The 219,014-nt window shown below is 43.2% G+C and overlaps 2 protein-coding genes across 6 annotated transcripts; one reads left to right on the top strand and one right to left on the bottom strand.

Moving 5' to 3' along the window:
• Nucleotides 1-34,344: 34,344 nt before the first annotated feature.
• MYO1C (myosin IC) lies at nt 34,345-142,993 on the top strand. 5 transcript variants are annotated; one of them, XM_077836389.1, is made up of 33 exons: nt 34,345-34,482; nt 65,055-65,708; nt 78,476-78,631; nt 79,323-79,438; nt 82,990-83,188; nt 84,008-84,088; nt 86,204-86,383; nt 87,292-87,390; nt 87,632-87,745; nt 88,877-88,948; nt 89,239-89,358; nt 89,639-89,721; nt 90,498-90,603; nt 92,248-92,328; nt 98,223-98,314; nt 103,289-103,383; nt 103,636-103,682; nt 104,000-104,080; nt 104,279-104,384; nt 115,780-115,897; nt 116,132-116,245; nt 116,420-116,496; nt 116,638-116,706; nt 116,941-117,025; nt 117,878-118,037; nt 119,192-119,275; nt 129,463-129,556; nt 129,678-129,733; nt 130,728-130,863; nt 132,393-132,463; nt 133,274-133,371; nt 139,836-139,935; nt 141,350-142,993. In XM_077836389.1, the coding sequence occupies exons 2-33, from the start codon at nt 65,487-65,489 to the stop codon at nt 141,374-141,376; spliced, it is 3,339 nt and encodes a 1,112-aa protein (XP_077692515.1). In that variant the 5' UTR covers nt 34,345-34,482; nt 65,055-65,486; the 3' UTR covers nt 141,377-142,993. The 5 variants fall into 5 exon arrangements, 4 of the variants coding, with proteins under 4 accessions (XP_077692515.1, XP_077692518.1, XP_077692516.1 ...); XM_077836392.1 differs by lacking the exon at nt 65,055-65,708; XM_077836390.1 differs by lacking the exons at nt 34,345-34,482; nt 65,055-65,708 and adding an exon at nt 34,514-34,653.
• A 4,750-nt stretch (nt 142,994-147,743) lies between these two features.
• YWHAE (tyrosine 3-monooxygenase/tryptophan 5-monooxygenase activation protein epsilon) lies at nt 147,744-204,031 on the bottom strand. The gene is made up of 6 exons (XM_077836393.1): nt 203,865-204,031; nt 186,558-186,757; nt 167,648-167,754; nt 165,547-165,753; nt 162,074-162,210; nt 147,744-148,675 (listed from the first exon to the last, which is right to left on the bottom strand). Exons 1-6 carry the CDS (start codon nt 203,926-203,928, stop codon nt 148,623-148,625), a joined length of 768 nt encoding a protein of 255 aa, XP_077692519.1. The 5' UTR covers nt 203,929-204,031; the 3' UTR covers nt 147,744-148,622.
• Nucleotides 204,032-219,014: the final 14,983 nt, after the last annotated feature.

Genomic DNA, 219,014 nt, shown 5'->3' with positions numbered 1-219,014 from the left:
CCACAAGGTAGCATCACTGAGCTCATTTATTCTGCTCCTTAAATAGTCAGAAAAATTGTTTGACTGTAGAAGGGAAGTCTCTCTGATTTGAAGTTTCAGGGGGTTTTTAAATGAGGAAAGTAGTTTAGTCTGGCCTCTAATGCAGGATACAGCTGTTTTTAGAGCCAAATTGCTACAAATACCACTCCAGGACTAACATTTAGGGCCTGATTTTAAAAAAATAACCTACACTTTCATGAGTAGTATGGGTTAGAGTGGCAGTCTGGGGGCGGATTTGTGGCTTGGGAAAGGTGGAGATAGACCAGAACACCAGAGACAAAGTCAGTCCTCACCTTCCTCTGGCTTTGAGCCCTCTGTTCTTTGTATATCAGAAATTTGTCCTTTTCTCTGGCTGGGAAACTTCTGGAAGGGAGTGGCTAGCTTAATGGAGAGTGAACATCTGGGAGTGGAGCAGGATGCACATGAGGGCAGGAAGTTGCTTTTTGCTTAGCAGTGGTCTCCAAACTTGGGCACACACCCTGTGGGAGCTAGGAGGAACGTTCGGGGGGGGGCATGGTGGGGCTCAGGCCAGCCCCACAAGGGGGCAGGAAGGGAGCATCACCCTTTCCTGCTCCGCTCGCATCTCTACTTTGGCCCTGGCTCCAAGCTGTGGATCTGCTCCCGGCCCACCCCCAGACTCAGCCGCAGACCTGCCCCCCGCTGCAGCCGCAGCCCCCTTGGCCATGTCCACACACACACACACCCCTGGAGTTGCAGCCCTGACTTCGGGGGGGGGGCATAACCATGAAAAGTTAGGGGACCGTTGGCTTACAGGCTCACTGCTGGGGGAGGTAAGGTCAGTGAAGAGCAGGAGATTCTCCTTTGGCTCAAGGAGAGGAAGAAGTTTGAATAAATGTTTGTAAAAGCACCTTGAAGATGAGTCCCTATATAAATGCTAAATTATTGGTATTAGAGAGAGAGTGGGTGGTGTCTCTTCCCTTAGTCCCCATCCGTGGTAACATTTAGACTATCTCTACATTACATTTTATGCCAGCATAGTTTGTGTCATGCAGGAGTGTGAATAAACAACCCCCTTGAGCAACGTAAATTACACTGGCATAAGCGCTAGTGTGCACAGTCCTATGCTGGTAGGAGAGCTTCTCCTGGCGATGTAGTGTCTGCCTCTTGTGAGAGTGGATTTTTATGCCAACGGGAGAGCTCTCTCCCATCAGCATAGAGCATTTGCACCACACGTGCTGCACCTGTAGGGCTTGTAAGTGTAGACATGCTCTTAGACTTCAACAAGGAGAAATATTTTTGATGGAACTGTGTGGTTTAAAAAAAAAAAAAAGTTGCAGTGAGGGAATGTCCTTCCTTGAAAAACTAAATTACCAAAAGAAGCTGCTTTCATCTCAGATGACAGACAGACAGACGCATTTTTATACAACAATGTTCCAAACATGCTAGTGGCAAGCTACTCTAGTAATGTTTTGTATGTGCCGCACAGCCAAAGGGCCCTAGTTGTTTTCATATTTTTTTCTCCAGATTGCATGGTAAATATAGTTAGAATGCTAGTGACAGCTACAGTTAAGTTTGCCTAAGCCTTTGACTTATAAACATCTGTTTTCACTCACCTTCCTGTGACTATGAACCCTCTGTCCACTGTTGTTTTGTTTTTGCTTTGTTGGAGAAGTTTGCCAAGAGTCCTTGAAGGGATGGGTGACTTAATGTCATGTGCCTAAAACTTAGTTTTCACTTTTCAGGTAGAACTTTTCCATGTCTGGTCACTACCCAGAATTTAATCTTCTCTAACTTTCCCAAGCAAAAACAGTTCACCTGAGTGAGTAGTAGCAAAAAAAAATTCGCTTTCCATTATAATTTTTTTTTTTTTAATTTTTAGCAGCTCTAATACTGAATCAACTGGGATTAGAAAGATGGCAGTGAAATAGCCTTTAGTCAGAAATGCTGATTGTTCAGATGAAAACTGGTTTTGATTTGTTTGACTTATGAGAAGAGTTGAAAATTTAATTTCATGCAATCTTTGCACCCCAGATCCAATTTTTAAACACGGTTTACTTTCTTCTAAGCAAAGGAAGGATGTATGTGCATACATGGCTTACTGAGCAATATGACATGCAGTTAAAGATCAGTCTCATTCTCTTTGTAGTAAAGAGCACATAGAAGCTCTGCTTCATTCAGTGCATACTGGCTTATGTGATAAACTATGCACTTGACATAATGTTTCATTTGCATAAGACACGTACTGAATAAGGCAAGGGCTCCACATGAATCCCTTGTTTCAGTTTTCATTGTACCTTGCAGAGCATATATGGTCCCAATGGTGTCTAGCCAGAAAACAAAATTATGGATTTTTTTCTTAAAAAAAACCAAACAAAACTCACTTGTTGTGAATATTGTTTGCATTGTTAAGCATTCAGATTAGGAAATGCCAAAAATAATGGTTGAGCTGGGTGAAACCTTGTAATGAGTTGAGTAAAACCCATGACAATTATTAGATGTGAATTTACTCTTCAAGTAACATAACCATAAGCCCCACCTAAAAGAAAAGAGGTTTATGAACTTGCCAAGGAGCTTTTGACTGAGTGTTATTTTGGGTAGAGGTGTAGGGAGGGAGGTGGAAGTGAGATCAGAAACGGGGGTCAGATAAGAACAAACTGAGGCTGTGTCTACACTAACGCTATTGTCAGTAAAACTTTTGTCAGTCAGGGGTCTGGAAAAAAAACACTCCCTGACTGACATAAGTTTCACTGATAAAAGTGCCGGTGTGGACAGTGCTGTGTCAGCAGAAGACACTCCTGCCAATGTAGTTACCACTGCTCGTTGGGGGTGGCTTAATTATGCCAAAGAGTGCTCTCTCCTGTTGGCATTGAGCGGCTACACAGGAGACTGCTGCTGTAAGGTCTGTAGTTTAGACAGAGCCTGAGAGAGAGAGCCTGAACAAGCAGCTGACAGCAACGTGGTTGACCCTGGAAGAAACCTGGGAAGCAGTTTTTGTGTTGTGGTGCTGGCTAAAAGAGTGCTCATGGTGTTGTGACCACAAGAAGCTGTTTCCTGCTCTTTGATTCCCTCCATGTTCAGACACAGGACTTCGTACAGTCTTAGGTTTTTCTTTGATGCAGGTTTTTTTATTTACTGTCCCCAACTTCTGTTCCCAGTTGGAACACATCCAGGGACCCAAACGTTGACTACCTGTTCAGGTCGAAAAGGGGCAGCAATAAGGTTTCATGAGCAACCTCAGCTGACCCAAAAATGTGTATGGGTTTCAGAGCAGAGCTACAGGTATAAGGAAGCTTTTATGCTTTTCTTATAGTTTTTATGAGCTGCTCTTCCTCTTCCTTTTCTCCTCCCCCACACACCACCCAACAGAATGAAGGATAACAAAGTATCTGCACATCAGATAATTCTTAGACTTTTAAGACTGAGTGATCATACAGTAGGGCATAAATTGATCACTGTCTGAGGTAAGAAAACTTCCCGTTATGGTACGGCATTGCACAATAAAATACAGTATTACTCTTGGCCACTGTGGGAGACACATACCAGGCTAGATGGACAATTCAACAATTCTTGTATTTAATAAATACAGGAGCATTTTTAAAAGGTGATAGTAAAATTGTTTGTATTAGAATAGCATGTAGAGACCCAAGCCAGGTAAGAGCCCCACTGTGCGTGGATGCTATACAGATGTATAGTAAATGACTCCGGGACAGGGACTATCTTTGTTAAAGAGCAGACATAACAGGTAGACAGACAAGCAAAGGCAGTGGTTCTGCCTTTACCCCTTTACTGCAGCCTGCACCCCTTATCAAAAATCAAGATATGTCCTCGCACCCCTTATCAAAAATCATTGAAGTAGGTCAGTTCTTTAAACCTAGATATATTTTTGTTTGTATATTACAGTAATTGTTAAATGTATAATGTTAATAAATACATAGGTTTGATGAAACAAAGTAGTTGTACTTACATGCTTGTGCTTAATTTGTGTTTTCGATGATTTACCTTCTAAAAAAGTCAGGTATGTCTCGCACCCCTAGAAAGGGCATCTCGCACCGGGGTGCGTGCGCCCCAGGTTAAGAACCACTGAGCAAAGGGGCCAGGGGGAAAGGAGTGGAGGATAAGGCTAAAGTAATAAAGTATGTTTTTCATCGCCTAACTATATGCACAATATGTAGGTATAGAGCATGTTTATTGTTTATAAATGAGTGACAGGTAGCATAGCTATGAGCTCCTGCAAAGCCCAAGAATGTTTGTTATAATACATTCATTAGTGTACCTATCACTGAAGTATGAGTACCTTTATAAATCTTAAATTGAGACATTTAATCTTATTAGGAGAGAGAAAGAGTACCCTCCTTTCCATATTGTGGTGGATCAGGAAAGCTTGGTCAAATAGATGCATCGTCTAGCTTTTCTAAAAGTGGCCAGTTTCCTGTTTGTTTCCCAAAGAAACAGATTCAGGAGGCATAGAGCCTGCTTTCAAGCATACCCTTGGGACTTTGAGTTGGTGTTCTTTAGATTGTATGAGAGGTCAGAGGTAGAGATAAGATCTCAGGAAATCTGGACGTAAGGCTTTGTATATATGCATCCGATGAAGTGAGCTGTAGCTCACGAAAGCTTATGCTCAAATAAATTGGTTAGTCTCTAAGGTGCCACAAGTCCTCCTTTTCTTTTTGCGAATACAGACTAACACGGCTGTTGCTCTGAAACCTTTGTATATACAGTAACCAATACCTTGATTTTTCACCCTGCCGTTTATTGGCAGCTAGTGCAGAGAGCAGAGCACATGCAGCTGTGCTGCTATTGGCCCACCCTACTCAGAAGGCTGGTGGTTGCATTGTGGAATATCTAGGGGGTGGGGTTCACAAGTAGTTTCAGCAAGAGCCTATTTGTAGTAGGGTGACCAGATGTCCTGACTTTTATAGGGACAGTCCCGATATTTGGGGCTTTTTCTTATATAGGTTCCTATTTACCCCCCCCCCCCACCCCTGTCCCGATTTTTCACACTTGCTATCTGGTCACCCTAATTTGTGGTTGCCCAAACTTGACTGTCAAGGGGAGATCCACTGCCTGTCAGATGGGAGCCTTGCAGTGCTGTATGAGCTTAATTTTTTCCTTTGCTTTTCAGTGTTAGCAACTTTCATTATTTTATTGCAAGTCTTGTGATAGCTGTTGGGTATCGTCCATCTCCTCCTCTTCTCCCTTCCCCTCCCTCCCCCTGCAAGTTCCAGCACTTTGAGTAATGGAAATGTGAGAATCTTGGCTTACTTTTTCTTTTAAAAAACAAACAAACAAACAAAAACCTTTCCAGCCTTTTTGGTTTTTGAGAAAACTTTTAAAGTGTGACCTCATCATTACCCTAGAAGGCAAAAAGAAGGATCCCAAAATGTGTTTGGGTTTTTTTTTTAAAATCTCATGCTTTTGCAGCACCTGACTTATGATTATTAATGCCTAGAATTGGCAATATTCTATTTGTTTTATCACAGTGCTGCAGATCCGTAGTCAACGAGTCAGACCTCGTGCACTGTGTAAAGATGGAACAAAAGACATTTATCTTCCCGCTCCTAAAAGCTTTCAATCTAAGTATGAGAGATCAGAGGTGGAGATGAGACAAGCAACAGATGGATACAGATGGGGGAGTTGTCACATGTCCAGTCAATCAGCCCCTCTTGGCCACTCACCAGACTGCTGTGATGGGATCCAGCCACTGAACAGAGTCCATGCACTTTCCCAGTGTTGTTGTCAATAGGCGCACACTCGGGGTGCAGTCCTTCTGCCTAGCATCCTGTCTTGAGAGCTGATACTTCCATAGTTGAACTGCCTTGTCCCTGTTACCAGTGCTGACCCCTTCAGGCTCTGTGTTGCTTAAACACAGACTCTACCAGAATTCACCTAAAGGTGTGTGCCTTCTGATTTATCTCTTTAAGAGGGCATGTGCTTGGTGTAAACACTAAACATACACAGACTTAGCACAAAATTCTAAATGACCATTGCTTTCTCTTTAATAGCATGAGAAATACACAGATCTATACAAAAATAATAAACCCTATAGGTATTTCCTGCCTCAGTTTCCTCACCAATCTGAAGCATTTTTTGGGCTGGAGTCATAGTCTTTTGGGGCCACCCAGCATCCTTCTGTTGCACTGTGTGATTTGTGTGCTGAAACATGGAGCTTCACCTGCCCTCTCCCCAACTTGCCTATTCTGACCTTGTCCAGGCTGTCCCCTTCCCTCCTCCTGCCCAAATTTCCTGTGTGGCTCTCCTAGTCTTCCCCTGTGAGTCCTTTTATAACCTTTTAGTCCTTTGGTCAAGTGGATCAGCCTCTTCAGGTGATCCCAGACCCTTACCTGGTGACTTTGTTGCTAGGTGACTTCTCCCTGGTTGGGAGCCAGTGTTTTGCATAGGATGTTTGCATTTGAATAGAGGACTATCCCAAGTTAGTGACCCTCTGTTATCAGCCCGGTTTCACTACCCTTTGAAATTTCAGTTCAGTGTGGGGGTTAAAGAGCAACCAGAGAAGGTATCTAGTCCTTACATTCAAAATTGAATTTGCAGCTTGCTAAAATACAAAGAGTTTATAATCTCTCACAATTTATAAATTGTACAGACATTCCCCAAATTGTCACAGGAATACATTGAAACCGTGCTGATCAGCATAATAGGCTGTGGTGTCAGCGCACACCACCAGCCTAGCCATTGTCCAGTTTCTTGTGGCTCTCGTGGTAAAGGAGGGATTTGAAGGAAGATAATGAGGTAGCTTTGGGGATTTTTACAGGGAGCTTTTCCCAAGTGGGTAGCATAGGAGAAAGCACGAATGTGCTTGTTTGAAAATTTAACAAGTGGGCGATGGAGGCTGGCATCATGGGTTGCTCAGAGGAGGGAGTCAATATTTTTATAATGAATGAAAGATGATAGGAAGGATGAACATAGGTGTGAAGGCTTTAAAAGTGAAGACAAGAAGCTTTTGTATGATGTGGTAGAGAAGGGGGAGCCAGTGAAGGGTTTCAAAGAAAGGGGCGATATGGTCAATGTGATAGGCTAGGAAAATTATCTTTGCAGCAGTTTTCAGAATGGATATGAGCAGGGCAAGATTGCATTTGTCAAGGCCAGAGAGAAGGATGTTGCAGTAATCATAAGAACATAAGAAAAGCCCTACTGGGTCAGTCCAAAGGTCCATCTAGCCTAGTATCCTGTCTTCCGACAGTGGCCAGTGCCAGGTGCCCAAGTGGGAAAATCAAGACATGAGTTGATGAGCATTTTAGCTGTTTTGATGGATAAGAAAGACCATATCTTAGAGATGTTATGCAGAAAGAATTTGCAAGATTTAGATGTAGCCTCAATGTGAGGAGCTATAGAGGGGTCCAAGTCGAAGATGACGCCCAGATTATGGGCAGAATGGTGGTCAAGAAAAGAAGTAGCAGAGAGGACTTGGGTGGCTGGAGAGGAGGATAAAATTAGGAGTTCTGTTTTAGCCTTCTTGAGTTTGCGCTGATGGCATATCTACAAGGAGATGTCAGAGACAGACTGAGATTTCAGTTTGGGCAGGAAAAGAGAAGTCCTGGAGTAGATAAGTAGATTTGTGTGTGGTAAGCATAGAATTGATAGCTGAATTTGTGTTTGTGGATGTGAAAACCCATAGATAAAGGACAGAGCTCTGTGGAACCCCCATAGAAAGCTGGAGGGGCCGGTGAGGAGGATCTGCTGAAGTACATGCTGAAGAAGTGATTAGAAAGGTAGGAGAAGAATCAAAAGAGGACCCAGTAATGGAGACCAAGGGAGACAAGATTTCCAAAAGAGGAGCATGAGTGGCAGAGTGGAAGATGGCTGACAGGTTGTGGAGGAGGATGGCATACTATTTCTGAGTTTTGCTAGAAAGAGGTAATTAAAGACTTTGGCAAGAGTGGCTTCAGTGGAGTACAAAAGGAGGAAGCCTGTGGGTCTGTCATGTAATTGGAGGAGAGAAATGCTCTAGACAGTGATTGTCTAGACAGTGATTGCACCTTCAATGATCTTAGAAGTGAAAAGAGGAAGGTGGTTGGGAGAGGCAAGATGAGTCAAAGGTGTGGTTTTTTTGTTTTTTTTTGTTTTTATTAAGGTGGGAGAGACTTAGGCTATGTCTACACTGGCAATTGAATGACACAACTTTTGTCTTTCGGAGGTGTTAAAGCCCCCAACCGCGACAAGTGCCAGTGTGAACAGTGCATTGTTGGCAGGAGCACACTCTTGCTGAAAAAGCAAACTCCGCTCGTTGGGGGTGGAAGTATTTTGTTGGCAGGAGAGCCAACAAACATCAGCTACGCTGCACAACCTTCAGCAGCTGTGGCGACAGTCATGTCGCTAAAAAATATGTAGTGTAGACAAAGCCTAAAACAAGTTTGTATTGTAAAGGGAAAGAGCCAAAGGAGAGCGGGGAGGTTAAGAGCAGTTAGGGAGGAGATCAGAGTGGGCATGAGGGAGCTCAGGAGATGGTTTGGGAAGGAGTCAGCAAGAAGAGGAAAGCAGGCAAAAAACTTCTGCATCTGTGATGGGAGAAGGACAGAAAGGGAGGGGAGCTGAGAGGAGAGAGGTCAGTGCTGTGTATTGTCAATTTTCTCTTGGAAGAAATTGTCAAGATCCTATGTGGAGAGAGAAATGAAGGGAGGTGCGGGGGAGGTTGGAGGAGTGAGTCAAAAGTGGTGAAAAGGTGCTGGGATTGTGAGTGGAATTCAGTAAAGCTGCGGTGGAATTGTTCAGCTAGGAAGATGGCAGAATGTATTTGTAGTGCAGGAAGTCGATCTGATCATGGGATCTCTGCTAGAAAGGTTCTGCAGTGTGAGAGCAGGAGTCAGGGAAGTGGATGTTGGGGTTGAGCTGGGTGTTGGCAGGGCAGAAATTGCAATGGGGGAAAGGAGGAAAAGAGTTAAGGGTGAAGGAGAGTGAAGCATGACAGAATCAACAACCATATCAATGGAAGATCGGAGGAGAGGGCTGAGAGCAGATGAGACATCAACACTGATTGGGTGGAAGTCACAGAAAGGCAGAGTGTTTTTTGGGGGTGGAGTGGGGAGTTGATGGGTGATGTTGAAAGAGACCAGGTAATCCGAGAGGGGAAACAGATTAGAGACAGAGCAGTGCTTGGTGAAAAGCAAGTTTGAGTGAACTTTGTGAGTGGGAGAGTTGAACCAGGCTGAAGGTCAAATGAACAGGTTAGGGTGAGCTAAGGCATCCGATGGATCATCAACAGAGAAGCTGAAATCACCAAAGATGAGCATGGGAGATTGATGAGAGGAAGAGAGAGAGCCGGAAGTCAAAATCAAAGAGGAAGGCTGATGGAGGAGTTGGGTGAATGGTAGATGTCAGTAATGTGGAGGGGTGAAGGAGAGAAGAGTCAGATGCAGTGCTGTTCAAAAGAGGAGAAAGAGTTCCCTCTCATTTGTTAAAAGAAAAGGAGTACTTGTGGCACCTTAGAGACTAACCCAATTTATTTGAGCATAAGCTTTCGTGAGCTACAGCTCACTTCGAAGTGAGCTGTAGCTCACGAAAGCTTATGCTCAGATAAATTGGTTAGTCTCTAAGGTGCCACAAGTACTCCTTTTCTTTTTGCGAATACAGACTAACACGGCTGTTACTCTGAAACCTCTCATTTGTTAAATACTTGAGATTTTGACTCCAGCCATGTTTCTTGACATGTTCTTTGTAAACATGCTTAAGCCATTTAAGTTGTTGCATTAACTTTAGAATAAATTTATTCTAAAGTTAATTCAAAAGAACTGTTCTTATAAGAATTTGGTTTAACTTTGTGATTTAAGACCGTGGTTCTCAACGTGGGGTACATGTACCTCTGGGGTACTTAAACTCATCTAGATAGTTGCCTAGTTTTACAACAGGCTACATAGAAAGCATTAGCAAAGTCACTACAAACTAAAATTTAATATAGACAATGACTTGTTTATACTGCTCTGTATAATATACACTGAAATGTAAAAAGAAAAGGAGTACTTGTGGCACCTTAGAGACTAACCAATTTATTTGAGCATGAGCTTTCGTGAGCTACAGCTCACTTCATCAGATGTAAGTACAATAATTATATTCCAATTGATTTATAATATGGTAAAAATGAGAAAGTAAGCAATTTTTCAGTAATAGCGTGCTGTGACACTTTTTTGTATTTTTATGTCTGATTTTGTAAGCAGGTAGTTTTTATGTGAGGTGAAACTTGGGGGGTACACAAGACAAATCAGACTCCTGAAAGGGGTATAGTAGTCTGGAAAGGTTGAGAGCCACTGATTTAAGAGGTAAGAATATTTTTGTCTTCTCCCTGCAAAGAAGCTGTTGTATCTTGACATATATTTCAAAGTAAATTAATTTATTGCATGTTAAATGTAAATTGCCACTTACTACTTCTGTCCTTAAGGAGGGCAACTCTTCATGGCTCAGTGTTATCAGTGTACTCTTTTTGTTTTCTATTAAAATAGGAAGGATGTTTACCAAGGAACTTTAGCAAGCTTATCCTTATTTAGCATCCACATAGGAAATTCTAATTCTCAGCTGACTTCAGGATAAACAATGCATCTCTGGACATAGATAGTACAGCTGTGTCTAAACAGGAAATATTTCTGAGATGTATTGTGTGTTTTCTATATCCTAAAAATACACTCTGATAAGGGCTATTGTCTGCACCACCACTATTTCCTTCTCTGCTCCTGCAGCAGTGACACTCGGATGAACCTGCCCTTAATTAATTTGCTGCAGTGGAAGGGCCAGCTCAAGAAAGCTTGAATTATTATGTTTTCCTTGAGGGAAAAATTACTCTGTGGTGGCTTTTTTTGAGGCAGAGAACTGTATGACTACCAGGAATATTTCAAATCATCCTCTTGTACCTTGATGACAGATTTTCTACCTTAATGTGAATGAAATGAGGCAATTGTTTTCAGAAAAACAGTACATGACGGTCACAGAAGAACTCATCACTGAGTGATTACATTGCTTTTAACACACTTGTAGCTCACTCTAAGTGTTAACATAGAGTACTACTTCATGTTCTTGTTTCTGATTCCTCAACTTCTCATGCTCTCCAGATATCTCTCTTGGAGAAGAATGATGTCCATTGTGTTCTTTGGAAGCTAGTTATTTAGATATAGTTCATTTTACCTCTCCCTCCACATTCTTGGACCTTGCCATTTCAGGTACTCTGTACTATCTTGGGTTCCTGGGTTAGTGGTTTTCCCCATGTTTATCTCCCCCCCCCCCCCCCCGCGTTCCTCAGATGTTCTTGTCAACTGCTGGAAATGGCCCACCTTTGATTATCACTACAAAAAGCTCCCCCCCTGTCCCGCTGGTAATAGCTCACCTTAAGTGATCACTCTCTTCTATACTCTTAGCCCAGCAGAAGAATCTGTCCTATCTCGGGGCCTCTCCTTCTGCCTCTCCACCCCCACGAACATGATACAGTTCTGTGGTGACCTAGAATCCTATTTTCGACATCTCCGACTCAAGGAATGTTTCCAACATGCCTCTGAACAACATACTAACCCACAGAGACCTTCCTACCAACACTACAAAAAGGATTCTGGGTGGTCTCCCCCTGAAGGTCAAAACAACAGACTGGACTTCTACATAGAATGCTTCCTCCGATGTGCACGGGCTGAAATTGTGGAAAAGCAGCATCACTTGCCCCTTAACCTCAGCCATGCAGAACACTGCCATCCACAGCCTCAAAACCAACTCTGACATCATAATAAAGGCTGACAAAGGAGGTGCTGTCATCATCATGAATAGGTCGGAATATGAACAAGAGGCTGCTAGGCAGCTCTCCAACACCTCATTTTATAAGCCATTACCCTTTGATCCCACTGAGGGTTACCAAAAGAAACTATACCATTTGCTCAAGAAACTCCCTGAAAAAGCACAAGAACAAATCCGCACAGATACACCCCTAGAACCCTGACCAGGGGTATTATGTCTGCTACCCAAGATCCATAAACCTGGAAATCCTGGACGCCCCATCATCTCAGGCATTGGCACCCTGACAGCAGGATTGTCTGGCTATGTAGACTCCCTCCTCAGGCCCTACGCTACCAGCACTCCTAGCTATCTTCGAGACACCACTGACTTCCTGAGGAAACTACAATCCATCGGTGATCTTCCTGAAAACACCATCCTAGCCACTATGGATGTAGAAGCCTTATACACCAACATTCCACACAAAGATGGACTACAAGCCATCAGGAACAGTATCCCTGATAATGTCATGAAAAACCTGGTGGCTGAAGTTTGTGACTTTGTCCTCACCCATAACTATTTCACATTTGGGGACAATGTACACCTTCAAATCAGTGGCACTGCTATAGGTACCCACATGGCCCCACAGTATGCCAACATTTTTATGGCGGACTTAGAATAACGCTTCCTCAGCTCTCGTCCCCTAATGCCCCTACTCTACTTGCACTACATTGATGACATCTTCATCATCTGGACCCATGGAAAAGAAGCCCTTGAGGAACTCCACCATGATTTCAACAATTTCCATCCCACCATCAGCCTCAGCCTGGACCAGTCCACACAAGAGATCCACTTCCTGGACACTACAGTGCTAATAAGCAATGGTCACATAAACACCACCCTATACCGGAAACCTACTGACCGCTGTACTTACCTACATGCCTCCAGCTTTCATCCAGACCACACCACACGATCCATTGTCTACAGCCAAGCTCTACGATACAACCGCATTTGCTCCAACCCCTCAGACAGAGACAAACACCTACAAGATCTCTATCAAGCATTCTTACAACTACAATACCCACTTGCTGAAGTGAAGATACAGATTGACAGAGCCAGAAGAGTACCCAGAAGTCACCTACTACAGGACAAGCCCAACAAAGAAAGTAACAGAACGCCACTAGCCGTCACCTTCAGCCCCCAACTAAAACTTCTCCAGCACATCATCAAGGATCTACAAGCTATCCTGAAGGACAACCCATCACTCTCACAGATCTTGGGAGATAGGCCAGTCCTTGCTTACAGGCAGCCCCCCAACCTGAAGCAAATACTCACCAACAACCACACAACAAAAACACTAACCCAGGAATCTATCCTTGGAACAAAGCCCATTGCCAACTGTGTCCACATCTATTCAGGGGACACCACCATAGGGCCTATCACATCACCCACACTATCAGAGGCTCGTTCACCTGCACATCTATATGTGATATATGCCATCATGTGCCAGCAATGTGATATATGTGATATATGCCATCATGTGCCAGCAATACACCACTGCCATGTACATTGGCCAAACTGGACAGTCTCTACATTAAAGAATAAATGGACACAAATCAGACATCAAGAATTATAACATTCAAAAACCAGTCGGAGAACACTTCAGTCTCTCTGGTCACTTGATTACAGACCTAAAAGTGGCAATTCTTCAACAAAAAAACTTCAAAAACAGACTCCAACAAGAGACTGCTGAATTGGAATTAATTTGCAAACTGGACACCATTATATTAGGCTCGAATAAAGACTGGGAGTGGATGGGTCATTACACAAAGTAAAACTATTTTCCCATGTTTATTTTCCCCCCACTGTTCCTCACACGTTCTTGTCAACTGCTGGAAATGGCCCACCTTGATTATCACTACAAAATGGTTTTTTTCTCTCCTGCTGGTAATAGCTCACCTTACCTGATCACACTCATTAGTGTGTATGGTAACGCTGTTTGTTTCATGTCTCTGTGTATATAAAATCTCCCCACTGCATGCATCCGATGAAGTGAACTGTAGCTCACGAAAGCTTATGTTCAAATAAATTTGTTAGTCTGTAAGGTGCCACAAGTACTCCTTTTCTTTTTGCGGATACAGACTAACACGGCTGCTACTCTGAAATCTGTAGGTTTTGTCTGTCCAGAAGCCTCAGTTTAAAAACAAAACAAAAAACAAAAAAAACCCGTTTACATTGATTGTAACGGAGTCCTGCCTTCTTTCTACCACAAGGGCTATTACAACTAAATGTCAAGACAATATATATAGTCAAACCAGAAAACGGAGGAAAAAGCAGGAAAACTGGTTTAGGGAAACTTGCCTCCTCTCTCTAGCTTGTATGCTACTTGAGGAAAATGTTGAAGTCATAGAGGAAATCTCAGACATGGAGATAAAAAGTGGGGATAGAAGCAAAGAGGGGAAGGAAACAGAGGGAGATGCCGGAAGGATAAAAATATGAAGTCACAAGGAAATTTCTCAAAGAAAGAGACCTAATCCACAAGAAAAAAAATTTAAGATAACTTTGTAAGCCATGGCTCTGACCTGAAATTGACTGTCTGCATCTGACTATTTGTGATAGAGAATGTAATCAATGTAAGCTCAACAGCTTGTCTCTATCACCAACAGAAGTTGGTTCAATGAAAGATATTACCTCATCCACCTTGACTCTTTAATATCCTGGGACTGACATGGCTACAACAGTGCATGCATCTGACTGTCAATCCCACACAAGTAGTGGTGAGGACTTCAGTGTGGCAAACAATTGCTTTGCTACAACCTTGGCTTCTCCTTTAAGATCTAATGCATGGCCTCCCCTTTCTCCTCTGTTTGACATTTTACCTTTTTTATGAGTCTCTCTTCTTGCCTATTTGTTCAGTCCTCTTCTACCTTTTTCACTTTCCTCTTCTGTTCTTCTGTTTACCCTTTCTTGTTTGCTACTGAGATCCAGAAGTTTTATGCATATAATTGAAATAATTCCTTTGAAGATCTGAGAAATTATATTTCACTTGCAAAGATATGAATACTTAATTAAGTACCTAGATAGGAAGGATAGATTAGATACTGCTTTATGGTTTTGGGAATAGGACAGTTCCCAGCTAGAGAAATGATGAAGCAATGATTTTTATCCTAGGAAATAGCTCTGGAAAAGGAGCCAATAATTTCTATCCTTTGAAACAACCTCGAAGGTAGAATGAAAAATGCATGACCAGGGAAATGCCTCTTGGCCTAGAACAATCTTTCCTGTCCTTAGGTATTAAGTGACAGAATAATAATTCCAAGGGCAAGAAATACCAATGCAAGCAACAAACTATTTGTTCTCAGACCTGCAAAGGAATGATCATCTGTGCCATTCTTTTCTTGTTAATCCTTTCACTTGTGGGTGACATTTAAGGTGCTATATATTTATAAATGTTTTAGGATTCAAGTATTCTCAGTAGCAAGCCTCCTCATCTGGAATTACCTTCCTCTGGAAACAAGTGTCTGAGCTTAAATATGGCTACTGAGGGAGTGGATACATCTACCACAGCAGGTTTTGAAATATCCAGCGTTTAGCCTATTGGTTGGTATTTTTTCTTTGGTCTGTTCAGGATATCTGTTTAGAGGCTTTAAGGGTGAGGGGTCATTTGCAGTGTTTCTAAACGTTGTCCCCAAAATAGGGAGTAAAGTATAGCCAGGTGCAACACTGATAGATGTCTCAAAGGTATATATGGTGGTTCCAACAGTTTACCTTGTACTTAGAGTAAGAAATGCTGTGGAGTAACTTTTTTTTCTCTCTCTTTAATGGTGACTGCTATGTTTGATTTTGTCAGAACTAGTTAACTATGAAGCGCTTAATTACAATTTAGTTCTATAGTAATTTGAAGGACTTGCTGGAGTTACAATGGGAATAGTTGGTATTTTCTGTTGCACCATCTCTTTAAATCCAACATCTCACAGTCCAATACAGAGAATCTTTCCTGCATAAAATCTCAGGGCAGTGCTTACAAAGTCTACTGCAAAGTACTTTTGTGTCAATAACTGTCAAATTCCAGCCATAGGAACCTGCCTTTTCTATGTCCTCTGGGTCTGAAATGGAACATCTAGAGTTAACAGCAACAAGCAAGGACATAAATTAACGATTCCTGGAACTGTCTTGACTCACTGTAACAATCCAGAGTGTAGTGGAAACAAGTGCTTGAACTTAATTGTAGTTTGAGCTCACACCTACATTTAGTTTAAATACAAGGATTCAGCTCTTCCGCTCACAGTAGGACTTCTGGACCAAAGAATCTATTCAGTCTGTTGTTTCATAGAATACTGTTGCTGTTCCTTGATGTCGGCACCCTCCTCTAAAGGACAGAGAAATCTACTAACTTAGTTCTGGAAAGATGGAACTGCAAATTGAGTACATTCCCACAGGAGAAATCATCCGTGTGGTCAGTCAGAATGGAGAGTGCAAGACTGTAAGCCTGTGTTTCTTACTGTTCTCTTTTCACTTCTTGCTTTGGAGTTAGTTATTTTCAAAATGAGCAATCTAGTCTCCATTGTTCTGAGTTCAGAAGAAAAGTTAATGTGAGAAGGCTAATGAGGCTACTGCAAAGACTCCTAATTAGAATGATTGTGACCATCTTTCAAATAGAAATTTTCAAACTCAGCAGTGATATACTTCACCTCAGTGAAAAGAAGAGTCAGTGATTGAGAATTAAGGAAATGGCAGAAGTGTTCAAAACACTGTTGTATGAGTACACCACACTTAGCATAATTTGTAATTGGTATGGCCCAGGAGCACTCAGTTGGTGCATCAGAATTTGGGAAAGGATTTATAAAATAACTGAAGGGAAGAAAACCAGTTTAAAAAGAATACTGTCCAGCCTCTTAGATATTCATTGCCCATCTTGACACTGAGTTCATGTCAGAAATTTAATCCAAAGATTAGTAAATACTAAAGAGTGGAAAATAGGGATAGAACAATGTATCAAGAAAAATAAGATGAAAAATATCAGCATCTTGAAGAACTGGGTTTCCAATCTAGTTACTTCATGACCACTTTATTGAATTATGTTTTGAATCCTGTGTGTATGTGCATTGCTAATGGACAGTCAGAGCTGGGTGGGTTTTTACCTATAGCTCAACACACAAGTAGAGTTAAATGTTCCTGAGAGCATCACTGTGCATTGTTTTTAAAAAAGCTACAAAATATATTCTCTCTCTCTCTCTTACTCTTCAGGCTTCCACGTGAACAGAACATCTGTGTTGTATTTAGACTGTATTCAAAGTATTCAATTTTCTAATATCTGTGTAAATTTCACAGAAAGGACCTAAAATAAAATAGGCAGTTCAGAAAGGTTAAAGCCTACAGCATATTTTTGTCTGGATTTTTGAAGGTCAAGTAACAAATTGTTGTTTTTCCTTTTACTGTCAAGGTATGCCCTGAGTAGGAAATTGCAGTTGTCAGTTCTGCTGGATTAAGAATACACTGCAACTAGTTATAAGGTGTTTTTCTTTCAAGTGAATAAATCTTGCTTCTAAAAGAAATTGACATTTCATTCCTTCACATTTCTGTATTATTTTTTGTTTGTACATGCTAGAGCTACTCAGGACACAATTGTGAAAGATTTGAATTATTTCTATAGTCATTTAAGCCATATCTAAGTCATACCTAAACTATGCAGCTATGTACATATGTCCCTGTCTGTCTATTTTAGGTGCTTCTATGGCTCCCATTACCATAGTATCTGAGTGCCTTATGAGGATAAATACATTAAAGATTTTAGCAACCCTGTAGGGAGGCAACTGCCAAAGAGGATGGAGTTAGACTGTTCTCAATGGTGGCAGATGACAGAAGAAGAAGCAATGGTCTCAAGTTGTAGTGAGGGAGGTCTAGGTTGGATATATTAGGAAAAACTATTTCACTAGGAGGGTGGTGAAACACTGGAATGGGTTACCTAGGGAGGTGGTGGAGTCTCCATCATTAGAGGTTTTTAAGGCTCAGCTTGACAAAGCCCTGACTGGGATGATTTAGTTGGCGTTGGTCCTGCTTTGAGCAGGGGGTTGGACTAGATGACCTCCTGAGGTCTCTTCCAACCCTTATCTTCTATGATTCTATATTGTTATCCCCATTTTACAGAGATGAAATTGAGGCACAAAGAGGCTAAGTGACTTGTCCAAGGTAACACAGGAACCCTTTGGTGGAGCAGAGAACTGAACCTGTATCTCATATCCCCAGGCTAATGCCCTGACCACTGGACCATCCTTTCTGTCTTAATACCTCTCTGTATGCAGTAATATGTAAAAATAACTTTCCAGTTCCCTACATGTAGTAGTCAAACTTTATTTTACCCAGGCCTTGATTTTACTCTAAATTTATGTGATTGGTGTTGCATTTATTAAATACCTTTGCAATACTGATGCTAAGCAATTGCATGCTGAAGCAAGCATAGTCTGTTACTCCAGTTTCCTTTCAATACCATTTTACTAAGCAATTTAAAACTTCCATATGAAAACTGGTGAGCATAACTGCCTTACAGATTGCACAAACATTCATTAAGTAAAACTTACCTGACCCCCCCATAAGAAATCCTATACCTCTGGCTTGCCAGAAGGTCATGCTGCAGACACCATTAGTCTTTCCCATCCTCCTTTTAAATGGCCTGCAAGTTGCATTACCATCTGTGTGGCAGCAGAGGACATTGGCTGGATTGGATGGTCTCTCCCAAAGAGAACTGTTCACTCAGGCCTTAGCCTGAACGATAGGTACCTGGGAGAGGATACAAAAGAAAAGCTGTTAGTTCCGCTACTTAAAAAAAGTTTAAAATATTTATTAAAACTGCATAAAACAATAATGTGCTAACTTGAGAACAGCACCTGTTATGGAGAAACTTTTGTGCCAGGCACTACAGAGTAGGTGCCTCAGCAATCTTGTACAGCAATGGTTGAAGGGGGTGCTGTGAGTGGACAAGTTGTTTTCTACAAAACCCAGACTTGTTAGTGTGGCTGTGCTGAACGGTTATGGAATAAAATGGTTCTCACAGTGTTTAGCTTCACTATTTCACCATGAAATGATGCAGGCTGCTAGTTGATAGGTTCATAGAGTTTCTTGTAGTGTCTTCATTGGCCTGCAGTCAGCTCTGCTTCCTTACCTTTCCCCTAGTACCTGTACATGGAGAAAGTGAAGCTGAGCTGGAGTTAACTTATTGCTTGCTAGTGACCAGGTAGAGCCTTTACACCCTGTCTCACAATCTGGCTGGTTGGTTGGTTGATGTGAAATTCATTGGTTGATGTCATTCTTGCTGGCAGTTGCAGTAGAGAGGCCAAAGATTGTGTTATCATGGTGACTGAACTTGTTTCTCAGTAAGAGAGTTGGAGGTCCTTCTGTAATAAGGATGAGGCCTATTGGCAGATAGTGTGGATCAACTTGGACCAGCGCTGTACTGGTTCTGTGATTATTCTCTATGGTTGTCTGTCTAACACTTTCACCATTACAAAATATACATAAGCATTTAAAAAGAATTACAAAAGAAAACACAAATATGGGGTGTGGTAGGTCCTACATGTAAACAAATCTGATAATGTAAGTACTCAGTTTTGTTGTCTTGGTTTTCTTGTCTACATTATTTTGCTTCCCTTGAATTTTTAGTTGGAGATGAAATAATCAATTTAGAAATATGTAGGAGACTCACTATCTGAAAGCTGAAGATATGATTTCTGTTTTTGTGGTATAAGTTTTTTGGAGAACATGCTCTTACAAGGGTATTCAGCATTTAAAAGCATTCTGGAAAATCTGTTCTTGGTTTTAAAGAACAGGGATTGAGAGAATCATGAAGACTTTGTGGTTGGGGTATCAGAATCTGCCTTCATTAAGGATTGGGAATCTGTTCTCATTGTTTGGGAATACAGGTGTGGATAGTATGGGAAACATGCTCTCATTGTGAGGTAAGAGAAGAGGGATTTAGTGTGCTATGAAGAACCTGTCCTTAGTCTTAAGTAATAAAAAGATACATACTAATCCATTTATTTGTCATTGTTCTGTCTCTTCATCATACAAAACAAGATTTGTGACAGCACATTTATAGCTCTATCTACAAAGAAACAAAAGCAAAATAGATTTCCACTCACATGAGCTGTGTTGTAAGGCTCTCTTTCTCCGCAGTCGTTCAAAAAAAAACCCTGAAATCACAAGAATGAGATGCGTGTGTAGACGATGCCTAGCAAAATAGGGTCCTGGACCACGACTAGGGCTCTTAGCGCTATGATAATACAAATATAAATAATATATTAGGGAATGGGGAGTAGGATGAATACAACAAACACAATTACTTGTATGTAGTTCCTTGTCTTACGTCCCTTCATTCCACATCCCTATAAAACAAGATTCCATATTGAAGGGAGAAATGGCAAGTAATGAAAAATTGAAGTGGCCTTTCCTTGAATGGCAGCCTGGAAATACGCAACTAAAATCAACCTTGGAGGAGAACTATAGGGCAAACCAGGAATGAATAAAAAAGGACGAGATGAGAACCAGGGAGCCACACACAGAAATTGTCATCACCTGACCCTAAAGGGTGGAAATTTCTGTGCGCCAACAATTGAGAAAGAGGCTCATTTTTTTAGAACACATGGAATTGCAGTTTAAGACTTGCCTTTCAGGGTTGGAAGCAGATCTTCACTCTAGTCTCCATCATAAACAATTCCTACTCTTTTTAAGGAAGAAATACAGATCCTTTTGAACTAAAGTTATGTACTTAGCTAGAAGAGAAAAGGAAAGCCTTTAGACTAGAGATCCTAAATCTCTAAGACTTTTAAATGGCAAAAGAAATAGTTCTATAACAAAATAGATGAAAATTTACCTGCCAAGATCTGAACTAACTTTCAGCCCATGGTTTGTTTACAATTTTTAAAAGAGAATGTCTATTTACCTTTTTAAAAGAAGGTCCAACTTGCCAACAAGGTGCCACTTCTATTAGAGTGAAGGATTTAATCCTGCATGGTGTGCACAAGTAGTTGATGCTGCCTCCAGCATGTGGTATAGTGAGGTCAGGACATGGGGAGCATAATGCTATTTTTAACACAGGGTGGGATGCAGTGATGTTGCCTCTGACAAGTGACACAGCACAGTGCTGTCTGAATCTCACAAAACTCTGTGCTCTCTTCCAGGTTACTTATATGCATGGAACATTATTATTGCTAAACTGAGAACTGAATTTCAGCACTGTAGTGACTGATCTGTTAAGTTTCAGAGTAACAGCCGTGTTAGTCTGTATTCGCAAAAAGAAAAGGAGTACTTGTGGCACCTTAGAGACTAACCAATTTATTTGAGCATGAGCTTTCGTGAGCTATAGCTCACTTCATCGGATGCATACCGTGGAAACTGCAGCAGACTTTATATATACACAGAGAATATGAAACAATACCTCCTCCCACCCCACTGTCCTGCTGGTAATAGCTTATCTAAAGTGATCAACAGGTTAGGCCATTTCCAGCACAAATCCAGGTTTTCTCACCCTCCACCCCCCCACACACAAATTCACTCTCCTGCTGGTGATAGCCCATCCAAAGTGAGTTGTCACTTTGGATGGGCTATCACCAGCAGGAGAGTGAATTTGTGTGTGGGGGTGGAGGGTGAGAAAACCTGGATTTGTGCTGGAAATGGCCTAACCTGTTGATCACTTTAGATAAGCTATTACCAGCAGGACAGTGGGGTGGGAGGAGGTATTGTTTCATATTCTCTGTGTATATATAAAGTCTGCTGCAGTTTCCACGGTATGCATCCGATGAAGTGAGCTATAGCTCACGAAAGCTCATGCTCAAATAAATTGGTTAGTCTCTAAGGTGCCACAAGTACTCCTGATCTGTTAAGGTTATTCCAATTCATCATGTCAGTATCTTCTGTGGAGTTTTTTGCTGTAGTGAGATCAGATACTTTTCATCATCTTTTCTGACATAAAACTAAGCATCTTGCCTTCCTTTTTAACTTTTGAAAGTAGCAGGGAAGAAAATGAAACGCTAACACTCTTTATCTGTTGAATTTAGCCCTCTTTTTCACCACATCCTTGGTATAACCAGGACAATCATCAGCCTATGTCCTTTCCATGTTAGATTTTTAAGTTCATGGGCTTTTTAAAGAATAAGTTCCTTAGTATTATATTTTTAAAATATTATAATTATGGTGAGGAGATTTGGTGCAAGCAAGTGATGGGCTCTTTCAATGTCTAAGTTCTGATCTGGGTGCAGAAACAAAAGCATTAGCAGCATGGTGCATAAAAATTCCACAGACCTTCCTTTTCCCAATCCCTCTGGGAGACCCACAATTCTCAGACTGTTTCTCCTTGATCGTCCCTCAAGATCATTAACCTTTCCCCCCCCCCCCCAGGGTTGAATAGTCCTTTCCTGTTTATATTCATAGTATGCACTGTAAAGAGATTCTGTTCTCAGCTTCATCTAGTCTTGATGCCAAGCCTTGCAAATTAGCTTGATGTGTACTGGTAATACTTTTGATTTGTTATATCTTCAGTTATTTTTCTCAAGGTAATCTGTTCAGTTGAGATTTATTTCGGCCAGTCCATAATTTCATCTAGTCTAGTTTCATCTTGCCTGCAAGACAGCTGTCCAATAGCTTCTGCTTTTTAGGATTTTGTAGAAAGTCTGGAGATTGAGAAGCATCTGTAATGGTATTAAACTAAAAGAAAATAGTCGTAGAATAATATCTGATGAAAATTAGATGGCTAAAAAGTGATTCAGCTGCTGATGGATTTTAGAAGGTTGGGAAGAGATCTGTAAACTATGCAGCCACCATCCCCCAAGTGTCTCCCAGAAGTTCTTTTGGTAGATTGAAGGGGCATTGGCAGTGGTTATTCATTAGATTGGATTTCAGTAAGAACAATATCCCCATGGTTATAGTTGACTGTTGGGTCCTGCATAATATATGTGAGCCAAAGGGGGAAAAGTTACTGCCATGATAGAGTGTAGAGGTGGAGTGGTTCTCTGAGTTTGACACAATGGCCACTAGAAGAGCTCAACATGGAGTCTTGTGGTTGACAGAGGCTTTGATAGAGCACTTTAGCCGTCAGCGATGGTACTGTTCTGTGCTGGACTGTTCTCTAGGCCTGGTGCTTTGGGTCCTGTTAGAAATAGTGTGGCATTTGTTGTACATTTACACATACTGTGTACTTTGAGTATGGCTATGCATTCTGCAATATGCATTGTGAACTAATAAAGGTAATTTTATTTTCCAAAAATAGGAATTTGAGTGCCAAAATTAGTGCATGGTTTTTTATATATTGTTTTTCTACAATGCAATACAAACTTTAAGCATAACTTAATGGAATAGGACTTTGAAATTGGAAAGGCAGAAAACACGTCTGTCCATTTCGGTGCATAAATATAGTCCTGTGTGCTTACACATACACTGACCTGTGAGAACCAGGACTAGTGTATGTGAAGCTGTGGTTTTCCTTGCTGTCTCCCCGGTGTGGCCCATTATGTGGATGTGGGCCATTAAGTGGCCCATTATGCCATGTGGAATGTTGGGGAGGGGGTAGGGAGCTGCTAGCATGGAGTTCTCAAAGAACTGCAAAGGGTGGTGAATCTGGGAATTTTGCATCTGTAGGTCAACCAATGTCTGTAGCATTTGTGTTTGCAGCCTGAGAAGATCCATTATGTCCTGGTGCATCTCCCTTTCCATTTCCTTGGCCTTTCTCCTGTCTGCTGTCTCCTTCTTCATGCCATCTGCCATGTTGACCTTCCAGGCCCTTTGATCACAGTCTGATGCAGCACTGGCTTGCAGGATATCACTGAATGTGTCCTCCCTAGTGCTCTTTCTTCTCCTTCCCGTCGGATTCAGGCATTCTGCAGGTCTGGAGCAGGCACCTCTCAAGCCATTTCAGCAACAGCTGCCGATAAAAAGAGACAAATGTATCATTGGATTTATAGTCACAATGAAAAGGGAAAGATAGTTTCACAACTCCCTTCCCTAATTCCCATAAAAACTTTTATTAAAACATGCTTATTGACATTTCAACTTTGGAGTGTCTCTGTACAGCACCACTCTTCAGCCCCAGCCATAGTGAGTATGGCCTGCGAGGGCTGGGGGGGGAGAAAGGAATTTTGGTTGCATGAAAGAATAACATTTCAGTCCCTATTCCTTGTGTAGGAACATACTGCAATGGCACTGAGTATTGGCTCTATTTTGCACAGGCAGTGTTGGTTTTAGCTATTATCTCTCTTCTGGGGGTAACAAAGGCACAGAGCACAGCTGTTCCTGGTGTCACAAAGCTGCCTGGGCCCATATGCTACTAGTCTGTTTACTACAGTGGTGCCAGCTGAACTCATTAGAGTGGCATAGGGAGGTGATGTTATGCAGAAAGAATATGCAAGACTTAGGTCATGCCTACATGGGGACACTCTCGAAACTTATAGTGTGGAGTGAAGACTTCGCTGAAGTGAAGTTAAGTTACAGCAAACTAAGGCTACTTTACTCCTGAATGAGAGCAGCCACATGGGTTTATTGTAGTTTAACTTATGCACATTGACTTTACATCTTTAACTTTCCTGAGTGTTCCCATATACCCATGCCTATGTGGACCAAAGACAGACACTGTGTCTGAACAGTGTCCAGTACAACAGTGTCCTCATATTGACTGGTGGCAACTAGAAGCCTCATAACATACATATAAAATTCCATACCAAAAATACATTTCAAGAAGAACATTGTTATATATGCAAGCATGCAAAAGTTATTAAATGCCAAGTTTAAGTTTGTGGAACTTTTAATTCGGCCCCCTGACACATATGCATGATGATATTATCTTTAATCACATTATCATATATAGAGGATGGAGCAAGGCTGTTTTCAGTGGTGACAGATGACAGAACAAGGAGCAATGGTCTCAAGTTGCAGTGGGGGAGGTGTAGGTTGGATATTAGGAAACACTACTTCACTAGGAGGGTGGTGAAGCACTGGAATGGGTTACCTAGGGAGGTGATAGAATCTCCTTCCTTAGAGGTTTTTAAGGCCTGGCTTGACAAAGCTCTGGCTGGGATAGTTTAGTTGGGGTTATAGTTTAGCAGCAGTTCTGCGGAAAAGGACCTAAGGGCGACAGTGGACGAGAAGCTGGATATGAGTCAGCAGTGTGCCCTTGTTGCCAAGAAGGCCAATGGCATTTTGGGATGTATAAGTAGGGGCATAGCGAGCAGATCGAGGGACAAGATCGTCCCCCTCTATTCGACATTGGTGAGGCCTCATCTGGAGTACTGTGTCCAGTTTTGGGCCCCACACTACAAGAAGGATGTGGATAAATTGGAAAGAGTCCAGCGAAGGGCAACAAAAATGATTAGGGGTCTGGAACACATGACTTATGAGGAGAGGCTGAGGGAGGTGGTGGAATCTCCTTCCTTAGAAGTTTTTAAGGTCAGGCTTGACAAAGCCCTGGCTGGGATGATTTAATTGGGGATTGGTCCTGCTTTTGAGCAGGGGGTTGGACTAGATGACCTCCTGAGGTCCCTTCCAACCCTGATATTCTATGGGGTTGGTCCTGCTTTGAGTAGGGGTGTGACCAGAGTCAGGGGAGCCAACTGAAGTAACTTAATTAGGGTGAACTGCAAAGAATGGGGCAGGCAATCCCCAAAGATGGTGGATATTCCAATACTTAAATTTACCAAGCCAGCACAAAACAGTTTCTATAATACCTCACTGGTTACCCAGAAGCCAACACAGTTCCCTTAATCAAACCAGCCTCAGGCCTCCACTTAAACACCCAAGTCAAATATGATGAGGATTACTGAAAATCTTATTCATCATATAAGAAAGTTCTAGCATCGGACACATTACCTCCCAGGTTAATGAATCTTCCAGATCTTACCCAAATACATGCTTACAGCCAATTCTTATTAACTAAACTAAAATTTATTAAACAAGAAAAGAGAGAGTATTTGTTAAAAGATCAGTATACATACAGACATGAGTACAATTCTTGAGATTCAGATTCATAGCAGAGATGGTGAGCTTTGTAGTTGCAAAGAGTTCTTTCAGAATTATTTCACAAGTTATAGTCCAAATGTTTATATTCAGGGTGGTCCAGTCAGGACTGGGACCTCTGCCTTGTGGCTTAAGCTTCCCGTACATGAAGCATCAAGCAGATCTAAGATAAAAAGGATGGCGACCCAAAGGTCTTTTATACAGTTTCAGGTGTTGTGACAGTTCCTTAGGTGAACAATAGGCACTCATGGGGACTTTGAAGTGGACCCATTTTCTAAGCATCCCCGGTAATTATCTACACAGATTAACATAAGGCACCTGCCCATTTTTCATGATTCTCAGGTGATTTGCTGTACATTTCAAAGAGAGATGAACACAATGATGTTACTATGTTTACAGTTCATCTAAATGTTAATATGTCCTTTTGATCTCTGAATCAATACCTACAGTGACAGAGAGGAACTGTCTGTTTACATGTCTAGCATTAAACAAGATATGAGAACACACAGACAATTAGTATTACCTCTAGTTTCTAACAATATAGGTTTGCATTTCAAAGTTCTAGCCTATCTACCATGGAATGGCCTTAATTACCATTTACATACTGTTCTAACATCTTGAAGTCTTTAAACCATGATTTGAGGACTTCAGTAGCTCAGACATAGGTGAGAGGTTTATCGCGGGAGTGGGTGGGTGAGATTCTGTGGCCTGCATTGTGCAGGAGGTCAGACTAGATGATCATAATGATCCCTTCTGACCTTAATATCTATGAATCTGTCTAATGGTTGACTCTGGGTCAATTTTCCTGCAAGATGCTTAACCCTTTCTGGCCATACATCACACTTTGTATAAGATTTGTTGCAATTCTATAACAGTGGCTTGCATGGTCATATTCTAATTAGATAACATCACAAAGGGATTGGACTATATGATTTTCTGAGGTGTCTTCCAACCCTCATCTTCTGTGATTCTTCTGTGACTCTACGATGTTTTCCAGAGGACCACTGCCTCATTCAATGTAACGAATGGGAAGTTCTCAGTGAGTGAGGCAGCTCTTCAATATTTTCTTTTACCCTTATTCAGTATGTGGTCCCATGTCATATTTACTGCACATCACCCAAACCCTGCACTGAATAAGATTTTTTTATATTTCTTCACCAGCTTTTCTATGCCACTCATCCTAGTATGTGTGCCTCACAATCACTAATGAATTAATCTTCACAACACCACTATGAAGCACCTGAAACGGAAAAATTAAACGCAAATTTTCAAGTATATGCTAATGTGAGAGGGCTCCCAACTTGCAGACCCTGATTTTTTTTTTGGAGATGCTGAGCACCCAGGTCCCACTGACTGTGAGTGCTCAGTGCTCCTAAAAACCAGGCTGTAGGTATCTAGGGTTGGACACACAGAAAAATGTACGTAATTAGTGGCCACTTTTGAAAATTTGGGTTTAAGCAGCTTGCCTCATAAAGTCTGTGGTAGACATGGCAATAGAGCTAATTCTTCTGGGTCCCAGTCCAGAAATTTATGTGCAAGAGCATTTGTTTAAAATTGAAATTTCTTTTCTCTTTTCATCCCCTACCTAATTCACTGCACATCCTTGAACAGGAATCGCACATCCGATACCCTCACCCAGTAAATCATCCTACATCACTTCCTGTCCATGTTGTGCACTAAATGAAGCAGGGCTCCTGTAGAAATAATACTATGAGTCTGTAATTAAAGATTGTATCATAATGTATACACACAAGGAGATAGAATTAAGGTTGCATTGGCAATCTTAATTCTGGCATTTTCTTGCATTTGAGTGTTTGACTTTGCAAGTTAATGTTGTTCAAATTCAGTGGGTTTGTGGGGTTTTTGGGAATTGTTGAGATGTAAAATAAAAGTAGCCAAAAAAAACCAACCAAACAAAAAAACCCAACCACAATCCAAATTCCAGCATATACAACTGCAAACTTATCTTTTGCATAGGGCTGTAGCAGAGTTTGAACCTCTGGGCTCTTCAGATTCTCTGCATATACTGCTACCCCTTGTTCTAAGAGTAATCCTGTTAGCCAATAACAGTAGCAGTCAGTTATTCTCTCTCTGCACCAGCTGCTAGAAGGGGATACATTGCATCGTTTGCAAGTAAATTATGTAATTAATTGCTAGACAACTGTGGAATGTTGGGGATCAGTATTCCTGGCTTCTCTTTTTGACTTTGAGTGGGATTTGTTAAATTGCTACAACGGGGGGAGGAGGGGACTGGGAGCAGTGGTTCCTGGATGCTAATTTGTTTGTTCATCTCATGCTCCAGAAATTAAACTTTTAAAAAGGGCCAGATTCATATGTACACTGTTTCCCACTTTCCAGTGACGGAAATCAGATATAAAACCAGTTTAACTGGCTTGTTAGGCCATACAGAATGTACCAGTGATTTGACCTTGAGCCTTTATCTGCTATGATTGTGAAGAAAACCTTCAACATGTGACCTGAGAGTAACTCACAGGTTTCCAAACTTTTTGCCAGCACAGCCCCATTTTAAAGAAGTATTTTCAGCTGGGACCTCAGACAGCATGGAAGATGCCATTTTGCTCTACAAAATGGCGTCATCCACACATCATGATTGTTACATAAAGCTTCTGCTCAAATGCAATTGTAAGATCTGTAACTTGTATCATTAAGTTCTGCAACCTTTTTGCAGACTTTGTAACTTCAGTTATTGTTAGCATAGCCTTTTAGGTTTTATAACCTTTTCAGTTACACTTCTCTCTCCCCCCCCCCCCCCTTTTGTCTCCTCTCCCTCTTTGAATACCTGTGAAGTGGCTTTCCCCTTCCCCCTCCCACTCCTCCTCCCTCCTGGAATGCTTGTGGGATGAATGGGCTGGTTGAACAGCTGAAAGATCAGAAGAGCTCCCAGGTAGACAAGATGTCTGGGACTCTAATTAGGCAGCAGTCACACACCCAATGCATGGACACTGGCCGAGGTGGAGTGTGACCAACCAGATGCGGCCAAGTCATCTCTAGTTGCAGGCCATGAGGAGCAGGTCCTTAAAAGGGGAAGGGGCCATGTGCTCAGGAGTGCACTTGCAAGCTTGTACCTCCCGTGAAGGCCCTTCGACCGGACCGCCTGGCCAGGGGTTTGCTGAGTTGCATTCCATCGTGTCTCGGGAAGACTTACCTTAATCACACCATCCATCGCTGCGCTGTGGGACACTTACCTTGAAGGATCCTGACATCACCAGTGCTGTGCCTGTCTTGGAAGCATGAGTATGTGAGTGTGACCCCCCTCCCCCCCAGTTCTCCCCCCAACAGTGGCATCATAATAAAACAATATAAGTGTAACCCTGGGTTGGTTTCTAGGGAAATTGAGGTAATCGTGATCTTGCATGCACCGTACGTACAATTCACTGCGTTAATTATGCTATTTTTCTCAAAAAAATTATGTCCTCTGCACAGTGTGACCTTGTACGTATGGCGCATACAAGGTTGCATTGTGCGAAGCTCACCATTTTGTAAACTAAAATGGTGTCGTCCATGCATCATGTCATCCCACACACTCTACATGCAAGGTCACGCTGTCCAGAACAAAATGGCATCCTCCACACACTAGGGATTGCTGAGACCCATTCTGCTGAAATGGGGTTATGACCTACAGTTTGGAAACTGCTAGTGTGACTGATGCAGTGATGTCTGCCTTAGACGGCAGAGATTCTGAAGCAAAAGCTCTGAAAGGGGTAAATTGCACAATTAATTTCAATTAGGTGTTAATTTAAATGCCCAATGGGTGTAATTTAAATGCCAGTACTAACTGTTTCACTGCTGATCAAATCATGGAGGAAAAGAGAGGAATAATATATAGTATGAAGATGTGCACAATCTACTATGAGTGACAGCTCACTTGAGCAAAATGAGTGTGTGGTGCTTTGCAGTGATGTGGTGTAGCCGTGTTGGTCTCAGATGATTAGAGACACAAGGTTGGTGTGGTAATATCTTATTGGAACAATTTCTGTTGGTGAAAGAAACACTTTCAACCTTACACAGACCTCTTCAGATCCTTGGAAGTTGCCACTGCTTATTTTTTCCCCTAATCAAGAAGGGCCCAAGCCCCAGTGCCTAAAAGGGCCCAGCAGGGCATCTAAGCTCCTAGGGGGGCATTGTGACTGAGGATCTCAGCAAAATGTACAATAGATTAGTGTTCAAAATACAGTTGTATGCAGCATCTCAAGTACGTGGAGCTTGGTTTGTGGATGGAACTTGAAGATTTCATTGCCTTCCCCTCCCCTAAGATTTATGTGCACTTCACGTCTGAGCGTGTATGTAACATGCTGGGGAGGTGAGTGAAGATCCCTATTGCTCCAAACAACTGATGGCCACCTAAATGTAAGGGGACGATTCCTCCCATTAACTTCAGTGAAGTTACACTAAAGCTTGATTTGGCCCAGTGGCCTTACCATGAGTTTATCCTGCTGATGATTCATGCCCGGTAATGATTCACTGGGGAGAAGAAGTAAAACTATCTTTTCCCTCGCCTTAGAAATTTTGTCTGTACACTTAAGAATGAGAGTACTCCCCAACAGAGGCTTTTCTAATAAATAAGCTTGTGTTGTTTATATTATAGTAGCACCATCAGTCCCAATTCAGAGTGGGTCCCCATTGTGCTAGATGCTCTGTAAATGCAAAATGGGAAATTGGCCCTGTCCCAAAGAGTTTACAGTCTAATATACAATACAAAGGGATGGAGGGAAAACCAGAGGTACAGAGAGGAGAAGTGACTCATCTGATATTATACTGTAGTTCAGTGTCAGATCTGGGAATAGAATCCAGGTCTGCTGACTCCCAGTCCTGTATGGTATCTGCTGAACCAGTGATGCTGCTTCACTGCTTGTCTTTTATGTATGCAGAATGAGTGAAGTACCCAAGACTGGTATGAAAAATAGGCTGAGGATGGCTATGGAGGCTAGATTACGGTAGGTACAGCAACACCATCTACAGGCAGCCAGTTTGTTTAGCTCTGTGCAGTTCTGTGAGAAGAAAATTTAAAAATGACCCTTCTGCTCATTTTAAACAAACCAAGCAAAAGAAGCACGATCAACACCTTCCCTTTTATCCAGGCTTCTGTTCTCAAGGTTCTCATACATAAACTCTGTACAGTATGATCTTCACTGCAGGACAGATAAGAAATTTACTGGAAACTAGGGCTGTCAAGCGATTAAAAAATGTAATTGCAATTAATCGCACAGTTAATAATATAATACCATTCACTTAAATATTTTCTACATTTTCAAATATATTTATTTCAATTACAACACAATACAAAGTGTACAGTGCTCACTTTATATTATTTTTATTACAAATATTTGCACTGTAAAAAAGAAACAAAAGAAATAGTATTTTTCAATTCACCTAATACAAGTATTGTAGTGCAATCTTTCTATCATGAAAGTTGAACTTACAAATGTAGAATTATGTACAAAAAAATCTGCACTCAAAAATGAAACATTGTAAAACTTTAGAGCGTACAGATCCATTCAGTCCTCCTCCTTGTTCAGCCAATCGCTCAGACAAACAAGTTTGTTTACATTGGCACGTAGAGGTGAAAGTAAGCCGGTCCGGTCTGGTAGGGTGTACCGGCAAGAGCTGGTACGCCATGCCGGTCCGGACCAGACCGGCTTCCCAGGCGGTGATTTAAAGGCCCGGGGCTCCAGCTGCTGCGGGGAGCCCCTGGCCCTTTAAATCACCATTGGAGCCAGGCTCCCAGAGTTCCGGCAGCCAGGCTCAGGCAGGGATTGAAAGGGTCCAGTGCACCTGCCACTGCAGGGAGCCCTGGGCCCTTTAAAGCACCACCACAGCCCTGCTGCCGGAGCCCCAGGGTAGCAGCGGCAGGGCTCCTGCTGTGATTTAAAGGGCCCTGAGCTTCCAGCCACCTCTGCAGCTGGAGGTCCAGGGTGATTTAAAGGCCCCACCTCTCCCGTTTGAGGCTATGCCCCCGCTCAGGACTCTGGCGTACTGGTAGGTCCTTTAAGTTACTTTCATTCCTGTTTGCAGGAGATAATGCTGCCAGCTTCTTGTTTATAATATCTCTTGAAAATGAGAACAGGTGTTCACATGGCACAGCTGTAGCCGGCATCACAAGATATTGATGTGCCAGATGCACTAAAGATTCATATGTCCCTTCGTGCTTCAACCACCATTCCAGAGCACATGCGTCCATGCTGATAACAGGTTCTGCTTGATAACAGTCCAAAGCAGTGCAGACCAAAGAACATTAATTTTCATCATCTGATTCAGATGCCACCAGCAGAAGATTGATCTTTTTTGGTGGTTCGGGTTCTGTATTTCTGTATCGGAGTGTTGCTCTTTTAAGACTTCTGAAAGCATGCTCCACACCTTGTAACTCTCCGATTATGGAAGGCACTTCAGATTCTTAAACCTTGGGTTGAGTGATGTATGATGTATCTTCATAAATGATCTGGAGGATGGTGTGGATTGCACCCTCAGCAAGTTTGCAGATGACACTAAACTGGGAGGAGAGGTAGATACGCTGGAGGGTAGGGATAGGATACAGAGGGCCCTAGACAAATTAGAGGATTGGGCCAAAAGAAATCTGATGAGGTTCAACAAGGACAAGTGCAGAGTCCTGCACTTAGGATGGAAGAATCCCATGCACCGCTACAGACTAGGGACCGAAGGGCTAGGCAGCAGTTCTGCAGAAAAGGACCTATGGGTTACAGTGGACGAGAAGCTGGATATGAGTCAACAGTGTGCCCTTGTTGCCAAGAAGGCCAGTGGCATTTTGGGATGTATAAGTAGGGGCATTGCCAGCAGATCGAGGGACGTGATCGTTCCCCTCTATTCGACATTGGTGAGGCCTCATCTGGAGTACTGTGTCCAGTTTTGGGCCCCACACTACAAGAAGGATGTAGAAAAATTGGAAAGAGTCCAGCGGAGGGCAACAAAAATGATTAGGGGACTGGAACACATGACTTATGAGGAGCGGCTGAGGGAATTGGGATTGTTTAGTCTGCTGAAGAGAAGAACGAGGGGGGATTTGATCGCTGCTTTCAACTACCTGAAAGGGGGTTCCGAAGAGGATGGCTCTAGACTGTTCTCAGTGGTAGCAGATGACAGAACGAGGAGAAATGGTCTCAAGTTGCAGTGGGGGAGGTTTAGGTTGGATATTAGGAAAAACTTTTTCACTAGGAGGGTGGTGAAACACTGGAATGCGTTACCTAGGGAGGTGGTGGAATCTCCTTCCTTAGAAGTTTTTAAGGTCAGGCCTGGCTGGAATGATTTGGTTGGGGATTGGTCCTGCTTTGAGCAGGGGGTTGGACTAGATGACCTCCTGAGGTCCCTTCCAACCCTTATATTCTATGATTCTATGTAGCTAATTTTAGAAATCTTACACTGGTACCTTCTTTGTGTTTTGTCAAATCTGCAGTTAAAGTGTCCTTAAAATGAACAATGTGCTGGGCCATCATCTGAGACTGCTATAACAAAAAATATATGGCAGAATGCAGGTAAACACAGAGCAGGAAACATACAATTCTCCCCTAAGGAGTTCAGTCACAAATTTAATTAATGCATTATTTTTTGAATGAACATCATCAGCACGGAAGCATGTCCTCTGGAATGGTGGTTGAAGCATGAAGGGGCATACAAATGTTTAGCATAACTGGCATGTAAGTACCTTGCAATACTGGCTACAAAAGTGCCATGCAAATGCTTCTCACTTTCAGGTGATGTACATAAGAAGCGGGCAGAATTATCTCCCATAAATGTAAACGATCTTGTTTGTTCAGCGTTTGTCTGAACAAGAAGTAGGACTGAGTGTACTTGTAGGCTCTAAAGTTTACATTGTTTTGTTTTTGAGTGCAGTTCTGTAAAGAATAAAGAGATTGCACTATAGTCCTTGTATGGGGTGAACTGAAAAATACTATTTACCCTTTTTACTGTGTAAAATGTAGTCTAGTTTAGGATGAGGATGATTGGTTAGTGGAGATTATTTTGATTAATTGAACTTAACTTTTTAGAAGAGCCCCTGTTGTCCAGATTTGTATTTGGCATGTCCAGTGTAACATAAGTTCTTTCTTTGCCGCTAAGGTGGCAAGAGCTAGAACTGGCAGGTTGGAGGGAAGGTAGGATATCTCAGTGGTTTGAGCATTGGCCTGCTAAAACCAGGATTGTGAGTTCAATCCTTGATCAGGCCATTTAATGGGGCAAAAATTGGGGATTGGTCCTGCTTTGAGCAGGGGCGTGGACTAGATGACCTCCTGAGGTCCCTTCCAAGCCTGATACCCTATGGTCTGGAAGGGGATCCATCTCTTGGCAGGCTCTAGTCCGAGAAGGAAGGTGTGTGAGGCGGGATGGGTGGGTCTCAGACAGGCATTAATGCTGTTTCCTTGCCACTCCTGACTTCTGCCATGCAACATTCCACAGCGTGTTAAAAAACAGCAGCGACTCGGCGTGCTTGAAGGCGAGAATCCGCCGGCCTGGGCTCGACTCGGCGGGAAAGCGAAGCACCCCCGTGCTGCGCTAGCGGGGAGGTGGTTTGGGTCCACAGGGCCCCCCGCCGCCGTGAATTGCTGCTGCCCACATTTCCGGGCTGGGAGCCGGGCAGCCCCTGAGGGCGGAGCGAGGGCAGCGGCTTCTCCGCGCGCTCTCCGCATGCTCCGAGCTCGGGCCTGCTCCGGAGCGAGAAGGGCGCAGGCTCGGACGGGGGGCTGGCCGTGACACGCTCGCGGGGAGACCCTCCGGCCCTGGCGGTCCAGGAGCCTGCTTCCCGCGCGGGGCGGGCCCGATCCCCAGGTGAGACGGGGGGTGTTCTGCGCGCCGAGCCCCCGTCGCCGGGGCGGGGGGAAGACAGCGGCGCCTCTTACAGGCCCCAGCGCTGGTGATCCTGGGAGGCTCCAAGGTCCTCGGAAAGGCTGAATGGAAAGGAGGGACCTAGCGGCTAAGTTTCACTTTCTGCATTTTAAGGCGAGAGAATAAGCGGGGTTTACTGAGGAGTTAGCGGCGGCGTGTGTGTAACCCTTACCCCGAGCGAGTCCCTGTGTGTGCGTAACTTCACCCCCTGCCCCCCTGAAGAGGAGGGGAATATACTGTCTCTCTGCGTGTGAGAGACTGCTGAGAGCCAGCCAGCGTGTCCCATTCCATAGTTATACCGATACTTACTCACAAAATAAGTGTGTGTGTGTGTTCACCTGATTCTTCCCAGGTACGTACAATGCGTATTTTGTGTCAAGATAATGTGTTCTTTTATTGAGTTTTGTGCTTTAGGAATAGGTGCTCCTGGGTAATAGACATGAAAGCTGAGAGTGAACTTCTGTAGATGAAAGATATTGTTCCTTTGACCGTTAAACGGTATGGAGCTAAATGCAAAGGGCAGAATTGCCAGTCTACCATTTCCTAAATTGAGAATGCTTTGGTTAATTTTTTAAAACTCCCCGTGTAGAATTTAAAAAATTAACCTCAGTAGAGATCATGGTATGTTCCTCAGATAATCAGCAAAAAATTTCACTCCAAAATGTTGCAATTTTTTTTTATTATTATTCCGTATATATTGTAACACCCTAAATTGTTTTAGTTAAAACAAAGTGAAGATCCCAAGAAGACCTGTTCTTCAGGATGGTGGTGTGAGTCTTAGCAGGTTAATAAAATAATCTAGAGCAATGATTAAGAGAAGGGTGTGGCTGAGTCAGAAGAAAGAAGCTGATTATGCATTTGCTGTAACAAAGGTGGTAATGGCCTGTAATTTTAAGAGCTTTGGTTTATTCATTATCCTAAAGAGTGTGTCTGTCTGTCTGTCTATATCTATTTTAGGTACTTATATGGCTCCCATTGTGTGCCTTGGTGACAAAATGCTCTTTTCTGCAAGGCTCTTAAACTATGTTGGAATAATAATACTTTACTCTTATTTAGCACTTCGCATACACAGATCTCAAAGCATTGTACAAAAGAGGGTTGGTATCATTAGCCATATTTTATAGATGGGGAAACCGAGGCACATCTTGTCCAAGATTTACACAACAGGTTAGTGTCAGAGTTGAGAATAGGATCCGGGGTCCTGGCTCCCAGTTCAGTGCCTTGCTGCTGCGCCATGCTGCCCACTTCACAGTCATAATTAGGACTCTACCAAATTCAGGTCCAGTTTGGTCAATTACATGGTCATAGGATTTTAAAAATCATAAATTTAATGATTTCAGCTATTTAAATCTGAAATTTCACTGTGTTGTAATTGTGGGGGCCCTGACCCATAAAAGTGTTGGTGGGGGTGGAGGGGGGTTGCAGTACTGCTACCCATACTTCAGCAGTGCTGCCTTCAGAGCTGGGTAGCTGGAGAGCGGCGGCTGCTGTCTGGGAGCCCAGCTCGGAAGGCAAAGCCGCCACCAGCAGCAGCGCAGAAGGATGGCATGGCACGGTATTGCACCCTTACTTCTGTGCTGCTGCTGGCAGGGCGCTGCCTTCAGAACGGGGCGCCTGGCTAACAGCCACCACTCTCTGGCCGCTGAGCTCTGAAGGCAATGCAGAAGTAAGGGTGGCAATACTGCAACCCTCCTAAAATAACCCTGTGACCCCCTGCAACCCTCTTTTGGGTCAGGACCCCCAGTCTGAGAAACACTGATCTCCCCCGTGAAATCTGTGTCGTATAGGGCAGGGGTAGTCAATAGGCGGACCATGGGCTAAATCCAGACTACTTGATGCCTTTGAATGGACCCCAAAATCTTTTTATTTACTTATAATAATTATTATTTATTATAAGTTTCAGAGTAACAGCCGTGTTAGTCTGTATTCGCAAAAAGAAAAGGAGTACTTGTGGCACCTTAGAGACTAACCAATTTATTTGAGCATAAGCTTGGAGTGAGCTGTAGCTCACGAAAGCTTATGCTCAAATAAATTGGTTAGTTTCTAAGGTGCCACAAGTACTCCTTTTCTATTATTTATTATATATATTTTTTTATTATTTTTTCTGGAGTCTGGACCTTGAGTATACTTTGACCAAGAAATTTGGACCTTTTAAAAAAATAGACTATCCCTGGTTGGCCATGGCCCAACTTGATTATCATACACATTGTAAGGAGAGTGATCACTTTAGATAAGCTATTACCAGCAGGAGAGTGGGGTGGGAGGAGGTATTTTTTCATGCTTTGTGTGTATATAAAAAGATCTTCTACACTTTCCACAGTATGCATCCGATGAAGTGAGCTGTAGCTCACGAAAGCTTATGCTCAAATAAATTGGTTAGTCTCTAAGGTGCCACAAGTACTCCTTTTTCTTTTTGTATTTTTATGAGTTTGCAAAAAGAAAATGAGTCTGGGAACTGGTATGGACAGCGTTGTGATATTGTAGTTAATAAGGCTTTGGTTGGGGGTGGGCAACTCCCTCCATCGCTACAGATAGATGACAAATGCTTTTAGTTTTTAGTGTCTTTGGACTGACTCAGTAAAGTTCTCTGATTGCTGGGGCAATCAGTGTGTCTAAAGGTAAGCATAGCATCAGAGCAATCTGGAGAGAGTGGATTGTTCTCACATCTAGTGCTTGGCTATTTTTTCCCTCCCTCACTGTTAGATACTTGGGTACAGCCCTATGTTTTTGTGATAGCCTTACTCTGCACGGGCGATGTCTGCACTACCACTTATGTCTGCAAAACTTATGTCACTCAGTGGTGTGAATATTTCACCGCCCGAGTGACATGAATTACGCCAGCATAAGCGCTAGTGGAGATGGGAAACAGAGGTGAAGGCTGCGTCACCCAGTAGGTCCATAACAGAGCCAGGGATAGAACCCAAGTCTTGAGTTCCAGTCCATTCATGGTTTCTCAACCTGGGAGTTGTGAACTGGTCCAGCTATATCCCTGCTCTTTTATGGCTAGACGGGAGGGTCTGAATTTTTTTTTTTTTTCCTGTTGTAATGGGTCACAGCATGGAAAATTTTGAAAATCTAGTGCACCTTGCCTCCCCATTTGGAAGAATGAGAAGATGATTGGCACTTTTCAAAACAGCCAGTGTCTCCTTTAGGTTAGGCTGATGTTTGGGATAGAAATTCCAGTATGTCACTGAAGAGAAAGAGGTAGAGGCACTTGCTTTAATCTCTCTCTCAGTAGGTGACAGCAAAACTTACTACCTTGAGGAAACTTTCCATACTGGTGTGAGCGCTGAGATTGGCATTCTGAGATCCTGTCTTCATGTGGCAGACAATCACAGTTTAAAACCATATTTATATACATCTGAAATGTAGTTGCAGTGAAACCAGTGTATAACATGGCTTCACTCACTCAAATCACCTAAAGAACAGCTCTCTGTAAACTTCTCGCTTACCTAATAGAAGTTGGTATATATTAAAGATAGTACCTCACCCACCTTGTGCCTTACTAAAATTATGTTAATCTCATGTTTGGAAACCTGTGTTTGAGATTATGCAGAATTACTATTTGTGTACAGTAATTTGGGACTGGACGTTCTTCACAATGTAATGTGTCTGCATTCTATAACAAACCAGGACATGTAGACTGATGTCAAGCAAAGTGTCTTTCTCTAGGTTTCTTGCTTTGTCCCCTGTCTGGTTAGTTGTCTTTTCTTTAAGCCCTGTCCACGCTATGGTTTTTAACTTTTTGTAACCGGTTAGTGACATGGTAGGCTCTAAACATGATTTGTGTGCAATCACAAACATAGTTAGTACGGTGATAGTAACCATGGCAGCTAACCTTGTCTCACCCTTTCCAGTGGTCTAGGTTCATATGTAGTTGTCTTTGGGTAACAAAGCATAACACTCTTATGTTATGGAGTGTTGGGACCACCCTCATTGTGCCTCAGTAACGGGATTGATTGCTCCTCCTGGCTCTGTCTGCTGTAGGACGTTCCGGAATGCATTGGCTATGTCCTCTGGGCACTCTTTCCTTTGTTGAGGCAGTGTGGGATAGCTGCCCAGATTTTCCAGAATGTAGACACAGACATGCTGAGACAGCAAAGTTAGGTGTTAATATGAAAACACTGACAAAGTTTGTGTTATGACAGAAGCTACTGGTGGACAGAACTCCAGCAGTCTTTGTTGTAATTGTGTCAGGTATATCATGTCCAGGTGGCAAAAAAAAGCCTCTCTATTCTTCCAAGGCTGCCGTCCATTGTTTCAGGGGCATTAGTTACCTTGGTCACTCAGGTCAGTAACTCTTTCTCTATTGCAGTTTACACAGTCCAATAGTCTTCCCCATACCAAAATCATCTGCCAGAGAGTGCTGGTCTCTAGAGTGATAGGGAACACTTTCGCCAAGGAAGGCTGTCATAGGTAGGTTTCAGAGTAACAGCCATGTTAGTCTGTATTCGCAAAAAGAAAAGGAGTACTTGTGGCACCTTAGAGACTAACCAATGTATTTGAGCATAAGCTTTCGTGAGCTACAGCTCACTTCATCGGATGCATACTGTGGAAAGTTTAGAAGATCTTATTATATACACACAAAGCATGAAAAAAATACCTCCTCCCACCCCACTCTCCTGCTGGTAATAGCTTATCTAAAGTGATCACTCTCCTTACAATGTGTATGATAATCAAGTTGGGCCGTTTCCAGCACAAATCCAGGTTTTCTCATCCCCCACCCCCAACACAAACTCACTTTCCTGCTGGTAATAGCTTATCCAAAGTGACCACTCTCCTTACATTGTGTATGATAATCAAGGTGGGCCATTTCCAGCACAAATCCAGGGTTTAACAAGAACGTCGGGGGGGGGGAGGGGTAGGAAAAAACAAGGGGAAATAGGCTACCTTGCATAATGACTAAGCCACTCCCAGTCTCTATTCAAGCCTAAGTTAATTGTATCCAATTTGCAAATGAATTCCAATTCAGCAGTTTCTCGCTGGACCCTCTGATCCCACTGAGAATTACCAAAAGCAACTACAGCATTTGCTCAAGAAACTCCCTGAAAAAGCACAAGATCAAATCCGCACAGACACACCCCTGGAACCCCGACCTGGGATATTCTATCTACTACCCAAGATCCATAAACCTGGAAATCCTGGGCGCCCCATCATCTCAGGCATTGGCACCCTGACAGTATGATTGTCTGGCTATGTAGACTCCCTCCTCAGGCCCTACACTCCCAGCTACCTTCGAGACACCACTGACTTCCTGAGGAAACTACAGTCCATTGGTGATCTTCCTGATAGCACCATCCTGGCCACTGTGGATGTAGAAGCCCTCTACACCAACATTCCACACAAAGATGGACTACAAGCCGTCAAGAACACTATCCCCGATAATGTCACAGCTAACCTGGTGGCTGAACTTTGTGACTTTGTCCTTACCCATAACTATTTTACATTTGGGGACAATGTATACCTTCAGATCAGCGGCACTGCTATGGGTACCCGCATGGCCCCACAGTATGCCAACATTTTTATGGCTGATTTAGAACAACGCTTCCTCAGCTCTCATCTCCTAACTCCCCTACTCTACTTGCGCTATATTGATGACATCTTCATCATCTGGACTCATAGAAAAGAAGCCCTTGAGGAATTCCACCATGATTTCAACAACTTCCATCCCACCATCAACCTCAGCCTGGTCCAGTCCACACAAGAGATCCACTTCCTGGACACTACAGTGCTAATAAGCAATGGTCACATAAACACCACCCTATACCGGAAACCTACTGACAGATATTCCTACCTACATGCCTCCAGCTTTCACCCTGACCACACCACACGATCCATCGTCTACAGCCAAGCTCTGCGATACAACCGCATTTGCTCCAACCCCTCAGACAGAGACAGACACCTACAAGGTCTCTATCAAGCATTCTTACAACTACAATACCCACCTGCGGAAGTGAAGAAACAGATTGATAGAGCCAGAAGAGTACCCAGAAGTCACCTACTATAGGACAGGCCTAACAAAGAAAATAACAGAACGCCACTAGCCGTCACCTTCAGCCCCCAACTAAAACCCCTCCAATGCATTATTAAGGATCTACAACCTATCCTGAAGGATGACCCAACACTCTCACAAATCTTGGGAGAGAGGTCAGTCTTTGCCTACAGACAGCCCCCCAACCTGAAGCAAATACTCACTAGCAACCACATACCACACAACAGAACCACTAACCCAGGAACCTATCCTTGCAACAAAGCCCGTTGCCAACTGTGCCCACATATCTATTCAGGGGACACCATCACAGGGCCTAATAACATCAGCCACACTATCAGAGGCTCGTTCACCTGCACATCCACCAATGTGATATATGCCATCATATGCCAGCAATGCCCCTCTGCCATGTACATTGGTCAAACTGGACAGTCTCTACGCAAAAGAATAAATGGACACAAATCAGATGTCAAGAATTATAACATTCATAAACCAGTCGGAGAACACTTCAATCTCTCTGGTCACGCGATTACAGACGTGAAAGTCGCTATTTTACAACAAAATTACTTCAAATCCAGACTCCAGGGAGAAACTGCTGAATTGGAATTCATTTGCAAATTGGATACAATTAACTTAGGCTTGAATAGAGACTGGGAGTGGCTTAGTCATTATGCAAGGTAGCCTATTTCCCCTTGTTTTTTCCTACCCGCCCCCCTCTCCGCCCAGACGTTCTTGTTAAACCCTGGATTTGTGCTGGAAATGGCCCAACTTGATTATCATACACATTTTAAGGAGAGTGATCACTTTGGATAAGCTATTACCAGCAGGAGAGTGAGTTTGTGTGTGTGTGGGGGGGATGAGAAAACCTGGATTTGTGCTGGAAACAGCCCAACTTGATTATCATACACATTGTAAGGAGAGTGATCACTTTAGATAAGCTATTACCAGCAGGAGAGTGGGGTGGGAGGAGGTATTTTTTTCATGCTTTGTGTGTATATAATAAGATCTTCTAAACTTTCCACAGTATGCATCCGATGAAGTGAGCTGTAGCTCACGAAAGGCTTATGCTCAAATACATTGGTTAGTCTCTAAGGTGCCACGAGTACTCCTTTTCTTTTTGTCATAGGTAGCTTTTCTTCCGTGAGACAGTTGCTCATTTCACACACCCATTCATAAAGTGCACTTGGCAATTGACAAGTGTCCAACTGGTCACTCTCAGTTTGGATTTCAGAACACTGGCCCATCAGCAGACAGAGCTCAGTCTGGCTCATTTTCTGCCCTCCCTGTAGTTCAATTCAGCAATGTATGAACACAAACTGTAGTACTTGCCTCTGCCTTCTTGTCAGGTGGCACCTTGGGATGCAGCTGGGGTGCTGCTTTCTGCCCTGCTTGGCTTCTAGGCACTAAAATCAAGGAAGTGGAAAAAGCAGCAGCTTGCGATGACTGGAAAACCTCCATGATACCAGATAGACACTGTGACTTCTGTGGCAAAGGATTAGGGGTTTTGCCTAAGAAACCCTCTAATCTTAGGCAGAAAGTGGAAGTTGTCTGGAAAAAACCCTGAATATTTTTTGGCATAGGTGCTCGATCCCCCAATGCCCCTGTCCCTGCCCCGGCACTGCCCTCATCCCACCCCCATTCCACCCCTTCCCCAAGTCCCTGCCTCTGCCCTGCCTCTTCTCCACCTCCTCCCCTGAGCTCTCCCCCTCCCTCCTGGAAAGTCCTAAGTGCCGCCAAATGGGGAGGCGGGGGAGCTTGGCTGCTGGTGGGTGTGGAGCACCTGCTTATTTTTCCCTGTGGATGCTCCAGCCCCAGAGCACTCACAGAGTTGGCGCATGGGCAGCTGGTTTTTGGCATGGGCAGCTGGTGCGGAGGCACTGCAAAAGATTTTCCTAGGAAGACAGACAGAATGCTAGGAGTGAACACACAAACACAATTATGTTGGGTTTCAGAGTAGCAGCCGTGTTAGTCTGTATTCGCAAAAAGAAAAGGAGTGCTTGTGGCAATTTATTTGGCAATTATGATGGCAGACAACCTGCTGTTTGGATGCATGCTAAATATTATAAATTGTAGGTGTTTAAAGAGACCAGACCTCTCACTGGTTATAAAATGATTATTTCACCCATAGTGTGGATGAAACCTTTCTGTCACCAGTTTAGCAAAGGTATTTGAGTGTCTTCATTTAGCAACAGTATTCTTGCATGTAGCCCAAGGTTTGACCCTCATTAAGGGCAACATTGGGTATAGATCTGTTGTTTTATGATAATGTGTGTTTGTAACAGCTGAACAGCCTTTGGAGAGATGTTTAGAGTTCAGGAAGGCCTTTTTTCCCACAAATATTGAGTTGCTGTGACTTTTATGGAGTGCCTTGCATAATGACAGGTTTCAGAGTAACAGCCGTGTTAGTCTGTATTCGCAAATAAAATTCGCAAAATAAATTGGTTAGTCTCTAAGGTGCCACAAGGACTCCTTTACTTTTATGGAGCTATCACACTTTGCACCAGCTGAAGATCTGCCCCTAAGTGTATTTGGCCATTTAGGTAAAAAGAACGAAGTTATCTAAACAAACATAACAGAGCTTGAAAGCAGCAAGTGTCCCAAGGCTTTACCTGACTTTAAAATTCAATTGTATTCTTTATTTCCATTAAGTGAGGGTATGTCTGTACTACCCGCTGGATCGGCGGGCAGCAATCAATGCGGTGGGGGTCGATTTATCGCGTCTAGTCTAGACCAGATAAATCGACCCCCGAGCGATCTGTGACTCCGGTACTCCACCAGGGCGAGAGGCGCAGGCGGAGTCGACAGGGGAGCGTCAGCAGTCGACTCACTGCAGTGAAGACACTGTAGTGAGTAGATTTAAGTATGTTGACTTTAACTACGTTATTCACATAGCTGAAGTTAAGTAACTTAGATCAATTCTCTCTTTCTCTCCCCCGCCCCCTGCGCCCCCCAAGTGTAGACCAGGCCTAAGAATTTAACAGTTGTCTTTGGAGTTTTCATGACCACTTTCTCTTTAACTTAAACGGGACGTTTCTGTCGAAGGAAGTGTATGCACTGACACATTTCAACACCAGAGCGCCTGACAGGAGTAGAGGACAGAAAAGTATGAAAATTCAGATGTTTGACCTATACAAGTCATTGTCGTTCAAAGTTTAAAAATTCAGATAAATCAGTTTCCTATAGCATATAATAGTGAGACCCTGGTCTGTTTAATCTCCTAAGAAGTTAAATTCCATTGAAACAGAATAGCTGCAAACCACAGAAATAGGGGAAAATTCTCTTCCATTTTGAAATATTTCTCTGTGTAGTGCAGTGAGTTGGGTTTTTTTTTTAAACTTGCTAATAGTTACTAATAAATCTTATATTGTACGTTCTGCACTGAGTCAGTGTTTACTCAGGGAAATAACTTTCAACAGCCAGATGTGTTTGTTAATTTTCATAACTAAAATGTGCAATTTCACAAATTACAGAGCACCATTCTTTAATCAACTTTCTGTTTAAAACAGTAACTGATATATATTTAAAACACTAAACAGTGGGACATTACAAGCTATGTTTCTGCAGCTGAAGTTTTCTAGTTGTAGCAATTGTTGCTGTGACCAACAATGCAGTTTTAAAAAATAAAAGATTATTGTACAGTCCGAGATATTAAAGGTTATTTGAGAATTTCCATAGAATCCTTTAAATTAGAGACAGAAAAACCTTGTTCTGTCTGCTATCTCCAGTCTTCAATAGCAGGTTGTCTTCTGTTCCAAGGACCTTGCAAACAGTTCAGAATTGCTGCTTCTGTGTACTGGGAGGGGAAGAAATGCCTACAGATCCGTCTGCCAGAAGTTATGTCTCTCTCTTAGAACTTGGATGGCAATGCAGACCACTCTTTTATTTTGCTCTCTACAAGGAGGGAAGGTTAACAGGGAGTGGTTTATTGTTTTTTCTGCTTAACTGTTTCTTTCTTTGTCATTCTGTGTTAGCAGAATATTTTCTCTTTAGAGACCACGTGTGGTTCACCCTTGCACCCACTGTGTTTATCAAGGTCAATAATAATAATCAGCATGTATACAACAGATACTTTTCAATGCACTATACAAATGTTGCCCTGTGAATTCAACCCCTGTGAGATAGAAGATTCAGAATAATAGGGCAACTGAAAACGTTTAGAAATCTGTAATGGAAGGTCACCTTTATAATCTGTCTCACCTTGAATTTAAACATTAAGTCATGCTCAAAGTGCGGATGACATTGATGAACCTAATATACCCGATGTGGAAGAAAATTTATGCTGGTAGAAAGCCAGCCTGTTAGCTACTTATATAGCATTGTGGCCCCAATTCATCAAAGCACTTAACACACGTTTAAATCTCATTGAAGCCAGTGGGACTAAAGCAGGTGCATAAGGTTAAGCAAGTGCTTTGCTGAATTAGGCGTGCTAAAAAACTGTAATGGTAATGGGAGACTGTAACAGGGTCTGTGGAACAGTGTAATTCCTCCAGTTTGTCCCAGGTCTTTCACATGTCGCATTAAATTCAACAGCTACAAATTACTCCTCCTTTACTTTTTACTTTTTACTTCTTATGTATTATGTCCAATAATCTATTTCCTATCAAAACTTCCTTTAGACCGTGCCTAAGTTGGGTGTTGCCATGTACTCATAATGCAAAGAAGAACTTACAGGTGCCTTATAATAAGACAAGTCAGGGTGAATGTAAATACCTAACTTCCAACATATCCCTTTTATTTATGTATGAATTATGACTCTACTTCTTTCTAGAAGTGTTTGAGAGTTTTTTCCTGCTTTAAAAGAAAGTACAAATGGGTGAGCCTGACAATATAACCCGGTGGGAATGATGTTGAGGATTTTAATTCTAACCCTGCTGACTTCAGTTCAGGCTGGTAAACTCATGGGTAGGGCTGGAAACAGCACCACACAGAGCCCTTGACAACAGCAACAACATCTGCTTTTGATTAAACAGGTGTAATGGTATTTCAGATCACCCCTAATCTTAATTAAACCCAAATTCTATTCTGAAAATTGCCTGTGTAGGAAAAACTTGATCTTGCTCCAAAAAGAGATCTTGGCGGCATTGTGAATAGTTCTCTGAGAACATCTGCTCAATGTGCAGCACCTATCAAAAAAGCTTAGCAGACTGTTAAGCTCCATTAGGAAAGGGATAGATAATAAAACAGAAAATATTCCAGTGCTGCTCTGTAAATCTATGGAACGCCCGCACCTTGAATGCTATGAACGGTTCTGGTCACGCCATCTTAAAAAAAAAAAAAAAAATTAGAATTGGAAAAGGTGAAGAAAAGGGCAATGAAAATGGTAAAGGGGATGGAACAGTTTCCATACGAAGAGAAATTAAGGAGAGTGGGACTGTTCGGCTTAGAAAAGAGATGACTAAGGGGGGAGGTGATGGAGGTCTCTAAAAACATTGTGTGGAGAAAGCGAATAGGGAAGTGTTATTTACCTCTCTACATGACACAAGAACTAGGGGTCACCTGATGAAATTAGTGGGCAGCAGGTTTAAAACAAACAAAAGGAAGTATTTCTTCACACATTGCATAGTCAACCTCTTGAACTCATTGCTATGGGATGTTGTGAAGACCAAAAGTATAACTGGGTTAAAAAAAAAGAGTTAGATAAGTTCCTGGAAGATAGGTTGCTCCATCAGTGGCTATTAGCCAAGATGGAGAGGGATGCAACCCCATGCTTCATGTGTCCCTAAACTTCTGACTGCCAGAAGCTGGGACTGGATGACAGGGGATGGATCAATCAAAATTGCCCTGTTGTTTTCATTTCCTCTGAAGTGTGTCACACTGGCCACTGTCTGAAACAGGATTCTGGGCTAGATAGATCATTGGTCTGACCCAGGATAGCTATTCTTATGCTCAACTGTTTTGCTCCTTGTATATGTTCAATTAGATTTGCTTGCTTTAGTAACAAAACAGGGCTTGTCACTTACTATTTCTGTTAGCTGAGTTAGCTCTGCAGTGCTGTGGGAGTGTGAACAGGATTCTTTTACAGCTTGCACGTAATGAGCAGAACTATTAATTCATTTATAATTTCAGGGCCAGATTCTGCCCTCATTTACACATGAAAGGATATGTCAGAATACGTGAGTGTACCCGTAGGCCTCAGCTGTGTCGTGGTTTTGCCTTCTAGTTTCAGCTGTTTATAGTTCTGATTTGTAAAGTCAATTAAGGAAAATATTTCCTTAGGTTACTTGAAATCTTTGTCTGTATAGATGAGGACTGGTGCAGTCTGTGCCATTTAGGTGTCATCTGCCTTAATAATTTTCTGAAAGGTCACTGACAGGATGATGTATAAGCTTGCTGTTGTAGTAACCGTGGAGAGACTGCCACCTATGCCTCTTATGCAGGGAGTGGATAAAATCAGGAGCAAATAGGAATAATGGGTCCAGAATGGGAGAGGGCAGGTTTGGCACCTTTTTGAGGCTTTTCTCAGGTTCAAGTGAATCCTGGAGTCCCTAGAAAGTGTAAAATCATTGAGATGAAAGACGCAGGGACCATATCATTGCTGGCTGTGATGATATGAATGGCCAGCTGAGCAGTGCAAGTTAATGTGTAGATTAATGATGTTTTCAAGCCAGCTGTTTAATTGGGAGGTATTTCTGTAGTCCCGTAGCACAGATGCTTCCTACATCAATGGAAGAGGTTTTTACATCAAAGGAGTTAATCTACCTTTCTCAGAGGAAATGGCTGGATCACTGAAGGATTCTTCTGTTGACCTAGCTATGTCTGCCACCGGGCGTTAGATCAATTTACAAGTGATGCTCGGGGGCAAAAATTTTCACATCTGTGAGCAGCATAGCTAGGTTGATTTTTAAGTTTTGAGTGTGGATAAGGCCTGAGTTTGGGAGTAGTGTCCTGATATGAGAAGGGCAATGAAGGAAGCGAGAACAAATTGGAGAGAGCAATTGCAGTTACCAGAGAGTGTGTGCACTGCAGAATGGAAGCATAGTGGCCTTCCCTGTTTTCTTCCCTACTTGGAAATTAACAGAGCAAAGATAAGAGGATAATGGATCTATCTCACTTAAATTAAACCAGACCACCTGCCAAGTGTCCAGTGTATGCTTATGGTATTCTATGTCCAACTGGATTATGTGAGAGGCTCCTTCCAAATCTCAGTTATTGACCATGTTTACCTGGCAGTTAGTGCTATTTAACCTTTTTCAGCTCAGAGTGAGCCGCACTGAGGATTTTTCTGGTTGGTACAATGTGGAACAAAGAATGTGCGGTATGTTCAAGCTAAAGCCATGAGAATTCAGAAGATGCTTTTGTGTGCCTGCTTCCCCCCCCCCCCCCCCCCCCCCCCCCCCCGAGGGTTCAGCAAAGTTGGCTTTTTGTCATCAGGTGAATTTTTGCGTGAAATACTAATTGTCTGCCATCTGAGATAAGCAGTGTCTCTAAAAATATGTCATTGGTGTAGATGAAGGAGGGGCACTGCTATTTAGGGCATATCAATGGAAAGGAATATTTATACAATCTGGACGTTACTTTGAGAAGATCAGTTCTGCTTGTAGTAAATACCAGGAGGGATGAGCTGGAGTGCAGATGAGAAGCATAGATACCTCTAGAACTAGCCAAGTGATAAGAATACGCCTAAATTCTTAAAGTATAGGCCTTTGCAGACAGGCCTGAATAACTATATCCCAACAGGCCCCCTCAAAGATTGAACTCACAACCCTGGGTTTAGCAGGCCTATGCTCAAACCACTGAGTTATCCATCCGTCTTCTCTCTCTCCCCCACCCCCCCCCCCCCCCCCGGTCCCGGTTTTCCCAGGACTGTCCCTTTTTTGAGATAGCTGTCCTGGGAAATCTGTAACTGTGTTCAGGGTACACTGCCAGCTGTCCAGTTTTATGGGCTCAGGATGCTCCCAGGTGACCTGGGTTTTTGTACCTTAGAGGTAGCAAGCCTAGAAGAAACCTTCCCATGAACTTCAATGGGCTTTGAATTAGACACTGGGACTTTGGGAAATCCTGGCACTCAGAATATTCTATATTACTAGCCTGGGCAGGGAGAGACAGCGATAACTTGTTGTGACATCGTTTGTAATTAGCATAGTTGGACCACAGAGATTTTATAGAGGCTGCCAAATTATGAAGGATCCTGGTGTCAGATTTTTGGTGTCAGTTTTACAGAAAAACCTGTTAAGGCTCATTTTTTACAGTGGAAAGTATAGAAGATCTTTTTATACACACAGCAGGAGAGTGGGGTGGGAGGAGGTATTTTTTCATGCTTTGTGTGTATAAAAAGATCTTCTACGCTTTCCACAGTATGCATCCGATGAAGTGAGTTTTAGCTCACGAAAGCTTATGCTCAAATAAATTGGTTAGTCTCTAAGGTGCCACAAGTACTCCTTTTCTTTTTGCGAATACAGACTAACACGGCTGTTACTCTGAAACCTGTCATAGATGGGAAAGTAACTCAAATATTTCCTGGATGGATTATATTTTCTAAGGGTTTGTCTACACTGGCAACGTTAAAGTGATGCCGTGGCAGCACTTTAATGTGGCTTGTGTAGTCACAGCACAGCGCTGATCAGGAGGTGCAGGGAGGGAGGGGGAGGCACTGATCGGCGGGGCGTGCTGGGAGCAGGGCTGGGGGGGAGCTGATAGGGGGCTTCTGACTTATTACTGTGGCTCTTTGGCAATGTACATTGGTAAATTCTGGCTCCTTCCTGAGGCTCAGGTTGGCCACCCCTGGATTAGACAGTTGGCAACCCTAGTAGTAGGGGTAAGACAACTAGAGAGCCTGGGGTCGCATAGGTGGACACAAATGATCACTGAGCTTGGCCATCTGTTTGGAAAGCAAGTGCTGATTAGCTGTTTTCTAGACTTTGACTGTATTGTTTAAGATTTGCAAGATTTAGGTTTTGTTGATTCCATCGCATAAAATAAAGCCTCTAAGTGACTACTTCTACACAGAGCCCAAGCTCAATTTGCTGAAGTGTTTGACTCTGCAGCCCCCACACCTATGTAGAAGGCACTGAGTCTGTTTTTTTTATCTGCTTTCGAAGGTTACTGCCAGTACAGTAGTCAATAGGTTTTCTGGTTTAAACTGTACAGAAGGGATTAAGTTTGTACGTGGCTGATCTTGTGAGCCATTTTCTATCCCAATAATTCCCCAGAATGAGGAATTTGTAAGACCATCAGACAACTGTGCTCTCCTTGAATTGCCTATTACATATAAAAGGAATCCTGGGAATGTGGAGGACTCCCCCGTCTGATTTTTCATCCATGTGTGCTCTTTCTTCCCTTCCCCCTCCAATATATATTGTTGGAGGGGAACCAGAGATGGCTGGGATAAAGTCAAACAGGAGGAATTTCTGAACACACAGAAAACGCCCATCAGCTTACTGTGCTTTGCCACTCCTCCCCCATTGTGGAAAGTATGATTAAAGTCAGCCCTCCACCCCTGAGTGCATGAACCATGCACACACACATGTGCTGATGCCAGATTCCCTTCATTCCATGCTGCTGACTTCAAGAAAGGCTTGCTGTGACAAGCTGGAAATGGGGGCTGTTGGCTCCATCTGTAACCTAAAGGCTACATCTGTGCTAGACCTTTACCCTAAAATTTCCCACCCATGCTGTTCTACTGGTAGGAGTTCTGGTGCAGATAAGGCGCCAGCAGCCACTGGTATGTTAGCCACCATTTTGTGTAATCCTTTCAGAACTGTCTAGATAATAGGGTAGTAAAAATGTCAGTAGCCACTGCCACCATATCTATATAAGTGCTTCTGCTACTCTTCCTGTCAATCAGGCCCCAAGTTGGGGGGGAGGGTCACTTCTGACTCTCTTGCCCCAGCATCCAGGTGGTGCCCAAATCTTGCTGCTGCTTCCTTCACAAGAAGCTTACAATCTGTGTTTCTTTTCTTTCTTTTTTTGGGTCTAGGCCTCCTCATCTCCCCCCTTGATTGACACCCACATTGTTTCTCTCCCATCCATATAAAGTGCAGCTGCTGAGATCCTCTTTCTTGCCTGTCACACGGGAACTCTGAACTCTTCCCTCGCCACCCACCCTTTGAATCCTTCCACTGTCCATTTCAAGACATCAAGTACAAGCTTCTTTTCCTTCCCTTCAAGGCCTTTCACATCTCTGCCCCTCCCTGCGTGTTCACTCTTGTCTCTTATCGCATCACCTCTCCTGTCTCCCCTGCTCTGCAAATGATACAAGCTTCATCATGTTAGCTTGTCATACAAATGTCTCTGCACCTTCTTTTAGGCAGCCCATTATGCACAGTACTCAGTCTTTTAGCTTCTCCTCCAGTCCCATTTCTGCCAATTAATGATGCTCTGAGGGGTAATGGCGAACAACTGGTATTTTGTTTATAGTTATTGGAAGAGGAATTGCACAATGTTGTTTATTTATCTAAAAACTGTGTATGTTTAATGGTAACTTTATTCTTCCCATCCCATCCTTCGCAGTAGCTTTTTTTTCCCCTTGGATTGTAAGCTATTTGAAGAAGGGAACATGTTTCCATAAGTGTCTGGATAACACCCGGCACAGTGGGGTCCTGATCCTATTTGAGGCCTCTGACTCGTACTGTACTATAAATATTTGATATTAAATAGATGAGGTATATTTTCACGTATGTAACACAGTTGTTGCATTTTAACACATTAGCCTGTTTGATGCCATCATAAATTTAATGAAAAACTATAAATCGTTCAGCCAGACATAAGAAACTGTAACAAGCAGAAACTGACTGATTGTACCTGTGAACTTTCTCCCCCCGAAGCAGTATCTCTTGTATTGAGCTTCCTCTCAACAATGCCTTGCCAGTACTATGTTAGGATGGCAGAGGATGTCTACATGAATACATTTACTCTTCTGTAGAACCATAGGAAAACCTACCAGTATCAAGTATCTACAAAGTACTTTACAAATATGTAAGTCTCACAATAGCCCTGTAGTAGGTAAGCAATATTATCCCCATTTTAAGAGAGGGATAGATGCACAGAGGTTAAGTGATTTAACCCAAGATGTCACAGCAAGTCAGTAGCAGAGTAGGGAGTAGAACCCAGTAGTCCTAACTTAGTCCTCTGTTCTGACCACTAGACTGTACTACCATAGAATCATAGAAGATTAGGGTTGGAAGAGACCTCAAGAGGTCGTCTAGTCCAATCCCCTGCTCAAAGCAGGACCAACTAAATCATCCCAGCCAGGACTTTGTCAAGCTGGGCCTTAAAAACCTCAAAGGATGGAGATTCCACCACCACCTCCCTAAGTAACCCATTCCAGTGCTTCACCACCCTCCTAGTGAAATAGTGTTTCCTAATAGCCGACCTAGACCTCCCCCACTGCAACTTGAGACCATTGCTCCTTGTCCTGTCATCTGCCACCACTGAGAACAGCTGAGCTCCATCCTCTTTGGAACCTCCCTTCAGGTAGTTGAAGGCTGCTATCAAATCCCCCCGCACGCTCTTCTGCAGACTAAATAAGCCCAGTTCCCTCAGCCTTCCCTCATGACATTGTGTACAAGAAAAAATATACTTCCCTTTCCCCCTGATAATATTTGGGGAAAAAGTGCAGTCTGGAAGCAGTGAAGTGAGAGTATATGCTGCCAGTGCTATAACTGAGAATTCTGAAGGGGAGACTGGCACTATGAAGAGCAGCTGTCGTGTTTCACCTGTGTGACTCATTTATCATGCAGCATGTGTAACTCCAAGTGGCACCCCCATAATTGAAGAAGCTTCTCTTTACCATTTGTTTTAATTACCAGTGGCATTCTCACAATTCACAGTGATGAACTTCAATGATCCAGGTAACATAAACCAGTAGAGCTTTCTATTTTCTATTTTTTTTAATTTAATTTAATCTATTCATTTTTGTTTTTACCTCTAGCCATACAGGAAATTTGATCCAGCTGAACCAAACCCTCAAACTTCTGATTCTTTCCTTTTCTCCCCGAGTAGGTCAAAGGGATGAGCTGAGTCCAATGCTTAATCTTGCCTAATTGAAGTCAATGGCAAAACTCCAATTAGGAACATGAGAACAGCCATATTGGGTCCATCTAGCCCAGTATTCTGTCTTCTAACAGTGGCCAGTGCCAGATGCTTCAGAGGGAATGAACAGAACATTGACTTCAGTGAGGCAGGATGAGGCTCAAAGTGTCTCACACTTTGGCTATCATCATCTTGCACTCTCAGTTGATTTATAGGGGAGCTGGTAGCACCCCTAGGTTGCGTAACACTTTCCCCTATAGAGGATTCTTGTGACATTTTCTTTGAGAATTTCTAGCGCCTCCATTCTACATAGCAGATCATTGATATTTGGCAGTGGGGATACTCTCAGGTTAGGGAAGTGGCTTTTCTTTGACCCAGGAAATTCCATTTATCTTTTGCTGAGATATAAACTATTGAAAATAACAATTTTCCTCTCTCTCATTTTTAAGCCTTGGGGAAAATGTTTGCATCCTGACAAAGTAACTCCATCCGTATACCTCCTAAGGCCAGGCTTGTGTCCCTGTAGCAGCAGTTGTGGACACTGTACTGGGAACACCTGGAGCTACTGGAGCAGAGCATTTGGGATAAGGGAAGTTTTCTCTCTCCCCTTGTGTGTATTCATTCGCATAGTCTTTGTGATCACATACTATTTTTTTCCCCTCAGGACCTGTCCCTTACTCAGTGCACATGATGGGGCAGAATTAAGTGTACAGGCAACTATTAATCTGGCATTTTTTAACTTTCAAGTGCTTTAATTTGCAATCTAAACATAGGTTTTGTATGTAATTATTATTTATATTACAGTAGAGTTCAGCAGTGCGCTCAGGATTGCGGCCCCATTGTGCTACTACAACAGGGGTGGGCAAACTTTTTGGCCTGAGGGCCACATCTGGGTATGGAAATTATATGGAGAGCCATGAATGCTCACAGAATAGGGGGTTGGAGTGAGGGCGGGTGTGAGGGCTCTGGGGTGGAGCCATAAACGAGGAGTTCAGGGTGCAGGAGGTGGCTCCGGGCTGGGGCAAGGGGTTAGGGTACAGGGGTGTGTGTGAGGGCTCTGGCTGGGGGTGCTGGCTCTGGGGTGGGGCTGGGGTTGGGGGTGCAGGAGGGTGCTCTGGGCTGGGACTGAGGGGGATCAGGGCTGGGGCAGGGGGTCAGTGTATGGGAGGGGGCGGGGTGCAGTCTTTGGGCAGCGCTTACCTCAAGCAGCTTCCGGAAGCAATGGTATGTTCCCCACACTGGCTCCTACGCAGAGGTGAGGACAGGTAGCTCTGCGCGCTGCTCCGTCCGCAGGCGCTGCCCCTGCAGCTCCAGTTGGCCACGGTTCCCAACCCGAGCAAGCCCCGGACCCCACTCCCTGGCTGGAGCTCAAGGGCCAGCTTAAAACATCTGAAGGGCCAGATGTGACCCCTGGACCATAGTGTGTGTGTCTCCCCCCCCCCCCCACGGTACTACAAGCATATAGTAAAACTGTCTCTATTCTGGAGTGCTTATTTATGGGTTTAATATGACATCTAGAAGAAGACATTTTCCTATGTAATTACTACATTGTAATTACTACATTGTCTTCAGAACTCCTGATATCTTTTATGCTTTCTAATATCTACTGTGTACTTAATACAGCACTAGCACATTCTGCACCGTGTCCTCTGTCCAGCATGAAGCAGAGTGTTTAGTATGATTTTTATATTTTCACCAGGTTTTTTTTTTCCCCCACAAGTGACTAAGTACCTGTACACTACACTATTGTACTGGAAAGCTGGAGCTATATTATTCCAGAAACAACGGGGAGGGAGGGGGGGTTGTGAGAATTGCCTCTGCATGTTCCCACTTACAGCCAGAGCCCCATGTACTCGTGGCACAAGTGGAACAAATTCTACTGCAACAGCCCTGAATTCCATGGCAGCATTAATTTATCGTATTTGTCATGAAATATTCATGATTCCCACCTCCCATACTCCTACATAGAGACACACAGCTATGACTCATGATTGAAAATACTCATTGATGTAAAATGTTGTCTGATTATTTTCAACAGTAATTGTATTCAACGATGGTTTATTTCCCCTGTTTAACACACAACTGGATTAATTAAGCTGTCAGGGAGAAGCTGGAGGCTGAGCAGCTGGGTAGTGGCCAGTTATGTCTTTTGATACTTGGAAAGGTGAGGATGACAGTTTGATATTCTGGAATAAACCCAGCAGCTGGTTGTCTCACAGTGATCCACAACAAAATAGTTAATAGTGCTGACATTTTAAATACAGCTTTCTAGATTTCAGGCTTAACCCACTGAAATGAATGAGGCAGCTCACAACTCAGATCTAGTGTTTCAGACTGGTTGCAGACTTAGGCAGACAATGGTATATAAATTACTCTCAGTTCATGTTTTCTGCGGAATCAGAAGGGGATAGAAACATTAAAAAAAAAAAAAAAAAAAGCAGCAGCTGAGATTCTGCTGCACAACTTCACATCAAGGGACAGCGTCCACAGCAAATTGTGTGTCCAGGAAATTGCAGGATGCACAGGGCCTTGCCTCTGTGACATTTGGTTGGGGCAATTGAAGTTAATCTCTGCTTTCCCAGCTGCTGTTCTCATGTTGATGATCTCTCTTGATACAGGCAGAGCACAGATCTATCATTTCTCCAGGAATAGACTTTCTGGAACTGAACAAACGACTTATTAACTGTCTCTTGAGACTCAGTACCAAGCATCAGTAGGGAAGGCAACAATTTTAGGGATTAGGACTGGAGCTGGGACTTTGTACCAGCCTGTCACTGGATACACAAGAAGCTACTTATCTACACTCTCTGTTCATTGTCAATGTCCCAAGACTATTTTTTTCTGAAATAAATTAGTTTTCACGTGCTAATGACTACAAACAGTGCCAGCGTGGGTTGCTTTTCTGAACTGTTTCTTAATAATCATACAGTGGGCATTGCTCAATCAGCATCTAGATTGGCTAGGGAAAATTAAGTACAGGGTATTATCCTCAGAAATTTGGTTGGAGTGAGTTTTGCTCAAGTTTCATAACTAAGTGTGTCATTCAGAACACAGATATGAAACTCTTCCCACAAACAAACGTATAATAAGGAAAGCACTCAAGTGCAGTTTAGAACTTTTTAAGGACTAATAGAGTCCTCAATTATACACTGAATATGAAACATCAGGAAGGAAATGCTAGATGAGTGGAAAGGCATAAGAGACTTTTGAGAGCAGACCCTTTCCTAGATGTGTAGCATTGTGATGGGGCTAAGGTTTGAGCAGTAGGTGAAGATTCCAACAGTGGGCCAAGTTAAATGGAAACAAAAAACAATCCTTTCTGCGGCTTCTGACTTGATCAACCAAAGGACTATAGACCAGCAAAGCCTGGACACATTCTCTTCAGGCAGCTGAACAATCTGTAAACTACAAACATGACATAAAGCAGTGATTCTATCTGCAGAACTCTATTCTGGCTTCTGGTCAGCAAACCTATCTCTCTTATTAGAGTAGCCCATCCTCTTTAAAGGCTCTGAACCTAACTATGCTCAGGTGCAGCTGACTGCTTCAGCTCAGGGAAGTGTGCCTATCCTATCTTGGTGTTTATATTTTGCTTATTATCATGGTATCTGAGGTACTACATCAGCTTGTGTTATTCCAGCAGGCCTTGGCTACAATGGAAAGTCTGTGGCCTTATCCCAAGACAAGAGCAAGTATGGAATATAAAACCCATGGCCAGGAACTACAGTGGAACATTCCTGTTTGATCATATCCTGCAGAGCAGTGGTCTGTGGCATTTAATGTAGAAATTCCCTTTAATTTGCATGAACCAAAGGACAGTATTTCTTTAGCTGGGCTTGTGGGATTTGCATCTCAGACAGTCTGCGAGATGTATATTGCTTCAGCCACAATTACAGCCTCAGAGAACAACTTGGTTTTGATGTCTTTGTGACATCTACATACATCTTTGTATAGATGATGGCTGTGTAATTGCTGAACTGTTAAGCTGCTTAGCACGAGCCTACAAATCATTAAATTATGTGGAAGCGCTGAGTGAGGACAGTTCTCAGCTAGTCTAGTGCTAGCTCCTCCCATTGGGAGGTGCTACAGGACATTGGTACCTTTCAGAGCCAACAAGGACTCTCCTCGGCGTCTCAGAGAGAAAAATAATCATGGAGAGGTCCTACCTGTGTGCATAAAGCAAACATTACAGCACAATTCAAACACACAATGCAGTGTAAAACCATCATCTAAGGATTATTTCATGGCTTTGAGATTCCATTTTGCATGTGTGCTCTTTTTCTTTCCTTATTATGTAGATGGGCAGGGAGGGATCACAACAGCTCTTGTCAGTTTATTCTAGTTTCCCTGTGCTGCTGTGTGTATATTTGGGCTCTGGGAGTAGTGCTTCTTGCTCTGGAGAGGAGTGCTGATTGAATTTGAGACGTCTAGAATAGCCACAAGTTGAGTATTGCTCCTATGCCACCCTCTCCTGGCTGTGTTGAGGGGAGTTGCCAGAATATCCTATATTACCCTTTTGGAGGATAACGAAGTGTGAAGAACCCCATTCTGAGAATTGCTTCTCTCCTCACCTCTGTTTTGTTTGTTCTTTTCAGATTGCAAAGAGTTTTAGTGCTGATCTGGCCTTATATAGTCATTTCCTATTATTAGAAACATTTCCCTGGGATTTTGTTGGGGGAGTAGCAGAGGGAAATCCTGTTTCCTTCTACTGAAATGAGGGCTAGCAGCACTTTTCATACACTCCACGTCTAATGTCCATGGGATAAGGGGTTTCATTGTAGTTCAGTTTCTGGCCCCAATCCTTTTAAAACTATTACCATTTCTAGAAAGAGAGAGCTCCTATTCCTGCAGGTTTCTTCCACTGAGTCATATATGCTGCAAACTTAAACTTAAATTGTGTGTGCACCATGTAAAATGTGCCCAGTTTTTCTCAGCCAACTATTGTGTTTCTCTGGGTATCAGTCTTTTCCTAATGATTTGGAAAACTGACTCACCTCTTTGTTGCCACAGGTGACATGGCAAGATGGGCATGATCCACCCTTGCCTGTGTCGGAACGGAGCCTGTGGAAGAAGCGAGTGATGATTCTAACAGCATTTGGAGAAAGAGAGGAGCAGCTTCATAATGAGGAGGGAATAGATTCTGTTTTGTGTGTGCAGAAAGAATGTGTTTTTAGAGAAGCAGTTGGCTGCTGAAAGCACTGAAATATGCTCAGACCTTGGACACTTAACTTTTCCTGTGAAAACATTTTTTCCCCATAAAAGGAAGATTAGGTCCTGCCACTGGGAGGGACTGTTGAGAAAGTCACTTATGAGGAATGCACACCAGCTGAACTGCGTCAGACAGTTCGTATTAATGACTTTTTGAAATAATTATTCTAGTATTGCCTCAGATTAAGCAGGGGAGCCACCCAGCATTGCAATAAAATAGGGTAAAGAAAACAATGAATTATTTTTTAGGCTCTTTATTATTGACACTCGTGCAGCAATTACTGCAGGGTTCAAAATGCGTGGTGCTACTGGGACATTTCTATGAAGTTATTTGACAGGCATCTAATTTGGCTGCAGTTTGGTAGCAACCCCCTGAACCACAAGTGTGGTGACATTTAAGTGAGAGTTGGTGGTACATGGGATAGAATAGCCACATGCTAGTGACTGATTGCATGTGAGATGTACTGTTTAGTCCTGAAATATTGTATGGAGACAATTTGTAAGGAGTGAACTTTGTTTTGATAGACATGATTAGTGCCTGTCATGCATCTCCTGTTTTATTGATTCACTAGGAAGCGAGGATGTACAGAGTTCTTCAGTTTATTAGGTCAGCCCAGCTTCTGTTTTCCAACCTAAGTGTCGTAGGGATACAATTGATCTGTATATGCAGTATCCAGATTTAAATCTGTGTTACAATTTTCTTGTTTTATCTGTGCCTTTTTCTCAAAGGCGCCTAGTGTCTTGGTATCTGAGTACTGAACAGCATGTAAGGAACATAAGAACAGCCATACTGGGTCAGACCAAAGGCTGCTCTAGCCCAGTATCCTGTCTTCCAACAGTGACCAATGCCAGGTGCCCCAGAGTGAATGAACAGAACAGGTAATAGTCAAGTGATCCATCCCTTGTTGCCCATTCCCAGCTTCTGGCAACAGAGGCTAGGGACACCATCTCTGCCCATCCTGGCTAATAGCCATTGATGGACCTATCCTCCATTAACTTATCTAGTTTTTTCTTTTTTTAACTCTGTTATAGTCTTGGCCTTCACAACATCATCTGGCAAAGAGTTCCACAGATTGACTATACATTATATGGGGGAAAAATCCTTCCTTTTGCTTGTTTTAAACCTGCTGCTTATTAATTTCATTTGGTGACCCCTAGTTCTTGTGTTATGAGAAGGAGTAAATAACACTTATTTACTTTCTCCCCACCAGTCATGATTTAATAAACCTCTATCATATCCCCCCTTAGTTGTTTTTTTTCCAAACTGAAAAGTCCCAGTCGTCTTAATCTCTCCTCATATGGCAGCCATTCCATACCCCTAATCATTTTCGTTGTCCTTTTCTGAACCTTTTCCAATTCCAATATATTTTTTTTTGAGATGGGGCAATCACGTTTGCACACAGTATTCAGGATGTGGGCATACCATGTATTTATATAGAGGCAATATGATATTTTCTGTCTTCTTATCTATCCCTTTCTTAATGATTCCCAACATTCTGTTTGCTTTTTTGATTGCTGCTGCACATTGAATGAATGTTTTGAGAGAACTATCTACAGTAGCTCCAAGATCTCTTTCTTGAGTGGTAACAGCTAATTTAGACCCCCTTATTGTATATGTATAGTTGGGATTATGTTTTCCAATGTGCATTACTATGCATTTATCAGTATTGAATTTCATCTGCCATTTGGTTGCACAGTCACCCAGTTTTGTGAGATCCTTATGTAATTCTTTGCAGTCTGCTTGGGACTTAACAGTCTTGAGTAGTTTGGTATCATCTGAAAATTTTGCCACCTCACTGTTTACCCCTTTTTCCAGCTCATTTATGAATATGTTGAATAGGACTGGTCCCAGTACAGATCCCGGGGGGACACCACTATTTACCTCTCTCCAGTCTGAAAACTGACCATTTATTCCTACCCTTTGTTTCCTATCTTTTAACCAGTTACCAATCCATCAGAGGACCTTCCCTCTTATTCCATCACACCTTACTTTGCTTAGGAGCCTTTGGTGAGGGACCTTGTCAAAGGCCTTCTGAAAATTTAAGTACACTATATCCACTGGATCCCCCCTTGTCCATATGCTCGTTGATCCCCTTAAAGGAAAAAGAGGAAAAGGTCTAAAGGTCTATGTCTCTGAGCCTAGGATTCTTGGAATATGCATATTTATTTGTGGAGGGATGGGGTTCTCAGGGGTTGGTTGTGGAAGGCTTTATTAGAAACACACATCAACAATGCCAGCCACTGGTGTTCGGTTGCCTTCTGTGAAGGAGGCATTGGTGATTTCAGTTATCATGGAGGTCAGATGTTCTTGCTAATTTCAACCATACATGAGGACAGGAGTTTTTTAAGTGGTGAGTTAGATGTCCTTCAAAACCTCAGGGCCATATTTTGGGTTACTTTAGGAAGTCAAGGTGCTGTTACCAGTCTGGATCACCTAAAGTATGCAGCACAGGGCATCTTAAGAATGTTTTTGGTTGATGAAGAGACCTGTTGTTTTCTCCAGTTAAAGAATTCCTATGACATGCTGGAGGGAGCCTTCCTTTTGGAGCCCTCCTAGCCTGTGTGGGATGGGTTGGTTCCAATAGCATCTAGCCAAATACTTTCAGATTGTGGAATTTACATGTATTTGCATTTTTTAAAGGCAGCAGAACTTGTAGAAAAAAACTTGGAAAAAATTGTATTATGTGAGAAATGGTACATGAACCTATAACTACACTCACACTTGGCATCTCCTGGCTTTTTTGAGTACTTAAACCATGAAACCCATCACTCTGCTAATGAAGTATTGTGTACAGAATATACTAAAGGCATTATCTTAGACTTCCAGATTCATATTGTATAGCAAAACCTGGAATCCTGAATTTAGGAGATGAACGCTTTCCCAAAGCCAGTTTAATGGGGCTGGGTTCAAATTCATTAATTTATTTAATTTAATAGAGCCAGCAGTTGCTGGAGCAGCTAGGCAGTTCATGTTCTGCTTTCAGTTCAGGGCTGACAGGAAGAGTTTCCTGTCCCCTTGTTTTGAATGTGAATTAGTTTGCAGGGAATTCACGGCTTATCAGTAGTGGGCAGAGCAGTCCCAGTGCTCTCATCCAAGACTTCAGTGAGTCACTACTGAGTGAAGGGGCTTGGAAAAGTTGATTCACATCTCTGCCTTTAGTAGCAATGGAACCTCCATCTGTCCTTAGCACCCAGCACAGATTGTCATTGACTTCCGCCTAGCTGGCAAGGAAGAAACTGCTTGGATTGCCTTTGAGCCATATTGGTCAAGGATCAATATGTTTTAAACAGAAGGCATTTTACCTGTATGCTTTTTGACCCCCGTCCCATCTACACACAGTTGGTTCTCTCCTAACTCAGACTTCCCCAAAGATAGGATTATGTTCCCCTCCCGCAGGAGTTGATCATATCCTTTGCAGTTTTATAGCTTCAAAAGCAGGAATATTGCCTGTTCTGTCCTGATCAGGGCTTTAGCAACTGTGGAGAGATGTTTTGAGAGCTTGCTTGTGTGAACTAGAGGCAGATGCAGGCCATTAGGAAGGGGAGGATGTTAGTCTGAAGAATTTTTCCACTGAATGCATTCGATGCAGTGAGCTGTAGCTCATGAAAGCTTATATCAAATTTGTTAGTCTCTAAGGTGCCACAAGTACTCCTTTTCTTTTTGCAAATACAGACTAACACAGCTGCTACTCTGAAACCAGTCTGAAGAATGTGGAACATGATTCAATGTGGCTTAACATCACAGCTCAGATCACTTTTATTGATTTATCTTCTACTTTCTCAAATCAACCTGTAGTCTATGGTCTGTACTGGACTCTTTTTTCCTTTCAGTAATGTGCCTGCTAGCACCTTGTTTCTCTTCTTCCATCCAGTGTCAATGCTTTTAAAACCAGAAGATGAATTGCACTGAAGGTGCGGTGATGGTTGTTAATTATTTGAGTGCCATCAGTGTTCTGGGCACAGTCCAAACATAGAGAAAAATGCAGTGTTCTCTGCCCACAGAGTTTATAATCTGCATCTCTCCCAGAAGCACAATACACTAGCTGATGAAAGGATGGTCTTGCGGTTAAGACACTACACTGGGATGTGAGGAAAACTGGGTTCAGTTAGTGTCTCTGCCACAGACTTCCATTTGTGGCCTTGAGAGGGTAATCAATCTTTCTAACCCTCAAGTTGATGATCTGTAAAATGGTGATTAAAGTATGGTTCTCTCTCTTTCTGTCTTGCCTACTTAGACTTAAACTCTTCTAATCACTGACAATTTTTAAATCGAGATTAAATGTTTTTCTAAGAGATATTCTCTAGATATTATTTTTGGGAAGTTCTGTGGCCTGTGCTAACCAGGAAATCGGACTATATGACAACAGTGGTCCCTTCTGGCCTTGGAATCTCTGTATCAATAAGCAGGGATTGTGTAAAGAGTGATGATGGTCCAGTCCTGAGGTGTGGCACAAGTGTATTGGTGAGATTGAGGCAGAATTTTGTTCATAAAGTGGGATTTTTCTGAAGAGAGAGGGAAGCTGTTACGTGTGAGGTGCCTGATGAAGTTTCACTCACCTAATAACCTTCTGTGGTGCAGATGTGTAATTCCCCACATGTATTGCATTGTCTCTTTCCTTCCATGGCTGGAATCCAGGCTAGGATTAGAGAGATTTTAGAAAAATGCTAATGGGAATTAACTCTCTTCAGAAAGGGCCAGAGTAAAGCTGAAAGGCTCAGGTGCCATCCACACCACTGCATTATAACAGTGGTGACCTGACAGGGTTAAAACATAGTTTATTCTTGGAATGTAAGTTGAACTAAACTGGGTTTTAACTGTGTTCCTGAGTTGAACTACAGCACCAAAAGTGCAAAGCTTCAGCAAGATTTTTGTGTATGGTTTGGTCTCTCCTATGCTGCAGAACCGATCAATGTTTTTACAGTTTTTTCAGGGGTCCATGCTATTGTAACCATGCCCCTTCCCACACACCCACCAGACACAAAATTTGGTATAGTGCAGATGTGATCTGAAGAAGCCGCCTTAATTAACTGGGCAGCTCTTTAAACAAATTCCTAATACACTAGCTCCTCTAGTTTGGAGCTTTATTTTAAAGGCCAATTCACTTTCCAGATTGAGGTGAGGTTAACTACAGTACTGCAGTTGTAAACATACCAGGCCCTTTCAAGCAGGGGGCTGCTTAGAGCCAGGGTGTGGGTTGTGTCAACATGTCAGTATAGCATAGTGTACTTCAGTGCTTTCTGAAGCCAGAGTACAATAAACATGAGACTTAGAATGGCATGTTTTAAATAGTGCCTCTCAGCCAGGATCACAAAGCTTTTCTGAGCTATAGGAATACTTTCACCCACTGCTGAAACACAGCTTGCTTTTTATTGGAATGCAGCAATTGTTTAACAGTTCACCATAACTCCATAGAAGTTGAGGACAAGAAGTGAAAAGAGAACTTGCAGCCAGTTAGAACTGTAGGGGGAAATAAGGGAGACAGTGTAATTGTTCAAACTAGAATCTGGCCAGGACACCAGGGCTGATGCCACAACTCTTTTCAAAAGTGCCGTAGGATCCTTGCCACAAATGTTCAGGGCTTTAGTATTCTGTTTCCTCTAAAAGATGGCACCTGCACAGAACAACGTCTCCTAGCTGCACACTGGGGGATTGGGTCAGTATGATCAGAGTGCCACACCAAATAGCGAACACCTCTTCCTCAATTATCTGGGTTTTAAGAGATCCCTCATCCAAGTTTCAGAGCAGCAGCCGTGTTAGTCTGTATTCGCAAAAAGAAAAGGAGGACTTGTGGCACTTTGGAGATGAACCAATTTATTTGAGCATAAGCTTTTGTGAGCTACAGTATTATCCATATCCAGCCATATTTCATATAAGACAAGATGGGCTTATAATGGAAATCTAAGGGGTACGTATTGCTGGTAGGCAGTTTCACTGAAAAGATGGGGGTGGGGGGGAAGAAAACCTTCATGTGGGTTGACTTGAGGTGATGCTAGCAGCCATGAAGACTTGAAATGGGGAATTTCCTTTACCTTTGGAGCAGAAATTCTGGAAGTACATGGAAGTTTAAGGTGGAGTAACCCCGGTTAAGAAATTTAAGTCTTTAGATTTTTTTTTTTTCCAGGTTCTGCTCCTCTCCGTGAGGGCAGCTGATCACCACCCATTGTCACAGTTTGCCAACAAACTATAAACCTTAATGGTCTCTCTGCAGTTCCTAGACACACATGCCAGTACTTCACAGATGAAAAATACAATCTCATAGATCACCGGGGTTGGAAGGGACCTCAGGAGGTCATCTAGTCCAACCCCCTGCTCAAAGCAGGACCAATCCCCAATTTTTGCCCCAGATCCCTAAATGGCCCCCTCCAGGATTGAACTCACAACCCTGGGTTTAGCAGGCCAATGCTCAAACCACTGAGCTATAGCATCCAAACATTTTGTTTTCCATCAAACAAACTGTGGTTTGAACAGTAATGTTAGCATATGACCTAGGATCCTCAGATATATGAGAATCACCAGACTAATGGCTGAAGAATGAACAATCTTCCCTTCTACTCTTAAGAGTATACTCAGGGAAGGGAACCAACCTATCTTTACTACTGTATCCCCTCTATGCTGCACTGAGCTCTGCGTGACCACTCTCCTCCAAAGCTTTACAGTCACTGAATAGTGAGGGGCTTTGACTGGGTACCGCTGTTGACCTCCCCAAGTCCCTGGAAACTGGCCAGTACTGATTGTCTGAAATAGCTCCAGTCCTGGTGGCTAATCTCAGAAAAGTTTGAGTAGACAACACAAGGCACCAGGAATAGCCTCATTTTACCAGACCTGAAGATGCAAAGAAGGGTGTAGTTTCTGCAGAAAACCAGGGAATCTGAACTAGGTCTCGTTTGGGTCAGAGTAGAAGTCCCTCTGTATAGATGCATACAAGGCACTTGGAGCACAAATCTCTTTAATTGGGACTCTGAACAACGGCTCAGTCAGTGAAGGTTGTATTGTCAGTCTAGTATCTTGACATGCTATAGATTTCAGGACAGGAACTTTGTCTTCCGCTGTGCATGGACAGCACCCAGCACGTGCAGGTGCTCCTTCCATTTTAATAATTTGCCCAGGTAGTGGCTAGCTGCAGCGCCCCATGTTGTGAGCTATTTGAAGAGAGGGATAGTCATGAAACAATATAAAAGGGAAATTCATGGCAGTATGGTCCGTGTAGATTGCAATTTTCTGGATTCTGAGACATACCACCCAGTACTCATCTTCTCTTGAGAAACTCCTTTGGCTGCTGGCATGTTGCTGTGAATCAAATTGTATGGCTGGAAAAATTTTATTGCCTTTTAATACTTTTTGTTACAGAAGTCTAGATAGAAGGGAAATCAAATCTCCTGACTCAGTGTGGAGTTGATCCCCTTCAAGAGACTGCTTGGCCTCTAGCACTGCTGACGATAGCTCCAAGTCTGCCATAAATTACAGCAGCTTTGTATGACTACCTGGGGGCTGCTCTGCGCCTAGAATAGCTGGAGTGCAGTGTGTTTCATCCATTCCAGCACAGTGCAGACGGCTGCAATATCTGAGACAATTTCAAGCTCTGATCGTGCTGAATTGTTGCCATCCTGTGACTACTCCCCAGTGTGGCCAGGAAACGTAGAGGGTTGCAACTGCCCCAATGCAGGGGGACTCATAACTGCGTCCTATAATGAAGTGCCTCGTGCTGGGAAATAACCCAAAAGCCCCTACTGCCAGCAGCAATACTGGGCACTATGGGATAAGTGCTGCAGGTGTGCTAGCATGCACTGGTCCAACTCTGGTTGTAAGGAGCTTCGGGTGTGGATGCTTCACAACAATTCTGGAAAAGAATGTTGCTGGGTACATGTGCTAAACTGTTGCAAGGACAAACAAGAAAATCAACCATTTCCTACCATCAAAGTTCCTGCAGTGGTTCCTTTGGTTTGCTGGAGTCATGAGAGGAGCTACAGCTTCAGGCTCAGGAACTTTGCTGTGGACTTGCAGGTCAGTGTGTTTGAGTTTGATTCAGTGTAGCCCACTTGATGTTGTTCCTGTTTGTAGCTGCCTTTTTGTGCAAATTTTGCCACAGCAGAACATATGGCTGCTGCCTTTGCTTTTTTCCTGTGGTTTTGGGTTGTAGGCTCTGGACCAAGGTTTCCAGCCTCTTTTCTTTCAATTTTTCTCTGTTATTAGACAGCTTGTGCTCCACATACAGGCAGCAGGCTTCTTTTATCTTGAGCTTCAGCTTGTGATCTGTGTGTCTGTCTCTCTCTCTCTCAGTCTAGAAGGGGAGGAGAGTTTTTTTTTGCTCACTCTCCTCCTTGTACAACGCCTTCTTTATCAGGCTCCGGTAGGAGTTGCGTAGGCAGGAGTGGTTCTTGACAGTACCAAAAATGTCATTAAAAGTAAAAAAGGCAACTGATTGAAGAGAGTTGACCTCAGATTTCTTGCTTTGAGACAGCATAACTGACTCTCTGAAAGTGCCTTGTGAGCTGAAAAGGATCGGAAATGAAGTTCAGGGCTGCGGTAAGATTTGTTTAACTGCTGTTTTCTTCTGCAGTCTTTCTAATGTGTGTCCAGACTGAGAGGAATGGAGAGAATTCTTCAGGGTTTCAGCAGGAAGTCCCTGTGTTTCACACACACAATTTCCAATGGAAAACTCCTGCTTGGAAAGTTAAGTGTGAGTGCTTGAGATGGGGAGAAGAAAAATAAGATAGGTTTGGGGCTTATATTTTAAAGAGGTGAGTGTATGTGGGGGTACAGAGGGTGGGAAGAGACTGAGGCAGGAATATGCTGGGGTTGTGGGGAGGGCATATGTATCATGTTCTGGGGTTCTTTTTGTGTGATATCACAGAGATGCCAACCCTTACTAACTTTCAGTAATTCTTCTGATTTTTTTTAAGGTGTAATTATGAAATTACTAATTTGGGCTTAAATCAAGTAATTTTACAAACACACATGTAATGTATATAAAGTGTGTGTGTGTGTGTCACTCACCACTCGGGTCTTACGATCACAGCAAACAGCATGGGGGGGTGCATTCTTCACAATCCCCATGGCACAAGTGTATACTGTGCAGTGAGGTTCTGATAGGAGTGGTTTTGAATGGGTTAGGGCAGTGCTGGATTCACCACCAAAGCCACAGGCTGTGTGTTGCACTTGGACTGCCCCTTGTGGACTCTGCAGTTAAAATGCTCCAGGTCAGTGGCTCTCAACCTTTCCAGACTACTGTACCCCTTTCAGGAGTCTGATTTGTCTTGCATACCCCCAAGTTTCACCTCAGTTAAAATCTACTTGCTTACAAAATCAGACATAAAAATACAAAAGTGTCACAAGACACAATTACTGAAAAATTGCTTACTTTCTCATTTTTACCATATAATTATAAAATAAATCAGTTGGAATATAAATATTGTATTTACATTTCAGTGTATGGTATAGAGAGCAGTATAAACAACTCTTTGTATGAAATTTTAGTTTGTACTGACTTTGCTAATGCTTTTTATGTAGCCTATTGTACAACTAGGCAAGAATCTAGATCAGGGGTTCTCAAACTGGGGGTCGTGACCCCTCCGGGAGTCACAAGGTTATTACTTGGGGGGTCATGAGCTGTCAGCCTCCACTCCAAACCTCGTTTCACCTCCAGCATTTATAGTGTTTAAATATAAAAAAATGTGTTTTTGATTATTATAGGGTGTTGCACTCATAGGCTTGTTGTTTGAAAGGGGTCACCAATACAAAAGTTTAAGAACCACTGATCTAGATTAGTTGATGTACCCCTGGTTGAGAACCGCTGCTCTAGGTACCTAGATGGGACAGTTCAAGCACAGTACACAGTCTGTTGCTTGGGCAATGAATACAATTCCCCACTGACAATCTCTGCAGCTTGCCTCCTGTCAGACTCTCCCTGTACAGTCTGTGGGGGAGGAGAAGCTGGAGGAGGCAGCAATGATGGAGGAGGAGAGAGGGAATGTGATGAAAATTAATAGGCATCCTTTTAAAAACAAACAAAGGGAAATACTTCTCCACACAATGCACAGTCAACCTGTGGAGCTCGTTGCCATGGGATGTTGTGAAGGCCAAAAATATAACTGAGTTCAAAAAAGAATTAGATATGTTAATGGAGGATAGGTTGGTCTATCAGTGTCTATTAGCCAAGATGGCGAGTTATGTGTCCGTTGCTGTGGATGCCACTAAACCTCCAGCGGCCAGAAGCTGGGACTGGATGACAAGGGACAGATCACTCAAAATTGCCCTGTTCTGTTCATTCCCTCTGAAGCATGTGGTACTAGCCATGGTCAGAAGCTAGGATATTGGGCAAGATAGATGGGCAATTGGGCTGCCCCAGTAGGGCTGTTCTTATGTTTAAAATTAGCATTTGTATTGGAGAAGCAGCAGCCAGCCAAACTCTGTCAATTCTCAGTAGTGCAGAATTAGAGGAGGTTCAGAGAAGGTTGGTGAAAATGATCAAGGTCCTGGAAAACACTCCTATGAAGAGAGATTGAAAAGAGTAGGATTGTTACCTTAGAAAGGAGACAAATAAGAGGAGGCATGACAAAAATATATACCGTAATTAGTGGTCGTTGGGAACTTCTTTTCTCTCTGATCCATAACACAAGAAAAAGGCGACAGTCAATTAAATTAAAAGGTGGCAAATACAAAATTGATATAAGGAAATACTTTTTCGTGCAATGCATAATTAGATTGTGGAACTCATTGCCACAGGAAGTTGTTGAAGACAAGAACATAGCAAGACTGAAAAAGGGATTGGACGTTTACATGGATAAGAATATTCAAAGTTAATGCTAACCGATGTTGAAAGTGGTATTAAAAACTTCATGGTTCTGATTTTACACCAATCCCTAACTATTAGGGATTAGGAGGAGACCTAATGTGGGGGCAGATTATCCAACATCTGCATAATGTGAGGCATCTTCCCCTGAGGCATCTGTTACTGGCCACTGTCTGAGGCAGGATACTGGACTGGATAGGATCCAGGTCTGATCCAGAAAGGCAATTCCTATCTTCCTATTTTTCTTTTAATTCTCTCATTACTGCTTTAGCCCCAGTGCAGGCCCTCTGTTGGGAGTAATAGCATAAATAGGCCCTTGGTATTCTAACCATCGTTTTTCTAACATGGCTCAGAGCAGATTTTGAGATATGGTGGTAAAGCCACCTGAGTCTCATCTACACTAGAGGTTATTTTGTTACTATCATCAACACAGCTGCACTACTGGTGGCATTTATTGTAATTTGGATACTGATCTATCTTGTGTAGATAGTACCTCCGAGGCCAAAGTGGGCACTTAAGTGAAGGTGTCCTGAATCCTGGTAGTGCCTACGTTAACACCCCATCCCCCATATGTGCATATGAGCTGGGCATCTGAAGACTGAGCTCTAGAGGTTTGGTTTTGAGATTCTTCTTTTAGAGGGGCAATTCGAGTAACAGCAGGCATGTCCCCACCAGTAGACACACAGGGCGGGATTCCCAGTTTTTTCAATCTTTCCTCATAGATCATGGGTTTTTTTTTTTTGTTTTTTTTGTTTTTTTTTGCAACAGTTACACTGTTGACTCATTTAGCTTGTGATCCACAATAACCCCTAGATCTGTTTCCACGCACTTCTTCCTAGGCAGTCATTTCCTATATTGTACGTGTGCAATTGATTGTTCCTTCCTAAGTGGAGTACTTTGCATTTATCCTAATTGAATTTCATCCTATTTTCTTCAGACCATTTCTTCAGTTTATCTGGATCATTTTGAATTTTAATCCTATCCTCCAAAGCACTTGCAACTCCTCTCAGCTTGGTATTGTCCACAAACTTTATAAGTGTACTCTCTGCCGTTATCTAAATCATTAAAAAAGATATTGAACAGAACCGGACCCAGGACAGATCCCACTTTTTATGCCCTTCTAGCTTGACTGTGAACCACTGATAATTGTTCTCTGGGAATGGTTTTCCAACCAGTTATGCCCCAACCTTACCGTAGAGCCATCTAGGTTTTAGTTCATTGATACTGGAATCATTGTGGATACTGGAACTAGCAGCATCTTTTTAACTGATTTACACAGCTGGTGCCACCTGGTAAAGAGCAAAAATGCCAGCTCCCTAAATATAGAAATCCACGGTGTTGACTCTGTAAGTTTCCCTGATCTCTTTCTGGTTTGCCCACTTCATTTTTCTCACAGATATTTTCTGTTTAGCTTGCTGACTGAAATCTGAGTATCCCCTCTATGCAATAAACAGCCTCATTCTCATCCTTCAAATTCTTTCTTAAAACTGCTTTACTTTCCATTGTTAATCTTTGCTCCAGGTTTATCTACACTTGCTCTCTGACATTTAAAAAAAGAAAATAAAGCAACACACAAAAGCTGGAACAAATTACATGATCTGCTTCCTTTGTAAAATCAGCATTACCTTGCTTTTTGTGTTCTTTCTCATTTAGATTATGAACTACACGGGGCAGGAGTCTTGCTGTCAAACACAAGAAGTTTCAAATACATCTCTGGTACTATATGCGTAGTAATAAACAACGTTCAAACTCCAGCAGAATTATTCAATGACATATTTTTCTCTCCTCACTTCTGATTTTCCCTTCTCCAAGTCCCTGTGACAAACATGTAATATATATTTAAAATACACACAGCATGATTTAATTGCCAGCATTTCCTGTTCTACTTTGCATTTTAGGGGAATGAATGAATCTGAAGTTTAGATAGCTGGAGTAACAGGAGTTCCACATCTTCAGTTTTAAAAGCAAAAGCTGTCAGGAGAGATGTTACAACAAACTTTACTAGGACAAAAGTAAGGCTTTTTTCCCCTCTGCTGTGTCATTGGTATTTCTAAAATGTTCCAGCTTATGTCCTCTATTATTTAATAGTCAAAATATGAAGGGCCCTTGAAATTAAACTGTTTAAAGGCGTCTGTCAAAGGAGTACTTGTGGCATTCCTCTCCCTCCTCAAACATTTTTCAGAACAATAGCATAGTGTGGAAGTAAATTCTAAAGAAATGGTGAGTGAATCAGGAGGGCAACATCAGGGAGAGAAGACCAGATTCTGAGCGTGAGCCACTGTTCCCCAAACTCCCAGCTATAACCTCTAGAACACCAGCTCCAGGAGTTACCTTTCCTGTAGTACTCTAAAGAAATCAAAAAGAGAAAATTATTTGATAAACAATCCTTGAGTGAGGCAGCCACTGACCTACTCACTTCTCTATGAGTTAAAAGTTACACAGTTGTACTGTGCTAGTGATGATTCTCTGCTGTTTTTGTTAAAATTCTGATTTTTCTCTTGTCCTTTGCTCAAAGTGGCTTACCCATGCTAGGGATAGCATTCTACTAAATGTCCCTTCCAGACCCTGATATTCAAATGTAGAATTGAATATTCATTTAGTTTTTTCTCTCTGCTTAAATTTCAAACAACACACATATAGAATGAGATTTATTATCATAAAAATAATTATTTGTGTACAGTTAACTTCAGGGCAGTTCAACTACTACTCACATGTTCAGTAGAGGGTATTGTTATGTAAGACATTAGCATGTTGTCTTGTCAGTGAGTCCTCTCTCCCATACCAGCCACTGACCATCTAATTAGTCACACACTGGCTTTTGCTTTTTGCAATGTTGCTGTAGCCAAGTTGGTCCCTTGGGTTCTGGAGTTTGGTACAAAGACACAACAAGCAGAATTAGGCCGCATTACCTACATTATAAATACAGTCATGTTGGGGTGCCCAATTACAATGCGGCTGTCACCCAAGTAGTGTAGTTTTTTCCAGCAGAATTTGTCATTTGAAAATTTGCAAAATCCTCTTCCTGATCTCTGCTTGCGGAATTTTGCAAGGATGCTGTTAGTAGGCCAGTATGGATGGGAACCACGTGATGGACACTCAGCACCAAAGTTGTGATTACAATGGAAAGGCACTTGAACTACATGTCCATACACACTGTGTTTTCACCTGATGTTGACATGTGGCTTTAACATACCATTTCCAACAGTGTCCCAATTATTTTTTTTTCTGGTATGTAGGAAGTCACAAGGGGTAAACAGTGAGTTCCAGAAGAAAGCAGGCAGCCAGAGAACAGGACTTGTATCAAAGGTAGCTTCAGATTTAGAATCAGTCTTTGATTTAAATTCCATTGTTTTGCTTTGTCAGTAGGTGAGATGATACCATAGAGGAAGGACATAGATGTTAAGGCCAGAAAGGACCATCTAGGTGACCTCCTGCATAACACAGGCCATAGGATTTCCCTGTATTAATTCCAGCCTCAAGTCCCACAGCTGAGATTGAGCTAGAGCCTGTTTTTCAGAAAAACATGCCATTTTGATTTTAAAATTTCCACTGATGGGGAGAATCTACCACAACCCTTGGTAAGATGGTCTGATGATTGATTACTCTCACAAGTAAAAATTTGCACCTTATTTCTAGTCTGAATTTGTGTAGCTTCAGCTTCTAGCCATTGGCTGTAGTTGTACCTTTGTCTGCTAGAATAAGTTAACCAACCTTTCAGGTGGGTTTTCTTTATTCAATACCTTATTGTCACACTTGTTATCACTCAGTGGGAAAATGTGCTCCCCTTTATAATCACTACTATTTCTGACCTTTCTCTTCTTTCCCCAGCCTCCTTTCTCTCTCTCTTTCCGACCATTCTTTCCTGTGCACTACCTTTTCTGTAGCAATGCACAATTTCACACCCAGCAAGTCTCTCTTTCCATCCCCTTCTGCATCCCATCTGCTGAAATTGGTCAGCAGCGAAATAGTTAATGCTGACCCTTTTAAAGCATAATTAGGCTTGAGAAGTAGCAAGTCAAAATTAATGGTAGGATAGAAGAGTTCACTCCGTTCAGAAAGTGTTTCAGGCTGTCTGTACACCCAGTTTACAGTAAATTTATATTTAGAATGTTATCTTTACAACCTGGAGGGCTCAAAACTTGAAGTTAAAGCTCAGGTCTGCAGAACCTGATTGTCCTGCAGGCCATGTAAATACATCTACAGTGCTAGACCAGACCTGTGGAGGATGGGTTTGATACCCTTGCCTTAGAAATAAAGCAATCTAATCATTCCTGATTATTCTTAAAACTGTAAACTCAGTTTTTAAAAGTCTTTGAAAATCAAACGTAACTGCTTTGTTTCTGCTGAGATAGAGCCTGGGAAGCTGAGTAAGAAATGTGTTGGGGGAAGCTGGAAGATACTGAGTCATAAATGTTAGTCTCAGTGGATAGGGCTGAAGAAAAATGTTCTGTTTCTTAGGGAGGACATACTACTTCTTCCTTAATCACAGGATATGTTCAGTTTGAAATGGTATGTCCTGGGCTGAGGGAGTGACTGGTGAAAGAGCTAGTGACCATTTCTGAGAGCTGTAATTCAATGGAGCTGGTCCTGGTTTGTTTCCAACTACTTTTACAGGATGAGTTATAAAATTGCATGTGTTTCTTTCAGTAAATTTACCAAAACAAGCTATACAAGTTAAACACTTCTATACCACTATAACTTCATCCACACTAAGGAGTTGCACTTAGGGTGACCAGATAGCAAGGATGAAAAATCAGGACGGGGTGGGAGGTAATTGGCACCTGTATAAGAAAAAGCCCAAAATATCGGGACTATCCCTATAAAATTGGGACAGCTTGTCACCTTAGGTGCACTGATTTAAGTAGATCAGTTTTTCCTGCCAGTTTGGTTAAATCATTGCAAAAACTGTGTAAACAAGCACAGAGATGCAGGATCAGTGTGCAGGCTGTGTCAATGGACCTACGCATATGGAAATTTGCTCTGTTAGCTGAAGAATTTTGTATCCAGTTGATAAATGGTATAGTTCCAAAGTACCAAAGAAATGAAGGACCTGTGTATCTTCTTATTATTTATAATCATGTTTATTATGGTAGTGTCTGAGGACCAATGAAGAACTGGCCCCATTGTGCTGGGCAGTGCACATACTAGACCACTCTCTGCTCCCCAAACAGGTTACAGTTGAAATAGACCAGATAGACTCAGGGAGGGAAAAGGCAGTGGAACATACAAGCAGCATGTGATGGTAGCAAACTGTGTGTTAATTCCACAATTTTTTTTGGTGGGTTTAGTAAGGAGCGAATTAGGTAAATTGAAAGAAAAGTGAGGGAAGAGGGATCACTGAAAGGGCACTGAGGGGTCAGGATACGGGAGAAGAGGGTAAGGGGGGCAGATCCTGTGAAGTTAACTTGAGGTGTAAAGACTGTAGAGGAGCAGGAGGGTTGGCACAAACTGCTAATCAGCACAGGTCAGAGAAGGTCCAATCAAAAATACAGAAATTTCTCTGAACCTCCCTGCTTTGGGTGCTTCTGCAGCTGCCCTTACTGGCTGGATTCTCTGGCTGGCTCCACCCGACAATTCCCTCCCCCCCCCCTCCCCCCAGCCATGGGGAGGAAAGTAGGGGAGGCATACCTGGGTCCTAGTGCACCCAGAGTTGTGCTGGAGGGGTGTCTCTTGCATAGCTCTGAATGGGTGGGTGGAGGCGTAGCGGGGGGAAGAGGTGGCCTTGGCTGGGCCCTAATTAACCCGTTTCCCCTCCCGCCCCAATGCAGCAGTCCCTGTTTTGACAGCTGCTCATAGGAGCTGGAGTCTGTGGCTGATTCCTTTGTCCTACCCCACCATCAGCTTGATGTATGGGGTGAAAGATGCTGCTAAATATGCTTTGCTGGGGTGAGTGGAGGAATTGGTTTATGTGACTCGGGCATTTTGCAATAAAGTATTGGTCAGGAGGAATGAATTGCAAGGTTGTTCTCAGAATTGCCAACCCCCAGCTTTTCAAAACTCGTGAGTCAAGCTCCCAGAAATCATGAAATCAACTTAAAAATCACAAGAATTAAAAAAAAATTATGCGGTTCTTTAAATTTGCCCTCTGGCTTTTGAGTCTTTCAGACACACTCTGGTTTGAGCTTTTCTCCACAGCCATGAAGGATAGAAACTTCTATTTATTTTTTTAATGAAAGCGGAAAGTCTCTCAGAACATTGTGATTTTTCTAGTCTGACCTTCTGTATAACACTGACAACTCCCCCAAAATAATTTCTGTTGAACGACAGTATATCTTCAAAAAGAAAAAGAAATCCAGTCTTTATTTTAAAAATTGCCAGTGATGGAAAATCCACCCTTGATAAATTGTTCCATGGTTAATTAAATTTTAATAAATTAATGGGCATTGGAGATGGAAAAAAACAGTGGGGGGTACCATCTATTTGATTTTACCTGACATTTCTGTGTTGCCAAAAACCGCAGTGTGGATGCATCTGTCTACAAAGTTCCTCTGTTAGCACCGTGAATATCATTCAAGGAGATAACCTTACTGTGTCAGCAGAAAAACTCCTGTTGGTATGTGCTGCATCTACACTAGGGGGCTCTGCAGATGTAGCTGTATGGGTATTTGTGGGCTGGACGAGATGACCTCTTGCAGACCCTTCCAGCTCTTCTTTTCTATATTATTTAATAACGATCAAGGAGTTGCACTCAGTACTTTTGGGGCAGATTCTTTGGTCTGTTCTGCTCTGTGCCAAGGTGCACATGATGCAGAGGAAGCAGAATCAACCTGTAAGTTGCCTGCTGGGGAATTGCCTAGGGTGGAGGAATTCCCAGCAGGCACAGTGTCAGTGTATTTGGCTCCTGTGCCTTCCTCCCCACTGCCCGAGGTGCAAGGAGGGATGTGGCTAGTGGACACTGTGCTTTGGCTGTGTCTAGCTCATGTACAGTCTCTTGAAGGCTGTAGCCAGCTGGCACAAGTTAGAGCAGATTCCAGGCTGTGTTGAGGCAGGGACTCCAGAAGTTGTAACTGATGGTTGGCTCTTGGCTTCTCTTCTTTTTCTGTCTATTCAGGGCTCCCCTGGGAGGGGTTGGGGGAGGCAGCCTTGGCTAGTTTCACACTACAGCTGTTGCTGGGGCTGCAAGTGAAGCAATGGGAGGTAGTTGTGGAGGTGATACCCACTATTTCCTCCCTGTAGTGACAACTTCAGTTTAAAAATTGCAAGGTATTACTCTAGAGGAAGGGTAGGCCATTGGTTAGAGGACTTGCATAGGACTTGAGAGGTCTGGGTTCTGTTCCCTGCTCTGCCAAAGACTTCCTGTGTGACCTTGGGCAAGTTACTTAGCCTCTCTCTGCTTAAGTTCCCCTGCTCTCATGGTGGTTGTGAGGATAAATACATTAAAGATTGTAAGGTCCACAGATATTACAGTGATGGGGGCCACATATCTACCATAAATAGGGAAATGTTTTCAATTCATAATCCAATATAAGTTTCTTCTTAACACAGTTGCCCAGGAGAGTCACAGTTTCGAGATTTGAGGCCACCCCCCATTAAAAGTGGCCCCTTCCCATATGAAAGAGTTCCGTTGATTGTGCCTATGTAGTGCTCTATAGTGATGAGTTAGTGGGGCGAGGGATGTAGCGAACTTATCTCTGCACTGCTCCTTCTACTTATTTAGCCCTGGTTCCCTGATTTTCCTCACACAATGTGGCCACTGTTAGCATGAGAGTTTTCTTCTCTGTGTCCTGGCACTTGGAACACCCTCCCTGTATCTGTCTCATGAGCCCTCCGTCTCATTAAGCCTCAACAGAAAATCTGCCTTGCCTACCTGTATGTCTCTCATTGTGTATTTATATCGTAGAGCTCTAGAGCACTTCGTGGTACAATTTATGTGAAGGATGCTACCAAAATTAAACTGGTGTGTGTTGGCTTTCACAGTGTTTATTGCTAGTCCAAAACACAGCTTTACCCTCCACAGCTCTTACTGAAATGGCAGAAACCGGAAAAGGAGAGACTCGGAGCAAAAAGCAGGTTGAAAATCTGAGAACCATACATGCTTCTCCTTAATTTTTCTCTCTTTAGGGGAATCTGAAGGGGTGGTGTTATACCTATAAAATAAAAATCAGCAGGATCTTATTAAAGGGGAAAAGGCAAAATACCACATTTATTGTGAATACAGAAAGAATCATAGTAAGCAGTTAGTTATAGCTATAACGTTCCATTCAGTCTCATATTTATTCACACATTCATTCATACAAACACACACACACAGGTTCTGCAAGGTTGTTATCATAGTTACCAGCCTTAGAGTTGCTCATGCCAAGCCACTGGCCAGGAGGCCTGGACATGAGGAGGGAGCAGGGCCTTGTCAGATGCACATCTGATGCTCCTGGAAGTTGGTTTGCAGAATCAGACCCCAAAGTTCTCACTTTCTAGAGTCCATTTTTATAGGAATTTCTTCCTATGCTAGTCTATGGGAATTGCTTCATCATGCTGTTGCTGAATCAGTCAGCAGATAGCACATTCCTGACGGCTCCGTGCTGCTAGATGTTATCTTGTTCTTTGGTTCTCCCATTCTTGAGGCTGTTGGGTGGATTCCAGTCTGCCCTCCAGGGGTCCTCTGGTTATTTCCACTTGATGCCTTCTTCAGCCGATGGACACTGGATTCTTAGGCTGGCACGTCCCTGATCATTCAGTTATTATCCACACCAAGCATCCATCCACATACATCCTCTATCTCTATTTTAATCACAATTGTTAACAAAGCAAGATGAATACAACAAAAGGGCGGGGAGTCTCTGGGTGCTGTTTCTGTTGTTACAGAGTATTGCTTTGAGTCTCTCTCTGTGTGAGTAGTTGTTGTTACAAAGAATTGCTTTAAGAACAGACTCTGTCTTGGAATGTACTAACGCAATTAGCAGCTTGCAAGTTTCACACACAGAGGGAGAGAAACAATACCAAAAACCAAGAGACCTCTTAATTAGTAATACCCTGGAATTTAAACTATGGGGAATCAAACTCATTTGTGATTTTAATGCAGAACTTCTTTAATATGATCCAACAGTGGGATGCGATCTTATTGGTGAAGGGGGTGTTGGGTTTTTGCTGTATGTTGAGATGATGTTGTGCACATCAAACTGTAGTCAGGTTAGGGCACTGCACTGAGGGCTCTTCCATTCTGCATGATATAGATGTCCTGGGCATGTGGTTATTTGTACAGGAGAAAAGAGCTCTGATTCCTGATGGGTACTATCTATGCCAGCATGAAAAAGAAGAGGTGAGTGCAGTTGAGGAGAGAGAAGTAATATGTGAGGCAAAAGAAATCTCTTTTCTCATATTAATTATTCTTCATAGATGTTTGTTATAATTTCAGTTGTGCTGTTGACAGAAATCAGGAAAAGGTGCCTGGACTAGAGCTGTCAACTTGTTAGCACTTCAGGCATGCGCAGCTGGTAAATAACAATTTACTGCTGCTCTCTGAAAGGTTGTTTACCTCAAGGCAGGTCATTTACCACAGGGTATGGAAATAGGAACCCAGTTCAGACTCAGTCTTCCTGAAAGATCCTTGGGGAAATATGGATTCTGTTTAATACTTTTTTTTTTTTTTTAAATCCAAAATTATTCTAGGAAGGTAAGTTATTCGTTATGACAAGAATACTTAATCTCAGCACTGTTTACTAGTTCCTGGAAGTGGGTATATCAACCCGTATAAATATTTTCAAGAGTGGACAAAGTAATAATTGTTCTTGTGATATTGATTTGATCCTGCTTTATTACTGATTGGAATTTTAGCAATAACTCCCCCCCCCCCCCCAAAACTACCTTGTCTTCTGGCAAACTGGCCATTGCTAGTGTGAAGTGACTGGGGGGTTGCTTTATTAATGGGGTTTGCTTTATTTTCTCTTGTTTGTATGCTGGTCCTGTGTCTGTGCTTTGTGGGCAAAGTGCTCTGTGTGTCATGAAAGTCTCAGCCTTTTGATTTCACTGCTTATGGTTGCAGGCGGCAGGGAGTGACGGTATCCGGTTGACAATGGAGAGTGCTCTAACAGCCCGTGACCGTGTGGGGGTTCAGGATTTCGTCCTGCTAGAGAACTTTACTAGCGAAGCAGCCTTTATTGAAAACCTACGTAAACGATTCAAGGAGAATCTGATCTATGTAAGTAGCAGAGAGCAGCCAGAGTGCTGATCTTTGACTAGAATTTGGATATTTGCTCTGAAAGCTGGACATAGTGATTTTGTTCTGCAGGTGTGGGATCTGGATGTGGTGGTGTCCACCAGCTCCCCTTTTATAGCCCATGATTATGTTTCTCAGACCCGTTCTGTTTACTGACATGTTGGCATATATAGGGCCGGATTTTCGGGTTGCTGAGCATCTGCAGTTCCAGTTAACTTCCGCTGGAATTCTGAGTGCCCGGCACCACTGAAAATCCAGCACATACTGTATTCTTCCGACTTCATAAAGCTATTCTGTTGTGGTCTTAACAAACCCAAGCTTAGCTCTGATACCAAATATTGGAATGAGTAGTCAAAAATAACCCAGTACTGAAGCTGCATTGCTGGGATGTCCAGAAGCACTGAAGCAGTCACTAAAGGATGTAAGTGCAGCATTTTCGGAAAAAGGGACACATCCAGTATAAGTTCTGTAGCCCCACATTTACTGGCTGCAAGATTGTTTGTTTCTTCAGACTCCCAAGTCACTCTCTCTTCAAAGCTGGTAGCAGCATTCCAAGTGCCCTTGTTTCAGGCTGGCCTTGTAAAAATATCTGGGATTCCAGAGTAATTCTGAAGGCTCTTGTAGAAACAGATGCTAGCCTTCATGTAATGCTTTTCCTTTCGGCTCTTTTCAGACTTACATTGGCTCAGTTCTGGTGTCAGTAAATCCATACAAGGATCTGGAAATCTACAGCAAACAACACATGGAGCGATACCGTGGCGTCAGTTTCTATGAAGTCTCTCCTCACCTGTGAGTGGCCTGTGGGTAAACAATACGGTTTGTGCTATTCCCACCTGGCTGGTTTAATACTGATCTACAGAAAGCAAACATACAAGACTTTTTTTCCCTTCCATCTTCCCAAACAGAGTACTGGAGTGGGGGCAAAAGGGACCTTTAGAAAGGCTGGCTGTTTTATTCCTGCTTCTCTTTCCAAAGAGAGTGAAAAGAAAAGGAGTACTTGTGGCACCTTAGAGACTAACTAAGGTGCCACAAGTACTCCTTTTCTTTTTGCGAATACAGACTAACACGGCTGTTACTCTGAAACCTGTCAAAGAGAGTGAGTTGCCTTTGAGAGTGTTGTTTGGAAAGGGAGTTAATTCCTTCCTGGCCAAGTGATTTGAGACTCAGAGGAATCTGAGCTGCTGATCCAGCCTAGGCAGGACCAGAGACCTCATTGTTCCAGGGTTATTCAGTGTGTAGATGATCTGGTTCTAAGTTTCCCTTGCTGCTAAGCAGCTTATTCAGTTTATGACTAAACTGAGGGAAAGGGGGTGTGTGTGTGTGATTTTTTTTTTCCTACCTCCTCTGTCACTGCTTGACCAATATTAATCTGGTATTTCCCTTGTTGCTAAGATACCATGAGCCCATTGGAACAAAGAATGTATTTATTTACATGGCCTGGTGAACGTTCCCAATTTCCTATTTAAAATAAAAGATTTTTGAAGCTTGAGAGAGAGAGAGAGGACACAGCTGAGTGAGCCTAGCTGACCAAATTGAGCCAGGGCCCAATCCTGAGATACCTCTTGAAGACTCTTTCTTCCAAAGACCTTTGAAGGGACAGGGAGAACTATTTGGGCTGTTTCCTGTTGTTGGCAGGTGACTCAACAGTGCAAGTGAGATGGGAATATGTTACAAACATGATGAGGTGATGCTAGAAACATGATTGCTTGGGAAAATCCAGAATCCTGTCTATACGTACTATAACAAAGTTCCTCCTCTACCTTGGTGGGTCCTGCGCTCATTGGTGGATTTGCTTGCCTCAGAGGTTCATGGCAGCCCTCAGTTTATCCACTTTCGTGACTCAAATGTGCCGGTCACTCAGTTAGCCTTATCACTGGCCAGCATGGGGAAAAGGAAGAAGAACAATCCCCGCAGTCTCTGCTGATCCATCTAGTGGATCGGGAAACAGGCCAGAGACCTTTCCCTCTGGTGGAACCCACAGTGCAGGTCAGCTCCTCCAGTATTAAGTAGGGAGCTGGGGGGATGGAGGGATGGGGGGAACCCAGGCTTGCCCTCTACTCCGGGTTTCAGCCCAGGGCCCTGTGGATTGCAGCTGTCTACAGTGGCTCCTGTAACAACTGCGTGACAGCTACAACTCCCTGGGCTACTTCCCCATGGCCTCCTCCCAACACCTTCTTTATTCTGACCACAGGACCTTCCTCCTGATGTCTGATTATGCTTGTACTTCTCAGTCTTCTAGTAGTACACCTTTTTACTCTCAGCTTCTTGCTCCCAGCTCCTCGCATGCACACCACAAACTGAAGTGAGTTCCTTTTTTTAAATCCAGGTGCTCTGATTAGCCTGCCTGTCTTAATTGATTCTGGCAGCTTCTTGATTGGCTGCAGGTGTTCTAATCAGCCTGTCTCCCTTAATTGTTTTCAGAAAGTTCCTGATTGTTCTGGAACCTTCACTGTTACCTTACCCAGGGAAAAGGGACCTACTTAACCTGGGGCTAATATGTCTGCCTTGTATCACTCTCCTGTAGCCATCTGGCCTGACACGTCACAATACATTAATTAGAATGTAAAATTTTGGGGACAAGGGCTGTTTATCTGTTTGCAGTGTACAACACTGAGGATTCTATCAGCACTAAACAAATCCTTTTAAGTATGGAGCATTACCCAGTTCTGCTTCTATTCAGTTATACATTGTACCAGGGAAGATGTGCCCTGCAAAGTATTCCTCTTTCAAACAGTCCAAGAAAAAAAAATTCTCACCCTCATTGCAACAAGTCGATGAGAAATTGTAACTGTACAGCTCAGTAAATCCGAAGTGCAAGGACTGCCAATACTATCCTGATATAGGAGACGGTATTTCCAGACTAGCTCCTTTAGGGGTATTATTGCTGCACAGAAAATAATTTGAATATTTTTAAATGTTATGGGAAACAGACTCATTTTAAGCACTGGACTGTGTGCTGTTTCATCGATTACTGTTAGCAGCAATTCAGACCATTTTTCTGAGCCTTTTTTTTAAAAATGGGCTTTATAAAATGAAAACAATTCTACCTTGCTATCCAAATATCAAAATACCCTAAAGCTAGTGGGAACACTTGAGTCAGATTATCTGTGGAGTTTGTAGTACCTAGTCATTGAAAAGAAAAAAGGTTTATCTCAATGGACTTGAAATGCTGGCTTATGCTCAAATAAATTGGTTAGTCTCTAAGGTGCCACAAGTACTCCTTTTCTTTTTCCGAATACAGACTAACACGGCTGCTACTCTGAAACCTGGCATATGTCTGTGATAATCAGGGTCCAGGCACCCCAAAGAGAGAACAGGGGGTCTGAGCTCCCAAGAGGAAACAATTTAATCAGCTGGTTGTGTACAAAAATTTTGAGTAAGGTCTTCTTTGAAAGCTTGTAATGTTCTGAACTTAATAATCATTATGAGATAGGTATACAATCTGTGTTTATTAATTTATGTATTTATGTATATTGAGAACTGGGTTTGTAAAGCTTTACCTTTACCTCTACCTCACAGTAGGGCAGTGGTCAGCCAGGCAGGGACGGACTGCCACCCCAGCCAGACAAGACTAGTTTCAAGCACCTACCATTGTACTACCCAGGAAGAGACAAATTATGGGCCATTACAGTTAATGGGAAGACACTGAGACATCCTGGCTAGAATTTCCCCATCCAAAGTAGGGATGAGTCACCATGCAAGGGGAGGGGACTGTGATTAATAATGTGGACAGCAGTCATCCCTAAATAAATGGTATACATCACAAAATATAAGGTATGCAGTACGGTTGGCCTTTCCTTTTCACTTAAGTGGGTTATAAAACCCCTACATAAGAATATGCAGTCCAGAGGCAAACTCTAAAACTAAAATACAGTTTACATTTATTCAACTGTTTTGATTTGGGAAATGCCCCAGAAGTGGAATTTGGATAGAGAGGGGAGAGGAATTCGTTAAACTATAATAAATTACATTTTACACAGCAAAACCTTAAGTAGCAAAAGAAGAAATTGTTGTTCGCTAATGCTCCTTTCTTTGCAAGGAATGTGTTTGAAATTCTAAGATCCAGCTTGATTTAAACAAGACTTGGTGTATGAACTACTCCAGAAAACTGGTGTGAACAATAATTATAGAAGCTTTGGATCAGAATTTCTCAATATAAATACTATTCTTGAAGGGCCATCTTTTCTAGGATTTTGCACTGTTAAAATATTGGGGCTGGAGTTGGCATTTCTTCTGGTTGTGATTGTGACGGTGTGGAAACTCTAAAAGCCTAACTGAGGATTCTCTGCCTTTCATGTTTGTGAAAGCAGACTTAATTTCCAATTGTCATTGTTCCTTAGTTATGCTATTGCTGACAACTCATATCGTTCCCTGCGCATTGAGAGGAAGGATCAGTGTATCCTGATATCTGGGGAGAGTGGAGCTGGAAAAACTGAAGCCACCAAGAAAATCCTTCAGTACTATGCAGTGACATGTCCAGCCAGTGACCAAGTTGAAACAGTGAAAGATCGCCTCCTACAGTCCAATCCAGTCTTAGAGGTAATTTGAAGTCCAGGATATGAAACTTGGCATTGTGTAGGCAACTCAGTCTTTGATTTACAACAGATATGTATTTGGTGCTGCATTTTTCTGGTGTTATAGTGACCTCTAGTGTCCAGTTCTGTACAATCCTTACAGTTCCCTTTACTGTTTCCACCACCCGTTCAAAACAATGTTCTGGGTGTGGGCCTGTGGGAGGGAGAAGTTTGGCCAGCTTGGCCAAGGCTGGGAGGTCTGTGACCATTGTGTGCAGGCTAATGAGTTCCTATTAAATCATACTGGTGATGGGGGAAGATGCAAGACTTCTTCGGGTGATGCATTTTCCTAACAGGGGGTGGGATTAGGATAAATCTTTGCAAGGAGGAGAGGAGTGGTTTAACAGGCCCATGCAAGGTAATAACCTTACATTTGCAGTATGCGTACAGCTCAAACAATCAGAACTCAGGTAGCTGCTTACTTTCTTCTTAGGCTATATCTACTCTAGAGAGCTTACAGTGGTACAGCTACCCCATTGTAAGATCTCTCATGTAGCCGCTCTATGCCAATGGGAGAGAGCGCTCCTGTCAACATAATTAAACCACCCCCAAAGAGCGGCAGTAGCATGTTGGCAGGAAAAGCTGTCCCGCTGACATAGTGCTGTGCACACTACCACTTATGCTGGCAAAACATATGTCACTCAGGGGTAGACAAACCTGTGTCTGTAGGCCAGTACATAAGCCACTGGCAGGTTTGTGAAAAATATTTTAAAATGCCCTATTTTATGGTTTCCTTGTTTTTGAAGACTGTTTACTTTTTTTATCTGTTATCTTTTTAATTCAGGCATTTGGAAATGCAAAAACCCTTCGGAATGATAACTCCAGCCGATTTGGGAAATACATGGATGTGCAGTTTGATTACAAGGTGAAAATCTGTTTTATATACCTCATTGTAGTCTTGCTTGGATGCCCAAGCACATAGATATTGAGATCTGCACCAACAGTTCAGGTATAGTAAAAACCCTACCTGCCTCTTGTGAATGAAGTCTACTGTTTCAGAAAAGTTTGGGTACAAAGAGTTGTTCAGATTTATAATTGTGTGTGTATGTATATGTGTGTGTGTGTGTGTGTATCTATATATATATATATAGATATAGATACACACACTTCATTGTGAAGCAGCTAGAATTGCTACAGGCACAGCATGCCTGACACAGACACGAAAGTTAAGAAAGTGAAAAGTCAAGCCAAAAGGTACAGAGACTCTGTTCTTCCGCCCACAAGCACTCACCTTACCATTACCACAAGTACTGTGCACCACAGATGATTCACGACGACCATAACACTGCGCTGTTTTCATCCTGGTTCACAAACACCTTTCCCAACCCTAGTGATTGTGGATGTGTAGTGCAGTAGTTGGTTGTGCTGAGGGGAGGGTAGTTTAATAAAGGGTTGTGTGCACAATGGTTATTAAAGGAGGTGATGAAAGGCTCGTATCCCTAAGGGGGGAAGAGTTAAGGTTGCAGTGTATGGTTGTAGTGGCAGTGGTAAGGTATTTACTGTTAGGGAGTTGAACTTCTCCTTCCCTTGCCTTTGTGGGTTTGTTTCAAGTATGTGGTGTGTGCAGCAACCCTCATAGCTTCTAGCGAATTTTTGTGTATGTATTAATGCCATGGAGTTTTTTAAAGTTTAATTGGGGGTGGGTATTATTGGCAGAGAGGAGAGAGAGGAAGATCTGTGGAGGTAGAAGTGTGTTTGCAGTGTTGTTGTAGTTGTGGTGATCCCGGGATATTAGAGAGACAAGGTAGAAGTGTGGCAGGAGAATATTTTATCCGCCAGCAGCTGAGCGTGAACCGTTCTCTGTTGTAGGGTAAACTCTGAGAGAAAAGTGTAGCTCATTATGTGGAAGGTTTGGTGTGCTATCTATCGGTTTTGTGCGTGTCCAGCTCCCATCAACAACTAATCCTACTTGTAGGCACAGCTCACAAACTTTCAGTTATAATGCAAATAATAGCTAAAAATGACCCTAAACTAAACATTTTAGAAAACCTTCCCATTACACCCTTTCTCTTCAGGGCCACCTCTCTACCAAACTATGAATAGCTAGTCAGTGTTTTGTAGGAAATATGTCAATAGTGAAAAGTAGGACTGCCCAGGCAAGATTTCAGCCAGGGCCCAAATTCAAAGTTTTCCTACCACAATAAGAGAAACCAAATCAAAACTACACAAAGTTCAAATGGCATAAAAATTAATCCAGTGAAAAATCTGACATCAGTTGGGCACCTACTTTTAGAGAAAAATAAGAATCTCTGCTCCATTTTAGCCCATGTTAGAACACAGCATTAACTAAATCACCTCCATTTATATATATATATAGATATATATATAAAAATATGGAGGATAATGGGGCCTTGGGGAGGGGGGGGAGAATGTGGGAAAAAGAAATTAAAGACTATGAATATGCACAAAGGGACAGAATTAAGATTGCAGAGGCAACCTTAGTCTTCTGTGTAGAATTATTGTATATAGCTTTATCTTGTGTATTTTGTTTGTTTCCTTTCTAAAGTAAATACCACAATGCCATGAGAATTAACATAGTGTAAAAACCTAGATAGACAGAAATCATCCTAATCTTTTAAATATCTCTCGACCCTGGACTCCATCCTTGTTTCTAATATAGCAGAAATGAAAAAGGACAAGAGAAGAGCAACAAAATTATTAGAGGCATGGATGGAATCCATGTCAAGAGACATATATAAGTTTTTTGTGATGGAGTGACCAGCAGTGAACACATTCAAGGTGAGCTGTAATATTGATCTGTGTAATGGTTTTATATTCTGAGTTTTATTCTCTAATACTTTGTGTTCGATCTACTCTGTGGAAGTCCAAGAGCTCAAACCCACACTGAGTATTTGTTAGTTTATGCTATTACATGACAAAGATTACTTCTACTTTTTGTGACCCATTATTCCAAACTCTTAGTCTTTGATATTCTGCCATCAAAGAAGCAGGATGTTTCAATTTATCTTCTTTGGTTTAGGGTGCACCTGTGGGGGGTCATATCCTGAACTACCTACTGGAGAAATCTCGGGTTGTCCATCAGAATCATGGAGAGAGGAACTTTCACATCTTCTACCAGCTGTTAGAGGGAGGGGAAGATGACCTACTGCGGCGTCTGGGCCTTGAGAAGAACCCCCAACAGTACCATTATCTAGTGAAGGTGTGAACAGGGTCCTGCAGTTTGCTAATTTCCTGGTTTGCATGTTCAGTAAAGGGAAAAACTATCCTTACGTGATAGACTTTGTTGGTGTTGAAGGAGAGATCAGAGTGTTGATCTGTAAGGAGAGAGTAACTTTCTGGGTGAAAGTTTAATAATGATGATCATTACCAACTATCCTGTATTATAGGATAGATGTGATTCTTAGTTTATTACTTCTCAGTATCTTTCCCTTACTTTCGACATTGGTGAAGCCTCATCTGGAGTACTGTGTCCAGTTTTGGGCCCCACACTACAAGAAGGATGTGGAAAAATTGGAGAGAGTCCAGTGAAGGGCAACAAAAATGATTAGGGGTCTGGAACACATGACTTATGAGGAGAGGCTGAGGGAACTGGGATTGTTTAGTCTACAGAAGAGAAGAATGAGGGGGGATTTGATAGCTGCTTTTAACTACCTGAAAGGTGGATCCAAAGAGGATGGATCTAGACTATTCTCAGTGATAGCAGATGACAGGGCAAGGAGTAATGGTCTAAGTTGCAGTGGGGGAGATTTAGGTTGGATATTAGGAAAAACTTTTTCACTAGGAGGGTGGTGAAACACTGGAATGCGTTACCTAGGGAGGTGGTGGAATCTCCTTCCTTAGAAGTTTTTAAGGTCAGGCTTGACAAAGCCCTGGCTGGGATGATTTAGTTGGGGATTGGTCCTGCTCTGTCCAGGGGGTTGGACTAAATGACCTCCAGAGGTCCCTTCCAACTCTGATATTCTATGATTCTATGATTTCACAGAGTTATAAAGATATTGGTGAGATGGCCCCTTCTGTAACAATTAACACAAGATAGAACTATGTGGGCTGTATGTACAATGCGTCAGGCTGCAAGGATTACTAAATCTCAGAATCTGTGTTTTTTAGGGTCAGTGTGCCAGGGTCAGTTCCATCAGTGATAAAAATGACTGGAAGGTTGTGCGAAGGGCCCTGTCCGTCATTAACTTCAACGACAATGAGGTAGAGGTAAGAAATGGCTTGAAGTACATCTGAGTTTTCTCCCATTAGAGGTCTGTCCTGCTTCAGTTAGTTCTTTCTGCCAGGAGGCAGCCTTTGAATGAGTGCCCTGCAGAAAGCTAAATGTAAAAATGTCTCCTACTGATGGACATATAAAGAAACTCCCCTTTCTCCCCCCCATCCCACCTAAGATTTGATCCATATTTATTCCCATCTTCTTGACCATTATTTCTTCTTTCTCTTGTACTAGGATTTACTGAGCATTGTCGCTAGTGTGTTGCACCTGGGGAATGTGCAGTTTGCTGCCGATGAACAGGGCAATGCTCAGGTGACCACAGAGAACCAGATTAAATATCTGGCTAGGGTGAGTATAAACCCTTGGAGACATTCCCATATACCAGTGTAATTGGTTCTGTTGCTTTTGTATTACTCCAGGGTAAGATTTAGTAGTTATTAGATCCTGACACTATTAAAGGGTCACTTTTCTGTATGAAATAATTAAGGTCAGAGGTTAACAGGTTTAAAATTTTACCCAATTCCTGCACTCCATGAGGGCAAGAGCATTCCTCCCAGAGTCCCGCTTCCAAGCCATGTTGGCGATAATATCCCATGTAAGGGATCATCCCTTACTACTGCCCATACCTGTCTACAGTTGTTAGGTCATATGGCGGCCTGCAGCTATGTGGTTCGATGTGCCCGGCTCCATCTCCGGCTGTTGCAGGCATGGTTGGCATCAGTGTACATCCCCAACAGACACGACCTAGACTTGGTAGTCAAAGTGCCAAACCACGTTTGGGCATCTCTGGTGTCATGACCGGACTCTGTGTCGGTCTTGCAGGGAGTTCCCTTTGTGGGCTTGTCCCCGTCGCTGACTCTGATGACCAACGCTTTGGACCTCAGATGGGGAGCCACCTAGGGAATCTCAGTATTCAAGGCCGCTCGTTAGGGATTGACTGCTCCCTTCACATAAATGCCAAGGAGCTCAGGGCGGTTTGCCTGGCCTGCCAAGCTTTTCAGTCCCAATTGCAAGGCAAGGTGGTTCAAGGAACTGAGAGGGCATAGGGCCGACGGTGCCTTACATACCGATGCATGAGCGTAGCACTTCAGAGGGCGTCATAGCTGATCCTGTGGATACTGCTAAGGCAAAAGTTTCTGACGACTGTGCACATGGGTGCGCACGCACCTAGAATAGAATGGATAAGAGCAACACATATCAAAGAACAGTTATGAAACGTGGGTAACAGATTTTTTCTGTGCATTCTGCTGGAATGGTCCTGGTAAACCAGTAATGTCCAGTCACCTATCTTTCTGTTGAGTGCATGTGCCTACTAGAATGAGGAGTGAATCACTGTGTATCTCAGCAGTGGACAGGATGTGTTAATCAGTGAAGAGCGGGACTTCATTAGCTGTGGGGCTAAAGTTTCTGATGTCTCTAAAACAGATGTGAAATTAATAATACTTTCTCTAATTGAGTTTTCCTTTTGGTGGTTTGCAGCTCCTGGGGGTTGAGGGCTCTGTGCTCCGGGAAGCATTGATCCACAAGACGATCATAGCAAAAGGGGAAGAGGTGAGAACATGAACTGGTAAATTGGGAGACATCCAGAACTGAAGCTAACTAATATAGGCTGCTTTGTTATCAGGTTAAACAGTTCACCTTCCGGTTACAGATTTCTCACAGGTCTGAGAGGAAACTTTCTCTGCGTTTCTTGGTCTCATGTAACCTACTTGTGACTAGTAACCAGTACTGCTGGGAGATTGTGATGTGTGCACAGCTAGTTATTAGTATTGTGTTACGAAGACTGCATTGCTCAGTGGGCTGACTGTTCGAATTTGTCTTGTCTCTTCTTCCACATGCAGTTGGTCAGTCCTCTGAATTTGGAGCAGGCAGCCTATGCACGAGATGCTCTAGCCAAGGCAGTATATGGGCGCACCTTCTCCTGGCTAGTGAATAAGATTAATAAGTCTCTTGCCTACAAGGTAAATTTATCTCTCACTTGCACTCCCGTGATCATACTATAGACTGTGCTACTAAGTGGGTGGGAAGTGTGAGTTCAAACGGTTGAACTAGGAAGCAGGGAAGAGGTTCAGCTCAATACTGAACAATGATTTTCTGACTGCATTCCTCTCTCACTGAGAGGAGTGAGGACCAGACACTAGAATTATATGGGAAGGTAGCAGTGGAGGTTGGCAACTGCTTTTGAGCCTAATGATTAAAGCTACACCAAATGTGACAGAGTATTTTGTGTCTTTGTTACAGGAGGCAGAGTGCCCAGGCTGGAGGAGTGCAACAGTTCTAGGGCTGCTTGACATTTATGGATTTGAGGTTTTCCAGCACAATAGGTTTGTTTCACCTCAACGTCTTTGAACTTTGAATAACCTTGTTTCCTGTGATTTAATCCTGTTGTTTCATTTCCTTCCCTCAACATTAGAATAACAGGCTTCCCCATGCCTGGCGCTTTTTTAATAGGAGAGGTTTATGTAACATGAGATTAGGTCTCAGCTTCAGGAAATCAACAAAATACCTGATAGTAGTAGGCAAACGCCTTCTGAGCGAGAGGCCTATTTTTAACATCTCTAGATAGGGACCGCTGTGCCTAGTTGGGACCCTGCTAGAACTCAGCATTCACTACTGTTTATCATCTTAATTTTTCAAGGATGTGAAACTGATTTTTGCCCATCTTGGAGCCTGTCTACATGACAGCTGTAATCACACCAGCATGTAGTTGTGTGGTATGGGTTTCCTCCTCCTAACACATTTTTGTTGTAGTGTGAATGAGAGAACACAATATAGAATTATTTTATGGAATTTTATTGGAGCCTGGAACCTAACTATGGCAGATATCCATTGTTGGATTTTTAGTGTAGATAGGCCTTTCTTTATGTCTGCTGAACCCATGTTCCTCCTTGCTTACCTCTGATGGCTCTTTCTCTCTTCTGGGGCGAATCTGACTATTCATTGGTTCATCTCTTTAGAGCTCATATGAGTCTCTAGATCTCTTGCTTCTCTCTCTCTTGATTTGTACCCAGATTATGCATGGTGCCTGACCAAAATGGTGCAGACTTTGTTTTATTGAAATACGGTGTGGGAGTGACTAATTCTTTCTGATTGTTTACAGCTTTGAGCAGTTTTGTATCAATTATTGTAATGAAAAACTGCAGCAGCTCTTCATAGAACTCACACTAAAATCAGAACAAGAGGAGTATGAGTCAGAAGGCATAGCGGTAAGAGCCAAGACCTCATTTTGTATTGTTTCCTCTGTAGCATGTCCTATTGGGAGAGGCCAGCTAATTAAAGGGAGCTGATAATAATTTACAGTATGTAAAGCAAGAATTTGGAAATAAATATTTATTTTCGCCTTATTTGTCTGTGTGTGATCCACAAGAACTGCTTCACACAAAAGGGGCTTCAAACTGGGCTCTGTTTTTGCACATGCAATCACCTGCTCACAGGTGATAGTATTTATTCAAGCAAAACCCATTCAGATTAGAACTAGACCTGTTCCAGCATTAGTGATTATTTTGTTCTGTAGTCCTTTGTCTATACAACGCATAAAAATCTTAATTCTGCTCTCAGCTAAGGAAAGTTATCTTGTAGCTTGCTGGGTTAGAAGCTGTGTGTTTGGCACTGAAAGTCCTGCAGTTTTGCTCACAGCTATTGCATTTGTAACCTGGAGGCAATCAAACATCAGAATTAATCCATGAATTCTTGTCCTGTCAAGAATGCCACATGACATTGTGGCCGTTTGACATTTTGCTGCCAGAAAATGTAGATCCTATCAATTTATTTATGGAAAATTGTTCTGTTTTCTTCTTGCTGAAGCCTTGCTTCAGCAAAACCCAAACTCCTGCCTTTCAGCCTTCCAAGCAAGGCTTGTAGGAAGGGCAGAATGGTGACTGAGTTGCGTTTGATCTTTTATGAGCTACTGTTGGGATCCATGCAGTTATATAATTAAGAAATAGCAGAAGCGTCTGTGGTGGATTCTCTGCTTACTTACTGTCTGGAGATTGTGTGCAGGTACCTGGTGCTGGCTACAAAGCACTCAGATGCTACACTGATGGGTTCTACAGAAGAACCCAGATAGACAGGAGAATAAGGATGCTGTAAGACAGCCCTTTAGAAATTTCTCTGCTCCTCCCTGACCTGTTTGTTACTACCACCAACTAAATATATTTTGTGAGTAGCCTGGTTCCCAGTTTCTGAAGAGGTTCTTTCTCTTGAATCCTGCGTTCAGAACTTGGAGACCTTTTTCAGAGCAGCAACCACAGAGATCGGCTGCTATTTGTTAGGGAGACTACCTCTCACAAATCTGAATGAAAGATGAGAAACTGTGACAACAGGACTCAGTGATGACCTGGAACAAAGATAAATATTTCATTTGAGGGGGTTTGGTTTCAGGAATAGTCAGTCTTTTTGTGTGGCATATGCATAGCAGGAACAAGAACCCCAGGTCTATATTAGTTGAGTTCCATAATATAAGATTTTATATTTCTAGTTGCAACTGCCTAGTGTATTTGAGTCAGACTTATTCTAGAGAGGGAGGCTGTCCGCTACAGCCATATTTCAGAATAGAGAGCTTGGTTGCATAGGTTTCCCCTTTCCTTTTGACTGTGATGGGACAAAGATGTTCACCCTCTCTCTGGCAAAACAAACAAACAAAAAAAAAAAAAACAGATCAGAAAAATAAATGTATATTTAAGAAAGAAATGTACTGGTATCTTTCATACTTGACATGTGGGCCTCAGGAAGACTGTTTTAAATATTTTCTATCCTCTGAAATACAGTGATCACTGAGACTATTTCCTTCCAGTGCAGAATCAAGATCTTTAACCTGTCTTTAATTGTGTGTGTCTCTTTGTGAATGGCAGTGGGAACCTGTCCAGTATTTCAATAACAAAATCATTTGTGATCTGGTGGAAGAGAAATTCAAAGGCATAATTTCTATTTTGGTGAGTTGACAAACCTGTATTTATTTATATATATTTTTAATTGAAGATATTTAGGAGCATAATGGGAAGTGACTAGTCGTAGGTGAAAAGGAAGTGGAGGCTGGTGTACAGGTTGTTTGTGGGAGTGTCAGGATTGCAGAGGGAGGTAGAGAAGTGAGTAGAGCCTAGTGTTGGGTATGAACCATGTGTGGTAGACCCAGAGGCTAACCGTCTTCCATGCATGTTTTTGCATTTGCTGGCATTTCTAACCACACAATACTGTTCATTAAGAGCTTTACACTGAATAAGATAGAAGCTTCTTTTTAAGCAAAACTGTTTTAACTTATATTTTTATTGGGGTATATCTATAATGCCATACAATGCATATGCACAAATAAATTTCCCATTAATCACATCTGAGAGTATAGAAGAAGCAAGAACCTCCCAAGAAAAACAGAAAACAAATGCCTGAATACACCAAAGTTTCCCCCCTGGGCCCTTTAAACTGGCTGACTAAGAATGTCCTGTGTTGCGGGGAAGGGGGATTCTGAGCAGAGCGCCTATAGTCAAGAGAACTTTTTTTTGCAAAAGATTTTAATTAGGGCTATTGATTAATTGCAGCTACCTCATGTGATTAACTAAAAAAAAATTAATCATGATTAACAAAATTAATTGTAATTAATCACACTGTTAAATAATGGAATACCAATTGAAATTTATTAAATATTTTTGGATGTTTTTCTGCATTTTCAAATATATTGATTTCTAGTGCAACACAGAATAGAAAGTGTAAAATGCTCACTTTATATTATTATTTTTATTACAAATCTTTGCACTGTAAAAATGATAAAATAAATACTATTTTTCAATTCACCTCATACAAGTACTATAGTGCAACCTCTTTATCATGAATGTAACTTACAAATGTAGATTTTTTTTTTTATAACTCCACTCAAAAACAAAACAGTGTAAAACTTTAGAGTCTACAAGTCCACTCAGTTCTACTTCTTGTTCAGCCAATCGCTAAGACAAACAAGTTTGTTTACATTTACGGAAGATACTGCTGCCTGCTTCTTATTTACAATGTCACCTGAAAGTGAGAACAGGCATTTGCATGGCACTTTTGTAGTGAGCGTTGCAAGTTATTTACGTGCCAGATATGCTAAACATTCATATGCCCCTTCATGCTTTGGCCACCATTCCAGAGGACATGCTTCCATGCTGATGATGCTCGTTAAAAAAATTATGCATTAATTAAGTTTGTGACTGAACTCCTTGGGGGAGAATTGTAGTGATGTGAGATTTCTAAAAATAGCGACAGCACTTGACCCAAGGTGTAAGAATCTGAAGTGCGGTCCAAAATCTAAGAGGGACGTGGTGTGGAGCATGCTCTCAGAAGTCTTAAAAGAACAATATTCTGATGTAGAAACTACAGAATCCGAACCACCAAAAAAGAAAATCAACCTTCTGCTGGTGGCGTCTGACTCAGATGATGAAAATGAACATGCGTCGGTCCATACTGCTTTGGATTGTTATCGAGCAGAACCAGTCATCAGCATGGATGCATGTCCTCTGGAATGGTGGTTGAAGCATGAAGAGACATATGAAACTTTAACGCATCTGGCACAGAAATATCTAGCGACCCCGGCTACAACAGTGCCAGGCGAATGCCTGTTCTCACTTTCAGTTGACATTGTAAACAGGAAGCAGGTAGCATTATCTCCTGCAAATGTAAATAAACTTGTTTGTCTGAGCAAGTTTGGCTTGTTTGGCTGAACAAGAAGTAGGACTGAGAGGACTTCAGGCTGTAAAATTTTACATTGTTTTGAGTACACTTTTTTTGTACAGAATTCTACATTTGTAAGTTCAACTTTAATGATAAAGAGATTGCACTACAGTACTTAGGTGAATTGAAAAATACTATTTCTTTGGTTTCTTTTTTACAGTGCAAATATTTGTAATAAAAATAAATATAAAGTGAGCACCGTACACTTTGTATTCTGTGTTGTAATTGAAATCAATTTATTTGAAAATGTAGAGAACATCCAAAAATATTTAAATAAATGGTATTCTATTGTTGTTTAACAGCGTGATTAATCGCGATTTTTTTTATCATGATTAATTTTTTTAATTGCTTGACAGCCCTATTTTTAATTTTGCTATTCCGACTCTCAGGTTGTAAAAATAATACAGCCATAGCGGTGTGTGAATGCTGTTCAGAAGAAGCAGAGTGAGTGACCACCAAAGTAGCCACCTGATCTTTGATCTCCTGCTCCCAGCAGCAGTGAGAGAGAGCAGCCACTGTGGCAGCTTAACTAAGTGGCAAAATGGATTTGCCTGGCTCCCCTCCCGAAACCTAGCTGCTGTTCCTTCTGTGAAGATGGGAGAGGAATTCTCCCACTGAAGTGACTGGGATGGGAGAGGGGAGCCAAGGAAACGCAGGCTACAACATTGCTCAGCTTCTGCTACAGGTTTGAGTGATTGTCCTCATGGGTTCCATTCTTGGTGCATGTGTGTCCCATGAATGCAAGATTGGATTCTTTTGGTCAGCAGTATCCACTTGGGCAGTACCTGCACTCTAGATGTCCTGGACTGTCCTCCCTCCCGGTCCAAAGGCATAAAGGGCAGAGCAGGCACAACTATTCCTCAGTTCCTTTTTACCGCTTGTGGCAATGAGACAGAATCTCTGCAGTGTCCACTTCCCTATTCACTGTGCTGGTATTAGTTAGCAACTTTAGTGGTTAGTTAGTTCATATAGTTATTGCCTGTTGGCTAATACTTTATATATAATTTTTCTTAGATAAGTTTCAGTGTAGGTAGACCTATACCACCCCTCCCCCCCCGCACCCACAAAGATGCTAGCAATATGGCAGAAGCTAAATCATCAGGGTTCAAAACCTGCCTCTCATTAAGTTTCAGTGCTGCATAACAACTGGTATTCCCAGTTCCTGCTCAGCCTAGGAGAGGGACATACCCCCAAGCAATATTCCATATGTTGGTTTTTCTCTAAGCACAATCAGCATGCTAGAGAAGCCCACCAGAAGTTGTTCCTCCTCAAGAGTTCAAAACACGCTTTCTCAGACACTGAGACGTAGGTCAAAACCAGTCTATGGTCCTCTGATCAGTTCCTCTCCATTAGTGGCCTTGTGAGCTAAGATTCCACCCTGAGCTCTTGGGTCACATCTATTAAGAGACCCCAGTCATCCATCTCCATTCTGGCATCAGTCTTCTGACGGGAAGGAACGATGGGAGAAAGGATGCGCCAAGGTCCCCTTCTCAGATGCCTGGCAAGTCAAGATACAAGCATCATCAGACTTCTGACTCATCTCAGGCTCAACCTCCTAAGGGCCAAAAGTCTGAAAAGGTCCTGTGAAATGCCCCAGTACAGACTACTAAGAGAGCCCCAGTTGCACCCACCATATCTGCAGACTATTTTTTCTCTCAGTACCCAGAGCCTTGGGAACTGCTCACCTCAGAACCGTGTTCTTCAGTACCCGGCAATACTTGCTGTCTTGGTACCCAAAGCATACAGAGTACCGAGAGACTTTTGGGCCTGACACTACAGCTGCCTCTCCTGGAGAGGCTGAGGATGGTGATATCTAAGCCACCAACTACTGCACTGTTGGTACAGCAAGTCAGGGAGGTATCTCCAGTACCAACTTCTCCCTTTATATGCAGGCCACTCTGGATAGAATGGTCACTCGCTTTCTCCTCATCCCCATCTAGACACATCTCCCACCCACTCGCCTTCCCCCCTGGGGTACCATATTGGGAACCAGGAAGGCACGCGAGGGAGGATTCTACAAAGGAAAGTAGGAGAAGACCTGGACTCATAGGAAACATTTATCTTGGTACCCTCCTGTGTGTCTCCCACCTCAGTACTTATATCCCTACCAACACTGTCTCTACTGGACACACTTGGGTGTACAGCCGTATTCGTGTAAGCCTGCATCATCTGCCCCTTCCAGGGTTAGACCTCCCCTCTTCAAAGACACAATATGGACCATCCCAGTCAGGCCAACTAGTGAAGCCCCAGGTCCTGGAAAGAAAGGAGGAGGAGGAAAATTATGAGGAACAACAACCACAAGGGGAAGAACAACTTGTTCCTGCTGTGATCTCATCCTCCCCCGATGAGGCAGTAAGCCTCTCTATGTCTTCCTTAGTGGATGATCTTAAATTATTCCAAGAGCTCATTAAACACATGGCAGAGATAGTGGATATACCACTAGAAGTAATGCAGCCAAATTCCCACGAGATCCTGGATATTTCGCACCCTTCCTTGCCAAACAGGCTCCCCATGCCAATTAATGAAAGACCACTGGAGCTGACATAGGACCTATGGCATACACCAGCCTTGACGCTAGTGACATCCAAGCGAGCAGAAGGAAGGTACCATGTCCCTTCCAAGGGATTTGAATACTTTTATTCCCTCCCAGTACTACATTTGCTTGTAGTGGCTGCTGTCAAGGAAAGGTCAAAAATAACAAATACCTCCTAGAGCCGGACCCAAAGAAACTAGACCTTATCTCGTGCAAGGTTTATTCGTTAGTCAGCCACCAGATGTGTGTGTGGCTAATTATCAGGCTCTCCTCTGAATTGGAGCTGGGATAAGCTGTCTCCATTTCTGGACAAGCTACCACAGGACCATTGAGAGGAGCTGAGAGCCATCATGACTGAGGGGCATTGGATAGCCCACACTTTCCTATAGGCTGCACTGGATATGTCTGACACCACGGTGTGTACTGTGGCTATATTGGTAACAATGAGGTGGTCTCCCTGACTCCAGTCCTAGGAAATCCCCAGGGAGGAACAAATAACAACCAAGGACCTTTACTTTGAAGACAGTGAACTTCTTAATTCTAAAATTAAGACCCTCTTTTTTTTTTTAAGAAGACCCCCAGGGACAATGTGTGTTCACTGGGTCTGCATTTTTCCATCTCCCAAAAAGGAAGGAAACAAAACAGCAAGCTTGCTTCAGGTAGCATCCTTGTACCTGGTATTTTCAATTCTAGAGAACTTCTGAGTTGCCTTAGTGTCCTCTACTAGTTCAGTGGCATCATCCTGAACTGGAAACTTGTGAAGCAACTACCAGGGCTTTGCTGCAGATATATTCTCTAAACACTATAAATAATGTACTCATGCCAGTTAAGCAGGGCTCAGTAGGAGCATTTTGCAGGCTGTTGTTGGATGCTAAACCCCCTCCTGTATTGCTGTTCTGAATGCAAAGCAACCAGCCAACTAGTGATAGGTAGGTTAGGTGGCAGTTGAGGATAAGTAGATCTTGCTTTATCTATTTATAAAAAACAAAAAAATGTAAATGTGTATAGAAACTGTATATATTTAACTGTTTTCCTCTTCTCCCTTTGGAGGTCACTTGTATTCTTAGGTTGTCAGCAATTGAAGCAGGAAATGTCTTTTTGTGTATTTTTACAAGCAAAATGGGGCACTTATTACAGTTATGGGCAGTGCTGTAATACTAGCTCTAAATAATAATGTTATATATTCTTGCTTAACTGGCACAGAAAACTGAAGGGCAAATCTGATCAGTTTCTTTCTTTGAGACCTCCTAAACCAGTCTAAATTCCTTTCTTTTTTAGAATCAATTCTGTACATAGATTAGAGTTACAGAGCTTGATCTGACTTCATTTTATGGTCAGATTTTAATTGTTCTGCTCTTGAAAACTCAACTGAACTGTGGGAGCAGGCAAGTTCTTCGTACATAGGGAGACCACCTCTCACCAAAAGTCAAACCGTACTTGTCGTCTTCTGCTGGCCGGAAAGAATCTAAAAGTCTAACTAGTCTCCAGGAAGAAAAAAATTCTCCTTTTCAACCCAGCAGTTGTTTATTATGTGAGTGAATTAGGCAGCCTCTCTAGTACAAGTATTGCTGTGTTTGCTGATTCCTCTCTCTATAGGATGAGGAGTGTCTGAGACCTGGGGATGCCACAGATATGACATTTTTGGAGAAGCTAGAGGAAACGGTGAAGAATCATCCTCATTTTCTCACGTGAGTGTTCAAGTAGCTGTTGCTAGTTTTGTCTTTGTGAGGAGGGACACAATACAGAATAAAGCTAATGGGTTTTAAATATACCCAGTCTCTGCTGTACCTGTTAGTGTATTTGTATTACAGTAGCATGCAGAGGTTCCAGTCATAGTGGGCTCCCATTGTGCTGGGAAGTGCAAAAAAGCAAAAGATACTTGCTGTCCCAAAGAGCTTAGATTCTAAGGCTAGGTCTACACTACAGCCAGTATCGAAGCTCTGAGATCGATCCACCGGTGATTGATTCAGTGGGTCTAGTGAAGACCCACCAAATCAACAGCAGATCACTCTCCAGTTGACCTCTGTACTCTACCCCCGACAAGAAGAGTAAGATAAGTCGACGGGAGAGTTTCTGCTGTCAACCCCCTGCGGTGTAGACCCCATGGTAACTTGACATAAGATATGTTGACTCCAGCTACGTTATTCACATAGCTGGCGTTGCATAGCGTAGGTCGACTTATCGCAGTAGTGTAGACATAGCCTCTGTTAACACAACAGAATAAGTGAGTATAACTAACAAAAATGAAGCTAAAAAGAGAAAAGAATAGTAGTGATGTTATTGTGGAAGTCTGTTATAGACCATCAAATGAAGAAGAGGAAGTGGATGAGACATTCTTCAAATAACAAGGAGTCCGGTGGCACCTTAAAGGCTAACAGATTTATTTGGGCATAAGCTTTTGTGCATAAAAAGCCCACTTTTTCAGATGCATGGAGTGAAAATTACGGATGCAGGCATAAATATACTGGCACATGAAGAGAAGGGCTTTTTATGCACGAAAGCCCAAATAAATGCCCAAATAAATCTGTTAGTCTTTAAGGTGCCACCGGACTCCTCATTGTTTTTGTGGATATAGACTAACATGGCTACCCCTCTGATATTCTTCAAATAGGTAACAAGATTAGCTAACACACACGAGCTAGTATTAATGGGGAATTTTAACTTCCTTGATATCTGTTGGAGGACTAATACGGTCAAATGTAAGAATAGAATCATAGAAATGTAGGACTGAAAGGCAACTCAGTAGGTCATCTAGTCCAGTCCCCTGCACTGAGGCAGGACTAAGTATTATCTGGACTATTTCACAAAGCTGAAAACGATTATGGACCAAATCAACTAGGAGGAAGAATTTAATCAGGAAAATATGAATGATAATTGAGAATCATTTAAGAACACCTTACTAGATGCCCCAAAACCACAATCCCATGATCAAGGAAGAAGGCTATGCTGGTTAAAAATAGAACTTGGATTAGAAGGGAAGTGAAGGTAGCTGTAAATGCGCCCACACATGCACGTGTGCACACAGTTGATAGTAATGACTATAAATCAGAAATTAAGAATTGTAGACTATTGATAAGGGAAGCCAAGGGACACAAGGAGAACATATGCCAGCATAATCAAGGACAATAAAAAGGTGTTTTTAAATTCTGACAATGATATTGGTCCTTTACTAGATGGAAGTGGTAGAACTATCAATAATGCGGAAAAGGCAGAAATGTTCAATACATTTCTTTTCTGTATTTGGGGGGAAAGAACATCTGATGCAATCTCGTCACACGGTGATGGTAAAAGTCTTTCCATTCCACTAGTATGACTGGAGGATGTTAAACAGAAGCTACTAAAGTCAGACATTTTAAAATCAGATGGTCCAGATAACTTGCATCAAGAGTTCTAAAAGAGGTAGCTGAGGAGCTAACTGGACCATTAATGTTGATTTTCAATATGTCTGGTTAAGTTCCAGAATACTGGAAGATAGCTAATGTTGTTCCAATTTTTAAAAAGGATAAACTGAGTGACCCGGATAATTATAGTCCTCTTGGTCTGATATTGCTCCCAGGCAAGATAATGGAGTGATTGACACGGGACTTGATTAATAATGAACTAAAGAGGGGTAATGAATTAATGCAAATCAACATGGATTAATGGAAAATAGATCTTGTCAAACTAACTTGATAACTTTTCTTGATGAGATTACAAGTTTGGTTGATAAAAGTAATAGTGTCAATGTAATATACTTAGACTTCTGTAGAGTTTTTGAGTTGGTACTGTATGACATTTTGATAAAAAAAATAGAATGATATTAAATTACCATGGCACACATTAAATAAATTAAAAACTGGCTAACTGATAAGTCTCAAAATGTAACTGTCAACAGGGAATTGTCATGAAGCATGTCTGTTTCCAGTGGTGTCCTCCAGGGATCAAATCTTGGCCTATTTAATATCTTTATCAATTATTTGGTAGAAAACATAAAATCATCACTGAGTTTGCAGATGACACAAAAATTGGGGGAGTGGTAAATAAAGAAGAGGGCAGGTCACTGATTCAGAATGATCTAGCTCACTTGGTAAACTGGGCGCAAGCAAACAGTGTGTGTTTTTTAATATGGGTAAATGTGTAAAACTGGGAAGAAAGAATGTAGGCCATACTTACAGGATATATCCTGTAAGTTCTTTGTATGTGTAGGGGATATCAGAAAGTTGAGGAAACATCTAGAAGGTCATCCATTTTGGATCTGGTTTTGACCAACAGGGATAAATTAGTTGCGAACACAAAGGTAGTTGGGAACTTGGGAGGAAGTGATCATAATCTGATAGGATTCAAGAGCCTAAGGAAAGGAGGACATTTGAACAACAAAACAAGGACACTGGACTTCAAAAAGGCAGACTTCAACCAACTCCGAGAAATAGTAGGCACGACTCCATAGAGAGACCAATTAGGAAGAAAAGGAATTGAAGGGGGTTGGCATTTCCTAAAAGATGTAATACTAGAAGCTCAACATCAAGTAATTCCTATGCAGAGAAGAGATAAGTGCCTTTAGATATCTAAAAACCCAAATGGATACATAGAGGAAATGGAAGGAGGGGAATGTCACTAAGGAAGTGGACATGAGAATAGCATGAGTGTGTTGGAACAAAATCAGGAAAACCAAGGCAAGGAATGAGTTGCAACTGGCAAGAAAAGTTAGAGACAACAAGAAGGGCTTCTACAAATATGTCATACAAAAAAGAAAGATCAGGGATGGTGTGGGTCTGCTGCTTAATGGAGAAAGTGGGCTGGTAACCACAGATGATAATAAGGTGGAGCTGTTCAGTGCCTACTTTGCTTCAGTCTTCACACAAAAAAATAACATGACCGGAAGACTAACAAAGTTAGCAGAGACGATAAAAGGGAAGGGACGCAGCTCAGGATAAGTAAAAAACACATCAGAGATCTTCTGACTAAATTGAATTAATTCAAGTCAGCAGGGCCTGATCCTGTTCATCCCAGGGTGCTGAAGGAATTAGCTGAGGAAATCTCAAAGCCACTGGCAATAATATTTACAAACTCATGGATAACAGTAGAGGTCCTGGAGAGCTGGAGAAAGCTAATGTAGTACCCATCTTTAAAAAGGGGGGAAAGGAGGAGCTATAGAAATTGTAGACCAGTCAGCCTGACCTCAATACCTGGGAAGCTAACTAGAGCAATATATAAAATATACAATTTGCAAATATAGGGAGGATGAAGGGGTGATCACTAGCAGCCAACATAGATTTGCTAAGAACAAATCATGCCAAGCCAGATTGATTTCATTCTTTGACAAGGTAATTGGTTTGGTGGATAGGGGGAATGCGGTGGACATAGTACAAGCGGACTTCAGCAAGGCTTTTGACATAGTCCCACATGACATTCTCATAAGTAAACTGGAGAAATGCAGGTGGTTCTTCAAGTGTTTGTTCATGTCAGTTCCAATCAGGTGTGTGCGTGCTGCGTGCACGACAGCTGGAAGATTTTTCCCCTAGCAGTATCCATAGAGTTGGCCTGGGAGCCCTCTGGAGTCATGCCTTCATGGCACCCAATATAGGGCCCTGCTGACCCAACCTCCACTCAGTTCCTTCTTACCACCTGTGATGGCTAGCTGGAACTCCCTACTGCTCTTGCCTCGACAAGTGCGTGCTTTGCAGTATCTCTCTCCTCATGTACTTAGTTAGATTTAGCAGCACAGTAGTTTATAGTTAGTGTGGGTTTTCTTACAAGTTTCCTTTGGGGGGTCTTTCTCTCCGACATTTTTCCCTGGCACCATGGTATGCCTTGGTCTCCGGGCTTTAAACCATGATTGGACTGTGGTAGGTTTATGCCAAGAAGTGACCCGCACTTGTCATGCCTTAAGTGTCTGGACGAGGGGCATCTCAGAGACCACTGTAAAATCTGTAAGGGTTTTCACACCAGGATCCTTATGGACAGAGAGCAACACCTCCGAGTCCTACTTATGAAGGCAGGTCTTCGGCCTCCACACAGATTTTGTAGGTTTTCGGTCCCTAATTTTACCCTTCAGGTTGCTTTATCTCCATTTCATAGAATCATAGGTGTGGAAGGGACCTTGAGAGGTCATCTAGTCCAGTCCCCTGCATTCATAACAGAACTAAGTATTATCTAGACCATCCCTGACAAGTGTTTGTCTAACCTGTGCTTAAAATTTTTAGAATAGTAATTTTAAAAACTGCAACACCAATAAGCCAGGTTTTTTCAGTCATCCCTGAACCATTTCATATTCTCAATTCAAGGTCTGAATGGCATCATCCTTGTGACATTCTCCCAGAGTGGGTTCCCTGATAACTTAATCTCTGTTGCCAGAAACCTTAAGGTCTCTGGCCTGCTGTCTCCAGTGCAATTTCACAGGCACACAGAGTTTGACCCCCTTTCCTCTAAAAAGTTAATCACTTTGGAACAAGTCCAAATATTTTTCTGGGACTAGAGTGATAGTTGCTGATCTGTGGCTCCCATTTACCTTAGTATTGCTGTTCCTAGAGAGAAACACAGTGTCAGCTTGCCTGTTTTCCTCTGGTCCCATCCCTCTGTCAAGAGCTGTGGTGGTTCTGTACTTAGCATCAGTGGTAATTGTAGATGAATCCTATTTGAGGCTAGTATCTTCTCCCCATTAAGCCTTTTTGCTTTCTTCCCAGACACAAGCTGGCTGACCAGAAGACTCGGAAGTCTTTAGGCCGAGAAGAGTTCCGTCTCTTGCACTATGCTGGAGAGGTCACCTACAGTGTCACAGGTAAATGTTACACAACAAGTACACCATTGCCTGACACCAGGGTCACTTACCGTCCCCATTTTCCCCCACTTCAGACAGTTACACTTCCTTTTTCTCCTCCTATCTCCTGCCGTTCAGATTAATACATTCACATAATATCTAAATATGTAATTTGATTAATCAAATTACTTTTCCAGCTCAAGGTCCTGCCTTACTGGGGAGGATTTCCCATGAAACAGCCACAGCAGATTGAGTTGTTTTGTTTTTCTCTAGGTTTTCTGGATAAAAACAATGACCTTCTATTTCGGAACCTGAAGGAGGTGAGTGTCGATCGAGAACTGCCTGTTTTGTGGAGTATTGTAAAGGATCAAGTTGCTAATGGAGTGGGCTGTGAAGGTACCATCTCTGTCTTGGACCTTTCAATCTTCAGGATGCATTGTTCACATGGGTACACTATGTAAAAAGAGGTCCCAGAGTTTGTTTTATCATTGGTGTTTATCATAGAAATTAGAGACAGAAAAGACAAACTGGGTCTCATCTGTTCTCCTGCCAACTCCCAAAAATACACATTCCAGTACTTTGTCCAGTCCGCCTTTAAACAATTTTCATGCATTTGTCCCCTACTGTTTCTTTCTAGACCATGTGCAACTCGGAGAATACTATCATAAATCATTGTTTTGAGAGGACTGAGTTGACAGATAAAAAGAGACCTGAAACGGTAAGAACACAATTGTTGGATTGAAGCATAGTCATTTCCAATTACTGAAGATAATGTCTCCTTCTCCCTAACTTTGTGGTGTAAAAGGACTTCCATGATGTTTAAAGCTTTGATACTGAAAAATTTGTTCTTAGCCTTATGTGTGTGATGCAGTGTCACAAAAACTAGTCGTATCTGAGTCTTCCTTCTTTCTTCTAGGCGGCAACTCAGTTTAAGAACAGTCTGTCCAAACTAATGGAAATTCTGATGTCCAAGGAGCCATCATACATTCGCTGCATTAAACCTAATGATGCTAAACAAGCCGGTAAGGTTTTAGTGACTCTCTCTCTCTTGTCTGCTGCTTCAGGCAATTTCCAGTCTTTAGGAATGTGTAGGAAATTCACACCAAAAGTTATAACTTGAGAGCACAGATCAGGAAAAGATGCTGTCCAGATTCTGCTAAGATAAAATAATTGATTTGTAGAATGTCAAGATGGGTGAGGTAATATCTTTTACTGGACCAACTTTTGTTGGTGAAAGAGACAAGCTTGTGTCTATTCTGTATTCATGACGAATTCTTTTCTTGTCCTCATTGTAGCCATGACTCAGTCACTGGAGAAGTTCTGTCAGGGTGTAGAATGACCATCATCAACGTTCCGAGCCTCTCCATTCTGATTCTTTACCTAGTTTCTGTCTCATAAGAATCCAAAATAGTTATTAGGCTGCTTTATGGCCTGTGTTATACAGGAGGTCAGACAAGACGATCTAATGGTCCCCCTTCTGGCTTTAAAATCTATTAATCTGTTTTTTAAGCTTTGCTGTTTGTTGCTGACTGTTTATTGTCATCATATTAATAGTAATTTGTGTTTGGGTTTTATTGCTAGGGACTTTATTTTGCTTGGTGTTCTATCGCCAAACAAGAAATTCTCAATAAAATGTATTAAACATATATAAAAATAAAAGGGAAAACCATTAAAACTTGTCACTGTTAAAAAATTGAAGCATAATTCAATTCTTCATTTTAACAGGCTTTCTTATTCTTCCTCTTTCCTCTCTCCCATTGTCATAGCATCTTTTAAAGGGAAACTCTTGCTTAAAAGTCTCTTAAATGGCATCAAGTATCCTTGTTGAGGAAAGAATCCATTTCAGGTGGTATCTCTGATATTTTGTCATTGGTGCTGTTTCTTTTTAAGACAAAACATGTCAAACATACAAAGGGAAAGAGAGAAAAGAACAGCAACAGATAGGAAAATGCAACTTCTGTTCTTGGTGCTTGCAGTTCAGTTACGGGAAGATCATAGGCACAGCACATGGCCCATGGCCCAATTAGGCACTGCTGGTAGGTAAGAATTGATGTTAGCTTATTGAACTGGTCACAGCAAAGTTCTGAGATGTGACTCTTCGCAACAGTTATTCAGGATATCGCTATAGAGATGTTGATGTTATCCAGTTTTCCCTTCTTGTGTGGTCTTGTCAGAATGTCTTCTAGGCTCAGGAAATAGAAGGCCCAGTGATGTGATAATAAATCCCCAAACCTCCATGTGTGGTGGTGGTGATCCTGGTGGGAATGCCAGTGCTGGTGATAGAGTGGATAAAAATTGATTATTTTTTATTTAAATCAAATAAGGTTTATTTGTTAAAACTAAATCTATTTAAAATAAAATTTAAAACTGACCACCTATATCAAAGCATAATTTATGATAAATTAAAATAATTTAAATTAAATACAAAAATATTATTAAGCAATACATGATTGCTACCAAGTTTTAAAGAGGGTTCAACCACTGAACTACAGGAAGTCACTGGCTAAGCTCCTGGAACCAAAGTTTCTTCTTCAAGAGATGTCCCTGTGGGTGCTCCGCTTCAGGTCAAGGTGCGTCCCAGCGCCTTCAATTGGAAATTTCTCCAGCAGTACCCCTACGGGCTGCACATGCGCTGTGCCTGCCTCTCGAGCTGTCAGCGTTTGAATAGCGCATGCATAACCTGGGCTCCTCAGTTCCTTCTCTACCATCCCGGGCTAGAGACGGAGTTCAGCAGTGCTCTTTGAGATTAGCTAGTTAGTTTCTCAGTTCAGTTAGTTAGTTTTTAGTCATTAGAATTACTATTTAGATAAGTTACATTAGCTGTTAAAGGCACCGTCCTTTGATCTTAAAAAAAAAAAAAAAACTCTGCGGTTACAGACATGCCTGGCTCCCCAGGCTTCAAGAGATGTGCCTCCTGTAATGATGCCATCCCCATCTCGGATGGGCATTCACTGTGCGTACGCTGTTTGGGGGAGTCTCATGTACCCCAATAATGCATCCACTGTACCAAATTGAAAGCGCGGATCTGCAAGGACAGGGAGCTCAGGCTTAAAATGCTGCTCCTGGAAAACTCTCTCAATCCTGCTTCTGACACCTCTGTGACACCCTCCAGAGGCAAAGCAAAAGCAAAAAAACGACCAGCTTCCTCCCCCCTCAAGAGCCGTTCCTCGGAGAAAAAGTTAAAAGGAGCTCTCCTGTCTCTGGTAACTCCTGCTCCGCGGCTCAGCACCTTTCACGCGGCAGGCACCTCAGGCACTGACCGTGAGTCGGCTGCCCCAATACATGGTGCCGAGGCTCAGGGCTTTCAGTTGCCCACCTCTTTCAGCTCTCCCTCAGCCACTTCTGCCAGTATGGTGCCTAGAGCTGCTATGGTGCCTAGAGCTGCTATGGTGCCGGCAATACAAGCGGTGGCTGCAGCACCATCCTTTGATCTTGTGGCTCCGCTTTTACAGCCGCTGCTCTTGGCACCGAGCCTCCTGAGGTCTCCAGCCTCCATTGCAGTGCCTACCTCAGGGGCATCTACTCCACGGAGCCAGCTTGCACCCCCGGGACACCCTTCGGTGCATCAGCAGATGCCCCAGCAGACTCTGCCTCCACTAGCTACACCGGCACCAACTCCTGGTCAGTCAGCTCCACCGCAGTTTTTACAGCCAGAGTAATTAAGGGTGTCCCATGCTCCTGAATCTCCTCTTCTCAGCACCAGTCTATCACTGAGACCTTTAGCACCCTATCTTTAGCACCCTACCTTCAGTACTCCCCTACCACTTCAAGCTCCTCCAGTGAAGTGTGGGAGGAGGAAGAGGAATACAATGACCAGATGTTTTCCTCTCAATACTCTCCCCAGATTCAGTTACCTACAATTGGGAGACGTACTACCGCATGATCTCCATATCCTCATGGCTATCCACACTGGTATGGCAATCCCTGGATGGGACCACCTATTCCGCCCCCCACCCCGGGGCAATGGCCATACTGGGGTCCATGGACCTACACCACACCACACTCAGGTGTTCCACGGGCTGCCCAGAGGAAAGCTGTCAGACCCTCCCCACTGCCGGCTCTCACTGAAACCCAGATAAGACCTGACATGGCCGCCACCCCTACAGAGGACACTGCCCCGCACACCTCCTCTACAGCGATAACACCATAAGACACCATGGTACTCCCGCCACTAATGAGCTCGCCCACTTTCAAGAGTTGTTTCAGAAGGTAGCAGAGGAACTCAAGATTACCCTGGAAGAGGTACCTGAAACACACCATGAGCTTACTGACATCCTGCAAGCTACGACCTCCTCCAAAATAGCCCTACCAATTAATGGTGCCATTATGGAACCTGCTAAAACTATTCGGCAGATCCCAGCCACAATAACAGCCACTAGCAAGAGACTGGACCACAAATATTTTGTCCCATCTAAGGGTTTTGAGTTTCTATTTATGCACTCCTCACCTAATTCCCTAGAGGTCGACATGGCCAATCAAAAAACAATACCAACACTTCCGATCCACTCCATCGGACAAGATAACAAGAGACTGGACTCCTTAGGCTGCAAAGTGTATTCTTCTTCCACTTCGCAGTTTAGAATAGCGAATTATGCGGTGTTCTTAGCAAAATATGACCACAAAAATTATGCCAAGGTAATGCAATTTATTGATGATGTGTCGGAGGATAAATGACAACAATTTAAAGCAGTGGTGTCCGAGGGCCAATTCATAGAATCATAGAATATCACGGTCGGAAGGGACCTCAGGAGGTCATCTAGTCCAACCCCCTGCTCAAAGCAGGACCAATCCCCAATTAAATCATCCCAGCCAGGGCTTTGTCAAGCGCGTGACCTTAAAAAATTCTAAGGAAGGAGATTCTACCACCTCCCTAGGTAACGCATTCCAGTGTTTCACCACCCTCCTAGTGAAAAAGTTTTTCCTAATATCCAACCTAAACCTCCCCCACTGCAACTTGAGACCATTACTCCTTGTCCTGTCATCTTCTACCACTGAGAATAGTCTAGAACCATCCTCTTTGGAACCACCTCTCAGGTAGTTGAAAGCAGCTATCAAATCCCCCCTCATTCTTCTCTTCTGCAGACTAAACAATCCCAGTTCCCTCAGCCTCTCCTCATAAGTCATGTGTTCCAGACCCCTAATCATTTTTGTTGCCCTCCGCTGTACTCTCTCCAATTTATCCACATCCTTCTTGTAGTGTGGGGCCCAAAACTGGACACAGTACTCCATATGAGGCCTCACCAATGTCGAATAGAGGGGAATGATCACGTCCCTCGATCTGCTGGCTATGCCCCTACTTATACATCTCAAAATGCCATTGGCCTTCTTGGCAACAAGGGCACTCTGTTGACTCATATCCAGCTTCTTGTCCACTGTCACCCCTAGGTTCTTTTCCGCAGAACTGCTGCCTAGCCATTCGGTCCCTAGTCTGTAGCGGTGCATGGGATTCTTCCGTCCTAAGTGCAGGACCCTGCACTTATCCTTGTTGAACCTCATCAGATTTCTTTTGGCCCAATCCTCCAATTTGTCTAGGTCCCTCTGTATCCTATCCCTACCTGCCACCGTATCTACCACTCCTCCGAGTTTAGTATCATCCGCAAATTTGCTGAGAGTACAATCCACACCATCCTCCAGATCATTTATGAAGATACTGAACAAAACCGGCCCCAGGACCGACCCTTGGGGCACTCCACTTGATACCAGCTGCCAACTAGACATGGAGCCATTGATCACTACCCGTTGAGCCCGACAATCTAGCCAACTTTCTACCCATCTTATAGTGCATTCATCCAGCCCATACTTCTTTAACTTGCTGACTAGAATACTGTGGGAGACCGTGTTAAAAGCATTGCTAAAGTCAAGAAACAATACATCCACTGCTTTCCCTTCATCCACAGAACCAGTAATCTCATCATAGAAGGTGATTAGATTAGTCAGGCATGACCTCCCACGCAGCTCTTCAAGCTGCCCTCGATGCTGCGGACACAGCCGCCAGATCCACAGCCACGGCCTTCATCATGCGATGGGCCTCGTGGTTTGCTCCTTCCTCCATTCCGAAGGAGATACAGAATACAGTCAAGGATCTCCCCTTCGATCGAGACAAGCTCTTCGCCTCTATGACTAATGAGGTCCTTCACTCCGTGAAGGACTCGCATGCCACACTCCGATCCTTAGGTATCCAAACACCTGCCTCAAAGAAGAGACAATATAGATATCAGCCATAACAACGACCACATTACCATATCTTTGCGCAACATCTACCTTTAAGACAATATGATACACAACAACAACGGCATAGGCCCAGGAACCAACAACGTCACCCTCCGCAAACAATGGCAAACCACCCTCCTAAGCCAAATAAACAAATTTGAAGTCTTGGTCGAGGGTGTAGAAAACCTCGCACCCTCTTCAGCGCCAACTCCAACCAACCATTTCTTTGGACACCATTTGTGTCCATTCTTGGCCAACCGGAAAACCATCACTACGGACAGATGGGTCCTGGAAATTATCAGATTGGGTTATGCCATCCCCTTCCTCTCCTTATGTCCCACCCACCCTGTCCCTCTTCAGGGACCCTCTTATGAATAATTGCTCTATCAGGAGGTACAACACCTCATACATCTTGGAGCAATAGAGAAGGTACCCCTGCAACACAGAGGGAAAGGCTTTTACTCCCACTACTTCTTGGAAAAGAAAAACGGCAGTTGGCGCCCTATCCTTGATCTTCGATGTTTGAACAACTTTGTCAAGAAACAGAAATTCCGGATGGTTACTTTCCCAATGATAATTCCGACACTGGAGCAAGGAGATTGGTTTTCAACCCACGACCTCCAAGACGCATATTTCCATGTCTCTATCCACCATTCCCATTAACGTTTCCTCAGGGAGCGCAACACTAACAATACAGAGTCCTCCCATTTAGCCTCTCCACCTCACCACATGTCTTCTCCAAGGTGCTAGCAGTTGTAATAGCACATCTCAGGAAAAAAGGAATCATCATATTTCCTCACCTGAACGATTGTCTGCTCAAGTCTCCCACTCAGTTAGAAGCGAACCATGCAACTCTTGCAACCCTTCACTGCTTCTGCATCTTGGGCCTGCAAATAACTGAAAACAAATCTACCTTACAATCCACCCAACAAATCTACTTCATCGGTGCCCACCTTGATTCCACCACTGGTCTTGCATCTCTTCCCCAGGACAGATTCCACACAATGGGCAACCTTATTACCCAGATACGTGTCAGCCCACAGACTACAGTCCAAGACTCCCTACAGCTCTTAGGACATATGGCTGCTTCCACATTTGTGGTTGCAAATGCTCGCCTTTACATGCGATGCCTTCAGGGTTGGCTAGCCACGGTATACAAACCAAACAAGCACAGGCTAAACAAGTTACTAACAATGCCCCAGAAAGTCAAGGACTCCCTTCTGTGGTGGACCTCTCCCATTAACCTCTGCACCAGGATTCCCTTCCGACTGGATCCCTCTTCCATTACCATCACCACAGATGCATCCCTCACAGGATAGGGAGCACACATCGGCCACCTCACCACTCAGGGCCTCTGGGGTGCTTCGGAAACCAAGCTTCACATAAATTTGCTAGAGCTCTCTGCCTGCCTCCATTTCCTTCCCATCATCCAAAACCTTCAAATTATGATCGACAACATCACATGTTTTATGTCAACAGACGGGGGAGCCCGATCACACTCCCTCTGCACAGAGGAAGTAAAACTTTGGAACTGGTGTCTTCAACACAAGATCCATATCTCCGCCTCATACCTGCTAGGTTCTCAGAATAACACCGCAGACTAGCTCAGCTGATCGTTCTCCATACAGCACAAGTGGAAACTCAACGACACCATTCTTTCCAACATTTTCCAGACCTGGGGTTATCCCCAGCTGGATCTATTTGCCACAGCAACAAACAAAAAATGCCCAATATTCTGCCCCAGAGCAGGCCGGGGGAAACACTCTCACTGGGAGATGCCTTTATGTTCCCATGGTCCGAAACTCTCATGTATGTGTTCCCACCAATGCCTCTATTGCACAGAGCAATTCAGAAGATACGAACAGACAGAGCCAACATCATTCTCATCGCCCCAGCATGGCCCAGACAACCGTGGTACCCCTTTCTCGTGCGCATGTCGGTCAAGCTACCCATTCCCCTTCCCCCACTCGGCAACCTCCTATTTCACCCTGACGTACAATGTCTCCACCTGAGGGCCTGGCTGATCAATGGTTCTCTAATGCGGAGTTAACATTTTCGGACCAAGTGTGCACTGTCTTGCTACACAGCAGAACACACAAAACGCGCACGACCTACCTGCATAGATGGAAACGGTTCACATCTTGGTGTGCTGACAAACAGACCTCTCCAGTTTCTGCTTTACTCCCACTGATACTGGATTTCCTGTTACACCTTAAAACACCTGTCCCCTCTACGAGCCCACTCAAGGTCCACCTTGCAGCAATCACTGCCTTCCATCATAAGATTGGCAACGTTATGGTCTTTGCCCATCCAATCACCAAAAGGTTCCTGAATGGTATCCAGACGTTATACCCAGATGTGAAACCGCCTGTTGTACCTTGGGATTTACCCCTAGTCCTGAAAGCCCTGATGGATAAACCCTTTGAACCAATGGTTACCTCCTCCTTTCTCCACCTCTCCATGAAGACCACCTTCCTCATAGCAATCACGTCTGCCAGATGAGTAGGAGAAATGGGGGCACTTATGGCAGACCCTCCGTATATCACATTCTTTTGCGATAAGGTCACACTCCACACGAATCCAAAGTTATTACCTAAGATACACTCTTCCTTTCACCTCAGTGAACCTATACACCTCCCAACATTTCCCCCCAAACCTCACGCTAACGCCTTTGAAACAACAATGCACACTCTTGATGTCCGCAGAGCATTATCCTTTTGCCTGGATAGAACAAAACCGTTTAGAAAACCCCCCAGACTTTTTGTCTCTTCTACTCAGCGTTCACAGGGAAATGCTATCTCTACACAGAGACTTTCCAAAAGGATTGCTGACTGCATACGCCTTTGTTACCAACTCAGGCAAATACAACCTCCTACATCAATTAGATCACTCTACCAGCGCTGTCTCCACCTCCACGGCCTTTCTCTGTAATGTCCCACTGTCTGACATATGCAAGTCAGCTACCTGGGCATCAAACCTTACCTTCGCTAATCGCTACGCTCTCATCCACACTGCAGCGTCCGACACCAGCTTGGGTAGAACTGTCGTGTTGTCAGCCTTCTTGCCTCATCCGAAATCCCAGCCATCCTAAGGGATACTGCTTTTCAGTGACTTGAAGTGGAGCACCCACAGGGACATCTCTCTCTCGAAGAGGAGGTTACTTACCCTGAGCAGTAACTGACGTTCTTCGTGATGCATGTCCCTATTGGTGCTCCACTACCTGCCCTCCTCCCCTCTACTTCAGAATTCGTAATGCACTCCGTTGTAGAGAAGGAACTGAGGAACTGACTAAGGTCAGGCTTGACAAAGCCCTGACTGGGATGATTTAATTGGGGATGGGTCCTGCTTTTGAGCAGGGGGTTGGACTAGATGACCTCCTGAGGTCCCTTCCAACCCTGCTAGTCTATGATTCTGTGGGGAGCCCAGGCTATGCACATGCTATTCCAACGCTGACAGCTCGAGAGGCAGGCACAGCGCATGTGCAGCCCGTAGGGGTACTGCTGGAGAAGCCTCCGATCGAAGGCGCTGGGATGCACCTTGACCTGACGTGGAGCACCCACAGGGACACTCATCTCGAAGAACGTCAGTTACTGCACAGGGTGAGTAACCTCCTCTTGTTGAAGTACTAAACCAACTTTGGACAGCAGTAGCCTCTTCTGAAGGTGAAGAGAAAATACTTTCTTCATTCAGTTTATTCAGCTAGTTCAGTTCAATGACTAGTTGATTAAAAATTAAGAAACCAATTCGGAGTTGAAAAAGCAGGAAAGCATGTTTTCCTCTTCCAATCTATGAATAAAACTAGGTGGAAGAGAATGAGATCATCTAGTTCTAACATCTTGAAGGACATGGTGACCAGAAACAATCAGTTCATACAAAGGTAATTTTATTTTTGTTAAAAAAATTAAAATGATGTTTTTTGTGCATTTTTCCATTGAATTTGAATTGCATTCAAACTGAGCTTGACACAAATCACAGGTAAAAGGTTAATCATTTAACAAATAGAAAATGGTAAATGATGTATTTCCTAACATAATTAAAAAAATGTAGAGATTAAAAATGTAAATAAATGTAAGTTAAGCTTTGTAACTGTGTATAGATATATTGTATCCTCCTGGCTAGCAAAAAGAAGCACCAAAATTAATGTTAGTTGAAAATAACATTTTTTAATGGTTACCAACTAATGAGAATCACCCTTTCCTTAGGAAAATAGCTAAAAAGTACAAATACAAAACATTATTAAAATCAAAGATTTAAATCATGGTTACCTGCTTACTGGTCCAAAGAAATCGAAGCCTTGTCCATCGTCACATTTTCACATGGTTCATATGTGGATATGTTTGTCCCCATAGAAAGGTTTGGGTGTATTGCTGTAACAAATCTGTAATCTTACGAGAAACCTTGAAACCACCGATTTAGCAGCTCTTTTAGCTCCAGCAAATTCTGTTTATATTTCTTTGAATCTGTTTTGTGCTTTTTTTTTTAACAATTTTACTGAACAACCCATAGTAAGACTCAACATAACCCATAGGGTTGCCAACTTTCTACTTGCACAAAACCGAACACCCTTGCCCCGCACCCTGCCAATCCCCTCCAATGAGGTCCCGCCCTCACTCACTCCATCCCCCCTCCCTCACTCACTCATTTTCACTGGGCTGGCTCAGGGGGTTGGGGTGTGGGAGGGGCTCTGGGCTGAGGCAGGGAGTATGGGCTCTGGGGTGCAGGTTCCAGGGTAGGGCCAGAAACGAGAGGTTCAGGGTGCAGGAGGGGGCTGCGGGCTGAGACAGGACATTGTGGTGTGGGGGGATGAGGGCTCTGGTGTGGGGCTGGGGGTGAGGGATTTGGGGTCTGGGAGGGGGCTCCAGGCTGAGGGGTTCAGAGTGCAGGAGGGGGATCAGGGCACTGGGGCAAGGGGATGGGGTGTGGGCTCAGGGGTGGGGCTGGAGATGAGGGGTTTGGGGTGTAGGAGGGTGCTCCGGGCTGGGACCAAAGGGTTTGGAGGGCAGGAGGGGGATCATGGCTGGGGTAGGGGGTTGAGGCATGGCAGGGATTGCAGGCTATGTGAGGCACTTACCTCAGGCAGCTCCCGGAAGCATCATCATGTCTCCCCTCCGGCTATTACGTGGAGGTGCGGCCAGTTGGCTCTGCGTGCTGCCCCATCGGCAGACGCTGCTCCTGCAGCTCTCATTGGCCGCAGTTCCTGGCCAATGGGAACTGCGGAACCGGTGCTTGGGGCATGTGGAGCCCCCGTGCATGCCCCTACGCCTAGGGGCCGGAGGGGGGACATGCTGCTGCTTCTGGGAGCTGTGCAGAGCCGTGGCAGGCAGGGAGCCTGCCTTAACCCTGTTGCGCCACCGACCGGGCTTTTAAAGGCCCAGTCAGCGGTGCTGACCAGAGTCACCAGGGTCCCTTTTCAAAAACCAGAAACCTGGCAATCCTACATAACCAGCCTTCAAGACTCCTCCTGGTCCCTGGAGTTCTTAAGAACGACACTACGCAACTGGTATTGAGCTGGCCTGCCTTGGATTTGACTGTTATATATGAAGGAGAGCTTCTTAGTACTCTATGGGTGAAGAAGGCTGACTTTCATGTGGCAAATGGAATGTTCACTTAATTGACACGTTGGCTGAGTTCCTGATGGCAAAGTTTAGTTATTATATAGTTCAGGGGTGGCCAACCTGTGGCTCCGGAGCCACATGCGGCTCTTCAGAAGTTAATATGCTGCTCCTTGTACAGGCACCGACTCCAGGGCTGGAGCTACCGGCGGTAACTTTCCAGTGTGCTGGGGGGTGCTCACTTCTCAATCCCTGGCTCTGCCACAGGTCCTGCCCCCACTCCACCCCTTCCCACTCCCTCCCCTGAGCCTGCCATGCCCTCACTCCTCCCCTCTCCCCCCCGCCCCCCCAGCCTCCTGCATGCCACGAAACAGCTGATCAGGAGGTGTGGGGAGGGAGGGGGAGGTGCTGATCGGTGCAGCTGCCGGTGAGGGGAGGTGTGGGTGGGGATGGGGGGGTTGCTGATGTATTACTATGGCTCTTTGGCAATGTACATTGGTAAATTCTGGCTCCTTCTCAGGCTTAGGTTGGCCACCCCTGATGTAGTTGGTTAATTGGCAGAGTTATTACAAAGAGCTGATACCAGAACAGTTCCTTTTCCAGATTGAAGGACAGCTGTAATATGATAATTTTCTACCATTTATGTGATTTCTAGGTCGGTTTGATGAAGTTCTAATCCGACATCAAGTGAAGTACTTAGGCCTGATGGAGAACCTGAGAGTGCGCAGAGCTGGTTTTGCTTATCGCCGGAAATATGAAATCTTCCTGCAGAGGTGGGATTTACAATAATTGTCTCAAATCTGTTCTCCCTCACCGTCTCTGCATTAATGTGTTCAGAACAGGAAGTTTCTATACAGCAAACAACATGTAATCTGGTTAACTAAAAGGTCTTGGTTACCAGAATGGATCTCTGTTTGAGGGAGAGGCACTGTGGCTCCCCCTTTGTACCCTGCAGAAGTGCTCCATTTTACTTCTCATTCTGAAGTCTCTCACTTGTCTATTTCCAGATACAAATCACTGTGTTCAGAAACGTGGCCCACGTGGGAAGGGCGGCCCCATGATGGAGTGGCTGTGCTTGTGAAACATCTAGGCTACAAACAGGAAGAGTATAAGATGGGCCGGTCAGTTATTTCTTTCTTCCCTGATTTGGTGTTGTGAGTCATAGGGAGTCTGTGTTTAAATATGGCCCCTGTGTCTAGAGGGTGAGGGGGAGAGCAGAAGCCGCAAGGGGATGGTGAGGGCAGGAAGTAGGTCCCTCTGGCCTCTTATACATAATCATACATTTCCATTTCCAGAACAAAGATTTTTATTCGTTTTCCCAAGACTTTGTTTGCAACAGAAGATGCTTTGGAGATACGGAAGCAGAGTCTGGGTAAGTCAGACACATTTAACCAGCTGGTTTAGCAGACAACTATCAGCGTGCCTTATTTTTTGAATTGACCTATTCTCTATCAGAATCCCAACCTTGGCCACTATTTCTAATTGATAGCTCTTTTTTCTTTTCCAATTTCAGCCACAAAAATCCAGGCCACATGGAGAGGCTTCTATTGGCGACAGAAATTCCTGCACATGAAACATTCAGGTATGTGAGGGCATGCGAAAGTAAATAAGCTTATGGCTAATTACCTGTACAGTTGGAAGCTCCTATTCTGTTCCTAGCAAGGGGGTGGATGGAAAGGGGAACAGAAGTTGGTCTCAGTTTGAGATGCAAGAATAAAAAGCCAGAAAGCATAGAGTAGAGGGGAATGTTTTGGATTATATGGAATTAAGGAGTTCTGTCCAATGTGCAATACCTTTTTGTTTTTATTGTCTTCAGCAATAACTATCCAGTCGTGGTGGCGTGGAACCCAGGGGCGCCGAAAAGCCTCCAAGAAAAAGTGGGCAGTGGAGACAATTAGACGGTGTGTTTACAATCTGCAACAATTTTTTTTTTTTAAATGTGTAGAGAGATTCTCAAAACCTAGTTTCTAACAATGAATAGATGGGGATAAACTGTCTTTTCAGTGTAGTTTCTGTGACTTTTTAAAAAAAAAATACATCTGTTGAACAAAGCCCAAGAAATGTTGGAATTTTCCTGTTTTCAATAACACAAGGATTCTGGTTCATGAGTGGAATAGAGAAGTTGGTGAATCTGTAGTTATTTTCATGCACTTGAGACTATGATGTGAAACGTGAGTCTGGTGGCTGAAAACAAGCAGTTTTTCCTATAGGATGGCACTGATTACAGATCTCGGATAGGTTTCATGCTCAAATAAATTGGTTAGTCTCTAAGGTGCCACAAGTACTCCTTTTCTTTTTTAGATCTCGGATACAAACTTCTAAAACTGGGCTCCATTGCAACAGGGGGACTGAAACATTACCCCTGCACTTTTTATATATGTGTTGAATCCTCTATCCCTATGGACAGTTTCCCTGTACTATCCGCTCTTAACCGTATCTGCCCCGGGAGTCGCTGATAAAGCACATGTTCTCAGTTCTTTGCAGATCCCTGCTCAGTTCCCCTTGCTTTGCAAAGTGTTCCTTCTGTTTGTGTGATAGTTTCCGATTAATTTGTTTTTCCCCCCACAGATGCTAAGTTTCTTGTTTATAGTCAGTTGCCTTCAGTAATGGGGGCATAGGAAGTCTTGGTGTTAAACAGGTTCATTGTAGAATCATAGATTATTAGAATGGAAGACACTTAGATTCTTTAGTCTAATCATCTGTATCAAACCCATCCATGATGGTTACTGATCTTCCTTCTTCTGCCCATTCAGGTTTATTAAAGGTTTTATTTACCGGAACTACCCTCGCTGCTCAGAGAATGAATACTTCCTAGATTACATTCGCTACTCCTTCTTGATGAACCTCAAACGCAATTTACCAAAGAATGTTTTGGACAAATCGTGGCCAACTCCCCCTCCATCACTCTACGAGGTAGGCAGAAGAAAAAGAGAAGGAGTTGACTGCTCTGCGTAGACAGAGTCCTGCACTGTAGTTTCAGTTATTGAAGGCCCTAGGTCACACAGATGTCATTGAGAGAGCGGTGAGACCTGTAGAACCTTCATTAGTAGTGGTGATGTGTGAGAAAGAAAGAACTATGTTTGCCTCTCACTCTACACTGAATTAGTAGAACTGGCAGCAAAAATAACCAAAACATAAGTTAACATGTGTACTGAGCATCTTTGTGAAATTACAAAAATGACTGTTGATTATTTAATTTATTTTACATATAATTATTACTGAGATCAGTAAGCGACACTAAAAATGGAATCCAATTCTGATGTTGTTAAAAAGCAACTTTTCAAAGTAGAACTGCACTTTAGCACATTGGGTAAGATTTTCAGAAATGCCTAAGTGACTTAGTATTTTAAGTGTTGGAAAGATATCATTTAGCTCAGAATAAAATTTTCAAAAGCACCTCAGGGACTTCTGTGGGCACTTTTGAAAATTGAACCCATTTTGTTCTGAGTTAAATGGCTTCTGCCTGAATGGTTAAACTGGGGTGAAAAGCAATGGAATGGTATTTGATTACCCATAAAGAAAATAATTAAACTTTGTTTTCCTGTCCAGTACGTTATTTTATCCTTTGAAGAGTGGCCTCTAACCCAGAAAGGTGACAGTGCCCTGGATACATGCTTTCTCCACCTGAAAGATCACTGATCTGCAAAATAATCCCATAAAATCTTATCTAAAGGCCCCATTTTTATGACATTTTCCAAAAAAATTGTTCCTGGGAGTGGATCTTCTTGGGTCCTTAAGATTCCTGTGTGTGCCTTGTTTGGCTCACAGGTACCTCCAAAATAGGCTGGAGGATGTGAAGAGGAAAATTCCCAACCCTGAGCCCAAACAGTCTGGTTGGAGAACAATGCAGGACAAACTGTCTCAGCACAGGACAATAGATTACTTGTTGCTATTTAATTTTAAAAATATTTCTGCAATAACATACAGTGTTGAAGATGAGTTGTTCAGCTTCAGGCTTGCATTTTCTGCATTCATATCTCTTCTCTGTTCTCTCCTTATATTCTGTTTGAATTGTTTTGCCTTTGTTCAACTTAAAGCCATCTTCACATACCATCTTGTTTCTTCAGGTATCTCAGCTCTTGAGACAGCTGTGTATGCAAAACATGGTGTGGAGCTACTGCAAGAGAATCAGCCCAGAATGGAAACAGCAGGTGCAGGACATTTACGTTACTTACCAGATCTCTCAACTATTGCTAGGAACAAGAGGTGGGATCCACACAGGCACTTAGATGCCCAGAAAATCACAGGAACAGCATTGCGATCCACAAAGCCAAGTTAGAAACCTAGGCTCCCTATATAGTGAATGGGGAGAGATGGGTGCCTTAGAATGTGATCTACCACACTAAGTGGGGAGCCATGTAAACTAGCCAATGAGCAGTACAAACTGGGGGGTGGCGAGGAGTCCTAAGCCCCACCCCACTCACAGAGTTAGATACCTATTTCTGCTTAGTGATCAGTGATCCATGAACTGCCTGGAGTCAGGTGGCCTAAAGTCTCTTGTGGGAATGAGTTAGGCACCTGCTTTGCTTCACACAAAAGGGGGAAGTGGGGAGGAGTGGTGGTGCCCACTGTATAACTTTTAGCCCAGTGGCTAGCGGATTTGCTTGTGATATGGGAGACCCAGGCTCAAGTCCCTCCTTCCTGCCAGAGGGAAAGAAGGGATTTGAACAAGGGTCTCCAGGCTCTCAGGAGGGTGCTCTAACCACTGAACTATGGGATATTCTGCGGTGAAGCTTCTTCAACCTCTTCTCTTGAAGCTGTTTCACTGTTGTTAAGTGATGAACAAGTGATTGGAGCAGCAGAACTAGATCCTGGGTCGTTCCCCCCCGCCTGTTGGTGCATGCCCTAGTCACTGGACTACAGTCACTGGGACAAAGAAAGAGAGAATAGCTCTATTTACTAACCACTGGGCTAGATGTTATAAGGTGGGTACTGCTGCAGCCTCCTCTGCCACCGCCTCCTTCCCCGGCAGCCGGATTTTTGAATGGGACCTGATCTGGTAAGCAGTCTGTGAGCACACCTACAAGATTGGGCCTCACAAGTGACTTAGGGAGCCAAACGCTTATCTTTCCCCAGTTTATGAATCACTCTGGGGCTTAGGTGTCTGGGTTCTTAGAGGGAGGCAGCAGTGAGCATCCCAGAGGCAGAAACATAGGTACCTAGGGAACATTTACTCTGAAAAATTAGGTGCTGAGTGAGTTTAGGCACCTACACGGTTTGGTGGTAGTTTTGTGGATTGCATTGGAGCTAAAACTGGGATATAGGTGCCTAAACCTTGTATTTTGGAGCCCAATCTGGGTTTCAGATGCCTAAACACATTTGCAGATCTGGGCCTAGGAGTTTTTCCTCAATTATCATTTTATTATAGGTGAAGCAGGGGGTTGGGGATTGATAGAGGGGAAAGGAGATGAGGCATTGGAGAGTGGTTGGATGGGGGAGGCAGATAAGACCAGATGGAGGAGAAGGCAGGAGTCCCAAGCGGGTAGCTAGATGCAGCAGGGAAAGAGGGCATCTCGGGACAAAGAAGGGTCTACAACTACTGGAGAACACTCCCTTTCAGAACCTGCATTTGAGCCCAGTAGTCTTGGGTCTCTCTACAATCCTCAGCTGTCATCAGATGCCCAGTTGACAGTCAGTTTCACAACTGTCTCATCATCTTTTAGTGGCTAGTCCACCTAGAGGATAACAGCCTACTACTGCTACTAGTTAGTCCATCAGCTCAAGTGGTAGAGTTTTGTGCTATGGATCTAAAGGTCCCAAACCCTGCTGCTGATCAAGCTGGAGGTTAATATGGTTCCATGTAATTTCTGGTAGGGTTTTCAGTTTGCTTTTAAAAACAATTGGGAAATCAATTCTCAAAAACTACATTAAAAGAACATTAAGGTTGCAAAGTGAAGCATGCAAAATTTAGGAAATGTCAGAATTAAGGTTGCCCTTGTGCATGTATATTTTGAGATAGTCTTTCATTAGGAAGTATAGACTTTCATGGAAGAAGTTTGTTTTGAGGAGCAGTTTGAGGTATGGTAAATCAGGTCAATTAGGAACAGCCATATATAAACCAAACAAAGCATAGAAAATATTAAATATGTGCAATACAACTGAATTACCACTGCTGTTAGTACCTTACCATTTGCATTTCCTGACTTTGGACTTGTCTACATAAACATTTAGTTTCATTTCAAGTGCTGGTCCCTGTGTGTATTCCACTGTGGGATATGCATGTGCTCTACAAAGCTGAGATAGGATTCTTGCCAGCAGTATCCATTGCTCCACACCTTCACCATTGCTTTCTTCATGCTCTGCGTCAAGGGAATAAGGGGTGATGCCACCCAGCTGCCTCTCCAGTTCCTTCTTACCACCACATGATTTGAGTAAGAACCCTTGTGTCCAGAGCTGATCCTTGGTTTTCAATCTGTAAATACAGTGTTAAAAATGTGTTTTAGTGTTAGTTTACTTAATGTACATAGTTAATACCTTCCCCACCCCAGGGAGCCTCCCCTGCCTCCTCAGTATGGGATTTGGATTATGCCCAGGTTACAAGGCTTTAAAATCTGTCTCTTCTGCCCTCACTCCTCTTCAGTCAATCATAGAATCATAGAATATCAGGGTTGGAAGGGACCTCAGGAAGTCATCTAGTCCAACCCCCTGCTCAAAGCAGGACCAATCCCCAACTAAATCATCCCAGCCAGGGCTTTGTCAAGCCTGGCCTTACAAACATCTGAGGAAGGAGATTCCATCACCTCCCTAGGTAACCCACTCCAGTGCTTCACCACCCTCCTAGTGAAAAAGTTTTTCCTAATATCCAACCTAAACCTCCCCCACTGCAACTTGAGACCGTTAATCATAGAATATCAGGGTTGGAAGGGACCTCAGGAGGTCATCTAGTCCAAACCCCTGCTCAAAGAAGGACCAATCCCCAATTCCTCATTCTGTCATCTGCTACCATTGACAACAGTCTAGATCCATCCTCTTTGGAACCCCCTTTCAGGTAATTGAAAGCAGCTATCAAATCCCCCCTCATTCTTCTCTTCTGCAAATAAATAATCCCAGTTCCCTCAGCCTCTCCTCATAAGCCATGTGCTCCAGCCCCCTAATAATTTTTTGTTGCCCTTCGCTGGACCCTTCCCAGTTTTTCCACATCCTTCTTGTAATGTGGGGCCCAAAACTGGACACAGTACTCCAGATGAGGCCTCACCAATGCCGAATAGAGGGGAATGATCATGTCCCTCAATCTGCTGGCAGTGCTCCTACTTATACAGCCAAAAATGCCATTAGCCTTCTTGGCAACAAGCACGGTTTTGGAGCTGTGATCCTGCTCCGCTCCAGCTCCACTGGCCCAGAGCTGCTCCAGCTCCAGGCTCCGCTCCAAAGCCCTGGCAACAAGGGCACACTGTTGACTCATATCCAGCTTCTCGTCTATTGTAACCCCTAGGTCCTTTTCTGCAGAACTGCTACCTAGCCGCTTGGTCCCTAGTCTGTAGCAGTGCATGTGATTCTTCCATCATAAGTGCACGACTCTGCACGTGTCCTTGTTGAACCTCCTCAGATTCCTTTTGGCCCAATTCTCTAATTTGTCTAGGTCCCTCTGTATCCTATCCCTACCCTCCAGCGTATCTACCACTCCTCCCAGTTTAGTGTCATCTGCAAACTTGCTGAGGGTACAGTCCACGCCATACTCCATATAGTTAATGAAGATACTGAACAAAACCGGCCCCAGGACCAACCCTTGGGGCACTACACTTGATACCGGCTGCCAACTAGACATGGAGCCATTGATCACTATCTGTTGAGTCCGATGAGCTAGTCAACTTTCTATCCACATTACAGGCCATTCATCCAGTCTATACTTCTTTAACTTGCTGGCAAGAATACTGTGGGAGACCGTATCAAAAGCTTTGCTAAAGTCAAAGAGTAACATGTCCATGCTTTCCCCTCATCCACAGAGCCAGTTATCTCATCATATGACAAGTACCAACAGTGTCTTCACTGCCTAGGAGAATGCCACATCTCTACAAAGTGTAGTATTTGCCGCTCCTTATCCAACCAAACTCAGCAAGTGTGGGAACTCTGGTTTAAGAAAGGTTTCAGAGTAGTAGCCGTGTTAGTCTGTATTCGCAAAAAGAAAAGGAGTACTTGTGGCACCTTAGAGAGTAACAAATTTATTCAAGCATAAGCTTTCGTGAGCTACAGCTCACTTCATTGGTTTAAGAAACATATTATGGAGTGTGCAATGAGACACCCTGCCAGACATCCAGGAGCACGCATCCTAGCACCATGTTGTCTGACCAGGTCTTAAAAGACTTAGTCCCTGAGCCTCATGGCCCTGGCCAGAAGGCTAATAAAACCAAGGTTGCCTAGATACCAGCCTTGGTATTAACAATGGCACCAGCTCTGGTACCAACCACAAGTAAACACGGGGACCCGAAGCACTGGAACTATTCGTATTGGTTAATGACTATTTGGTGGAAGTCCAGTGCATCATCGGTACCATCTCAGTCCCACAATGAACCACTGATCACTAAAACCCTTCCCACACCAGTTCCAGAAATATGGAGAGACAAGACTCCATGTCCTTCAAGAAGGGTAGAGACATGTATCTCACCAGAGGATATTTTGGTCCTCCCAGACCTGCAGTTTCCCTTACTGATGGAACCAACCCTTACCAGGAAGATTCTGACTTAACAGACAAAGCAGACTATGGAAAGAGAAGTTCATCCCCTATCCCATCTGCCAGCCGTGGCATCCTGGTTCCGTCTGCACTGAGGGCATTGTCAGTAAAAATTGACTCAATTTTTTCCTCATTCAGGGAACCATATGGGCCTTCAAGAGTAGATCTCAAAAACTGAAAAAAGAAAATTGGGGTAAAGGATGATAAAAGCTGGCATCACCAGCAGACGAGAGGTGGGAGTCAATGGCTCAGTAATGCATAAGGATTGATAATTGAGGTGAGCTAGGGTGTCGAGGACCTTAAAGCTAAAGACCAGTAATAAACCAATTGTGACCTGGGGTGCCAGGGGAGGTTGCAAAACAGAGAGCAGATACTCCCAAGACTGGTGGGTAACACTGAAGTTAAACTCCCCAACCAGTCACAAACTGTGCTTCTGATCCCCAACACTGGTTATCAAGAAGCCAAAAAAAAAAAAATCACACAGCTCCATTGGTTGCGTTCCAGTTCTCTGGCTCCCAGTCAGCACCTAGGTCCAGTACAGTGAGAAGTTATTTTAAACTCTGCTCACATATACAAAAATGTTCTTCTGACCCCAAAGGGTCAGCTACATTACCAGGTCAGTATAGGTTTGGATCTTACCCAAAACACCACACTTCCAGCCAATCCTTCAGTGTCCAAAACTAAAGGTTTATTATAAAGAAAAAGGAAAGAACAAGAAAGATGTTAAATGGTAAAGCAGTTACATACATACAAAGACTTTAAAGTCCATGTATCAAGTTCCTAGCAGTATTGGTGAGTTTGCCAGCTTGAAAGTCCCCCTGGATCACATCGACAGCTTAGATGGGTCATTCAGTCCTTTGTTCAGAGCTTCAGTTTGTAGCAAAGTTCCTCCAGATGTAAGAAGCAGGATTGAAGACAAAATGGAGAAGATTCAGCTACCTTTTACAGTCTTTTGCCATGTGGTCTGTGCTTCCTTTGTTTCAAACACAAGCTGCCCAGCACATGGCTTCAAAGCCTTAGAGTTCTGTCCATAGGCATGCCCCTGCATGCCTTGCTGAGTTATAACATGTAACTGCCTTCTCTCAATAGGTCAGTTGTATAGCTAATGGTCCTTAATGGGCCATCAAGCAGGTTAGGCAGTGCTGATGCTAAACTTTCTGGGGGGGTGTCACCCAGAAGCATAGCACAAGTTTGGAATACAGACATATATACATATCTGCAAAAAGAAAAGGGAGGACTTGTGGCACCTTAGAGACTAACAAATTTATTTGAGCATAAGCTTTCGTGAGCTACAGCTCACTTCATCGGCTGTTGCATCCGATGAAGTGAGCTGTAGTTCACGAAAGCTTATGCTCAAATAAATTTGTTAATCTCTAAGGTGCCACAAGTCCTCCCTTTTCTTTTTGCGGATACAGACTAACACGGCTGCTACTCTGAAACCTGACATACATATCTATAACTCATAATACAAAGGTGATATAAACATACAAATGATTATCATATCTGACAAATTATAATATTTTTGCAGATCTCTTACATGGCATATCTGGAACAACTCATTGCAATTTTACAATATTAATATTCATAATATCCTCAAGTGTCCCCCAGCATCACGGGGAGGGAAACACAAGGGACCAGAGGATGAGGTGGGTGTAATATAGTCAAAACAATTAGCTAGGAAGATGATAGAAGCATTTTGAATGGATTTGAGAAAATGGATGAAGCTGTAGGGATAGAATAAGAGGAATGGCTCTTCTAAGTGTTTGTCTGTGTGTAATATAGGTAGCATTGTATCTTCTCTCACTCACACACACTCACACACTCTCTCACACACAGAGTCAGGAGTGATAATCCTACAAGAGACACAGAATAGCAAGGCTAGTCATTTTCCCTTTCCACAATACTCCTAAAGCTACGCAGATGAGCTGTGTGAGTGAGTAATATTCCAGTCCAGCAGCACTTCAGATTACGTGAAAAGATCTATGTAAATTCATATTGATATATTTGAGTCATTGAGAAGAATAAAACACCAATGAGATTCCGTTTGCTACATGCAATAGCGCTGCGAAAGCAGACAATGAGAAATATATTGAACATGCAAGACGTTGCTAGAATATCTCCTAAATATCTGTTCTATTTTAATTTAAATACAGTTGTTTTATATTTACATAACTATAGTTATGTACCTTACAAAGGCCCTTAAAACACTAAGCACACATAGTAAAACGCTACAGGTAGGCAAATGACTTTCCTAGAGGAGGAGACTGGGACTAAAATTGCCTGCTACAAATCTCTGAAAACATCTGAATAATGAATTGTGCAGGGAATGACTGGTTATTGTAGATGGGCTGTGCCAGTTTGCACAGGCAGTTATCCAGATCTTCAAAATACTGTTCTCAGTAGCTTGCTTAAAAAAATAAAAAAGAAGGCATCTTTGTCTTGGAGACTTATAGATAGGGCCCGGCCAAATTCATGGCCATGAAAAACGCGTCATAGACGATGAAATCTGGTCTTTTGTGGGCCTTTACCCTATACTATACAGATTTCACAGGGCAAACCAGTGTTTCTCAAACTGGGGTCCTGACCCAAAAGGGAGTTGCGGGGCAGGGAAGGTGTCACAAGGTTATTTTGGGGGGTGGGGGGTGTTGCGGTATTGCCACCCTTACTTTTGCGCTGCCTTCAGAGCTGGGCGGCTGGAGAGCGGCGGCTGCTGGCCTGGAGCCCAGCTCTGAAGGCAGCGCCCCCGCCAGCAGCAGTGCAGAAGTAAGGGTGGCAAAACCATCCCACACCAGGCCACCCTTCCTTCTGCGCTGCTGCTGGCGGGGCGCAGCCTTCAGAGCCGGGCTCCCGGCCAGCCGCCGCCGCTCTCCGGCCGCCCAGCTCTGAAGGCAGCGCCCCCGCCAGCAGCAGCGCAGAAGGAAGGGTGGTAGTACCACAACATCTCCCCCCCCCCCCCCCCCCCCCCGCCTGCCCCGCCAATAGCCTTGTGACCCCTCTCAGTTACTTTTTGGGTCAGGACCCCTACAATTACAATACTGTGAAATTTCATATTTAAATAGCTGAAATCATTAAATTTATGACCGCGAAATTGACTAAAATGGACCGTGAATGTGGTAGGGCTCTACTATAGATGTGCTTTTGAACTATGAGAGTTGGGCAACATGGTTTATCTACAATGTTTTTTATAGTTAGTTCTTTAAATAATTTGCATCAAAAATGCTGCATCAGGAAAATTTAGGTTATTGACAATGCTGTTGCCTGCATTAAATTATTGCCACATCATTTAAAAGTCTCTGCATGGCTGTTTGGTTCCTTGTTCTATGCTAGACCTCCCACTTGGGCCTTGGCAAGCTGAACTGAATGCTGTTTTTTGCCAACTAGTTAGCAATGGCTATCCCTCAGGACTGACACTTTCATCTTTTTCATCTATAAAGTATTTAGCATACTTTAGGTATACACACACTGCAATAAAAAACATGTACTGCTGAGTCTCAGAGCCTGGGCCAGTTGATTTGGGCTTGGAAGGTTTGGGCTGCAAGGCTAAAAATGGCTCCATGTCTAGTTGGCAGCCGGTGTCAAGTGGAGTGCCCCAGGGGTCGGTCCTGGGGCCGGTTTTGTTCAATATCTTCATAAATGATCTGGAGGATGGTGTGGATTGCACTCTCAGCAAATTCACGGACGATACTAAACTGGGAGGAGTGGTAGATACGCTGGAGGGGAGGGATAGGATACAGAAGGACCTAGACAAATGGGAGGATTGGGCCAAAAGAAATCTGATGAGGTTCAATAAGGATAAGTGCAGGGTCCTGCACTTAGGACGGAAGAATCCAATGCACCGCTACAGACTAGGGACCGAATGGCTAGGCAGCAGTTCTGCGGAAAAGGACCTAGGGGTGACAGTGGACGAGAAGCTGGATATGAGTCAGCAGTGTGCCCTTGTTGCCAAGAAGGCCAATGGCATTTTGGGATGTATAAGTAGGGGCATAGCGAGCAGATCGAGGGACGTGATCGTCCCCCTCTATTCGACATTGGTGAGGCCTCATCTGGAGTACTGTGTCCAGTTTTGGGCCCCACACTACAAGAAGGATGTGGATAAATTGGAGAGAGTCCAGCGAAGGGCAACAAAAATGATTAGGGGTCTAGAACACATGACTTATGAGGAGAGGCTGAGGGAGCTGGGATTGTTTAGCCTGCAGAAGAGAAGAATGAGGGGGGATTTGATAGCTGCTTTCAACTACCTGAAAGGGGGTTCCAAAGAGGATGGCTCTAGACTGTTCTCAATGGTAGCAGATGACAGAACGAGGAGTAATGGTCTCAAGTTGCAGTGGGGGAGATTTAGATTGGATATTAGGAAAAACTTTTTCACTAAGAGGGTGGTGAAACACTGGAATGCGTTGCCTAGGGAGGTGGTGGAATCTCCTTCCTTGGAAGTTTTTAAGGTCAGGCTTGACAAAGCCCTGGCTGGGATGATTTAACTGGGAATTGGTCCTGCTTCGAGCAGGGGGTTGGACTAGATGACCTTCAGGGGTCCCTTCCAACCCTGATATTCTATGATTCTAATTGCAGTGTCGACATTCAGGCTTGGGCCTGAGCCTGAGCTCAGAGACCCTTCCCCCTCACAGGGTTTCCGAGCCCAGGCTCCAACCCCAGCCCGAATGGCTATGGTGCAACTTTTAGCTCTGCAGTCTGAGCCCCACTTGCCCGAGTCAGCTAACCTGGGCCAGCCATGGCCACGCTGCGAATTTTTATTGCAGTGTACACATACCTGTTGGGTGCTATACAAATAATACAGTTTATAATGTTCTGTTTGTCCTTACATGGCAAAAGCTGTTCATTTGCAAGGTCATACATCTAAGAACTAAAAATGTGGGTCATGTTTATATGACTGGGGACTGTGCCTCTGAAAGAGACTCAGGTGTCATGGTGCATAACCGCCTGAACATAAGCTTACATGTGGTGTGGTGGGTAAGAGAAGAAATGCTATCCTTAGAGGTATAAGCAGGGGAATATTGAGCAGAAGTAGGGTGTTACAGTTATCACTGTATACAGCATTAACGAGATCATTACTGGAATACTCTGCTCAGTTCTGGTGTCCATGCTTCAAAAAGGATGAGAACAAAGGGTTTCATAAAAAGAGCACAAATTACTCAAACTGTTTAACTTAACAAAGAGCAGGTTAAGAAGTGGCTTGATCAGCATCTATAAGTACCGTACCTGCATGGGGAAAAATTGCCAATACCAGAGGATTTTTTAATCTAACAGACAAAGGCATAAAAGATTCAATGGCTATAAACTGAAGCCAAATAATTTCTGACTAGATATAAGGCACGTATTTTTAACATTGAGATTAATTAACGGTTGGAACAATTTACTTAGGGATATGGTATTCTACTTCTCTTGAAGGCTTTTTATCAAGAGTGGATGTCTTTCTAAAAGATATGCTGCATCATCACCAGAAGTTATGGGCTTACTACAAGCAGTACTTGTTGCAATTGTATGGCCTGTATTATGCAGGAGGTCAGACTACATGATCATCAGAGCCCCTTTTGGCATTAAAATCTAAGACTCTCTCATTTACGGTGCTTCTGGAGATAGCTATATTTAAAGATAATTTTACTCTGTTATACAGATCCAGAAAACTTCTGGGTTTTGTTTTTTTTCTCGTTGCAGTTAGATCAGAAAGTGGTTGCAAGTGAGATGTTTAAGGGTAAAAAAGACAATTATCCTCAGAGTGTTCCCAGACTCTTCATCAACACTCGACTTGGTGAGTAGCACTCAGAAACCTGAACAGGGAATACTTGTACTTTTTTTCTCACTCTCTTTTCTCGTCATTTCTCTTCCTGCCATAGTGTTACTCCTGACCTTCTCTTTGGTTTCTCTTCTAGGCACCGAAGAGATAAATCCTAAAGTCCTTCAGGTTTTAGGAAATGAAACGATCAAGGTGAGACTGTGTGTCCTGTGGTTACTGTGAAGCTTCTGCAATGATTCAGTAGAAGTGAACTCTTTACCAAGTGTCTGGATTTCCTGACATGATGTATGAAGAATTCTACATTAGATTAGGTGGTATCTGTGATGATAACTCTGCGCTGAGGTGTTAATGTTCCAATTGCAAAAATTGTAGTTTTGAGGTGTGTGTAAATTTGGATTATGGTGTAGAATTTGGAATTGAAAAGGGTGTTTTCCTGCTGGTGGGGATGATACACAGAGATCTTTAGGTGAAAGGAGCTAGAATAGGCCAAAATGCATTATAGACATGAGTTAAATTTGGCCTTTCAACTCCACTGTGAACGGGCTGGTATTATCTTCTAGTTGGTGGAGAAATTTAGGTATGGTTTAGGACCATCTTAAATCACATAGGCAGCCCTGAAAATATAAGGCAGAATGCTTGTCTGCCACCCCCATAAACTGTATGCAGTGTTGTTATAGCCGTGATGGTCCCATGATATTAGAGAGGCAAGGTGGGTGAGGTAATATCTTTTATTGGACCAACTTCTGTTAGTGAGAGACAGAAATGCTTTTGAGCTCATACAGAGGTCATCGTCTTCCGGTCTCGGATCTGATATCTTCCATTGTTATATATAATCCCAAGCCTGAAGAAGAGCTCTAAGCTCAAAAACTTGACTCTCACCAACAGAAGTTGGTCCAATAAGAGTCAAGTTTTTGAGCTTAGAGCTCTTCTTCAGGCTTGGGATTATATATAACAATGGAAGATATCAGATCCGAGACCGGAAGACGACGACCTCTGTATGAGCTCAAAAGTATTTCTGTCTCTCACTAACAGAAGTTGGTCCAATAAAAGATATTACCACACCCCCCACCCCCTTTGTCTCTCTGACTCCCATAAACTGACCACTAGTCAGTGCTTTCTACATTGGATGACAAGAAGTTGTCAATTAAACAGGTTTTGCTTTTGGAAATCATAACACTTGTTTCAGTACGCAGTTCCCGTGGTCAAATATGACCGGAAAGGATACAAGGCAAGAGTGCGGCAGCTACTTCTCACCCAGAATGCCATCTTCATAGTTGAAGAAGCCAAAATCAAACAACGAATTGACTATGCCAATCTGACAGGTAAGGCAACTGCAGGACACGTGATTTTTGCTCACTTAATGATTAAAGGTGGGCGTGAAGACTCCAGATGTTTGAGTGATCTGTACATAAGAAGGCAGAGTGTTAGATATAGAATAGCCTTTTCACTTTGATATCCTGAAATTGGGATTTAAGCTCCTACTAGTGCGCATTGTAAATATTCTTTGTACAAGTGCGATTTTTGGGATGATTCCACAGTTCATCAACTACATACACTTGCTACAAGGGAGTTTCACAGTCTCCAAACACCAGCCAGAACAGTGTTAGTCCATCAGCTTTTTGGGACATTGTTTAGTTTTTCAGGCCTCAGGCGTTTAAAGATTATTGTTGGCATTTGTGTAAAAGTTTATTGGTTTGGATATGCTAGAAAAATGCTAACAAAGTCAAATGCTATTCAGAAATAATTTTACCCAGTTCAGCTCTTGGCTAATGTACTGTGATCACTACTTGGCTTTACCTTGCCTGTGAAATCTCTTCAGACCTACTTACTCCCACCCCCTCTTAGTTCCAAAACTTCCTACAGTCCCAGACACTGCAGTCTGCAGCATTATTGCAAGTCCCCTTTCCTTCTTTCTCACCTAGTTGAGTAATTCACTACTGCATTGCTCCAGTCCTGACCTAACAGTCTTGTATTGCAGACATAGTTGCCAACATTTTTAAAAAAGTTTTCAAGGGCAACACTAATTCAGGGGTTTGGGTCCCACAAGCCCCTATCATTGCAGGGCTGACCATGTGTTTATTTCAGTGAAAATTAGGTTATTTTAATTTGAATGTCCTAATCTCGGGCTGCAAAATGTTTGCATTTTAGATTTTAATCTGAAACACTTCTAACCCCCAGTATATATTAAAACCAAAAACACCCAAACCCTTTCAAAACAAAATGATATACCGCACACAGTTCTGGACAAGGAAGAGAATGAACCATACATGACAGACGTTAATGCACAACTGGAAGGTGCTCAGATACTATGGTGATAAAAACAGTATAAAAACCTACGTACAATAGAATTTCTGCATACTTCAAATTACCTGGGTGGGCCCATTAGGGTGTGTTTGGGGGAAGACTGTAGGTTCAGTCTCCCCTTCATCTCCATTTACATTTTAAGGAGAAGATGGCAGGTCTGCTCTCTTGTAACGTACTCAGGGGCATTTGTCCTCATATGGTCCTCAGTGAAGTCCTCATTCTCAGGGATAACTTAGGCATTTCCTGACTGTTGTTTTATATTCTCAAACTTAGCAATGCCATTAATATATGTTTATATTTAATATAAGTTTACATTTTGGTTTCTGAGCGATTTATTGGGAGATAGGGACAGAACAATAAGGGGCTGTTTCATTATCTTCCAATTGGAGCACCATACAACTTATTTGTCACACTCATGGAAAATTTCTAAAATGCTTGGAAAATTGATGGAGTTCTTTGTACTCAGTTCAGGCTTCACAAGGATCTAGTATGCAGACTGTCTAGGCGTCACAATATATTGGAGTCAAGTGGTGTTTCTGTTTTGCAGGAATCTCAGTCAGCAGCTTGAGTGACAGTTTGTTTGTGCTCCATGTGCGCTGTGAGGATAACAAACAGAAGGTAGGGGAACCTCATCTGTGTCATTCACTGTCTCATTATCCGTAAGTGTTGAACGTCCCAACCTGTATGAAACAGCTGCAGGTCCTGAGTTTTGAGGAGAAGGAGAGAGGGAGTATTCAGAAGAGAGAAGATATAAATAGATGGAATGCAGGATGGTACCTAAATCTAACTTACTCTTGATTTGTCACCTCTTTCTAATTGGGTTGGGGTTTTTTTTCTTGTTTTTTGTCATTGTCCTGTACTACAGAGATGGGTTCCCGCATAGGCGCCGACTTCCCCTCTGCCCCGTGGGTGCCACACCCCTGCATCACCCTCACCCTACCCGAATTCCACCCCCTTCCCCGAAGTCCCGTCCCCGCCCCGCCCTGCCTCCTCCCCCTCTCTTCTGGAAAGTCCTAAGCGCTGCCAAACAGCTGTTAGGCGGGGGGGCGGTACTGGAAGGGGGAGGAGCGGGGACACAGGACACTTGGGGTGGGGTGGGGGGGAACTTGGCTGTCAGTGGGTGCAGAGCACCCACTAATGCAGCACCCACAGAGTCAGCGCCTATGGGTTCTTGATGGATGTTCCAGCAGTTTGGATTGATTCTGTATCTTGGCTTATTACTGACAGCCTCAGAAGTGTTTGAGTCCATAGTGTGTATCGGGAGATTTACATTATGATATATATGTGTCGTGGATTTCTCCAGCAAGTCAAGCTCATACAAATACAGACTATCCTGCAGGTCCATGGGGGTAATTCTAGGTTCTTATACACTGAAATAAAATCTGTTATGAATTAGTGATTACGAAGATCTTTTATGGCTTTTTTCAGGGAGATGTTGTACTACAAAGTGATCATGTCATTGAGACACTAACCAAAACTGCCATGAGTGCTGACAAAATCAATAATGTCAATATCAGTCAAGGCAGGTGAGTTAAGAAAGAAGTTCCTTTTTTGTTCTAAATAGGGTACTCTGTTCAAGCCTTGTTGGAAAGTGAAAAGAGTGTTACAGTTAATCTAAACAAATGATTGACTTCAAAACCTACTTAACTGCATGTTACTAATTACGTTCTCACAGAAGTAGCAGATCACTTGTCACTGCTGCATGATGAGACTGTATCTGTACTGACTACCATGCTAGCCATGACATCATTACTTTTCTGTCACTGACAGAGTGATGCGTCACTGTGGCAACACGGAGCCTGTAACAATGAGTACAGTAGTTCTTCGCGTGCTTACTCAGGTCCATTCCATGTCAGGTGTGTGTGCTCACCACATGCACTGGTGCTGGAAATTTTCCCCCAGTGGAATCCACAGGACCAGCTCCAGCGCCCTCTGGAGTTTTGCGTGTATCACCAGTATAAGGAACACTGCCAGTTTCCCTTGTCCCCCTCCCTGCCCTTTCAATTCCTTCTTACTGCCAGTGACAGTGCTGGAACATCCTCCTGCTTTGGCAAGGAACTTAGCTTAGGGACAGGGCTTGCCCCATGTCCCTGGACTTCAAACCGCTTGAGCGGTGCAAGAAGCCCATGCCAATCAACGATCCCCACCAGAGCTGCTTGAAGTGCCTGGGGGAGACCAACGTGCATGACAAGTATGGAATCTGAAAAGGATTCAAGCCACACACTAAGAAGGAGCGAGACATAAGGCTGAGAGTGCTGGTGCTGCCAACACCTTGGGATGACAGTCCTCTCTAGAGGAAAGCCTGCACCAGGGGCACTGCAGCAATCCCCATAGTCGCGGCATTGCTCCCCTGCACCGCAACGTTCAGCATCACGCCAGCGGTCTCTGGAGCTGTGCTGCCAGTCTTCGGAGACCCACCCAAGTCCTCAGCACCGATCTCTGGAGTTTTGGCACTGGTCCCCAGACTCGTGGCAACGATCACCAGACACTCAGTGTCAGCCTCCTGAGGCACACTATCAGTCCCCAGAAACCCGGCACCAGTCCCTGAAGCCACAGTGCCGGTTCCCGCAGTCCCACTCTGTCACCGGAGCCCCAGCACCGATCCCCAAGCTTGAGGCGTTCATCGCCAGAATACCATTGCCAATTTCCCCCGAGCACCATCACCAGACACGTGGCACCCTGATATGGAGCTGCGATACCACTCCCCAGTTGCAAAGCACTGGATCATCTGGTATGTTGGGGAAACAGAAGCGGTGGCACCGACCTGATCACCAAGGGAAGACCCTTCCTCCTCAGGCTCTGAGCATGAGGAAGTCACAGGGGCCAGGCGCACTCTGCAGTGCCAGTGGGTTTTCCCCCAGGGCTGCCAACAAGCACATGGCCCCAGAGCCAGTGGCCTGCACCCTGGCAGTTTTGGAACCCATGGGGCAGTCTCCCACCGTTGCAGAGTCCCAGGTACAGCGCTCGGTGTCTGCGGCATCGGAAAGATGGTTGGCAACGGTCTCCTGACTGCCTCAGACAAGGGGTCACTTCAGGGTACTCAGGAGCCTCCACCAGCTTTGGATGAGGCTGCCCCAGCCGGGGAAGTGGAGTCGGTCCCTTCCCTGCTTCTAGCCTCATCTTCCTCACCCGATTAGGCAGTGATGGGACCATCACACGCGGTGCCAAGAACTACTTAAGCATGTGGCCACTGCACTTGGACTGGAAGCAGAGGAGTATTGGAACCAGCTGACACCATATTTGACATCTTGGCCGTAGTGGCCCTATTGAGGGACAGACACCCTGCCTGTCTATGAGGGTGTCATAAAACTGGTCAAGGTCTTATGGCAGACCCTAGCCTCTCTGTCCCCTCTTGCAAAGCATGCAGAGAGAAAATACTATGTCCCTGCTAAGGGCTTTGAGTATCTTTATTTCCACCCCTCCCCGAGTTCTTTGGTTGTATCTGCTGCCAATGAGCAAGATAGGAAGGGTCAAACCAGTTCAACCCCCAAAAATAAAGACACAAAGAGGCTCAATCTTTTCCGCAGAGAAGTTTATTCAACTGCCAGCCTCCAGTTGCGTGTCGTAAACCACCAAGCCCAGCACAGGAGGTATGATTTCAATGTGTGGCAATCCATGGCGAAGTTTGCGGACTCACTGCCACAGGAATCCAGGCAGGAGTTTCTGGCCATACATAAAAAGGATAAGACTGAGGTGAGGGCTTCCCTCCAGTAGGCCTCTGACGCAGCCAACTCCGCAGGCAGAACAATGGTGTTGGCCATTTCAACAAGATGGGTATCCTGGCTGCAGTCCTCAGGCCTTTCCATGGAGGTCCAGCAGTCCATTCAGGATCTCCCTTTTTTATGGATTGAATGTGTTTCCTAAACAGATGGTTGCATGGTCTGAAAGACCTTAGGGTTACATTACACTCCCTGGGCCTTTATACTCCTGTGTCTGCAAGGAAGCGATTTAAACCCCAGCAGCCTCAGAGATTTGTAGGCCAGACCAGATCAGAGCCCTACTGAAAGAAGCACTGGCCACATTCACCCAGTCGGGCTCTACCCAGTACACACCTGGAAATAAGCAGACACTTTGAGGTCGCCCCCAAGGGCGACCTCCCAGTCTACAACCAGGATCCAAGCACCCTTTTATTTTCAAATGGTCTCTTTCCCTACCTCCCTGCTTGGGCCACTATAACATTGGATCAGTGAGTGAGTGCTCAGCACCATAACAGTGAGATACACCCTCCAATTTTTTTCCATCCCTTCTTCTCCCCACCCTTCCCTGTCCCTCTTCAGGGACCCTTCTCACGAGTTACTGCTCGCCCAGGAGGTGCATGCCCTGTTGTGGGTGGGGGGCCATATAGGAAGTTTTCAAAAGAACTGAGAGGGAAAGGGTTTTACTCCTGCTGCTTTCTGATACTGAAGGCCAAAGGGGGTCTACAACCAATCTTGGCCCTGCAAGGCCTCAACAAATATCTCAAAAGTTGAAGTTCCACATGGTCTCTTTGGCCTCCATCATCCTCTCCCTGGATCCTGGAGACATGTACGTCTCAACTTAAAGAATGTGAACTTCCATATTTCTATTTTCCATTTGAACAGAAGGCTCCTATGATTCGTCGTCGGGCAGACTCACTGCCAATTTACAGTGCTCCCATTCGGCCTAGCAACAGCCCCAAGAGTGTTTACAAAATGTATGGCAGTGGTCACAGCCTACCTCAGACATCAGGGTGTTCAAATTTACCCATACCTTGACAATTGGCTCATCAAGGGTCACTTGAGAGTACAGGTCTGTAGTCCAAGCCACGTGCCAAGTGCTGGGCCTGTTGATGAATGAACAAAAATCAACACTGGTGCCAGTGCAAAGGATAAGAGTTTATAGAAGTCCTCGACTCTACTCGCACCAGAGCCTTCTTACTGGAAGCCAGATTCTTGTGCAATGTTGGATCTGATTGTCTAAGTCACAACCCATCCACTCAGCAAGCCCAGGTATGCCTCGGACTGCTAGGGCACATGGCAGTATGCACCTATGTGGTTCAGCACGCAAGACTGCAATCTCAGACCACTGCAGATGTGGCTGACGTCCATCTACTCCCCAGTCAGGCATCACTTGGACAAGTTCCTCACAATTCCACCACAAATACTTACCTCCTTTGCATGGTGGTTGAACCCACACAATGTAACCAGAGGAGTTCCGTTTGCAACCCCATGGTCCCTGGTGTCAGATGCCTTGGGGTTGGGAGCCCATCTTGGTCCCTCAGGACTCGAGGCTTATGGTGCCAACAGGAGCTGTTGTTAAATATAAAGGTCAGAGAGCTCAGGGCCATCCATCTGGATTGTGAAATATTCCTTCCCCAGCTCTCAGGCAAGGTAGTGCAAGCGTTGTCAGCAAACATGGGGGAGCGTGGTCATCGGCCCTCTGCCCAGAAGCCCTTAGCCTGTGAGACTTCTGTATCCAACACACTATCCATCTGGAAGCCTTGCTTCCCCGGGGTCCGGAACACCCTGGCAGATCGCCTTAGCAGGTCCTTCTTCTCTCACCGTAAGTGGTCCCTCCACCTAGAGGTCATCAGGACCATCTTCCAGAGGTGCGGAACTCCTCAAATGGACCCATTGACTACCAGGCAAAACAGAAAATGCTACCAGTTAAGTTCCCTGCCAGGTCTCGACAGCGGTTCACTATCCAATGTCTTTCTTCTATCATGGGCAGGCAACCTGATGTATACCTTCCCACCAATCCCACTCATCAACAAGGTCCTCCTGAAGATAAAGACAGACTAACCGTGAGTCATTATGATAGCCCGAGCATGGTTTTGCCAGCATTGGTTTGGCATGCTCATGGATTTAGCGGCGGCAGCCCTTTGGACATTTGCCAACCACCCAGATCTGCTCTCGTGGGACCCGAACCTTGCGTCCCTACTAAACCTGACAGCATGGATGCTGTATGGCTAAGCCTCGAGGAACAGGCCTGCTCCGTGCAGGCCCAGAAGGTTTCTCTTACAAAACAGAAAACCCTCCACCAGAGCAACTTGGCTAAGTAGAAACAATTCACCTGCTGGGCATCTGAATGGAACTTTTCTTCAGCTCAAGTCTTTTTTTACAATCCATTCTGGAATACCTGCTCCATTTAACGCACCCAGGTCTGACACTCATCAGTCAAGGTGCACCTGGCAGGCATATCGGCTTTCCACTCTCACATCCAAGGTAGATCAGTCTTCTTACAAGCAATGATGATGGACCTGCAGAAAGTGTCTTTCAAGGCGTTTAAAGAATCTCTTAAATGCCTTGAAAGACTCTTTCCGCAGGTCCATGATCCGGTTCCCTAACGGGATCTCAACCTGGTCCTTGCCAAGCTCACTGGTCCTCCCTTAGAGGCCCTTGCCTCCTGCTCTCTTACATCTTTTGTGGAAGGTCGCCCTCCTTGTAGCCATCACTTTGGTGAGACGAATCTCCAAGATTAAGGCCCTGACCTCAGAATCCCTCTGTTACGGTGTTCTACAAGGACAAAGTCCAACTGTGCCCCAACCCAGCCTTCATGCCAAAGGTGGTATCGCAGTTCCATGTCAGTCAGGGTATCTTCCTGCCAGTGTTCTTCCCAAAACCATAAAATTCCAACAAGGAGATGCGTTTGCATATTCTGAACATCAGATATGCCCTGGCCAACTTTGAGCCAACCAAGCCCTTCTGCAGGTCTACTCAACTTTTCATTGTGGTGGCTGACAGGATGAAGGGTCTCCCAGTGTCATCTCAGAGAATTTTCTCCTAGATCACCACCTGCTTGTGGATTGAGCTACCACTGGAGGGACTCAAGAACCTGAGGAGAGAGCACGACCAGTCTGTCTATATGGTCCCGGTTCGGTCTGCACACAGGGAGGGTGGGTGGGACGGAAGGAGGGAACAGAATTGGAGAGAATATCCCAATTCTACCATGCTCAGGACCCAGTGGTCTGAAGTTACTTGAGCCCAGGCATGGTAGAAATGGTATAGATGGTTCACAAAGGGAGGAACAGGATCCGGGCATTGAACTGGTGCTCCATCCTCGGGCGCACCTTCAAAAGTTTGGCTTTGAGCTCGAAGGCTGCTTAGCTGAGCCCTAGCCCTGGCCGAAGGAGGACTGAGATTGGTGCCTCCTGTTACTCCTGCCCTGCATCCTAGCAGAGGTCCCCAGTCAGGACATCTTTTTGTCGCACTATGCCATCACGCAGCAGGCTAGAGATGATGTTGTGTTTGGTAGAGCAGTGCTTCAGTCTACAACTCTGTGAACTCTGGCCCCTCCTCCTGGGGACTGCTTGGAATCACCTACTTGGAATTGACATGAGCAATCACGCAAAGAAGAAAAAACGGTTATCTACCCTTGTTCTTCGAGATGTGTTGCTCATGTCCATTCCAAGACCCACCCGCTTCCCCTCTGTCGGCGTAATCCAGCAAGAAGGAAATGAAGAGGCGGCGGGTCAGCAGGGCCAGAGCTCCACAGCCGACCCGATGAGTATTGCTAGGGAAAAACTTTATGACGATTGTGCATGCGGCATGCACGTACCTACTTGGAATGGATATAAGCAACACATCTCGAAGAACAACACTTAAAGAAAAACCTGTTTTTTCTTTGAGATGTGTTGGGTCATGGAATGGACATGAGCATTCTCCTTCCCCTGTGTCGGAGTTCTGGCAAGAAGGAAATGAGGGGAGGGGCACAACGGTGTCCCTTATACCAGCGCATACATGGGCGATTCCGGATACCACTGGGGGAAAAGCTTTAGGCACCAGTGCATGTGGGGCGCATATACACCTGACATGGAATGGACACAAGGAACACATCAACAGTTGAGAGAGGCACGTAACCATTTTTGGAAGTATTTGCATTGTCCTGTAGCATTAAGCAAGTGTTGCTGTTCTCAGAGACAGACAAACATTTCCTGTAAAATAGCCACAATTATACTGATCATGAACAAGTTGGGAGTTAGCTAAGATACCACTTACAAACCATGTGAGGACTCTTCCTTTGTTTCTTTCAGCATAAAATTTACAATTGGGCAAGGCAAAGAAGGAATAATTGACTTTACTTCAGGATCTGAACTGCTCATAGCCAAAGCCAAAAATGGCCACCTTGCTGTGGTAAGTGTCTTCTGTTGTAAGAGTTTGCACAGCTTGAGAAGGAAAGTAATTAATCTAAATGTGTTTAGAAAAGTGGGTTTTAAATTATGGTAGTCTTTGTTTTATACAGCATCCCTGACGCACGTCAAGTCCCCTACACAACACAGGAAGCATTTGCATCCCAACCTCTCTCCCATTCTGAGACATTTGAGGGCAGCACACTTCTTTTCCTGCAATTACCAGAAATTGTTCAGACCTGGCCATGCTGCTTCTCTACCTGTAGTGATGCAGTTCAGTATTCCCACCTTATCTGTTCCAAACCCACATTATAAAGTGTTGTTTTTAGAGCAGCAGTAAGGAAAAATCCTTTACTCCAATCTCAGCTCCCCTCTGGGACTGAAATAGCCATATTGCGGCTTGAACAGGACTACTTGTCATACTCCTCCAGATTTGTTCCCCTCTGCTATCATGTCACAGCAGGCCAAATGGAGCAGTGTGAAGGCTCCATCTGTGAGACCCCCTTTCAGGAGCCACAGAAAGGGGAGCTCTCCCATATTTACAGCACAGAGGTCCTCGCTGTGCCAGCTGAATAGAGCTGTCTGTTCTGCTGATTGGGGTCCCCAATGTGCAAACATGCTAAGATTCCTCAGTGGAGGAGCCCAGCAAATTGAACAATCCTTTCACGTCAAAGACTCTCCAGAGGTAAGTCCAAACCCATTGAATCTAAAGTCTCCATCCCAGTTTCAGACTGGTCAAGAAGTCAGTCCCAGAAGGGAAATAACTTTCCACCCCTCTCCCCCCCAAGGTGGAACCATCTAAGATAGCAGCCGTACAGATTGGGGTTTTGAGGAGGGCGAGTGAGAGGAGAGTTACTTATTCACATAAAACAGAAGACTTTACATAACAGAATTGTTGGAATTTGGCCAGGACACTGAAACCAGCATCCCTTTTCTGGGCTATGGACACCTTCCATAGCCCCAAGTGGTCAAGGCCCCTGTTTGCTCTTATGCCTATATGATAATGTATCCCAAAATATTTTATGATTTTCAATCCTTTGGGACTGTCCATAGTGTTTGCCAATTAAAAAAGTTTATGTGGACTCAGTTTTTACCACATGGAACAAGCAAAGCAGATCTTCCTCCACTGATAACCCTGGTAGAAGTTCCAGGCTACTGGGGTAAACAGGTGGGAGTCTGCATGAGATTTAAGAAATCCTGACTTCCTGCACTGGCAAATTGGTGCGTTTGCTTCCTGATTTACAGAATCTGGCTGAACTTGTTAGATCAGGACAAGTTCTTATTTATTCTGCATATCATACGGGGTAACTCTGCTCCAGTCCAGACTTCAGTATCTTCATGGGGTAATTGTTAAAAACGTTTGCAGTATCTTTTGTTTCCATTCCACATTCTAGATTCTTTGCCTTTCTCCTCTTCAGGTTGCTCCTCGTTTGAATTCTCGATGATAACATTTGTCAGCAGGAAGGGATCTGGATTGCCTTTTATACAAGTGGCTGGACATAGTGGCCTGCAGTCTTTTTTTTTTTTTTTTTTTTTTTTTTTGCTGCTTTGCTCATTTTCTTAATAGTTACCAAAGAACTACACTTCCACAAAACAAAGTGAAAACAAGAGAATGTAATCTGAAACTACCCCAAAAAAAGCACCTTCTCTTTCCCCCTCCAACTGCTTGGGTCTGAATTTGTTTCCACAGCTGGGGCTTGTGAAACTCATGTACTCGGCTGGCCTCAGGGGGAGTTAAGGTTGTCAGAGACCAAGCCCTGAAGTGAAATTACCAGCTTTTTCTCATCTGTCCTGATACATACATACGAAAGCATGATCATAAGAAATATGAAGTGGCAGATCTGTATTGGCCAACTCAGTAAAGTGCCAGACTTTATCATCTGAGAACATTTTATGAAGAATTTTGCTTTGTCACTTTCTGATGCTTTGTATAAAAATAGTAAAAAGCCATATTATATAAATGAGTAAAACCCTGTAAATATTTTTTAGCTCAGTGGGTGAGTTGCACTATAAAAAGCGGAGAGTCTATGGGAACTTTTGAGCTTTTTAAAAACAATTATGGAGGTAACGTAGCAACTGTACTCTTTTAAAGCACCCTTCATCTGGAACCTGCCTTCCAAAGGTGTCCCCTTACCCTTTTTTTCTTGTACTGTAATGCCTGTTTCTTATGCCTAAACATGTGCATAAAAGACTGCCTCCTTTTTGCAGACACACACAACTCTTCCTCCCTCCCCTCCACCTGAAAGAGCATGTGTGTTTATTGGTCCTGGCCACATGGCTGGTATTGGTGAAAGATTCACAAGTGACCTGTTCTGTTAAAGCCCTTGGTCTCTCTGCCCAAGCTGCTATTTGCTGCAGTTACTCAGCAGCACTGTAGGAAAATTGCTGCATATTGGCAGGAGTACCCAGGCATTTGCAGTCTCAAACACACCCAGGGCTTAGACATAGCCTTCCACAAACAAACACTGTTTTAAATGGAAACAGGTGGTTTATTCATCCCCACCTGGATTACTGCTTGGCCACATGGTGCCTGCACTTTGTGGAATCAAGCCATTAAATTCCATGCTATATCATTTTACTCTGAACTGTGTCTGTTCAAATATTCACCAAAACTGCACCAGGGGATGAGAGGAAGAGCACTACTGAGAAAAAAGCACTAAATATGAAGGGTTGGGGTTTGTTTGTTTTACATAAATTTAGGAGGAAAAAGCTTGGTGGTGAATGCTTTCTAGTAAACAGCTGAATCACAGTGAGATGCAACTGCCACAGTCAACATTCTCCTGGTAAAGATAGGCTGCAAGGCACCACGTACTTGCCTTCTTTGGGGCAGAGCATGCCTTCACAATTCCATCTGTAATCATGGGACAGTGGCAGGCCAAACATGCTGCCACTGGTGTGCAATGAGCTCACTCTAATACTTTTTTTCTACTTCATGTGCTATCAGATAAACACTGCCTCAAGCATGGAATGCTGTACACCCTCTAGTGTATATACTATATTAATGCTGTATACACTCAATGATGTAATCCCAAAAGTCTGCTCAATAAACTTTTTTTTTTTTTTTTAACAAAAAAGCTGAAGCTTTATTTGAGTCATTTTTGTTTATTGTTAAGCATTTCTACTAAAGGCTATGTAACAGGTGAACTAAAGTGAGTTTGTTAGCAACTACCCTAAAAACAATAACATCTTACCTTCTAATGCTGTGCCTCTAAAAGTATCATCTGGTAATCTTGTTGTGCCTGAAGCTTAACTTGTATAATTAGTGTCACTCCCCGTGGTCTGTAACAATTTGACTGGGAAGGGAAGAAGTTTAGTAGTACATAAATGAGCCAAGTCCTGCTGTTGGCCATTGCCTACCAATGCTGCCTTTGAACCATTCCCAGCAGGTCTCTGCCTGCTGGAAGTAAAGCACCTAAGATGAGAAGCCAATTTGAGAGAAGTGCAGAGGAGTAAGCTGTGGTCTATGTGAAAAACTTTATATATATAAATATATGTATAAATATGTGACTGAGTAGTAAGTAAGGCAACACCCATGAGCAGTAGTTTATTATCTAACCCCCTCAGCTGTAACTAGGGGTGTTAACAGGAAGGATCTCCTATCATGTAGCTACAGCCTTTTGGGGAGGTGGTGGACCTATGCCAATAGGAGAAGCTCTCCAACCACTGTAAGTAGCATCTTCATTAAATGCTGCAGTGTAGACAAACTCTAAACCTGTGCCTTAGAGAAACATAAAACCTGTAACTAAGGAGAGGTGGGATGAGGAGAGAAAAAGCAGAATTTGTTACAATAGGCATGTTTCTCATAGTGTTCTGCAATGAACTAGTCTTAGCCCAATATTAGGCACTAGCTTTAATCAGTGAGCTGGAAAGAGACCTAAAATCCCTTAGTAAAATGTGCATGTAACAAAAGTTGAGGCCACAGTAAATAATGATGGTGGCCAGGTATTTATGACCTGACCCATTCAATAAAGTGGGCTCACCTGACTAACATACACATTTTAGTATAGCCAATAGCAGTATTACACATCCAGGCATAAAGACTATCCCAGTTTACATGATGAAGCACTACAGGCTACCAAACAGTAAATTAGGCCTGGTCTACAATTCACTACTTTTGTTGACAGAGTAGTGGCAGTGAAAACACTGATATTCTGTTACTAATTTAACTCCACTCATACACTAACATAATAAAAAACCCTCAATGAGTGGTATAGGTCTTTTTGCAACTATGACCATGTCTACACTAAAGTTGAGCGACTCTGTGGAAAATTAAAGGTAACAAGATGGAATCTGGAGTCAAATGGGCAAATCACATTTCAATGGCTGCTTCACTTAGTCATAGCAGAGGCCATTACCCATACTCTAGTTAGACCATCCTCAGGAAGTCTATTAGATGCAGATAAGCTTCTTCCAGGTCCACTGTGTTAATTGATGAGCTATCACTTGACTACTTTATTCACAATGTAAGTATTACCAAAGGAGCAAACATTTGCAACACAGTAGTTAATATTCATAACTTCAGATACAAAATGGTGAATACATGCATGTAGCATAATCATTCAACAAGTCAGCTTTTCCATAGACAACTTACATCCCCTAATTGCAACAAATCTTGAACAAAATATGTAACAGAGGTAGAAACAGTGATCTCCATGGTCATATTTTGATCATAACACATCATTGTCAGTCCATGCTGCTTTGGATAGTTATCAGGCAGAACCAGTCATCAGCATTGGATGCATGCTGTCTGGAAGGGTAGTTGAAGCATGAAGGAACATATGAATCTTTAGTGCATCTGGCACGTAAATATCTTGTGATGCCAACTACAACACTGCCATGCGAATGCGTGTTCTGCTTTTCAGGTGACATTTTAAACAAGATGCAGGCCATATTATTTCCCACAACTATAAACAAACTTGTTTGAGCAATTGGCTGAACAAGAAGCAGGGCTCAGGGGACTTGTAGGCGCTAAAGTTTTACATGGAGTGGGCTCCCTGCTTTAAAAAAACAAAACAAAACAATTCTACAATTGTAAGTTCAACTTCCATGATGCAGAGACTGTACTACAGTACTTTTATTAGGTGAATTGGAAAATACTATTTTTTGCCTTTTACAGTGCAAATTCATCAAAAATATAAAGTGAGAACTGTACACTTTGTATTGTTATAAATGAAATAAATATATTTGAAAATGAGAAACAATACCACCAAATATTGGTTGAACAGTGTGCTTAATTGCATGATTGAGATTAATTTTTTTAGTCATTTGATAGCCTTAGTGTGTCATAATGTTCTAATTCTGGAAAGGGCTGGTGGGAGATAGCTCTGAGGCAACAGAGAGCAGCTACTAACCCTGCATTTGTTCTAGGTAACACTTACAGGAGGTATTTTCTCCCACTGTACTTCATGGCCAGCTTCAATTTGCCATTTGACCTATATTTCTTTCTATAGCATCTGGCAGGATCCAGGTTTCTTAGTTTATTTTTCTGACAACCCAGAATAACTTCAGCTTCTTTTCATATAGGTCCCATCATATCAGTAAGATGGCCAAGAACTTGCATCATCTGATCCAAAAGCTTCATACAACAGCCCTGTACACCCCTCCCCCCTGCTGCCTCCAGAAAATGGTTGAGGGACCATACTTGCAATTCTGTCTACTCATGTAAGGCATTGCTTTTGAAAGCATGCAGGGGGACCTAGGATGTCAGATGACAGTTCATGTTTGTTTTTATGAAGGAGGGGGCTGACAATATCTGGCTGGACTTGGCTGCCTGTGAAGGGCCTGTATAGTGAGATGACCACTCCTTCAGGTAAAAATCTCTCCCCCTTAGAAACACCGAGTCCCTAACCACCAGGGATATTTTCACTACTGAAGATAAATGTGGCTATCGGGTTAAATTCTGACTGTTGCCCACTAAGGAACTGTCTGGCCTCCTAATATGGAGGCCAGGGAGATCAAGAGAAGTAAGTAAGGGATGGGCTGAGGCCCCTTAGTACTTGCCAGTTCTTCCACAGCTGGACCTGCTGTCCCTCTCATCACTCCATAGTCACCTGCTGGGCAGAGAAGGTGGTGAAGACAAGCACCCTGTAACAGAATCTGGGAACAATGGCATTAGGACATGGCAATCAGCAGCAGCTGCTGATCACAACCACCTGTTATTTTCCCAGTCCTTTAAAGGTGGCATAAAATCCCTATCCCATTATTCAGTCTTTCCAGCATGCACAATATACAGCTATACCTTTATCTGGGGCAGCTGCAGACCTCCCAGGCATTATTTCACAATATGCAGTTCATTCTTCTGAGTCTAGCTCACCTTTAAAAAAATAGTAAAATATATATATTTGATTCTCTGTGTAGGTGTGCAAGATAAATATACTAATTTTATTAGTTTATTTCCCCTTTGGCAGTTTGCCTCATCATCCTGCTTCAGCAGCAGGAGCAAAAATGGACTCCCAATACTCTGAAAATGTTTCAAGTGGCTAATGCTCTCCTGTTCTCAAAGAAACTGGGCTTATTTGTCTCCCTATGTCACTGTCTCTCAATGTAGGCACTTGCCTGGAGCTAACCCTAGAACCTCTCTGGGCAGGATCCACATCAGACAGATGTGTCTTTCTCCTGGAAATCTCACCTTGGAATAACAGTATGGGGGCACCTAGTATAGAAGAGGCAGCAGGGAGAGAGGACTGGGCTCAAATGCCCCTTACCACATTCTTTGGTGTTTGTATCGTCCATACTCTGTCTGGTCCCCTCCATCCACAACCTGAAGGCTGAGGGGCAGCTGAGCTCCATAGTCAAGGGGTGTGTGGCTGCTGGTGTGGGTTGTAAGGACTCGGGAGTGACCTCCCATCTGGTATGCTGCCCTTCAACTTCATTCCTCTCATGGAGATAGAAGTGGGGCTGCTTTCCCTGGAGCATGTTCTTTTCCAATCTGCTGCCTCTTTTTTCCTGCCTGAAGGGGGAGCCCTATCCAATCTGGGCTGCTTCTTACCCAGTGGACCTACCTTCTCCCAACTTGCTTGGCATGGGGGAGGAAGGCATGCAGAGGCAACTCCACTTAGGATGTAATTTTTCCTCAGCCCAGCCGAACTGCAGAATCAGCTGAGCTCCCAACAAATGGAGCTGAGGGGACAATCTCCCCCAGCAAAAGCAAACAGCCATGGGACACAGCTGGTTAACATTACTGAACCACGTTTTAGTTTAAAAATCTGAAATACAGTTTGGAATTTTTCTCAGAACACTGTGGCAGCAAATAGGGTATGGTTGAGCCTGCCTGCTGCTGTGACAGCAGGAAAAAAAAATGAGGGAAATTCCAGAGGCAGGGCAGTACCCCACAGCCAGTGACTGACCGATCTGGTTCTGGCTCCAAGCTGCATGCAGGCTGAAGAACCCCATTGTAACAGATCTGGCACAAACAATGAGCTAACATACAGCCTGTGTTACATACACTAATGGCTCCAGTTCTTTAGAAATGGGGACTAAGTTTCAAAAGTGATCAGCAATTTTGGGTATTCAACCACAGACACCTTAAAGGGGCCTGATTTCAAAAGGGTCTCAAGTTGGGCACCCAAAATCTAGTAACTTGTGAAAATCCATCATACTATAGAAACAAGCCCTTCAAAAGCTCAGTGAGTCCATCTGAATTTCCTTTACCAAATACTTGTTACTAGTGTTTAAATGTAAGCCATCCTGCACATATTTTTTTCATTCCCACTATTACCCTCCCCCCTCCTTTGAAGTGTTCAAATTTTCCTGCTACTTGTAATGTATGAAAGTCTACTCTAGCTAATCCAAGTATAAAAGAGGAACTCACAGTAATATTTGGCATTTTTTAATTTAGGTTTGTTTTATTTAAGTTTAATGTTAATTCCATGCTGTGTTTCAGTAAGAACAATACAGATTCTGTATCTGTGGCTCCAGTCAGATATCCAGTAGTACAAATTAGCTTCAAGTTACACATACTGAACAAAAGAGGTTGAGCGAGCGAAGGGGAATAGGGATGGGGAAGGGAAAAAAAATATTGAACACGCATGCAGGCTTTTCAATGCCACCTTCAATGCTAACCTGCTTTGAGGAAAAGTAAAAAGTAGGCAAGAATGAGCAGCCACGGATTGTTGAACTGTTACCAGCACCATATTTTTCAGCAACATTTCAGCAGTTTGGAAACTTTTTTTTAAACAGTAAAATCACTACAATAAACGTTCCAATGCAACCTGAAACTTCAAGCTAAACACCCAATTAAGTTTAAACACTGGTATAAAATTCAGTTTAAACAATTATAAAAAAGGAAAAATGCCACCACATGCGCCCTACAGTGCGATAACAAATCTCTCCCCTAAAAGTCTAATGGCTTTCAGATGTAATATTCACTTCTAATAATAATCGTCACATCTGGCAGAAGACAATACAGTAATGCTGAAAAAACCTTTATGCAGTCCTGTTAGTGTCTTAAAGAACCTAAAAGCTGGCACCAGTAAAATCCACAGAAATTCACTCTTGCCTTTAAGAACTTTTAAACTGTGTAAAAAAAAAGAAAAAAAAAAAAAGAAAAAAAAAGAAACCCAATAGGGCAGGAACCTAAATTCTGAGACCCAATGTAAAAGTCAGATTTGGTGGTTCTCAGAGTGACACTGAGGGATTTGTTGGGGAGGGTGGGTGTGGTCAGAGATGGGTTCTCTTGTTGGCCTTGGTGTCTCACTGGTTTTCATCTTCCACATCCTGCAGCGCTTCTTTATTCTGTTCTTCACCTACAAAAATGTGTAAAAAAAAGTAGTCAGCTGCTTCATCATTTCCATATAGGATCCCTACAAAGTTGCCAACATCTTGACATTGATTATTTTCATGCAGTTTAATCATATATAGAACATACTTATAAAACCAGTTTTAATGTAAAGTCCTTCCAAGGAAAAAGTTCTGCACTCCAAACCTGCCACATTTTACAAAACACTGAATTATGCCACAGGCTATTAGTACATGTTCCCAGCTAAAAGGACAGAGTCACCCAAGAACCAATAAAGTGACAATGAAAAGATGCACGTATGAAACTAGATGCTCTCTAAAAAGGGACAACTAAGACAAAATTATGGCGTAACTGTCACACAATCCTAGTGACAACTACAACCAAACAGATCAAACTGTACTTCCCTAATAACCTCACTTTTACTATTAAAATGAAGAACGCTGACTTAAATAAAGAAATGGTGTTTAACACACTGGTATTTAGAAAATGAAACACCTACCACTCATTTTGCTTAGGCCTGATCTGCATTTGGAAATTTAGTTGGCATAGCTCTTGCTTAGGTGTGTGGAAAAAAATCCACCATCCCCAATCAACATAGCTACATTGGCAAAAGCCCAAGTGTAGATGCAGTTCTACTGGCAAAAAAAAGTCCTTTTGCTGGTATAGTTTATTTTGTTCAGGGAACTAGTAAAAGCTATTCTGCCAAAAGAACTTGTCTGTAATGGCTGCATCTCCACTGGGAGAGTTTATGAGGACAGCTACTTCAGGCAAGCCCCTTCTAGTGTAGAGAAGGCCACCTCAGTCTCAGTGCTACAGTCAATTTTGCAAAAGAACTCCACTGAAGTTGCACAGTATATTAGTTTCACCAAACAAAATTGGTATGAATATATTTTCCAACTTTGCAACTCCAATGCAGGAAAACAAGCCCAAAATCCTGGACTTGAGGTTAAAGATCACATTTTAGGCATTTTCCCTCTCTTGCTTCTTTTTTATGCCAATTAGTTTGGAGCTATACACCTGGTCCATAACATGCAGAGAAAAACCAGCTTTTTCATTTGAACTGTTGCCTATGAATGAGGTCTAAACTAGTTGTCCCCTCCCACTCCCCCAACTAGAAGCATGCATGCCATCTGTCTATGCCTTTTCCTGAAATCCAATGGAACTACATAAAGTGAACAATTCTAAACATATGTAAGCAAATGCTGCAACATGTGAAAGGGTCAAATCAATTGATGAAGTAATTAAGGTAGATCTTTTTCTACACAACTACTCTTAACCACAATGAAACAGTTCTGCCTCCAGGGACAACATATAAACAGGATTATCCATTCACAGTTTGCTGTAAAATCCAATCAAAGCACTCAAATGACATTTGGCTTCCAATCAAAATGCCCGCGACGGGCATCTCCAGATACAGGATTAGCACTAGGTATGGGATTAGCACAATGTAAGGGAGGTTTTGGAAGATGTAGCTTAAAAGACCTACGTGTACAAGAAAACACCACACAAAATTATATGACAGATCCACTCAATTTAAAGAGAAAAACAGTAGAAGACCTAACCCAGGAAGATGGTTAATATGTACAGAAGATCTGAACATGCTCTAACAGGCATACTTAAGCAAATACTATAAAACAGACCAAAGTGAAGTACTTTTCATGCCCAAGTATTCTTAATATCTATCCAGTCCAGTTACAAAAATGCCCAAGTCAGTTTGGGTCAGTTACATTTGATGCAAGGTAGGGGAGACAGGTCATGAATGGGTAGAAGAGTGCTTAGCCTTGGAATGGAGTCAGATACAAGCAATTTGTCAGCTGCAGGATAGTGGTATGCAAAGCATCATTAGTGACAAGAGGAAAACTGAAGTTGAAGAACTTCACTGAGCCATGATGAGGACTTACAAAGTAGAGTTTTTGGGAAATGAACAGTTGGACTTTCCTTTAGGAATCTACATAGCAGGAAAGAAGGGGAAAACAGAAATCATATGAAAGACAACATTACAAGCATGAAAATAAATTAACAGCTTGGATATGACACATGGTTAAAAGATATGAGATGGACAGCTGTAGAAGCCCAGTGACATCAAATGTTAAGGAACAGTGATAGAGAACCTACAGAATTCAATCAAAAGTGAACAGAAGTAGTTAAAGCCAAACTATAACTACAGTTTTATTGGGTCTTTGATTTATCAAATAAATTAGTAGTTATATAGTAAAATAAAGGCCCACCTTTTCAGTTTTTTTAAGACATTTCTCAAATGTACACATAAACAGGTGTATATACATTATGCTTTTCGTATACATCAGTGCTCATATTAAATGGGTTCACAATGAATAGGACCCTACCACATTCATGGCCATGAAAAACACATCATGGACCATGAAATCTGGTCTTTGTGTTTTTACCCTGTACTATACAGATTTTACAGTGGAGACCAGCATTTCTCAAACTGGGAGTCCTGACCCAAAAGAGAGTTAGTTGCAAGGTGATTTTTAGGGAGTCACTGTATTGCCACCCTTACTTCTGCACTGCCTTCAGAGCTGGGTGGCCAGAGAGCAGCGGCTGTTGGCTGGGTGCCCAGCTCTGAAGGCAACATCCCACCAGCAGCAGTGCAGAAGTAAGAGTGGCAATACCATACCATACCATCCTGACTTCTGCGCTGCTGCTGGCAGCGACTGCCTACAGAGCTGGGCTCGCAGTCAGCAGCTGCTGCTCTCCAGCGGCAGCGCAGAAGTAAGGGTAACAGTACTGCAACACCCCACCCCTGCCTATAACCTTGCGAGACCTCCACCCCTCAGTCCTTTTTGGGTCAAGACCCCTACAATTACAACACTCTGAAATTTCAGATTTAAATAGCTGAAATAATGAAATGTACTATTTTTAAATTCCTATGACTGTGAAATTAATCAAAGTGAACCATGAACTTAGTAGGGACCTAACAATCAAATACTATCAGTCCAAAAAAACCCCTGATTTTACAGAAGTTCTAAATTTAGCATAGTTACTAAAAATTGTATTAATTTTAGAAAAATCAAAGTCAAAGTAAGAGACCTTTATCAGCAACAATTATTCACATTAGACTGGGCTCTAGGGGGAGGAGGAAGGCCGCACACCTGGACTCTGAGGGGAGTGCAGGTGTCTGGGGGCACCAGACAGCCCCCTTCAGAACCCCCTCAAGTGGAACTGGGTTGTCATAGGGATTTCTTTAAGTCTACACTCCTGGGGGAATCTTTTTTTATGCTCTGTGTGTTGACATTCTTGTTAACATATTTTGAAATAAATTACCAAAATAATTGAAACTGGAGTGATTATACTGTGTTGTTATTTTGACAAACATACGCAGAATTTTAAAATGTATGCAGAATTTTTAATTTTTTGGCAAAGAATTCCCCCAGGAGTATCCTGTTTGAGAGCATCATTTATGCATCCCAGGATCATATTAGCTCTTTTGGTCACAGTGTCACATTTAGTGGATTATCCACCACAATCCTCATCTTTTTCAGAGTCACCGCTTCCCAGGATAGAGTCCCACATCCTGCAAGTATGTTCTACATTCTTTGTTCTAGAACACACATTTAGCTATGTTAAAACACATCGTTTGCTTGTGCCCAGCTTACCAAGCAATCCACTGAATCAGTGACCTGTCCTGTTCATTATTTACCACTCCCCCAAATTTTTGGATCTGCAAACTCTCACTGATGATTTGATGTTTGCATGTAGGTTATCGATAAAAGTGTTTAATAGTGTAGGGCCAAGAGCCAATATCCACTGGACCTCACTAGAAACATCCCTTTGATGATTCCTCGTTTATAATTATATTTTGAGACCAATCAGCCAGTTTTTAAATCCATTTACTGTATCCAAAATTAATCTGACATTCTAGTTTTTAATCAAAATGTTGTGCAGTACCAAGTCAAACATCTTACACAAACCTAAGTCTATTACATCCATAGCAAGCCTAATCTTCAGGAGGTGATTAACGTAACTAATATTGGTCTCCCATGCGGTTCTGAGTAGCAACCTCACATCCCAATGATATCTGTTGCTCTGCTCATCAAGAATCAAAAAAGTGAAGGTGTATTGACAGATAAGTAAGGCATGTCTCAAGCAGCATCCAGTGTGGTTACTTGCCGGGGGGGGGGGGGGGGGGAGGAGAGAGAAGAGGCAACATACTAGTAACTGTATTGTTAACATATTCTAGCATACTAGCTATCACTACAGTGTTTCTTTTTGAAAAGATCAACAGTCCACTAGTCAAATTCCAATTTTGTAAATATAGTTTGCTGACCTGAAATTTCCCATTTCAGTTAGAATTGTGAATATAATAATTTTTAAATAGCTTACGCACAGACAACTGGCTTTTAGCTATCCTGTTTAATAATAATCTCATTGCTTTCCTGGTGTTTAAGTTGAAAAAGAAAAAAAAAAAGTCAGTTGGAACATCAGGAAAAGCAAGCTTGACTATGGCATGGAGCCAAGGAAGCAGAAACCCAATACTTGATTAGGACAAAAAATTGAAGATACTATAATGAATAATTTGCATTGGCAGGGAGAGGAACAAAGTGACCTACTGTAAATAGTCTTTCCTATCTAATTTCTATGTATTCTACTGAACACATTTTAATGAACTTGCATTCAACTAAGCACAGCTTCTTAGAATGAGACACAATGCACGGGTACTGCACAGTACCGAGGCAAACTTCAGTGCATCACTGACACTAAGCACAGTTGGTTTCATCAAAGGGCAACCACCATACTAAAGGAACAATGATTTTGAGCACCTAATCATCGGGAAGACTGTATTTACCACTAAGTGTAGTATACTATCTGTACAGATCCATAGCTTGAACATGCATGAACTTTCTGCACCAGTTGAAATGCTCTAGAACAATGCTACTCAAAGTGGAGGTCAGTGGACCAGCAACGGTCCGCGAGCCATCGGCTGCCGGTCTGCTTGCACACTGGGGAAAAAAACTGCGGGTCCCCCACCTCAGATAGCTTGAGAAGCACTGCTCTAGAACAGTGGTTTTCAACCTTTTCCTCATTTGCTGACTCCTAAAAAATTTCAAATGGAGGTGCAGACCCCTTTGGAAATGTTACAGGTTCAAAACCACTGCTCTAGAAACATGTAGGAGCAGCATGTGTGCTCCCTTGTGAAACCTGAAGTTTGCACCTAGGGTTATGGGGGAAGCAGGAATAGAAGGTGGGTAGCCTGGATCTATATTAACAATCTAGCCCAACAAATGAAGGTGACTTAACTGTAACTGGAGGTTCTTTGAGATGTGGGCTCCCTATTTGTATTCCACATGCGGGTATGCATGAACACCACGCACCTGAGACTGGTAAAGCCTTCCAAGTAGCATGCCTTGGTCCACCCCTGTGCCCTGGTTCTCCTTGTGCTCTACACTGAGGGCATAAGGGGAGGCATAAACCAGTCACCTCTGAAGTTCCTTCTCTACCCCACAAATCCAGGTATGATTCAAAGCAGAGGGAAAGGAGAGCGGGTAGTGGAACACAGATAGGGACCACACATCTCAGAGGACCTCTAGTTACAGGTAAGTAACGTTTATTTCCTCAAGTCCTGGTTCCCGATGAATTCCACACATCGGTGACTGGCAAGCAGTACTCAAACAGAAAGGGGTGCAAGGATGCAGGCAGTATAGATGCCTGAAACAATGGAAACCCTAAGGTTGCATCAGCAGAAGAGGCTTGGACCAAAGCATAATGTCTTGTGAAAGTACAGCTTTCACTCCTGGTTGCCCCCTTAAAAATGTCCAGCATAGGAACATCTCAAAGAGATGGTGCTGATCCTGCCTGTGCTCTAGTGAAATGCTCCCAAGCAGGGAGATGCATCAACTGATAGCAAAGGAGAATATAGCCAGATATCCATGTAAGAGTTTGAGCAGTAAGAGTGTTGAGTAGTCAGTGCTTGGTCTGCTACAGCAACAAATAGTCTAGGTGATTTCTTAACAGGTTTTGTTCTTTGCAGGTTGAACACTAGTGCTTGCTCTGACATTGAAAGAATGAAGTCTCCTCTCCAAAAGAATGAGGCTTCAGTAAGAATATTGGTAAGTGAATTGGTTTATGTGTAACTCAGAAATTACCTTCAGAATGAATTTTGGGTGGAGGCCAAGGGGTAACTTCTCTTTATGAAATGTAGTCACTGGGGCAGGTTGACCCCAAGTGACCCCAAGCTCACCTCTCCCTATTTGGCTGACATAATGGCAACCTGGAAGGCAACTTTCATAGATAGATGGAACATCAAGCACAGGGCCAACAGTTAGAAAGATGGCCCAGTAAGTGATGAAAGTAGGAGACTGAAGTAGTAAGTTCCCAGTCACACCCTTTAGAAAGCTGGCTGTCACCATGAGTAAAAAATAGAATAGCCATTACCAGAGGATGAAATGGACTAGTTTGGCTAGGTTGATATCCAATGAGCTAACAGAGAAACCATACGTCTTCAGAGTGAGGAGGTAGTCTAAAATTGCAGAAATACCTGCTGACCCTGATCACTGATTCTGTTGCACCCACATAGAGAAGGGTGATCTTAAGGTGTTGCTGCTTGGATCTTTCTATGGCTGCTTGTTCTACTAGGAATTGGGGGCAGGGTGCAAGAATAAGAATATTGCCCCTTTTACAGACACAAAATAATGTTTTTCAACCCTTTTAGGGGTAGGTGTACATATTGCCAGTGTATGTCTAGCTGGTTCCATAACAGCTTCATTCACCAAGAGAGCTACCCTGTTGGGTTCTGCGGACTGCAGGATATCCAAGAGCTTCTGCTGCGTATCTTGGACTTCTAATAGAACGTGAAGTTCTACTGCCACCCTCTGCAAGAGTTCTCAATATTGCCTATAGTAATCTGGTACCAGCTCATCATCTTCCTCCTCCATGTACTCTTATGGAGTTGAGTGCCATTGTCTAGGAGGAGAGGGATTATGTGACTATCTAGTACAGCACATGTATCTAAGGAGTGTGCATAAGGATCCTCTGGACACCAACAGGGCCAGTAAGAAGGATCAAAGCTAGTTCAGGGGGCCCCCCAAGGCACTGGGTTCCAGCAATCTCCTGGAGGGTAACCCTGCTTGGGCAGAGGACAGGTCCAAGAAATACCTGTGGGGGGGGAGGGAGGGGAAGGGAGGATGGTTTATCTTGGACATCCGTTTCAGCCAATGGGAAGGCTGGATCCTGCTTTAATCAGTGGTACCGTCAAAGCTGGTGAGAGGAAGCCCCAGCTCACAGATGGATTAGGAAAGTAATTCCTTCTCCTTGAGGTTGTATCCTCTTCTGGGGTTTCCCTGAGAAGGACTGGGCACAAAAGCAGAAGAGATTGTGGGTCCAGGAGTGCAAAGATACCCTCTGGGATAGTATATGCCTCAGCCAATCCAGGTGTACAAGGATCCCAGTTGTTGGATCTGTTAGATCCCATGCCGTGTCAGACTTACTGGTCGGTGGTCTTTACAGGTTCAGTCCAGTACCAAGGTGAAAGAGAGAGAGTACCTCATTGGGAGCTCTTGGTTGTTACAGTTGTCAGTCCTTCAGCTTGTTAGAGGTCATGGCCAGCACTGGTGTTTGTTAACAAGGTTAGTATCATTGGCGCTTTACTCCTGCACATTTTCCCTTCGTGGTCGGGAGGCTTAAAAAGACTTAAGTCCTTAGGACCTGTGTGCAAAGGCTCATCCAACTTGGAAGAAGTTAGAGAGGAATCCTTCTCCTTCAAGCAGGCTTAAAGGGGGAATCTGATTTTATGCCTGTAAAAGCACTCCCTAGTTTCATGAGACACCCGAGAGAGTCTGTAGATCGATCTGATCCAGTCTCTGCTCCAGAGCTCATGCTTGGAGGGTGTGCTGCTTGAGGACAGCAGCTGAGGTAAAGGGGGAATCTTCACAGATTGGATCTGACTGACTGTCTCATGGCTTTCTCCCTGAGGAACTTCTTCACTCGGAGCTCTCGTCTCTCTCTGCTCCGGGATGGGAAGGAGTGACAGATACTGCGCTTGACTGAGATATGAGCAAGGTGAAGGCACCAAAGGTAGTAGTCAGTCACTTAAAAAGAGCAAGGGCAGGGGCCAGTTTCTGAATCTCAGAATTTTGTACACAGTGCTACTCCCAAAAATGGGCACAGAGGTTCCTCAGGTTGAGGACAAATTCTGCTACAATAAGTATATAAAATATTATAAAAAAACACTAAAACTATATACAATTATATTTACAGGAATGAAGACAATGAGAGGATAGTTCCAGACACAGAATTCCAACTCAGTTCCTCCTTGCCACCGCATGCCCTGAAGAGGGAGCCAGTCCACACCTCCTCTTATATCCTCTGTGCAGAGCATGAGAAAAACCAGAGCACAGGATGGACCAACAGATGCTACTTGCAAGATTTTCCAGTCTCATGCACATGTAGGCAAGTAACCCTTTTTCCTCAGAGTACTATCAATAGAACAACCTCACAAAGTTCAATATCAGAAGCAAGTTCCCCACATACCAGGAGACAATTCAGAGTGGCATCGAACCCTGCTAGAACAGATGCAAAACCTGCAGACATCTCTCTACTGTTACAATGATCAATACTGCCCCACAAGACACCTTTCAAGATTACATGCTTATCATAACTTATGGTATACCTCATCCAGTGCACCAAATGCCCCAACAACTATGTGGGTGAAACCAGACAATCACTATGCTCTTCAATGAACTCACACAGAAAAATGATAAAAGGCAAAAACCACTATCACTGGTGGGTGGACACTTTTCAAAGCAATTACTCCATACCTAATCTTTCAATACTTCTCCTCAGGGGAAACCTGCAGAACACTTTCAAAACACAAGCCTGGGAACTTGAATTCATAGCTCTGCTAGACACAAGAAAACATGGATTTAACAAGGACACTGGTCTTATGGCTCATTACAATAATTTAACAGACCACACCATCTGCTATCCCTTAATTATCCACTTCAAACCCTTTATGGATAACAATCTAACCCCCGATTACCCACTTCATTTCAAGTGACCAACTCCAAAACCTTGCACCTTCTGTTTATCAATCTGTCCCAACCTGTATTTATTAGCTCAGGCATACTGCTTCCTTCCCTTGTCCTGAAAAAGAGAGCTCTGTGGCTCGAAATCTTGTACCTTCCAACAAGCACTACAAACAGTTAAAAATAAGAATCTGGCTAGGATACCAAGATAAACCTCTTTAATCCTTGTAAAAAGAAAAACTGGTTATTTAATGATCTCCAATTGATCAATGCTTTATGCCCAAACAATGCTGGTGGGGCACTCAAAAAAAAAAATATTAAGGGAATACCACCATCAGATGAATCACTACCACCACTGCTAAGGCTGTTGATTAATCGCAATTTCACGATTAACTCAAAAAAGAATTAATCGTGATTAACTGCAGGTTTTAATCGCACGGTTAAGTAATAGAATACCAACTGAAATGCAATACATATTTTTGCATGTTTCCTACATTTTCAAATATATTGATTTCCATTACAGCACAGAATAAAAAAGGTACAGTGCTCACTTTATTTTTATCACAAATATTTGCACTGTACAGATAACAGGAACAGTTTTTTTCAATTCACTTCATACCAATCTCTATCATGAAAGTGCAACTTACTAATAGCTTTGTTTAAAAAAAAACACTCAAAACCAAAACATTGTAAAACTTTAGAGAGCCGACAAGTGCACTCAGTCCTACTTCTTGTTCAGCTAAATCAATAAGAAAAATAACTTTGCATTTACGGGAGATATGCTGTCCTCTTCTTATTTACAATGTCACCTGAAAAGTGAGAACAGGTGCATGGTACTTTTGTAGCCAGCACTGCAAGGAATTTACATGCCAGATACGCCCCATCATGCTTCGGCCGGGCTGGGGCTGCACTGGCCAGGCAGCACTGCTCTGGCTGGGCGGTGCGGCTGGGGCCCCTCTGGCTGGTGCAAGGCTGCTGGGACCGGCCAGCCCGGAAGTTAATGGTTAAGGCAGGTTAACCAGTAGACTAATGCTTACTGGTTAACATTTTACATCCCTAATTGCAAGGTATTTACATGCCAGCTATGCTAAACATTCATGCTTCGGCCACCATTCCAGAGGACATGCTTCCATGGTGACGACGCTCATTAAAAAAATGCGTTAATTAAATTTCTGACTGAACTCCTTGGGGGAGAACTGTATGTCTCCTCTGTTTTACCCGCATTCTGCCATATATTTCATGTTATAGCAGTCTCTGATGATGACCCAGCACGTTGTTCATTTCAAGAACACTTTCACGGCAGATTTGACAAATCGCAAAGATTTGTCAAATGTGAGATTTCTAAAAAGACAGCTACAGTACTTGATGCAAGGTTTAAGAATCTAAAGTGCCTTCCAAAATCCGAGAGGGACAAGGTGTAGAACATGCTTTCAGAAGTCTTAAAAAAAGCAACACTCCAATGCAGAAACTACAGAACCCAAACCACCAAAAAAGAAAATCAAACTTCTGCTGGTCGTATCTGGCTCAGATAATGAAAATGAACAATCAGACTGCACTGCTTTGGACTGTTATCAAGCAGAATTAGTCGACAGCATGGATGCATGTCCTCTGGAATGATGGTTGAAGCATGAAGGGACATGAATCTTTAGCGCTGCAATGCTCAACCTGGGAGTTGGGACCCCCTCAGGAGTTCATGATGTTGTTACGGGGGGTAGGGGGGGCTTTGTGGTCGCAAGCTGTCAGCCTCCACCCCAAACCCCACTTTGCCTCCAGCACTTATAATGGTGTTAAATATATTTTTAAAAGTGTTTTTAATTAGGGTTCTCAAGCGATTAAAAATTAATTGGGATTAATCGCACGGTTAAATAATAGAATACCATTTTATTTCATAGCATCATAGAAGATTAGGGTTGGAAGAGACTTCAGGAAGTCATCCAGTCCAACCCCCCTGCTCAAAGCAGGGCCAACCCCAACTAAATCATCCCAGCCGGGGCTTTGTCAAGCCAGACCTTAAAAACCTCTAAGGATGAAGATTCCACCACCTCTCTAGGTGACCCATTCCAGTGCTTCACCACCCTCCTAGTGAAATAGTGTTTCTTAATATCCAACCTAGACCTCCCCCACGGCAACTTAAGACAATTGCTCCTTGTTCTGTCATCTGCCACCACTGAGGACAGCCTAGCTCCATCCTCTTTGGAACCCCCACCCCGTTCAGGTAGTTGAAAAGGCTATCAAATCCCCCCACCCTATCACTACTCTCCAGCTTACCTACCTCTCCCCACAGCTTAGTGTCCACCGCAAACTTGCTGGGGGGTGCAATCCATTCCACCATCCAGATCATTAATGAAGATGCTCAACAAAACCAGTCCCAGGACCGACCCCTAGGGCACGCCACTTGATACCAGCTGCCAACTAGACATCAAGCCATTGATCACTACTCATTGAGCCCACAGATCTAGCCTGTTTAAATGTTTTTGGATGCTTTCTACATTTTCAAACAAACACAATACAAAGTGTACAATGCTCACTTCATATTTATTTTTGATTACAAATATTTGCACTGTAAAACACAAATAGTATTTTTCAATTCTCCTAATACAAGTACTGTAATCTCTATCATGAAAGTTGAACTTACAACTGTAGAATTATGTACCCAAAAAAACTGCATTCAAAAATAAAACAAACGTAAAACTTTACAGCCTACAAGTCCAATCAGTTATACTTCTTGTTCAGCCAATCGCTCAGACAAACGAGTTTGTTTACATTTGCAGAAGATAATGCTGCCTGCTTCTTGTTTACAATGTCACCTGAAAGTGAGAACAGGTGGTGTTCACATGGCACTGTTGTAGCCAGCATCGCAAGATATTTACACGCCAGATGCACTAAAGATTCATATGTCCCTTCATGCTTCAACCATCATTCCAGAGGACATGCGTCCATGTTGATGACAGGTTTTGCTCAAGAACAATCCAAAGCAGTGCGGATCGACGCATGTTCATTTTCATCATCATGAGTCAGATACCACCAGCAGAAGTTTGATTTTCTTTTTTGGTAGTTTGGGTTCTGTAGTTTCCACCTCTTAAGACTTCTGAAAGCATGCTCCACACGTCATCCGTCTCAGATTTTGGAAGGCACTTCCGATTCTTAAATCTTGGGTCGAGTGCTGTACCTATCTTTAGAAATCTCACATTGGTACCTTCTTTGCATTTTGTCAAATCTGCAGTGAACGTGTTCTTAAAACTTACGTGCTGGGTCATCATCCGAGACTACTATAAATATAAAATCTATGGCAGAATGTGGGTAAAACAGAGCAGGAGACATACAATTCTCCCCCAAGGAGTTCAGTTGCAAATTTAAACATTTTTTTAAACGAGCCTCATCAGCATGGAAGCATGTCCTCTGGAACGATGGCTGAAGAATGAAGAGGCATATGAATCTTTAGCGCATCTGGCATGTAAATATCTTGCTATGCCAGCTACAACAGTTTTACATTGTTTTATTTTTGAGTGCTGTTATGTAACAAAACTACATTTGTAAGTTGCACTTTCATCACAAAGATTGCACTACAGTACTGGTATGAGGTGAACTGAAAAATACTATTTCTTTTGTTTATCATTTTATGTTGCAAATATTTGTAATAAAAATATAAAGTGAGCACTGTACACTTCGTATTGTGTTGTAATTGAAATCAATATTTGAAAATACAGAAAACATCTGAAAATATTTAAATAAATGGTATTCCATTAACAGCGCAATTAATTGCAATTTTTTTTAATTGCTTGACAGCCCTACTATTAACATTTACTCATTCCTCCATGGAAAAAAGTCATTCACTATGAATCAAAAAGGACTATGGAGATATTAATGCTGATCTACAGAGGGAAAATAGGAGGCATGTGTTTTGGGGTTTTGTTTGTTTGGTTTTTTAACACTAGTGTAGAGAAACCCTGAATAATGGTGATAGTAGGGAACCTAAGGGGGAAAGGAAAGAAGATTGGTCTTCCTGCTAGTCTTACTTATTAGAAATTCAGGCCTATAGACTATGGACAACTTGAAAGATGACAAGCACCAAGGAAATTAAACCCGATTAAATGAAAAATAACTTCCGTCTGCAAAAGCATTATTGCTGAGACAAAATATTTTAATTTAATAGAGAGAAAACCTCTCTTAAGGATTCAACATATCTCTTCAATTAAGGGCTAAGAAAAACTCCCAATGTACACTCGTTTCATCTCCATGAAGTCATCCAACATAAGAAGGGAAGACAGAAATTCACTATGGTCAGTTGTAAGAAAAACAGTCAAAAAAGTGCAGAAGTCCAAATCCACCCCACACCTACATGCTTGCAGGTCCCCTTTAGCTTAACTTGAATTTTTTTGGGAGATAAAAGGTGGAGCAGCATTTTAGAGCAAAAGTCTACTTACCATCACCCTGCATATCTGAAGTCCATAGTGTCAGGTTATCACGTAACAACTGCATGATAAGTGTAGAGTCTTTATAACTTTCTTCACTCAGTGTATCCAGTTCTGCAATAGCATCATCAAAAGCTGCTTTTGCCAACCTACAAATATTAATCAGATTAATATATAAGATGTCATAAAACAAACGCCTATAAAGGTATCCAGCTTAACTCGTTTATTGAACAAGATTTTTTAGTTCAGTTAACGAGACCGCCCCTACAGCTTTTGGGTAAAATTTTCAAAAAAGCACCTAAATACTTAAGAACTTGTGTCCCATTGACTTTCAAAGTCACTTGGATGCTATGTCACAGGATGACACTGGGCCTTTAATAAGGCAAGAGCCAATGCTCCTGTGCCTCATCAGCTAACTCCAATTGAGCTCAAAAGAGGGTATCTGGGCCCTAGGGAGTAGAGACCTAGTCAGTGAGGGCTCACTTAAGAGCACCCACTGAGTCAGTTGGGAAAGGGACAGGTGAGCTGCCAGAGCCAGAAGACTCTGTGGTTCCTGGGAGAAGTCTCAAGGCAGGCCAGCAGCAAGAGAGGTTTGTTGGTTAGCATCCCTGATCCAGGGCGGGATGCCAGACAGCAGCAGAGGGAGATGCTTACTGGCTCTAAGCCAGAGAGCCAAAGGCAAGGGCTGAAGACAGGGGAGCAGCAAAGAAGCTTACCAGCTGACATTTCCAGACCAGAAAGCTGGATCCAGGGGAACAATGAGAGGGCCAGGGGAGTGAAGGATGCTCCCAAGGTAAAGATGAGCTTTCAGCAAAGAGGTTGTGGGCATTCCCACTGATAAGAGTGGGGTTGCACTCTAGCTAGAAGGGCTGAGGTGGCTGTCCTGGCAGAGGAGAACTGACGAAGAGTCCAGGTGTGGCTGAAGACACTGGTGTATGATATAAGTCACACTGAGTGACAAGGCGTCTTGGGATTTTAGTGACTACTTGCACTGTGGTGACAAATGGACTATGGGTTGGGATGTTCTGGACCATTTGTACAATGTTTTTATCATATACTGGTTCCAAGGAGGGCTGTTTAAGCAGGACAGCATGAAAAGAGTTACTAGAGATTCTGAAAGGGGAATGGAGGCAGGCACATAGGTTGTGCCATGGCCTGGCGCAGGAGGGTGCTCCAGCTGGGGCTACCCTCTTATACACTAGATCCTGCAGTATACTGAAAATAAAAATCCACTGCTTTATTAGTGAACTTGAAAAATAGATTTAATGGCCTTTAATTAAAACCTAATTGCCTTAAGCTAGGGCTGTCGATTAATCGCAGTTAACTCATTCAATTAACAAAAAAAATTAATCCGCTATTATTTTTTTTTAAATCGGGAATTAATTGTTTTAATGGCACTGTTAAATAGAACACCAATTGAAATTTATTAAATATTTTTGGATGTTTTTCTATATATTTTCAAATATACTGATTTCAATTACAACACAAAATATGAAGTGTACACTGCTCACTTTATATTATTTATTGCAAATATTTGCACTGTAAAAATAAAACAGCATTTTTCAGTTCACCTCATACAAGTACTGTAGTGCCATCTCTTTATCATGAAAGTGCAATTTACAAATGTAGATTGCACTCAAAAACAATCTAAAACTTGTTTACATTTACGGGAGACAATGCTGCCCACTTCTTATTTGCATTGTCACCAGAAAGTGAGAAAAGGCGTTTGCATGGGACTTTAGTAGCCCACCATTGCAAGTAGGGATGTAAATACCGTTTAAAAAGTTAACCATTGAAATGATTAAAAAATTTCCTTTAAACCGTTAACCAATTAAAGGACCGGCCAGACTGAGGCTGCACTGGCCAGGCAGCACTCCTCTGGCCAGACGATGCAGCTGGAGCTCCTCTGGCTGGCGCAGGGATGCTGGGACCAGCAGGCCCGGAGGTTAATGGTTAAGGCAGGTTAACCAGTAGACTAATGCTTACTGGTTAACATTTTACATCCCTAACTACAAGGTATTTAAATGCCAGCTATGCTAAACATTTGTATGCCCCTTCATGCTTCAGCCACCATTCTAGAGGACATGCTTCCATGCTGATGAGGCTCATTAAAAAAATGTGTTAATTAAATTTGTGACTGAACTCCTTGGGGGGTGGGGGGCGGCAATTGTACTTCTCTGGCTCTATTTTACCTGCATTCTGCCATATATTTCATGTTACTGTAGTCTCAGATGACGACTCAGCACACCTTCATTTTAAGACTACTTTTGCTGCAGATTTGACAAAACAAAAAGAAGGTACCAATGTGAGATTTCTAAAGAAAGCTACAGCACTCAACCCAAGATTTAAAGACTCTGAAGTGCCTTCCAAAATCTGATAGAGATGAGGTGTGGAGAGCAACACTCTGACGAGAAAATTACAGAACCGGAACCACACAAAAAGACTCAACCTTCTGCTGGTGGCATCTGACTCAGATAATGAAAATGAACATGTGTCAGTCTGCACTGCTTTGGATTGTTAGCGACCAAAACCCGTCATCAGCATGGACAGATGTCCTCTGGAATGGTGGTTAAAGCATCAAGGGACACATGAATCATTAGTGCATCTGGCATGTAAATATCTTCCGACACCGGCTACAACAGTGGCATGCGAACACTTGTACTCACTTTCAGGTGACATTGTGAACAAGAAGCAGGCAGCATTATCTCCTGCAAATGTAAACAAACTTGTTTGTCTGAGTGATTGGCTGAACAAAAAATAGGATTGACTGGACTTGTAGGCTCTAAAGTTTTATACTGTTTTATTTTTGAATACAGTTTTTTGTACGTAATTCTACATTTGTAAGTTCAACTTTCACAATAAAGAGATTGCACTACAGTACTTATCAGGCGAACTGAAAAATACTATTTCTTTTGTTTTTTTACAGTGCAAATATTTGTAATAAAAATATAAGTCAGCACTGTACACTTTGTATTGTGTTATAATTTAAATCAATATATTTGAAAATGTTGAAAACATCCAAAAATATTTAAATAGAATACCGTTTATTTAACAGCGTGATTAATCGCGATTAATTTTTTTAATCACTTGACAGCCCTACTTGAAGTATTCATCCCTGAAAAGTTAAGTTCATATTTTTACAAATTAGTTAACCACTCTCTGCTTTGTCACTTTTGTTTCTCCCAAATAATCTACTCCCAAATAAATGAATTAATCTGGACTCCCTGAATGCTCGCCAACTCTTGAATGAATTAAAAGATGCACATGATAGAGCCCTAACACTGGGTGAAGTTTCAGGGCTTCTCTTCTGTGCCTATGTGGTTAATTTATTAAAAAGTTTTTCAACTTATATACAGCAGAAAACAAGGAAACCCACCATATTGCTCCAAAGGTGCAGATATTCAAATTTGCAAGCTATATGTGCTGCCACTGTAGCTGGTTTTATATTTTTAAGAAACCTTCCAGTCTCCTCAGACATTACTTACCTGCAGGCACGGTCAGGGGAATTAAGAATTTCATAGTAGAATACAGAGAAGTTGAGAGCAAGACCTAAGCGGATGGGATGTGTTGGCGGAAGTTCTGTCATTGCAATATCACTAGCTGCTTTATAAGCCACCAGGCTATTCTCTGCAGCCTCCTTCCTGTCATTTCCTGTGGCAAACTCAGCCAGGTACCTGTGGTAATCCCCTTTCCTGAAAGTGTAAAGAGCAGAGATTCAGGATTCCTTGATTTCACATTAGCTGTTGAAAAAAAAACAGTTAATGTTGATAATTGTACATCAATAAATTGGTACAGCATAGGCATTTACTATAGATATATGTCTAGAAAACACAGGGTATGTGATTTTTAAGAACATAAGACAATCAGCCATGGAAGACAGTGTGAATAAGGAAGACCTGTGTCTTTCTGAAGTAACTAAAACCATAGTACTCCTATAAAAAATTGCTACCCAGTTACTTGCAGAGTATCTATGACTGAATGTGTTTCATTGAAGTTCCCAAGTTACTGAGACAATTTTCCAGCCCAGAAAGAAGAATTCCACCATTAGAGAAGCCATCCTGGACCTTTTTACAAGTACCAGGAAATGCCTGAGAACATGAAATGGAGACTCACCCACTGGTCAGCATCACTCACAGAGGCCTGAGCTACACCATGTGATGTAGTTAGGTCTACCTAACCCCCACTGTAGATGCAACTAGATCAATGAAAAATTCTTTTGTTGCTCTAGCTACCACCTCTCCAGTGAATGGATTTACTACAGCAATGGGAAAACCCTCCCATCACTTTAGCAGAAGTCTACACTACAGTGTTCAATTCCTTCTTGGTGCTGGATAAAGATCCAGGTGTCCATGCTGACATTAGCTACCTCTGATGTCATGAATGTTCTGGTCTACCTACATATTCTATTAGGAGCGGATGGCTCTGCCCTTAGGTGGTTTCATTCCTCAAGCTCAGAGGGGAGTAGAAGGCATTTGCTCTTCTGTCCCTACGGCTTTTACTTTGTCATACTTACTAGTCAACATAAAGTAGGCCATTAGGAGGGTAAGTAAAGAGATCAGGCTTAAAGTTCCTTCACAATATGCTGAAGACACTCTTATCTAGGTCCATCTCATTCAGTTCAGATTACCTCAGATATATATGTAACATCATATACTACTGAGTATTCCAGACAGTCCATGAAGAAGATATATGAAAACTAGAAGTATAAACACAAATAAATGCAGTAATGAACTTTGCTAATTTTTGCAATCCACCTAAGCTTGCAGCAAGCTGCCTCCACCCCAGAAGTGCACTTCAGAAAGGCTATGTGGATGGGTAAAAAGAAAATGTATAGTGAATGAACACTGGAGAAGTTATTAAAATTCATATAAAAACTAAGTGAAAGTTTACAACAATTAAATTACTTATAACTATAATAAAAGAAATACCACACAATTCAACATATCTATATTTAAAGGTAACAAAAGAATTGCATGGTATTATATAGTATTTAAGAAAAAAAGCGTATCCTAATTAGCAACTATCATGATGGGTATGGACAAGGGGCTGAACTTAAGTTAGACATGCAATTTTAATCTTTGCATTCCTTGATATAAATATTTAGGTATGTTCAATTAACCTAGTTTTTATGTATTATACACAGTTTACACAGAAAACACTGAATGGTTCAGTGCGTTGCTAATGGGGGTAAATATAGCCTTTCATTATATATCACTTATTCAAGACCAATTACAAGTGTATAGTAATTAAAATTTGTTTCCACTTGAGTGGTCTTAATATAGTTTATCTAGTTGGCAGGCATCCATGAGAAAATGTACCATCACAATCAGTCACTGAACCTCTTGTTGGTGTTCAACACAAGGACTGACTGGACACAATGACCAAACCATCATCTTATTTCTTGAAGTAAGCGAAGTGGTAGGACAGTTTGGAGAGGACTACATTTCCACAATACAGCAGGACCTATTCCATGGCTGTAAAATTTTAATCTCCATGGCTGTTAATCTGGCACCAGTACTGAATTCACTTCAATATTTTATGCAAACTATAAGGATGGCACTTGCCCAAAGCCCACAAGTCACCTACATTTTATAATAGAAAACCTTGGACTCGCCCGTGTTAGCTGCTGGAATGAGGTGTTTGTCCAGTACATCCAGAATGTCGCAACAGATTAACTTCAGCTCGGTCTCAACCTGGGGGGGTGGGGGAGAGAGAAGGAGAAGGGGGGGGAAAAGCAAAGATTAGCAAAGAAGATTTAATAGTATAAAGGGAAACAAGAAATATTCAATCCCAAATGCTGAAAACAGGAAGAATAATCCAGTTTAGATAGGAACTAGCGTTTGTGTACAAGAGTCCAACTTCTTTTGGACAGTATTAAAAGACCATAGCTTCACCAGTCAAAATCAAAAGAGGGGAAAGAAGATGCAGAAGTTCCTAACTACAGCAAAGCAGCAGCCATGTTAGTCTGTATTCGCAAAAAGAAAAGGAGTACTAGTGGCACCTTAGAAACCAACCAACTGGTTAGTCTCTAAGGTGCCACTAGTACTCCTTTTCTTTTTGCGAACTACAGCAAAGACATTTTCCCAATATACTGTATCTTATTTTTCAGTTTTTAAAACTACCTCAGGGCCGGTCTTCTCTGGGCACAGGTACATATTTTAAAAATTATAAATATTAACTAGATTCAGGGAGACTCATCTCACAATGCAGTAGTTCTCAACCAGGAGTCCAGGGCGCCCTGGGGGGGGCCACAAGCAGGTTTCAGAGGGTCCACAAAGCAGGATTGGCATTAGACTTGCTGGGGCCCAGGGCAGAAAGCTGAAGCCCCACCACTTGGGGTTGAAGCTCAGAGGCCCAAGCCCCTCCACTCGGGGCTGAAGCTTAAGCAATTTAGCTTCATGAGGACCCCTGTGGCATGGGGTTCTGGGCAGCTGTCCTGCTTGCTGCCCCCTAAAGCTGGTCTTTACTTTTATATGCAGAAAAGTAGTAGTTGTGGCACAAGGGGGACGTGGAGTTTTTAACAGGACGTTGCGGGCCCTCAGAAAGAAAAGGGTTGAGAATCCCTGACATAACGAACAGTAAATAGGCGGTTAGAAGGCTGAACTCTAACAATACTGGACCAAGGCAGAAAGTAAATTCTAGAGTCAAGATGCCTGCCAGCAACACTAAGATGTTCAAATCTACAGAGTACTTTGAAAGAATCAGCAGAATTCAACTTTTCACAGTGTGACAAAGTTCCTCCTCTGCCTTGGTGGGTCCTGCGCTCACTGGCGGATTTGCTTGCCTCAGAGATTCACAGCAGCCCTCAATTTGGCCACTTTTGCTAGTGGCTCAAACCTGCCATTCGCTCAACTAACCTCATCACTGGCCAGCCTGGGGAAAAGGAAGGAGAACAATCCCCACAGTCTCTGCTGATCAACCTAGTGGGTCAGGGGACAGGCCAGGGATCCTTCCCCTCTGGTGAGACACACAGTCCAGGTCAACTCCTCCTGTATCCAATAGGGAGTTGGGAGGAACCCAGGCCTGCCCTCTACTCTGGGTTCCAGCCCATGGCCCTGTGGATCATAGCTGTCTACAGGGTTTCGTGTAACACCTGTGTGACAGCTATAACTCCCTGAGCTACTTCCCCATGGCCTCCTCCCAACACCTTCTGTGTCCTCACTACAGGACCTTCCTCCTGATGCCAGACAGCGTTTGTACTCCTCAGTCCTCCAGCAGCACGCCCTCTCGCTCTCAGCTCCTTGCGTACCCCTCACTGACTGAAGTGAGGTCCTTTTTAAACCAGGTGCCCCGATTAGCCTGTCTTAATTGATTCTAGCAGCTTCTTAATTGGCTCCAGGTGTCCTAATTAGCCTGTCTGCCTTAATTAGTTCCAGCAAGGTTCTGATTGTTCTGGAACTGCCCATTACCTTACCCAGGGAAAAGGGACCTGCTTAACCTGAAGCTAATATATCTGCCTTCTATCATTCTCCTGTAGCCATCTGGCCCGACCCTGTCACAACAGGTACATGAGGGAAGAGATGGTAGCAGGTAGTTGTACCCACATCATATACGCAAAAGTCATTATAATGTGATTACATAAAAGGCTGCAAAAAGGATGCGTTACCTGTAATTCTGTCTTTCTGGAAATATTTGGCAAGATCTAGATTGGTCTTAGCTTGCTTTTGCAAGACTGGCACAACTCCCCTAGCTCTTCACATTTTTTTTTTTTTTTTAAACCACACACACTGGCAGATAACTAATGAGGGATAGCACAAGCCAGCTATCCTACTGGTCATCTCATGGCACCCTTTCAGGTTATAAACACCTCCATCAAAGCATTCCATAAATTTCTACTGATTCTTGGAGCTTTGCCTTATAAAGAAAAGCCAACTGAAGATGAACAAGATAAAAAAATATGCCAAAAGGGCAGAACCAGATGCTAGAGAAAAACAAAGCCAAAAAAGGTAACCTGTGAGGCATGTGAATCTTAAGAGACATCCCAAAAGAAAACAAGAGTAAAGCAACAGACAGCACTAACAAAGCGAAGACCAGCAGTGAGAGCACAAGCTGCCAAAAGTTATCATATTTAAACTAATTATTCAAATGCAATAGTTACAAGACAGTCTGTTATGACCACACCATCTACAATTCTCCTGAATTAGAACACATCTGTAAGGTATTTCCTTTGTTATTATATACAAATCAAAATACAAACATCACAAAGCAAAGACTATTCTCTTTATTTTGTGATGTATTTATTGGGCCTATCGCAGGGCTGGGTGGCCTTGCAATATGATTTCGCTCCTGGGGGAATTCTGCGCCACTGCACAATTTTGCAGAAATTAACGTTATGCGCGCAGAATTTCCTTCCCCCACACAGAAATGGGCTGGAGTGCTGCTAGCCACCACTAGGGTCCACTGGACCTGGCAGAGCCCAGCTTGCATATAGAAAAGACTGCCTGGGGGAAGGGGAGGGAGCTGGAGAGTTCCTGGCAGTTGCAGTTCCCAGCATGCCCTGAGGGAAGGAGAGGGCAACTTACAGGGAACTCCGTACAAGCCTGGGACCGAACGACAGGCTGTTTCTCCCTCTTGATACCTAGGGGAAGAGAAACAGGAACTGGGTTGGTTGTCATAAGGATCTCTCACTCTCTACCCCTGAGGGAATTTGTGTGTGTCTCTGTATTGTTACAGACATAATTGCTGACCGGTATTTTGAAATAAATTACCAGAATAATTGAAACTGGCATAATTATGCAGTGTTATTTTGACAAATAAAATTTGCAGCATTTTAAAATATTGTGCGCAGAATTTAATTTTTTGGTGCAGAATGTCCCCAGGAGTAATGATTTGAAGATTATACAGCCTAGCTTTGTCAAAGTCCAAGAAGGAAAGTAAAATTCTAAAAGCTAGAGAATCCTTCCAGACTCCAGCCTGCTTTGAGCCCTGTGCTGCTTATACCACAAGAGCCCGTTTTTTTTTTTGCTGAAGCAGCTCAAATGAGCAAAATAAGGGAAGTATTGGTTGCAAATCTGACGGTAGAACACAATTTAGGTGAAAGTGATCATGGAATGATAGTTTCACAATTCTAAGGAAAGGATGGAGGTAAGAGCAGCAGAACAGGGACAATGGACTGAAAGAACGGTTACGGTTACCTACCTTTCGTAACTGTTATTCTTTGAGATGTGTTGCTCATGTCTATTCCATTCTAGGTGTGCACGCCCATGTACACAGTTGGAGACTTACTTCAGCAGTATCCGTAGGGCTGGCTGTGGCACCCTCTAGAGTGCCGTGCTCATGCAGCAATATATCAGGTACCACTGGCCCTATGCCTTCTCAATTCCTTCTTGCCAGCAACTCCGACAGAGGGATAGGAAACAGAATGGACATGACCAACACATCTCGAAGAGAACAGTTACCTTCCTTTCATAACTTTTCTTCGAGTGCTTGCTCATGTCGATTCCATTCTAGGTGACTCATAAGCAGTATCTATGGAGGTGGGCTCAGAGTTCACCATTTGGTGGTTTGCAGTACTGCTCTACCAAAGCCAGCATTGTCCTGGGCCTGCTGGGTAAGCACATAGAGGGCCGTGAAGGTATGGACCGACTATCGGGTGGCCACCATACAGATGTCCAGAATAGGCAGTTGGGCCAAAAAGGCTGTCAAAGAAGCCTGTGCCCTGGTAGAGTGGACGGTGACTATCGCCAGGGATGGCACCTTTGCTAGATCATAGCAAAAAGGGAATGTCAACAGTGATCCAGGAGGAAATTCTCTGAGCGGAAACAGGTTGACCTTTTATCCCGTCAGCCACAGCGACGAATAATTCAGTCAACCTATGGAATGGCTTGGTCCTTTCCATGTAGATGGCCAGAGCTCTCCTGACATCCAAGGCATGTAGCCTGTGCTCCTCCTCCGACTTAGCGGCTTCAGAAAGATGACCAGTAAGTAAATGTCTTGGCTTAAATAAAACTGAGAGACTACCTTAGGAAGGAAAACCGGTCTTAGCTGTACCGTGTCCTTGTAGGAGACTGCGTAAGTGGTTCTGAAGTGAGTGCCCAAATCTCAGATACCCGGCAGGCCGACACCACTACGACCAGCAATGCGACTTTCCAGAAGAGAAGGTGAGAGCAGGAGGCGAGGAGAAAGACGGACAGACGAGCCACGAGAGCACTAGATTTGAGTCCCATAGAGGGACAGGATCCTTGACGTGCGGGTAGAAACCCCCCAGGCCCTTAAGGAATCTGGCTGTGATATCCTGAGAGAAAACCAACCTGCCTTTGAGCACTGGGTGGAAGCCCGAGATGGCCGCTAGATGGACCTTGGTGGATGAGAGTGACAAGCCCTGAAGTTTGAGGTGCAGGAGATAGTCTAGAATGAGCAGCAATGGGGCTCTCTCGCGACAGACCCCCTTATTTGCCATCCAGCAAATGAAATCACTTCCATTTGGCCAGGAAGGTGGCTCTGGTGGAGGGCTCTCCACTGTCCAACAGGACTTGTTGGACCTTGGACAAACACTGCTGTTCTTGCACATTTAGTCTCACAGCAGCCAAGCTGTCAGATGAAGCGCCATCAGGTTTGGGTGCAGGCAACTGCCATGGTTCCGGGACAAAAGGTCCGCCCTGAGTGGCAACTGGAACTGGGTCGCCACCGAGAGATCCTGCAGACTGCTGAACCAGTGTTGGTGCGGCCATGCAAGCACTAGGACGATGACCTTCATCCTGTCCTGCTTGATCTTCATGAGGACCCCGGGTAGCAATGACACCAGAGGGAAGGCATACATAAGAGCCCGCACCCACAGGAGCAGGAAGGTGCCCGACAGGGATCCTGTCCCTGCCCTGGAATGAGAAGATGTGGCATTTCCTGTTCTGCCTGGACAAGATGGATAGAACTGACCAACTTAGGGTGAAGGGTAGAACCCTGCAAATCCGCGGGTATCCGCTTTATATCCATGGACCATTTCTGCGGATACCAGCGCGGATGTGGATACAAATTTTGCAGATCACAGATCAGATGCGGATACACTGGACTCCAGTGGGGTTGTGTGCGCCTCAGAGCCTCAGTCCAGGGTAGAATCCTGTAATTTTTGCAGATATCTGCAAAAATTATCCGCGGATCACAGCTCGGATGTGGATACACATTTGTCAACTCACACAGGGCTCTAATGAAGGGACCACTCGGCGGTCCATCCAAGCAGCCACAAGATAGATGTCGTGCTGCAGACAGAAATCCCAGAGCACTTCTTGACAGAAGGCGGATGACCTGGCTCCCCTGCCATCTGTCGATATAGAAGACCGTGGCTGTGTTGTCTGTTAGGAACTGAACTGCCGTGCCTTGTATGCAAGTCTGAAAAGCTTGGCAGGCTACGTAAACTGCCCTGAGTTCCCTGATGTTATTGGTGCAGCGACTGATCGTGACTGGACCAACGGCCTTGAGTACTGAGATCGCCCAGGTGGGCTCCCCAACCCAGGTCCGAAGTGTTGGTGACGAGTCACTGATGAGACTGAGGTCAGGAAGGGGACTCCCTCCAGCACCAACACCGGGTCTTCCCATCAGGTAAGGGACAACAGTACACTGTCCAGAATCCTGATCACCCTCTCCATACTGTATCGGCTGAGGACATAGACCAAAGCCAGCCGGACCATGTAAGTGCATGCTGTCATGTGGCCCAACAGTCTCAAGCATGTGTGGGTGGTGGTGAGCAGGCAGGCATGCATGCAGAGACAAGATGAGATCCACTACTGCTCAGAACAGAGTCTTGGGTAGGAAGGCTCTGGCTCGAGTGGAGTCGAGTACCACTCTAATGAATTCCATACATTGCACTGGGGTAAGGGTTGACTTATTGTTGTTTATTAGGCCCAGGTCACGGCGGGTGAAACAGACCAGATTGAGATGCCTTTGCACCTGATAGGAGGACTGGCCCCTTAACCACCAGTTGTTGAGGTACAGGTAGATTTGGACCCCCTGACATCGCAGGTAAGTGGCCACTGACACTATACGCTTGGTGAACACTCTCAGGGCCGATAAGAGACCAAAGGGCATTGCCATGAACTGGAAATAGCGCCGGCCCAACATGAAATAGAGGAAAAGCCAGTGCCCCAGGAATATGGAAGTATGCATCCTTTAAAATCGAGGGCGATGTACCAGTCTCCCGGATCCAGGGAGACCATACAAAAACTTCAACTTTGAGAGACTTGTTGAGATGATACAGATCTAGGATAGGTCTGAGGTCCCCTTTTGCCTTTAAAATCCTCTTCCTTCCAGGTCTTGCAGAACCTCTTCCACTACCCCTAGGTTCAGGAGCTTTTTGACCTCCTGAACAAGGAGTTGCTCGTGAGAAGGGTCCCTGAAGAGGGACAGGGACGGAGAAGGGAAGGGTTGGTCGGCTACAAAATGCAGAGCATAGCCCAACGAGACTGTGTTAAGCACCCAGCGGTCCGAGGTGATATGGGACCAGGCCGACTGGAGAGGGTGAAGGCGGTTGAGGATAACAGGGAACTGCTCAGGAGCGGTAATAGGGTGTCGTCCTTGGGTGCACCCTCAAAATGACTGCTTTTGTCTGCCTTTGTCACTGGAAGGACCCAGCTGGGCAGGTGGAGGAGATGACTGGTGGCATCACTTAAAACTGGTGTTGCAGTACTGGGGTCCTTGGCTGTGGTGAAGGGGAATGACACCTGCAGTCCGGGGATGTTCCACTGTCTTTAGGGGTGGTCCCATCACCAGCTTGGTTGTCTGAGCTGATATCTTGCCAGGATCCACCATGTGGCCAGGGGTCTGCGGTGCCAGTGAGCCTAATTGTTCTTTGGCTGCCAGCCCCCACCTCAGGCACAGACAGCCCTGCAATGGGCTGGAATTTCCTATCGCTCCCGGGAGTTGGGTCCCTGGCTGGGCTAGGGGGTTTGACCACAGTGGTACCCCCGAGAGAGCCTTCATTGCAGGTACAAGGCCGAAGTTTCCTTGCATGGTGCCTGCAGACCAGACTTCGGTACTGACGAGGGAGAATCGTGCTGGGTGGATCCTGGTGCCGGCGATGCACTGCATGCCGACGCCAAAGTACTGTGTATGGAGTCTGAGCATGAGAGCTCCAATGGAGGGCACAGAGCAGCCTCCATAGGGAGGGCCCTTAGCCAAATGTCCTGCTCTTTCTGAGTCAGTGGACAAGTTTTTGCAGATCTGGCACTTGTCTTTTCGATGGGACTCCCCCAGGAACTTCAGACAACTCTCGTGATGGTCACTGATAGGCATCGACCGGCCGCACTAAGAACATGGCTTAAAGCCTGGGGAGCGGGGCATATCCCACTCCAGGAATAACTACTACTAAAACACTTAACAGCTAACTAATCACTGACTAAATAACAAGTAGAACAAATCAGAACAGTGAAGAACCACTAATGCTCTGGCTAAGCAAGACCAGGCACTCCAACCATCACAGGCGGTAAGAAGGAACTGAGAGGGCATAGGGCCATGGGTGCCTGATATACTGCCACATGAGCGCAGCATTCCAGAGGGTGCCACAGCGGGCCCTACAGATACTGCTAAGGCAAATGTCTCCAACAACTGTACACGTGGGTACGCACACCTAGAATGGAATCGACATGAGCAAGCACTCGAAGAGATGTTAACTCAGAACTTGTACGCAAGGTCCTATGGGAAGAAAAAACTAAGGAAAAATAAGAGTTCAGGAGAGCTGGCAGTTTCTCAAAGACAGTAAAAAGATACAATAGCAAAGACAGGAAGAACTGTAATAAGGACCCAATATGGCTCCATCGAGAGCTCTGTAGTACCCTGAAACTCAAAGGAATCTTACAAAAAGTGGAAACATGGACAAATTGCTAAAGATGAATACTATAGAGTAGTGGCAAGCATGAAGGGACAAAATCAGAAAGGCTAAGGCACAAGAGGAGTCACACCTTCCAAAAATAAAGGGAAGTGCAGGCTTCTGTGAGCAGTAAATACAACAACATCTGAAGAGGCTTTTAGAAGGAAGACAATATGGATAGTGAGCGATCAGCTGTAGTGACCTGCACAGGATGTGCCATATTTGTCTCTCCCCCAGAGGATAGAAGCAACTTCTTCTGTATGAAGTGCAAGCTGGCCTCCATACTGGAAGATAAGGTTAAAGGACTAGATAGACTTCAGTACCAACCCTGCATTGAATCATAGAATCATAGCATATCAGGGTTGGAAGGGACCTCAGTAGGTCTTCTGGTCCAACCCCCTGCTCAAAGTAGGGCCAACACCAACTAAATCCCAGCCAGGCCTTTGTCAAGCCTGACCTTAAAAACCTCTAAGGAAGTAGATTCCACCACCTCCCTAGGTAATCCGTTCCAGTGCTTCACCACACTCCTTGAGACCATTACTCCTTGTTCTGTAATCTGGTACCACTGAGAACAGTCTAGATCAGTGCTACTCAAAGTGGTGGTCCGCGGACTGGTGCCAGTCCATGAGCCGTCGGCTGCCTGTCTGCGTGCACATTGGGAAAAAAAACTGTCGGTCCCCCACATCAGATTGCTTGAGAAGCACTGGTCTAGATCCATCCTCTTTGGAACCCCCTTTCAGGTAGTTGAAAGCAGCTATCAAATCCCTGCTCATTCTTCTCTTCTGCAGACTAAATAATCCCAGTTCCCTCAGCCTCTCCTCATAAGTCATGTGCTTCAGCCCCCTAATCATTTTTGTTGCCCTCCACTGGACTCTCTCCAATTTTTCCCATATCCTTCTTGTGGTGTGGGGCCTAAAACCGGACACAGTATTCCAGATGAGGCCTCACCAATGCTGAATAGAGGGGAATGATCACGTCCCTCGATCTGCTGGCAATGCTCCTACTTATACAGCCCAAAATGCCGTTAGCCTTCTTGGCAACAAGGGCACACTGTCAACTCATATCCAGCCTCTCATCCACTGTAACCCCTAGGTCCTTGCATCAGAGAAAATTAAGACTTTCTGGATAGAAGTCAGCATTTGGTACTGCAGGCACAGCATGCTGAAGAATCAGAGAGGGCAGTGCAGAACAGAAGAAATTAGGCAGCATGTGACCTTCAGAAGAAGAAAGAGGAGAATTCATGCCCCAGTGCAGACAGAGGTAATAAACCGTTTTAAGGCTCTCTGCACAGGTACTATGGTGGAGAATGATTTGGAAGAGTCATCTGAGGGAAGGGATCAGAAGGAGACCCCATCGACTGAAAGGCATGGAAAGCATTGTCCTAGGGATGGGGGTTCCATGACCACCCCTCCCAAGAAGAGGGGATGGGTGGTGGTGGTCGGGGACTCCCACCTAAGGGGGGGGAAAAACAGTCATCAATCTGCCATCTAGACCAGGAAACTCAGCTGCTCGCCTAGAGCTAGAATTGAGCATGTGACTGAGTGTCTGCCAAGACCGATCAAGCCCTTTGACCTCTATCCCTTCCTACTTCTCCACGTGGGCACCAATGATACTGCCAAGAATGACCTTAAGCGGGTCACTGCAGACTACTGACTCTGGGAAGAAGGATAAAGGAGTTTGAGGTGCAAGTCGTGTTCTTGTCCATCCTCCCTATTGAAGGAAAAGGCCCAGGTAGGGACCATCTAATTGTGGAGGTTGTGGTTGCACAGGTAGAAAGGGCTTTGGATTCTTCGACCATGGGATGTTGTTCCAGGAAGGATTGCTAGGAAGAGATGGGATTTTCCCAATAAAGAAAGGGAAGAGCATCTCCACAAGCAGGCTTGCTAACCTAGTGAGGAGAGCTTTAAACTAGATTCACCAGGGGATGGAGCCCTGGGGTAAGTGGGATACTGGGAGGAAACACAAGGAGGAGAGTACAACAGGGGAGGCCTCCAGATTCATACTGAGAAAGCAGGGCAATTGGCTAGTTATCTTAGGTGCCTGTACATGAATGTAAGAAGCCTGGGAAACAAGCAGAAAGAACTGGAAGTCCTGGCACAGTCAAGGAACTATGATGTGATTGGAACAACAGACTTGGCGGGGCAACTCACATGACTGGAGCAACGGTGTGGATGGGTATAAACTGTTCAGGAAAGACAGGCAGGGGAGAAAAGGTGGAGGAGTTGCACTGTACGTAAGAGAGCAGTACGATTGCTCAGAGCTCCAGTATGAAACTGGAGAAAAGCCTGTTGAGAGTCTTTGAGTTAAGTTTAGATGCGAGAGCAATAAGGGTGATGTTGTGGTGGGCGTCTGCTATAGACCACCAGACCAGGAGGATAAGGCTTTCTTTGGACAACTAACAGAAGTTTCCAGATCACAGGCCCTAGATCTCAGAGGGGACTTCAATCACCCTGACACCTGCTGGGAGAGGAACACAACAGTGCAGAGACAATCCAGGAAGTTTCTGAAGTGTGTTGGGGAGAACTTCCTGGTGCAAATGCTGGAGGAACCAACTAGGGGCCGTGATCCTCTTGACCTGCTGCTCACAAACAGGGAAGAATTGGTAAGGAAAGTAGAAGTGGGTGGCAACCTGGAGAGCAGTGACCATGAGATGGTCGAGTTCAGGATCCTGACAAAAGGAAGAAAGTAGAGCAGCAGAATGCGGACCCTGGACTTCAGAAAAGCAGACTGACTCTCTCAGGGAATTGTTGGGCAGGATCCCCTGGGAGGCTAAAGGAGGGGGAAGGGGAGAGAAGAGGAGAGAAGGAGTCCAGGAGAGCTGAATGTACTTTAAAAAAGCCTTATTGAGGGTGCAGGAACAAACCATCCCTATTTGCTATTCTTTCTGCACCTATGGCAGACAACCAGTTTGGCTTAACAGAGAAATCTTCAGAGAGCTTAAACACAAAAAGGAAGCTTACAAGAAGTAGAAACCTGGACATATAACTGAGGAGGAGTATAAAAATACTGCTCAAGCATGCAGGAGTATAATCAGGAAGGCCAAAGCACAACTGGAGTTGCAGCTAGCAAGGGACGTGAAGGGTTTCTACAGGTATGTTTGCAACAAGGTGGTGGCCAGGGAAAGTGTGGGACCCTTACTGAACGGGGGAGGCAACCTAGTGACAGATGATGTGGAAAAAGCTGAAGTACTCAATGCTTTTTTCTGCCTCAGTCTTTACAGACAAGGTCAGCTCCCAGACTGCTGCATTGGGCAGTACAGTATAGGAAGGAGGTGAGTAGTCCTCAGTGGTGAAAGAACAGCTTAAGGACTATTTAGAAAAGCTAGACATGCACAAGTCCATGGGGCCAGATGCAATGCATCTGAGGGCGCTGAGGGAGTTGATGTGATTGCAGAGCCATTATCTTTGAAAACTTCAGGCAATCAGGGGAGATGCTGGACGATTGGAAAAAGGCAAATATAGTGCCCATCTTTAAAGGGAAGGAGGAGAATACAGGGAACTACAGACCGGTCAGCCTCACCTTGGTCCCTGGAAAAATCATGCAGCAGGTTCTAAAGGAATCCATTTTGAAGCACTTGGAGGAGAGGAAGATGATCAGGAACAGTCAATATGGATTCACCAAGGGAAAGTCATGCCTGACCAACCAGATTGTCTTCTATGAGATAACTGGCTGTGGATATGGGGAAGCAGTGGACATGATATACCTTGACTTTAGCAAAGCTTTTGATATGGTCTCCCACAGTATGCATGTCAGCAAGTTAAAGTAGTATGGATTGGATAATGGACTATAAACATGGATAGAAAGCTGGCTAGATCGTCACGCTCAATGGGTAGTGATCAACGGCTCAATGTCTAGTTGGCAGCTGGTATCAAGCAGAGTGGGAACTGGGCCTATTTTGTCTGCAGAAGAGAAGAGTGAGGGAGGATTTCATAGCAGCCTTCAATTACCTGAAGCGGGGTTCCAAAGAGGATAGAGCTAGACTGTTCTCAGTGGTGGCAGATGACAGAACAAGGAGCAATCGTCTCAAGTTGCAGTGGGGGAGGTCTAGGTTGGATATTAGGAAACAATATTTCACTAGGAGGGTGGTGAAGCACTGGAATGGGTTACCTAGGGAGGTGGTGGAATCTCCATCCTCAAAAAGTTTCTTTTTAAGGCCCAGCTTGACAAAGCCCTGGCTGGGATAATTTAGTTGGGGGTGGTCCTGCTTTGAGCAGGGGGTTGAACTAGATGACCTCTGAAGGTCTCTTCCAACCCTAATCTATGATTCTATGAAGGTCCACTACTTAGTGGGGAAGAATAGCTAAATACAGAAGACAATTTCCCCTTGTTTCCCCCTCCCCCTCACTCCTCAGACGTTCTTGTTAAACCCTGGATTTGTGCTGGAAATGGCCCACCTTGATCATCATACACACTGTAAGGAGAGTGATCACTTTAGATAAGCTATTACCAGCAGGAGAGTGGGGTGGGGGGAGAGAAAACCTTTTGTAGTGGTAAACACCCATTTTTTCATGCTTTGTGTGTATAAAAAGATTTTCTATACTTTCCACAGTATGCATCCAATGAAGTGAGCTGTAGCTCACAAAAGCTTATGCTCAAATAAATTGGTTAGTCTCTAAGGTGCCACAAGTCCTCCTTTTCTCTACTATGCATTCCCCCATTCCTGCATCATTGAGCCTTTCCCCCACACCTATACCCAACCCCAGCCCTGATCCACCTCATGCTCTCCAAACCCCTTGATCCCAGCATGGAGCACCCTCCTGCACCCCAAACCTCTCATCCTCATCCCCCACAGTCTGTGAGATGGAGGGACTTGAAGTTCGGATGAAGTAGGAGACAGTGATCCTGGGAGAGGAGATCCAGAAACAGAGGTAGAGCAATTGGTGTTTTCACCGAGAGATCCAGAAAGGTGGTGAACCAGTGTTGGTAAGGCCAGGCTGGGGTTAGCAAAATCAGGTTCATTCCTTCCTCTCTGACCTTCAGAAGGACCTTGTGTATGAGAGGAATGGGGGAATGCATAGTAGAGATAGCTTCTCCAAGGGAGGGGAAGTGTGTCCCTGAGCTAGACTGATTGCAAAAGGAACAGAACTGCAGACACTTTGTTGTGCCTGGTCATGAACAGGTCTATCCTGAGTCCCCCACCTCTGGAAAATGACCTTCACGACATCACAGTAGATGGACCATTTGTGAGTGGAGAAAGATCTGCCGAGGCAATCCACTACTTTGTTCTGTGCCCATGGGAGGTAGGAGACTTCGAGGTGGATTGAGTAGGATATGCACAATTCCCACAGGCAGAGAGCTTCTTGGCATAGGTGAGAGGCGTGTGCTCCACCCTGTCTGTTTATATAGAACATCACTGTCATGTTGTAAGCACTGATGCACATTTGCTTTGCAGGTGGGATTGGAACATTTGGCAGGCAAGGTGCACTGCCCAAGTTCCCTCACACTGATATGTAGTAAGCGCCACCTGGGACCAGAGGCCCTGGATTCTGAGGACCCCCCCAAACGAGCATGGAAGCATCACAGACTAGAGATATTGACAGCTGCAGTTTCAAGAATGGGACACCCATACATACTGTCTCCGGCTCCAGCCAGCATCGGAGGGTGGTTATCACGGGTGGGGGGGGCACGGCGGTGCACACGTGACTGCCATGTCCAAGCGATCCCGGCAGGGTCAGTACACTAATGCTAGCCAGATCTGAAGAGGTCTGAGTCACAACCTCACTTGTTTCACTTTGTAAGTGCATGATGCCATATGCCCCAGGAGTTTCAGGCAGTTTCTTGCTGTGTTGATGGGTTGGTTTCTGAGGCTCTCTACAATGGAACCCAGGACCTGGGACCAGGCTTCTGGAAGAAAGGCTCTGGCCTGGATCAAGTCAAGGACTTGGATACTATCATTTGGATGGGGACAGTGCTGATTTCTGCATGTTTATCAACAGGCCTAACCTCTGGAAGGTTGACAGTACTAGCCATATGTCTGCCTCCACCTGGGCCCTAGTCTGACTTCCGATCAGCCAGTTAACTAGGTAAGGACATATCTAAACCCTTTGTTTCCTTAGGAAAGCTGCAACTGCAATGCACTTTGTGAATACCCATGGGGCTGCTGGCAGGTCAAATGTGAGAATTGGTACCTGATTCACAATGAATTGGAGGAATCTCCTGTGACCTTGGAAGATTGAGATATGAAAATAAAGTGTTCCAGTCGAGGGTGGCATACCAGTCCCCTGAATCCAGCAAAGGGATAATGGAGGCCAAGGAAATCATACGGAACTTCTGCTTCCGCATGAATCTGTTGAAGTTTCGCAAGTCCAGGTTTGAGACTCCTTTTGGCATTCAAGATTAGGAAACAGGAGTAAAACCCCTTGCCCCTTAGCTCCAGAGAAACCACCTCTACTACTCCCACTTGCAGATGCGTTTGCACTTCCTGGATTAGAAGCTGCTCATGAGAAGGGTCCCTGAAGAGGGACAGGGAGGAAGGGAGAACTGAACTGCAGGGGATATCCTATGTCCACAGCACCTAGCAGTCTGAGGTGATACGGGCCCACACCCAATAAAAGTGGGATAACAGGTCCACAAAAACTGGGGAAGGTGGATCCAGACATTGTCCTGGTACAACGTCCTTGGATGTACCCTTAAAAGGCATGCTCAGACCCAGCCAAATGTGTGGTGGGGCCAGCCCTGAGGGTAGACAAGGACTGGGGAGGCAGCCTCCTCTTATAGCTCATACTCCACCTCGTACTGTAATCCTGCCTTGACTGAGGCTAGTAGAAACAGGGCAATGGCTGGGGTTTAAAAGTGCTTCCTTGATGGGGCTAGAGTGTATAGTCCTAGCGACTTTAGGGTGGATCCTTTAAGCTGCGGAGCTCAAGTCTGTGTTCTCTGAAAAGAGAGACACGCGCTCTCGAAAGGGAGGCCCTCGATAGTCTGCTGCACTTCATATGGGAGGCCTGAGGCCTGTAGCCATGAGCTTCTCCATATGAGAAGTCATGAGCTCCTCCTTCCAAAGCCACAGTTTGTGCAGCAGAGTCCATCACAACCAATGCTGCTTGCAAGTACACTTTTGCCACTGCTCTGGCCTACTCAACTAGAGCCAAGAACTTGGCACTAGATTCCTGTAGCAGGAACTCCTTGAACTTAGTCATTGTGCCCCAGGACTTAAAGTCATAGTGGCTCAGGAGCATCTGTTGGTTGGTGATTTGAAGTTGGAGCCCCCCACCAGCGGAGTAGATCTTTCTGCCAAAAAGATACAGCTTCTTGGCATCCTTGGCCCTGGGGTTAGATCCTTGCTGTCTCTGCTTCTTGTTTGTTTACCACTGACAGCACTAGCAACCCTGGAGAAGGATGGGTGTATAAGTACTCAAACCCCTTTGGGGGAACAAAATCTCTTTTCTCCACCCCTCTTTGCAGTAGGTTGCAAGGATGCTGGAGTCTGCCACAGTGCCTTAACGAGTTCTAGAATGGCACCATTCAGAGGCAAAGCCACTCGTGATGGTCCCAAAGGGGCCAAGATGTAAACCAGGGCATGGGAGGCTTCCAAGATTTCCTCCACCTGGATCCCCAGGTTTTGGGCTACTTTCTGAGGAGTTCCTGGGGTGCCCTTTAATCATCCTGAGCAGGCACAAATGAAGTCCCCACTGTCACCCCATAAGGAGGATGTTAGGACAAGTACAGGGCCCTGTTCCTGTCCTTCAGCAGCTGAAGGATCCCACAGTACCGGGTCCTGAAGTTCAGTGCCAGGCTTGGTACCAGGTCCTGACTCCCATACCAAAGGAAGTGCTGGGGGAGCTGTATGCTCCAACACAATGGAGTAAGATCTCATTGACTGAGACCCTTGGACCAGAAGGAAGGCCCAGGGATTCCAGAAAGGCCATTGCACCAGTTTTTGCCACTGTGCTGGTCAGGCCATTGGTCAGAACTCTTGGCCCATATCAGCTGTCAGGTATCAGTGGTCAGAGTAGTCTGAGCTCCTGTGGGAGGTGTAAGATTCCGCATCAGAGTCCGACTGCAAAGAGTCGCCCAAGAGCAGTGCCAAGAGGTAGGCAACAGGTGCCATGTCATCATTGCTGGTTTTCCCTGCCTTGTGAGGCCTCGGTGCCATAGTCATTCATCTCTGGTGCCTGTTCATGCCTGGTGCGGGATGGCAGCACAGGAGGCATAGTAGCTCCCTTGCTGCCTCAAACACCTCTGGTGTGGATGGAAGCACCAGGGCTGCAGTCCGATGGCTCTCCCTCGGAGGAGAGTCCAACAGTACTGACTCAACAGGACCCTTTCCTGGGCCGGAATCAATGGTACTAGGCTGACAGCTGTTGAGTCCAAGTGGCCTGACACAGGCCTCATTCTGCCAGCTTCCTGTCACGAGCGGGTCTCGGAGTTAGGGAGCACTTCATCTGTTTTTCTTTGCTTCTTCCTCCACATCGGAAACTGAGATCTGTGCAGCATGTCCTGGTGCGGGGCAGACCGCCTCTGTATTGGAAAGCTCTGTTGGTGCAGAGTGACCTGGGACATGGAATCCTTCCTCAGTGCTGAAGAAGCTGAGCTATACTGCCTGTCTCTCAGAAGCCAGTGCACTTCTCACCAGGTTAGAGATACACAGTGTCAAGTCAGCATGACTTGGCTCCAAGGCCAGATGGAGAGCCACCTCCATAAGAAGGAATTTGAATCTCTAGTCCCTGTCCTTTTTGGTATGGGGTTTGAACCCCTTACAAATCCTGCAGTGCTCCAAGAGGTGGGACTCCCACAAGCACTTAAAGCAAGCAGAGCAAGAGTCACTATATGGGCACGACTCCAGGGGGCACCAGAGCCGACGCAACAGATTCCATAGAGGGGAAAAACTTTCTGATGGCAGTACACGGAGCACATGCACACACCACCACACTGGAATGGACATGAGCAAGGATGCAAAGAAAGTTATGATCATGTCTCTCTCCTCTCATCTCCACATAACCAGATTTTGAGTTCTGGTGGGCACGCGGAACATGCAAGTGCATGTAGAAGTGCTCTAGTCCCATCTGTTTTAGACATCCCTAATGGGATGCCTTGGGAGGTGACAGCAAGACCCATGCTAAGTACTTCTCAGATCAATACTCCTTGATGTAGCATACATCATTGTTTGTAACCCAGAATTTGCCAAGTAACTTAACTATTGCCGGTGTTCCCCTGTGTTTCCTGACCATCCAGTTACTGAATCAGGCCAAAACATGCATACATTGAACACTTTACAATAATCAAGCATAGAAAGGATATTGGATTACTACAGGCACTTCCAAATCAAAGATTTTATCATGAGGTAAGTAGGCAAGATCAGCACTATAACCCTGACCTAGTTTACCTCACAGTAAAATAAGTGTCTTGTCTCCTCTGTGCTTTTACTGCAGAAAAACTAACATGTTTTAGTTATCTCGTGGTGAAAACACACCCTTTGCAGGGGAGGGTGTGTGTGTTAGTGATGACATAGTATTTGGTTAATATGTTCAACTGTCTACCAAAAGTTTATGACATGCCAAAAAATAAAGTATGCAGCATAAAATAGAATGTAATACCAAAAATCATAAAGAACATTGTATCAATTGTATTAATTTTCATGCTTCCTTGAAAAAAAAAAAAAGGGCTTTTTTTTTTTAAATTTACCTGAACCTGCTACAGAATTTCACTGTGTCACACCAACATGTCACAAAATTTAGAAGGCACTTCCATATAATTTGGGTCCCGTTATTACCAATTACATGATGCTATGCCATCAACAGCTCCAAATATATGCTGGACAAAATGGCATGCTGTGGAACCTCACATGCAAGTGTCCTCAAAGTAGATGAGCCTGGTACTATTGTCTAGGACCTTTCAGAAATAAGAGTCACCCAAGAGTGGCCCTGTCAATTCATAAATTGCATAGCAGACAACTACAGTATCAAAGACAAGAGAGACTAGGAGAACCGGAATGTCTCATTAATCCCAGCAGATCAACTACCACAACTGACAACTTCTGCTGTACAAGGACTAAAACCAAAATGACTGGAAACAAAGACCTGATCAAACCAGCACCTTGCCTTCCCTTGTGTTGCTATGCCAAATATTAAAATGGCCTCAATATTTCCCAGCTGGTAGTCAATAAGTTACCCCACCAAGTCTAAAGCTCCTCTAAGAGTCACAGACTGAAATTCATGCAGAAACATTTTCTCCCGGAGAAGAAAATTCAATTTCAGAGACAAGAGCGTCCTTAAAGCAACTGTATCTATGAAATAACTGGAAAATTCACAGAGAAAAAAAACAAAAAACCCCACTTCACTGTCACCTGGTGCAAATCAACTGGATTAGCAAGTCATCACAGTTCTGCTTTGTTTCCAGCACACCAACAGCAGAAGACCTCAAGAACGCGAACTGAAACAGATCCACAATTTGGAACAACTTCTGACAAGAGCATTCTAAACAGTCTTCTCTTCTGCTTCTGTCATGTCACCTGTATATCAGCAATTTGGAGGAGGAAGAGGGTGTTTAGGCATCACAATATTGATGGAGGAAGACAACCTGCATTTGATTAAACCATCAGTAAAATGTTTTTTTTAGCCAAGTATTCTCCCTGAGAACCCACTGGAACTCAACAAGGTTTCATTAGCCCCCAGGGCCAGACAGTCACAAATGGTATACTTTGCCTTAGCAGAAGAAAATTTTAAAATGAAATATATACTTATCTCGCTAACTAGATCTTACCATTTGCCGATATTCCCGAATCATTTTTAGTTTATCTTCTCCACCTTTGTTTTCTTCTTTCTGTTCAATGCTGCTGATTATTCTCCATGAAGCTCTTCTAGCTCCAATCACGTTTTTATATGCCACAGATAGAAGGTTTCTTTCTTCCACTGTCAACTCCACATCCATTCCAGCCACTTTTTTCATTGATTCAACCATTTCTAGGAGGCAAAGGTTACTGATTAGGCATATTAAACAGAGTTTCCCCACAGACTTCTGAATTGCTTATTTACTTTATTCCTTCTCAAAACAGACTTGTAAGCCATTCAGTAAAAGATTAAATTTTCAGTTTATGCACTGATCTTCATTTTCAAAAAACTGGGCTCAGTCCTACCCTTCATCGCCTGTGACTCCTCACCTTTTAGATGACAGGTGACAACTTAGACAAGCAACTCAAAAAATATTAGACAATTCCCACATCAACATTAAACCACTAAAATCTTCTGGGTAGGGATCAGGTCCACCTCTTTGTACAGTGCCATGATCCTCATTGGTGCCTGAGCACTCGTACAATATAAATATTAAAATGAATTAAAACATTCTCTTATAATGTTAAAGCTTCAAAATCAAACCCTCAAAAGTTAGGACATGCCAAAACTAAGTTTGTCTGTGCAACCATATTCTCCCTCCTTGTATGTATTAGGATACATGTTTTATTACAGGATCACATACTATTTTTTCCACAGAATGCCTACCTCATTCAGTGCATGGGATGGACAGTGTCCACTGAAGAGCTAGCTATTCAATATTTCTTTGTAGCCTTGTCATTCATTGTATGGTTCCATGCTTTACTTACTGAACATCATTTAAACTCTACACAGAATACAATACAGAAATATGGATTTTCCTATGATGCTCATTTTGGAGTGTGAATGATTTAAAAATGTGAATTTATCTTTACAACACCCCTTAGACAAGAGGGCATTATCCCAATTTTACAGATGAGTATCCAAGAGAAGGCTGAAGTTGTCAAGCATCCACTAATTTTGGTTGCCCAACTTGAAACATCTAGTGCCTAGTTATTTTTGAACAACTTCCAATTTCTGCAATGAGGTAGGGTCAATAGTGGTTCTCAAACTTATTTGATTGGGACTGTAGTAGTTTACACCACCAACTGCCAGTACATATACCAGCACCCAGCTCTGAAGGAGCGCTGAGCCAGCAGCGGCACACAGAAGGGTGGCAATGTTAAAAGTGATATTGATCAATATCACTTTTTGCAGCAGATTTAGCGCCCTATTGCCACTCTTACTTCTGCCGCCTTCTGTTGCCACCTTGGGGCTGACACCTGGAGCCCTGCTGCCTTCCAGTGAGGGAGAGAACCCAAGCCCAGGTGGGAGTGCTCCAGCTGTCCCCTTTATCCAAGTGTGCACGTCCCTTCCGCATGAGCCCCAGACACCCAGGGCAGAACCCAGAGCTCTTTAAAAAAAAGTACACAGTTAGTGCTTCCCTTTGGAGGCCCGCCCCATAGTTTGAGAACAGCTGATATACAGAGACCTCAGCCTGCTTAATACCATAGTAAACATACCATTAAAATCCTTTAAACCATTTAAAAAAATAGTTAAAGCATTTAAAACATAGCATTAAATAAGGCTCTCATTTTAACAATATCCCTTGTTCCCTATCCTTTTAGCTGGAGAGTGTTTTTAGAAGGAAAACCCCGTTTTACAGTCTTAGGCTATTTCTACACAACACACCTTAAACAGTGCGACTATGCCACTGCAGCCACACCATTGTAAGGTGCGTTGTATGGCTGCTCTTTATCACCGACAAAATAAAAACAGCCCAAAGAGGGGCGGTAGCTTTGTTGATGGGAGCATGACTCCAGACAACGAAGCACTGTCCACATCAATGCTTTTCATCGCTAAAGCTTGTGTCATTCAGGTGGGTGTTTTTTCACACCTGTGAGCAACAAAAGTGCCAGTGTACACATAGCCTTAGATAGTAACAAAGATGGTAATAACTGTCCTTTTGTGGAACAGAGAAGTTAGCAGAGATGAGGTGGAGTTGCTGCTATTTTTAAAGTCCAATCCCATTTCATCTCAGGTGGTGTTGCAGCTTCAGCTGGTAGTGGTTAACAAAGTCATCTGGATCCCTCTCTCTGGTCCATCCTGGTCAGAACATCACTTAGGATTAGGACAAAAAAAGTTCAGGGTCCTAGGAGATGGTGGAGGGGGCAGCCATGAAGAAGCTCACTTCAGTAGTCTTCATCTGTTCCTCTCCATTCTGCTTTCCCCAAAAAAGGTCTCTCTTTAAGAACCCAACAAGGAAGTGATGGATAGAATAGCCCATCCCCTCATTATTTTGTCCATCCATTAGGTCTAATATCTGACACCAATTTTGGTCAATTAATTTTTGGTTCCACATATTTGGTTTTTACCAAATATGATTTCAACATAATCCTTGAATTTTAACATGGCCTTTTTCTCTGAACTAATTTAGTCTGTCTGGTTTTCTTGCACCTGTTTACAACATGCATTGCTGAAAGCAACAAAACATTTTCCATCAATATTTATTATTACAGATTATTGTAACAACTTATGAACTTGCACATACTTTTAACAATTGAGCTTACAATTAGGGTACATTTGTAGGCTCAAATATCACAACAGATTCCACAAACAGCCTCATTCACTACATAACCCTGATTTGTTCCCTGAGCACCATCCATCCTGTGCACTTAATGAGAAAGGATTCTGTGGAAAAACAGAACGTAATCATAAATTAACTACTGCACCACAACACTTATGCACAAGAGGGCCAAATTAAGGTTGCACAGAAAATTCTTACGTTTTCTAGCTTTTGACTGCTTGACTTTGCAATCAAAGATCTTTTAATTCAGGGCGGTTTTTTAAATGTAATTTCTTGCTGTAAAAAAACCACACAAATTCCATCACGTGGAACCATACTCCTTCCCATGCAGGTCTATATCAAGGTTGGTACCTTTACAGCCACAGCCCAGACAGTTAACAGGGTAACTGGTAACAGGAATAGACTTATCTTGTATATGGACTTCAGTCACAATGGTTATGTCTACACTGCAATTAGACACCTGCCACTGGCCTGTACAGACTCAGGACTGCGGGGCTTGGGCTAAGGGGCTGTTTAATTGCAGTTTAGACCTCCAGGTTCAGGCTGAGACACCTTACAGGGTCCTAAAGCCCAGGCTCTAGCCCAAACCTGAACATCTACACCACAATTAAAGCATCGCCTTAGCCAGGTGCCACAGGCCAGCCATGGGTGTCTATCTGCAGCATAAATATAACCTAATAGGAGGATAAGACACTTAGCGGTGAAACCCAGCGGCAATCTGCCAACAGCAGAGGACTGTTGGGACTCAAGATTCCCGGGTTCTAAATCTAGCTGTCTCCTGCAGATGCCCCTCCCCCCATCTGCCTGATCCCCAGCCTGTTCCATCCTGTCTCTATACCCCTGCTCCCATTGCCGCTGCTGCCACCACCACCAGCAGCCTGCCCCAGGGCTAACCTCCCCACCTCACCTCTCTACAGTCAAGCAAGTCAGACTACCTACTCATTCTCCATGCCAACTGGTCACCAGTTAGGGGAGCACAAACCATAGCAGCGTATCTCCTTACGGTCAGTTACCAGAGTGGCTCTCTGCTGCCACGAGGAGCAATTTTAGGAACCAGGCCTTTGCAGCCTCAAGCTGGAACATGCTCAGTTGCTCTGTAAGGATGATCCAGTCTGCATGCAGAAATTATGTTGGTACGGCACACGCTCAGTGGAGACAGAATCCTTGGGAGACTAATGCTGCCAGTCCCTAAAAAACCCTCTACTAAGAACATATGCACTGAGATTTTCAGAGGCTTACAATTTAACCAAATTGGGGCAGATTTTCACCTGGATAGCAAAGACATGCTCCTAGTAGTAAGGTGACCCCCCCAGTCAAACTTCAAATCCCTACTTGAAAACATGGAGGGAGTAGTGTTTTTTAATTAAACCATTTTAAGAATTTAACATAGGGGTCACAGAAAAATATACTGTTTTTCCTTTCTCAGAAATAGCTTAACCATTTTGTTGAAACTTCATCTAGTATGGAACATTTTGGTCCAAACAGCTGAAGTTGAGCAAATCATAAGCAACTAAAAACAGGGTCTTTCAAACAAACATTTTACAACCTTAACTGGTGGCAGTACTACCAAACTATGATTAGAATATGTATTTTTTGTAGCTTGTGTGATAGGTTCTATAAATTATTTTGCTTTTGATTAAAGAATGGCTTTAACTCTGACCAAACAACTGATTTCTAAGCTTGTAAAAAAAGACACCTTAAAATATTTCTATGTTCACTTTTAGGTAGAATAATCTAATATGCCCTAGTATTTCTGACCAGTATAGGTACATATCAACTAAGCAAGGCATTCTGCCTTCCAGAACACTGGGTCTTGTGGTCAGAGAACATGACTGGGGTTCTGCCCTGCATTCTAATCCCAGCTCTGCCATAAACTTGCTGTGTGATCTTGGGCAAAGTTAGCTAACATTGTTGCGTCTCAGTTTCCTTATCTGAGAAATGGAAATGCTACTTTACACCTCATAAGTATGATGAAACTTTATTTTTAAAATACGGCTTTTAAGATCCTCAGATGGGAGGAACTAGAGAAATGTAAAGTATACATAAGTGAAATTGTTTCGCAACCTTAGCTAGTGCACATACCTGTGACAGCTGTGGGGCTCCCTTGCTTTACAACCAGCCAATTTAGCAATAAGATTTGTCAGCTGTTCACTGATATGGTATTGTCACCCATTTTCTGCACTTTATCTATTATTACGTATCGATACTGACAATCAAGCTGCTATCCCCAGGCTAGATCAGCATCAACTCATTTCTGTCCTAGCAAGTTTTCTTCAGAGTCTTGGGGGGCCAAAAGAAACTGACAAAGGCATATAGGAGAGCTCCTTCCTCCAATTCAAAAGAATGGCATTCAATACACAATTCAGGTCTGTCTGTTCTTGAGCATGACCCCACATTTGCCAGTTGTGAGAAATAAGATTATGGCCAGAGTTGATCCCACATGACGAAAAACTGATGTGCCACTAAAGGTTTTATTAGCTACTAACCCTAACCCCATACTTTTCCAATGGGATCAACTATAGTGCTTTTTAGCACAGTTAGGTGAAAAGTGAACAGGGTCTTAACATTGAACCTGTCCCACAAACTGTCTCCTGACAGAGATTAATAACCCTCTCCCTATCTGTCCAGTGGTTAAGAATCTGCACAGAAAACCAAGAGGTGTTAAAGCACGTGCCATTATAGGCATATCCCCATTTCATGACTTCCAGGACCCATCCATATGAAGAAATGACATGTCATACTAAAATAAAAGTTGGGACAAATTAAACAGAAAGAACTGTTTTTATCAGTCCTGCTGCAGGTTCTCTTACCTTCAAATCTGTTGCCTGGATGCAGCTCTGCCTGACACAGACTGCTAAAGGGAATTATGACATTTTGTTCTCTGATAGAGGAGAGACTGATTTTCAGAGTGTGCTTCTGTGAATAACTGCTATAAAAAAAACTTCTTTACTCTGTTTTCAGTTTCCTCAGGAACTCATCCATCTTTGGACTGAAGAGGCTTGAAAACCCTTGAAAGGGAGATCAGAAACCTTTGCAAGGGCCATGAAGGACAAATTCCAATTCTTAAGCCAAATGGGTCTTCATAAAAGCCATGGCCAAAGCATAAGAAGCTTGGTACAGTTTGGTCCTCCATAAGATGCCCCCAGCATATGCCTTGACACCACCTCCTGACCTACTCCAAGAGGGGTTCACTAACTTTCTTCCCCCAGAAGGAGTATGGCCCAGGAAGCATCCTTTTTCCACAAAGTTAAAAGGGTCATGACCATTCAGTAACTGGTCACATTCAGAGTCTGGTATGCAGAGGAATAGCCTTGTGCCCCATTATATCCAACTGTTTTGATTCAGTTGAGGATAAATCAAATCTGGATTACCTGATAGTAGTGGAAGCTACCAAGAACAAAATTCTGGTAAGAGATCAAACCCTTCCTTGGAAACTTGTACAAAGGGTATAAACGTCACCAGCCCCCAAATTTCCTTCAGTTCCTAACTCCAAGCACATCCTTTGACTCTCAAATGCAGAGGTGGAGGGGAGAGGGATGAGAAAGACAATTCCTTTGGGCTCTCCAAAACTTTAAACTATTAATACGGCTTAGAAAACTGGTCACCTACTGGTAAGTTTCTGTGATTTTACAAATATAGATGCGTCTTACCAAGAGAAATAAAGATTTAACAACCCAGCAACCAGATTAAGCAGCTTCTGGTCTGGGTGAAAAACCTGATCTTTATAGCTGATACAAATGGTCTGGGCTGGGGGGGAGGGGGATTTTTTTCCCTTCAATGTGACTAAAAACAGAGAAATGTACATGGGTGAACCCAAGTTGGCATAACCAGAATTCCTCGCCCCTCCCACCCCCTGGGGTTCTAATCCTGCCAGATTTTTGTAAAATGACTATGTCCTGTTGAAGTTATTCCACTTGAGTTGAATATCTGAAGAGTCACTTGTCCAGAGAGAGAATTATTCTCCTGCCTGGGGGTTAGTAAACCCACTTCAGAGGGTCAGAGACCCAGGATCTAGTCCACCCCACTCCAAGGACTCTATACAAAGTGGAACAGCTTCAAAAGGAGAGAATGGGAGAGAATCCCACACCATAATATCCCATAGCTCAGTGGCTGGGGGAAATTACTTAGTCTCTAACAGGTTACAGCAGATAAAACCTAGACCGCTCCCCAAACTAAAGAAAAAAGTCCTTTAGACAGCCAATGAATTCTGTAAATTCAAAAGGTCCAAATCTATTACATTAGCAGCAAATGTGAACGGTTCAGCTGCAGCCTTACTAGAAGTGTTAAGGTTCAGAAAAAAAAACTTTCAGAAAAAAAATTACCCACCCCCCACAAGACCCACTACGGAAAAGTTGGGAATTTTGGAAAAGATTGCAAAGCAATTTATGAAATATTCTCTCAGAATTAACAGTGAAACAATTTAGGGTAATGTTTAAAATAATGTTATTGCTGTCCTTCAAAATGCCTTCTATTAACAACTGATTTAAAATTAATAAAATGTTTCTCTAGACATGAGTTTCTTCTGGGTCCCAAGGCCCCATTGTTGTGTCACGTCAAGTCTATTAATATACTATTTCTGAACCCAAAAGATTAACTTTCATTTTAGTTTACAATATTGATGATTTCTATTGTCAATATTTTGTATTTCACACACACACACCCCCATTGTCAACAGCAAAAAAATACACTTAAGTGCCTTAGTGTGCAGCTGCAGCTCTATCCCTAACACTAGGTATATCTGTCATTATGAAAGAAGTATAAATTTAGTTTTGATTCAAACAAACATACAAATCAGTACTTATGTGCTAAGTAAATTATACATAATTCATTTTTAACTCTTAAAGAAGAAAAAAGTTAGTTGTGATAAGCAAGTAAGTACTACAGATATTTCTATTTTAAACAAAATTCCCATTTTTTCCCCTGGAAAAAAAAGGAAAAATGTTTTTTCCACGCCTTCAAAACTTCCGGAAATTGTGCACCCTAAGCCCTACAATCAATTATGTTTGTCATGACTGAAACGTTTAACAGGTACGCATATCATAAGAGCACATGCCACAATCTTCCACAACACAACCTTTTGCAAGCACAGAGGCATTAGTTCCTGTGTTCTGCCTACCTTAAATTCCCTCTCTGAAGTTTGCCAGCCTCCTCTTCCCGAAGAAACACCAAGGTTGGTTCAACATGGCAGCGTGGGTGCTACTTTAGAAGTTGCTCTATTCCAATGGTACGTGAGAGCTGCATATGTAGTTTGCAACACACTTTGGGAATTTGAATGATGAATGGCATATTAATGTAAAATTATTTAATGAGACTAATATATCTGCAGACCAGCAAAAAGGTTTTTAATATAGGACATTTTTTAATTCCTTACCTTTTTTTGTTATACATAAAGAGGCCTGAAAGGTTTACTTCAGCTTGTATTTCGTTTTAGAAATTGCCAGGCCTGATCTACTCTTGTTTTGCAGGAGAACCTACTAGATGTCTTGTATCATTAGATCTCACACTTTAAATGGAGTACAGGGATATGAGGGAGGAGGAGATGGTCCTTTAACAAAGCATCTGTTCTCCAAAATGAGTCACTTAAAGTGAAAAAGGTATTAGAAGAGCATACAAATAGTAACTACAAGTTCTGTCTCTTAACTGATCAATTTTCACTATCTGCGCTCTGATGATATAATTTCACTAGTTCTCCACTCACCATATAACCTACAAAGTTTCACAGGAACTAAATGTCAAATGTAAAGAACAAGCAGAAGTTAAAAAACACCAAAGAAAAAGAAAAGAAAATGTTTAAGTTGAAGTGACAGTATTCCCTATATTTAGATTGACCATCACTACCAGTTATAAAAAAAATTCTTGCATCTTTAAAAAAAAAGAAAAAAAAAACTAACCCTCCATGGTTTGTAGCAGCATTTTGAAATCTGGCAGGGTACTCCTGGGGTGAAGTGGTTCCTTTTTCTGATCTTATGAAAATCTGTTCAAATTTAGGACAGTTATAGTGTTTAAAATTGTCAATGCCCATCTCTATTTCAAACAGCACAGCTTTCGTATGGATTCCTGACAAAAGCCTATTCACTATTCCATTACTATTATGCATCCATTATCCCAAGTTCTAACTTAAGCAGTCCACACACAGGAGAATCTCTGGGTGGGACAGACACCTCCTAACCTTTTGACCTCTGGAAAGAGACACTGAAGGGAACCAGGATACCATGATTTCCAAATGGAGGGGGGAGTGTCAAACATACAGACCATAAACCAGATCAAGTACACAGGACATACCCAGTCTGCGTATAATCTCAGTTTTCGTATTAAAAAACTCTTTCGAGTCCTTATGGCTAGAGATATTACCTTCCAAATATGAACCAAGCATAAACAATGCAGTGATGTCTGCCTGAGTCTGCAGACAGCTTGAAACAATGAGGGGGCAACCTAACCCCTCCCCTACTAGTCTTATTGGAATGTCAACTCTAGAACCCAATGATGAAAATACAGTGTCAAGATTAAGTATTGACTCACTGATCATTTTAGCAGATGGAAGTTGGAGGTGGGAGGGAAGCCCATTGGGTTGGAATTGGAAGTTGCTGCAGAGAGAACAGGAGACGCAAAGATAAGGAAGGGTGAGCAAAACAGATAAAGGAGGGTGGGTAAGGAAGAGAAACAAAGGCCCAAAACAGTGATGGCCAAAAGGGGAGCAGAATTTTCCTCACTGAACGAAAGACATGAGAGCTGGAAATAATATTTAGTTTTTCACAAAGATCCCTTGTGCAATGTGAGTAGACAATCCTGAATTTAAACTGTAGCCTATGGATAAACAAACATTTAGCCCTCTCCTCTGCATGAGTTTAACACCCCTGAACTAGGCTCACTACTGGTGTTAATTCTAGGTTTCAGAGTAACAGCCGTGTTAGTCTGTACTCGCAAAAAGAAAAGGAGTTCTTGTGGCACCTTAGAGACTAACCAATTTATTTGAGCATGAGCTTTTGGTTAGTCTCTAAGGTGCCACAAGAACTCCTTTTCTTTTTGGTGTTAATTCTGTGTCCTTAATCTTTAAGATAGAGCAAAGCCTTAACAGGCTCCACAGATGGGAATAGAACCCATATCCAAATCTCAGTCACATACCCATACTGCCCCCACAAAGTTTATTATGTATTTGTTTGTGGCTATGCTGTCTGTAAAATGGAGCTATATATTCTGCATATGTAACCACTCTTTCAATGCGCTGTATCCTTTTTCAATGGCTGGGCCACATATCTTCTCTGATAGCTAACTTATTTAGCTCTTTGGCTGTGGTATAGGTCTGTGCTGTAGTGTTGAGTGTTTAAGGCTCAACAAATCCTGCTGCTGGTGCATGATGGCAGTTGGGGCTGTTAAAATTACAAAAGCGAGTTCTGTTATGTGCCATTTTTCTTTCAAGTATAGGAAGTTGAATACAAAATTACATTAAGCACTCAAGTCCCAGTCTGTTAAATGGGAATAAATACTCTGATATCTTGCAAGGGAATGGAGAAGAAATATTCACTAATGTTTGAGAGGCTCAGATTGGTGAGGACCACAGAACAGCCATGAATAAATTAATTGTATTGTCACTGTAGCATTTGGATACTGTACAGTGAAAAACGTATGGGGCTAACCACTGAACAAGGATTCAAGGAAATACTGAAGAGCTGCCTCATTCCCTGAGCACCATCCATCTTGTACAGAGACTGAGGCAACGATCCTGTGAAAAAGACAGTATGTGATCATGTAATTAAACAATTTTATCATAATGCGTATGCAGAAGGGGGCAGATTTAAGCTTGCATAGGCAACTGTAAATCTGGCATTTCCTAAGATTAGAGTACTTGACAAGGCAAACTAAACATGCTTCCATAGTAGACTCTAACTTCACATGTAAACAGATTTTAAGGCCAGACTGGACCACTATTTTAGTCTAGTCAGAGTTCCTACACAACAAAGGCCACAGAATCTCACTAGTGAGTCCTGCATCACAACCATAACTTCTGGGTAAGCTAGACCATATTTTTTAGAAAGACATTTTGATTTAAAGACTTCAGGTGATGGCAAATTCACCCCCCACACATTGTTCCTTTGGTTAATTCCCTTCACTGTTACAAGATTTGCACCTAATTTCTAGTCTGAATTAGTCTAGTTTCAAGCTCCTGGATGTTATTATTATGCCTTTGTTTGCTAAATTAAAGAGCACGCTATCAAAAAATCTTTTCCACATATAGGTACTTACAGACCAAAATCAAGTTACCTCTTAAATGGGCTAATGCCCTTTTCTGGTTTACACAGAAAACACCAAAACTGCCATACCAGATCAGACCAGAAGTTCATCTAGGCCAGTGGTTCTCAACCAAGAGTCCGGGTCCCCCTGGGGGACTGCAAATAGATTTCAAGTGGTCTGCCAAGCAGATTCACTGCAGCCCAGGGCAGAAAGCCAAAGGCACACCAAGCGGGGCTGAAGCCCAGGGCCCCGAACCCTGCCACCTGGGGCTGAAATCGAAGCCTGAGCAACTTAGCTTTTCAGGGCCCAAGCCCTGCTTGCTACCCACTAATGCCGGCTCTGGCACAAAAAAGTTGTTGTGGTACAGGTGAACTGTGGAGTTTTTATAACATGTTGCAGGTGGGGGGGAGGTGGGGCTCAGAAAGAAAAAAAGTTGAGAACCCCTGATCTAGCCATCTTGGAAAGTTCCCTAATTAAGGAAGAAAGTTTTTTCTGACCCCCCCTTAATTAGGAATTAAGAACACATGACATAAGAACGGCCATACTGGGTCAGAGCAAAGATCCATCTAGCCCAGTATCATGTCTTCCGACAGTGGCCAATGCCAGGTGCCCCATAGAGAATGAACAGAACAGGTAATCTGCAGCACTGATCCACGCCCCCCCCATTCTCAGGTTCTGGCAAACAGAAGCTAGGGACACCATCCCTGCCCGTCCTGGCTAATAACCACTGATGGACCAATACTCCGCAAACTTTAGTTCTTTTTTGAACTCTGTTATAGTCTTGGCCTTCACAACATCCTCTGGCAAAGAGTTCCACAGCTTGACTGTGCATTGTGTGAAGAACTTCCTTTTGGTTGTTTTAAACCTGCTGCCTATTAATTTCATTGGGTGACCCCCTAGTTCTTGTGTTATGAGTAAAAATTAACACTTCCTTATTGACTCCCTCCACACCCATCATGATTTAATAAACCTATCATATCTCCCCCAGTCTCTTTTCCAAGCTGAAAAGTCAGTCTTATTGATCTGTCCTCATATGGCAGCCGTTCCATACCTCTAATTATTTTTGTTGCTCTTTTCTGAACCTTTTCCAATTCCAATACATCTTCTTTGAGATGGGACAGCCACATCTGCACTTAGTATTCAAGATGTGGGCTTACCATGGATTTATAGAGACACAATATGGCATTTTCTGTCTTATTATCTATCCCTTTCTTAATGGTTTCCAACATTGTTCGCTTTTTTGATTGCCGCTGCACAATGAGTGGATGTTTTGAGAGACCTATCCACAATAACTCAAAGATCTCTTTCTTAAGTGGAAACAGCTAATTTAGACCCCATCATTTGATACCTGTAGTTGGGATGTTTTCCAATATGCATTACTTTGCATTTATCAACACTGATTTTCCATCTACCATTTTGTTACCCAGTCACCCAGTTTTGTGAGATCCTTATGTAACTCTTTGTAGTTTGCTTGGGACTTAACTATCTTGAGTAGTTTTGTATCATCTGCCAATTTTGCCATCTCACTGTTTACCCCTTTTTCCAGATCATTTATGAATATGTTGAATAAGACTGGTCCCAGTACAGACTCCTGGGGGATACCACTATTTACTTCTCTCCATTCTGAGAACTGACCATTTATTCCAACCCTATGTGTCCTATCTTTTAACCAGTTACTGATCCGCAAGAGGACTTTCCCTCTTATCCCATGACAGCTTACTTTGCTTAAGACCCTTTAGCAAGGGACCTTCTCAAAGGCTTTCTGAAAATCTAAGTACACTATATCCACTGGATCCCCCTTGTCCACATGCTTGTTGACTCCCTCAAAGAATTCTAGTAGACTGGTAAGGCATGATTTCCCTTTACAAAAAAAGAAAAAAAAATGCTGACTTGTCCCCAAGAAATTATGTTCATCTGTGTGTCTGACAATTCTGTTCTGATTGTATTTTTTAAATGGACAACCTACCCTAAATTCTCAATTACTGAGGGACAATCTTCACTCATTGATATATTTTGCTTTCCACAACCAACTCTCTGTATAAACTTTTCATGAGTGATATACCCAAATAATTGGATGCTAATACCTAAACTGTATTGTTAATTTTATTCACCTAAATTTGGGTTATTGCTGATTATGCACTACATGTACCTTATGACTTTTAAAACAAACTTTGTATTTGTGGATAATCGAAGCACTATACCCAGATGTACGCTCTTTTCTTACCCTGTGTACTAAAATTTTTTTTAGCATTAGTACTGGGCAAACTAGTTAAAACTGAAGTCAGGCTTACTGGCCTATAATTGCCAGGATCACCTCTGGAGCCCTTTTTTAAAATTTGGCATCACGTTAGCTATCCTCTAGTCATTTGGTACAGAAGCTGATTTAAATGATGGTTACAAACCTCAGTTAATAGTTCTGCAATTTCACATTTGAGTGCCTTCAGAACTCTTGGTGAATACCATCTGGTCCCGGTGACTTATTACGGTTTAATTTATCAGTCTGTTTCAAAACCTCCTTTAATGACATGTAAATCTGGGACAGTTCTTCAGATCTGTCACCTAAAGGGATGGCTCAGGTTTGGGAATCTCCCTCACATCCTCACCCGTAAATACTGATGCAAAGAATTCATTTAGTTTCTCCGCAATGGCCTTATTATCCTTCAGTGCTCCTTTATCATCTCCATTGTCTAGTGTCCCCACTGGTTGTTTAGCAGGCTTCCTGCTTTTAAATGTACTTAAAACAAAAAAACTGCTATTACTTTGAGTCTTTGGCTAACTGGTTTATACAGTAATGCATGAGAATTTACATTACTTTTTTTTTTTTAAATCTTGCTATTATATTTCTGTATAATGTTCTTACCCATATCCTACTAAGGTCTTTGCTTCAGTGATATTCTGTAATATTTATTACCTTCACAAGACATTTATGTTCAACCAATATGAACATTTAAGAATGGTCTTATTTAGTGTAACACAATAAAGCTTCAGTTTGATACACAACAACACAGTTAGTATGTAAAATGAAGAAACAGCATTAACAGACAAAGCAATCTCATCGCCTGAACAAGATATGTCTCTAGTGCAATGACAATTAAAATTTAACAAAAACTACAACCTATGATTTTAATCAATTCACCTTGATTTTGGCTAAGTCAGTCAGTTGGTCAGATCTCATTTACCAGTTGTTTCCCAAACAATGTTTTGTATCAACGATGTCATTTCAAGTAGGTTATTCTTTACTTTGAGGTAACAGCTTTAAACCAGTGAGATCTTCCAAGAATTGGCACGCTTTATGTTTTATTAGTAACATTACAAGATGCATTATTTGGTAAGCAGTTTATAAAAACACTAGGAGAGAGCATGGCTTAATAGACAGGGCACAAGATTTGGGAGTCAGGAAACCTGGGGTCTCTTTCCAACTTTGACATCAACCTACTGTGTGATCTTGTACAAACCATTTCCAAATCCTTATGCCTCGGTTTCCCCATCTGTAAAACTGAAATGATACATTTCAAGATCTATAGATAAAAAGTGTTATATAGATATCTAAATAGTTTAGAAGTCATTGCATTTGTCTTCACATCCTCATGACAAATCAAAATTATCTACTTATTTCATCATCTTTTTGCTTTGTTGATACCATCACAATACTGGATATTGAAATGTAGGTGCATGTATTCCCCACATATGCAATGAATATGGCAAGGTAAGCACAGATAAAAAACGCATTTCTAACAATAATTTTAACCTGACATTGTCCCTTTGTTTTACAAAGCCATTCCAACAAATTGCTTTGGACTCTACAGAAAAATGTTGCATTCTAGCAAAGCCCGATTAACTGAAAATCTCATTACCAGCCATACCACTGTGTAATAATGCATAACCTTTCACCTCTTGAACTATCCAGTTTCTGCTTCCTTTTTCCTGAACAGACATTCATAGAGGTACAAACAGGAGATGGGGAATCTTCTCACTAAAATTAAAATATTAATTTGTAGGATTTGCCTATCAGGAGGGCTGGTTACTTTGCACTGCAGATGCCTATAGCAGAATTTGAAAAATTACCAGACACTAAGGGAAATGCCATGCAGATGCATACCTCTTCCTCAAAAAGCTATGGAGAAGGACGGAGAAATAAATACCTACAAGTGCTTTTCACAGTCCCTGCTTGGGGCTTCAAATTGGGCCTGATCTACACGTAAGTTTTCCCAGCATAGCTAGGTTGGTTAGGACCACGAAGGAGAAAAATTTAAAAAAAGATCACACCCCTAACCAACATATCTATCCATCAACACTAGGGTTTTTGCTGGCAGTTATACCACCAAAATGTGACTTTGCCAATATATGCTGCATCTACACTATGATTTGCCAATATACCATGTAACCGAGTATTGTCAACAAGGCCTTATGTATCAGCTACTGTCTACAAGATAGCCAATGTTTTAAATCCCTCTACAGCTACTGGAAAGAAGAAATATTTTAATTCTGAATTACTCTAGCACAGTGGCTCTCAACCTTCCCAGATTACTGTACCCCTTTCAAGATTCTGATTTGTCTTGCGTACCGCCAAGTTCCACCTCACTTAAAAATGACTTGCTTACAAATTGAGACATCAAAGCTCATCTTAAGTGATCACTCTCCTTACAGTGTGCATGATAAACACCCATTTTTTCATGTTGTGTGTATATAAATCTCCTCACTGTATTTTCCACTGAATGCATCCGATGAAGTGAGCTGTAGCTCACGAAAGCTTATGCTCAAATAAATTGGTTAGCCTCTAAGGTGCCACAAGTACTCCTTTTCTTTTTGCGAATACAGACTAACATGGCTGCTACTCTGAAACCTAACAAAATACAAGTGTCACAGCACACTATTACTAAAAAAATTGCTTACATTCTCATTTTTACACAATTATAAATCAACTGGAATATAAATATTGTACTTACATTTCAGTGTATAGCATATAGAGCAGTATAAACAAGTCATTGTATGAAATATTAGTTTGTATTGACTTTGCAAGTGCTTTTTATGGGGTCTGTTGTAAAACTAGGCAAATATCTACGTTGACGTAGACCCTGGAAAACCTCTGTGTACCCCTACGGGTACACAGACCCCCACTTGAGAACCACTGTTCTAGCATGCCCCCAGCCTCATGGCTATTCCAAAGGAAAGCATTTCCTTGACTTATCACTTCTTATGGCTCCATTTTATGTCCTCCCCCCGCCCCCGCAATATATTCCTCCAGTACTTGCATATATTGCTAATGGTAGTAGCTCCAGAGAGAACCTGACCTAGTTCCCTCCCCTTCTGAACAGCAGTAATGGTAGGAAAGATCCTGATCAATTTTTGTCTTGTCACTTGGGAAAGCTATGAGCAGCAACTAAGGCACCAGAACGGACTGCCTACCGATCAGAAAGCCTGTATTCTATAGGTTTGCACTACTTTCACGTTCAGTTTGTTTTCACTCACAAGTGACAAATCTAATTTAGTTTTAAATGAGAGGTAAGGGTTTAAAGTAAGCATGACGAACAGATTTTTCAAATCCCACCAATAGCATATATTACCTAAGTGTAGGGTCAGGAAGAATACCTTTAGTGCTCAGAAATATTTAACACCTTACAAATATTTAATCAGCATAGCCCATGAACTTTAAAGAAAAAAATACAAGGCCTAGGAAAAACAGCATTCTAAATTACAATAATTTTAAGCGTAAAATTAAAGACTAATAAGATTTACATTTACTTCAAGCAGGGAGAAGTACATTGTATTTAATAAACTCCATAGCCTATGCCAGGGGAGTACAGAGGGTAAAAAAAAAAAAAAATCGATAACCTAAAAAGACACATCACTAAACTATGATGGTCAAAAAAGGGAGAGGCACCTTCGAGGGCCAGGTCTGGGAAGGAGGTGGAGAAGGTAAAGAAGGGCCCACTAAGGGCCAGGCACCCCGATCACAGATTGGGGGGGGGGGGGGACTGGACGTTGAATGCGACGAAGTGACCTGGCCCCCACTACACGGGGCTCAGCCACTCTGAACCAGCCGTCTTCGACCAGGTGCTGGGCAGGGCTCGAGTAAGAGAAACCACCTCTGTTCGCACTAGTGACAGCACAAGAAAGGACGCAGGATCCCTTTGTCGGGCTCCATCGAGCCGGGGGGTGGGTCCCCTCCCCCTACTCGCCCTTCCCAGCCACCATTTTATTCCCAGCTTTTGCCGCCGCCGACCCCAGCCACAGCCGACCCGAGATACCAACCCCCAGGGCTAGGCCGCCCGTTCACCCTAGTCCCCTACTCCTGGCTCCCTCAACCCGCGGGACAATCCCTGTCGCCATTTTGTTCATGCCCCCCCTTCACCGCCTCTGCCCCCCTGCCCAGCCGCCGCCATTTTGTGGCCGCTCCCTCCCTTTTCCCCCGGCACTACCCGGCCCGCCCGTCCTCCCGGCTCTCACCATCATAGCGCTCAGCCTGCTCAGCTAGCTTAGCCTGGTACACAAGGTCCTCCCGATCGTCCATGTCCAAGAGACGGGGCGGCGACGGGGACTACACGGGGTGGATGAAGGCTGATGAGTCCGGGATGCTCAGCCGCTACCAGCTCACTGTTCTCCTGGCAAAGATGGCGGCGATAGCGCCTCCTCCTGCTATATCCGGGTACTTCCGCCAGCGGACGCATGCGCATCCCGCGCACCACCATGGCAACAGTGGCTCCCTGGCAACCGGCGGGAGGAGAGAGACTCAGGGGTGGGGTCCGATGGAACGTCAAGTCTCCTGCGGCTGCCAGGCCCCGGAAGCGTGCGGGAAGGGAACTGTGGCTGGGCTACGAGGGGACGGGTCCTTGGCACTGTGATGGCGGTGTGAGCGTGAGGGGCTGCTGACACTCTTGGGATATAACGGTTGAGGGTCCCCTGGAACTGATATATGGGGGAGGGGGTCATGAGGGGCCTCTGGCGCTACTGGGAAATGAGGGAGAGAGGGGGCCTGAGGGGTTAAATGGGAGTTTAGGGGCCCCTGCACCACGATATAGGGGGTAAAGGGCCCTTGGCATGGGTAATGGGGAGTGAGGGGCCTCTGGCGCTACTGGGAAATGGGAGGGACAAGGGCCTGGGCATCCAGATGTGCCGGGGGGCTGAAAGGCCCCTCGCACTGAAATATTGGGATGGGTAAGGGTTCCTTGGCAGTGAGTTGTGGGTTTGCTTGATACATACCTGTAACTACAGTGACCACTGAGCCTACTGATTTATGCCAACACACTCATTTTTACTAATCCCTTGTCCCCTCACACCCATTGTGTGTTCATTCACCTGCTGCATTTTGTCATAGCCCTTGAGCTCTGAGGGGCGGCAGGGAACATCTGTCCGTGTTACTCATTTACAATAAGAAAAGGAGTACTTGTGGCACCTTAGAGACTAACCAATTTATTTGAGCATAAGCTTTGATGAGCTACAGCTCACTTCATCGGATGCATCCGATTAATAAATAAATTGGTTAGTCTCTAAGGTGCCACAAGTACTCCTTTTCTTTTTGCGAATACAGACTAACACGGCTGTTACTCTGAAACCTGTCATTTACAATAGAGAGGCAAGGTGGGTGAAGTAATATCTTTTAGTGGACCAATTTCTGTTGGTGGCTATGTCTATACTAGCACTTTTGTCAGTATATGTCGCTCAGGGGTGTGAAAAAAACACCCCTTGGAGTGACACATGATAAGTTACACTGACTGAAACGCCTGTGTGGACAAAGCTATGTCATCGGGAGGTGCTCTCCTGCCAAAATAGCTATTGGTGCTTATTGGAGGTGGTTTAATTATGTTGGCGGGAGAGCTCTCTGCATTGGTACAGTTGTGTAGCTGTAAGCTCACTAATGTAGACATGGCCAGTGAGTGAGACAAGTTTTCAAGCTTATCAGAGGCATAACTAGGCATTTTAATGCCTCGGGTGAGCAAGCATATTTGTGCTCCGTTCCAGGTTTTTTTCATAATTTTTCCACCCCCCGTAGCTTTGTGCCCTGGGCGGCTGCCCAGCTTGCCCCACCCTGGTTATGGCCCTGCAGCTTACACAGAGCTCTTCTTCAGGTCTGAGGAAAAAAACTCCCAGCATCACTTCACATCTAACTGCAAGGTGGAATAGATTGTTTTGTATAAGTAGTTAGCACATATTGTAAGGGACTGTTCAAAGGAAGGCAGAGTGGTCTGTTAAAACCTTTGAAGTCAGAGGATAAAAATGGGGGGTTAGTGGGTTACCGATTGTTGTAATAATCCAGAGTCTCTGTTCAGTCCATGATTTTCAGTATCTAGCAAAGTAATTAATTTAAGATTCCAAGCTCATCTTTTGAAAGTGTTTGGGTTTCTTTGAGGATGAGGACTGATAGGACTGCCCTCATAGTTGTGAAGAAAACCTTGAAAATGTGACCCAGGGGTCCCATAAGGTTTCAGCCTTAGAATGCAAATAAAAAACTCCAAAACTATTATTATTTTTTAATATAATGATTTTGGAGGGCCTGACTCATGATTTTTCAATGCTTGGGGTTGGCAATGCTAAGGTTTTGAGAAGGAAACTTATAGCACTGAGCAATTTCAAGCAAACACTCAGGTATGTTTTACGTTTTCATAGCCATATCCTAAAAAACTGTCTCATAGACATCTCCCCTCTAATTTCTAATTAATATCCCTGTGGCAACTACAGCACTTGTTTCCATGAAGAAATAATATTAGAAAAGTATTTACAGTTTTGTTTTTATTAATAGATTATAAAGGCAAAAAGAGACCACTGTGATCTAGTCTGACTTCCCACACAACACAGGCAATAGGACTTCCCAAATTAATTTCTGTTTGAATCACAGCATATCTTTTAGAATAACTTCCAGTTGTGATTTAAAAATTTCCAGTGATGGAGATCCACCAGAAATCTTGCTAAATTGTTCTAATAATTAATTACTCTCACTGTTACAAATTTGTGCCTAATTTCTAGACCAAATATATCTAACTTCAACTTTCAGCAACTGGTTTTTGTTATGGCTTTGTCTGCTAGATTGAAGAGCTCTCTATTATAAATTTTCTGTTCACTATATGGGTATTTATACATTGTATCACATCACACCTTCACCTTCTCTTTTATAAGATAAATGGGTTGATCTCTTTTAGTTTTTCACTGTGAAGTATGTTTTCCAGTGCTTTAATCATTCTCGTGGTTCTTCTCTGAATCCTTTCCAATTTGTCAGCATCCTTCTTGAATTGTGGGCATGAGAATTAGACCTGGTATTCAAGGCAACTATCTTACAGAAGTCTAAGTATATTACAGCAACATTATTACCTATATCAACCAAACTTGTAATCTTGTCAAAAAATGTATATTAAATTAGTCTGACAAGATCTATTTCCCATAATCCATTGTTGATTTGATCTAAATTATATTACTTTCCTTTAAATTTTTATTAACCAAATTCCATATCTGCTGCATCGTTATTTCACCTGGAAGCAATGTCAGGCTGACAGGCTTATAATTCCCCAAGCACCCTTTTTAAATATTGGCACAACATGAGCTTTCTTTCCGTCTTCTGGAACTTCCCCAGCACTCCTAGTCTTACTGAAAATCAACATTAATGGTACAGCAAACTCATTAGTCAGATCTTTTAAAACTGTTGGATACAAATTAGAACTGATGATTTTAAAATGTCTAGATTTACTAGCTGGTGTTTAACATCCTCCTGAGTTATTGTTGGAATGGAAAGTGTTTCATTCTCATCATATGATAGAGCATTTTTTTCCAACACGTATAAAACAAATATTTATTGAACACTTCTGCCTTTTGTGCATTATTGACAAATTCTACCATTTTTCATCTAGTAATGGACTGATACTATTGTTAGGGGTCTTTCTGTTCTTAATATACTATAAAATACTTCTTACTGTCTGTAACTCTGTTGGCTATTGCTTCCCTTATCAATTTTCTACAATTCCCAGCTTATAATTTATATTAATTACTATCAGCTTTACAGGTTTCAGAGTAACAGCCGTGTTAGTCTCTATTCGCAAAAAGAAAAGGAGTACTTGTGGCACCTTAGAGACTAACCAATTTATCTGAGCATGAGCTTTTGTGAGCTACAGCTCACTTCATCGGATGCATACTGTGGAAACTGCAGCAGACTTTATATACACACAGAGAATATGAAACAATACCTCCTCCCACCCCACTGTCCTGCTGGTAATAGCTTATCTAAAGTGATCATCAAGTTGGGCCATTTCCAGCACAAATCCAGGTTTTCTCACCCTCCACCCCACCACACACAAATTCACTCTCCTGCTGGTAATAGCCCATCCAAAGTGATAACTCTCTACACAATGTGCATGATAATCAAGTTGGGCCATTTCCTGCACAAATCCAGGTTCTCTCACCCCTTCACCCCCCTCCAAAAAACACACACACAAACTCACTATCCTGTAGTGGGCTACACTATCTTGTAGCCCACAAGAGATCCACTTCCTGGACACTACAGTGCTAATAAACAATGGTCACATAAACACCACCCTATACCGGAAACCTACTGACCGCTATTCCTACCTACATGCCTCCAGCTTTCACCCTGACCACACCACACGATCCATCGTCTACAGCCAAGCTCTGCGATACAACCGCATTTGCTCCAACCCCTCAGACAGAGACAAACACCTACAAGATCTCTGTCAAGCTTTCTTACAACTACAGTACCCACCTGCGGAAGTAAAGAAACAGATTGATAGAGCCAGAAGAGTTCCCAGAAGTTACCTACTACAGGACAGGCCTAACAAAGAAAATAACAGAACGCCACTAGCCGTCACCTTCAGCCCCCAACTAAAACCCCTCCAACGCATTATTAAGGATCTACAACCTATCCTAAAGGATGACCCAACACTCTCACAAATCTTGGGAGACAGGCCAGTCCTTGCCTACAGACAGCCCCGCAACCTGAAGCAAATACTCACCAACAACCACATACCACACAACAGAACCACTAACCCAGGAACTTATCCTTGCAACAAAGCCCGTTGCCAACTGTGCCCACATATCTATTCAGGGGACACCATCACAGGGCCTAATCACATCAGCCACACTATCAGAGGCTCGTTCACCTGCACATCCACCAATGTGATATATGCCATCATGTGCCAGCAATGCCACTCTGCCATTTACATTGGTCAAACTGGACAGTCTCTACGTAAAAGAATAAATAGACACAAATCAGATGTCAAGAATTATAACATCCATAAACCAGTCGGAGAACACTTCAATCTCTCTGGTCACGCAATCACAGACATGAAGGTCGCTATCGTAAAACAAAAAAACTTCAAATCCAGACTCCAGCGAGAAACTGCTGAATTGGAATTCATTTGCAAATTGGATACTATTAATTTAGGCTTAAATAGAGACTGGGAGTGGCTAAGTCATTATGCAAGGTAGCCTATTTCCCCTTGTTTTTTCCTACCCCCCCCCCCCCGACGTTCTGGTTTAACTTGGATTTAAACTTGGAGAGTGGTCAGTTTGGATGAGCTATTGCCAGCAGGAGAGTGAGTTTGTGTGTGTGTGTGTCCCCCTGGGAAAAAAAGGGCGGGGGGTGAGAAACCCTGGATTTGTGCTGGACATGGCCCACCTTGATTACCATGCACATTGTAGGGAGAGTGGTCACTTTGGATGAGCTATTACCAGCAGGATAGTGAGTTTGTGTGTAAAAAGAAAAGGAGTACTTGTGGCACCTTAGAGACTAACCAATTTATTTGAGCATGAGCTTTCGTGAGCTACAGCTCACTTCAACGGATGCATACCGTGGAAACTGCAGCAGACTTTATATACACACAGAGAATATGAAACAATACCTCCTCCCACCCCACTGTCCTGCTGGTAATAGCTTATCTAAAGTGATCATCAAGTTGGGCCATTTCCAGCACAAATCCAGGTTTTCTCACCCTCCACCCCCCCACACAAATTCACTCTACTGCTGGTGATAGCCCATCCAAAGTGACAACTCTCTACACAATGTGCATGATAATCAAGTTGGGCCATTTCCTGCACAAATCCAGGTTCTCTCACCCCCTCCCAAAAACCACACACACAAACTCACTATCCTGCTGGTAATAGCTCATCCAAAGTGACCACTCTCCCTACAATGTGCATGATAATCAAGGTGGGCCATTTCCTATGCACATTGTAGGGAGAGTGGTCACTTTGGATGAGCTATTACCAGCAGGATAGTGAGTTTGTGTGTGTGGTTTTTGGGAGGGGGGTGAGGGGGTGAGAGAACCTGGATTTGTGCAGGAAATGGTCCAACTTGATTATCATACACATTGTGTAGAGAGTTGTCACTTTGGATGGGCTATCACCAGCAGGAGAGTGAATTTGTGTGGGGGGGTGGAGGGTGAGAAAACCTGGATTTGTGCTGGAAATGGCCCAACTTGATGATCACTTTAGATAAGCTATTACCAGCAGGACAGTGGGGTGGGAGGAGGTATTGTTTCATATTCTCTGTGTGTATATAAAGTCTGCTGCAGTTTCCACGGTATGCATCCGATGAAGTGAGCTGTAGCTCACGAAAGCTCATGCTCAAATAAATTGGTTAGTCTCTAAGGTGCCACAAGTACTCCTTTTCTATCAGCTTTACCTATCTTCCATTTGTTTTAGAGAGAGAGTGTGCAGCTGTCACTTCCCCACTAAGCCAGGTTATTTTTTTAATCAGTGCTGCCTTCTTTCTTGAGGATGGCTTTTGAGACATCTAGTAAAGTGTTAATAAATGATTCCCAATTATCATTCACATTTTTCTTTTAAATTCTCTCAGCCAGCTGATTTGGATCATAATTGTTTTGAGCTTTTTGCAATTGGCCTTTTAAACCATTGTGTGCGTGTGTGTGTGTATTTTACACACACACACACACACACACACACACGGTGGTTTAAAAGGCCAGTTGCAAAAAGCTCAAAACAATTATGATCCAAATATATATACTAGGGGTCACCAAATGAAATTAATAGGCATCAGGGTTAAAATAAATAAAAGGAAGTATTTCTTCATACAACGCACAGTCAACCTGTGGAACTCCTTGCCAGAGGATGTTGTGAAGGCTAAGACCATAACAGGGTTAAAAAAACAACTAGATAAATTAATGGAAGATAGTTCCTTCAATGGCTTTTTGCCAGGATGGGCAGGAATGGTGTCCCTAGCCTCTGTTTGCCAGAAGCTAAGAATGAGCGACAGGGGATGGATCACTTGATGATTCTGTTCATTCCCTCTGGGGCACCTGGCACTGGCCACTGTCGGAAGACAGGATACTGGGCTAGATGGACCTTTGGTCTGACCCAATAGGGCCATTCTTATGTTCTTATATACATAAAAGCTACTCCACCTTTTCATGTTCTCTGTATGTATATATATATATAATCTTCTTACTAAATGTTCCATTCTATGCATCCGATGAAGTGGGCTGTAGCCCACGAAAGCTTATGCTCAGATAAATTTGTTACTCTCTAAGGTGCACAAGTACTCCTTTTCACTAACTTTTAGAAATTCTTAGGCTGTTTTAGTACTGGCTGCATGAGACTCCGTGGAATTCCCTGTGGTCACTGAGTGTTTTTTGTAGTACTTGTTAGTGGTTATAGATAGGTGATTAAGCAGCTGGTCATCCTGTTTCCACATGTGATTTGGTGGTCTGTAACAGACACCAAGTAGTACCACATCTTGTGCTTTAATCTCTTAGGACACTGATCCATTAGTATTCAAGATTATTTTATTCTGAGCACTTAGTGATGCAGAAACAGGTAATATTTTTAATATATATGCTCATTGCATCATTCTTAAATATGTTATAACCATTGATTTTTAACATTGCATTCATACGAATCATCCCACCATGCTGATATATAGGCAGAGAATGCTGGGAGCAGAGAAATGGAGCCTGAACTTTTTGCTGGGGCTTCCACATATTTGGATATTTGCTGGCTCAGATGAGCTTGTGGTATGGACTAGCCTGGTTTTCTCCACTGCTAATGGAAAACAGTGGTAGGTGTGAGTAAATAGCAGACGGCACTGACATTCCTGGTGAAGGAGCTGGAAGGGAGGCAGACTTTGCACACAGAATCCTTAGTCTGTCCTAATAGGAAAAATCACCAGTTTTCAGTTACTCACCATCCAGTTAATCTGGAGACCCCAGCCATTTGTGAAATACATTATCATACTCACAAGCTATCTATTATGGAGAGCAGTGAGCCTCCGTCATTATTATTATTAGATGGAGGTAGAGAATCAGGAATGCAGTGCTGCTGCAGTCCAGCAGATGGAGGCAAAACTCAAGAGGAAGGGTTAAAAAACTTAAACTCCCACTCTGCCTCTTTCAGGTTTCAGAGTAGCAGCCGTGTTAGTCTGTATCCGCAAAAAGAAAAGGAGTACTTGTGGCACCTTAGAGACTAACAAATTTATTTGAGCATAAACTTTCGTGTAGCTCACAAAAGCTTATGCTCAAATAAATGTTAGTCTCTAAGGTGCCACAAGTACTCCTTTTCTTCTTTCAGGAGTCTAATTTGTCTTGTGTACTCCCAAGTTTCACTTTGCTGAAAAATTACTTACTTACAAAATCAGACATAAAAATACAAAAGTGTCACAATACACTGTTAACTGAAAAATTGCTTATTTTGTCATTTTTGCCATATAATTATAAAATAAATCAATTGGAATATAAATATTGTATTTACGTTTCAGAGTATACTGTATATAAAGCAGTATAAACAAGTCATTGTGTTAAATTTTAGTTTGTACTGACTTTGCTAGTGCTTTTTATGTAGCCTGTTGTAAAACTAGGGAAATATATAGATGAGTTGCGTACCCCCTGGAAGACCTCTGCATACTCCCAGGGGTCCCCTGGTTGAGAATCACTGCCGTAAGATATGCTTGCAACATTTTTAAACAAGGGGCTCTCTTAAAATGTTCTGCTGCAGTTGTTGATACACAAAACACTCCCTGGGTAAGATACTCTCCCTCTCCCATAAACAAACAAACCCTAGTTCCACTCTTCTCCTTCCCATATTGATCAACCTTTTCACCACTCTCCTCTCCAGTTCAGCCTGCTTGGTAGCTGCTTCTCACAGGCAGCAGTTAGTAAATGCTCCTGCAGTTAGTAGTTATAGGGTTGGCATCAGATCCCTTAGGTGGTGGGCTGAGAGGGCCCTCTCAGCAATTTAAAGACCAGAAAAGACCATTACAATCATCTCCCTATCATCATGCTATAGAATTTCAACCAATAAATCCTGCATCAAGCCCACAGCTTCTGGTTGAACCAACAGTATGTTTTAGAAAGACATCAAATTCTGGCTTAAGGATTTCAAGTGATATATGTTATTACAGTCCTCATTAATTACTCTTGACAAATTCAGAATGGAAATAAAACACAATTTTTAAATCTTCACCTTCAAGCCACTGGATCTTGTTATGCCTTTGTTTGCTGGATTAAAGAGCCCTGCCCTCTGCTATCAGAAATCTGCTCCCAATGTAAGTATTTTATAGTCTGTAATCAAGTTACCTCTTAATCTTTTTTGTATGTTTAAATATATGGATCATAAGTTTGTCTCTCACTTGGTTTTGTGGTTAAGATACTAGACTGGTATTTGAGATCTGGACTGTGTTTCTCGTTCTGTCTTAGCCTTCCTAAGTTAGTTTCTGTGCCTCAGTTTTCCGATTTGAAAAAAGGGCTAATATTTCCCTAAATTCAGGAGCATTGTGAGAAGAGCCATTCATGCACACACACATTTCTCAGTGAAGCTTGCATGCAAAACCTGTAATTACAATAGTGGGGTGGACTCCCTTCAACAATATGCATTTTACTTTAGCGAGATGCTAGAGCATCTAGGAACCAAGAGCGTAGGTCACACTTATAGGATAAAGGACCGTATGTTGGAACCTATTGATTCAGAAAAGGACTTATAAACCAGCTGAACATAAGCTCTCAGTGTGACATGGAGGCTGAAAGAACAAATACTGTCCTTAGATGTATAAGCAAGGGAATAACAAGAAGAATGAGGAATGGCTTATTACTACTGTATACAACGAGGCCATTTTTTCTGCACATCTGGAAGCATCTGGTGGTGGGGAGGGTGTATTTGTGGGGAGTATTTGGTATGTCCTCCATATACACTCCAGAGCAGTGGTGGGCAATCTGCAGCCTGCCAGGACAATCTGCTGGCGGGCGGCGAGGCAGTTTGTTTACATTGACCATCCGCAGGCATGGCCGCCTGCAGCTCTCAGTGGCCACGGTTTGCCGTTCCTGGCCAATGGGAACTGCAGGAAGCAGCAGCCAGCATGGCCCGCGCTGCTTCCCACAGCTCCCATTGGCCGGGAACGGCGAGCCGCAGCCACTGGGAGCTGCGGGCAGCCGAGCCTGCAGACGGTCAATGTAAACAAACTGTCTCGTGGCCCGCCAGCGGATTACCCTGAGGGACTGCAGGTTGCCCACCACTGCTCCAGAGGCACTGGTTGGAAAGCTCTCCATGCAGCAGTGGTGGTGGTAATAAATGAGTATACTCAGAGGATTGAAAATATCAAGCAACATTAACCATAGGAATACACTGGAAAAAAAAAAGTCTTCTGCTACCGCCCCTCAACTATAGCCAGTTTGTGCCCATGCCTTTTCACACCGCTATATACAGGGCTAGACTAAGGTTTCAAGGGGTGGGAGGATTAGTAAAATGATTCTTTGGTATACCCCCACAAACTAAACTAACTGCTTTACATAAAGTGTGTAATGGTGGTGGCAATGGGGAGTATCTGGTTTCTGTCTTCCCACTCTCGTACTGCAGGAGTAGGCCATAGCGGTGCTTTTAATTGTTTCATTCTTTTTGCATCAGTTTATACTTTTAAGGCTACCTTTGCTAAACACACACCTTTTAAAAAATAAAATGAACACTAAGACTTTCTTTATGGGACCCAAAGCCTAGATCTATTAACCAGATGGCCCCGCAGCTCATTAGTAATTATGATGGAATGGCCACATCTAACCCATAAGTACTCTCCACAACAGTGGATGCCCACTATGAACTCTATGGCCATAGAATTTTCCACAGACTTAACTTGTACACTTTAAAATTTAATTAAGAAAAATTTCTCTCAGTAATCACCATGGTTGTGAAAATAATCTTGAAACTGTGCAGACTCATCATATCATAGAATCATAGAATATCAGGGTTGGAAGGGACCTCAGGAGGTCATCTAGTCCAACCCCCTGCTCAAAGCAGGACCAATCCCCAATTAAATCATCCCAGCCAGGGCTTTGTCAAGCCTGACCTTAAAAACTTCTAAGGAAGGAGATTCTACCACCTCCCTAGGTAATGCATTCCAGTGTTTCACCACCCTCCTAATGAAGTTTTTCCTAATATCCAACCTAAACCTCCCCCACTGCAACTTGAGACCATTACTCCTTGTCCTGTCCTCTTCTACCACTGAGAATAGTCTAGAACCATCCTCTCTGGAACCACCTCTCAGGTAGTTGAAAGCAGCTTTCAAACCCCTCTCATTCTTCTCTTCTGCAGACTAAACAATCCCAGTTCCCTCAGCCTCTCCTCATAAGTCATGTGTTCCAGACCCCTAATCATTTTTGTTGCCCTTCGCTGGACTCTCTCCAATTTATCCACATCCTTCTTGTAGTGTGGGGCCCAAAACTGGACACAGTACTCCAGATGAGGCCTCACCAATGTCGAATAGAGGGGAACGATCACGTCCCTTGATCTGCTCGCTATGCCCCTACTTATACATCCCAAAATGCCATTGGCCTTCTTGGCAACAAGGGCACACTGCTGACTCATATCCAGCTTCTCGTCCACTGTCACCCCTAGGTCCTTTTCCGCAGAACTGCTGCCTAGCCATTCGGTCCCTAGTCTGTAGCTGTGCATTGGGTTCTTCCGTCCTAAGTGCAGGACCCTGCACTTATCCTTATTGAACCTCATCAGATTTCTTTTGGCCCAATCCTCTAATTTGTCTAGGTCCCTCTGTATCCTATCCCTGCCCTCCAGCGTATCAACCACTCCTCCCAGTTTAGTATCATCCGCAAATTTGCTGAGAGTGCAATCCACACCATCCTCCAGATCATTTATGAAGATATTGAACAAAACCGGCCCCAGGACCGACCCCTGGGGCACTCCACTTGACACCGGTTGCCAACTAGACATGGAGCCATTGATCACTACCCGTTGAGCCCGACAATCTAGCCAACTTTCTACCCACCTTATAGTGCATTCATCCAGCCCATACTTCTTTAACTTGCTGGCAAGAATACTGTGGGAGACCATGTCAAAAGCTTTGCTAAAGTCAAGAAACAATACATCCACTGCTTTCCCTTCATCCACGGAACCAGTAATCTCATCATAGAAGGCTATTAGATTAGTCAGGCATGACCTTCCCTTGGTGAATCCATGCTGACTGTTCCTGATCACTTTCCTCTCATGTAAGTGCTTCAGGATTGATTCCTTGAGGACCTGCTCCATGATTTTTCCAGGGACTGAGGTGAGGCTGACTGGCCTGTTGTTCCCAGGATCCTCCTCCTTCCCTTTTTTAAAGATTGGCACTACATTAGCCTTTTTCCAGTCATCTGGGACTTCCCCCCTTCGCCACAAGTTTTCAAAGATAATGGCCAATGGCTCTGCAATCACAGCCGCCAATTCCTTTAGCACTCTCGGATGCAACTCATCCGGCCCCATGGATTTGTGCACGTCCAGCTTTTCTAAATAGTCCCTAACCACCTCTTTCTCCACAGAGGGCTGGCCATCTACTCCCCATGCATCAGGATGATGCATTATGTTCAGGAGCTCAGAGATACAAGACTGCCCATTAATCTCCAAGGTTTTAACTGTGACACGTAAAAATAATTTAAATGTGAATATTGTTAAATTTGTTTAATTGATGATCATTCTAGTAGAAACATTCAACTAAAATTTATCCCATAATCTGCCACTGTCCTTTACCCAGATTCCCCATACAACTTTATGATAGTTTTAAAGGTCTGAAGATGAAAGCGTGAGACCAAGATAGAATTAAATTTAATATGCAAAAACAACAAGGACTATTTGTTTCATAATTTCTAAAAGTAAATTAAAGGGGCTGAATTTTCCTAGTGAGCCTATTCAGATTGCCAAAATATTATTTATTTGCAAGACTGAGAATTATTGCTAGAATATTATATCTAAGAATTGTAAAAGTTTTTTATTATGGGGAAATTTGGCATGTGATTTTAATTTCTGCATGGAAAATAAGCATTCGTATTTTTTGGTAAGAGTTAAGACTACATTCAGGGTTTTTTAAATGAATAAATCACCTTTTTTTCAAGAGGCCTGAGTATTATTTTTTTTGTCAGTTAAGTTTACTCAAAGCTGACGTTTATGAACTTCTCCCAAATGTCATGTTTAATAGCCTCTTTTGGGTGAGGACATAAGTGAGTAAACCATTACTGTAGACACAATCATATTGTCCCTTTATAAATTTATATTTACACCATTAGAAAATAAATGAATAACTTCCAAAGACAGCTGCTCCAAAATTATACCGACCCAATATTTTGGCTATATTTTTTATTTACTTCACATACTATGAACATATACATTACATGCTACAAAAAATAAAAAAGTAGATTTTAACTGTCAAGAAAGTGAATAGTGTTATAATACAGTGGCACATGTTCATATTTTTTACTTCAAATTGGATTGCTTAGCATCTTTCCCCCAAAACCATTAAGAACATGAAGTGTTTTTACTCAAATGATTAGAAATATTTGCATTAACAAACACAATTGAAACAGATTAATCAGGTCATATATTAGTATTAAAGTCTGGGTTTTACAGAAATGAAATATATATTAAAAAAAACATAGCAGCCAAGTTGTACTTCGTTTAGTGTGATATAATGTGTAAATGCACTAGGAGAACACAGTGTAGTTGAGCGTTCTGCTTTTCATGGTGTATTTCTAGAAAACATTAGTATTCTAGTTCTAGAACCTGCCTGTGCAGAATAAACCCAAACACTGACAGAGACAACTAAAACTTGTATGACTTCTAACATTCTTACTAATGAGTTTGGTTTTTTGGAGGGTAGGGGGGTGTGCAAAAGAGGGAACAAAGGCCACAAGACGATTCCATCTACATACTTATGAATTATTCAGTTTTATCTATCCTGCTTTAAGACATTGGTGAGATAGGTTGAATCAGTATCTTGTACAAATGCAGTCTTATCCTGTAGGCCTGTTATCTGATGAACAAACTTATATGTCATCTGAAAACTCAGCAATTAGTATACTGGGGGCTAAGAAAATCTTATTTCACAAGAACTTATTCTTCTAAAATAACAGCAGATATTAAGACTTTGTAGGGATGATTGTTCTTCTGCTCTGTCAAAGTCTATAATAAAAGTAAAGTATTTGCAATCATATGGTCTTCAGAAAAACATAGGTACATAGTAATACATTTGTATTTTTAGTTTAAATGAGTGTATAGGGCATTTATTTAGCAATGAAAATTTCTTTATATCCCATTCATGTTAAAAAAATAACCTGCATACCAAACACCATATTTTCTTAAAGGAACTTTATCTCCAAAAGTTGGGGAATGGAATCTTGTAGACATGACTACGGATATGCAGGATGATTTAATTATGACAGGAAGAATCAGCTGAAGTGGACTAAATTGTGTTGCCTTACTGAGAATATTGAACACGTCTCTCCTTTATTTATGCTTCTTTTGTGATATGTGGAGAAAAATATATGCATCTATCAGCAATTAATTTGTATGTATAGATACCATATTTAGAGACTGCCTGTATCAAGTATTCAATTCCTGTAGGTAGCAAGGTCAGGGGAAAAAAGTATGAATTATAAGTAAAGAAACTAACATTTTACCAGCCCATGATTAGTTTATCTTTAAGCATTTTTAAGCACATTGAGCACTAACTTAGAAGCACAATATCAATTCAAATTACATTAGAAATGCAGTCACTTAATTACTTCTGTCCGTCAAGTAATTATCACAAAAATAGATGAGTTGTAAGTTTTCTACAGAGGGTTTAGTAGTACTTTTAAAAAAATCATTGTTTGTTAGGATTTCTCTACAGTAATCTGTCCCCACTTCCTGAAAATTGGACAGACATACTGATCACTTAGTTATAACATAAAGCAACTATGTGACAGATAAAGGAAAAGTATTACTGTTTCCAGCATGTAATAGTTTTGAGGTAAAATGTTAACAGTATTCTAATTTATGGGCCCATGCCTCTCAGCAGTAGCCTCTGTGATGGGAACTAGCCCTTAAAGCATTTACAACTGTTCAGAGACATTCTAGTGGTATTTAGAGTAACAGCCGTGTTAGTCTGTATTCGCAAAAAGAAAAGGAGTACTTGTGGCACCTTAGAGACTAACCCATTTATTTGAGCATAAGCTTTCGTGAGCTACAGCTCACTTCATCGGATACAGTATGCATCCGATGAAGTGAGCTGTAGCTCATGAAAGCTTATGCTCAAATAAATTGGTTAGTCTCTAAGGTGCCATAAGTACTCCTTTTCTTCTAGTGGTATTTAACTACTTGTACATGTCCAGGAGGTGTTTCAGTTTTAAACCATTT

This window comes from Eretmochelys imbricata, chromosome 17 (assembly GCF_965152235.1).
Source record: "Eretmochelys imbricata isolate rEreImb1 chromosome 17, rEreImb1.hap1, whole genome shotgun sequence".
Taxonomy (NCBI): domain Eukaryota; kingdom Metazoa; phylum Chordata; order Testudines; family Cheloniidae; genus Eretmochelys; species Eretmochelys imbricata.
The sequence above is the reverse complement of the archived record's forward strand: the minus strand, read 5'-3'. Positions and strand labels throughout refer to the sequence as shown.

What these genes read in the sequence shown, in the direction of transcription:
- MYO1C (XM_077836389.1), top strand. Translation starts at nt 65,487, where the DNA reads ATGCACTGGTCCAACTCTGGTTGTAAGGAGCTTCGGGTGTGGATGCTT. An exon ending in AATCATCCTCATTTTCTCAC is followed by an intron (nt 98,315 to 103,288) that starts GTGAGTGTTCAA and finishes CTTTCTTCCCAG; the next exon opens with ACACAAGCTGGCTGACCAGA. An exon ending in TATTTCGGAACCTGAAGGAG is followed by an intron (nt 103,683 to 103,999) that starts GTGAGTGTCGAT and finishes GTTTCTTTCTAG; the next exon opens with ACCATGTGCAACTCGGAGAA.
- YWHAE (XM_077836393.1), bottom strand. Translation starts at nt 203,928, where the DNA reads ATGGACGATCGGGAGGACCTTGTGTACCAGGCTAAGCTAGCTGAGCAG. An exon ending in TTCGGGAATATCGGCAAATG is followed by an intron (nt 167,755 to 186,557) that starts GTAAGATCTAGT and finishes CCACCCCCCCAG; the next exon opens with GTTGAGACCGAGCTGAAGTT. An exon ending in TTCAGATATGCAGGGTGATG is followed by an intron (nt 148,676 to 162,073) that starts GTAAGTAGACTT and finishes ACATTTTTGTAG; the next exon opens with GTGAAGAACAGAATAAAGAA.